The sequence below is a fragment of the Typopeltis vanoorti genome, chromosome 4 (assembly GCF_054136105.1).
Source record: "Typopeltis vanoorti isolate ZY-2024b chromosome 4, IOZ_Tvanoo_1.0, whole genome shotgun sequence".
NCBI lineage: Eukaryota > Metazoa > Arthropoda > Arachnida > Uropygi > Thelyphonidae > Typopeltis > Typopeltis vanoorti.
Window position 1 is genome coordinate 81,577,729 of NC_143552.1, and position 242,263 is coordinate 81,819,991.

At 35.6% G+C, this 242,263-nt stretch overlaps 1 protein-coding gene across 2 annotated transcripts; it reads right to left on the reverse strand.

Moving 5' to 3' along the window:
• Positions 1-5,875: 5,875 nt before the first annotated feature.
• RagC-D (Ras-related GTP binding C/D) lies at positions 5,876-221,431 on the reverse strand. 2 transcript variants are annotated; one of them, XM_090391300.1, is made up of 9 exons: positions 221,336-221,431; positions 208,772-208,920; positions 176,876-176,970; positions 148,584-148,717; positions 122,006-122,205; positions 110,764-110,878; positions 46,227-46,369; positions 17,826-17,974; positions 5,876-6,359 (listed from the first exon to the last, which is right to left on the reverse strand). In XM_090391300.1, exons 1-9 carry the CDS (start codon positions 221,336-221,338, stop codon positions 6,208-6,210), a joined length of 1,140 nt encoding a protein of 379 aa, XP_090247426.1. In that variant the 5' UTR covers positions 221,339-221,431; the 3' UTR covers positions 5,876-6,207. The 2 variants fall into 2 exon arrangements, with proteins under 2 accessions (XP_090247426.1, XP_090247427.1); XM_090391301.1 differs by lacking the exon at positions 221,336-221,431 and adding an exon at positions 220,704-220,999.
• Positions 221,432-242,263: the final 20,832 nt, after the last annotated feature.

The window sequence follows — 242,263 nt, forward strand, 5'->3', positions numbered from 1 at the left end:
CTCCAAGTAGAATTTTCATACATGGTCCTTAAATGATTTGTTGAAAAATTGGACAATAGTTAGAGTTTTTAATTAGCTACTGCATTTGTCAGTGCAACATATGGTTTTGCTTGAGTCTATACAGCATAGTTTCTGTGGGAGAGGCATGCGATTCATTAGTTAGTATCGTTTTATCCCAGTTGTTTCCGATTGCACTATTTTTTGACAAATATATTACACAGACTGCAAATGTCTTTGTTCCTTATTCAGTGATACAATAAAACTACTTGTTTTTCTTGTGTCTGCAGTATAGTGGCTGTTGTGGAGGGCATGTTGTTTACCGCGGGGGGGGGTTACTATCGCCCTGATGTGAATGTGTTTAAACCTTTATTTTTGAAAGTTTATTTTTCACTTGGTTAGAGTATAATAAATTTAGTTTAATCCTTGCAAGGAGTGCCTTGGCGTTGTACCACCTTACCCCAGTCCTGAAGATACTTTCAGGTGCAAACTTTGTTTGCTCACACTTGGATAAAGGATTAAACTAAATTTATTATAAGTTTAAACCTTTATTTTTAGAGTGCGCGGTATATGCAAAACTTTTTAATTTCTTTTTATGTGAAGTAAAACCAGGAGTGCGAGTTATATGTGAGAGTGAGTGATATTCAAGTAAATATGGTATATGGTCTCTTTCAATGAAAGGTGAGTTAGAGCTGGTCTCATGCAGAGGTAGGGTTTTTTTCACCCAGAAACTCAGGTTTTTCATCCCCCAGAACACATGCACAGACATAGGACACTCTGAGAAGCATACGACTAACCACCTTATCCTGGAGTTAGGGTTGCGGAGTTCAAGAATAGTTGGAATCATGGCCACTCAACTGCCTGTTAGGACCCCTGATGATGATGAATTATTATCTTTACACATATTTTCTCAACTAAATATCAACATGAGTTGATAATTGTCAAAGCATCCATAACACATTATTAGTATTCTTACATGGAATTGATATAGCACTCAAAGTGTCTTAGGTAAGTCAAAACTCAGATTAAAGTCTACTGACTTGCATTCCCAAATGCTGTTGTGACACAGGCATTATTTCTACCTGTGTTAAAATCAAGCCCAAGTTTAAATCTTTCAAATTACTTTATTTTTACAATCACACTTCACTCTTTTACAACAGCACTATTCAAGTGCTACAGGACAAAAAAAAGTTTGCTTACTCCCTCTTAATTGAGAGGAGACCTCCACATAGCTTTTAAAGAAATGCAGAGAACCGACAAGGACTTCTGACAATTCTCACCATCTCGTGGTGCACCCTGTTAGGTAATGAAAGAGGATGGGCTAGCAATTTGAGATTTAGCTGACCAAATTGCATTCTTATTAGCTTAAACCAAAATACAAAATGATGGTACAACATGCAAAATTTCATTTCAGCATAATAAGGTGACCGAAACAAAAAAAAAAAAAAAACTGGTGAGATCTTTCTGAGCAATAAATACAAAATGTTATATTCAGGCAATGATAATCAAGGAAAAGAACGGGTAGCCATAGTATTCAACACTAAATACAAGGCTAATCTTCTTGAATAGCAAACAAAATAAAAATAGCAGAGTAGGAAATGATTGTCAGACATTCAAAAATATTTTGGGAAAATTTCGAAAAAAGAGCAAAGCTAATAATAATAGCAAATACCTGTTGGATTTCTGCTCAAGATGGACTGGTTATTACTAACACAATGTTCCAACATAAAAATGTGCACAAATTCACAAGGAGAGAAGCGGCAATAAGAAAAATCTCATTGACTATGTTACTGTTGATAGTGATATTTTCTCACTTGTGTAGGACACTAGAGTGTACAGAGGATTTGAAATTGGAAGTGATCACCATTTAGTTTTGAGCAGGATAAAATTGAATTTCATATTGAAAAGAAGAACATCTAAGAAAGCGAATAAAAGTTGAGCAGCTCTCAGTTGTGAACTGTAGACTAAAATACACAAACATTATTAAAAAAAAAAAAAAAGAGTTTGGAGAACAGGAACCTCACCTTGGAGGTTCAGTGGCAAATCCTGAAGAAAACATCGATTGAGTCAGCCAGAGAGGCATGTGCTGAGGTTGTCTGCAAGGATAGAAAAATCAGAACTCCATGGTGGACACAGGAAGTTTAAGAGGCAGTGAAGGAAAAGAAGAAAGCACATCAAAAGTTCCTAGCAAAAAAAGTCAACTCATGCTCTTAGAGAATACAGACAAATGTAAGAAAGCTAAACACTGTAAAACTAGCTAAACAAAAGTCATGGGAAGACTTTGGTAAGAACATAGAAAATAAATATCAAGAAGGCGGTAAGATATTCTGGAGGTTGTTGAAGAAGCTTAGAAATGGAGGAAAGAGTGCTGTAAAAGGAGTTAGAGATGATAAAGGTGACATGAAAACTGGAGAAAAAAAGATATCCTTGAAGTGGAGTAATTACTTCGAAAAATTGCTAAATGAAACAAGCAGTGATAGCACAGTGATAAAAAAAACACTCAATAGACATTCAATCAGGAATACATGTTCATACTTGAAGTAGAAAAAGCCATGAAAAACACTGAAATGTGGAAAGGCTGCAGGAATAGATACTCGAACAGAATTGATCAAATATGGAGGTATAAAAGTCTTACAGTGACTGCACTGCATAATTCAGAAGGCCTGGACAGAGGGATGAATTCCAGATGATTGGAGTAGAGCTCTCATGGTACTCATATATAAAAAGGGAAATAAAACTGAATGTGAGAATTTCATTACTGAGTGTTCCTGGTAAGATTTATGCAAGTATACTTGAGAAACAGTTGAGAAGGATTGTGGAAGAAATGCTTGGTGAAGAACAAGCTAGATTCAGGCCAAATAGAGATTGTCATGATCAGATCTTCACTTTACGGCAAATAGATGAAAAATCATGGGAATATAACAAAGAACTGTATTTAAGTTTTGTCGATCTGGAAAAGGCATATGACAAGGTGCCGAGAGAGAGAGAGAGAGAGAAGCTATTCAATACGCTACAGTAGTATGGTGTCAGTGGGGCTTTATATCAATCAATACTTAGACTTCATTTGAGTTGTAAGTCAGCAGTTAGAATTGAAGGAAGTACAGGAAGATGGTTTATGTTAAATCTGGTGTCAGACAAGGATGTACATTATCTCCTCTGTTATTCATTATCTATATGAATCACATTATGAAGGAAAGTGGTATTAAACCTCATATCAAAATTGGAGATGTTAAAACGTCAGCTCTTTGCTTTATGCGGATGATATAATACTTCTAAATAAATCTGCTATAAGTCTGCAAGATTCCCTGACTAAACTGAATAACTGTTGTAATAGATATGGTATGAAGGTCAGCATTAAAAAGACAAAGACAATCAAAATAGGCAGAAACATTGAAAATATCAACTGCATTGTCAATGGACAACAAGTAAAACATTTCAGCTACTTAGGCACGATTTTTACTGAAGATGGTAAATTAAATATAGAAATAGACAATGGAATCAGCAAAGCTGGTATGGTAGGAAGTCAATTGAATAAATTTATATGGAATAAGAGAGAAATTAGTTGGAACACTAAATTAGCTGTATACAAGACAGTGACAGTGTTAACACCAATTTTAACTTATGGATCTGAGAGCTGGGTTAGAAGTGAAACACTTGTCCAAAGACTAGAGACTTCCTGATATGAGAGTCCTGAGAAAGATTAGGGGCACGAACGGATGGCATTAATGGCAATATCATATTAAAAATGAGGATATTAGGAAAAAACTTGTCATTGTCAGCATCCAGGAATGCATTTGCAGAGCTAATTTCAGGTGGTACGGTCAATTAAACAGAATGGGAGAGGAAAGATTAGCAAAACAAATGCTCTCTGCCAGGTTGGCAGGAAAGACCCATAGAAAGACCAAGATATATGTGGAGTGATATGATTAAAAAGTGCCTCAGAAGATAGAAATATAAGATCTGATAATGTTGGAGTCTTGACATATAACAGACTGATTTGGAGGAAAATTGTAGATAGGAAGCTAGTAATGTATATTTTTCATGTAGTACTATCATATCCTGTACACCCCTTTAAGCAACATTGCAGGAATTTGATGATGATAATGTATTTTCAGGACTAGGCAACTCGTATATAGAGGCTAATGACTTCACATCACTCACCTTAATGCAAAGCAACTACCCAGACTGGTTTCGACCTTTACTGAGGTCTCATCAATGGGAGCCAGACCCAAAAGTGATACCAGGTTGAAGTAATGCAGAAGTCATATTTCCATATAAGTAACCAAAAGGTGTCACACCTTATTACTAAGCTACTCTGGATTAGAGACAGATGTTGAAAGTTTTTCCACCTAGTTATACTATAAATTAAAGATACCAAAAATTATTTTCTTGGTTTAATTCTTTATCCAAAGTGTAAGCAAATAAACTTTGCATGTGAAGCATTATGGCAAACATCGACACAGGAGGGTAATTTTTGGATATCACTTTTCTTGTGAACTGCGATTATTTCTCCAGTTAGCTAGTCGTTTGTGATCATACGAAAATAAAGGATCTTTCTTCTTCTTTGTAGATTTTATTCTACATATTCAAAAAGCTCTCTCTGGGTGTGCCTTTTCTTTATCCTACTGGACAAAGAAAAGATCCTCCAGAAGAAGGAAAACTGGCTAGACAGACACACACAAAATTAAAATCCACAATAAACTGGCCTCATAGCTCGAGAGTTGATCATATTTCATATTTTAAGTGGTTACTCTTTATTAGCTCTTTATGGGCAAGTCACCAGGTATAAGAACTCTTTTCCCAGATCAAAAAAGTAACAAAACCATGAGTTACACAATTCTTTAGATATGTATCCAGCCATAAATGCAAAACAATCCAACTCCCCTTCTTTCTTTTTCCTTGGGGTGTAGAAGATTAGCAGTCTTCTCTTTTATTTATCCAATGATGTGGTTATCAATGCTTTTCATGGTGATTGGTAGAGGTTTATAGTTCATAGTTATGTCTTGTACTGTTCTATAAAAGGTTTTACGGTCACAATGCTTTATGTGATAACCAATCAGCTTTGGCTTTCTTACACAGTATTATTTTGTAAACTTTTATAATGAATATTGCTTTATCATTATAATTACGCATATTCAGTTTAGTCCTATTTTCTTCCCAGAGTCTCAAGATCTCATTCATTATCCAGGGTTTATTTGCCTAGGACAAATAAAGTTATTTGCAGCACTGATAATATTCATTTTCTTTTCTTCCCATAATTTCTGTACTTCATTCTCTGTCCAGCAGGTGTGTTTAAATATTTCTTTTTCATATTGTTTCTGAATATGAGTCTTGGTATCACTACTTACAAAGAGATTATCTTTGAAGATTTTCTATATTCACCTTTCATAAGGGATCCACACTAACCCACACTTCTTGATTCTCTGAGGCCAGACTGAAACCAAGAATGCTTGCAGCATAACTGTCGAAAATATGCAGTTATTCTAATCCACATAATATTTTTTGGTGTGTAGAAATTGTTCTAATTGAGCTATTTCCCACAGCACACTGTTCAGATTTAGCTTTTTCAACATTTCTAATTAAAAATCTGGAATGAAACAGAATTCTTTGCATATGCTTTTATAAAATATTTTTCATTGAGGCTATAATTTTTACAATGAAGTTTTGAGAATATCACCAATAGCAAATCATTCCCTATAAAACTATCCACTATTCCTATGGGCTCAGAAGTCCACTTTAGTGAGGGTCGATCGTATTTCATATTTTAAGTAGTTACTCTTTATTAGCCCTTTCTGGATAAGTCCCTAAGCACAAAAACTCTTTTCCCAGATTAAAAAGTGACAAATCCATGAGATATATGATTCTGTAGATATGTATCCAGCAATAATATTACGTGTCATAAGTTTAATAACCAACACAACAAAATAATACAAAGTGATGACATTTTATGCTGAACATTATGTTATGTGTATATACAGAAATACTTACATTTAGATAAACTATTTTGAGACATTTTTCAGAAGCACAAAGATGATAAAACTTTGTTAATCTGGCACATTTTTGAGTTTGACTGCAGCAACATTATGTACAATTCAAAACAAATTAATAATTAAATGAAATAATGTAATGAACTTTTGAGTAATAGCTATAATACACAGTCTTTGCTAAACATCTCAGCATCACTGTCGATTTATATTTCTAAATTAATATTCATTGTTGTTCAAGATATCCATTACTCTGAGTACTGTCTAAAGAACTATATGCTTGGGTGGAATTCTGAATTACTTTATTTGTTTTGAATCTTACTTCAAAGACAGCCTGGATTGCATGTCGGAAACAGTTAAAATTGTAGTCTATGAGGGCTAAAAAAAAAAAAAAAAGTTATTTCTCAAACTTGCTATTCTTGCAAAACACATTTCAAGATTTTATTTCTAAAAATTGTAAAAGTAAAAATATATTCTAATAAAATTGAGTTCCTTTGGTAAACATGCTTATAAATTGCAAGCTGAACAGTATAACCATAAGAACTATACACTAATAGTGGCCAAAGACATTAAAGAACATATATGCTGTAAGAGTAATACACCCTCTGTCCAAAAAGAAACCAAACTTTTTGAAAATAGAAGAAACTAGTGGCACCACCTGTTGTATCTTTTTGTTGTCGAAAGCAGCAACCTTCATTAGTGTTGTGTCAGCTGTTTATGACATTTGTTTCATTAGAAGCCAAATTATAGTGCCAAGAGTGACAGTGTTTTGATGAACGGTAAAAAAATGAGTTTCAAACAGAGAGTTGTGATTAACTTTTGTGTTCAACTCGGTAAAGTTTTACCGAAACGCATCAAATGCTTTTTGAAGCATTTGATGCGTCGGTGCTTCAAATGAAATGCTTCAAATACAGTGATGAATGCTTATCCCGTACTTACTCAAGTTTATGAGTGGTTTAAGCGATTTCAAAGTGGTCATGAGACGCTTGAGGATGACGAAAAGCTGGGCCGTCCAAAAACTGGACTGAGCGAAGTTAACATCCAAAAAGTGTGTGGTTTCATCAAAGAAAACCCGAAATCGTCAGTGAGATTGATTGAAGATGAATTGGGGATTCCAAAATTAACTATGCACAACATTTTGACTGAGAGTTTGGGCCATCGTAAATTGAATTAGAGATTTGTTTCCCACATATTGACCGGTATAACCATCGAATGTATCGAATTGAACACTGCAAGGACCTCAAGAACACTGGTGTTTTGAGTATGAGCCCGAAACAAAGCGCCAGAGTGCTGAGTGGAGACCACCAGAAGAGGGGAATCCGAAAAAAAGTTGCCTGGAGAAGTCAAAAGTAAAGAGAATGCTGATTATGATTCCAAGGGCATTATCCACAAAGAATTCGTTCCGCCTGGCCAAACGATCAATGGTGAGTTTTATCTCGAAGTTTTGAAGAAATTGATAGCGAGAATTCGTTGCGTAAAGCATGAATATCGTGATGCAGGCAGCTGGTCAATTTTGCACGATAATGCACCATCTCATCATTCTAACATTGTGAGACAGTTTTTGAGCAAAAACCAAGTTTGTGTGTTGGATCTCTCGCAGTATTCACCTGATTTAGCACCCTGTGATTTCCTCCCCCCCCCCCCAACTTCATTTGCCAATGAAAGGAAAGCAATACGACACCATTGAAAACGTTCACGTGGCAGTAACCATACAACAGTATCCCAAAAACCGATATAAAAAACTCATTTAATGATTTAATTGACCATGCCAAATGCTGTATTGAAGCTGAGGGAGAGTATATTGATTGAAATAAATTATTTAAATAATTATAATTGGCCTGTGTTTTATTTTCTATCAAAGGTTCAGTTTCTTTTTGGACAGAGGGTGTATATGACATATTAATAACCAGTTATTTAAAACATTACATTTTAATCTGTTAATTAACAGAAATGAAACAAAATATTCTGTGCAAAGAAAAAAAAAATTCCTGGAAATTTCAGATTAACCTCAGACTTGGAAAACAAAACACATAATGAAAAAAAAAAAAAAAAAAAAGAACTGAAAGAAAAATGCATCAGCAAAATGATGAAAGAAAACTAGAGAGCAAAAGAATTTTATTATTATTTATTTTTTTTTTAAATTATTATTTATTCTTCCTCAAAGGCTCACTTTAGTGAATATGGGAGTGGCAAACTTGAGGTCTCTAGCTGGACTGCCTTACTTCAAATAATATACATCTGTTATATTTTCTATAGACTAGTCCCTACCTTCTTTCTTTTTTTTTCTTGCTCCTTCTTCCCAATGCTATTAGAATATTCAGAGGCTAGGGGTGAATCTTGCTGATTTTATATTTCTTTTCATCTTATGCAGTGGGAGTCTGCCTTCTCTCTCAGGTATTTGCCTCACAGTAGGCTAAAATCAAATCCACCCAGTCGACGTGGGATGAATTGGGATCCCCCCCCCCCCCAGATATGGAAAGGGCCTCTACAACCCTACTATTTTTTTTTTTTTTTTTTTTTTTTTTTTTTTTTTTTTTTTTTTCTTGCAGTGATTGCACTCCAAAATCCTAATGTGTTTGTGCCTTATAATACATCTCATGCTGCATCGGCTGTTGCACAGAATAATCAGTCGTGTTCAGGGCTCAAGCAGAGGGTCCTGTTCGAGAAGTATATTACAGTCTCTAACAAAAGTCAGTGATATTGTGAATGAGGAATACAGAAGGTATAGGATTAATCTTAAAAGGGAATTTTACATAGGCACATGGAATGACATGGTCTACACATGGGTACTCTTGATATTGTCTGTAAAGCGATGGAAAGGTATAAAATTGACATCCTGGGACACACCTAATATCACAGACCAGATGGAATGGAGAAGGGCATTTCAAAAGACAGGATGGTAACCTAGTTATTTATTTACGAGGCACCTCAAAACATCATGGAATAGCTGTGGTACTGAGGAAAGTTCAGGTAAAGAGCTCTTCTTGGTTATAATCCTGTTCATGACAGGATACTTTGTATTAAACTTACATCTCATCCTACCAATATGTCAATTATCATAGTTTATGCACCCCACACAGATAGACCTGATGAAGAGAGTGAGGAGTGCTACAAAAAACCTACGGACTGTGTTGGACTGCTTGATGAAAATTCACTCTCATACTCTTTCCCACTTTTGCATTCAAATCCCCTACGATGAAAAGTACATAGGTGGGAAAGAGCATGAGAGTGAATCCTGAGTGTGTAATGTTTGCTCTGAATGTAACACCTGTAGTGAAAGACTATTGGAATCTGCCCATGCTAACAGATTAGTCATTACCAATACCTGCTTCCAGAAACACCCATGATGGACCTATACTTGGACATTAACACTGATAGGTCAAGGCACCAGAGTGATTACATTCTGGCTCTCCAACAATGGAAGACAAGCACCTTTGATGTGCATACTTGTCCAGTAGCAGATTGTGGTACAGACCATCAGCTAGTAAAAGCCAACGTAAGACAGACTCTGAAACCTTCCAAGTCATGCCCATCCTGCAGGACTGGATGTCAGAGTAATCTCTAATGGATTCGCAGAAGAAACTTCAACATGGCCAATCTTTTTGAAACTAGTGAGGAGAGCTCACCTGAAATGCTGTGGGAAGGACTCAAGGTTACAGTAGGGGATACAGTCAAGAAGTAGCTAGGCCCAATTAGAAGACCAATGATTGAAAGGAGGCAGTTGGAGAAATAAAGAGACACAAGGCCTGAAGAATATAAAAGATTATGTTCAAAAGTGAGAAAAGCCATCAGACAGAACAAGGAAAATTTTTATGCTAATAAGTGCAAAGAGATAGAATTCCAATGAAGAGGCACAATTATAAAAGGATGTTATAAAGTTTAAGCTCAAACTGAATGTCATCAAAGACAGGAATGGAGCAGTGCTAACAGAAGAACTGGAAATCAAAAACAGGTGGAAAGAGTACAGTGAGGAACTGTACAGCAGAGAGGATAAGGAAAATTTGGAGGTGTCCTCTTAGCAAGAAAATTTCAATTTGGAACCTCATCCACATAGGCATGAGTTTGAAGGATTAATTAAACAGCTTAACAATAACAAGGACCAGCATTTCTCACTTTTTTTACATAATCGTTTATATTCTTCAGTCCTTGTGTCTCTGTTTCTCCAACTGCCTGCTTTCAAATCAGATCCCATGTTGAATGTGATAACCATGGGTCTCTTAGTCTTCTAAATGGGCCTAGATACTTCTTGGCTGTGTCCTCTGTTAATTAAGGCAACAGGGATGGAGGGATAAGGGCATTTCATAGATTGAGTACAAGGATATGGAAGCTAGGACTATGGCCTAGAGATTGGAAGAAGTCAGTCTGTCACCTATTGTTTTCATACCACTGCTCAAGAAGGAAGATATGAAGGATTGCAAGAACAGTAGAACTATTAGTTTGATCTCTCATGCAAGCAAGATTTTATTAAAGATCATCCTAAATAGGATTAAGTCCAAAGTTGAGGCAGAGATGCTTGAGGAACAAGCAGGTTTCAGGAAAAGAAAGGGTACCAGAGAGATCAAATCCTTTGCTTTAGACAGATTACTGAGAGTATAATTGAGACTCCTTATGGTATCGTGTTTCATAGACTACTCCAAAGCTTTTGACTATGATCAACATATGAAACTGTGAGAAGTAATGAAATTAATGGGTTTTTCTCAACACATTATCAGGTTGATAGCTAACTTGTACAGAGAACAGGAAGCCACAGAAGAACAGGTCGTATATTAACAGATTGGTCGGCAAGGGAGTTAGGCAAGAATGCCTACTTTCTCCTCACTTGTTTAGTATCCATGCCAAGGACATCATGTGTGAAGTATTGGATGAGCTTGATACAGGAATTAGGATAAGTGACAGATTGATCAGTAATCTGAGGTATGCTGATGACATAGTACTCCATAACAAGAGAGAACAAGGAAGAATCCTTAACAAAGTTAATAAGATCAGTAAGAACAGGGACTTCAACTCAATCCTAGCAAGAAAAAGATTATGGTTCTCAAAAGAAATATATCGCAGACAGGTAAGCACCTGAGAAACACATGTATCTTATCAGAGAAAAAATTGAGGAAGTCAGTAAGTTCAAACTCTCAGGGGACCCTGTAACCCCTAGAGAGCGCGTCCCCTGGGTGGCAGATAGGGGAGCCCACCATGTGTGTGTGTGTGTACATGCACGTGCATGTGTGTGTATATATATATATGGTGGGGTGGTCCGAATATACTGAATAAGGACTCATGGACCAACAGGGCCATAAGGGGCAATCATCTTGATTTAAGGAAAGCGGCACTCCCATGGACCCCTTGCTGGATCTATCCTCTCCTTCTACTTTGAGGAAGACCCACTTACTTTAATCTTTCCTATAAGGCCTTATCAGCCAACTCTTCTTACTTTATGACCCTTGTGCTATTAGAGTACTCGAGGGCCATGGGATCTTTTCATTTCTGGCCTTACAACTATGTCTTCTCTATAAACCTTACTATATTTCTTCTATAATCTACCCTTTCCCCTTCAATATACCCTATTCCTCCTATGGGTTTAAATTCGGAAGAAGGCGAGTTCAGAAGCCTTAAGGTAGCAGCCCTACCACTGAACTATTCCATCGTCAGGCTAGTCCCCTGACATGGAGAACATAACCATAATTGTAAGCCGACAGAAAAAGATAATCGGATTGAATCTATGGGAAACGACCCTGGAATGGAAAAGGGAAAACGAAAATGGAAACGACAAAATATAATACACATAGCAAACTGGAATGTAAGAGGAATAGCATATAAAGAAATAGAATTAGACCAGTTATTAAATGAAAGAAATTTTAAAATAGCAGTAATCACTGAAACAAAAAAGAAATTAAAAGGAACTATGAGAACTGAAAATTTTAATGTGACATACAGTGGAGTCGACAGAGACCAAAGAGCACAAGCAGGAGTCATGATTTGGATTCATAACTCCCTTTCAAAACAGTTAAAACATTATAAATTATGGAATGAAAGAATAATAGAAGCTAGAATAAAAATAGATAGAGGCTATTTAACAATAATTGGTTTATATGCCCCAGAAGAAGGAAGAGAACAGGATAATATTGAATTTTATAATCAGCTACAAAACATATATAATAAAATAAATAAAAATGATTACATAATTTTAGCAGGAGACTTAAATGCAAGAATTGGAAACACGAAAATTAATAATAATATAGGAATACATGGAGAACACACTCTAAACAGAAATGGTAAAAAATTGATTGACTTTGTAGTTTATAATAACCTAAAAATAATGAATTCCTTCTATAAACATAAAGACATACATAAATATACTTGGGCAGCAAGAGGATGGAAATCAATATTAGATTACTTCATATTAAATGAAAAGACATCAAAATTTTCACTAGATGTTAGAGTTCACAGAGGATATGAAATAAGCAGTGACCACTTCCTTGTTAAAATAAAATTAAGATTACCACTTAAATGGCTACAAGTAACAAGAACAGAAAGAAACATTGAAACATTTGTTTATAAAACTAGACTATTGAATGACACAAATGTACAATGGCTATATGAACAAAGAATTAACCAGTATCTAGATAAAATAAAACAAAATGAAGAAATAGAAATAGAATGGCTTAATATAAAAACGATACTAAATGCAGCAGCAAATGAAAGCTTAGGAAAGACCAAAAAATTCAATAAAACAAAAAAACTGAAGATCTGGGATGATACAATCAAAGAAATAATCAAAAAGAAAAAAGAAGCCTATCACAAATGGTTAAGCAGTAAAAGATTAGAAGATGAAATAGAATATAAAAGAATAAGAGCCATAGCTAAAAGAGAAGTCAGAAAAAGACAGAGAATCATGGAATAAATTTGTTTCTAATTTAGAACATGATTTATATAAAATAAGACCCAATGTATATAAGATTTTGAAACACCTAAATGCAGATACCAAAGAAAACATAAAATTAAACACTGAATTGAAATTAGAAGAATTTCTAAATTACTACACAGAACTGTGGACAGACAAATATTTTAAAAAAGACAACTGGCAAACAATTAACGAAAATGAAAAGGAAATAACTGAAGAATTAGAAATCAGCCTGAAAGAAACAAGAAACGGAAAATCACCTGGAGAAGATAAGCTAGGTTCAGAACTATATAAATACGCAGGAACAAGATTCAAAGGAAGACTCTTATTATTTTTAAATAAAATTTACTCAACTGGTATCTCCCCAATAGAATGGAAAAAAGCACTTGTGATTCCTATCTTTAAGAAAGGTAATAGAGATGACCCTAAAAACTATAGAGGTATCAGTATACTAAATTCATGTTACAAAATATACAGCAGAATCTTAAATAACAAACTAATGAAATATTCCGAAAACTTTATTCTAGAGGTACAAAATGGATTTAGAAAAGGACGTTCATGTATAGACCCAGCCTTCTGCCTAAAATTAATAATAGAGAAAAGAAGAGAATATAATTTAAACACATATTGCATTTATTGACTTTGAAAAAGCATTTGACAAAGTTAAAAGAAACATATTATTTAACATATTAAAAGAAAGACAAATACCAAATAATATCCTAAAAGCTGTCACAAGTATATATGAAAATAATCAAATACAAATAAGATTAAATCATGAGCTATCATATACAAGAGAGATAAACCAAGGGGTCCAACAGGGATGTCCCCTCTCAGCAACTCTTTTTAATATCTACTTAAATGAAATAATAATAAAATGGAGTAAAAATTTACATCAAGGAATTAAACTTTCACCTACAGTTAACTTAAACACTCTCCTCTTTGCAGACGACCAAATAATAATTACAAATTCTGAAGATAACTTACAGAAAGCTATTTTAAATCTAAATGAGATATCCAAAGATTATGGTATGATAATATCAACGGAAAAATCAAAAACTATGGCCTTTAAAGGACAAGATCCAGCAAGAACTAAAATAGTATTAGATAACAAGATCTTAGAACAGGTGAATTCATTTAACTACCTAGGATGTATGATCACATATGAAAATGAAAAAGATATAAACATAAAAATTGCAAAATATTTAAAAATAACAGGTGTAATTAACTCTATATTTAAACCAAACCTAGTTCAAAAACAAACCAGGCTAAAAGTATACAATACATTAGCCCTACCGGTCTTAACGTATGGAAGCGAAATCTGGACAATAAAACAAAAAGACAAACAAAGATTAACAACAGCAGAAATGAAGTTTATGAGAAAAACTGCAACGTATACCCTATTTGATCACAAAAGAAACGAAGATATTATGAAAGAATTAAACCAAGAACCAGTAATTGAAAAAATTAAAAAATATAAACATAGATGGATGGAACATGTTCAAAGAATGAAAACAGAAAGATTACCAAAACAAGCCTTAAAGTACAAGCCATTAGGAAAAAGAAAACCAGGACGTCCTCTAAAACGATTCAACGATGACTTCTAAGGCCGGAACAGGCCATACTAGGCCTAAATTCTTGATATGTATGATGATGATGAGTAAGTTTAAATACCTGGGATCCATTATTAATGTGAAGAATTGCTGTGCAGAAGACTAGAAATGGCTAAAACAACAGTCAGAGACATTTAAAATCTGGAAGGATACATCTATCTCCACAGGATCAAAGTTCAGGATTTGCGATGCAGCTATTTTTCCAACATCAACTTATGGATGTGAGACCTGGAACTTAAACAAGTCTGACAGGAAATGGATAGTTGCTAGAAAAGATAGGACTTTAAGACTCCTAAAGATATTAACAGAAGAAAGCTGAAATACTTTGGACACATTGAAAGGGTAGAAAGGACTTCTCAAATCAGTAATAGAAGGTAAAGTTCCTGGAAAAAGCAGATGGGGTAGACCATTAATGAGATGGATGGATGGTGTATCTGAGGTCTTCAGAAACACAGGGCCACCTAGACAGGACTGGTGTGGAACATTACCAAGGAAAAAAGTGACCATATGGCATCTGATGATGTCCAGTGAGCTGATGGATAGATTTATTTTTTATTACAATGGGAGGTTTTCAATAGTAAATCAGTCATTGGATGACTGATGGTATGTGGCATTAGCTAGTATTTTATTATGGTGAGAGTTCATTGCATTATATATGAAGGGGAGTATTCAAATGAGTGCAGTAGAAGGGATGAACGAAGAGTGTTTTTGAGTTTGGAAGTAAACAGTGATGTGCTACTGCCAATAAGCTTATCCCAGTTCTCCATCACACACACACACAAACACACACAATAAACCAGCAGAAACAAATGTCTGTATGATGGAGCAGTGGATAACCTTCTGCTATAGTGACAGACATTATTACTGACTTAATTACTAGTATTTTATTATGGTGAGAGTTCATTGCATTATATATGAAGGGGAGTATTCAAATGAGTGCAGTAGAAGGGATGAACGAAGAGTGTTTTTGAGTTTGGAAGTAAACAGTGATGTGCTACTGCCAATAAGCTTATCCCAGTTCTCCATCACACACACACACACACACACACACACACACACACACACACACACAAACACACACAATAAACCAGCAGAAACAAATGTCTGTATGATGGAGCAGTGGATAACCTTCTGCTATAGTGACAGACATTATTACTGACTTAATTGCTCAATTCTGCACAGAATCAAAAAATTCAAGGATTTATTATTCTTTATTATTATTACAATGGTTGCTTAGTCCTTTGCTTTCTGTTGCTCATCAAACTTCATTCACTAGTATGTGCAATAGTGTCGCTTCAAAGACAGGTGGGTTCATCATTGGTGGTAATAAGTTCGTATGATTACTGATGTGAATGCAAAACGGTTACAGGAAAATTCATCGAAAGACAATTCGTCGAAAATGCAATTCATCGAAAAACAATTCACCGAAAATTTTAAATTTTTGATAATGTTATGGTAAAAGTAATCCATTTAGAACAAAAACTGAACCATGCAGACAGCTTCTTGTACCAACAACTTCTACTAAGTAATTTAAGTCAGAGAGTTTTTGTAATACAGTACATAATTTGGATACATTATTCCTTTGTCACCCTGAATATAGATGAACTGAAAACTGGAACAGTTCGACATTTTCTTGTAAAATGTTTCACATAGCAAATCTGAGTAAAATTCATCCCATAATAATTGCTGTATTGAGGTCGCATATTACTACTAGCAACAACAATAATAATAATGAAGCCCGCATAGTTCAGTCGGTAAAAACGAAGCCATTTAGTTAGAAAGACCTGGGTAGTTGGGTCCCATTTACGCATAATTTTTATCAGTCCTGTTCTGCTAAAGGTAAGTTAGCAGGCGTAATATAGATACGGCTGGGCTTTTCTTCCGGAAACAGGCAAATCAGTCCCATGAACAGACATGAAACAGTTATCGGACAAGAAAAACTATAAGAACCATATTATTCTATAATTTTTACCTATGAAAGTAGCATTGTAATCTCCTTATTCACGGTTCAGTTTTGTTCTAAATGGATCAATTTTCTCATAACATTTTCGAAAATTTTAAATTTTCGGTGAACTGTTTTTTCGATGAATTGCATTTGCGACGAATTGTCATTCGATGAACTCGCCGGATACCATGCAAAACAGCTATTGTGCTGAACTACATTTAAATAAACTGCAATACTTGGTGCACACAATATTCTGAATCGTATTAGCCCCACGCGTCTATATATTCACCTTTTATTAGTCCATCTTGATAAGGTTTCACTGACCCAACAGCTGTTTCAAAACTGGTTAGTTCTCCTCAGAGATCAGGTAAAAACCTTAAGAGAGCAAAAACTCTCTCATTCAGTACTAAGCTCTCTGTAAGCTTTCTGGTCAACTTACCTTACAAAACTTTCATAGTTAGTTTTTATATTCGGCTTTGAAATAATGCTCAATCTAATATCCACTTGACTTATACAAATAATTTTAGTAATTTAATAATTTTTCGGAACTATTTATTTTAGTAATTACTTTTATGCACTGACTGAAAGTTCACTTACGAAAAATACATTTCTCTGACATTTCAAGTTCCTTAGTACTGAATGAGAGTTTTTGCTCTCTTAAGGTTTCTACCTAATCTCTGAGGAGAACCAACTAGTTCAAAACAGCTGTCAGGTCAGTGAAACCTTATCAACATGGACTAATAAAAGGCGAATATATAGATGCTTGGGTGGTGTCTATGTCTTTTAAATAGTCCATACTAAGGCAACTCACGAATACTGGGGAGTGTATTCCTGTAAGCTCTCTGGTCAACTTACCTTAAGGAACTTTCATAGTTTATACATTTGGCTTTGAAATAATGCTGGATCCATTATTCTAATTTTTCTAATTCTTGAGGAATTTCTTTTTTTTCAGCTGATTTGAGAGTCAGTAAATCTTTTGTGCAAGCAGGGTTCCCACCACCACCCATCCCAAAGAAGAAGAAATTCAAGTTTTTAATCCTACAACTCAGTGAAGTACCATACAATACACGAGTATGTGCAACTAAATACTACTTAGAATTAGGAACATCATCTCCAAGGCAATGCACTCAATCATCAACAATGATGAGAAATATAGGTGGCTGCCTTCTTTTTTTTTGGAGAATGTAACGGCAGAGGAATTATGATTATAATCAAGTATAATATATGGGAATGCATGATATTGAGATAGTGTTTCATTTTCTAGCTAAGCAATGTACATGGGATGAAATGCATGAATTTATAATTAAACTTATTTATTCCCTATTAAACAAACAACTATACACCAACTTAATTCAAACTAATAAACTTCAAACTGCTAGCATACATATACTTACATTCTCTTGTGAAATTATCTTCTCTAACTATGCATACAAGTGATAAAAACCTGTTAACTTCTCGGAGGTATAGAACTGTACCATTATTTAGCTTGATCGTGCTTGAAGACTGATGATCAAAAGCACTTCCTTCACCATCTTCCCGAAGCCTGGAAACGAAAGTAATAAAATAAGTGTATTAAAGTTTTTGTCTACTGATTTTTTTTTAAAAGATAAAAAATGGTCTCAGTTTTTCTAGAAAAAAAAAAGAAAATTGCCTGCCTATGGATTGAAATCTTCATTAAAGGCAAAGCAGAAAGAGAGAGAGAAAAGAATGAATTATTTTTGAACATGTTATTCACAGCTGTCTTCTTATAGGAGAAAGGGGGGGGGATCATTTGTTCAAATCAATACCAGCAAACCAACATAATAAATGTTCTCAGTTTTGCTGAAAAAAAACCTGTGCCTATAGCTTGAAATCTTCATCAAAAACAAAATGCAGAGAGAAAAATTAATTAGTTTACAAGTCATTCACAACTGTCTTCTCAAAGAAGAAAGGGGTGGGGTGGGGGAGTATAATTTGTTCAAACCAGCAAACCAATATATGTAATTTTCTTTGTTACGTCAGCATTTAATAATATGGGTGAGATAGGAGGACTGTTCGCGTCCGTGCAAAGTCAAAGAGATGGTGCCACTAGTACGTATCAAGGTTACTTTAATTGCTGGCAACTGTTGGAGGATCACACACTAAGTTTCAGTCAGATAGATCTATTACTCTGTGTTCGGCGTTCACTTGAATCGATCAAGTACTGTGATTTGTGAAAAATGGACGAGAAAGAATTTCACGTAGTGATTAAACATTACTTTTTGAAAGGCAAAAACGGTTCAGGAATCCAAAGCTAAGCTTGATAAATATTATGGTGAGTCTGCACCTTCAATTAGAATGGTTTATAAGTAGTTTAGTAACTTTCGAAGTGGCCATATGAGCACAAGTGATGCTCAACGTTCTGGACACCCTGTTGTGGTCACTACTGCAGAAATTATTGAAAAAATCCATGATATGGTGATGGATGATAGAAGAGTGAAGTTGCATGAAATTGCTAAGGCTGTGGGTATCTCAAATGATCACGTACATAATATTTTACATGAACATTTACATGTGAGAAAACTATCCGCAAGGTGGGTGCCACGTTTGCTCACACTGGATCAAAAGCGTCAACGTGTGAAAACTGTTGCAAGGACAGCTTGAAGCTGTTTCAACAAAATCCAGAGGAATTTTTGCGTTGTTTTGTAACAGTGGATGAAACATGGATTCATCACTACCAGCCTGACACCAAGAAACAGTCAAAACAATGGGTTGTAAGCAGGGAATCTGCACCAAAGAAAGCAAAAACTGTTCCTTTAGCAGAAACAGTTATGGCCACCATCTTCTACGATGCTCGTGGCATAATCTTCATAGACTTCTTGGAGAAGAGCAAAACAATTACCAGAGTGTATTATGCATCTTTGCTGGATCATTTAAATAATGAAATAAAGGAAAAATGACCACACTTGGTGAAAAAGAAGATTCTTTTTCACCACGACAACGCACCCACTCACTCTTCTGCAATTGTGACTGCAAAATTGTTCGATTTATGCTACGAAGTCCTTTTGCATCCCTCCCTACTCTCCAGATTTGGCTCCCGTGGACTACTAACTGTTTCCAAACATGAAAAAAAATGGCTGGCAAGAAAGAGATTTTCAAACAATGAAGTGATTGCCTAAACAACTACTTATTTTGAAGAGTTGGACAAATAATACTATATGGATGGGATCAAAAAACTCGCGCATCATTGGACTAAGTGTATAGACCTCAAAGGAGACTATGTTAAAAAATAAAAAATGTTTGTCCCAAAAAAATTGTTTTCTTCATAAAGTTACTTAAATATAAAGAGCTAATAAGCTTCAATTTAAGTAATGTTTTCTTCATTTTTGCACGGACTTATCGAACAATCCTCGTAAGAGTTAAATAGATGAAATGAGAAGTAATTCTAGTAAGCAATGACCTAACACAAATCATCAGTCTACAAATCAGAATACCAGATAACCTTCTTCACAATCCCCCTAACACCCTGATGTCAACCAGTTTTCCTTCCACCTCCAAATATACTGGGGTCACCTCTATGGTAACAAACCACAATCGTGTTGAAGTTTTTTCTTCCTGAATATATCTTTCATTCAGCCATTCTCAACCTCACATTCTCTGGTACTACAACAGTGGCTAGTAGAATGAAGTACAGGACTTCTACTCTTTTCCATGACCATACTACTGCTTCCACTACCTGATCTAATTATTTGCTCCTAGCAAGATACTGAAATTGTTTCTGAAATGAAGGTCTTCATTCTTCACTACATTCGAAATTCTTGTGCTTTATTCAATTATGTCAACATGGTTTAAATAGGTGTGACCAGGCAAGTCAAAGAGAAAAATTCAGCAGTGTAAGTGGCTTAACACACGAAGCTTTCTTTCTAGCATACACTAGAGCATGTATTGGAGCAAATTTACCTTAGAAAGGACCAAATGCAGAAGCTCACCTCCTGTGCAGTCATACCTTCTGGTCCTCTTCAAAGGCCACTGGACATAATTTTTACTCACCTGTGCTTCTATCTCTTTCTAAGATGGGATTTCTGCAAAAAAAACACCTAAACATAAAGCTGAACTTCTGGCATTATTCTTCTACTCCAGCATAAACGATCAATGCAAATCATCTTCTTATTGTCTTTCATCAGAAGAATATAAAATAACATAGATATCCAAAAAACATCCTCTGGTCCTGATGGTATTTTCTTATACTGAAAAGTTCTACTCCAGATAATTTAGTTTATAAATTTTTAAATAGTTGATATTTTAGTTGTTTGGGTTCTCGTTCAAGATGCAGTTAACGTTTTCAATGATCCTGCCTATTTTTATAGTTTGGGTCTTTTAATTGCCAATTTTCATGACATACTGGTTCCAACAGTTATTCAGTTTAGCTACATATTCTTGGAGATTTGTATTGGATTTAGTTGAGTATAACATCATCTTTATAAAGTAAAGAACTGACATTAACATCTTCTCTAATTCTAATATCATGATTAATACCACTTTCTTTCATAACGTGTTCATTGCATGTTATGAATAACAGTGCAAAGAGTGTGCACCCTTGTCTTATAACTGCTCTGACATCAAACCATCTTCTTGTATATCCTATAATTCTAACTCTTGACTTAGAATTATAATGCAATACATAGTCTACATTATATATAGCAAGGGTAGCCAACTATGCATCCTTTTGGAGCCAAAATAATTCCGGTAAGACTCAGAAGAGCCGCAACCTTTGACCGATGCGATAGTATGGGAGTGAGTGTGCACATGGCGAGGTTGTAATGAGCTTGTAAGAACTACTTTGACTAATTACACCCTAATTTTAAGGAGCTTACTAAGAAAATGAATATAAGGAAATAAGGAAGGCCTCTGCTAGTAAATAAGTAACTAAAATTATTGTTTTGAATTTAAAATTATTTTCTAATTGTTCAAAGTAAACTTCATTTAATGTGTTTCAATTAAACTTTTATTGCAGTACATTTTATTAACCCTGTTTTTCTCTCTCTCTTTTTTTTTTTATTATTTCGTTCCTCTTTTTTGTTGTCCAATTTTCTCTTTTTATTTTTTCCTGGTAGATCGTGAAGAGCCACACGAGTGCGAGCTGCATGCAGCTTGCGAGCCACATTGTGGCCACCCGATATATAGCGTTTTGAACAGCTTTACTTTTCAATTTTCTGAGCAGACCTTCTGAATTATGAAAATGCAGCGACTGTAAAATTTTTATACTTCATTTGAGCACTTATGCTCATATATCATCTACTTCAGCCACCTTTCTACATTTCCTCTTTTTAATGGCTTTTTCTACTTCAAATACTGATAATATATTCCTAATTGCATTAATCTCTTGAATACTTTCTACCACCACTCTTTTGCTGCCTGCTTCATTTAATGGTCTTTTAAAATAATTGTTCCAAACATCTAGGATAGGGGGATGCTTAACGATCAAAGCCAAATAAATGGAAAGAGATCCCCACATCACCTTTAAGGAAATGCACAGAATCAACTGGGGCTTCTAACCTAATCCTTACCTTCATGTAGTGTGTGCTTCATTAGGTTAGAAGCCCCAGTTGGTTCTGTGCATTTCCTTAAAGGTGATGTGGGGATCTCTTTCCAATTATTACTTACTGAGTATTAAATAAAAGAGAATGGGCTGGCAATTTGGGACTTAGCTGACCAGGCTGTACTCTATATTGGCATAAACCAGAAATAAACAGGATGCTACAACACGAGATTTTGTGCTAGCTGGGATATTGCTCAGTTAAACAAGGCCCCCACTGTTTTTGTCAGGAACCAGACCAAACAGCGAAAAGGCAGCTGGAACAAGCTACAACTCAACATCAGAAGAAATAAAGATAGAACCATCAATCCTAAGAGTATTAATGGAAAGGAAATCGAATTTCCAGAAGAACTAGATAAGTACCATAAGGTCAAAACTGGCATTAGTGAGACAAATAATACAAAAACAGATGAGATCCTCTTAAATAATAAGTACAGAATGTTATATTCAGGCAATAATGATTAAGGAAAGGGGTAGTGATAGCATTCAACACCAAACATGAAGATAAACTTCTTGATTAAAAGGCTAATGAAAAATTGGAGGAATTTCTTGCAGGGGCAAATTCTCCATGCTTGCTATGCTTGTTGTGCAAGCTCATTAATTGAGAAAGAAGTAATATTTATTTGTTAATAAATGCATGCATTTATAAGCATTCCATTTAGACTTTTATTTTTGTAGACAGATGACTTCTTAAGCTTGCGCGGCATTAATTGAGCTTGGCATTGTGCATTTTGCTCGTCTAGTCAAAGCTATCTTGGCTTGCTCGGTTGTAGGAGCTTCCAAGTCCTCGCTGCAGCACAGTGATTTAGTGCGCACGCATAGCCATTTCCGCTCTCTTCACGGTCTTAAACACAGGCCATACTCAGTCAAAGTACCTCTAGCCAGTGAGCTTCAGCCAGCCTTTACAAGTGTGCGTGTTGCTTGGAAAAATTAAGTTACAACCAACTTTTTATGACGATGTTATTGATCAGTTCATAAAGAAGAACCATAGGGTAGAATTTGTATTCAAGTACTAAATTGAAAAGGATAGAATATCATTTATAAAATAATGTTGTATTTGTATGATTAAATGTACAAAAATTTCTAAATATATAGTTTTAAATAGTCAGTAATTCATTATTCCACTAATCAGACTTCAATCACACCTCTCACTCCCTGAATGATAACAAGAGCAAGCGTGAATTTCAAGACCAGCATTCGCCCCTGTTCTTCAGTCATTAGAACAGGCACCTGACAAAGAAAATGGAAAAGATGCTATTTGTTGGAGATCTAAATAGCACAGTAAGAAATGAATCTCACAGGCATATACACACATTTTGGAAAAATTTGGGAAAAAAAGGGCAAGACTAATAATAACGATGTAAATACTTGCTGGATTTCTGCTCAAGATATGGATTAGTCATTACTAACACCATGTTCCAACATAAAGATGTGCATAAGTTCGCATGGAGAGAAGACAAGAAATAAAAAAATAAAAATAAATAAAAAATAAAGCTTAACTGATTAAGTTATTGCTGACAGTAATCTTCATGCTGGCTCAGGATACAAGAGTATACATGGGGGGGGGGGGGGGGATTTGAAATTGGAAGTGATCATCACTTAGTTTCATGTAGGATAAAAATGAATATCACATGAAAAGACATTATGTAAGAAAGTTTTTGAAATAATTTAAGTTGAGCAGTTTTTTCAGGTAAACTGTAGACTTAATAATATACAAATTGAATAATATACAAACATTCAGGAAAAAATGAAACAGCTGAAAACAAGAACCAAACTTTGAGTCTCAGTGTCAAACTCTGAAGAAAACACCAATGGATTCAGTTAGTGAGGCAGGCATTTAAGTTGTCTGCAAAGATAGAAAAAATAAGAACACATGGTGGACACAAGAAGTTAAAACAGTCCCAGAAAAGAAGAAAGCATACCAAAAGTTCCTAGCAAATAAATCAGCAGGTGTCTAAAAGAATACAGAGAAAAATGTAAAAGAGCAAAGCTATGTGTAAAAGTAGTTAAACAAGTCAAGGGGAGACTTCAGTAAAAATATAGAACTTAAATACCAGGTAACAGGTGACAAAATGTTCTGGAGACTATTGAAAAGCTAAGAAATGGAAGAAAGAGTATACTGTAAAAGGAATCAAATGATAAAGATGACATGAAAATTGAAGATAAAGATATTCTAGATGTCTGTAGTAAAACTTTGAAAGGCTATTAAATGAAACAAGCAGTGCCAACAGTAGTAGAAAATATTCAAGAATGCAGGCAGGAGTACACATCAAAAGCCTAAAATGTGTCAAGGCAGCTGGAGTAGATGATAATCGACCGTAAATGGTTAAATGTGGAGGTATAAAAATTGCAGTGGCTATACTGCATAATTCAGAGACATCAGAACCTTCTGACCATGCTCTCTGGTTAAATTTGATTATTGGAGTAGAGTTCTCATAGTTCGTATCTATAAAAAAAAAAGGGAAATAAAGCTGAATGCGAGAATCGCATTTCACTACCAAGTGGTTCATGTAAGATTTATACAAGTATATTTAAGAGCCTATGAAAAATTGTGGGAAAAAACCCTGGGTTCAGACCAAATAATGGTTGTCAAGATCAGATTTTCACTTGAAGATAAACAGTTGAGAAATCATGGAAAATGAAACCAAGTACAAGAATCTGTACTTCAGTTTTGTAAAAGAAACCAATAGCAAAGAAATGAACTGAACAGATAAAGAATTTTTAAGGAGTTGAAAAAAAAAAGAATAAAAAGGAACAACATTTATGTTTCGGCTATCTGAAAAAATATATCTATGATCAGACTATTGGTTCCTCATCTACTACTACACATCCTAATTATCAGTTTAGTCTAATTAATTACGTCCTGATTCAGATTACTGTTTCATACTACCTTAAAATGTGCACACAGGTATGTCAAAATTAATAATCCTTATTTAATATAATCCCATTTATTTAGCAGGGCACTCCATCATCAGAAATAGTTTTTCTTTTTCTGTGTAATTTCAAATGTTAGTAACAATGTGATTTTTCGGAAGTTAAAAACATTAGCTCTTTGTTATTATTATTATTATGTAACACCTCCGGGAGTCTAAAGACTCATCGAGGGAGGGTACCCACTCTGCAACTCTCCATCTTCACCACTCAAACCAACAAACTACAATGAACTGCAACTACCATCATCTACACGAACGCCATCTACTACCCATTATCATAGTATTTTCACAGACAATCACAAACATGTATGCCCATGGCGGGATTCGAACCCACAGCCTTTTGGCTGCAGAGCGGATACACTGACCACTTGGCAAACCAGGCTGGCTTTTTATATTCCCACTATTTCAGAAAATTGTCTTAAAGTGAAAATCTGATCCTGACCCTGAATCCAGCCTATTCTTCTTCTTAAAAATTTTATATCACATGACATCCATATCACCAGAATTAAATTTGGAGAAACGTTTCTTGTTCAAGGGATATAAAAGTGCTAAACAAGCACTGGTTAGAGTTTCAAATCTCTAGATACATTTACACACAACAACAAAGTTATACAAATCTTTTGCTACCTCAAAACTAGGTGTTCTTAATTCTTGTGAAATGGATGTTTCAGATGTCAAACATTTCCAAAACAACCATATATCTGTATTGAATAACAAATTTGAAGAATATCCACTTTGCTCAGATATGGTTTTTTAACTGTCTTGCTCAGCAAAATTTGTTGCTATCTGTACATCACCATTAGCTGCTTTACCTGTTATTCTGATGCTGTGAATTTTAGAATTTTTTTATTTTTTTTTTAACAATGCTATACTTTAACTCTATACCTATTTTAACTTGATTTATTATGTCCATTTTTGTCTCTAAACATATCACCTTTCATTTCACATTTTGCTTCATTAGTTATGACGCTTTCAAGTTTCTTAATAATGACTGTATTTAACATGTTTAATTGTGGAGCATAGTATGCAGCATTCTGCATGTGGTACCAATGCAAACAGGAAAGAGAAATTCAATTCCTATGATGATTTTCAGTTTTTAAAATAGTGCCACACAGTTACTAAGGGAACTAAAGATATCACCTTAGAGCCATACTGCAACAGTGTATAGTGTAGGATAAGTTTCTGCTACCATTCTCTTATCGCACAAGACATAGCACTGCTCATTTGATTACAACCAAATACCACAAAAATTGCCAATTACACATAAAGAAAACTAATGTAAAGTGAGATATATTTAGCTATCTATGCACACACACACACGATTTGTGACTCCCAATAAAGCAGTCAGGTTCTTTTAAACTAAATTTGCATTTAAAAAATTATATAAGTGTTCAGTTTATATACACATGACCGAAAGAATTCTAAATCAATCTAAATTTCATTCCATCAAATGGTAACAGGGTATATAACTTTCTGCAATCTTACCAAATTTATAGTTTAATTATACTGAACTGAATTATATTTGGATTCATGGCAACCTCAAATCAGTTTGAGATTGCCAAAGCAGAAAACTTCCATTTTCTGCTTTGGAAATGAGCAGAAAACTGGAAGTTACTTATTGTATATGAAAAGAGAAAATTAGCAAGTTATAACAGATATAGAATATAAGACAATGGTGTTCAACCTTTTTTACTACGTGAGCTACTTTTCTATAAAAAGTTATTTGGCGATCTACTCTCTTATATAGATCACGTTCCCCCAACCTGATATCTGATTACGCAGATATAAATAACTAAAAAAAAAAATACACAACTAAAAACTTTATTTGTGTATTTTGTGTATTTAAAAATTTATTTATCACTTTTATTTTAATACAACAAAAAATATATATATATATATTGGAATAAAATATTTATTTCTCTATTTTGGAAAACCACAGTTAGAAAAAACAACACATTGATTACAAACTCACAAGTTACAGGAAATGCTAGATGATTAAAAAAAAAAAGTTAATGTGAAATTTGGCATTGTTTGGACCTCACAATATTTTCATAGTCAAGTTGATATGAAGAAGTGGCCAATCGCAGACAATCATCCAAATGATCATTTGTCATTTGGTTTCTTAATTGATTTTTTATGATGTCATATTTGAAAAAGCGGATTCTGACAAGTATGTCAATCCGAAACACGACAGAATTTTTCGCGCAATATCAGTTAATATTGGGAATTTTTCATGTGCATACTTCCAAATGACTTTATTGTTTATTGATTTTAAATGTAAACTATTCTGAATGTTTATTATCTCAAGTTCTACTTCAGCTTGGTTTATATCAAACGGCCCACTAATTTTATTAGAAATTTCTGTGATGCTCAAGTTTTCTTGAAATGGATTATTGATAAAAGATACAATCATTTCAGTTTTATTAAAATCTTTAAATCTTGATTTATTTCTTCCTCAACTAATTCTATTTCACGAATAAATTCTTTTAAATCATAGTGAAGCATTTCTTGATTTTGTTCAAAAAATTTTAATAAATATGGGAGATGTCTAAATTCGTGGGCATTTATATTTTCTTTAATAAAAGTAAGTATTGTTGGAAAGTTTTTATTGAACTTTACATGTCAATTAAATTTTTATCTCTACCTTGTAACTTTATATTGCTTAATTTCATACAGAAATTTACTAAAAATGATAAGTGTAACAACCATCTTTATCACTCAATTGTGGATAAGTATCTCCCTTTTCATCAAGAAAAATTTTATATCGTTAATTAATGCAAGAAATCTTTCTAAAAATTGACTTCTGCTGAGCCAGCGAACATTACTGTACAACAGAAGTTCCCTATCATCACCTGCCTGTAATTTAAATAACTGCCATTGCAGGGCTTTTCCTCGAACAGAATTTACAATTTTAAATGTAATATACAAAACATCTTTTGTGTTTAATACTACACGGTACTTGTTGGTGAATAATACAGTGGTACGTTAAAAAATCTGAATATTTGTCATCGTTTTTACATAATGAAATGAAGCCTGATTTATTACCTATGATTGCAGGAGCACCATCAGTAGTAATAGACACAAGTTTAAAAAGTGGAAGTTTGTGTTGTTTCACAAATTCGGTTTCAAATGCCGAAAAAATGTCTTCCCCTCTACTCCTTCCCAATAATGGTATAATTTTCAAAAGTTCTTCTTTACTTGAATAATCTTGAAATACCATGCGAATAAATATCATTAACTGAGCAATATCATTGAAGTTGTTTGATTCATCAAATAGTCTCTCTCTAGCGACCTCTCGAACTGGGAAGCTCCTCTCTCAAGCAACGTAGATCTGGGCAGTCTCTCTGACGGTGACTCTGGAACGGGCGGCCTCCTCTGTGACAGCAATTCTGGAACCGGGACCCCTTCTACTTCCTAAAGTCCCTTTTTATTAGGCCTCCTCTGAGACTGAGCATGAAGTTTGGCAACCCCCAAAGAATCGGTATGAGTCTTTCATCTTAAGTTTCAAGTTCGGCACATCTTTTGTTCTCCTCCGCTTTCTTTTGATTATAAGTTGCCAGCCATCAGAAAGTTGCTGTTTGAACTCTTTCTGACTGACTTTGGAGATGTTTACACTTAGAGCCTGCATATCTTTCTCATACATACAAGTTTCAATAACGATTTTTCTAATGCTGCCATGTACAGCTTCGGCAATAAAAACATTGCCTTTGTTTTAACACTCTAACATATTCTTATTAAAGCAGTATATACAGTTAGGCTTCAAAAGAGTTATTTACAAAAACATCTAATACAAACTATACCGAGACATACAAAGTTTATTTTTTTTACAATATTCACATGGGACTTAACCTAAGTAAAAAATCAATGTAATGTGCTTTGGAATATTTAATATTTAAGCTACAATCGAGTTTTTACACTTTGCTTACAACTGTATTCACTCGGCTCGCTGTTTGACTTCCACTGATCCATTCAGTTTTAAAAGAAGTATACCGTGAGTAGACATATCAATACAAAATTAATAACGGAAAAAACTCACGTACAAAGATTATTTAATAGTATAATTTTCGCCTGTGTATCACAGGCATCTTCAGTACATCAAGCTCAAATTAAACAATAACTGACAATTCCAAAAAGCGCCACCTAAGTAGCTGGTGTAAGATAACTAAAAAGGTCAATAACATTTCCTAAAAATAAAAATAAAAAAATAAAAATAATAAAATAAAATAAAAAAAATACAATAAAAAGTTAGGAAAGATTAGCTGATTACGTCTATCTCCCATAAAGGGGATAGACGTAAGCCGTCGGATCTGTTTAAGTTAGGAGAATGAAGTAGAGTTTCACATGTTTCTTTATAAAGGCGTTCCACGAGAAACTGACTTTTGTGAAGAACTCTTGTCTTTCTCCAATGAACTCTGTGTCTAGTGAAGACGGCATGTTCTGCAAGTACAGACTTTTCAGGTTTAAAGTATTCAATATAAGATTGGTGTTCTTCTAGCCAAATAGAGGCAGATCTTCCTGTTTGTCCGAAATAAGATAATCCACAAGAACACAGAATCTGGTAGACACCTGGATTATTAAGATGTGGAAGCTTGTCCTTAGGAGAAGTGAGAAAGGTGGAGATTTTTCTAAACGGTCGAAAGGCAACAAAAATATTCAGTGGTTTTAAAACTTTTGCTATATGTTCACTGATGCCTTGTACATAAGGGATAGTAATGTGCATTATTTCTTCTGTGTTTGAAGAGGAAGACATATTAAAACTACTCAAAGTTCTTTTAATTAAGCAATTCTTATAACCATTAGATAGAAAGGAAGAAGTTATATATTGTAGTTCTTTCTGTAAAAGATCGTCTATAGAAAGAAGTAAAATGATTGGGGTTGGATCGAAAAGTGGGATACCAAAAGGAAACAGAAACTAAAACCAATAGAACTATTATCATTAGGAACATGAAATGTAAAGACACTTTGGATGTCAAGAAAGCTAGAATTACTTTGCGAGGAAATGAAGAGATATCAGTGTGATATACTAGGAATGGCGGAGATGCAATGGACATCATCAGGAGAGATAAATGGAAGCAGAGTCATATGTTCAGGGCATGACACCAAGCACGAAGCAGGAGTTGACTTCCTTCTTAACAAAAGAGCTAGAGTCACTGTTAGGCTACAAATCACAGTCAATGAATGAATCATAGCAGAAAGATGTCAAGCAAAACCATTTAATAAATCAATAGCCCAGATATAATGCACCCACATCTGACAGCACAGATGAGGATATTAACTTATTTTACAAAGATCTGACAGAGACAATAGAAACAATACCAAAGCAAGATGTACTAATTATTGAAGGAGATTGGAACGCCAAAGTCAGAATAGATAATAATGGTTGGGAAAGAGTCATGAGAAAATATGGTTTCGGAGAAATAAATGAACGAGGTGCAAAAATGTAAGAATTTGTTGTGGACCACGAGATGATGATCTGTAACACAAGATTCAGCAAATGGAATGTAGAAAATGGACGTGGCAATCAAATGATGGATAACATCAGTATAGCAATGTCGAACTTTTCAAGGAGGGGATATAGACTCGGATCATAGTTTAGTGATTGCAAACATAGAGTTGTAATTAAAAAGAAAATATAAACCCCATCATCAGAAACAAAGAAATACAGCAAGAATAAGTGAAGCAGAAATAGGAAGAAGGTATAGAACAGTGTCAGAGGAGAAACTTAAAAAGAAAAAAATTTGAATCTAAGAGTGAAAGGAGTAATGAAGACATTAGGAGATGCAATTGAAGAAACAGTGCCAGAAGAAGAAGAGAAGATCAAGAAGAAATGGATTAGACAAGAAACACTGAAGTTAGTACAGAAGAAAAGAATGTTGAAGATAAGAAGGGATACATCAGAACAAATACAGGAGTAACATAGAAGAAAGCACAATGAGGTGAAAAAAGCAGTCAGAATGGATGAGATGAAATGGTTAGAAGCCCATTGCAATAATATAGAACAGTACTATAGAGATCATAAAACTAGGGAGGTGTACAAAATGATTAGAACCATTAATAGAAGATGGCAACCAAAACAAACCACAGTTAAAGATGAAAAAGGCAAAGTATTGATGAATAAAGATAAAATTGTACAGCGATGGACAAGATACTGTAGTGAGTTATATAAGGAAAACTAGATTTAGATACCATTGGGAAACTGACTGAAGAACTGAAGCAGATATCACCACCAGGTAATGAGTATGATATGGACATTTTAAGAAGAGATGTAGAAAAAGCAATAGGACGGCTAAAACACAACAAGAGTCCTGGTAATGATAACATTGCTGGAGAAATGATTAAATATGGTGGCAAAAGTATGGTTACAGAAATGCACCAACTATGTAATATGCTATGGAAAGAAGGGAAAATGCAAGAGCAGTGGGTGAAATCGATATTAGTGACATTATACAAGAAAGGAAATAAGCTAGAATGTAAAAAATATAGAACAATTACCTTGACAAGTCACCTTGGTAAAGTGATGATGATAATATTGACAGAAAGATTGAGAACACAATTGGAAGCATACCTTGCAGACGAACAAGCAGGAGTTAGGAAAGATAGAACTACAAATCAACAGATTTTGACAATGCGGTTAATAGCAGAGAAATCTAGGAGAAAAAACAAAAACATATATATTTGCTTTGTTGATTTTCAGAAGGCATTTGACAGTATCAGCCAGAAAGCGACATTAGTAGTGCTAGAATCCTATGGAATTGATAGAAAACTAATAGCTATATTAAAAGATGTTTATCAGAATGCAGTTGCAGCAGTTAGAATAGGTGATGATTTGGGGAAATGGTTTAGAACTTGCAGAGGTACTAGACATGGGGACTCAATATCACCAAGCATTTTCATCACACATTTAGAAAGAGCAATGGATAAATGAAGAAAGATGCAAAAGGAATATCAGTGCATGGGATGAGAATTAACAATCTGAGATTTTTATTTTATTATTATTATTATTTGACACCTCCAGGGAGTCCAAAGACTCATCGAGGGAGAGTGTGCCAACAGCATCGAACGATTGGTCCCTTCCAACTACTAACCGCGCTCAAACTTACTTAACTGAGCCATTAGTAGCAGAGGCTCTACCAATCAACCAACCTTTGCCAGCAATTTGAGATTTGCAGATGACATTGTTATTATTGAAGAAGATGAAAGAGAACTACAAAAAACACTGAAACTGTAAAATGAGGAAGGGAAGAGATTTGAACTTGTTATGAACTTGGAAAAAATGAAGACAATGGTATCTGGTGAGAAGAACGTGAAACAAAAGATACAAGTGGATGGAATGGATATAGAAAATGTAGAACAATTCACATATTCGGGAAGTAAAATGACGTATGATTTGGACTGTAAAAAAAAAAAAGAAATAAAGATCAGGATTGCAAAGAGATTCTGAAAGCCATGGATAACATCTGGAAAAGTAAAGTGATCAGCCTGTAAAAAAAACTAAGAGTACTGGAAGCATGCATCTTTAGTGGTGTACTGTATAGATCTGAAACGTGGATAATAAATAAGGAATCAAGAAAAAGAATTTTGGCATTTGAAAGAACTCGTTATGGGAAGATTCTAAGAATAGGATGGGTACAGAAAATCACAAACTAAGAGCTCTGTCGGAAGATACAACCAAAGGAGAATCTAATGAAGAAGATTATAAAACGCAAGCTGCAATTATTTGGACACATCTGCAGAATGAGTGAGGAGCGGAAGATAAAGACCTTCATGTTTGCTATTATGAATGGAGTAAACAAAAGAGGTGTGGAATGGGCGTACAGAAACTATGACACTGTGTACTGCACAAAAAAAGGTGGAAGAAGATAGTGAAGGAGGCATCGGACACCAACGGGCAGTGAGCCCATGGTTTGTGATGATCAAAGCAAAAAAGATGTGGAATGCTAATATTTCCTATTATATGTAACCTGAATAACTGATGATATATATTTGGGCTGCATTTAGAAGTAGTCACATGCCCAATCCTTATTATTTTCAAGGTCGTCTAATCCAGCTTGTGTACCAAACACTAAAATTCTCTCTTCATCATATTCACCACTATCATATAATAAAAACTGTTCACCGTTTTCTAGAAATTTATACTCATTTGGAATTATATATTCACTTCAAGTTGGGATAGGGGGTACTTGGCCTTTCTTTTGCCTCCATCTAATACTACGACACATATTTGCTAAAGATGACATCAGAGATGAAGCACACAAACACTAACAGACTGTCAGTTAGAAAGCTTAATTTTAAAGAAATTACCTTCCTCGAACTAGTTGGTTGATAAGCTCACCAGATTGTTAGTTTAAATTTTTACAGCAAAAACGTCTTACGGTGAAAATGTTTACATTGAATTTTCCTACAGCAGAAATGTTTACGGCAAATTTTCTACCCATGCTAGTTTCTCATTATAGGCATATAAAAACATTACTCAGCTGCTGGTCATCATCCATATACCATTCAGCTTCAAACATACTGAACCAACTTCCCATACACCTCTTTCATTCCATCTGTTTTTTTGAAACTGATATTCTAAAGAACTATTTTTTCAAGGAACTACAACCTCCAGAACCTGTTATTTTCAAGAAATAACAGGTTCATTCTTTTTTTCTTAACTATACTGATATCTGATCCTGCTGCTGTTTATACATTTTGTAACTTCTCAAGCATGGGAATGATATCATTACCACCACCATCATCAAAATCCTGATTCCAGTCGATAATTTCTCTCCAAATTAATCTGTTATTTGTCAGAACTTCAATATTATCAGATCTCATATTTTGGTCTTCTGAGCTATTTCTTACTGTCACTCTACCTAGATATTGGTCTTCCTCTGGGTGTTTTTCCTGCCATCCAGACAACAAAACTGTTTTGCTAATCTTTTTTCTTCCATTCTGTGACCATGCCACCTGGGATTAGCTCTGCTCAAACACTCCTGAATACCAACAATGTGGAGTGCCTAATGTCCTCATTGTTAATATGATTCTGCCTTTGCACCATCATCACTCTCTTAATTTTTTCAGAACTCTCATTCATGTCATTTATTAAGCGTTTTATTTCTAGCCCAACTCTCAGATGCATAACTGGTATGCACACTGTCTTGTATGCAACTAGTTTAGTATTTCGACTAATATCTCTCTTATTTCATATAAATGTACTCACTCGACTTCCTCTATACCAGGTTTGTTAATTTTGTTCTCTATTTCCATATTCACCATATTTTTCCGTGTATAAGGCGATACTTTTTTCTAAAATTTTTAGACCAAAAATTGGGGGTTGTCTTATATATGGTGGGTAACCGGTTGAGAGAGAGACCCACGATTGCCGTGGTGAAACTGCCAGTACCTTGTCTCCGCAAACAGGATTCTGCCAATCACTAGCCTATGTTAACTCTGTTGATTGAAGTCATTAACGGCTAATTCTGCATAAACCAATCAGAACTCTGAAAGCATTCATACGTCTGCAATTCATTGGAGGGGTAAGTTAATGCATTAACAATATTTTGAGCACTAGCCCATAAAAATGTCAAAAAATAAAAAACGATTGTCATATTCTTCAAAATTCAAGTTAAAAGTCATCAATTACACAAAAGAACATGGAAATAAAGTTTCAGAGAGACAGTTTGGATCTCCTCCACTGAGTGTATGATTAGACAGTGGAGAAAACAGGAAGAACTACAGATGCTAAAAAAGAAGAGAGCCTTAAGAGCAAAACCAGCAAAATGGCCAAACTTGGAGCAGAGACTTAAGAATGGAGCGGTGCCAGAGTGGGATATGTGTGTCAACCAAGCTTATTCAATATGAGACAAAAAAGGTTTGCAAGAGAAGTGAACATTGTTCACTTCTCCTGCAATTGTTGTGAATAGTGTGAATAGCAACAATTTCATGTGAAATTGTTGATTTCACATGAAAGGCAAAATGGCACTTCAACTTCATGAGGAGAGAAGGGTTGGCCATGAGAACACGACCAAGTTAGCCCAGAAAATGCATCTTAGTATGTATCTTAAAAATATTACTAATTACTAAATATACTTTGAATATTTAAAAAAATATCAAATGTGTTTTATATTTAAAATATTGATTTTTTAATTTTGGGTTCGAAAAAGTAGGGTTCGTCTTATACATGGGGGGGGGTCTTATACACGGAAAAATATGGTAATTTCCATCTTCCCTAAAAATTGTGCCTAAACAGTTAAAATGTTTTACTTGTTCTAGAGGGTTCTCTATTCAGGAGGCCTTGAACTGTTTTCAAAATTTATTCCTACCTGTTTTCATAATATCTTTTTATTACTGATTTCCAAAGTTAATACAGCAGTTTTTCAATTTAGTTAGGAAATCCTGAAGACTTGTACTGGATGCATTTAACAGTTATAACATCTGCATAAAGTAAAGAGCCAAGTTGAATATTTCCAATTTTGATATCAGGCCAAATTTCAGTTTCCTTCATAATGTGATCCAAGGAGTTCCGAACCCAAAAGTCAGCAGGGAAGGTTCTTGTTATTGTCTTTTGGGATATGGATGGTGTAATCCTTACCAAGTAGCTAAAAAAAGGTGAGACTGTTAACAGCAACAGTTTATTCAATAGCACTGAAGGAATTGAAGTAGGTACTAAAGGAAAAAATGCCATGTGGAAAATGACTAAAAGTGTGTTGCCTTTGCAGGATAATGCACCTGTTCACGAAACCCAACAGACAATACACAACTTCAGCTTTCCATGTCTGCCTCACCCATCCAATGTCAAACTTACAGGAGAATTCCAGGTAAGATTTAATTCAAGAATACTTGAAAGAAGACTAAGAAACATTTTAGAAGGTAAACAATGCTAACACATTCACCAGACCTGATCCCGTGTGACTATTTCCTATTCCCAAATTTAAAGAAACACTTGAAAGGAACAAAATTTATCACAGATAATGAAGTCAAATTGCAAATGATGCAGAAGCATTGTAATTGTATAACACTTCGTAAGGAATATGTAGAATAATGTGTAAGTTACATGGTTCTACCTCAATTCCTTCATGATGATTATCATATCTTTTCAGCATATCCTCATGCGTGCACGTGTATGTGTGTGTGTATCATCATTAAATTCCTGACATGTACCCTCTAGGGGTGTACAGGATATGATAGTGCTACATGAAAAACTTACATCATTACTAACTTCCTATCTACAATTTTCCTGCAAATCAATCTGTTACCTGTCAAGACTCCAACAGATCTTATATTTCTATATTCTAAGACACTTTTTACTGTATAGGTGGATACCTATACCATGGTCTTCCTCTGGGTCTTTTTGCTACCGACTTGGCAGAGAACATTTATTTTGCTAATCTTTCCTCTCCCATTCTGTTTAAGTGACCATACCACCTGAGATTAGAACTACTAACACATTCCTGGATGCTAACAATGTTAAGTTCTTTCCTAATATCCTCGTTTTTAACATGATACTGCCATTGATGCCATATGTTGTCTCTAATAATCTTTCTGAGAACTCTCATATCTGTGGTCTCTGGTCTTTGGTCAAGTGTTTTACTTCTCTCAGATCCATCAGTTAAAATTGGCTTGAACACCATGTTGTATACAGCTAATTTAGTGTTTTGACTAATTTCTCTCTCATTCCATATAAATTTATTCAGTTGACTTCCTACCATATCAGCTTTGTTGATTCTGTTGTCTATTTCCATATTTAACACGTTCGCTGTGCTACTTCGGCACAGTTTGTTTACACCAAGCAATTTCACTTCTTCAAGGTCAGTATGTGTAATCTCGTGCTGGCAGTAAACGTTATACGAGTATACTCGTAGCTGGCTCGTGTGGCTCACATACCAACTACGAGTACTCATAGTTGGCAGCGAACGTGTTAATTTACCTTCTTCACTAAAAATCGTGCCTAAGTAGCTGAAATGTTTTACTTGTTCTATAGGTTCTCCATTCACAATGCAGTTGATATTTTCAATGCATTTGTCTTGCTATTGCTGATTTTCATACCAAATTTATTACAACAGTTATTTAATTTAGTCAGGGAATCTTGCAGACTTGAACTGGATTTATTTAGGAGTATAACACTGTTTGCATAAAGTAAAGAACTAAGATTAACATCTCCAATTTTGATGTCAGGTTTAATACCACTTTCCTTCATAATGTGATCCATATAAATAATGAATAACAGAGGGGATAATGTACATCCTTGTCTGACATCACATTTAACATTAAACCATCTTCTTGTACTTCCTTCAATTCTAACTGCTGACTTACAACTGAAATAAAGACTAAGTATTGCTTGGTATAATGTCCCATTGACACCACACAACTGTAGTATTTTGAGTAGCTTTTCTCTTCGCACCTTCTTCTTGAGAATTCTGCAATTGAGCAGGTTCTTCTTTTAGTAGTAGAAACTTTCCTTCCACTATCTTCTGTTCTGAGCCTTCTCTTTCAAGGTTGTGTACCTGTCTCCATTCAGCATGTCATCTAGCATTGTTTTCCTTACTCTTCCTCTGGGTCTTTTTCTGTCTATTTTTTCTTCGATGGCATCTCTGATGATTCCATTCCCTCTCAGAATATATCCGATCCAGTTTCCCTTGCTTCTTTTTATCCTCCTTAACAGACTTCTTTCTTCTTCTACTCTTTTTAATACCTTTTCATTAGTTATTTTATCTGTCCATTTGATTTTTTCCATCCTTCTTCAAATCTACATCTCAATGCTTTCCAAAATCTTAATTTCTTATTTCTTCAATGTCCAAGTTTCAGCCGCATACAGGGCAACACTGCACACATACAACATTTTATTAGTCTTTTCTTTAGGTTTCTATCCCTTTCACTTCTGAATAAATTCCATTTTCTATTAAAGGCATCTCTTCCCATCGCTATTCTTGCTTTTATGTCACTTTTACATCTTCCATCGCTGCTAATAACATTTCTTAGATATTTAAATGTCTTTACTTGATTCAATTTTTCCCCATTTATTCTGATATTATCCATATTTGCCTCTCTCTCCTTGCTATTTTCATTATTACCTTTGTTTTTCTGGTGTTAATTTTCATTACATAATTGATACAGGATTCCAGTAATCTGTTCAACAGATGTTGTAGTCCTGTTTCAGTATTTGATAGTAATGCCTTGTCATCTGCATATCTTATTGCAAATATCCGTCTACCTCCAATCTTTATTCCTTCTTCCGAATTCTCCAGTGCTTCTTTTAGCATTGCTTCAGAATACATGTTAAACAAAATTGGTGACAGGGAACAGCCTTGTCTTACTCCTCGTCCAATGATACCTGGTTCTGTTGTACCATATGTATGTATCTCTCACCATGGCAGTTTGTCCCATATATAGTGAAATAATTAGCCTTCTGTCTTTCCAATCTATACCAATCTTTTCCATTACTTCCACCATCTTATCCCATTTTACAAAGTCGAAAGCTTTTTCAAAATCTATATAACAGATATTAACTTCTTTCTTCATTTCCAGACTTCTTTCGCTTACTATTCTTAACAGTCCAATCGCATCTCTTGTTCCCCTACCCTTCCTGAAACCAAACTGATCGTCTCCAAGAAATTCTTCCACTTTAGATGCAATTCTTCATGTTAAGATTCTCATAACTATTTTTGATGTATGGGAAAGGAGGCCTATTGTTCTAAAATCCTTGCACTTCACTGCATTATTTTTCTTTGGTATAGGTATAAATATTAAGGTCATAAAATCTTCTGGTAGTTCTCCTTTGTTATAAATTAAATTTATTATTTTGGTTATTTCTCCAGTTCCTTTCTTCTGAAGTTGTTTCAGGAATTCTGTAGGCATTTCATCTATTCCTTCTGCCTTTTCATATTTTAGTTCTTTAATGGTGATTTTTTCTTTTAGGCTTACACGGTGATCAGAATACATTTTTGAAAATATTATGAGACAACTACTGTGTTTGAGTAAAACTTTAGTTTAATATAAACCAAAATCAACACTCGACGTTTAGATCTTTATATCAAGATCATCTTCTGGAGCATATACACTATATATAGAAAAACAAGCTGCACTACAATCTACATGGTTTGCTAACGTTACTGACCAACAGTTACAACAATTATTGGCCTGACCTCTGGTGGAAAAAAAAAAAAAAAAAACCACCTTGGCTACATCAATGCTAGAATCCTATTATTATTATTCTATTGGTTACAAAATTACATTGGGCGGAGAGCAACATGTTTATATATATATATATTAAAAACAAGATTATACATATAAATTTCAACCAACTGGTATATGGTTTCTAATACTAGCTGAAGGTTGCTTAAAGTCCTAAAGTATGCTGGGTACTGAGTATTAAGTAGGCTGAATATGTGCCATCCAGATTCTTGGAATTTTCATGCCTCCATTATTGTTGATATTAAGATGGTTAATCAGAATTTCGCAGGCTTCTTTAAATTTTCTTTCATACCAGGTTTTTGAATGGTGTAGGGAGCGGGTACTTTTCCAATCAATTTGGTGTAAGGTGTTGAGAACATGGTCTGAGAGGCCTGCTTCACCAAAATTGTTATATTTAATGTGTCTTTTGTGTTCTTTTTTCCTTATAGGGACTGTACATCCAGTTTCACCAATATAAGGTAAGTTACAGGTGCAGTAGATGCAGTAAACTTCCAGGATGTGCCAATGGGATGAGAGGATCCTTAGAGGATATATCTTTAATTTTGTATGTGGTTTAAAGGTGGCATTGTGATTATAATGGTGTAGGATTCTGTTGATTTTTTCTGATAACCCTTTAATGCATGGGATAGCTATGGTTTTATTGTAATCTAAATTCTTTTTTGATGAAGTTTTATGAAGGATTTTATTAATAGTATTTTTGTTGTAGTCATTATTTATAAATGTGTTGCTAATAATTTTTAATTCTTGTTTAAGAGCTTGCTGATTAGAACAAATTGTTGTAGCTCTGTTTTTAAGGGTGTTAATGACACCATATTTTTGTGATGGGTGGTGGTATGATTTAGCATGTATGTATTAGCCAGTATGTGTTGGTTTGTGGTAGACCGTGAAGGATATATTGCCTGAAGGAAGACATGTGACCAGTGTATTCAGGAACGTGAGCGAGTTCTGATTTTCAATTTTGATGGTAAATTGTATGCGTTCGTGTTGTTTGTTCAGGTGGCTAAGGAATGTGTCTAATGTTTGTCGCCTGTGTGGCCAGATAATGAAAACATCATCAACGTATCTAAGCCACACTGTAGGTTTTAGAGCGAAGGAGTCAAGAGCACTTTGCTCAAAGGCTTCCATGTAAAAGTTAGCAATTGGGGGGGGGATAGTGGTGAGCCCATGGCTGTACCTTCGTTTTTGTAGGTAAAATTTATTTTGCTACAAGAAGCAACCAGAGCATAGTACGTGGACAAAGAGGGCCAAAATGTCGGGGGGGGGGGGGGATTTGTTCTGTAGGAGAAGAATTGTGTCATTGATTGGGACATTTGTGAAAAGGGCAGAAACGTCGAAACTGACTAATAGATCATCTTTTATGAGTGTTATGTTTTTAACTTTGTTTATAATATTGGTTAGTAACTTTAGCAAACCATGTAGATAGTATTGTAGTGTAGCTTGTTTCTCTGTATATAGTGTACATGCTCCAGAAGATGATCTTGATATAAAGATCATCTTCTGGAGATGATCTTTATATCAAGGATAATTGGCACCTTATCATATGCCTTTTCCAGACCTACAAAACTTAAATACAGATCTTTGTTATATTGCCATGCTTTCTCAACTATTTGTCATAAAGTGAAAATCTGATCCTGACAACCTCTATTTGACCTGAATTCAACTTGTTCTTCACCAAGCTTTCCTTCCACAATCCTTTTCAATCGTTTCAAGTATACTTGTATGAATCTTACCAGGAACACTCAGTATAGAAACTCATCTGTAATTCTCACATTCAGTTTTATTTCCCTTTTTATATATGGACACTATGAGAGCTCTACTCCAATCATCTGGAATTCATCCCTCCAGGCCTTCTGAACTATACAGTGCCACCACTGTAAGACTTTTATACCTCCATACTTGAATATTTCTGTTCGAATATCATCTACAAAAGCTGCCTTTCCACATTTCAGGCTTCTGATGGCTTTTTCTACTTCAAGAATGGATATATATTCTGGACTGCATGCTTGTTAAGTATTTTTTTACCACTGTGCTGTCACTGATTTAGCAATTTTTCAAAGTAATTACTTCATACATCCAGGATATCTTTTTCTCCGGTTTTCATGTCACCTTTATCATCTCTAACTCCTTTTACAGCACTCTTTCCTCCATTTCTAAGCTTCTTCAACAACCTCCAAAATATTTTGCCACCTTCAAGATATTTATTTTTATGTTCTTGCCAAAGTCTTCCTATGCCTTTTGTTTAGGTAGTTTTACACAGTGTCTAGCTTTCTTACATTTGTCTCTGTATTCTCTAAGAGCACAAGCTGACTTATTTGCAGGAACTTTTGATATGCTTTCTTCTTTTCCTTCACTGCCTCTTTAACTTCCTGTGTCCACCAGGAGTTCTGATTTTTCTATCCTTGCAGACAACTTCACCACATGTCTCTCTGGCTGAATCAAAGTTTTCTTCAGGATTTACAAATGAATCTCTAAGGTTTAGTTCCTGTTCTCAAACTCTTTCATTTTTTCTTGATTAATGTTTGTGTATTTTAGTCTACAGTTCACATCTGAGAGCTGCTCAACTTTTATTCGCTATTAAAATTTCTTACATGTTCTTCTTTTCAATATGAAATTCAATTTCATCCTGCTCAAGACTAAATGGTGATCACTTCCAATTTCAAATCCTCTGTACACTCTGGTGTCCTGTCAGTGATAAAACATCACCATCACAATAACAAAGACAATGAGACTTTTCTTATTCCTTGCCTCTTCTCTCCATGTGAATTTGTGTACATTTTTATGTTGGAACATGGTGTTAGTAATAACCAGTCCATCTTGAGAAGAAATCCAACAGGTATTTGCCATTATTATTAGCTTTGCTCTTTCCTCGAAATTTTCCCAAATATTTTTTAATGTCTGACAATCATTTCCTATTCTGCTATTTAGATCCCCAACAAGGACCAACTTTTCCTTTTTTGTTGTGTCAGTTGCTTTCTCTAAAGCCTCAAAAAATTCCTCCGCTTCTATCTTAGAACCTTCTGTGGGACCATAGGCACAAATAAGTCTCATTGTTCAGTTCCCCATTCTGATATTTGCACACATAACTCTACTTGAGACTGCCTGCCATTCAAGAAGATTAGCCTCATATTTAGTGTTGAATACTATGGCTCTCCTTTTCCTTGATTATCATTGCCTGAATATAACATTTTGTATTTATTGCTCAGAAAGATCTCACCAGTTTTTGCCTTTTTTGTTTGTCACCTTTATTATGTTGATCTGGTACTTATCCAATTCCTCAACTAACTCCGTTTCTTTGCCATTCAGGCTTCTTATGTTGATGGTACTGATCTTGAATTCTGGTGTTGTTGAATTGGGGTGGGTTTCAGTATTTGTTCCAGTAGCTGACTTTTCGGTGTTTACCCTGGTTCCCTAGCAAAAACAACGGGGGGGGGGGGGGGGGGGGCCTGTTTAACCGGCCGATGCCCCAGCAGGCATGAATTTTTGTCATGTTGTACCATCATTTTGTATTTTGGTTTAAGCCAATAAGAATACAATTTGGTCGGCTAAATCCCAAATTGCCAGCCCATCCTCGTTCATTCAGTATCCAGATGGATACCTAACAGGATTCACCATGAGAAGGTGAGGATTGGATATTAGGTCAGAAGCCCTTGTCGGTTCTCCACGTTCCTTTAAAGGCTATGTGGAGCTCTCATCTCAGTTATACAGCTTCGACTCTTAAGCACCCTATATATATATATATATATATATTAAAAAATTAACTCATGAAATTTAAGATAATGTTGATATTGAAATTCTATCAGCCCTCTGATGAAACTGAAAATAAACGAACATGTACTGATGGTAGTTAAATAATACTAAACCACACATAAAAACTGTCCTCATAAGGCAGCCACAATTCATATTTCAAATGAACATAACAGTAAATATTCAACCAATACTATATCTTTGAATATAGGTAAAACTTGACATTTTTTCTCTCCATCAAGAATAAGCCTGTGTTATCATTCCAAGGTTATCAAATTCCTTGCTCATGCAACCTCTTTTACTATGAGCAGACAAGCAGAGGTGAGGATCCAAACGCACAAGGATTATACCAGATATTTTGAAGAAAAATTTGACTTTCTTCACATTCTATCTCTATCAGATACAGCATCTGATGTAATACAAAACAGTTTTTTATGGAAACTTATGAGACCAAACCTGCATTATTATGGCTGTGTGTTCAGTCCCAAGATATGGAAATAAGTGCCTTGAACTGCTATACATTTTTTCACGATAAATTGTTGCTGTATTTTTTATTCTTGTCTAATTTGCAGTGGATTAAGAGACAGCTATAGTTCAATCCCTGCAGCCATAAATGTTAACTGTCATATAAACTATCACAACACCACATCTATTTAAATGCACTGATTATCACTTCAGGTGCTCTCTGAAACAAAGACGAAAGTTAAGTATAATTAAGCATATGTGTTTCTTAATCACATGTATAAATCATCCTTACATCCATGCTTCTTCAGAATAAATCACAAAATTATTTTTTTTCTGTAAACAACCACAAGGGAGTTTCTCGTATTCTTAAAAAATTTAGCATCATTCCTCAACTCTCTTCTGGAGTGTTATACTGAAATCTATTGGTTACTCTGTGGTTTATTTATTTCACACTAGCAGGAAGGCTGGCTACTACCTTTTTGTAATAAGATATGGTGGGAAAACACTAGTCATTCAAGTGCTGGTTCTTAATGAAAAGACTGTACAAAAAAAAGCTGTAAGAATCTTCTAAACATACCACCCACTGAATTAGAACCCTTTATGAAGATGCATGTAAACATCACAAGGCATACGTGCAAAATACTTGGTCACATGCATCACCATGCCTTCTAGGAAACTATTTAAGAATGCTGCTGTCAGTAATCATCAAAAGTCTACTAAAAAATTTGCTTGCTAATGCCTTTTATTCCTTTACAGGGTGCAGGTGAGGCCATTTAGCCCTATCTAACTTTTGGAGACTGAGAAGGCAATTCAATCTCCATTGGTAGCCTATCAGAGATATCTAGCCCAAGACTATCATTAATTACAGGACAAGTGCCACCATCTTGTGGTTCCTAATCCTAACACTATATATTTATTGTCTGAGATGGATGTGGATTCCACAGTCGATTTTCTTGAGTTTACAGGAGAAAAAACCCGCTTGCCCATGCCAGAGATTGACTAACTCGGGAACTGGTCGAAGAAAGGTTTAGAAAATGTTCCCCTAGTTGGCAACTAGAACTGAATCCAGGTTTTTTCTTTGGGCAGTCAAGTATCATGGAGTGCAAACACGACTCCATTGAGCTACACAATTTTGAAAACAGCAGAGCTGCTGACTAGTTTCTCAAAAGGTGATAAATCAGTGAAAAAATAATTCACAATGTCTAAATTGATTGTCTAAAAAGCGTAACTGTGTGGCAATTTCCTGACAGGCTGTCAGGAAATTGCCAGCATCTGACACGGCTTGGATGGATGAACATAATTTCCTGTATGCAGCAATTGACAAAAGCATTTAATGAAGGCTGTTCCTTGCCCACATCTCAATGAACTATGCACAAGCAATTGAAAAGGATTGGTACTGGTAGCCAGATGCCTATATGGAAACCACTGATTTCTATGAAGAACCAGAAAAGTTTGTCTGCAATGGTATCAGAAACACCATGACTGGACACTGGAAGACTGTAAAGAGTCATGTAGCTCCAACGAGTCACGGTACATCGTGTACCGATCATAGCCAAAGAGTTTGGCGTGAGCTCCATGAAGCAACGAACCCAGCTTGTCTTGTAAACACAATTTAAGGATCTGGAGATGGTGTCATGGCATGGGGCATTGTTCTGTTGGTATGGAACAGGTCCTCTGATATTATAAGAAGGTTAGGTTTTTTCCATAAAATATCTGAACATTATTGCCAATCAAGTCCATCCTGCAAATGTTGACTTTTTATTCAGAAGGTAATGGTTGTTTCATGAATAACAATGATGCTGTGCATCGTGCAAGAATTGTTCAACATTAGTTCTGCAAGCATGACAACAATTTTCACCATCTTCCCTAGTCACCATAAAGCCTGGATAAAACTCCCATTGAGAATCTATGGAACATGTCAGAAAAACAGATCTAGGAGCAAGTCCTCTTCTGTTAAATCGGAGCCAGTTAAACACTGTCTAGTGAATACCTGGTGTGTTGCAGACATAGATGCAATCCAAAACTGGAATCTATGCCAAACTGCATATGTGCTGTCAATCAGGCTAAAGGAGGTCTAACACAGTATTAACTAAAAGTTGCTAATTCAGTGGCTGGTATGTGTATATAAACTGAAATAGCCTTCATCTAATAACAATCACAGAATGTACTGCCAAGCTCTCATCATTACTGAATTGTTTCATGTAATATATACTGTTTCATCTTTACAACTACATATTTGTTTCTCAGTTTTCACTATCAAGATGGTTTTGTATCAAAACTGAAAAATTTGGGTCTGTAATATATTTTCATTTCCTATAAATCTATTTATTCTTATAATGCCTGTCTAGAAATGTTTCTGATTCTAGATGTTATAAAACACAGAAGCTATAATGCTGTTTCATTAGTAGTCAAAATATTGTACTGCTGAAGATTAAAATATTCTGATTAACTGTTCTATTCATGAAGGGGGAGAAAAAAAAACAAAAAAACTCACCCATATATACAAGAAAGATTGATAACTACATCAATCATATCACAACAGAGCTCATACGACTGCATATCTACTGGAGAACTATCTGTTGCAATGTATATTTTACTAACGACATCAAATAGGAATGCTTTTTCAATTTATGTAATATATACTGTTTCATCTTTACAACTACATATTTGTTTCTCAGTTTTCACTATCAAGATGGTTTTGTATCAAAACTGAAAAATTTGGGTCTGTAATATATTTTCATTTCCTATAAATCTATTTATTCTTATAATGCCTGTCTAGAAATGTTTCTGATTCTAGATGTTATAAAACACAGAAGCTATAATGCTGTTTCATTAGTAGTCAAAATATTGTACTGCTGAAGATTAAAATATTCTGATTAACTGTTCTATTCATGAAGGGGGGAGAAAAAAAAAACAAAAAAACTCACCCATATATACAAGAAAGATCGATAACTACATCAATCATATCACAACAGAGCTCATACGACTGCATATCTACTGGAGAACTATCTGTTGCAATGTATATTTTACTAACGACATCAAATAGGAATGCTTTTTCAATACCAGAATTCTGCAAGAGAATAAGTCAACAGTAGCTACATTAACATTTTGCCTTGGTTAAGAAAATTAGATGAAATGAGATGATTATTACTACATCTTTAAAAAAAAAAGTGTTATATTATACAAGTATTTGCATAGCATGAACAATTACCAACCTGTTTCTACTTCCACAGAATTCCAAATATTTTCAGAGTTTGTCAAAAGAGAGAATGCAAATTTCATCATCTATCATTTCTCCTAACAAAGTATAGGGCATGCATTCCCTATATGGCTAATAGACACAAATGCATTTTGCTGGATGGTAACCAAAGAGAAATGCAAAAGTACAAAATTTTGATAAACAGTTCAATCCCAATCAAGCCCTGACTGGTGCAATGCCCCTAATTCACCAGTTAGTGAAATAAGATTTAAATACAAGAACAAATTCAGATGAAAAGGAGGAAAGAAGAAAGTACCAAAATGCTAATTTTAACAATGATTTTTTCCCCTACATAAAAATCAAAAGTCATGCATGCTTTATGCAATCTTAACCATTTCAAAATATGCCATCTAAACCAAAGTCATAAGATTCAAACTATCCCTATAAAAAAGCAAAATAAATTCAACACTATGTTCCATGATTTTTAAACCTTGAAGGAACTTGGTTATCCATTATGATGTGAAAAGGAGCAATAAAAAAAAAATAAATAAATAAAAAACCATACAAGTTATCAAGTGAAAACTAATCCATCACTGAAAACGTTTCATGATTTAATTAATTCCTAAACAATTAGTTTTGTTGGAAAAGTAATACTGCTTTGTTATCAATTAGGACAAGTTTAGGTTCTTAATTAGGTTGAGAGAATTCAAACTATGGTCAATTTGAACATATTATTCAGTAGTAATCATCCATTCACTGGCAATCACCCATAAATGAGTGTTTTCCAAAAAAAAGTCACCAGGCTGGTTGTCCAAGTCAGCATATCTGCTCTTCAACCCAAAAAACTGCAGGTTTGAATCTCACCATGAGCATGGATGTTTGCAATTGTCATCAGGTGGGAGATGAATTTCACTGGCCACTGTGAGATAACTGTAGCACTTATTTGAAACTGAACTAGCTTGAAAAAGTACAAGTTTAGTCTTTACAGCAGATGTAGGATATCTAGAATTCAGATACACAACAAATTAAAAATATAAAAATGAATTTAAAATGAAATTAATAATAGAGTATTATTATGCTTAGTTGTTAGTTAAATGTTTATATATATATATATATATATATATATATCTGAAGCAAAACATTTTGAAATGTTTTTATTTTTGGCTCTTGAAGTCTTGCTCAGATATGAAATAAATTTATATAAATTGGATGTTAAAATAAATTAGAATTTTGTAAGCTGTCAAGTTTTGCAATATTGGTGTTTGTATCTAGACAAACATGATGTGACAGACAGGGGTCGCCAAACTTCTTTGACCGTCGACCCCCTTCAAGAGTTTCTTGACTTTTTATCGACCCCCTCTATTTTACTATTACGTAATTATAATAGGATAAGCAAAAAAGGCGCTTGTTGGTAAATACGTCATTTTGGCCTACTTGATTGGCCTCTGTAACTATTTTCATGACCTTGCTCCATCTTACAGATCCTATTCATGTCACTGTTCCCATGACTCACTCTTAACTGCATTGTCATTCAGGATGGAGACAATTCAAGTTAACCGAATTAAATATTACCCATACAATGATGTCTTATATTTTTCTATCGATCCTCAATCAACCCCTAACAATGTTATATCGACCCCTAGGGGGGGGGGTTGATATCGACCACTTTGGCGACCACTGATCTAGACAAACACTTTTTACAAAATATGAGGGGGGGGGGGGATCTGGAAAGTTCTGATAAACACCTAGAACAAAAATGATATTAAAGTAACTGATGTAACCATGAGAAAGAACATATGAGGATATAAGAATATAAGTTGCCTTCATAACTCTGCTACTAGTATGCTCTTTCTTGTTGTTATATCAGTTGCTTTAATATCATTTTGTTCTAGGTGTCTATCAGAACTTTCCAGACCTCCCCCCCCCCCTTGTATGCTGTCAGTAATGAGGGAAGTGAAAGTTACCAGTTACAAGCTGCAGGTTTGAATCCTTAGCACACCCACACTACTAATGTTCTTTATGTTTACAACCTTTCATGGATGAGAGTAAAAAAAAAGTGAGTCCAGATATGGCCAGTTAAGACTAATGCATGAATCATGTGTCCTTCCACAATGATAACATGTTTCTAGACAGCACTGATGGTTGAGGAGAATATGTTAATGCAATCTGTTCTTTTCTCAGTGGTATACTACAGTTTCAAATGGATTGCATTGCTTTAGTCAAGAAACAACAAAAGAAAAGTGCTCAGTTGGCCCAAAAAGAGAAATCTGATCTTGACTGAATATCTAAATATCATCAAAGATGAGAGAAAACGAAGGGAGATCTTATGAGAAATAAAGACAAGCCTGTGTTTAGGTAGCATTGCAGTTCACCAAACTGTCCTCATTTTAGAGAATAGCAAGCAACTCATGCTTGAGGCATTGGTTATGAAAAACTTGAATAATTTTGGGTGCCTACTACAAGATGCCAAATGAAGAGGAAGAATAGAGTATGCCATAAGCAAAGCCAAGAATAGGGTTCCATGTTAGAAGAAAATGTCATTAATTTAAAGAGGGCAGAGGATGGAGTAAGTAGAAGAGGTTTTGGGTAGTCCAGCAATAGTGAAGAAATCTGGAGAAGAAACCATTCATTATGACACAGGAAAATGACCAGAGAGGAAACTGTCAACCAAAATGCAATGGAAAGAAGAGAATAGACATGAAGTACGCTAGACCTGGTCAAAAATCCTCAGAAATATCAAGAGTGATATGTTTCCATGTTCAGAAGTGGGTAAAGTTTTCTGGATGGACTGTGTGATCGTGAGCTCACAGCTAAGTCATTGTTTAAATATTGATTTAATGATATTTGATAATTAGTGTTTGTAGTATTCTTGTGTATGACTGTGTGGTTGTGTTTATTTTTTTATATATTTATAGTGTATGATACATAAACTGTGTTATTCATGGTGCCGATGCAAATGAGAACAATGGCAGCCAAGCTATTGTTGTGCAGAGGGTTTGACATGGAATTTTGCAAAATATTGTGTACGCACGCAGACATGTACACACACAATATTAGTAATGTTGTTAGAATGCAGAAAGGTGAAAGAATTGATTGATTTAGCTGGAACCAATGACATGAGAGTGAGAAGTATTGTATGAAAGAAAATGTGAAAGAGTTAGTGGAAGAAATGAAAAAGATCAAGATAGTGGAGTTTGTCAGTCTGCTACCACGCTATGACAGAGGCAAACTGAGAAGGAGGGCAATGATAGCTAATGAATCAATATGCAGGTTATGCAGAAGGAATGATGTAGAGTTTATAGATCTATGGCCTGAGTTTGATGTACGTAAAGATTTGTACAATGCTGATGGAATACAACTAAATGGATTCAGAGTTAGGTGTCTAGAGAGCTTTACTCACTGAGAGTGTGGAAGCACAAAGTCAGGAAAACTAAAGAAATTAGGATAGATGCAGATGAGTATGTGAAGGCACTCATGAAGCAAATGAGTGCGAGAAATAACCAACAAGTGCAGAATCTAGTCAACAAGCAACAAGCAAATATATTGAATAGGGTAGTTGTGGGTGTAGGTTTCTATATACTAATGCCAGAAGTATAAGGAACAAGATTGAAGATTTTTCAGCATTGGTTAGTGCAACCTTGCCAAACATTACAGACGTTAGCGAGACTTGGCTAACAGCAGATGATGCAGTTATAGGGATAGAATGCGATGGATTTAGTATTTGCAGGAAGGATAGAGTAGATAGGTCGGGGGGGGGACTGATGATGATGATGATAATAACAGATGTACTGCAGCCAACAAGAGTAGGAGTCAGTCATGCAGATGGCAGTTCTTTTGAGTCAATCTAGTGTGAGATTGAGGACAATAGCACAAAATATAAAATTGGTTGCTGCTATAGGTCAGGGATGATGGGGGAAGACATACATCAGCAGATTAGTACAATCAGTGCAAGTTGAGATGGGAAGGAAGGAAGATCACATGGCAGGAAAGGAAATGGAATTTATACACGTACTGAGAGATAATTACTTGAAGCAGAATTGAACGGAGGGGGACTGGGGTATGAGAAGGTTGGACCTTGTTATAGGTCCATAACTAAGGTGGCTATGTTGCCTCTGATTGGGGGAAGTGATCATGTTGTGTGGACTTGGAAGGCAAAACATGGAAAATCCAATTAAGAAGGAGTATATGTGTGGAACTCCAAGGGGGAATGATTATGATAATCTTAGGAGGCAGCTTGAAGCAGTACCATGGCATAAAGATCTGCAAAGGAAGGATGTTCGGTGCCCTGGGGGATAATCAAGGGATATCTGGAGGAAGCAATATCACCTGTATATCCGAGGTCAGGAGAGTAAATCAGGTAGGAGTTAGATGGATAAGTAGCATCATTAAGCATAAACTGCAAACAAAGGAAATGTTGTGGAGGTATATAAAGAGAAAGGTGACCAGCTAACTCATGAAATTTAGCTGGTCATCTTCCTCTTTATATATGTAGGTCAGGTTAGAACCAGCTAACCTAACCTACAAGGAACAGGCAAGAAAGGTGACCAGCATGATACAGAATGCAAAATCAGATTATGAGAAGAAATTAGCCTAACAGGAGTAAAGAAATCCCAAAGAGTTTTTCATTATATGGTAAGTTATCATGAAAGGATAACTTTCATGAGCGCAGATAGTGGAGGAATAATGGAGGCAGACAAAATTGTTGAGCTACTGAGTGATCATTTTGCAAGGATACATCATCCAAGTGAATATATTTATATGACAGAAGTGACAGGGACTGATGTGAGAACAGAGATTGAAGAATTGGAGGTAGTATATTGCAGAATCGGAATGCAATTACAGCCGTGGGATTGGATGGGATATTGGCTCGTGCTTTATGAGAATGTGCATAGCAACTGGCGATGGCTTTGACTAGGCTGTTTAAATCTCTGATCTGTCAACGTCCCAAGAGAGTGGGTGCCTTTATGCAAATAATTCCTTTGCATAAAGGCGAATCTAATCTGCAGTAGCAAATTACAGACCAATTAGTATCTCAGGAAATACCAAGAAATTTTATACTTAGTTTTAATCTTTTTCCCAAGGAAGCAAAACAAAAGTTTTGCACATTAAATATATTCATGTCTGAGCTACTCGTATATAGAGACTAATGACTACATATCACTTGCCTCAGTATGGGTCTGGCTTCCACTGATGAGACCTCAATAAAGGTTGAAACCGGTCTTGGTAGTGCATTCCCATTATGCATTGCATTATACACATCCAAAAGGGGGGAGGTGCGTTTTGCATTATGGGACATATACTAAGGCAAGTGATATGAAGTCATTAGCTTCTATATACTAGTAGTTCAGAAGTGAATATATTTCATGTGCAAAACTTTATTTTGATTCTTCAGTAAAAGGATTAAAACCAAGAATAAAATTTCTTGGTATCGTTAATGTATAATAAACCAAGGTTAAAAGATTTCTACATAGTATTTCAGGAGTGATGGTAAAAGTACTGGGAAAGCTAGTCAAAAAGAGAATTAAGGAATGTGTATAAGAATATGATACTCTATGAGGGGTAGCATGGCTTTGTGAAGGATCAGTCATGCCTTAGTAATCTACTTACTTTTTATAATATAGATCAGGGTTTCTCAAACTGTGTTCTGCGAGAAGTTCTGGAATTTGTCATTTTAGTTTTCTAAACATTTTTCATGAATAAATATTTTATAGTAGAAATATTCTGAGGAGAATAATATTCGTGAATATGTCGAAAAGCTCAGACCCAGAACGCCTAATAACATCTGTGTATCGTTAATTTTCACACATCAAAATCTTTCAACATTTGGGAAAGGGAATACTGCTGTTTATGATGGGTCATAAAAATTGCCTGCAAGCGAATTATAACAATGGTGGCATATCCTCTGTTCTCAAAACTGAAGGAAATGACATCTGTGTCAGTGACCAAGCGGCATATTTTTAAACATGGAAATATTCATGAATTATCGTTATTTTCACACATCGAAATCTTTCAACAATCGGGAAAGAGAATACCGCCGTTTATGACCGATCATAAAAATTGCCTGCAAGCCGATTACAACAATGGGCGGTGTAAACTGAACGAAATAACATCTGTGTTGCAAATGTTAATGACCAATCAGCAAGGAAGTATAAAGAAAATTTTTCCACTGAAATTGAAGATCAAGGTAGTCTGTATCTGGTTCTTAGATCTAGTAATACTGAATACTTTCTTTGCAAGTTCGTATTGCAGTGTGTAAGAGCTTGTTCTGAAACCAGAGTGTCGTGATTTTTTTAAAAGTAATAGGAATACAGATTTAAATTCTAACATGAATAAGAGAAGGCAATTTGTTTAATTTTGTTATTAAGAAATCTCTTATTGAAGGTGTTTGTGGCGGAACAGATAGTGAATCATCCACCTCAAGCCTACAGAGCGATCTCCAGGATGTACAAAAGGAGGGGAAACTACCAGCACACAGGAGAAAAAGTCTGCATTCACTCGTAAGTACTTATAATATTATAAATATATTTGGTGATCAGAATAGGATATGTCAATGAAATCAAATTAATTATCTGACAAATAATTAATTATTAATTCATAATAAAAATCAAAATGGGTCAGAAGTAAAACACTTGACCAAAGACTAGAGACTGCAGATATGAGAGTCCTGAGAAAGATTAGAGGCGTGAACAGATGGCATCAATGGCAATATCATATTAAAAACGGGGATATTAGGAAAGAATTTGACATTGTCTGCATCCAGGAATGTGTTAGCAGAGCTAATCTCAGGTGGTATGGTCACCTAAACAGAATGGGCGAGGAAAGATTAGCAAAACAAGTGTTCTCTGGCAGGTTGGCAAGAAAACGACCCATAGGAAGACCATGATATAGATGGATTGATACTGTACAAAGTGCCTTAGACGATAGAAATATAAGATCTGATAATGTTGGAGTCTTGACAAGTAACAGACTGATTTGGAGGAAAATTGTAGATAGGAAGTTAGTAATGATATAATTTTTTCATGTAGTACTATCATATCCTGTACACCCCTTGTGGATACATGGCAGGAATTTGATGATGATGATGAATAAAAATCAGCTAAATTACCAATTAATTATTAATTAATACATTACAAAATAACCAAGGTGTTCCGTGAAAATTTCAGGATTTGTGAAGTGTTCCGTAGAAAAAGTTTGAGAAACCCTGATATAGAGTGACAACTGAGTTGGATAAAGGGAATGAATACATAATGATACTGCTGGATTTTGCAAAGGTATTTAACAGGATACCATATGGAACTGTTATACAAACTGTAACAAATGGGGATGGATAGGAAATTGGTGATATGGATAACAGGTTTCCTGACGGACCAAAAAGTAGCATACGGAGGAGGAGAATCCAGAAGAAAGCAGGTGGCTAGTGGTTTGCCACGGAGCTTGTGCTTGGACCAACTGTGTAATTTGTAGATAAATGATATAGGAAATAATTTAAAGGAAGACATTCAGTTTGATGATGATACCAAGTTAGGAAGAGTAATAGTACCAGTCACCTTATCAAATTATAGATCAAGATCCCACCAACTCACAAAAGAATAAGGTGTGCAAGTTATTGAACAAAGTCACTTCCTGGCCAAAAGAAACAGTCAACAAACTCAAACCCCTCCACGTTAAAACACCCAGGATATATAGAGCTCCAAAAATTCACAAACAAGGTATACCTTTAAGCCCTATTGTAGATAGTATAAACAGTCCCACATATAAACTTGCTAAACATTTAGCCAAACTACTAGCCACTTGCACAAACAATTCTCCCTCTTTTGTTAAAAATTCTACCCACCTAAAAAGTATTTTAGAAAACCACACCTTAAAAAGTTCAGACTTAATGTTGAGTTTTGATATCACCTCATTATTCACGAATGTACCATTAACTGAAACTCTTAACTTACTAAATTCATAATTTCCCCCTGATATATTTCAGCTATTTAAATTCATAGTACAGATAGGTTATTTTACATGGAAAGGGAAAATATACAAACAATTAGATGGGTCAGCTATAGGATCCCCTGTTTCTCCCCCCTTAGCCAACTTCTACATAGACCATCTGGAAAAGCTAGCTATCAACACAGCCACTCTCAAACCTAGTCTCTGGCTATGCTATGTTGATGATGTGTTTGCTATTTGGCCACAATGCCCAGACACGTTGAATACATTTCTAGTGCATCTAAATAGCCAGAACCCTAAAATTAACTTTACAAGGAACTAGAAGCAAATGATTGTCTGCCCTTCCTGGACAGACTTATAGCACGTCTTCCAGAAGGTTCCTTATCATTCTCGGTTTATAGAAAACCCACACATACAGGGAGATATTTACACAAACAATCACACCATCACCCTTCTCAACAATATGGTATCTTAAAAACACTAACCCATAAAGCTAGAGCAATTTGTTCCAATGACATTACTCTCATTGCTGAACTTTCTCACCTGCATCACACCTCCCTGACCAATGGCTATAATCCCCATAAGATAGATAAAATACTAAATGCTCCCCAAAAATCCCCCCCCCCACTATCTACCACAGAAGACCATAACAAAACTATCACCATCCCATACATTAAAGGCACATCTGAAAAGATATCTAGGGTGCTTAACAAACACCAATTATGCACTGTATTTAAACCTTATGTGAAATTGGCAACTCTCATCTGTTCACCTAAGGACAGATTCTCTCCTTTATCACATCCAGGAGTCTATGAAGTGCCCTGTCCATGTCATCGAGCCTACTATGGACAGACAGGAAGAACTGTGGACATCCGTCTCAATGAACACAAAAAATATATCCAGCACTTTCTCTATGGCAAGTCGGGTCTGGCAGACCATGTTTTAGATACCCCTGCACACAGGATCAATTGGGAAAAAACAAAATACTGCACAGAAGCTTTTACAAGTCAGAGAGGTTGTTCCTGGAATCAACAGAAGCCTTGAAACATACTCCAAACCTCAACAAGTATGGCTGTATAAATCTACCAAAGATTTGGGAGACAGTCATCCTAAGACCAAATTAATATGTTTTTTTTTTGTTTTTTTTTTTTTAACTTAGATGGCACCTAATTAGGACTTTAGTCTTTGTGTTGCACTACAATTACCCATACTAGTCTCACTGTTACACCGGATTGCAGTTGTCTTGCTACTGTAACAAACTTTGTTTTGTGCTCTGAAGATGCTGGATATAATACCAGCGAAATATTAGCATTTAAGTTAAATAGTTATTTTCTTATCAATCTGTGTTTGCATCTATACCATTAAAATCCAATCAACATGTGCGACAAACACAAGTCTTTCCACACGATAATGGATGGTAATTTAATGTGGAAAAGTGTAATATTATGCATTTTGGGATACAAAGATTACAAGTTGTGAGTTAGTAGATAGAGAGCTGAAGTTTAGAGGGCATATTGCTAAAGTAGTTCACAGGATTACTTATTTATTGAAGAATACACTAACAAGCAGAGATAAGGGAGTTATCATTCCTCTTCATCAAGCCTTCATAAGGCCACATCTGGATTACTGTACTCAAGTCTAGTCACCTAGTTTTCTTAGGGATGAGGAAGTGGTGGAGAGGATTCAGAGGCTAGTGATCAAGATGGTAAGAGGTCTGTTGAATGCTTCATATGGGGACAGATTGAGGTTTGTGGATTGCAAAAACTGGTTGATAGACAAAAATAAGGGGGTGGAAAAAACATTTGAGAAATATGAGAAAAACATTTAAGTTACTTAAAGAATTTTATAGGACTGATGCAGGGGAAATTATTATTATTATCATTATATAATATCTCCAGTGAGTCCAGACTCATTGCTGGAGGGCACTTACTCTACAACCTTCCGTCTCTACCAACCGAAACTGCCTTCATAGCCTACATCAATGCCATCTACTGCCTACCACCACTAGTATTTTCACAGACAATCACAAACATCCATGCCCACAGCAGAATTCGAACTTGGAGCCTTTTGGCTCAAGAGCAGATATGCTAACCACTTGGCCAACCAGGCTGGTAATGGTTCAGCATTTGGCTAGAGAGGGCAGAACAAGAGGTCATTCCTGGAAGCCTGGTTAGAGTGTGGTTATCAAAGGCATGAGGACTAAATTTTTCACTTGGAGAGTGGTGAATGAATGGAATAGGCTGTCTGAGTCAGTTGTGAGTTCTTTGTCTGTTAATGGTTTTAAGGAGAGGTAAGATAAATATGGTATTGACAGTTTGTGTCTCCCACAATGAGTCTTAGGACTCTGTAGGGGTGCCTGTGCAATAATAATAATAATGACAACTACTAATTTATAGACCTTCATATAGTGAATAAATTGGCTTTCATCACCTTCACTGTTTTTGTGAGGACTGAGATAAGTTCAATGGAATGGCAAGGTGATTATCTCCCTTTTCTTTGGGATGGGCTGAATACCGGTTTATTTCCATGATGTTAGGCATATGCTAAATGAGTACGATAGCTTGTACAGACAACAGGAAGGGGGGGATTTTGAGCACAAATGGGGGAGGAGGACAAAATATTATCTGGACCAGGAGAGTTATTGGAATTCAAGCTATTAAAGATCCTTCTCATGCCTTTGTTGCAAAGATTGGAAGAGACATGCAACAATATAATCTCTGTATAGTAGGGTGTGATTTGCCTTCATCTACACAAAAGTTAGAGAAGACTAATGATGATGGCAGGAAATCAGCTTTATCTTTGGATGATGTTATAATGTACTATCTGGAGATGGTGTGAGAGAGAAGGGTAGTAGAATAGATGGCATAAGTTATGACCAATAAATTTAGTCATAATTCCGACTTAGCCTTTTCCAAGATTGGATTAGATATGCATTTGTTGATAGCTTTAATAGATGCTGCATTCTTGCTCATAACAATAATCAAATTAGATATCTTTTCCCCCTTTTTTTTTTTTTTTTTTACTGCATCATAAATGTTAAAAGATTAAACACTTTGAATACTAGGCCTGAGTTTTAGTCACCTCTTATTCTACACAAATTTAACTGGTCAATCTACACTAAAAATTTCTGAACTTATTCTAAGTTGATTGTGAATGCAACTAATATTTCAGCATTTTCTGCCTACTTTCACAGTGTTGGTCCTCAGTATGAAAATAAAAAATAAAAAAAAAAACTATGAAAATATACATGGAAAACAGAAAACTTCAAATGTGATTTCAACAGCAACCTAAAGAACATTATCTCGTAAAAAAATTCTCATATGTAAGGAACCAAGGGTTGAAGAAAGCAATTTAAATGCTACCACAGTTGACTCACTGTAGTAGTAAACAACACAGCAAACTCTCTCTCTTGACAAACTTCAAAAAGTCCCAACCATAGTCTCATTGGGAAACACTGCTATTCTAAAGTAAATCAAACTATTCCTGCAGTCTTTAAAAAAGTTTGTTGTAATGAGAGTTAACCGTACTTCAGATATTTTTATTAGTGGTTATTTTTATTAATATTCAACTTTACTGTTAATGTATTATCAGATGATGTTATGGTATTACTCTTTCAGAGGGGTGAATGTTGTTTCATCAACTTGGTGAAACAACATTCACCAAATGGCTGGTTACAAATTGCAGTTGACTTCTTGCTTTCTCGATGTGTAATTTTTTTTTGTTTGTTTGTTTGTTTTTACATATGTGATGCTATTTTTAAGACAAAGTAGATAAAAAAAAATTATTTTTCTGAAAATTTTCATGCTGTTCCTCTAAATAGGCATCAGTACTTATATAGCACCTTTTGTGCTTATTTTCTGGAGAGGCACCCCTAGAAAATAAGCAAAAGGTGCTATAAGTACTAGATAAAAAAAAGCCTAGGAGCAATTAATCAAAATTAGTTGAACAACGTGACATGTAAAAGTGTCTGTTGCATTGTACTTTTTTCCTCCTTCCATCACACACTCCATTTTAGTTAGATTGTACTCAAATTCTCGGGGGACTTTAAGCAACCATATTCCTGATGTGATGAAAATTGGTACTCCTCTGCAGACACCTGTATAGGTGTCTGCAGAGGACACTATCACTCCTCACTCGTTTTATTTTAGTCTAAATGGGCTCAGATTTTACATTGCTGAAGAAATAACTCAGCATTCTGACCTCTTTATTAATCAACATGAATTCATTTAAGCAGTTTATTACAATACCAGGCAGGTGCTCCTCCTGTTATATTGAACCACATATAACTAAATTTTGTTGATGTGATTTCTATAGTACTGTAAAGAAGATGAACAAAAAAAAAAAACTTTTGGGCCACTGTTCATTATTTTCAAAATTTCTAGTTTTTTTTTCATTAACCAGATTTAATATTTCCAATTTGATATACTGTGTTTGAATACTTCTACTAAATAAGAGTAGCAGACTGAAAATATTCAACTAAAAACTGTAGTTGCAGCAAGTCAAATTTGAGTCCTAATGATTCTTTCTTCAGTATTATTTTGCTAAAGAATAACTGCTGTGAGCCCTTGATTTTAGTCACTTTAGAATTTTTAGTGAAGTGGACAAATTAATTATGAAATAGATAACAGAATAAGCATGCAGAAGAGATGTGAGAGAGAGACTAATTTATATGGAACAGCAAAGAATTCAAACAAACTAGCAATGTGAAAAACTACAATGCAATTTTAATATTTGCTACTGAGAGTTGAGCTAGAAATAACAGCTAAATTTAACTTGGAGGCATTTCCACATTACTCCCATATATAGAGAGATATGGTCTAATTTTGGTGTGCCGTTTGTTTCTTCAGTAGTATTGTTCTCTGACATGTTTTTGGCTGTTTTTTGTGTTCTGTCCACATCTTGAAGGTTCTTACACAGATATAAACAGAACTTCTGGTAGTCATTTCATTTTATGGTGTATACTAGGAAGAGGCTTTGTGTGTGTGTGTGTGTGTGTGTGTGTGTGTGTGTGTGTGTGTGTGTGTGTGTGTGTGTGTGTGTGTGTGTGTGTGTGTGTGTGTTGGTCATAAGAAAGTTAAAAGTGAGTGGGAAATCAACAAAAATGAAAGTATGTCCATAAAAATAACATTTGTTTCATTTTGTTGACGTGACTAAAGAATTATACTTCATTAATTATTTCAAATGCAAATTATTTCTTTTTGACTTTATATGTCGCTGATATTTGCATTCCCATCTGTTTGTAAAAGTACTGTATATGTAATTTTCAAATTATTAATAATGCACCACCAAGTACTCATCAAAAGAGAGTCCATTTAAACTCACACTTGAATAACATACCTCTCAACACATTTACTGAAGATGCACTCAGAACAACTAACGGTGGCTTATTCCACACATACACCCACATACTTCTTAACACCCCTAGCCAACTTCTGGGGATACCTCCGAATTCTACTCCACCATCCATAAGGTGCAAAATCTTGTGTTTATATTGTAAGATCTCTTTACTATGTTTCTATCATATCGCCTCTCCTTCATCTTCAAATTCTAAAGATGACACCTCCTCAAACTGTCCTCATATGTATAATTCCATAGATCAGTTATCATCTTGGTTACTCACTGATAAATGTTTCAACTGTCTTCCCATCTCCTTGGAACCAGGTTACCACACAGTAATCAAGATATGGTCTTTTCAATGTTTTGTAAAATGGCAGAATAACTTACTTATTTCCATAAATTAGTGTTCTCTTTAACATGGCTGTTATATGTAACCTGCATTTCTAACATATGTTAGCATTAGAATACAAGTTAGACATAATCTATTTATATAATACTCTGTCTGTAATGTCCTCATCCAAAATACATATCAAACAATATGTTTGGATGATTAAAATAAGTACTGATGATTCATCTAAGGAGATGGATAAGAAACTGATTACAGACACACAGTAACAGAGTTTAGAGAGAAGTTTTCTAGAAACAAGGTGGTAAGAAGTGGAATAACCTAGAGTCTGGAATATTCCACAGAAGTGGCCCACTGAGGCCACTATTCAACTTATTCATAAACGAATGAGGTACAAATATTAAAAAGTAAAATGCTCTTCTTTGCTGATGAAGTTGGATAGTCAACAGATAACTTCAGTTCTTTACAGGATGCTCTTAAAAGAACAGAAGAATAGGCAGGGAAGTGGAGTTTTAAAATTTGATGTCAACAAACACATTAATATGTTATTTGATAAGAAGCCATTTATTTAATAACATGTTGAATGGATGCATTTTAGAAGAGAATCAATTAACAGAAGAATTTCATTACTTGTTATTAAATTCCTATCAACATTTTGGTTGATAGGAATTTAATTTCAGGAATCATAATGGTAAGGCAACTTTTAAAGTTCAGTAGATTGTAGGTTTAATTACAGCAGCTTCACTTGTAGAAAAAAAGTTATAAGTTATGACAGAGTTATAAAAGTTATGAATAAAGTTATTCAGACCACTAGAGGGACTCGTGGTGTGTAGTGTCTGTTGAGAGCTCCTGATAAGATAAGTGTTATTTTAAGTTATCATTGACAATTTTGCTTGAATATTACGTAGTTTTGTTTGCTTTTCGTATCTTAGTGTGTCTGTATGTGTGTTTTTGGTGTTATTTCAATTATTAATTTGATAAGATACTATAGAAGCATGCACATGGCTCCGGTAAGAAGAAAAATAATAGCGGCCAGTAATAATGGTTCGCCATCTTTGTTCAATAACTGTAACATAGAGGAGATTATTCAATGTACTATCTGTGAAATGTATGCTTTGCGGAGAGCGGTTAGAGTATGGTTAGATGATGATAGTGGAGTGAATGTGTGTGTGCAGAAAATGTAAGGAAAATGAGGAATTAAAGTGTGTTTCAGGTCGTGAGTGTGATATTTTTGTCGAATGTCAGAATGTAGAAAATAGCGATATGATAAGAAATTGCGAGGTTGTACCAGAGAGCTGTGAGAACGGCGCTGAAAGTGAGAATGAAGGTATTAATACAGAGCAAATGAATGGTTTAACAGATAATAAAAAAGATGAGATAGATGCAATGAATGAGATTGCACGGTTGAGCGGAACGATACATAGGGCAAAGCGACAGCTGGAACATATGCAGAAATGTCTACCGAGTGTACCAGCCAATAAAAAAAAAGTATAATAGGAAAAATAAGAGTATGATTGTGAACATAAACAAAATGAAGGAGCGAGTGCTGTATGGAGATTCGTTAGTACGAGGTGTGATAGAGAATTTGATAAAATCGTACCAACCTGATGCGACTGTTAAGGATGTAAGTGAGTCTATTAGGGAGCAAAAGCAAAGGGAGAAATGACAGTGGTGGCAGGTACGAATGATTTCAAAGGAGATAAAATGGAAACGATAGAGAACCTGAAGGAATTGTTTGAGGTAGCAAAAGAGAAGAGTGAGAGAGTTAGGATGATTAGTCTTAAATAAGATGGATGGTTTGCATTTGAATGGATTCAGTGTAAGGAGACTTGAAAAAGTGTTGTTGAATGAAGTGGATGTGCAGAATCAGGGAAACTAGATTTATTGGGGGGGGGTAGATATGCAGACCTTAGGGAGGCAATTGAGTGTATGAATGAGTATAATATGCCTGAGCAAATAAGAAGGACAACAAATTAGAATGGGATAGTTGGTATAAGGCATCAAGGTAGGGATGGAGCTAACGGGGGTGTGTAATTCATGTATACTAATGCTAGGAAAAAGAAGGAAGAATTTTTGACCTTGGTTGGCATTTCCAGACCACAGGTTATTGGCATTAGTGAAACATGGCTGACTGAAGATGATATAGCTAGTGGGATCGAATGTGAGGGGTATATGTGGATTCAGGAGTGAGCAGGAGAATAAAATGGAGAGGAGTATTATTGATGATAACTGATGAGCTGCAGCCAAGGAGAACAGAAGTTGAATTGCAGGATAGAGAAAAGAGCACATTTGAGGCCATTTGGTGTGAGATTGAGGCTAGCAGAACAAAATATACAACTGGGTGCTGCTATAGACCAGGTGATGGAATAGATGGTGGAGATAGCATGCATAAGCAAATAGAAGAAATGAGTGGAAGGAGGTTATTATTATGGGAGATTTCAACTATGGTAACATTGATTGGAAGGAGAGGACACATGGGAGCAAGGAATTGGATTTTATGCAGTTATTAAGGGATAACTATTTGCTACAGCATGTAATGGAAAATACTAGGGGTCAGAGAGTGCTTGACCTGGTAATAGTATCTGAGAATTTGACTGTAATGAATATGACCATGTTGCCACCTATTGGTGAGAGAGTGATCATAAGGTCTTGACCTGGGAGGTGGCTAAAGGTGTGGAATTTTCGATTAAGACATGGTATATGTGGAATTCCGTGCTGGCAAGTATAACAAGCTTAGGAGTTTGATTGGTTCAGTGCCATGGCATGTAAAACAGCAAGGGCTGGATGTTGATAGTGCATGGGAGGCAGTTAAGCAGTTTTTGCAGGAGGCAATGGCTGACTGTATACCTAGAGTCCGAATAATAAATCAAGTAGGGATTAAATGGATGAATAACACCATTAAGCTTAAGCTGGAAAAAAAAGAAACAACTGTGGAGGGAATTTAAGGAGAAAGGTGACCTGCAGGCACATGAACAGTATAAAGCCCAGGCCAGAAGGGTAAGAAGTATGGTAAGAAAAGCAAAAGCGGATTATGAAAGAACCTTAGCCATGTAGGCTAAAGAGAATCCCAAACAGTTTTTTCGATATGTTGCAAGTAAAAGAAAAAATGTATATGGCAGATTGATTTTAAAGAATGCCGATGGTAGGGAGGTAACCGAATCAGTTGATATAGTAGAATTACTGAGTGAGCACTTTGCAAGAGTATATCATCCAGGTGGTGACATTGCAGAAATGGAAGAACAAACAGCTTATACGGGAATTGTGGTGAATGAAGTGGAGCTGAATAGTCTATTACAAAACCTCAATGTCAATTCATCTGCAGGATTGGATGGTATACCAGCTCGTGTCGTAGGAGAAGCAGCTAAAGACTTGTCATTGCCTTTGACCATTTTGTTTAATTTGACTCTCGGGTCTTAGTTAGTCCCAAGGGGATGGAAAGAAGAGAAAATAGTTCCACTGCATAGAGGAGGTTCCAAGACTGCTGTTGAAAATTACTGGCCGATCAGCATAACAGGAATTGTTGTCAAAGTCTTGTGGAAAATAGTCAAGAGGAAAATAAAAGATTGGATAGATGAAAATGGGATACTGTATGGGGGACAGCATGGTTTTGTGAAGGGTAGATCATGCCTCAGTAACTTGCTCATGTTCTATAACACAGTGACGGCTGAACTGGATAAGGGTGATGGGTTTACAGTGATTCTAGTAGACTTTGCTAAAGCCTTTTGATAGGATGCCACATGAAATTCTAATCAGTAAACCGCAGCATATGAGAATGGATAAAGGATTGGTGAGATGGATAGGAGGGTGGTTGATGGAGAGATATCAGAGAGTGGTTCATTCAGGAGTAGAGTCCAAAAGACGGGCCTGTGACTAGTGGTGTACCGCAGGGTTCTGTTCTTGGACCACTACTGTTTAATTTGTTCAATAACGATATAGGAAAGGATCTGAGAGGAACTGTGCATCTGTTTGCAGATGATGCAGGTTGGATAGAGCAATAGTGAATGCTCAGGATATCAAAATTTTGCAGGATGATTTGGATAGTTTGGAGGACTGGGCTATGGAGAATGGATGTCAATTTAATGTGGAAAAATGTAAGGTTTTGCATTTTGGGGTGAAAAAATTAGCAGCAATATATCACATTAGTGGAACTGTACTCTAGGAGATTGATAAGGCCAGGGATTTGGGAGTGTAGGTGGATAGGGAGTTGAAGTTTAGGGGACACATCGCAAAGTGTCAAAATCAGCTCATCAAATCACTTGGTTGCTGAAAAACACTTTAACGAGCAGAGACAAACAGGTTATTGTTCCTCTGTATCAAGCCTTAATAAGACCCCATCTAGACTACTGTGCCCAGATATGGGCGACAGGGTTTCTCTCGATGGGGAGGAGGCGGAGAGGATCCAGATACGAGTGACCAAGATAATAGCAGGACTATGGAATGAACCTTATGAGAACAGGTTGAAGATTGTGGGCTGCAGAAATTGGTTGATAGGCGGAAAAGGGATGATATGATTGAGACATTCAAATTACTGAAGGGGTTTCTATAAATTAATTCAGAAGATATTTTTGAGAATAGGACTAGTAGTGGGAGGACTAGGGGACCATCCATAGAAGCTTGGTAATGTGGTTAGCAAGGGTGTTAGACCTAGGTTTTTTACTTGGAGAGTGGTCAATGAGTGGAATAAGCTGCCAGAGTCTGTTGTGGGTGCCATGACTGTAAATGAGTTCAAGGTGAAGTATGATAGATACTGTGTGAATGTTGAATAGTTGTTCTTGACATGATGTTGGGCCTCCCTCGATGAGTCTAAGGACTCCTTGGAGCTGCCCGTAATAGTAATAACATTATACAAGTCTCGGGTTACACCAATCTTGGATCATGGCTCAAAACATTACTCAAAGTCAAGAGAACTGAAGGATTTCAAAAAAGATTCGAGTGCCTGGAGGAACTGTATCATGTTAGTTATGAGAACCAGTAGGTTCTTTGTGATTTCATGAACAGGAGATGGGGTGGAGATCACTTAAAGGTCAAAGCTAGATAACTGACTAGAGCATCTGATCTAATGTCCAATCCTCACCTACTCATGGTTTATTTGTCAGTAATATCTATCTGTATACTGAACAAATGAGCTGAATGGGATTTAGCTCACCAAACTGTATTCAATATTGTGCTAAACCAAAAGACAATGATGGTAAAACCAGATGAAATATCGTACTGTTGTTAACATCACAGCAGAGTAATTCTGAATAAAAGTTAAATTATAATATTTTAGTCAAGTTATAAGAAGTTATTTACCTCTAGGCACATGTTGACTGCAAGTGATACTGGCTAGCAATTGAGTGAAGAACTTATGTGATCAAAAAGATATATACATGATGTCATGCAGCGTCTGTTTCAACAATGGGTAACAGCTGAGAAAGACAGCGTAGAGATAGTGAGAGAGAGAAGTGGTGGAAAATTTGAAGTTATAGAATCATATGGATCAAAACTTTCCTTAGACTTAAGAAGTGCACTAACATATAGTGTTAACTGTAACTGATATGCTGATGATTTTAAAGTACTTATGAATTTTTTTTTTTTAATTGATGAAGAAAAGTAACCGCTGAAAATTCCTTCCTATGGGAGGTCCTCCATATCCTGAGCTGTGCAATCGAGGTGCTTGGTGAGACATCTGGAAAGATTAGAGAGCAGAAGGAGGGTTGGTGGTGAAATAATGATGTACAAGTGGCAGTGACAGCTAAGAGGAAGGCAAAGCAGAAGTGGAATGAGTCAAGAGTGGAAGAGGACAGAGGTGTACAAAGAAAGAAAGCAAGAAGCCAAGAGAGTTGTGGCACAGGCAAAGGCCATGGCGTATCAAGATCTGTATGATCAATTAGAAACAAAGGAAGGACAGAGAAAAATTCACCAACTAGCGAAATGTAGAAATAAAGCAGCAAAGGACATCTTACATGTGAGGCAGATCAAAGATGCTGAAGGAAGAGTATTATGGAGGGATGTGGACAAAAGAAACAGATGGAAAATATACTTTGAGGGACTTTTGAATAAGGAAGATGCAAGGACTCACAGAGGAGATGGGCAGCCTTCTGAGGGGATGGTGAAGAACATCAGTAGTGGAAGTGACGAAGGCCATGAAGAGGATGAGGAATGGAAAATCGGTGGGCCCTGACAGAATTCCAGTGGAGGCATGGAAGGCACTGGGGGAAGAGGGAATTGACCTGATGTGGGACCTGTTCATGAAAGTTTGCCAACAGGAAAATATACCTGAGGAATGGAGGGAGAGTACTCTTGTCCCCATCTACAAGGGTAAAGGGGATGCACAAGACTGTAAAAATTACAGAGGTATAAAGTTGATGTCCCACACAATGAAGATCCTAGAAAGGGTTCTTGATGGTAGATTGAGGAAGGAGGTGGAGATTGCAAAGGAACAATTTGGCTTCATGCCTGGTAGATCAACAACAGATGCTATCTTTGGGTTACGGCAGATGATGGAAAAATATCGAGAGAAACAAAGGGAGCTACATCTGGTATTTATTGATCTGGAGAAAGCATACGATAGAGTGCCAAGGCAAGAAGTCTGGAGGTGTCTGAGGGAGAAGGAAGGTGCCGGAGAAATATGTCAGGTTGGTGCAGGAAATGTACAGAAATATGAAGACAAGTGTTTGGAACTGTTTGGGACAGATAGAAAGTTTTCAAGTAACAGTTGGCTTGCATCAAGGGTCAGCATTAAGTCCGTTTCTGTTTAATATTGTGATGGAGGTGGTAACAGAGGAGGTAAGAGAAGATGCGCCTTGGACAATGTTGTATGCAGATGACATCTTGCTGTGTATAGATTCAAGAGAAGAAGCGGGAACTAAACTGGAAAGATGGAGAGAAGTACTGGAGGAGAGAGGTATGAGACTGAGCAGAAGTAAGACAGGGTATATGTGTTGCGCAGTGGGCAGCGGCCAGGAGACAGATCTGGAGCTGGAAGGAAATGTCATCAGGAAGGTGAGAGACTTTAGATACTTAGGTTCAACAGTGGAAGAAGATGGAGGAGCTGAGAAGGAAGTGGGATGCAGGATACAAGCGGGTTGGAGGAACTGGAGGGAGATGGCTGGAGTGTTATGCGATAAAAGGGTGCCGATCAATCTGAAAGGCAAAACTTATAGGACAGTAGTGAGGCCAGCTATGACATATGCTATAGAAACTGTGGCCCTGAGGAAAAATAACATCAGCAGGATGGAAGTAGCAGAGATGAGAATGCTTAGGTGGATGTGCGGTAACTTTCACTGTTCAGGGGAACAGTGAAAGTTACGAACTTAGGAGCGAAAATACAGCAGGCAAGGTTGAGATGGTTTGGTCATGTGATGAGGAGGGAGGACGAATATGTGGGAAGAAGGGTCATGCAGATGGATGTGCAAGGAAGGCGGAAGCGTGGGCAACCAAAGAAGAGATGGAGGGAGCTGGTAGAAGAGGACTTGAAGATGAAGAACTTGGAGGTGGTGACAGCCCAAGACAGGAAGGTGTGGAGGAGACTCATTACAAACAGTGACCCCACTTAAGTTGGAGAAGCTGCAGAAGAAGAAGAATGGGAGGTCCTCCATATGTGATGGAGGACTCCCACAATGAGTCACTAACTCCATGTAGGTCTAACAATAATATTGCATGGAGGTATTAAGCGTTAATGAATATTTTTTATGCTACTGGAATGCAGGATGTATTCTTCAATTAAATTCTCTTTAAGTGGAATGGATGACTAATAATGAACTTTGAATTAAGAATGAAGTTCAAGAATTTGATAATTTATCTATACTGCTTTGTCCACTGACAGTGGCAAAAATTTAAAAATGTACTTGTAGTTTGGCACACAGCTTGATAGATTACTAGAGTTTTTCAACCAGGAATGTTGCAATTTGGTGGTAAGCATGTCATGAAATTTATAATTTAAATATTAATGGATAACAAACAATTATTTTTCAAATCTGCAAAATTCTGTCATTACTTAACTGGGAAGGATGCACTGTTTTGAACTGCATATTACATAACAAGGTAGAAGAATATCAGTGAAGTACTTTTGTTCTAATAAATTAATGCACATGAAGAAGTTGCCTTTATATACACCATATTATACCTAATGGCATTCCATACACATTAATGCAGTCACCATTAAACAATTAACAAGAATCTACCAAGCTCAGCACTGCTAAGCTAACTACTCCACATATTAATACTACATTTTGCATTGTTAAAAGTTTAACAATGCAAAATGTATACTCTAACCAAGTGAAAATTATTTTTCGCTTGGTTAGAGTATAATAAATTTAGTTTAATCCTTTATCCAAGTGTGAGCAAACAAAGTTTGCGCCTGAAAGTATCTTCAGGACTGGGGTAAGGTGGTACAACACCAGGGCACTCCTTGCAACAGTGGAGCAAGCTACCAACACTCCTATCTCGGTATCTCCCATAATGCAAAACACATCTCCTTGCGGATATGTCTATTGTTGTGCATTAAGGGAAGGGCCACAACCCAGACTAGTTTTGACCTGTATTGAGGTCTCTTCAGTGGGAGCCAGGCCCAAGCATTATCAGGTCATCTCTACCTATAGGAGCTATTAAATAGGGTGGCACACCATTTGGATTGAGGTCTCTTCAGTGGGAGCCAGGCCCAAGTGGAGATACCAGGCAGAAGCATTATCAGGTCATCTCTACCTATAGGAGCTATTAAAAAGGGTGGCACACCATTTGGCAACTCCTATAGGTAGAGATGACCTGCTAATGCTTCTGCCTAGTATCTCCACTTGGGCCTGGCTCCCACTGAAGAGACCTCAATAAAGGTCGAAACTAGTCTGGGTTGTGGCCCTTCCCTTAATGCATAACAATAGACATATCCGCAAGGAGATGTGTTTTGCATTATGGGAGATACCGAGATAGAAGTGTTGGTAGCTTGCTCCACTGTTGCAAGGAGTGCCTGGTGTTGTACCACCTTACCCCAGTCCTGAAGATACTTTCAGGCGCAAACTTTGTTTGCTCACACTTGGATAATGGATTAAACTAAATTTATTATACATTTTGCATTGCACATTATCATCCTAAATCTCAAATTGCATCAACATCAACCACAGTCTGCCTTCAATGCCAAAATTACATGCTGCATGATTATTTCACTACAAAGATTGTACATGTGCCTCTGTATCATCCAACACCACCTGCCAGATAATGCAAATTTAGACTCACCCACTTTTGACCTTCTAATGGGCCAAAGTTCCCTTGCTCAAGTAATATTCAAGTACTGTATTTAATGTTCCCCAGACTCCAAAAACCACTCTGACCTCTTAACCTTCCTGTCTATGCAGTTCAACATTCTACTGTACAATCCAGCTTTCCAAATAGTGAAGTAATCTTCATAGGTGACCTTAACGACTAGACTTCCAATGGCTCCCACGTTTCCAACACTACTGATATTTCTGCATCACATCCAGCTTTATGCTATAAGCAATGACCTAAAGCAAATTGTATATCTACCTATCCAAATGCCTGATAATACCATGGATATTTTTAAACTAGTTTTCCATCCAGACACCTATCCTCTAACCACTCCCAACATTTTGTCCTTTGACTATTATTTTTCAGGAAATAACATATACTAAAATTAATTATAATAACTAATTAATATTTTCAGCAACGTTACATTGCTATCATCAGGGATTAAAAACAATGATATGTGCACACAGGCATTAACACTGGTCAAATAAGGCTGAAGAAAGGCAACCAAAATCAGACTTGAAGTCCTAAATGTCATACCCTAGTGGGCTGAAGATCTGTGGATGAATGCTTTCCAAATTTGGGGCAGTCTCATGCACCCATATTTTATTGAGGTTTGGAAAGTTTCTCAGGGCTGAGGCGGATTTGGGGAATAGCCTCTCATATTTGTATTTCCTGCAGTGTAATAGAGTGGTCTTCTTCCAGCTTATCCAGTGGTGGGTGTCCAAAGTATGGTCATCAATTCCTAAGTGAGTGTAATGGTCGAACTGGATGTAGCTCATGTTCAGAAATTCTGATATTGGAAGTCCTGCTTGTTTGGGCTATAGAAAAACAGTTTGCAACTGCAAGGGACCTGGTAGATCTAGGGAATGTGGCTGGTCTTTGGTGGAGTGGATAAGGGATGCCAATTTTTTTATGTGGTCTGTAAGTGGTTTTAAGGTTGCATTTCTTTAGGATTTTTGTTAATTTTTCAGATGTTTCCCCTGATATATGGAATGTTGATAGATTTTGTGTAGTCTCTGCTCTGGAGAGGAACTGCAATTTTTTGGGATTGTGGCCTTTGGCTAAGATAGTGTTGAGAATGGTCAAGTTCATAGTTTGGGCACTATTGTCAGAACTGATTAATTTTGCCCCCCTGTTATATAGGGATTTTCTAATCTCATATTGCTGGGAAGAAAAAGCCTTAAACTCTGCATCATATAAACTCACTGTCTGGCTATGCTAAATAGTTGATTTGTTCTTTATTTGGCCACAAAACTTGGATAAGCTCAACATTTCTCTTTCCATACCTAAACAATCAACCCCCAGGATACAGTTTACCTTAGAAAAGGAAAACAACAGTCTCCCATTCCTAGCAATTCTGATTACACGTCAGTCTCATAGATCCCTGGCATTTTCCATTTCCAGAACCCACACATACAGGTTTTATAATCCTCCAACAATGTGGGATTATAAAAAACCCTACATAACAAAGCAAAATTAATCAATTCTGATAGCAGTGCCCTAACTACTGAACTGGACCATATTCTCAACACTTTTTTAGCCAATGGATATGATCCCTAAAAATATTAAAATCTGGTTGCTGCAACCCCTCCCCCCCCCTCCCTTCAGAGCAGAGATTACTCAAAATCTATTACCATTCCGTATATCCAGGGCAGGGCACATCCAAAATTTTAACAAAAATCCCAAGGAAATGCAACCTTACAATCATTTACAGACCACATAAAAAATTGGCATCCCTTATCTGCCCCACCAAAGACCAGTCACATTCCCTAGACCTACTAGATCCCTTCCAGTTGCAAATTGATCTACTATGACTAAACTGGCATGACAACCAATTTCAGAATTACTTAACACAAGGACTACATCTACTTCCACCATTACAGCTACTCAGGAGTTGCTGACCATACTTTAGACACCCACAAATGGATAAGCTAGGAGAAGGCCACTCTATTACACTGCATCAAATACAAATATGAACGCCTCGAATCTGCCTCAGTCCTGAGAAACTTTCCAAACCTCAATGAAATATGGGTACATCAGACTGCCCCAAATTTGGGAAGAACTCATCCACAGATTTAACATTATTAATAATGTTAAATCTGTGGATTTAACATTATTAATAATCATAACATTATTAATAATGGAATCACTTATGCTAATTTAAATGTCTTTGTTCATAAAATTTTCAGTAAGTTTCATAGACATTGTCAATACAATTACAGGAAAAGACAAAACAAAGAATAATTCAATTGAAAGTGCATGATATCATGTGCACTATCAGCTACAGGAGAATAGATCCATCTGCATTAATAGATTTACAAAATAAATTCCAATGAAATAATCTATTAATTAAATTTAAAAAAAAGTGGAAGAACAGCATTCCCCCCGTTTAACGCACAAATTAGATTTACATGGATTTCTTGGAATGCATTCCCACATAAAATAAGATTTACCTGCAAGTCCTTTTTATTATTTGCTGGTCATATTATAAAACTATTTGTTTCTGTAGCAGGAAACATTATCTTCAAATTGAGAGGGGTATTTGTTATTTAAAATCATTATATTTTAAATTCTTTCTATACAAAATTAATCTAATAAAGTAAATGTTTACTACTAAAAAGTAATAAATATATAGAATTATATTCATATTTTTTACAATATAGCAGATAATACTGTCAGGATTTTGGGCCAGACCCAACCTGGTCACTTTCAATGCCACCAAAACAGTCCTGCCTTTCCTCTTGAAAAAAGGGATCTCGGCTCCCCTTTGTGTATTGTGATTTGTGAATTACTAAGTAATACACAAATCACCAGAAAGGATCAGATCCTCTCTCTCCTTGGACTGATATTTACCTAGTCTCTCTTGGCATAACCACATCACACCAATAGCTTCCTCAGCCTCTAAGAAAACTAGGCATTCCTTTTACTCGAGATGTTATTTTACACCCACCCAGCTACTAACCTTATACAAACCCCAAATCTACCAGTCCTTAGAATTTTGTTCACACATTTGATTCAACTTTCCTAAAAATTGTCCAAAGGACAGTAATTTAATTCATAGGTAACTTACTTCCAACCTATGCCATCTGGATGCAAAAAGGTAAGACAAAAGAATTGTCTTGGTTGATGCGAATGATCTGAGAGGTATTCCATGTGGAAGGATGTGAAGGAGTTGTTGGGCAAAGCAAAAATGAAGAGTGAGAAGGTAAAAATTGTAAGTCTCTGCCATGCTATGATAGAAGTGAACTGAGGGAGGAAGGGACACTGCTAGCAACAAATACACAGGTTGTGCAGAAGGAATGATGGAGAGTTTGTGGACCTATGGCCTATGTTTGATGGAAAGAAGGATTTTTATAAAGCTGATGGACTGCATCTAAATAGTGTTGGAGTAAGGTGTCTAGAGAGAGAGAGAGCTTTGTTTACTCAGCATGCTGAAGTGCAAATTCAGGAAAAATGTATGCAATTAGGTGGATGCAGATGAATGTGTGTGAAGGCACCCATGAGGCAAGTGCAGCATCTAGTCTTGCAAGCCAAAATATTGAATAGGATATTCAATTCGGGAAGTAAAAGTGGTGGGAGGACTAAAGGGATGCTGCAGTTTCTATACTAATGCCAGAAGTATCAGGAACAAGGAGTTTTTGGCATGTTAGTGCAACCTCATGAAAAGTTATAGGATTAGTGAGACTTGGCTAACAGCAGATGATGTAGTTACAGAAATAGAATGTGAAGAGTTTGGTGTTTTCATGAAATATAGAGAAGGTTGTGAAGAAGAAATGTACAATCAATGGACAAATTAGAGATGGGGGTGATGGGAAGTTGATAGTGGCATCCCACACACAGAGTGAAACATATCCAAACCGAATGTAGATAGTAAATAGGGAGACATCAAGGTTTCCCAACAGTGTATCGCAATCGATGAACATGAGTAAATGTGGTGATCTTAGTGACTTTGATCATGGACGCATTATCGGCACAAGACAGATAGGTCATTCTATCGCCCAAGTGGTAAGAACTCTAGGGTTCTTGAGGTCGACTGTATCAAGGGTCCACTGAGAGTATACCATCAACAGATGTACCAGCACCCAGTGAGCAAGTGGTGGCTGACCACATGCCACTGATGAGTGAGGGTCAAGGCATCACCAGCGAGCAGGCAAATGGTACGGCATACCCTGCATACCATGGGCAACAGGAGCCAACGTCCTAATTGTGTACTACTGTTGACAGCTTGTCATCAAGCACTTGTGCCTAGCCAGTGTCAGAACCATCAAAACTGGACGAGAATGGTGTCAGAACCATCAAAACTGGACGAGAATGGTGTCAGAACCATCAAAACTGGACGAGAATTCTGTTATCAATTGTGCCGAGATGGTAGTAGGGTGAGGGTGTGGCATCAACAGCATGAGGCCATGGCCTTGTCATGACAGGTTGGCTATCTTCAAGGAGATGGTAGCTCTGTGATGGTTTATGAAGCAGCCTTCTCATATAACACATTAGGTCCCCAAATGTGTCTGGAGAGATCCTTAAATGCTGCGAGTTACCAGAATGTGCTAGCTGATCACCTACACACTTTTGTGGCCTTCAGGCATCTTACAGTCAATGGTCTGTTTCAGCAGGACAATCTGCCACCCCACCGGGCCACAACAACTCAAGGAACACTCATCTCATCTGAGTTTGAGACCATTGGTGCCCCAATTTCCCCAGATTTAATCTGATAAAATCCCTCTCTCTCTCTCTCTGGGATGCCATAGAGCAAGACATCAGATCTATATATCTGGGACAGACATCTAAAATGTAGTTGTGAACAATGCTGCAACAGGCATGGCTGGAATTACCTCTGGCATCTGATGGAGTCAATGTCTCAGAGAGTACAAGCTGTTATTCATGCTAGAGGAGGACTGACACACTATTAGGTAGGTATCTCTAATTTTTTGTCCATTGAATATATAAGCAACTTGGAGTTAATGAACAAGGGAAGAGCGATTTTAATTATGGCAGTATAGATTGCAATCAAGAGATAACATTGAAAAGAAGGTAAAGGAATTATTATTATTATTCCTGATACCTCCAAGGAGTCCGAAGACTCATCGCGGGAGGACACCTTCAACTGTCTCTACACCTTACCTCTACCACGAATCAACGCCATCTACCGCCCACCTCCAACACCACCACAACTAGTAATCCTTGTCTGTAAATTGCGTGTGTTCTGAAGGGCCGATTTGTATGTATGCGGGATGAAAAACCCGAGTTTCCGGGAGAAAAAACCCTGCTACCTCCGTATGAGATCGGCTAACTCACCATCGATTGAAATCGACCAGATAAAGATTCCTCCCGTCGCGACGAAAATCGAACTTAGGCCTATTCCAATCGAAGGGCACAATGTACCGTCGTTCTTCCAATTGCGCTACGGAGGCGCTGAATGTTTTGAGTTCTTGAGGAACAACTAGCTTAGGCAATATAAAAGAAGCACACTAGGATCGAAAGTTTTAGATCTGATCATTTCATCAGAGAATGTGATTGTGAGCAGGGTTCGCATTTCCCTCCAATTGGTGAGAGTGATCATGAAGTGCCCACCAGAGTTGTGGCTAGCCATATGAAGACTTCTGTGAGAAAAAGATATGCGGGGTTACAAGGTTGATGATTATGAAAAGCTTAGGAGGCAGTTTGGAGCTATAGCATGGAATGGGATATTAAGAAGGAGGAAGATAAATGCTGCATGGGAACTGCCTAAAAGATAATTACAAACATCAACATGCAAATGTATTCTGAAGGTCAATAGGACTGAATAAAGTAGATGTCACATTGATGAATGAAGAGATTAAGCATGAAATTGGAAGAAGAGGATACTGTGAGTATCCTCTTCTTCCAGCAGAGGATATAATGATAAAGAGAGGCAAGGAATGTGGCTCACTAAGAACAGCAAAACAAGAGCATGAGAGCAAAAATTAGCATATCAGGCCAAGAAAAACCCTAGAGAGGTTTTCAGATATGTGACAAGTAAAATGAAAAATGATTATGATAAGATAATGTTAATGGATGAAAATGGTAACTGCTGCAGGAGACATAGTTGAGGCATTCAGTGAACAATTTATATAGGTGTTTCATCTTCATCAGGGTGAAATCATGAGAAACTCAAGTGTAGTGGAAATGGGAGAGTGGGCTTATTTGTGAGTGTGCAAGAGGTATATGATGAAAGAAACAGGAATTGATGACATCACGTCTTAAGGTAATGTTCCAAGGAGTTGGCAGTAGCACTTGCATGCCTGTTTAATAAGTCTTACAACAGCACAGGTCCCAAGAGAGTGGAAAGGAGTTAAATTGTTCCACTGCATAAAGGTGGAGATAAGGCTACGGCTATAGGCCAATCTGGATATTGGAGTTGCCATTAAGGTATTGGAGAGATTAGTAAACACTAGGAATACAGAAATGGGTTTGTTAAAGAGAGATCATGTTTTACCAACTTACTTGTGTACTATAACAATGTGACAATGTACTGGACAAGGGAGACACATATATAGTGGCGCACTTAGATTTTACAAAAGCATTTGATAGACTGTCACATAACAAGCTGTTAAATAGATGTCAGATAGGTATCAGAAAGTTATATATTGGGGTGGAGTATCCTGAAAAAGGAAAATCGCTAGTGTTATGCCACAGGGGTTAGTACTGGGGCCATTGTTGTTTAGCTTGTATATTATGATATTGGGATGGATTTAACTGGTGATATGCAACTGTTTGTAGATGATGCAAAATTGGGGAGAACAATACAGAGTCAAGTAGATGTTAACAGGAGGACTTGAATAAACTATATGAGTGGGCAAGTAAGTGGAACTATCAGTTCAATGTTACAAAGTATAAGGTTTTGAAATTTGGTAAGCGATGATGGGATGCCAAGTATACACTTAGTGAGGAAACTTTAAAGGATGTAGAGGAGATGAGAGATCTGGGAATAGTAGTGAACAAGGACCTGAAATTCAAGGTCCACGTTGCATAAGTTGCAACATCATCACATAGAATAATGGTCACGAGGTGGAAAACATTGACATGTAGAAATAAAGAAGTTATGATTCCACTGTATAAGGCATTGATCATGTCTCATATGGATTACTATGCACAGATTTAGTCACTAGGGTTTCATGGTGACAAGGATATGTTAGAAAGGGTCCAGAGAAGATTCATAAAGGTGGTAAGTAGTCTTTGGAATGCTGAGTGAGAAGACAGATTGAAAGAATGTGAACTGCAAAGCCTCATGAATAGGAGGAAGGATATGAGTGAGACAAGTTAGGGGTTGTTATCAGGTTGACATGGAAGAAATGTTTCATTGAATGGGAGGGGGGGGGGATTGAACAAGAGGCCATCCCTGGAAACTATATAAGGAGAGTGTGAGCAGCAGGTTCTTTGCATGGAGAGTGCTGGTGAGTGGAATGGCTCAATTGCATGCAGACACACTTCATCAGTTTAAGACAAGATTGATGAGCTTTGTGTCAGTGTGTGTGTCCAACTTCGTGGAGGTCAGATATTAATAATAATGTGTACTTATCCTCTGTTCAGTTAACTGGCAAGTGTGTAAGAGAATTAAGTTAGTGATTAAGCACTGATCTTAACAATAAATCTGAATCTTTGTCAAATGTTCAAGAAAGTTTAAGGCACATTTTTAGGTTCTGCACTGATCAATTAAGTCTTCCTAACCATAGGAAGTCTTCTAAAGCAGACATCTGATCATGAGGGATTTGTCCATCAATGGCTTACAAAGTGACAGATAGCTACACATTATAGGGATCTCAAATTGAGTGATCTTACCCAATCTTCAGTATGAATTCTTGACTTTGGTTTCCTTGGAAACAGAACCTTCAAATTTGATAAATGCTACAATTGAAGAGACTCCACCTAAGGCTCTTTTTGATGCAGTAACCATGTATTCGTAATAACAAAGTTTCTTTTGATTAAGAATTCCTTAAGGCACAATAGAATTCAATTAGACAAGGAAATTCAGTTAAAGGGAATATTTAATCAAGAATTAATTGCAAAAGAAGTGTTAAATGCTGAAATTAAATTTCCGGATTTAAAGATTCAGATGAATTTCTTCTTGCTCAAGGAATTTCAAGCTCAGTCTTTGATTTGATATAAAGGGAACCTTTTCTTGTGAATTGCAAGTATGTTCTGTTGTTATTTATTGTGCTACAGCTTTGTCCTTATCAGAAAATGAATATTGTATACCTAATTTAGAAGCATTCTCTCACAAAACCTGATTCCCCCCCCCCTTTCAGGAAGCATGTTCATTAGCTACTAGCACTATAAAACTAATCCTAGTGTGAAGTCTTGCTAAGAGATTTTAAAAAAATCTAAATCAGCTAACATCTTTTATCCCCTTATAGGGAGTAGGCAAGACATTTCATCTTATCTAGCTTTTGGAGACTGAGCAGGACAGTTCAATCTCCACTGGTAGCCAATCAGAGATAGCTGGCCCAATACTATCACTAATTATAAGCAGCAACTGATGAAGAGACGGGAAACAAACGCTGCCATCTCTTGGTATCTAACCATAACAGGATATGTTGCTGTTTGAAATAACGTGGATTCCATGGTTGATTTTCTTGAGTTTATGGAATGAAAAACCTGAGTTTCAGGGCAAAAAAATCCACTTGCCCTTAGCAGAAATTGACAAACTCAGAAACCAGTCTTAGAAAAAGTTCCTCCAGTTGCCGACTAGATTTGAACTTAACGCCACTTTCCTGATTTTAAAAAAATTTATTTTCAAATCTACAAAATAAAGATAAGATTGCTAAGTTGGTGTAAAAGATATTAAAAAAAGTTCGATGCATGTTTTACAGAGGCCATGCTTGGCCTAACTAACAAATATGGTTTGTCATTGTTATCATAAAAACAGATTAGTTAGTTTTTTTTCGTTTTTTTTAAATAAATAGTACCAAACATCATTAAAATATACAGACCTCCAGAAACTTTTGCAGCAATATTTAGAACCAGATATAATGGAGCAATCACAATCATTGTGTAACAGTCTTTTCTCCTACTGGAGAAGACAAATGGAGGTACGTGTTTATTTTTCTTTTAAACAGCATCAGAGTAATTCTATCAATTTTAAAAGGTACTAAGTTGTTCTCAGAGAATGATCTGAATTCTAATAGAAAGGGGGATAGTAAATCCCTTTGTTTTTATAGCCGGGTACAAAACTCGGATCGAAATCGAGTTTCATGCTGAAAAAACTATCGGCGAGCCCAAGTGTAAATGATCACTTGGGTAGTACAACACCAGGGCAACTCCATGCAAAGGTAGAGCAAGCTCCATCACTAACTTTAATATTCTCTCATAATGTAAAACCCAGCTCCTAAGAGATGTATATATATTGTTTTACATTATGAGAAGAGGTCACTACCCAGACCAGTTTCAACCATTTTTGAGGTCTCATCAGTGAGTAGGTAAAATAGCCTTTCGGCTTATTAAATTAGTAATTAACAATAAATATAGGAGCACACCACTTCGGCAATTCGATAGTAGAGGTATGCAAGTTCGTGTTCACTTAAAACCTTGATATTCCAGGTCTACCCACTCACTGATGAGACCTCAAAAAAGGTTGAAACCGGTCTGGGTAGTGACCTCTTCTCATAATGTAAAACAATATATATACATCTCTTAGGAGCTGGGTTTACATTATGAGAGAATATTAAAGTTAGTGACGGATCTTGCTCCACCTTTGCATGGAGTTGCCCTGGTGTTGTACTACCCAAGTGATCATTTACACTTGGGCTCACTGATAGTTTTTTCGGCATGAAACTCTATGGATTTCGATCAGAGTTTCGTACCCGGCTATAAAAACATAAAGGGATTTACTATCCCCCTTTCTATTAACATATTCGCCGGTAAAATAGCCTTTCGGCTTATTAAATTAGATCTGAATTCTAGTTAATATTGGAATACCTCTGAAAACCAAACATAGACATTATTTTGCATTTACTACGCAGCAGCAAAAATTCCAGTATACTTGGATAACCACAGGGTACATGTAATTCAGTACACAATTTTCAAGTTTTAATGTACAGTGTTCTAATTGATCTGTTAGGAAATGATATTCTGTTTCTCACTGCAAGCTTTAAAAATAAGTTGTATGCAGATTATATGATGCAACTAAAATTGAAAACATATTTTTTTCATTTTTATTTTAAAGAGGTAGTATTTTTTTTTTTTTTTTTTTTTTTTTGGCCTCACGGTAAGTAGAGATGAGATAAAACCAGATGAATCAAATGTCAGTACTCTAGTATGTCCCCAACACAGTAAGACAGGTTAGATGGCTTACTGGCAGTTAAAACTTTTAGATGATTCATTTCAAGTTTTTGTCATATTTAAATTCTCTGACTAACTTCACCAAGGATTCTCCCCAAAAACTAAAGAACAAAGATCATTTGAATTCTTAAAATAAACTGTCGTGAATCCACAGTTTTAATTCATCCAAGGGTAAATGCTTTTTTTTTTTTTTTTTTTTTTGGTTCAGTACTGATGCATCTCAAGATTGTATTGCTGCAGCAGCTGTGTAACAGAAGGAAGGGGATGAATTAAAACCAAAAGGTTTCCTGGGTTTCTAGAAGAAAATAACATGAATAAAACTCAGTTTCACATTGAACTTTAGAAACTCAAAGAGTTTAATGTTAAAATATACTTCCTGGAAAACTATCATGAACTGTTCAAAACACCAAGTTAATCCATTTACTTTTCACATCAGAATACTATGAACAATAATCATAGTGAATAGAAAGTAGAGAAATTGATTAAGACCAAAAAAGACTAAGATTTTTGAGGGAAAAATATGTATGCATTTAAAGGCTAGCAAAATCCCATTGATGAAAAATATCTGTTTTTGATAAAGATAATATTTTATATCTAAGAGAAAATCTATGTCATGTAGTTAATTTTAAGCCAATGTTCCTTTTGTGATGATTTTATGGGCACTGAACCAGTATGATTCCTCTATCTTGCAGGACAAACAAATTATCAAAAAGCAGTACAGAGAATGAAAGAAAGATAACACTTAGACATCCTAATTTTTTTCAGAACATTTAATTCACAACTTCATATATACCTCAATAAAGGTCTCTTCTGAAACAATGAATCAAACAGATATTACCTTTTTTTTTAGTGTTACACGGTGATCAGCATTCATTTTTGAAATTATGAATTTTACAACCGTGTTATAACTAACTCTTTTTATCCCGACGTTTCGATCTTCATATCAAGATCATCATCTGGAGCATACACAAATATACAAGACAAGCTGAGTTACATTACAAAGCTAAAGAAAAACAATGATTTGATCACGTTAATCTACTGGCATGACCTCTAGTGAAAAAATAATAATAATAAAAATTAAAAATTTATACATTACATCAAGCTAGATTTAATTTAAGATAACATGAATAAACATTTTTTTTTTATAGATAGTTTTCTTTCAGTAACAATGATGTCCTATTTTTGGTATTACAATTGTTATTTCTGATTTAGGATCCTGGATTTAATACAGTCCTGTTTATAGTTGTTCTTAGAAAGGAAGGTTCCGTGGGTCGAATATATGCCTTCCATATGTATGGGATTTTTAGACCTTCATTCTTGTTCAGATTGGGGTGGTTGATAATGATCTCACAGGCTTCCTTAAATTTGTATTCATAACATGTTTTGGTATAATGTAGATAGCTAGTGCTTTTCCAGTCAATTCTATGTAAGGTGTTCAAGGGCATGATCAGAGAGGCCAGCTTCACCATAATTATTATATTTAATGTGTCGTCTATGTTCATTTTTGTCTGATAGGAATTGTGCATCCTGTTTCTCCTATATACGGTATGGTCGGTATGGTACAGGTGCAATGAATACAGTATACTCCAGGGTGGGCCAGCGGGGGGGGGGGGTCTTTGGATGAGTTGATTAAGCTTTTTAATTTTGCGAGGGAGTTTAAAGGTGGCTTTGAGGTTGTATTTTTGTAGTACTCTGTTTATTTGTCTGATGTACCTTTAATGTAGGGAATGGTTATAGTTTTGTAGTAGTCTGTCTGGTTTGTCTTTGTTTTTTATTGAGGTCTTGCAGAGAATTTTGTTAATAGTGTTTTGGCTGTACCCATTTTTTTTGGAAAGTATTGCTGATCACTATAAATTAGTCTTTCAGTGCCTCTTCACTGGAGCAGATTTTAAGAGCTCTGTAGTAAACTCCTACCTACTGGTGGTAGGAGTTTATGTGTATATATTGGCCAGTATGTGTCGGTTTTCGGTAAACCATGAAGGAAAGATTGTGTATCTAGAAACGGAAGTGTGTTCTGCTTTTCAATCTCAATTGTGAACTGTATGCATTTGTGTTGTTTATTTAGGTGGCTAAGGAATGTGTCTAGTGTCTGGCAACCATGGGACCAGATCGCAAAAACATCGTCAACGTATCTAAGCCAGACTTTGGATTTTAAAGGCGAGGAACCTAAAGTTACTCTCCTTTAAATTTAATTTTGCTCAAAATGTTCCATGGAAAAGTTAGCAGGGGGGGGGGAATAATGGTGAACCCATGGCTGTGCCTTCTTTTGATAGGTAGAAAGCATTCTGCCATACAAAATAACCAGAACGTAATACATGCACAAAGAGTGCCGTGATATCTGGAGGAAATTTGTTCTGTAAAAGAAGGATTGTGTCATTGATTGGGACATTCGTAAACAGGGTAGAGACGTCAAAACTGACAAATAAATCATCTTTTTCTAATGTAATGTCTTTGATGATGTTTATGAAGTGTTGTGTGTTTTTGATATAGGAGGGGGAATGACCTACCAACTCCTTGAGTGTTGCTACTAATTTAGAAACTGTCAACATTTTAAATCATAAAAAAACAATAACAAGCAACCTAACCAAACACGAAGTAACAGTGATGAAATCACTTAAGTCAAATCCGAACATCGCAATAACTAGAGCCACCGTTATTTTAAACCGAACCACTTATGTAGAAAAAAATGAATCTGCTGGTCTCGGACAATAACACATACCAATTAGTTAACCACAACCCAACCAATAGAATAAAAAATAAAACAGAGAAACTACTTAAGTGAATTATCACGTGGCCCAAAGATATGGTCAAAAAACTATTTCCACACTATACTCGTTCCCCAAGAATTTACGGACTACCGGAAATTCACTAAGAAAACACACAGCTAAGGCCTATAGTTGAAGGGATAGATAGCCTGACTTATCACTTAGCCAAAAAATTAGTTGCAACACTCAAGGAGTTGGTAGGTCATTTCCCCCTCCTATATCAAAAACACACAACACTTCATAAACATCAAAGACATTACATTAGAAAAAGATGATTTATTAGTCAGTTTTGATGTCTCTGCCATCTTTACGAATGTCCCAATCAATGACACAATCCTTCTTTTACAAAACAAATTCCCTCCAGATATCACGACGCTCTTTACGCATATATTACGTTCTGGTTATTTTGTATGGCAAAATGCTTTCTACCTACAGAAAGAAGGCACAGCCATGGGCTCGCCATTATCTCCCCCCCCCCATTGCTAACTTTTACATGGAACATTTTGAGCAACTTCCTTTAGGTTCCTCCCCGTTAAAACCCAAAGTTGACGATGTTTTCGCAATCTGGTCCCATGGTTGCCAGCAACTAGACACATTCCTTAGCCACCTAAACAAACAACACAAATGCATACAGTTCACAATTGAGATTGAAAAACAGAACACACTTCCGTTTCTAGATACACTTGTCACACAACTTCCTTCTGGTAATCTTTCCTTCATGGTTTACTGAAAATCAACACATACTGGCTAATAAATACACATAAACTCCTACCACCACCCAACACAAAAACTAGATGTCATCAATACTCTAATAAACAGGGGCTCTGAAAATCTGCTCCAGTGAACAGGCACTGAAAGGCAAATTTAAAGTGATCAGCAATACTTTCCAAAAAAAAAAATGGGTACAGCCAAAACACTATTTTAACAAAATTCTCTGCAAGACATTAATATAAAACAAAGACAAATCAGACTACAACAAAACTATAACCATTCCCTACATTAAAGGGACATCAGACAAAATAAACATAGTACTACAAAAATACAACTTTAAAGCCACCTTTAAACCTCCTGCAAAATTAAAAAGCTTACTCAACTCATCCAAAGACCCCTGCTGGCCCATCCTGGAGTATACCGTATTCATTGCACCTGTAACATATAGGAGAAACAGGAAGCACAATTCCTATCAGACAAAAAGAACATAAATGACACATTAAATATAATAATTATGGTGAAGCTGGCCTCTCTGATCATGCCCTTGAACACCTTACATAGAATTGACTGGAAAAGCACTAGCTATCTACATTATACCAAAACATGTTATGAATACAAATTTAAGGAAGCCTGTGAGATCATTATCAACCACCCCAATCTGAACAAGAATGAAGGTCTAAAAATCCCATACATATGGAAGGCATATATTCGACCCACGGAACCTTCCTCTCTAAGAACAACTATAAACATGGAACTTTTTTACACTGTTACTGAAAGAAAACTATAAGAAAAAATGTTTATTCATGTTATCTTAAATTAAATCTAGCTTGATGTAATTTATAAATTTTTTATTATTATTTTTTCACTAGAGGTCATGCCAGTAGAATAACGTGATCAAATTGTTGTTTCTCTAGCTTACGGTTTGTAATGTAACTCAGCTTATCTTGTATATTTGTGTATGCTCCAGATGATGATCTTGATATGAAGATTGAAACGTTGGGATAATAAAAAGAGTTAATTATAACACGGTTGGAAAACAGATATTACCTAATTCAGCAGAACAGAAAAGTAGATATTAGGATCTATATCAACCAAAATCTGTGTTTGCATATCATTCATACTAGCATTAAGGAAATCCATCATTATATGACCTGTAATAGACACACACAAAGGCAACATTAAACTAAGTGAAATGCATGAATGAAAGGCTAGAGCTTGAACTAGGTTTGGCACCCAGTGTGGGCACCTGTTGACAGCCTAGGATGTTAACTGGACTCTAGAAGTATTAGTATTTTAAATATTTTGGTAAGTTTAAAGCAACCATATTTATTCAAATTAGGCTGATATCAGAGTGCAGCTGGAGATTCTAAAAATAATCTTTTTCTTCTAAATTTATTGTGATGGAGCACGTTGTTTTCCCCAACTGATTCTACAAGCTGTATCCTATCACAATGCCTCTTTCAAACTTCGTCAGTTCCTTTCTCATAGCAATTTCACCTGAACACGCTTTAACTGTTCTATGAAGAGTGCATAACAAAAGCACATAAGGCACAGCAGGTACGACACTAAAAAGGCCTTCATACCCTACACAAGAGGTAGGGATATTTCTAAGTCCCATTCCTCCTTGTTAGAAGTATTCATATTAAAACAGTACGATGTAAAATCATATTGTATTGGCATGTTGTGTTTAGTTCTTTCTCAGGATCACTTCCATAAAATACTCAGCCTTCTACTTTAATTTTCAGATCAATAACACTTTCTGTGCAAGCAGACAATGGCACAATGACTGTAGATAAATATTAATGTAGATGATCTTCATGTAAGGAAGAGACTACATCTGGATGCCTCTACATGGACCTCTAAAAATAGAATATCCAAGTTGGATTTTTTTTTTTTATTGAAAAGGTGAAGTAATCATTTACATATCAGATTTCTTGGATTGAGCAATGCTACATTTGGTGCAACTAATCAGGCAATTTAGGTTCCAGCAAAATCTGCAGAAATGAAAATGCAATTTTAATCGACCAAATTAAATGCATAAACCCATCATTTTGCTAACTCAAGCTAGAATTACCTAGTCACTGAAATTACATATTCAATGAGATACAAATGGTCTCAAAAACAAAAAAAGAAAGTTGCATACTTGACTAGAATTGATCACTGAAAATTATTTCAACAGATGAAAAAATAAAAAATAAAACTGTTACTAAACTGGCTAAGTTCCACAAAATCATTTTAAACACAATAAAAATGGATTAATTTTGAATACATTTTTGGGAAATGTTTGACTTCCCTTCAGTCCAAAGATACAAATGACCGAAGTAACATAAGGAATGCACTTCTAGTTGCACTTGTATTATCAAGCATTGAACTATGTGTGATATAATTAAGTACCAAGATAATTTCAGCTTGAGTTATGAAAATGATTGATTAGCATATTATCAATTAAGCACAGTGGTCCCATTTTCTAAGGTTTTTAACCTAGAAAAATTTGATATGAAGTCTAATAAATTCAAAAATACAATTTCTATGAAGACAGCCCCAAATATGGAATTACTTAAACTTCAGTTTCAATACAACATGGAAATTTATGATAAATTCCTTCCATACCTACACACAATAATAATAATAAAATAAAATAAATTGCAATTTAATTTACAGTTAGAAATCCACTGGATATTCATGAAAGAAGTAATGCAACTAAGTGGAGCACTGCCAGAAAGCCAAACCCATACAAATATTTCTAATCATCATTTCATTGATGTACATAAAGTGGGAGTTAAATGAACATTAAAACAGAGTTAAGTCTGTTACAGAAAATAAGAAAAAAATTGGACAAAATAAAAATGCATGCCAATATGAATGGATATACAAAAAAAAAAACTGACTAACTACATCCTGTTTCAGATACACCTCACTATTCAAATTCCTTCAGAAGTCTCAATATTAGCATCATTTATGAAATGTGACATACTAATGTCACATACTAGTATGAGAAATACTAATAACGGGTGTAATAGTCTTAGGCATTTGCTTTATTATTATTATTAAATTTTTTACATGTCACTTAATGATCAAAGATGGAGAAGTGGGAGGAGACCTTCATGTAGCCTTTTAAGGAACGTGGAACTTCTTACCTAATGCTCAATCTTCTGGTGCACCTCAATATTTATCTACATGAATACTGAATAAATGATGGGCTGGCAATTTGGGATTTAGACAACCAAATTGTATTCTTATTGGCTAATACTAAAATAAAATGATGATACAACATGATGGAATATCATGCCAGTGGGAATCACCCAGTTAAACAAGGATCTCACTATTTTTTTCATCAAGGAACCAGGATGAACAGCAAAAAGTTAGCTATAAGCACAAACCCAAACTCAATAATGGTGTAAAGATAATCATAAAAAAACACAAGCTGAAGAACTGAATAAGCACCAGATTTATAATTAATAGATTAATATAAAAGATGTTAGTGAAACAAAGACATAAATAGGTAAGATTTTTCTAAGTGACAATACAAGATGTATATTCTTCAGGCAATAATAATCATGTAAAAGGAGGAGTGACTATAGTATTCAATGCTAAATTTCTTGAATATTAAATAGTGATGTGTGCAAACATCAGAATAGGGAACTGAACAAGGAGACTTATTCATGCTTAAAGTGTCCCAGGAGATTGTACTAGGAAGTGGAGAAATTTTTCAAGGCATTATAGAAGGTGACTAACACATACACACAAAAGAGGAAATGTTGATCCTTGTTGAAGAACTAGAAATGGGAAAAATGAAAAAGATCAGAAAATTAAGAAAACCACAGTGGACACAAGAAATTAAAGGAGCAGTTCTGGAAAAGAAGAAAGCATACTATAAGTTCCTAGCAAATAAGTCAGTAGATACTCTTAAAGAATATAGAGAAAAATGTAAGAGCGAGAGCGAGTTAAGCAATGTGCAAAATAGCTAAACAAAAATCATGGAAAGATTTGGTAAGAATAAAGAATATATATCAGAAAGGTAACAAAATGTTCTGGAAGCTATTGAAAAGCTTAGAAATGGCAGAAAGAGTACTGCAGAAGGAATCCAAGATGTCAAAAATCGAAGATAAATATCTGAGATGTCTGGAGCAATTACTTTGAAAGACTTAAATGAAACAAGCAGTGAGAAAACAATGGCAAAAAGTATTCAAGAGGAACAATAAGGAGTACATATCAATACTTGAAGTAAATAATTTAACCAAAAATTATATAAATTAAGTGGATATTAAATCCAGCATAATTTCAGAGCCGAATACAGAAATTAAAAGTTTTGTATTTGAAAGTTGACCAGAGAGCTTGCAGAAATACACTCGCCACCATACTACGAGTTGCCCTAGCCGAACCTAATAGCAATATATTCATCTCTTATTGGTCCATTTTCATAAGATTTCACTGGTCTGACAGCTCTCATTGGTTTTCATCAGAGACAGGCAGAAACCTAAGAGAGCAAAAACGCTTACTAAGGAACTTGACAAGCTATATGGGCGCTTCGGTCTGCGTGCTTGCTATTAGGTTTCGACTAGGGCAACTCGTAGTAAGCTTTCTGATCAACTTTCAAATATTCGACTCTGAAATTATGTTAGATTTAATATTCACTTAATTTGTATAATTTTGCATCGCCGAATTGAAGCCTTTTGGCTCTTTATTTTAGTAAATACTTCAACCACCGATTGAGAGTTTGCTGATGGAAAATACACCTCTCCGACGCCTCAAGTTCCTTAGTACTAGAGGGTTTTTGCTTTTAGGTTTCTGCCTGGTCACTGACGAAAACCAATACGTTTGAAACAGCTGTCAGACCAGTGAAACCTTGTCAAAATGGACCGATAGGAGGCGAATATACAGTTGCTTCGGCATGCATGCTTGCAATTAAGTGTTTGGCTAGGGCAATTCATAGTATGGCGGTGAGTGTATTCCCGCAAGCTCTCTGATCAACTTTCAAATACGAAACTTTTATAGTTTCTGTATTCGGCTCTGAAATTACGTAGGATTTAATATCCACTTAATTTATATAATTTTGCATTGGTGAATTGAAGCCTTTTGGCTCTTTATTTTAATAAATTAACCAAAAAATGCTCATATACAGGTGTCAGAAGGTCAAATTCTAAATGACTGCAGTAGAGCACTCATAGTAATCATCTATAAAAAGGGGAATGAGAATTAGAGGAATTTCTCTGCTAAGTGTTCTGAGTAAGCTTTATGCAAGAATATTTGAGAAGAGAACTAAGAAAAATTATGGAAGAGAAACTTAGAGAACAAGATAGGTTTAAGCCATATAGAAGTTAAGATCAGATTTTTGTTTTATTTCAGAAACCATGAAATATAACAACAGATATCTCTTTTTAAGTTTTGTAGATATGAAAAGGAAATATGAGAGGGTGCTCAAAGAAAAGCTTTCAAAATACTGCAATTATATGGTGTAATGGAACATTATATATAGCAATAAATAGTCTATATTTAAGTCGTAACTCAGCAGTTAGAATTGAATGAAATACAAGAACATTGTTTGATGGAAAATAGGGATGCACACTACCTCCATTCTTATTCACAATCTATATGGGATCACATTATGAAAGAAAATGGCATTAAACCTGATATTAGAATCAGAGATATCAAACTAAGCTCTTTGCTTTTTTGCAGATTGATGTACTCCTAGACAAATTCAGTGCAAGTCTCCAGGATTCTTAAACTAAACTGAATAAAAAAGACCTAAACTTTGAAAACAGGCAAGAACATAAGAACCTCAGCTGCATTCTCAAAGTAGAACTCTATAGAACAAGTAAAATATTTCAGTTATTTAGGCACAGATTTTTTTAAAGATGGCGAATTAAATATGGAAACAGACAACAGAATAAGCAAAGTTAGTATGGCAGAGATCTAGCTGAATAAATTTATATGGAATAAGAGAGAAATTAGCCAAAACAATAAATCAGTTGAATGCAAGATGGTATTCAAACCAATTTTAAGTTATGGATCTGAGAGTTGAGTTTGAAATAAAGCACTTAATCAAAGAACCAGAGACTATAGATATGAGAGATCTAAGAAAAATTCAGGTAATGAACAGGTGGAATCAATGACAGAATCAAATAAATAATGAAGATATTAGAAGGAACTCGACATCGTTAGCATTTCAGAATGTGTGAGCAGAGCTCATCTGAAGTGGGATGGTCACTTAAACAGAACTGGAGAGGAATGGTTAGAAAAACAGGTGTCTGATGCCAAGATAACAGAAAAAGATCCCGAGGAAGGCCAAGACCTACCAAAGATTATAATATGAAATATGACAATATTGGAGTGCTGACAAATAACAGAATAATCTGAATGAAAACTGTTGATAGGAAATTAGTAATTAATAATGTAAACTTAATTATTCAGTACTATCATACTTTCCTGAACACATCTTGAGGATACATATTGGGAAATGATGATGGTTCTTGTTTGAGATCTAAACAGCAGAGTAGGAAATTATTATAAGATATACAGAAACATGAAGGAATAAACCCAGCTAATAGTAAGTACCTGCTGGAATTTCTATTCATGACATGAACTGACCATTACTAACACCATGATTTCCAACAAAGACGAGCACAAATTCACATGGAGAGAAGATACAAGGAATAAAAGAAATTCTCATTAACCATGTTATTGTTAACAGTAATATCTTCATCATACTTCAAGATGCAAGAGTATATCGAGGATTACAGGAGTGAGCACCATTTAGTTTTCAGCAGGATGAAATTATATATATCACACTGAAAAGTATGTAAGAATATTTTAAAAAGAAAAATGAAAGTTGAGTAGCTTTTAGAGGTTAACTGTAGACTCAAAATACACAAATATTATTCAAGAAAAAATGAGTTTGAAAACAAGAACAAAATCATTATAATTATTTGCATCATGAACCATTAATGTATTTTTTTACTTTTATATTATAATAAATCAGGGATTCTCAAACTTTTTAAATTTTGTACCACATAAATAAGAATCAAAAAATATATGTACCATCATAAATGTTATATGTATCATCATACCATCATTATGTTATATGTACTTTGTTTATTATAATTTTTTACATAAAAATACTGTTTCAAAATAAATATTAAATATGAAAACCCTTATTGACACGTTAATGAGACTTCGCATCCGAAAATTCACATAAAACTGCAATAAAATTTATTTGTTCGTTTTATTCGATTCGCCAAGCTAAATTCTTGGAACAGTCTACTCGTTACAATATTAAAATACATTTTTCTGAACATTTATTTAAATATTTTGCGTAAAAATTGTACCACCAAAAATAACGTAATGTACCATTAGTGGTACACGTACCAGTTTGAGAAACGATGTAATAAATTATAAATATGTGAAACTTTTTTAAAATTATTTAATACATTTTTAGTTATGAATCCAATATTATTATTATTATCTGAGACTTCCAGGTAGTCAAGGACTCATTGAGAGAGGCTATAAATCACCGAAACCAGCCATCATACCTTTCCTTAAATTCATTCACACTAGATCCACTCACTCACTGCCTGTTAAAGAAAAACCTAGCTCTTGCCCCTTTTGACTGTGAACAAACTTAACTTTCATGGATGCCGCCGTGTTATCTCCATCTTCCATATAACGAAAAATTTTATCAGATGATATCCTATAACACCCATTCAGAAGTTTATAGACCTCTATCATATAACCCCTATTTCTCCTGTTAACCAGAGTAATCCATATACTCTCAATCTGTCCTCATAATCTAAATTCTATAATCTGGATATAATCTTTGTAACTGTTCTTTGCACCCTTTCCACAGCTTCTTTATTACCTAGGAACCTAGGAGACCAAATTTGTGCACATTAATCCAGGTGCGGTCTTATCAAGGCCTTATAAAGAGGCAAAATGACTTCCTTATCCTTACAGGTTCAGGTTCGCTTCAACATTGCAATTATCCTCTGAGTTGTATTTGCAAATTTTACTATGTGATCTTTGAACTTCAAATTCCTATCCACCATTACATCAAAATCCCTAGCCTCATCAGTTTTTTTATAGCATAACCCTGCTAATATGATATGCTGATGGAAATCTCATCATGCCAAAGTGCATAACTAACATACTGACAGCTATTTTCATTTTCCCAAATTTCCAGCCTATTCAAATCATTTTGTAAGTGCTGAATATCAGTAACATCCCTGATTGCCTATCTTCACATCATCTTCACACAATCCTGCCCTGAGGTACACAACTGGTCAACCATCCACTAATCAAGTCAAGAGTTTATATTCCAATCCCATATTCTCCAATTTATGCAACAGCCTTTTGTGTGGTATCCTATCAAAATGCCTTAGCAAAATCTTACATTATCATAGTGTATTCATTCCCTTTACACATGTGAGAAGATAAATCCAATTCAGCTGAACATTCCTTTAGCATATGTGCTGATATTCCATCTGTCCCTATTGACAAATTCTTATCTAGGTTATGCAACAGCTCAACCTCATTTTCATGCACCTGTAACTCTTCATCCAATGTAGCAGCACCATGCACCATGTTACATACACCTGGTTGATATATCTTAGGAAAGTATAATCTCATTAGTTTCTGACACTAGAGTATCATCTACATTCAGTAAAATTATTCTTCCATATACAAACAGTAAAAACAAAGATTATGAAAATTTAAATTGTCAATAAAAATAATAATAAAAAATTCTTGAGGTCCTGCAGCTCAAAAACAATTTCCTGAATATACGAAATGGAGAAGGGTGTGTGGTAATACTTCTTGTGAATTTTTTCTGCAAGTATTCATTACAATGTTCTGGCACAGTGGATTAATTGGACCTGTGGTTTCCTTATCTATTTGCCAGAGATGTGCAAAGAAATTGCTGAATTAAGGACGATCAAGCATTTGTTTTGTGTATTGAGCATGTGTATTGTGGCAGTAAGTGTTTCTTTTTCTTTTCTTTTTTTTTTTTAAAAAAAAAACTACCTCCTTGGTGCAGTTTTTTTGGGACATTTGTCCCAAGATATTTGTTTGTTGTAGTCTGCCATTAAGTAGCAAACCAAACTTCTGACAGTGGGTTAAAAAAAAAAAAAAACGTGTCCTGTGATGTTTATGCCGTGTTCTGCAGATCATGCTCACTGTACTTCCGTTCAGCAGATTAATGGATTAGGATGGATGGTGACATTTGCAAAGAATTTTGCAGTCCTTTCATGTAGGGCAGTCCACATATATGACTCATCCCACTTGGAGTCACACAGTGAATGCAAATGCCAACAAACTACAGACAATTCAAAACAAATGTTTAAAACCTATTCGATGCACCATGGTTCATAAGAAACATACAGCTCCACCAAGAAGCCTATATCCTCCAAGATCAAACCTTTCACGCAAGAAAGATTTGAAGGTCATTGTACCATAAAAAGAAGCTCACTGTGCTGTATTTTGACAAATGATTTGGCAATGTCAAGGAAGCTTACCACTGTGTGCTGTTTCCAGTTATACCCAATGTTTATGTTTTCCATACTCTAAGAACTTGTTCTTCAGTGAAGTGGTTCTCCCAAAATCAAAAATAATAATAATCATCATTGGGGATAACATTTTATTTTTTAGTTACTTTATACAGTCAATGTTAGTATTATTTTTCCTAGGCAACAAAGCAGACTGAATTGGGATTAGGATTTTGTCTACTACTTTCCATCATGCTAAGAAGTAGTAATATCTTAATTACATCAATAACACCAATGACGTGCATTACAACTTTATGCAGCAGACATTTGATGATTTTGTTAAAAATTCCTGCTGATCTCGGCTGTTGCCAAAAGCTTCAGTTTTGCCTGCATCACAGTAAACCAGACCACATTCACCATGGAATGGTGGAAGGGGTTTATGTGCACAGAGTTTTGGACATTTTCCAGAGAGACTGGTTCTCTGTGTTTAAGAACTAAAGTTTCGTCTCCCAATGATTTCAATAGTTTTTAAGTGCATACTGAACTTCATTTGTAGCCTTGTTGAGCACTTGTCAGTGTTCTGAGACTAGTATTCTTGGAGCTTGTGCAAGGCACATTCGTGGCGACAGCTGTTAATGCAGCTGCTACCTGCTTTTCCAAGCTAGAAATTGAGTTGTCAATTTTTTTCCTTTGAGTCAATGACTGTTGGAACTGGGTCTACAGATTCATGTAGAGTGATCATTATTTTTTCCAGTTAATGAATGAGAACCGATCTGGGATATTTTCGTGTTGCGAGCCCAGTTGGAGTCGTCGGTTGTAGTCAGTGCTGAGTTCCTCTAACAAACCATATTTACTCGAATATAACTTGCACTTTTTTCCCAAAATTAAAGTTAAAAAGTCATAGCGCGTGAGATATATGTGGGGATTTTCGGAAACCAATTTCAGTTTATAATTGGTCACATTATTTATAAAATGAATGCATTTAAATTTTAATTATCAATGTTATTTAAGCAATCAGCTGCTCTCCATCAAACAATATATTTGAAGCCTTTTAGCGACAATGCTTCTGTAATTAAATTACCGTATTTGCTGGCATATAAGATGTACTTTTTTTCTTTGAAAATAGGTCTGAAAAACAGGATGCATCTTATACGCTGATACTCAGTTTTTTATTACTTCCATTTCTGGAAATTTTCACTGTTCCAAGTTACGCAATTTCTTTCTTGCTTCCTTGCGATGTGTGAGAGCATTCCAGTTACATAGAGTTCAGTGGATGCGCATGTGCTGTCATCGACGATCACAGCTGTGTTCCTGTTCGTTTAAGCTTTCCTTGGATGGTACAGAGGACAATTTGTTGTATAAGAACTCAGATTCTGATTTAGAAGAGGTTTCAAGTGTCTCTTCATTTAGCTCTGGAGATGAATTTCTGGGTTTTGACGAAGAAGATTAAAAGGTGGGTACTCTTTCCTAGTTAGATTAGGTATTTGTTGAAAGTAGACCTGCTTATTACTTTATATTTGAAATACTGTAAATTCATTATAATATTCAGTTTTTTTCCTAAAAAATGTGTACAAAAAAAAAAAGGGGGGGGGTTATATGCTGGCAAAATCATGTACCAAGCTCTCAAAATCCAGTTGTACAACAGTTCTAATGATAGGCTCTTAATTCACCCCCCACACAATTAAAGATCAAGTAGAAGTTAATGCTCTCACTCCCACATTTCCTCTACTGGTTGCTTCCATCTCTATGCATATGTGGGGTATTAACAAAAGATCACACGACAAAGGCAAGCCAATGACTGTCGAGTTGAAATGCTGATTTTCTTTAACCAAATTCCAAACTATCTGAAACTGCCATAACAACATTCACTATCTATTTTTGTGTGTGTGTGCAAACTATATGTGAAACTTTTTAATTTCTTTTTTTTTTTTTGTAAAGTAAAATCAGGAGTGCGAGATATACGCGAGGGCAAGTTATATTCGAGTAAATACGGTATTTGGTATTGGTAATATTTTGTAATATCAGTAGATCAAGGACATTAATAAGTGCTGTCATGATATAGTATGTGAATTTTGAAGATCCTAGAATCAATGTTCCAGGCTGTGTGCTTAGTGTTCAAGTCTCCTACTACTAGCACTGTTTGGTTTGTGTGTCAAGAATTTCAGGTAAGTCTGCTTGGTAACTCCTTGCTTGGAAAGTTACACACGGAATATATTTTTTCCAAAATTATATTTTGGAAAAAATATAATTTCCAAACCACAAATGGAAAATATATTCCATTTGTGATTTGGACCTCCACTCCAGTGATTTCTATGATGGTAAGTAATGGTGGGATTTACAATTTTAATGTGTTTTAATATTGTGCTTAAGAAGATGGTCAATAAACACTAATACTACATGCTGGAAGCAGTTGGATAAAAATAAAATGAACCTTTGCTCTGGAGTTGGAGTGCAAAACATACTTAATCAAAGTCCTGTCACCACATGTTTTTGGCTTGAAGTGGCTAAAAACACATAGTGATATTACACCAGGCAATGAAACCACCAATAAGGTACCTAGTACCATGCGAGTTTGGTCCTCATCTGAGGGGTCTGTGGATGTTGATCCACAAGTTGATCCTTTCCTATATTAGTTCACTCCTAGATAGTTTTCTCCAATCACCTGATTTAATGCTAGTCGGCTTGGGGAGATACCCCCCCCCTACTAATAGGCCCATCAATGTGATTGCTACACACCAATTCAACTTCAAAGAATTTGTGTACTCCATTTTGTGATGTCCAGAACATCAGCTTAATAAGCTTAGACTTCTGAGGTTTAGCCCTACACTCCAGAAGTCATGCAATCTTTCCTGGCTATCCTAACCCAGTCTGAATATGTTGGTTGGAGTGGGAGGCCTTCATGAAATGCACTACTCTATATACATAAGTGGCTTAGATGCTAGGAAATTATACTTAGTTTTATCCTTTATCCAAGTGTAAGTAAACTTTGTTCACTTACACTTGGATAAAGGATTAAACAAGAATTTCTTCATCATCATCAAGTTCCTCATATATTTACCCTCAAGAGGCATACAGGATATGATACTGCATGAAGAACTTCCATCATTACTAACTTCCTATTAAAATTTTCCTCCAAATCAATCTGTTATCTGTCAAGACTCCAACATTATCAGATCTAATATTTCTGTCTTCTAAGGCACCTTTAACTGTATCAATCCACCTATGTCTTCCTCTGGTTCTTTTTCCTGCCAACCTGACAGAGAACATTTGTTTTGCTAATCTTTCCTCTCCCATTCTGTTTAAGTGACCATACCACTTGAGATTAGCTCTGCTAGCACATTCCTGGACGCTAACAATGTCAAGTTCTCTCCTGATATACTCATTTTGAATATGATATTGCCATTGACACCATCTGTTCACTTGTTATCTCTAATCTTTCTCAGAACTCTCATATCTGTGTCACTTGACAAAAGACTGGAGATATCAAGATCTCTATTCTTTGATCAAGTGTTTTATTTCTAACCCAGTTCTCTGATCCATAAGTTAAAATTAGTTTGAACACTGTCTTGTATACAACTAATTTAGTGATTTGATTAATTTCTCTCTTATTCCATATAAATTTATTCAGTTGACTTCCTACCATACCAGCTTTGTTGATTCTGTTGCCTATTTACATATTTAATTTACCATCTTCACTAAACATTTTGCCTAAGTAGTTGAAATGTTTCATTTGTTCTATAGGTTCTGCATTTATGATGCAGTTCTGTTTTCAATGTTTCTGTTATTGTTAAAAAACAAAGATTTATTATATTTATTATATCAGTTATGCAATTTAATCAGGGAATCTTGTAGACTTGTACTGGATTTAATTAAAAGTATAACATCATCTGCATAAAGTAAAGACTGATATTAACATCTCCAATTTTGATTACCTTGATGGACTTTGTTTCACTCAGGATTTCTCCATTAGTGCAGGTCACAAAGATGCCTCCAACAATCTCGATCTTGAGCCTCTCTCCTCCATGTTATACCCGTATATTTCACTAATGGATCTTCCCATCTTGCAGGTGGTCTTCCTGGTTCTCTCTTTATTCTTGGTTGCCAGTTAAGAATTCCATCTGTTATCACTGAGTCTGGCTATGTGATCTGCCCATCTCATCTTGCTTTTGTATACTGCAGTTACCGCATCTTTTATGCCTGATCTCGTTCTTAGTTTCGTGTTTCTAACATGTTCCATTTTGCTGATGCTACAAATCCTACGTTCTATTGCACGCCGAGTTATTCTGAGAGTCTCTTCTTTTCTTGTCGTGTTCCATGTTTCCGATCCATATGTGAGTGATGAAAGAATGTCACTATTAAATAGTTTGCCTTCGCAGAGATGTCAAGATTTGGATCAGTAAATGTTTCTTTTAGTGTGTTGAATGATAGCCATGCAGCTTTCTTTTTGCTAGTTCTTCAGATAAATCGTTATTCATTTTTATTGTTTGTCCTAAGTAATTGTAGGAGTCTACTTGTTCTATGGGGATGTTATTAATACATAGGTGACTGTCATTTGTGTAGATGTTTTTAATCCATTTTGATTTTTCTAGATTCATTTCTAAGCCTATCTTACTGCTGTTTGTGTATTTTTTTCACCTATTTCTTCTAGGTCTTTTGGGTTGTGGGATATCAGTACTAAATCTTCGGCAAACATAAGGATTTGTAGTTTTTCACCATCTATGCTTATTCCTCCGTTTAGGTCTATTTTTTTCAGAATGTATTCTAAAGTGCTGGTAAATAGATTTGGGGAGATCACATCGCCTTGGCAGACCCCTCTCTTTATATCTATATTTATAGGTTGATCATAGGGGTTATTTGTGTGGTCTGATTTTTGTTAATTTCTTTTATTGCATTGATGTAAGTAGGATCTACATTCATTTCCAGTAAGGCACTGATGACTGCATTGTGTTCTATGGTATCAAATGCTTTTTTAAAATCAATAAAAAGGAAACATAGAAAGATTCAGTATTCTCTGCATTTTTCTGTTAGTTGTGAAATGACTTGGATATGATCTATTGTGGAAAAGCCTCTTCTGAATTCTGCCTACTCTCTACTGGAGTTGTCTTCAAGAGTGTTTTGGATTCTGTTCAGTATTACTCTGTTCATGATTTTATATATGTGAGAAAGTAGACAGATTGGATGATACTTTTTTATGTCTTCCTTGTTTCCGTTTTTGAATAGAAGTATGGTTTTTGAGGTTCCATTCCTCTGAAATCTTTCCTTCTTTGAAGTACCATGTGAATCTGGCAGCCAAGGCTCTGAATATAGTTGATCCACCTTGTTGGATTTCTTCAGCCTTAACATGATCAAGTCCTGAGGCTTTACCTTTATTCATTTTCTTAAGGGCATGTTCTATTTCTTCTGGAAGTATATCTGGTATATTGGTTGGTTTTGGAATGATGGGTTCTGAGACTCGGCACTTAGTTGCATAAAGATCATTATAAAAATTCTGCACAATTTCTTCTATCCTTTTTCTATTAGTATGTTTTTCTCCATTTTGATCCTGTAAAGCAGATGGAATTGACTGTTTAAAATTTAAGTCTTTCTCTATTTTTTTTCAGGCTGGTTTTTGCCTGCACTGCTTCTCTTAGTTTTTGTATCCTAAAAGCTTCGTAGTCTTCTGGAATTCTTTTCCTTAGTAACTTACAGATAATTTTGTATTCTAGAAAATTTTCTTCAGATTTCTTCAGTTCTTTTCTCTTTTTCAGTAGTTGTATAGTTTGAGGTGAGAGTCGTTCTCTTTCTTTTGTTTCACAGGAATTTCTGATTTTTTCTTGCACTCATTGAATTTATTAATAAATGCAATATAGTCATCATTTATGTAACAGTTCTTAATAGTTCATTCGGTCTCTTCTATGTACTTCCTGAACTTGTGGTAGTCTATTTGTTTGGGTTGTCTTTTGTGGTTTGATGTTGCCCTGATATGGTGTTTTTTTTTGTGGTCTATTCTTATAATAGCTCTAAGGAATCTGTGGTCAGAATCTATGCTGAAGTATGTTCCGCACGTTGTACCAACATTTTGTACCAGTCTTTTACAGTCTGTTAAAATGTAGTCAATTTCATTTTTTGTCTCTCCATTCAGTGATTGCCAAGTCCATCTTCTTCCTGGGCATTTGATGAAAAGAGTGTTCATGATAAAGAGTTGTTCAGCTGCAGCAAATTCAGCTAGTCTCTCTCCTCTTCTATTTCTTTCTCCCAGGCCATTTGGACCTATAAACTTTTCATTTTCTTTTCCACATCCTATTTTGACATTAAAGTCACCAATAAATGTGTATGTTGACTTGTAATTTAATACCTGTTCAAGATTCATGTAAAAATTTTCCCTTTCTTGATTACACTGGCCAACAAAAAAAATTTTTTTCCCTGCTGATTTCAAATATCAAACCCATTTTTCTCTATCATGTCAGGTTTTTCCTCTATGGCATTTTCTTTTTTTTTTTTTTTTTTGCTAATTTGTAAGTTTTTGATGGTTTTAAGGAGGCAGTACTATTTAGAGGATCAAAAAAATCGATTTTTTAATATTATTTTCTGAAAGTATGTACTTTTAAAAATCTGTTCCTAACTTTTTATCAAGAAATTCGAAAAATTCCCGAAGATATAACCTATTATTCAAAGCGGTGCACAGATCAGAATCAGAGCTCTCGCTCATTAGTAAACGAATAAATGCGTAAGAACCTGCAACGGCACGTACTAGCGCTTTGAATGTGAGAGAGAGAGGCCAATAACCGACCTAATACATTTAGGTGATGAAAAGTAGGCGATGACAACTGCCTAAAACAAATGAATGCTATATGCGTCATAGCGGACAAAGAACGATCGAAATCAGTCAATCGTTAATTGATCGTGAAAGTATGATGAGCGCTTATAACGTTTCAATAAAGTCTCTGGTTTTTTTTGTCTTGTTAATTGCATGTTAGTCGGCAGTGAAGAAAATACATCATGTCTACTAATTGAAATTGTGTCAATAGTGTAGATTCCTTCTGCTACATTTGTGGCAGCTTTACTGTTCCCAGTCAAAGGACAAATATCACTGATTTCGTTAAGTAAGTGTACTTTGCATACTTTGACGTAAAACATGCAGATCAGGACAATTCATGGGCTCTAAATAAAGTGTGTAAGTCATGTGTAGAAAATTTACGACAGTGGAGCAAAGGAAAACGCCAAAAATTAGCTTTTGGCATTCCAATGATTTGGCGTGAACCGAAAAATCACATAGATGATTGCTATTTTTGTTTAGTTTAGACTTTCTGGTTATAATAAGAAGAATAAGAAAAAAATTGTGTATCCAAATCTCGACTCAGCAATTCGGCCAGTTGCTAATTCCAATGAAATAGCCATGCCAATTTATAAAGGACTTCCTTTACTTGAGAACGAGCATGATCGGGATATGCCAGATGTTCTTGAGGAGCAAGACCCGGATGTTGATTTAGACAATGAAAATTTAATTGCTAGTTCTGGACCGTAAAGTTTTACTCAAGTGGAATTGAATGCTTAGTAAGAGATTTGGGCCTATCAAAGGAATCATCAGAATTGTTAGCTTCAAGATTAAATGAAAAAAACTTACTGGAGCAAGATACAAAGATAACTTTTTATCGTAGATGGGAAAGTAATCTTGTACAATATTTTAAACAAGAGACTGAAATGAGTGTTGTACAATATCATCCAAATGAGTGGCGTTTATTTATCGACAGTTCAAGCAGAAGTCTCAAGTGTGTCTTACTACACAATGGGAATGTATATGGCTCAATTCCTATTGGCTATTCAGTCCACTTAAAGGAAACATATGAGAACATTAAAAAGGTTCTGAAGTTATTAAAATATACAGACCATAACTGGATCATCTGTGTGGATCTTAAAATGGTGAACTTTTTACTTGGCTTTCAAAGAGAATATACAAAGTTTCCATGTTTTCTATGCTTCTGGGATAGTCAAGCTAGAAACCAACACTGGAGTCAGAAACATTGGCCTCTTAGAATATCCTTAAATGTTGGAGAACAGAATGTTATAAATTAACCTTTAATCGACAGAGAAAAAATAATTTTTCCACCTCTACACATCAAACTAGGTCTTATGAAGCAGTATGTTAAAGCTTTAGATTTACAAGGTGACTGTTTCCAATACATATGTGAAAAATTTCCACGACTTAGTTATGAAAAAATTAAAGCCGGTGTATTTGATGGACCACAAATTAAAACTTTAATGAGAGACCCAAATTTCATCAACTCTATGAACGAAATTGAGAAAGAGGCCTGAGCTTCATTTACGATGGTTGCGAATAATATTCTTGGAAACAAAAAAGCATGCAATTACAAAGATCTAGTGGAAACAATGCTTGAAAATTTCCAGCGCCTAGGTTGCAACATGAGCATAAAGCTTCATTTCCTATACAGTCATCTTGATAGATTTCCAGAGAATTTAGGTGCTGTAAGTGATGAACAAGACAAAAGATTTCATCAAGACTTAAAAACTATGGAAGATCGGTACCAAGGAAAATAGGATTCTCACATGATGGCCAACTACTGTTGGAGTATTCAAAGGGATTGCCAAAACAGAACACACAGCAGAAATTGCTACAAACAAAAATTTATTCCCTGAAACTCATGTGTAAGTAAAATTTGTTATTTTTTTATAAATATTCTTGTAATTTTTAATGAATATTGTTAAGTAGTTATGTATGTAATTATCGGCCTCGCTCGCATTCAAAGCACCAGTACGTGCCGTTGCAGGTTCTTACGCATTTATTCGTTTACTAACGAGCGAGAGCAGTGAGTGCTCCGATTCTGATCTGCGCACTGTTTTGAATAATAGGCTATATCTTCGGGAATTTTTCAAATTTCTTGATAAAAAGTTAGGAACAGATTTTTAAAAGTACATACTTTCAGAAAATAATATTAAAAAATCGATTTTTTTGATCCTCTATATAGTACTGCCTCCTTAAAACTATCAAAAACCATAGAGGAAAAACCTGACGTGATAGAGAAAAATGGGTTTGATATTTGAAATCAGTGCACCCAAATTAGTAAAAAACAAGTCTCATATAAAAGTCAGCAAAAATTGTGTTAGACTGTGTTATCAGCTACAGCTGTTGGAGCGCGGCAGGATATTAATTTTATTGTTATATTGTTCTCAATTCCAATTAGGAGTACACCTATTCTTTCAGATATGATGTTACAAGAAAGAATCGACTTGGTGAGCTTAGATTTAACAATGAAGCCCACTCCGCCTTGTTTGCCATTGTTAGAGGATGATCTGAGTAGTATCTGTGAACCATCATACCATCTTGCTGTCAGTTCTTTCAATCTTTTTGTTTCATTTGCTAGTAGGATATCTAAGTTGATATTGGTTAGTTCTTTGATTAATAAACCTATTCTGTAGTCTTTTGCCAAAGTTAAAGTACTGAGGGTACCAAATGCCATTTTCATAGATTTAAGAGCAGCCTGCTTTCATCTGCGAGATTCTTAGCACCCCTGGCCTCACTCAGTGCCTCACCATTGCTGTAGAAAGGTGAGTGTGGGCATCTCAGGACTTGGGACCATTTATGTTGTTGCTGTAGTCGCATATACACTTCTCCTGACTAGGGTTCTGAAGTGTTTGCCAGAGCTCTGTTAGTGGTGTTGGGTCCAGGCCCGATAATGGTTAGGATTCCCAACACCCCAGGGTGCACCATGGGGAGGTAGAGTTGGACTTTGCATTCCCAATATCCAATTTTGATATCAGGTTTAATACTACTTTTCTTCATGATCCATATACATAATGAATAATAGGAGGGATAATGTACATCCTTGTCTGACACCAGATTTAACATCAAACCATCTTTGTACTTCTTTCAATTCTAACTGCTGACTTACAACTCAAATAAAGACTAAGTATTGCTTGATATAATGCCCCATTGACACCATATAACTGTAGTATTTTGAACAGATTTTCTCTTGGCACCTTGTCATATGCCATTTGCAGGTCTACAAAATTTAAATACAGATCTCTGTTATATTCCCATGATTTCTCAACTATTTGTCGTAAAGTGAAAATTTGATCGTGAGAGCCTCTATTTGTGCTGAATGCAGCTTGTTGTTCACCAAGCTTCCCCACAAGCCTTCTCAACCATTTCTCAAGTATACTTGCATAAATCTTACCAGGCACACTCAGTAGGGAAATACCTCTGCAATTCTCACATTCAGTTTTATTTCTTGGCATCTGTAATTTAATTTCTACCCAAATGAAAGAACTTCCAACAACAACTAGCTAAAATTCCAAGAATTTTAATAATAAGATATTACACCTTTTCGCTAGTTGTATGACGGAAATATGATTTCTGCATTACCTAAACCTTCATAATCAACACAGAACACAATGAAATTTTAAATATTGCCACTACCAACATAGATATCACAAGAGTGGAGATCCAAACTGCAAATGCAGGTTCCTTGAAAATATACTCTGTATGCAACTCATCCATCAAACAGTTACTGGAAGCAGACTTAACTGAAATCCCAGACACAAAAAGCAGTGCCAGTAGGAGGAGATCCGAATGCCAGCACATAGTCTGGAAGAACAGAATTATGACTTGAAACAGTAAAACCCTCAATGACTTCGCTATGATCATTAGACCTTCAGAACCCAAGTACTACAATGTGGCAGGACTTCCTAATGTCTTCAACGTAGCGATACTGCAGAATGTTATGCATCAATACCAAAGAAGTGTGATATATGACCTGAACTCTGACTGCAACCCAGTTTTAAAACATGAAAATATCCCAGATCGAGTACCCAAATGTCAATTGGACAAAACTAATTACTCTACAAATCTAATGGCTCAGTTCCTGCCATAGGCTCAGAGGAAAAAAAAAAAAAAATTAATGACATAATTTTGAGCTTAGAAAATTATATAACAACTGCATTAACAGCTGCCAATGCAGATGTGCCAGCAAAAACTCTAACCGAATTCTGGATGAGATTAAAAACCTGAACCATGAAAAGAACAGAACCAGGTACCAATACCACAGAATGCTGACCCGAGAACACCAAAAAGTGCTCAATAGGGCTACAAAGGAAGTTTGATATGCACTTAAAAACTATCAAAAGTGGGAAACAAAACTGCAGTCCTTAAACACAGAGGATCAGATGCTCTCGACAATGACCAAAGCTCTATGCATACACCATAAATCCTCTCTCACGAATCCATGGTGAACATGGTCTGTTTTACTATGATGTAAACAATTTTGAAGCCTTTGAAGATAGCTTAGAGAAGTGTAGTCCAAACTATGCTCATATTGATCTAGACTTCAATCAGTAAATTACACACATCATCATTAAATTCCTGACATGTACCCTCAAGGGGTGTACAGGATATGATAGTACTACATGAAAAAATTTACATCATTACTAACTTCCTATCTACAATTTTCCTCCAATTCTGTCTGTTACCTGTCAAGACTCCAACGTTATCAGATCTTACATTTCTATCGTCTAAGGCACTTTATACCATATCAATCCACCTATATCTTGGTCTTCCACTGGGTTGTTTTCCTGCCAACCTGCGCCCATTCTGTTTCATACCACTTGAGATTAGCTCTGCTAACACATTTCTGGATTATGACAATGTCATGTTCTTTCCTAATATCCTTGTTTTTAATATGACATTGCCATTGATAACATCTGTTCACGCCTCTAATCTTTCTCAGAACTCTCATATCTGCGGTCTTTGGTCAAGTGTATTACTTCTGACCCAGCTCTCAGATCCATAAGTTAAAACTGGTTGAACTGTCTTGTATACAGCTAATTTAGTGTTCCGACTAATTTCTCTCTTATTCCATATAAATTTACAATTGGCTTCCTACCATACCAGCTTTGTTGATTCTGTTGTCTATTTCCATATTTAATTTCCATCTGTATTAAAAATCATGCCTAAGTATCTGAAATGTTTTACTTGTTCCAGAGCTTCTCCGTTCAGAAAAGCAGTTGACATTTTCATTGATTCTGCCTATTTTCTTTGTCTTTGTCTTTTTAATGCTGACCTTCATACCATATCTATTACAACAGTTATTAAATTTAGTCAGGGAATCTTGCAGACTTGTAACGGATTTATTTACAAGTATAACATAGTCCGCATAAAGCAGAGCTGACATTAACATCTCAAATTTTGATATCATGTTTAATACCACTTTCCTTCATAATGTGATCCATATAGATAATGAATAACAGAGGGGATAATGTACATCCTTGTCTGACACCAGATTTAACATTAAACCACCTTCCTGAACTTCCTTCAATTCTAACTGCTGACTTAAAACTCAAATAAAGACTAAGTATTGCTTGATATAATGCCCCGGCACCTTTTTGGGATATGCCTTTTTTTCAGATCGACAAAACTTAAATACAGATCTCTGTTATATTCCCATGATTTCTCAACTATTTGTCGTAAAGTGAAGATCTGATCCTGACAGCCTCTATTTGGCCTGAATCCAGCTTCTTCACCAAGCTTTTCTTCCACAATTCTTCACAACCGTTTCTCAATTACACTTGCATAAATCTTACCAGGAACACTCAGTAGGGAAATACCTCTGTAATTCTCACATTCAGTTTTATTTCCCTTTTTATATATAGGAACTATGAGAGCTCTACTCCAATCATTGGAAATTTGTCCCTCTGTCCAGGCATTCTGAACTATGCAGTGCAGCCACTGAAAGACTTTTATACCACCATATTTCAGCATTTCTGGTCGAATATCATCTACTCCTGCTGCCTTTTCACATTTCAGGCCTTTGATAGCTTTTTCTACTTCAAGTATGGATATGTATTCCTGACTGTATGCTTCTTGAGTGTTTTTTTTACCACTGTGCTATCACTGATTGTTTCATTTAGCAATTTTTCGAAGTAATTACTCCATGCTTCAAGGAGATCTTTTTCTCCCTAATATTAAGTTTAGTTTAATCCTTTATCCAAGTGTGAGCAAACAAAGGTTCGGCTATATCCCAAATTGCCAGCCCATCCTCATTCGTTAAGTATCCAGGTAGATACCAAACAGGGTGCACCAACCACGAGAAGGTGAGGATTGGACATTAGGTCAGAAGCCCTATTCGGTTCTCTGCATTCCTTTAAATGCTATGTGGAGGTCTCCTCTCAGTTATACGGCTTTGACTCTTAAGCACCCCAATTACACACATGGGTATGATAAAATGCACAGAGTACATAAACTCCATCCAAATGACATCACCTATCATGTACACGAAATCATCATCAAACTTAAGAATAGGAAAGCACCCCAAGCCCAGATGGGATTTCTAACAAAATCATTGAATACCTGCCACATAAAGCTGTAATGCATATTATTACTGTTATTAATGCAATATTAAGATATCACTAATTTGCTGCACAATGGAAAGTAGCAAATGTAATTTAATTCCAAAACCAGGAAAAGCAGCACAGCTTCCCCAAGACTATTGCCCAATCAGCCTGCTTTCCTGCCTAGGAAAAATAGCTGAGAGGGTAATACTAATAAGACTTCAAAAAGCCACCTAAAGAATTAAATCTCATCCCAGATGTGCAATTTGGATTCTGGGAAAACCACTCCACAGAACAACAAGTTCTCGGAGCTATAACAAACATTAGTGAACAGTTCAAATGGAAGCAATGCACAGGGGTGATCTTCCTGAATACTGCAAAGCATTTGACAAAATATGACACAAACTATTTTCCACTAGGACTGGTCAAACTTACCAAATGATAGCTCAGCAATTGCAAACTCTAAGTGAAGCTACAGGAATTAGATCTAAATGCAACATCACTGCAGGTGTTCCCTAGGGCTGCCTGCTGTCATCTCTGCTCTTTGTTATCTATGTCGCTGACATCCCATGCACTGTTGCCACCACAATGACCCTATATGCAGATGACACTGCAATAATGGTCTGCTCTTTGCAACCTAGATTGGCAATCAACAAACTGCAAAATGCAGTCTCAGTACTGGAACAATTGTTCAAAAAATCACTAATTGGTTTTAATGCAGACAAGAGCACTGCAGTGCTATTCACAGAAGATAAGTTTCCCAGCAGATCAAAGTGTCATGTTTGGCATCCCTATTTGATGGCAACCAGCAGCCAAATATTTAGGGATACAACTAGGTAAAGGGATTCACTTTACAACTTGTACAGATCATGTCTGTTCAAAAGCAAATAGGGAAATGGGGGCAGCTATACCCATTACTGAATCGTCATAGCTGGCTAAGCACAGAACTCAAACTGCTGCTATACAAGATGTTGATCAGGCCAGTCCTGATGAATGCCTCACCTGCATGGAGTCACACATCAGATTCAAATGTTAGCAAACTACAGACAATCCAAAACAAATGTGTAAGAATAGCATTTAACACACCATGGCTCATAAGAAACATACAGATTCACTGAGAAGCCGATATCCTTGAGATCAAAACTTTCCTACACAAAAAGGCTGTAAAATTCTTTGGAAATGCTGCTATCCATCCTGACCACTAATCTGCCAAGTGGTAGACCACAGTGAGCTGTGGTCTACCACAGTAGTCCCCCCCAAACCATACTGAGCGGGTAAGTTTTTTTTTTTAAATTCACTGCCAGAAGCCCAAAATGGACAAGCCAACAGCTCTAATATTCCTAGCCCATTACATCTACAGCCTAGAGATAGACTACCACAATTATCTCAGGACAAACATCCAAAAACCATACCAAACCTTTTTTATTTTAAGGGAAAAGAGGGAAAAACCTCACTGTAGTCAACAGTCCATAATGGTTGAGCCAAGTGCTCAATTATATTATTCCTTAACTTAGAAATTTTGTTGCAAATCCAACAAAGGGATAAAGGACCACAGGTCCAGTATCATCTGCATATAGGGCCATTGTGATGGCAACAGTGCATGGGATGTCAGTGACATAGATAGCAAAGAGCAGAGGTGACAGCAGGGGAGCTGTGGGGAACAGCTGCAGTGATATTGCGTTCAGATCTAATTCCTATAGCTTCACTTACAGTTAACCTTGGTATCTCCTCTGGCTCTCAATGATGACATTTAATAATGTTCTGTTCAATTCACACAAAACCATATGACAGAAGTATTTCTAAAAGAATATTAAATAAGGTCTTTAGGCTTGCTTGCTTCCTGGGAAATAAAGTGGTTCTGCTCAGTGGTGGGTTTTGGCCTGTCACTGAGTAGAGCCACTGATGAGATTTTGATGAGTTTAGGAATGATCCTTTTGGGTTGTAAAAAATATATTATATTTAATTATTTAAAATGTATCTTCAAAATTTCCTTATACTATTCTTAACTTTACTTTAACTTCTTAACTTGGTTTACTCTACTTATTATACTTTATTATAGAGTTGTAACTCAGAGCTCTTAGTATGTTGCTTGATTTAGCTCCTATTCTTAATCCTCTCATTCAACTTTAATCCCCTCCCCCCTTGTCTCAAGGATGCAATTATGCTTCTTCACGTGCACGAAACTTTAGAACTAAGAAATTGCCTCTGGCTGGAGCCAATTTCTTTGTCTGAACTGGCGTTTTTCTAATTAGAATTCTGAAAATTTATTTGTTTATATCGACTGCATCATCAGGATTCACGTATAGGAGTTGAATATCCTTCCAAAGAAAAACACTCAGCAAGGCACGGAACTTTCCTCTCTTACACTTATTACTAAATCTACCAACACAACAATATCAATCTTCAGTCATGGCTCACACAGATTCGATTTTTATGAGCAGTGCATTGGTATGCAGGAATCAGGCAAATTATTTGACAAACAAAACAATTTATTCATTCTTATTGAATGTACATTAAAAGTTAACACTAAACACACAAATAATTCAGGCTCTATACTTCTACAGCGATATATGCTTGGAATTATGTATATTCTTCCTAGTTTAACAATTCTCTCTAACACAACTTGTATAAGGTAATAATTTAGCTATCACTTGGTCATACACAGAACAAACTAACACACGCTAAACAATAGACAGGCTTAGCTAATAAACAATATTAAGCATATTAAAATTTTCACCTTAGATTAATTCTATCCTGTCTCCACAACTAAACAAATTAATTCAATGATTAGCTAAATGCCTTCAGTCCTCAAACAATATTGACATAAAAACTTTGGAGTAATCTCTGTCACAATTTCCACCTCTAGTAAAATACAATATATTAGACCTTACTTTGTATATAGTCGTCCACACTAATAGATTCTTGAAATCACTATTCTCCGTTACATTCCGATCTTGGCTACACATACGGGCACCTTTTTCAGAGATCGATGAGGTCACTTCTTATTTCCGAAATCGTCAGAAAACTTGGTGACCGTAAATCCGGAACTGACTTTCTTCAAAACTCAAACGCATTATCTTGCACTTCTGGTGCCTGTTGGCTGGAACGTAGATCACTGACCTTGAATCAGCACACCATTCTCGAACCTGGATAAAACCTCTCTTTCTATATGGCCATCTACCAGAAAACGACCGACCGCTACTCCAGCTTACGAAAATCCGACGACGCCAACAAACCATGGCAAGAACCACCTTCCGACAATGAGTACCAAGACTTCAATGCGACTGTGCCCCCCTTGCGTTCGAAATCTCCCCCTTTTATATCTCTCCATCGACCTTGGGTCCTGCTACGATTTTATTCCCTTGAGTGTTTCATGGGTCTTTGCACGGCACCCTTTTAGATCGCTGCATTAAGGCGGAAACCCCGTACATACCTGACCTTCGCAATAGTGATTGCCTCAAGTCATATCTTAATCTGTCTGGAATATATCTTTGTTTTAACAATCCTTTGTTACAATTTAATTTTTTACTTAACTTCCTTTGTTGTTTGATGTCATACAATATTTTGGCAGTTACATGATTTAACAGTTCACTCTAAATTATTTCCATATTACAGAATCATAAGAAAAAAATGCTAATTAAGTACAAGTATGTTGTATGGAATTTTGTTCTCCAGTAAAATCGGTATATAAGGATTTTTGTACAAAAATTCTTCTATTTTATTGAGGAGATTTTACAGGGTCATTCATTGAGATCTCAAGTGATCTTGTAGATCATTCAGTTTCTGGAGAAAGATACCTCTGCACCTTAACAGTACTTCGATAAAGGTGAAAACCAATCTAGGTAGTGGCCCTTCCCATAATGCGATGCATTATACAAACCCAAAAGGATGTGTGCTTTGCAATATGAGATACTAAGGCAATGGACATGAAGTCACTTGCTTCTATATACAAGTAGCCTAGTTGTGAAGATGCTTCAAGTGCAAACTTTGCTTGTTTACCCTTGGAAAAAGGATTAAACGAGAATATAATTTCTTGGCATCTTTAATTTAATTTATAACCAAATGAAAAAACTTCAATAAGTAGCTCAATTGTGAAGACACTTCATGTGCAGTTTCTGTCTGCTCCTTCCTTTCCAATACCGATATGAGCAACAACAAAAATATAAGCTTGAACACTAGAATTTCTTGCCAAGTATAATTATCCTTGGCAAGAAATTATCCCATAATTTCTTGCCAAGTATATTAATCTCAACTCAGCTATGTTTATTGACAAGTCTGTTTAACTTGTTTCTAAATTTACTATATTTTGAAAAAGTTAGTAGCTAGGATAGGATAATGAAATATTCAACACTGCATTCAGTCTTATCTAAGTTACAATAATATTAAACAAAAAATAATCAATACAAAAAATGCAACAGAATGAGAAGACTCTCTACAATAACATCCGTTAGACTTCATAAAGTAGAACAAAGGAATGAAAACTGAATATAAGACATGCTCATAATGCTCTACTTACTATAATCATTGCATTACATTTAAAATATATCAATAAAATATCTATTGATTAATAAGGTAATTCCAGCTGAATTCTGATTTCCAAATTTAATAAAATATTATTTTATAGTATGTTCCTTCCTTTGATGAGAAATAAATGTTACCTAGGAATTAAGTATTTATTAATATTTCATTAATTCTGCACAAGTAATGAATACACAAATTGCCTTTTTAGATTTATTAAAATGTACATTATATGATAAATGTAGTATTAGCTGGAAAACCAAATAAGAACTAAAGTAAACCATATGTAAGTAGTTTAAGAAAAAAGAATCCACTTACAGTGATGAATATATTAAGAAGATTTTCTAAAGCAGGTAACTGAGGAATTAATTTTTGTACAACTTTGCTAAAGGCTTCAAAGATTGAATGATCATATATGCTCGTCAAGTAAAAGCTAAAAGTAAAACATTTAATTCATAATTTTAGTTATACTGAACATGAAGAATTCAATATAAAGCAACAAATAAAAAAAAAGTACTTCAGGTTTTAAGTACTTATTACTAATAACAAATGAGTGTATTCTGCTATTCAAATGACAAAATATTAGGTAAGATTACATCTGGTTCAAAAGAATAGTAATCATGCATATGTGATCAGAGGGTGTTTGCAATTGATAATAAAAGTATCATGCTAGACATACAACACAAGTGATCCATCACCTGATATAATTTTTTGAACCACTTTTGAGCTAGGCATTCTTCTCTGAATAATATGCATGTCTTAATAATTGCTTGTATGGCATTTGCTACTAGTTTATAAGCAAGCATAAATTCTGTGCCACTTTTTCACCATTTTACTGAACTACACACTTTAAACTTGCCAAATATAATCTGACAGCATTATTTTACTTTTCGAGTGCACTGACATATTTAAGCATATTATTATCTATAATGCTTTTGTTCCATAATTTTCATTAAATTTCACACAATATCAATTTTGCATAAACTGTACCAATTTTTTGGATCAACTCATAACGCTCCTAAACTAGTTTATCTGAACAATTGCTTATGGACAGACAAGGATGCAAAATAAAGCCTTTATCGACCAAATGTCAACTCCTTCCTCTGTATATCTTGGATTAAGCTAATGAACTCTGATGATTGAGTAATGGTGGTATAACCTACACCATCATATCATGACCCAAGAAAAGCATCAAGTCAAGAGACGTGACTACTTTACTTAGATTTTGGCCAGTTTAAATATCTGTAGTAATTAGTAGCTTTCAAATATAATATAGAACTGTCAAGGTAATATTTTAGTACTTTATAGATAATAAAATAGTTTTTAATTTTTCAGGAAATGACTAAGTATACTAAAATATTAATTATAAAAAACTCTACTTAATACCATCCTATATTGCAGCAATGTTACATTGCCATCATTAGGGATCACAAAAAACAATGATATGTGCATTCAGGCATAACACACATACATACACAGAGCAAATGAGGTTGAATAAAGACAACAGAAGTCGAGTCATAAACGGTGCCCCATAGTGGGCTAAATTGGGTTGTCTTGGCCATTGGGGTGACAATCTTAAAATGTATGCTTACCAAATTTGGGCAGGCTCATGCATCCAGATTTGTTGAGGTTTTGAAAGTTTTTCAGAGGTGAAGCAGATTTAAGAAATAGTCTTTCATATTTGTATTTGCTGCAGTGTAATAGAGTGGCCTTCTTCTAGCGTATCCGTGGTGGACATTCAAAGCATGGTCAGCAAGTCCTGAGTGGCTGTATTGGTGGAACCAGATGTAGTCCTTGTGTTTGGATATCTTGATATTGGCTGTCCTGCCTGATTGGCAATAGTAGGATAGTTTGTAACTGCAAGGGTCCTGGTAGGTCTAGGGGATGTGACTGGTCTTTAGTGGAGTGGATAAAGAGATGCCAATTTCTTATGTGGTTTGTAACTGGTTTTAAGGGATCACAAAAGGGATCATATTTCCTTAGGATTTATGTTAATATTTCAGATGTGCCCCAAATATATGGAATGGTGAATATCAGGCTATTTCATTTGGCAAGTAAAATTCTACAAACAGATAGAGAGGAGTGACATGGGTTCTCCATTCTCTCCACCCCTGGCCAACTTCTTTTATGGGGACCTTTTAAAAAAAAAAAAAAAAAGCCTTAAACTCTGTCCCACATAAACCCACTGTCTGGCTAGGCTATGTCGATGATGTGTTCTGCATTTGGCCATATGGCCTGGATAATACACTCCACAATTTCTTAACACACCTAAACAATCAACACTCCAGGATCCAGTTTACCTTGGAAAAGGAAAACAACAACAGTCTTCCATTCCTAGATACTCTGATTACATGCCAGCCTGATGAATCCCTGGCATTATCCATTTACAGAAAACCTACACCTGAGGGTAGATACATTCACTAACAGTCACCTCCCCTCCCAACAATATGGGATTATAAAAACCCTATATAACAGGACAAAACTGATCAGTTCAGATAACAGTGTCCTAACTACTGAACTAGACCATAGACCAATGGCTACAACCCCCCAAAAAATCGAAAAATTATTATGTAATCACAATTCCCTCTCCTCCCTCTCCAAAGCAGAGATTACTTAAAATCTATCACCATTCCATATATCTGGGGCCCATCCAAAAAATTAACAGAAATCCTAAGGAAATATGACTTCAGAATCAGTTACCAACCACATAAGAAATTGGTATCTGTTATCCACTCCACTAAAGACCAGCCAAATCCCCTAGACCGACCTACCAGATCCCTTACAGTTGCAAACTGTCCTACTATAGCCAAACAGGCAGGACAATTAATATCAGGATATCTGAACACAGGGACTACATCCTTTTCCCCAACACAGCCACTGAGGACTTGCTAACCATGCTTTGAGTACCCACCACAGGATATGCTGGAACAAGGCTACTCTATTATACTGCAGCAAATACTGAAAGGCTATCTTCAAATCTGCCTTAGCTCTGAAAAACTTTAGAAATCTCAACAAATTTGGGTGCATAGACTGCCCCAAATTTGGGAAGCATACATTTTTAAGATCGTCAGCCCAGCGGCTAAGACAACTCAATTTAGCCCACTAGGGGACACCATTTAGGACTCTAGGCCTGACTTCTGTTGCCTTTATTCAGTCTCATTTAGCTCAGTGTTAGCACCTGCATGCGCATATCACTGTTTTTTTTTTTTTGTGATCCCTGATGATGGCAATGTAATATTGCCCAAATACAGGAAAGTAGTAATTAAAGTTTGTTATAATGAATATTCTAGTATATGTTGTCATTTCCTGAAAAATTAAAAGTTATGTGTAACCAATGTATAAGCATATCTACAAGATTATGAAATGGCGAAACACCACTAGATAGTTGTCAAAAACCACGATCTTCAAATTTATAAAGGAAAATTAATAGCTACAACCATTATAGATGCGTTAGTTTTACTGAGCTCAGAATCTGAATTCTACACTGGAATTCTAAAATAATTATAATATCCATTTTATGAAAATAGAGAAAAGCAAAAATATTGCAGGTGAACATTAATGTACATGATAGTTATTCCACCTTTAAAATATTAGCAGAAAAACACTGATTAGTGTTTTTCTGCTAATATCATTTAAATTTCACTTACAAAGGATCTTTATGCTAGACGAGATTCAAGTGGGTTTTTCTGACAAAAACACTGAATACCAAATGGCTGGGATAGTCTGACTTAAAACCTTCTTTACAGATAAGCCAATCCTACAGTTACTTGTGGGTCTGCTCCATTGTGTATATAACTCATAACTGTGTCCACTTTTTTAAAAAATGTGAAATATCTTTTAATATAACAAAGATAGTTATAAATAATTGATATTTATACTTAATTACTTCCTTAATTAATTTGATTCTATACCAAATATCTGAAAAAATGTTGAAGTGATCCAATGTGGTAGGATAAGGAGCTGCTTCTTAAATTGTTTTATATTTAAATGAATCATTCTGCATGATATAAAAAGAATAAAAATACACAATGAAACAAATCTTCTGAACAGATATCCAAAAGGAGGACCTTCAGATCGATTATCTTTAGCTGCTTATTAAGATCACTTAATCACCATACTGGCCTGGATGTGTATACACATCCATAATAACAAGGATTCAAAGTGTCCACTGAAGTCAATATAACCTTTGAATATTATAGAAAAACTGGTATGGATATGAAGTATATATTTGATCCATATGGCAGGTTGAATCGACGTACCAAGGTATCCAGATGGACATATGCTAATTGGATGCACCATGAGAAGATGAGACAAGACGCTAGGTCAGAAGTCCGGTCAGTTTTCTGCATTCTATAAAAGGATATGTGGAAGTCTCCTAGTTAGACAATGTGGAAAACCAACTGAGGTTTCCGACTTAACATCCAATCCCACCTTCTCGTAGTGCACCCGATTAGCAGGTAACTGTCTAGGTACTGAAAAATGAGGATAGGCTAACCAAATTTTATTCCGTATTGGCTTAACCACCGTACCAGCCTTGACATGTATATACGTCCATAATTACATGGATGCAAAGTGTCCATTGAAGTCATATAATCTTTGGATACTACATAAATAATATGGATGTGAGGCATCTATTTTTGATAGATTTTATCCATGTGGCTGTTTGGGTGGTTAAATCAAAACACGAGGACGGTGCAACAAGATGAAATGTCTTGTCAGCTGAGGTACTGCTGAGTTAAACAATGCTCCCACTATTTTCTTCAGGGAATCAAGGTGAACAATGAGAAGTTAGCTACTGGAACAAAATTTCAAACTCAACATCAAAAGAACTAAGGAGAGGCATCATCAACATAAGAATTATCAATAGAAAAAAAGTGGAAAAGGCAGAAGAATTACAGAAGTGCCATATTAACATAACTGGTGTCACTAAAACAAAGACTAAAACAGATAAGATTCTTCTAAATAACAATTAAAAGATATTGTATATTCAAACAATAATGATCAGGGTACAGAATGAACATTTTCTACAGTATTCAACACTAAACATGAAGAAAAAAATTTTGAATATCAGGCAATTTCGTGTAGTGATGTAAGCAAAGATCAAAATGGGGAATTGGATATTAAGACTTTTGTGCCTATGGTCCCACAGAAAGATTTTCTAAGGAAGCAGTTGAGGAATTTTTCCAACTCATTAGAGAAGGCAGCTAACAAAAAAAAAACTTGGTTTCTATTGGAGATCCTAACAACAGTGTAGGAAATGTTTCAGAAAAATATGGAGAAAAAGCTAATAAAAGTTAGCCCACAGTACTGCTAACAGCCAGATAGCAGAAACCTACTCTGAAGATGAAACATGAAACTTTTTCAAGATGCTTCAAGAATTCAATAAGCAAGGCAGTGGTCTCACCATCTGCATTGGTTATTTCTCTGATGAAAACTGCAGAGACTGTATTTAACTAGTTAATGCTCTAATCGAAAGTTATTTTTTTTTTTTGTTACTACTACTCATGCTACTACAGTTAAAAACATCCATGCCTTCAGTGAGGATGCAAACCCACAGCCTACTTGGTGGAGAGTACACACTATCCACTTGGCCAACAGGCAGCAAAGTTTTTAACTGGCAATGTTTCCCTCAGCATTTCATATCCGAAGTTACCTACTAACAAGGTGCATCAAAGGAAGGTAAAGACTGGATGCCTGTATCTGCAGCTTGTCAATTTTCTGCATTTTTTATCAATATATGGAGTGAGCTCTCTTCAGAGCTCTAGCTTTGATCCTTAAGTGATTTCCTAAAAAAAAAAAAAATTATATGAATAAATGCATCAAATGTAATCATTTGAATTGATGTTGATATTGCTGGGCAGCCAATCTGCACACCTATAGGTTGGTCAGTATTTTTAGAATAAAATATTATGAAACAGATGATTTGCAAGTTTTTCCAAGTCTTGCTGAGTAGTTATTTTTTTGCTAATTTAAACTTTTAAGGTATTAGGTTTGCAATGCCATGGTGGTGATTTACTGTTGGCATATTTTGGATAAATAGCAGGATGAACTGCAATGCTAACAGCTTTTCAAAATGTTTTGTTACATCCTGAATGAAGCACTTTATTAGAGAAATAATTCATTCAGAATTTAACAAGTCAGAAAGTTCAGCTGAGAAAAAAAAAACTTGTACTCAAGCAGAAGAATTAAAATACTAATTGTAAATGGAAATAGAATTTACTTTATGGTAGATTTGTAATACTAGGTAAGGAACTGCGTATATAAATTAGAATTATGTGAAAAGCATCATGCACACAATGAAATGTAAATTAGATGCAAGCATTAGTCCAAAGGTCACGGGCGGGCCTGAGGCAAACTTGATCTCACGAAAGTGACGTACATTCATTTCCTGGAAGACGCTGCTATGGTCTCACGATTTTCCGAAGTTGCCGTGGTCGATGAAAGTAGCAGGCGGGAAAAGATCGCAGAAAAAAAGTAAGAGGGTGCTATTGCAGCTAGCAACGAGGGTGAAAAATAGGGGGGAAGTGAAGGGTGAATAAAAAGGTTTTGCACCCCTTTCTCCAGGCTTTTTTTTTCCGCCTACCTTCCTGGATGATGATTTGACTTCTCTGGTGGATCAAGGGTTCCTGATGGTGTTTCGCGGCAATGGTTCGATATCGAAGGGTGTGCATTTCCCTTCGATATCTGAACGTCTGCCGGTGCGAAAGTGCGAGATATCTTCGCCGAAAGTCCCGACAGAATAATATCGCGAGCGTATACCAGAAGCGATGGTCCGAAGCAGATCGGGAATAGATGAGAAAAAAAACGCCAGGTGCAGAGTATAGCTTATTCTGACGACCATAGTGACCCACCACGTGGACGTAAGCTTATGGAGGTACCGAAAGAGAACTCAAACAAAGAAAGGTAGTTCAGACGGACCTGGAGACCCTGCCCCAAGAAATGGTAAAGTACAGATTTTGTTGCTTAATTACTCAGTAGGTAAAAGGGAAGAATTATTGCTGTGTATTAATCGAGTGTGGACAGTACTTAAGGACTTTAAGTGATTATTTAGCTGTGTCAATGTCCATAAGACAAATTGTTAAGAATGATTATAGATGATTGTGACTAGTTTAATATGCAAGATTAACACAATAGGTAGAATGTTGATTAGAAGAGTATAATGAGTATGTTATGTGTGCTTGTGGTGTATTAATCAAGTATGGATTATTTAGCAGTGTCAATGTCCACAAGACAAATTGTCAGGAATGATTATAGATGACTGTGTCTAGTTTAATATGCAAGATTAACACAATAGGTAGATGTTGATTAGAAGAGTATAATGAGTATGTTATGTGTGCTTGCGGTGTATTAATCGAGTATGGATTATTTAGCAGTGTCAATGTCCATAAGACAAATTGTTAGGAATGACTATAGGTGATTGTGACTGGTTTAATATGCAAGATTAACACAATAGGGAGAATATTGATTAGAAGAGTGAATTGTGTATATTATGTGTGCTTGTAATGTATTAATCGAGTATGGACAGTACTTAAGGACTTTAGGTGATTATTTAGCAATGTTAATGTCCATTAGACAAATTGTTAGGAATGACTATAGATGATTGTGAATAGTTGAATATGTTAGACTAAAATTAGTAGGTAGGAAATTTGGTAGAAGTGTGTATTATGTATGTTAAGTCTCCAACACAAAGAAAGGATTCATTGTTCATGTATTAGAGTATTAATTAATTTGAAAAGGTTTAATTTAGCATGTCATTGAACTAATTGAAAGTGTATATTATGTCTTTAGATTCCAATAAATATGTTTTTTTCTTGTATACCTGAGCTTTGTCTGTGTTATGAACCAAAACTACCACTCATAAAATTCGAACCATAGCGGGGGGGGGGAGGAATTGAAAGAAAGGTATAACATGTTGTTATAGAGGTCACAACTGCAAACCACATGATCCCTATGCTGCTTTTTTTTAGTAGTTTAAAATTGTGTCTCAGACTTCAGTTGCCGGCTGGCGCAGTCGAATTAAAGAATATAAATTTGTCGGCAACGGAAGAGCTGAGGATAAGTAAATACTGAATAATAATAATAAATAATAACAGGGAAGTACCTGACATAAGTTTCTACAGAACAACATGGTAAGGGCAACACATTAAAGTAGTAATGATTTACGCTAATCATTTTAACTGGCAATAAATACTTAGGTTTCAAGTGCCATATTACCTCTTTTATGTAGCGGTAACTGTGAATCCATTAAGAAACATAAAATACACAATGGAAAGATCATCGACATAACAGACAGAATTGAGAAATTCAAACATAATAGAATAGTATCATTTTTTTCATGTTCAATTTTGCAGAAGTCAGGTAAATATACTATTAGGATCCAAAATATAGAATAGATATGCCAGTATGTGTAACTATATTTAAAAAAAAAAAACTAGTTTTTTTTTAAAATATAGTTACACATACTGGTAACTATTAGGAAATGCAATTATTGCAAGCCTGGTTAGTGAAGTGGTTACCATACATGCTCTCCAAACAAAAGGTCACAGGTTTGAATCCCACCGTGATTAGGGATTTGCTACTTTAGATAGTAGGTGAATTTTATCGCCAAGTGTGAGATCACAACTCTGCTTACTGGAAGTCTGAAGTGGTTCGAAATTCTATGTTCAGTTATTAGAGCAGAGTTTCCAGACCATGTAAAAAATATAGAAAGTATTTTACCTTGGGTATAATAAATGTTAATGATACCAAGCTATTTTAAACCTGGTTTTACTCCATTTCCCAAGTAAGCAAACAGACAAACAAGTCAAGTTTGCGCCTGCAAGTGTTGCAAGTCTAGCTGACCCTACACGTAGTGGAAGACCAAGGCAACTCATGGTAAAAGTAGAATAAGCTCTGATCACCAATCTTAATATTTACCCTTAATGCAAAGCACATCTCTTGGAGGAGATGTATGATGCTTTGTATTAAAGGCCAGGGGCCACTACCCAGACTGGTTTCGACCTTTATTGAGGTCTCATCAGTGGGAGCCAGGCTAGAAATACCAAGATTTTAGTAATACAGAGATTATAAGTATTTTTCTAGAACAAGTTACCATAAGGTGTTTTAACCTTATTAAATAAAAATCTCGGGAGGAGATATAAATGTAGAAAGTATTTTACCTTTGGTATAATAAATGTTAATGATACCAAGCTATTTTAAACCTGGTTTTACTCCATTTCCCAAGTAAGCAAAGCAACACTTGCAAGTGCAAACTTGACTTGTTTGTCTGTTTGCTTACTTGGGAAATGGGGTAAAACCAGGTTTAAAATAGCTTGGTATCATTAACATTTATTATACCCAAGGTAAAATACTTCTACATTTATATCTCCTCCCGAGATTTTTATTTAATAAGGTTAAAACACCTTATGGTAACTTGTTCTAGAAAAATACTTAAGCTCTCTATTACTAAAATCTTGGTATTTCTAGCCTGGCTCCCACTGATGAGACCTCAATAAAGGTTGAAACTGGTCTGGGTAGTGGCCCCTTGCCTTTAATACAAAGCATCATACATCTCCTCCAAGAGATGTGCTTTGCATTAAGGGTAAATATTAAGATTGGTGATCAGAGCTTATTCTACTTTTACCATGAGTTGCCTTGGTCTTCCACTACGTGTAGGGTCAGCTAGACTTGCAACACTTGCAGGTGCAAACTTGACTTGTTTGTCTGTTTGCTTACTTGGGAAATGGAGTAAAACCAGGTTTAAAATAGCTTGGTATCAATAACATTCATGTAAAAAATAAATGAAAAATATATGAAAGAGCCTGTGCAGTTCAGCGGAAGTGGTGTTTGCACTATACTGCCAAAAAAAGAGCATTGTGAGTTCAATTAAAGATCAACCATAGAAATTGCACTATTTCAAACATATCCTGTTAGGGTTAGGTATCTAGAGATGGCAGCACTTGTTTGCCCATCTCTTCATCGGTTGCCACTTATAATTAGTGATAGTCACACGCTAGCTATCTCTGATTGGCTAGCAGAGGAGATTGAACTGTCCACTTAGTCTCCAAGTTAGATAGGGCTAAAATGACCTCGCCTACTCCCTATTCTGGAATAAATGGCATTAGCTGATTTACATATTTATACATATTTCATATATATATATAATTAACATAAATCTAAAAAAATATAATAATCCTTACCTACCTACCTACAATACAAATGTGATATAAGTTTATCATGGGTAGTTATGATAAAGATGTTCGTGGGTAGGAGTTACATAAAAACTGATAACAATTTATCAAATTTTGGGCATAAATAATCCATCATTGAGGTTAGCATGGTGGAAAAGGACCTCAGCCCTTTCTTTAAAAAGATGGTCAAATATGTGGAAACAGTGCAATAATAAAGCATCATCTCAGAGCATTCTGTGTCTAGTATTAGTAATTGCAGGTTCAGCTATTGGATTTATGTTTGTTTGTTTTTAATATAGAAGAGGTGTTCCGAGATATGTTTACTGACAGAATGGCCATTTGACCAAATTAAATGAACTTGATAAACTGAATTAAAATTAATTACATGGAAATGAACAGACTCCAGGTAAGTCAAGGTTGTAGTAGACAACCTATCCTTAGTAGACACAACTTGGAGCCAATGTGATTAATAGGCTCAAACATGGTTAAAAGATGAAATTTCTGAAGGATACAAGAAACAAGTTGAGAAATACCTCTGATATAAGGGAAGGGAATTCTGTCGAAGTCATCTCTTCTTGCAGGAGGAGAAAAATGGCCATTGATTCAATAATTTTTGGGTTGTAGCCACTGAGAGAGAGAGACAGCTTGTTAAATGTAGACTTGTCTTTCTCAAGAGCTTCAGATGAACAGACAATACAGGCTCTTGATAGTAAGCATTTAATAATATCATATTTCTATGAGGGGGTGATGCATAGATGTGTAGTGAATATATCAGCCAGAGAATGAAGTGGATAAGGAACCATCCATTTCTCTCTTTAGAAATACATCAAGAAAGGGCATTCTTTCTTGATGAAACATGATAGTGGGTTTATGATGCATCAATCTGTTCTACGATTATGCACTTTAGATATATAATTTTGTCACTACAAATGGAAAAATGAAACCAAAACTAATAATCTGTATAATATTTTAATATATATATTAACTACCAAATTTCATTAAATTCCAGCCAGTCAGAGAGCAGAATTATTTCAGTCAATTATTTTGCCAATAAAAATAATCCCATTGAACCATGTGGATATATATTCTTGCATTCACTGCAAACTCCCAATTTTATTAAATTCCATATAGCATAGTAGAATTATTGCAATATATAATTTAAACATGTTTGCACTCTGTTTAGCCAAGGTACCAAAATGAGTTGAACATGAATGAAAAAACTAAATGAATCTAGTAAGTGTTTACGCATTCTATAAAATCCACCTAAAATAAACCAAAAACAGAATACACACACACACACACTGTATATAGAAATTAAATAAAACTAAATGTTATTGAACTGATTTTAGCAACTTCCCACTTTTTTTTAAACTTGAATAAAAACTACTTACCTTAAATTAATATTATCTAGTCCATTGTCAGCAAGGTCATCGTTTGCTCTTTGATGAATGTCCCGTTGTGTTTCTATTTTATGATCATCTGATAAACCATCAACTTTATGTATAAAGACCTCAAACTTTATATCTGGATTAATTTTATATGCCCTTGCTACTGTCATATTAAGCTTATTTAAGGCCTCCATATATTCATCCTGAAAGACAAAAATCCTTCTGAATTCAGAAGTTATGAAGGGCCTAGCATAACATAAATTAAAAATGCCAAGAAATTATATTATTAGTTTCATCCTTTATCCAAGTGTAAGCAAACAAAGTTTGCATGTGAAGTAACTTCACGGCTGGGTTACTTGTATATAGAGACTAATGAATTCACATCAAGTGCCTTAGTATCCCATAATGCAAGACATAATCTTTAAGAACACATGTAAGAACACCCTTCTCATAATACTATGCATTATGAGAAGGGCCACTGCACAGACTGGCTTCGACCTTCAATGAGGTCACTGGGTGCCAGACCCAGAAGAGATACCAAGGTTGAAGTAATGCAGAAGTCATATATTTCCCATAAATCAAGAATATAATTTCATGACATCTTTAATTTATAGTATAACCAAGTGAAAAAAAAAAAAAAATTTCAACAGCCTAGCATAACATACAAATTACAAGTACACCAATATCTACAACAGTAGTCACCAACCATTTCTTTAAATGGTTGGTGACTACTGTTGTAGATGTCATGAAACACCAGTTTATTAATTACATGTTCTCTGACCAGTCCACTTTTCAGAAGGAGAAGAATCCAAGTTTCTGGAGGGGCAAAATTAGCTATGTTTAGAAAATGTTCATGGAACCACTGACAGGATTCAAATCCAGGTCTTTTCAAATAAATTGAAAGCTTATCCTATCTTTTCTATTTTCTCTTCTGATAAATGCACTAGAACTATAATATGAATTTCTTCATTTGTTAAATGATAGCCAATAAAACTTATTGTTCCAATTCAATTCATTTAATGCAAACTAGATTGCCTGCCCTTACCAATCAGTTAGTTTCTATCATAACTGTTGTCTTTGAATGTAGTCCTCGAGCTTTGAGGACTACATTCCTTCAATCTATTCTCATATGCAAAATTACATAGTTATCTTGGTTATTCATTGCTGGATCATTTCAACAACCTCCTTGTCTCTTTGTTGTGTGAAGATATAATAACCACATATGCATATAGCAGCCAGATTTGGTTTTATCAAAGTCTTGGAAAGAGGAAGAATAACTTTCTCATTCCTACAAGTTGATGTTCTTTTTAACTGCAATGTTATCCAATGCAATGACTTAACTACCTTATCAATATGACTCCTAAACTAACTTAAACTAAACTAACTATGACTCCATAATAATCCTCAAGTCTCTAGTTTCATTGCCTACTTCCAACAAATTCCCATTTTAATATAATACCCAGATTACAATGTCTTTGTCTAAAATGCATAACTTTACACCTGGCAACATTAAACTGATATTTGATGTCATTTGCCCATATAATCCATCTGTTCAAATCAGCCTACAGAGATTTTGTATCAGCTACTTATCTCTAATTTAGAAAATTATCAGAAAATAAGTGGATATCATACTCAAGACCCCCCCCCCACCTATCCAATTTCATTAATATGCAAAATAAACAGTGAGTGGCCAGATAAAAAATTCTAAGGTGTGTACCACTGGTCATTCTCCACTCAGCACTTCCATATCATTGTTGAGTTTGCATAACAGCCTCCAATATGGAATCCTGTTAAATGCCTTAATAAAATACAGAAATATCACTGTATATCCAATTCCTTTACTTAATTCTGCTATCGCTATATAGAACCTGAGCAAATTGCTAAAGCAAGACCTACTTTAACTAAACCATGCTGTCCTCTGTAAAGGATCCTAATGCTATCTATACATCTTTGAATGCTACACCTAACTAGTTTTTCAAATACCTTGATGACCACACACCAGATACTAAATGGTTTATAATACAGTGCACATAGTTTTAGCTCCAACCTTGTATAATGAATTATCTTGTCCTCCTTCCACTAATTAGGAATCATGTGTGCTGAGACTTAAGCTAAACAACCAGGTGAGAGCATTTTTACTAATTGTTTTGAACTTTCCTTCAACACCTGTGCTGATATCCCAACTGGTTCAACTGTATTTGAATCAATAGCTTTAGTACTTCAAACTTATGTACCTCTATTCTTCTGTCCAGCACCCCCCCCACACACACACACACCAACAAGAATATAGTTAGCTGTCTTATTTAAAGTGAAAACTAAATAACTCAGCTATTTCCTGTGCATGATAAAACATATTTATAGCAGATCCCCATTACTGATATCCTCTTTCTATTATAACAGAAAATTTTGCTCAGCATACTTGTATTCTTTTCACTCCTTTAATATGGATATTTTATTAACAAAACAAATTCAGAAAAAAAAAAAGAGAAAAAGCTACATTATGATGAAAGTTTATTTTTCACTTGGTTAGACTATAATAAATTTAGTTTAATCCTTTATCCAAGTGTGAGCAAACAAGTTTGCACCTGAAAATATCTTCAGGACTGGGGTAAGGTAGTACAACACCGGGAAACTTGTAGCAAAGGTGGAGCAAGGAACCATCACTCCTATCCCATTAATGGCTCCCAATGAAGAGACCTCAATAAAGGTTGAAACTAGTCTGGGTAGTTGCCCTTCTCTTAGTGCATAACATTATACATATCTGCAAGGAAATGTGTTTTGCATTATGGGAGATACTGGGATAGATTGATGGTAGCTTGCTCCACCTTTGCTACGAGTTGCCCGGTGTTGTACTACCTCACCCCCGGTCCTGAAGATATTTTCAGGCACAAACTTTGTTTGCTCACACTTGGATAAAGGATTAAACTAAATTTACTACATTATGATAATTTAGTATGCTAAAATAACCCTAATTTGGCCAACCATTAACCCAGGGGTCGCAAACTGGTGGCCTGCAAAGGCTTCATATCCAGCCCACGACCTTAATGATTTCTTTTCTAAAAATCAATGTTTCTAACATCCGGGGATTAAAACAGAAAAAATGCTGTTTGAATAAACACTTTGAATATTGCTCTGCAAGGACATGAACAGTTGATATGTCATATGTATGATTCAATTAAGTCATTTCTGGCAAAACACTATCTTCGGTAAACCCAGTTGGCAAAGAATAATTTAGCCCACTTTCCTACACTTAAATTGATTTCTCGAAATAATGAAGCTGAAAAGTACATTCCTCAAATTGAAGAATTGCATTTGAAAAAAAGATTTTCTGATTTCAACCGGTTTGAAAATAAATTATTATTCAGTTCACTTTTTTAATTAATATTGAAAATGTTGACAAAGAATTACAAATGGAAGTAATTGAACTCCAGTGCAATACTGAACTAGAAAATAAATATAACGAATTTGGCATACCAAATTTTTATAAATACCTCGGCAGTAAATATCTCAAATATAAAATTTATTGTGCAAAAATGTTGTCAATCTTTGGAAGCACCTATGTATGTGAGCAAATTATTTTCAATTATGAAACTTAATGCAAGACACATATTTTTAAGAACACATATAATACTATGCATTATGAGAAGGGCCACTGCACAGACTGGTTTCGACCTTCAATGAAGTCAACGTTCCACTCATGGATAAAATATTCTAGATTAAATGCAATACTTCATATTACAACACGAAACAAAAAAGCAGATATTGACATGTCAGTACAGAAGAAAAGATGTCAGGTTCCAGGATCAAAATCAAATTAAAATAAGGACTCGCATATAAAAATCTTTATTTTTGTAAGTCAAAATTCCGTATTTAAATAATTTTCTTAAAGTATGAATAAAATGTAATCTAACTTATATTTGCTAAACTTGATATATTTTTAAAATTTAAAAATAAAAATGGTTATAAATTTAAATGGTGGTGTAACTGTTTAAGTAAGTCATAAAGGCCCGGCAACAAAAGGGCCTTTGTTAGAGCCTTTCTTTTTTTTAGTTTATGTTTTGGTTCACAGAATAATATTGAATATGGCCTGCATTAGATATACATCTAACTGACTGGCCCTTTGCTGCGTTTGAGACCCCTGCAATAACACTACTGGCCTAAACTCTGATAAAATAAATAAAAAAAAAATAATAAAATAAAATAAATAAAAAAAAAACATCAAAGCTAGAGAATCCTATATCTATTTGGCTAGAGATTAACAGATAATTAAGACAAAATGAAAATAGTATTACTGTCAAGAGTCTTGAAGTGGCAATTTGCTGGAGAATCTGAAACAAAGTTAATATGGGCTGAATGTGTTTAGATTAGAATGGTTTATCAAAATTTCAGCTTCCATCAGGCCGATAGTGTTAACACTTGATCACACTAATGCTGGCTTAGCATACTAAGTATAATGTAATGTAGCCTGTCTCTTTGTATATGTATGTACTCCAGATGATGTCTTCAATATGAAGGTAGAAATGTTGCATAATCATTTTGGTTTATATTAAATTGAAGTTATTGCTCTAACATTGTCGTCTCCATAATTTTATTATACTGAATTCATTACTGATCACTATAACTATGGGGGGGGGGATCAAAAGACAGAACAGCCAGGACTCATAACTATCTGTTGTAACAACAAGATATTTAAGTATTTTCACATCACACATATACAAACATTTTGGTGAGGAATGGGAGGAAGACCTGCATTCTGCTCCTTTAGACAGAGTAGATGAATGACATATTTGTAATCTGTCAACTTAAGCAACATTTCTCTTTTGAACAAAATAACAGGACTATCATTTATTGGCACGTTCCTAGAAGTAACTGAAAAAAAAAAACTCATTTTTTTCTGCATCTCCACAAGCAAAGCTAGGAATAATTAAAAATACTGAGGGACAGAGCATACACATCTAGTTACACAGACAAGAAGTTAAATATCTCAGCCATATCCAATCCCAAAACAGATAAAAGAACAAGGTCATCAATATCCTATACCCTCCCCACCTAAGGAAATGACAATAACCATGAAAAATCTAGAAAAGAAAAGAGAAGTAACCATGCCTTACATACAGCATATAAAAGACAAAATATCTAAAATACTTCAGTGATTATGGCATAATAATGACCTTCATCCTCTCATATGCAAGATCAAGATTTTTAAATCCTCCTAAACTTTCACATTCCCATCCCTTAAAATAAATAAACAGAGATGCTGTTTATATGACACATGCTATTATGGGATAAACAGGGTGATCTGGAGATGAACATGTCAGAACATTAAAGATGTAGAAAAGAAAAGAAAAATTCAGAATAGCCTGCCATACAAGCATTGAAGATCATCCTATACTAAATGACATCAAACACCAATCCAAAACTGTTTTGTCATGAATAATTAAATGACAAAATGCTCTAGAAATGTTATGCACATTTATTCAGTGCAATATCCTACATAAAGTACAGTCATTATTCATCAAAAACTTTATGCACGAGGACCTTGGATATATCTATAATATTTTTATAGATAATAATTTCTGTTAAGTACATATGTTGTCATAAATCCATTGTTAAATGATTTATAACCATTGATCACCTTCAATATAGTAAATGTTGCTTTTGTTATCTTTGCAATCTCCTGAAAAAAATAGTAGAGAAATGAACTAATAAAGTACTCATCCCCCCCCCCTACTAATTAGTAATGTCTATTTACTAATATTTTGAAGAATTTTGGCATAACCACAGAAGTTTATTAAGAGATAGATTTGGTCTTATATCTAAATCGCAAACTATAAAAACATTTCATAACAATAATTTACTAACTGAAAAACTTAAAAAATATTAATGGGGAAATATATAAATGCAATTTTACATGCTGCTATTTTAAAAAAAGATTACTCACTTTTAAAGCAGTCTCAGAACAAATTGGTAATATAATGACAAAATTTAGCCGACCAAATTGTATTCTTATTGGTTAAACCAAAATAAAAAATGATGGTACGACATGAAAAAATTTCATGCCGGCTGGGGCGTCGCCTGGTTAAACAAGGCTCCCACTGGTTTTTTTTTCGCCAGGGAACCAGGGCGAACAGCAAAAAGTCAGCTACTGGAATGAATCTGAAAACAAACTCCAACTCAACATCACCAGAGTTAAAGATCGGTACTATCAACATAAGAAGCCTGAATGGCAAAGAAATAGAGCTAGCTGAGGAATTAGATAAGTACCAGATCGACATAATAGGGGTGACTGAAACAAAAAAGACAAAAACTGGCGAGATCTTTCTGAGCAATAAATACAAAATGCTATATTCAGGCAATGATAATCAAAGAAAAGAAGGAGTAGCCACAGTATTCAACACAAAATACGAGGCTGATCTTCTTGAATGACAGTCAGTCTCAAGTAGAGTAATGTGGGCAAATATCAGAATGGGTAACTGGACAATGAGACTTATTTGTGCCTATGGTCCCACAGAAGGTTCTACTAAGGTAGAAGTGGAGGAATTTTTTGAGGTTTTAGAAAAAGCAACTGACACAATGAAAAACGAAAAGTTGGTCCTTGTTGGGGATTTCAATAGCAGAGTAGGAAATGATTGTCAGACATACAAAAATATTTTGGGAATTTAGAGAAAAGAGCAAAGCTAATAATAATGGCAAACACCTGTTGGATTTCTGCTCAGGACATAGACTGGTTATTACTAACACCATGTTCCAACATAAAAATGTGCACAAATTCACATGGAGAGAAGAGGCAAGGAATAAGAAAAGTCTCATTGACTATGTTATTATAATAGATTTAGTTTAATCCTTTATCCCAGTGAGAGCAAACAAAGTTTGCGCCTGAAAATATCTTCAGGACTAAATATAGTGTTGTACTATCTTATCTTATCCAGTAAGTAGTGCAACACCAAGGCAACTCGTGACAAAGGTGGAGCAAGCTACCAGGCACTTCTATTTAGTCCTGAAGATATTTTCAGGCGCAAACTTTGTTTGCTCTCACTGGGATAAAGGATTAAACTAAATCTATTATAGTCTAACCTAGTGATAAATAAATTTTTGACTATGTTATTGTTGATAGTGATGTTTTCTCCCTGGTGCAGGACACCAGAGTGTACAGAGGATTTGAAATTGGAAGTTATCACTATTTAGTCTTGAGCAGGATAAAATTGAATTTCATATTGAAAAGAATAACATGTCAGAAAATTTTAAAGAGAATAAAAGTTGAGCAGCTCTCGGATGTGAACTGTAGACTAAAATACACAATGATTATTGAAGAAAAAATGAAAGAGTTTGAGAACAGGAACCAAACCTTGGAGATTCAGTGGCAAGCCTTGAAGAAAACCCTGATTGATTCAGCCAGAGAGGCATTGGTGAGGTTGTCTGCAAGGATAGAAAAATCAGAACTCCATGGTGGATACAGGAAGTTAAAGAGGCAGCGAAGGAAAAGAAGGAAAGCATATCAAAAGTTCCTGTCAAATAAGTCAGCTTGTGCTCTTAGAGAATACAGAGACAAATGCAAGAATGCTAAAAACTGTGTAAAACTAGCTAAACAAAAGTCATGGGAGGACTTTGCCAAGAATATAAAAAATAAATATCAAGAAGGTGGCAAAATATTCTGGAGGTTGTTGACGAAGCTTAGGAATGGAGGAAAGAGTGCTGTAAAAGGAGTTAGAGATGATAAAGGTGACATGAAAATGGGAGAAAAGGATATCCTTGAAGTAGGAGTAATTACTTTGAAAAACTGCTAAATGGACCAAGCAGTGATGACAGCACAGTGGTAAAAAACACTTACCAGGCATGCAGTCAGGAATACATATCCATACTTGAAGTAGAAAAAGCCATCAAAGGCTTGAAATGTGGAAAGGCAGCAGGAATAGATGATATTCGACCAGAAATGCTGAAGTATGGTGGCATAAGAGTCTTACAGTGGCTGCACTGCATAGTTCAGAAAGCCTGGACAGAGGGACGAATTCCCGATGATTGGAGTAGAGCTCTCATAGTACCCATATATAAAAAGGGAAATAAAACTGAATGTGAGAATTACAGAGGTATTTCTCTACTGAGTGTTCCTGGCAAGATCTACGCAAGTATACTTGAGAAACGGTTGAGAAGAATCGTAGAAGAAAAGCTTGGTGAAGAACAAGCTGGATTCAGGCCAAATAGAGGCTGTCAGGATCAGATCTTCACTTTAAGACAAATAGTCGAGAAAGCATGGGAATATAACAGAGATCTGTATTTAAGTTTTGTCGATTTGGAGAAGGCATATGACAAGGTGCCAAGAGAGAAGCTATTCAATACGCTACAGTTATATGGTGTTAATGGGGCATTATATCAAGCAATACTTAGTCTTTATTTGAGTTGTAAGTCAGCAGTTAGAATTGAAGGAAGTAGAGGAAGATGGTTTAATGTTAAATTTGGTGAGACAGGGATGTACATTAGCCCCTCTGTTATTCATTATCTATATGGATCACATTATGAAGGAAAGTGGTATTAAACATGATATCAAAATTGGAGATGTTAATGTCAGCTCTTTGCTTTATGCGGATGATGTTATACTTCTAAATAAATCCACTACAAGTCTGCAAGATTCTCTGACTAAATTGAATAGCTGTTGTAATACATATGGTATGAAGGTCAGCAATAGAAAGACAAAGACAATGAAAATAGGCAGAATCATTGAAAATGCCAACTGTGTTGTGAATGGAGAACCTGTGGAACAAGTGAAACATTTCAGCTACGTAGGCACGATTTTTACTGAAGATGGTAAATTAAATATAGAAATAGACAACAGAATCAGCCAAGCTGGTAGTATGGTAGGAAGTCAATTGAATAAATTCATATGGAATAAGAGAGAAATTAGTCGGAACACTAAATTAGCTATACAAGACAGTGTTCAAACCAGTTTTAACTTATGGATCTGAGAGCTGGGTCAGAAGTAAAACACTTGACCAAAGACTAGAGAGACGGCAGATATGAGAGTCCTGAGAAAGATTATAGGCGTGAACAGATGGCATCAATGGCAATATCATATTAAAAACGAGGATATTAGGGAAAGAACTTGACATTGTCAAAATCCAGGAATGTATTAGCAGAGCTAATCTCAGGTGGTATGGTCACTTAAACAGAATGGGTGAAGAAAGATTAGCAAAACAAGTGTTCTCTGCCAGGTTGGCAGCAAAACGACCCAGAGGAAGCAAGATATAGGTGGATTGATATGGTACAAAGTGCCTTAGATGATAGAAATATAAGATCTGATAATGTTGGAGTCTTGACAAGTAACAGACTGATTTGGAGGAAAATTATAGATAGGAAGTTAGTAATGATGTAATTTTTTTCATGTAGTACTATCATATCCTGTACACCCCTTGAGGGTACATGGCAGGAATTTGATGATGATGAAAAAATTTATCAATATCATACTAGCTATAAAGCACCCACCAAAATGAATATATTTAATGTTCCAAGGACCCCTAAATAAACAAATGTATATAAAATCGAATGCTTGTGTCCAATAGAATTGAAAATAGCTAAATGTTTTCGATCCCCACAAAAAGAGAGCTTTCTGCTCAATTCTGAAACCCATCATATTTATTGACATATCAAATAAATGTAGATTTTGAGATTGATCTGAATTGACCAGGACAAGCAACCCTCCATCACTACAATATCAAATGCCAGCACATAAAATAACCAGGATCTAGATTATCTCAATCCATTCTATTTTCCCTTCCACCCTAATATACAAGCATGATATGCTATAGCAAGCCTATATTTAGACAATGCCTCTTTCTGTCCTAGTTTTCCAAATGTGAATATCCAATCTCCAGACTTCTTTACAGTAAAATCCACGAATTCTGTCATCAATTCAATACAATGGTTATTTCCCTTGGATATCAATATCTTTTTTCCAAGGACTGTCAGAGCTCTAGGTAAAATTAGCTATGTGGCTCCTACCAATGAAAGGTTTTTGTAAAGTTGAGAGTACTTTTGTACCATGGGTGGGCTGAGTATTTTTTTTTTAATTATAAAAATAGAAAAAAAAAACAATTTTTCTGTATTTTTATTTATTTTTAACTTAGTCAAGAAATCCTACTCTAGAGACCAAGCACGAGACTTTTTTCAAGCCACTTCAGGCTACCTACAAGAGAGGTGATGGTTTCATACCAGGCGATGAAATTCGCCTGCCACCTAAAGAGAATTTATGTTTGTTATTATGGATTTCATTTTTATTTTTTTTTCCCTATGAATTGCATTACTATTGCATTTTTGTACCTTCTTTAAAGTACAATTATGTTTTTAACATGCACCAGGTGTGACATGTTAAGCAAATGTTAAATTTAATTGAAGCTTTATTTATTTTCCTATTTTGTTATCTAGTAGTAAGACTTATACGTTGGTTAGACATAACTGGTAATTAGTTTACGGAATTAACAACACATATAAAGTATATTAATTAAAGGTAACTTTAATGAATAACTTCTATATTTCGGCAATGTCACATTGCCCTCTTCGGGAACATAAAATATGGTATGTGCACTCAGGAACTAACACAAAGCAAATGAGGAAGAAAGCAAGAAACTAATATTGTTCCTAAAGTCCTAATGGTGCCCTCTTGCGGGCTAATTTGGTAGTCTTGGCAGTTGGGCTGAAGTTCTCATAATGAAAGTCTCCCAAATTTGGGGCAGTTTCATGCACCCAAATTTGTTGAGGTTAGGAACGTTTTTTAGAGCTGCTGAAGATTCTTTGAATAATCTTTCGTATTTAAACTTGCTGCGATGGATTATTTTTGTTTTCTTCCAACGAATTTTATGGTGGGTATCTAAGGCATGGTCTGCCAGCCCAGAGCGGCTGTACTGGTGAAACCGGATGTAGTCTTGGTGTTCTGAAATCCTGATATTTGTTGTTCTGCCTGTTTGGCCAAAGTAGGACAATTTGCAGCTGCAAGGGACCTGGTATACACCAGGTAGGTCTAGGGGAAGTGGTTGGTCTTTGGTAGAGCGGATAAGGGATGCCAACTTTTTATATGGTCTGTAACAGGAAGTAAGGTCATATTTTTTGAGGATATTGGTTATTTTTTCAGAGGTGCCCTGGATGTAGGGGATGGTGATAGACTTGGTGTAATCTTTATTGTGGAGGGGGGTTGTGGTTTACAGGTTTTAGTATTTTTTGGATTTTTTTGGGGTTATAGCCATTGGCTAAGAAAGTGTTGAGGATGTGGTTTAGTTCAATAGTCAGGGCCTTGGCATCTGAGCAGATTAATTTTGCCCTGTTATATAGTGTTTTTATCACCCCATATTGTTGTGAGGGGGGGGGGGGGGATTGCTGGTGAATGTATCTGCCAGTGTGGGTGGGTTTTCTGTAAACAGAGAAAACCAAAGATCCATCAAGCTGGCGGGTGATTAAAGTGTCTAGGAAGGGGAGGGTGTTGTTTTCCTCTTTTTCTAAGGTGAACTGGACTCTGGGATGGTGGTTGTTTAAGTGTGTTAGGAAGGAGTGGAGTGTGTCTGAGCCATGTGGCCAAATAGCAAACACATCATCCACATAACGAAGCCAAATAGTGGGTTTTGTGTTAGTTTGCTTTGTGTTAGTTCCTGAGTGCACATACCATATCTTTATGTTCCCGAAGATGGCAATGTGACATTGCCGAAATATAGAAGTTATTCATTAAAGTTACCTTTAATTAATATACTTTATATGCGTTGTTAATTCCGTAAACTAATTACCAGTTATATTTTGTTATCTGTTAGCTCAATGTATCCACTATTCATAAGGATGACCATGATTTAATAATCAAAAAGCTGAGTGTAACATTACGTTATTCTCTAAAACAGTGTAGGGTCAATTAAATTCATATATGCAGTCCCAGGTAATTAAAATCAGGATAACATTTACAATTTGTATACTCACAAGTACCAGTTTAAATTGAGAAAAACTAGAATCAAAAATGTGTTGTTCTATCATATTCTTAATTATTGCTAATTTCTATAGAGAAACATTTTTCTGCTAATTTAACAATAATTTCATCACCAAGTGTAACCTTTTAAAGCATTCTGTAATAATTACAATTCTGATTACTAATCAAGAGCACAATTAGAAAAATGCATGGTTTTCAAACATTATTTGGAATACAGAACCTCTAAATCATCACCATCAAATTCCTGCCATGTACCCTCAAGGGGTGTACAGGATATGATAATACTACATGAAAAATTTACATCATTACTAACTTCCTATCTATAATTTTCCTCCAAATCAAAATGTTACCCGTCAAGACTCCAACATTACCAGATCTTATATTTCTGTCTTCTAAGTGTTTACTGTATCAATCCACCTATATATTGGTCTTCCTCCAAGTCTTTTTCCTGTCAACCTGGCACAGAACACTTGTTTTGCTAATCTTTCCTCATCCATTCTGTTTAAGTGACCATACCACCTGAGATTAGTTTTGCTAACACATTCCTGGATGTTAACAATGTCAAGTTCTTTCCTAATATCCTCATTTTTAATATGATACTGCCATTCATGCCATCTGTTCATGCCCCTAATCTTTCTCAGAACTCTCATATCTGCAATCTCTAGTCTTTGGTCAAGTGTTTTACTTCTGACCCAGCTTTCAAATCCATTAGTTAAAATTGGTTTGAACACTATTTTGTATAAAGCTAATTTAGTGTTTTGAATAATTTCTCTCTTATTCCATATAAATTTTTTCAGTTGACTTCCTACCATACCATAGCTTCGTTGATCAGCTACTCATGCCTAAGTAGCTGAAAGGTTTTACTTGTTCTATAGGTTCTCCATTCACAATGCAATTAATATTTTCAATGCTTCTGCCTATTTTTATTGTCTTCTTATTGCTGACCTTCGTATCATATCTATTACAACAGTCATTCAATTGAGTCAGGGAATCTTGCAGACTTGTAGTGGATTATTTAGAAGTATAACATCATCTGCATAAAGCAAAGAGCTGAGATTAACATCTCTAATTTTGTAATTCTCGTGGAATGGCTTATACATTGGTTGTACATGATTACTAAATAACTTAAGGAATTCACAATGTATACTGGAATATAAATTAAAATAAACTTGAATATATACTTCTTATATTTCAGCAACGTCACGTTGCCATCTTCATGTGAAGATAAGATTAAGATACGTGCAAGCAGGCACTAATGAGGTAGACGCGAGGAAACTACTGTTTTTCCTAAAGTCCTGATGGTGCCCCCCTAGCGAGCTATATTAGGTATTCCTGGCCATTGGGCTGAAGTTCTCAAGATGTACATCTCCCAAATTTGGGGCAGTCTCATGCATCCAAATTTGTTGAGGTTTGGCAAGTTTCTTAGGACTCGAGCTGATTCTATGAATAGTCTTTCAAATTTATACCTGCTGCAGTGTATAACTGTGGCTTTCTTCCACCGTATTCTGTGCATGTGTCCAGAGCATGGTCTGCAAGCCCAGAGTGGCTGTACTGGTGAAACCGGATGTAATCCTTGTGTTTTCAAAATTCTGATATTCGCATCCTGCCTGTTTGACCAAAGTAGGACAGTTTACAGCTGCAAGGGACCTGGTATACACCAGGTAGGTCTAGGGGAAGTGGTTGGTCTTTAGTGGAGCAGATAAGGGATGTCAATTTTCTATATGGTCTGTAACAAGAGGTCAGGTAATGTTTATTCAGGATTTTGGTAATTTTTTCCGAGGTGCCCCCGGATGTAGGGAATGGTGATGGATTTAGAGTAATCTTTTTTTTTTGTTAAGGAAGGGAGGGGGAGACTAGTTTACTGGTTGTAGTATTTTTTGGAGGTTGTAGCATTGGCTGACAAAGTGTTAAGGATGTGATTTAGTTCAGTGGTTAGGGCATTGTCATTTGAACAGATTAGTTTGGCCCTGTTGTATAGTGTCTTAATAACTCCATATTGTTGTGGGGGAGGGGGGAGGATGTTGTTGGTGAATGTGCCTGCCTGTATGGGTGGGTTTTCTATAAACTGAGAAAACCAAGGTTCCATCAGGCTGGTGGGTGACTAGCGTGTCTAGGAAAGGGAGACTGTTGTTTTCCTCTTTTTTCAGGGTGAACTGGATTCTGCCGTGTTGGTTGTTTAAGTGCGTTAAAAAGGAGAGGAGCGTATCAGAACCATGTGGCCAAATAGCAAACACATCATCAACATAGTGAAGTCATATGGTAGGTTTTTGTGGGGCAGAGTTTAAGGCTTTCTCTTCAAAAGTATCCATAAAGAAGTTGGCCAAGGGTGGGGAGAGTGGTGAACCCATGGCTGTCCCCTCTATCTGTTTGTAGAATTTTCTCTGTCAAACAAAATAGCCTGGGTTCATTGTGAACTGAAATAGGGCTGAGATATTGGGGTTAATTTGGCATGGATGACCTCTAAGGTTTCAATGAGTGGGACATCTGTGAATAAGGAGGAGACGTCAAAACTGACCATTATGTCAGTATGTTGAAGTGTAGGGTTTTCTACACTGGCTTTGAAGTGGGCTGAGTTTTTTTATGTGTGATGGTGTGTTGCCAGTATAGTGTGCGAGTGCTTTGGCTAAATGTTTGGCTAATTTGCATGTGGGGGAATCAATGCCATCCACTATGGGACATAATAGCACATTTTGTTTATGTATTTTTGGGAGCCCATATATATGGAGGGGTCTAGAGTTAAAAGGTTTTAATTTGTTAGTAACTTCCACAAGTCAAGAAGTGACCTTCTTAAGGAGCCTATGGAGTTTTCTAATTTGCGAGTTGGTGGGATTGTTCAATGGGGAAGGTAAGTAGCCCAATCTAATAATAAAGCATTAAGCTTACCTGTGTAATCAGTATGGTTGAACACCACGGTGCCGTTCCCGTTATCCGCTTTAGTGATTACTATTTCTTTGTCTTTCTTCATTTCTTGTAGAGTCTTGCACGTGGCCACAATTTCAGCATTGCTCCTAGAAAAATACCGGCCGAAGAAATTATGATCCAGATTGAACATGGTATCCGCCACCTTCCAAACCACATCGCCAACAATATTAGACTGGATGTAGCCTCTGTTCTCACCAAAGCAAGACCACCAAAAACCAGCATATCGAATAGTGAATATAAGGCTCTACAAGAAATGAAGAAAGACAAAGAAATAGTAATCACCAAAGTGGATAAGGGGAACGCTACAGTGGTGCTCAACCATACTGACTATACAGGTAAGCTTAATGCTTTATTATTAGATCGGGCTACTTACCTCCCCATTGAATACAATCCCACCAACTCACAAATTAGAAACCCCATAGGCTCCTTAAAAAGGTCACTTCTTGGGCTGTGGAAGTTATTAACAAATTAAAACCTTTTAACTCTAGATCTCCCCCCGGATATATGGGCTCCCAAAAATACATAAACAAAATGTGCCATTACTTCCCATAGTGGATGGCATTGATTCCGCGCGTACAAATTAGCCAAACATTTAGCCGAAGCACTCGCACACTATACTGGCAACACACCATCACACATAACAAAACTCAGCCCACTTCAAAGCCAGTGTAGAAAACCTTACATTCCAACATACTGACATAATGGTCAGTTTTGACGTTTCCTCCATATTCACAAATGTCCCACTCAAGGAAACCTTAGAGCTCATTGAAGCCAAATCCCCCCCCCCCCTCGACATCTCAGCCCCATTTCAGTTCACAATGAACTCGGGCTATTTTTTTGGCAGGGAAAATTCCACAAACAGAGAGGGGACAGCCATGGGTTCACCATTCTTCCCACCCTTGGCCAACTTCTTTATGGAGACTTTTGAAGAGAAAGCCTTAAACTCTGCCCCACAAAAACCTACCATATGACTTCACTACATTGATGATGTGTTCACTATTTGGCCACATGGTTCTGATACACTCCTCTCCATCTTAACGCACTTAAACAACCAACACCCCAGAATCGAGTTCGCCCTGAAAAAAGAGGAAAACAACAGCCTCCCCTTTCCTAGACACACTAGTCACCTACCAGCCTCATGGAACCTTGGTTTTCTCAGTTGATAGAAAACCCACCCATACAGGCAGGTACATTCACCAACAATCCCTCCCCCCCTCCACCTCACAACAATATGGAGTTATTAAGACACTATACAACAGGATTAAACTAATCTGTTCAAATGACAATGCCCTAACCACTGAACTAAATCACATCCTTAACACTTTCTCAGCCAATGGCTATAACCCCAAAAAAATACTAAAACCAGTAAACCACAGCCCCCCCCCCCTCCACACACACACACATTCACAAAAAATATTACTCTAAATCCATCACCATTCCCTACATCTGGGGCACCTGGATAAAAATTACCAAAATCCTGAATAAACATTACCTGACCTCTTGTTACAGACCATATAGAAAATTGACATCCCTTATCTGCTCCACTAAAGACCAACCACTTCCCCTAGACCTACCTGGTATATACCAGGTCCCTTGCAGCTGTAAGCTGTCCTACTTTGGCCAAACAGGCAGGACAGCGAATATCAGAATTTTGGAACACAAGGGCTACATCCGCAGATTGCAGACCATGCTCTGGATACATGCCACACAATACAGTGGAAAAAATTTGGGCATTTTTTGTACCAAATTTAATTTCATTAATTTTTGGGGATTTTTCAATCTGCAATTTTCTCGGTCTACATTCTAAATGTATCACTTCACTCTCAAAGTATTTTTTATTTTCTTTCACTTGTTTACTGGATAAAGTTGCAAAACATTCAAATGGAACGTATCCTTGAATACATAGGAATAATAATAATAATAAAATTCATTTGCTTAGTCATATTATTATTATCTGTATTATTAATACAGATCAAGATCTCTTAATAATAATAAAGTTCCCACTTCTTTTTTTTTTCTCTTCTTAATACCACTTTCACATAAAATCAATAAAATAAAAACCTTGTTCATTTCAGTTAACATTTTGACAACCTAGGTAAATTTTGCTGTATTGTTAATCACACTTATCTGAAGATGCATTTTTTTGTACAGAAAGAAGTTCATCAAATTCCTGATATACATCCTCAAGGGTATAATAGTACTACATGAAAAATTTACATCATTACTAACTTCCTATCTACAATTTTCCTCCAAATCAGTCTGTTACCTGTCAAGACTCCAATATTATCAGGTCTTATATTTCTGTCTTCTAAGGCACTTTTTACTGTATCAATCCACCTATATCTTGGTCTTCCTCTGAGTCTTTTTCCTGCCAACCTGGCAGAGAACACTTGTTTTACTAATCTTTCCTCAATCATTCTGTTTAGGAGACCTGAGATTAGCTCTGCTAACGCATTCCTGGATGCTAACAATGTCAAGTTCTTTCCTAATATCCTCGTTTTTAATATGATATTGCCATTGATACCATCTGTTCACACCTCTAATCTTTCTCAGGACTCTCATATCTGCAGTATCTAGTCTTTGGTCAAGTGTTTTATTTCTAACCCAGCTCTCAGACCCATCATTTAAAATTGGGTTGAACACTGTCTTGCATACAGCCAATTTAGTGATTTGGCTAATTTCTCTCTTATTCCATATAAATTTATTCAGTTGACATTTCCTACCATACCAGCTTTGATGATTCTGTTGTCTATTTCCATATTTAATTTACCATCTTCACAAAAAATCGTGCCTAAGTAGCTGAAATGTTTTACTTGTTCTATAGGTTCTCCATTCATAACGCAATTGATATTTTCACTGCTTCTGCCTATTTTCATTGTCTTCTTATTGCTGACCTTCATATCATATCTATTACAGCAATTATTCAATTGAGTCAGGGAATCTTGTAAACTTGTAGTGGATTTATTTAGAAGTATAACATCATCTGCATAAAGCAAAGAACTGAGATTAACATCTCCAATTTTGATATCAGATTTAGTACCACTTTTCTTCATAATGTCCACATAAATAATGAATAATAGAGGGGAAAATGTACATACTTCCATCTTCAGGGGAAAATGTACATCCTTGTCTGACACCACATTAAACCCCCATCCTGCACTTCGTTCAATTCTAACTGCTGACTTACAACTCAAATAAAGACTAAGTATTGCTTGATATAATGCCCCATTAACACCACATAACTGTAGCATTTTGAATAGCTTCTCTCTTGGCACCTTATGATATGCCTTTTCAAGATCTACAAAACAAATACAGATCTTTGTTATTCTTGTAGGTAAACTTATGCATTGGAGATACATAAGTGTCAGTTTTTAGGGAAAGTCAACGTATACTGTTATATTAATTAAAAAACTTTAATTAATACTTCCTATATTTCGGTAATGTTACATTACCATCTTCAGGGAACATAAAATGAATGATATGTGCATGCAGGCACTAAAACATTGCCAAATGTTTTAGGGCCTGCAACGTTATGTCAACATTACCGAAATATAGGAAGTATTAATTAATGTTTTTTAATTAATATAACAGTATACATTGTCTTTCCATAAAAATTGACAGTTATAGATTTTTGATATATTCCCATGATTTCTCAACTATCTGTCGTAAGGTGTAAATCTAATCCTGACAGCCTCTATTTGGCCTGAATCCAACTTGTTCTTCACCAAGCTTCTCTTTCAATTCTTCTCAACCGTTTCTCAAGTATACCTGCATATATTTTTACCAGGAACACTCAGTAATGAAATACCTTTGTAATTCTCACATTGTTTTATTTCCCTTTTTATATATGGGTACTATGAGAGCTCTACTCCAATCATCTGGAGTTCGTCCCTCTGTCCAGGCCTTCTAAACTATGGAGTGCAGCCACTGTAAGACTTTTATACCACCATACTTCAGCATTTCTAGTTGAATATCATCTACTCTTGCTGCCTTTCCATATTTCAGGCTTTTGATGGCTTTTTCTACTTCAAGTATGGATATGTATTCCTGACTGCATGCCTGGTCAGTGTTTTTTTTTATCACTGTGCTGTCATCACTGCTTGTTTTATTTACCAATTTTTCAAAGTAATTACTCCATACTTCAAGGATATCTTTTTCTCATGTTTTCATGTCACCTTTAACATCTCTAATTCTTTCTACAGCACTCTTGCCTCCATTAATGAGCTTCTTCGACAACATCCAGAATATACTACCACCTTCTTGATATTTATTTTCTATGTTCTCACCAAAGCTCCCATGGCTTTTGCTTAGCCAGTTTTACACAGTGTTTAGCTTTCTTACTTTTGTCTCTGTATTCTATAAGAGCACAAGATGACTTATTTGCCAGGAACTTTTGATATGCTTTCTTCTTTTCCTTCACGGCCTCTTTAACTTCCTGTGTTCAACATGGAGTTCTGATTTTTCTATCCATGCAAGCAACTTCACCACATGCATCTCTGGCTGAATCAATCAGTGTTTTCTTCAGGGCTTGCCACTGAATCGCCAAGGTTTGGCGATTCAGTGGCAAGTTCCCCATTCTGATATTTGCCCACATCAAAGAGCTGTTCAGCTTTTATTCGCTTTAAAACTTTCTTACATGTTCTTCTTTTCAATATGAAATTCAATTTTTTTTCTGCTCAAGAATAAATGGTGATCACTTTCAATTTCAACTCCTCTGTACACTCTGGTGTCCTGCACCAGGGAGAAAACATCACTATCAACAATAACATAGTCAATGAAACTTTTTTCATTCTTTGCCTCTTCTCTCCATGTGAATTTGTGCACATTTTTATGTTGGAACATTGCATTAGTAATAACCAGTCCATGTTCTGACAGAAATCCAACAGGTATTTGCCATTATTAGCTTTGCTCTTTTCTCCAAATTTTTCCAATATATTTTTGTATATCTGACAATCATTTCCTATTCTGCTATTTAGATCCCCAACAAGGACCAACTTTCCCTTTTTCGTTGTGTCAGTTGCTTTCTCTAAAGCCTCAAAAAATTCCTCCACTTCTATCTTAGTAGAAACATAGGCACAAATATGTGCCTATTTGTGGGACCATAGGCACAAATATGTCTAATTGTCCAGTTCCCCATTCTGATATTTGCCCACATCACTCGACTTGAGACTGCCAGCCATTCAGGAAGATTAGCCTAGTATTTAGTGTTGAATACTATGGCTACTCCTTCTTTTCCTTGTCTGAATATAACATTTTGTATTTATTGCTCAGAAAGATCTCACCAGTTTTTGCCTTTTTTGTTTCAGTCAACCCTATGTTGATCTAGTACTTATCCAATTCCTCAGCTAGCTCCATTTCTTTGCCATTCAGGCTTCTTATGTTGATAGTACCGATCTTGAACTCTGGTGATGTTAAGTTGGGGATGTATTTTAGGAATTGTTCCAATAGCTGACTTTTCGCTGTTTGCCCTGGTTCCCTGGGGGTGTGGGAGCCTTGTTTATATAACCAGTGACGCTCCAGCCAGCATGAAATTCTATCATGTTGTACCATCATTTAATATTTTGGTTTAAGTAAATAAGAATACAATTTGGTCAGCTAAATCACAACCTGCCAGCCTATCCTTGTTCATTCAGTATCCAGGTAGATACCTACTGGGTGCACTATGAAAAGGGTGAGGATTTGACATTAGGTCAGAAGCCCTTGTTTGGTTCTCCGCATTCCTTTAAAGGCTATGTGGAGGTCTCCTCTCAGTTATATAGCTTTGACCCTTAAGCACCTCCAAAAAGAAGTTTATTCCTGATAATCATGAAGCAATTATTGTTTGGACAAAATTAAGCCTATATTACCAAGAAGTTTATTGATTGGTTAAATTAAGGTTTGTTTATTCATAATCTTAGTTAAAAATTACTTCTCAGAATGCATGCTTAGTTTCCACATTTATGCAGTTTTTATCTATAGAAACAAAATCTTCAGTCATACGACATATCTACAGTTCAGAATGTTAGAAATTTGATCTAATCTTTTACGTTTCTTCCTCTGATGTCAGCTGAGTGATAATGTAGGTTTACATTGGCTGCTTCTCATAGTAGGCAAAACCATGCATTCTGTAAACATGCCTGTACTTTGCCATGTTTGTGGTTTCCATATTTAGGAGAAACAGTAAAAGTTCCATACATCTCAATTATGACATCAGGGATGTAACATTATGCTAGGCAATTAATTTATATGTAGTCAAAAAAAAAAAGCTAGCTCCGTTTCATTACTGACTGACAGTTAAACGTGCGTACATTCTTTATAATAAATTCTGTAATCTTATTTGAATGGAAAAGTGAAATATGGTTTGTTCATATTTAGTTAAGAAATATATTTATTCTTCTGTTGAACTTTTTTCTCAACTGCACTTTTAATTTTGAAAAAGTAATTAGGTTGAGAAAACTGTGAGTTGTCAGTAATAACTGTAATTTGTATACTGTGTAGAAAAACTTCATTTCATAGTGCAATCTTTGGTTTGCTGTTACTTCATGAAAAGCAAGAAGATGAAAGCAATATACATTAATTTCTTTTGTATGTACATATTTGTTTGATTTATTTATTTATTCTTATGGCAAAAGAATACAGAACATCTACAAGTCAATGTCCATTCTGGAAAGCCAATCCAAGGCCTCATCCGTCATCTTGTGGATGTCCTGTAGGCCACCGTGAAATTGGCACCTTGGACAGTCATTCACAATATGAGTCTGAGCCACAGGAGAACAATCACGATAAGGGTGGTCTAACAGCCCCCCATTTATGTAGTAGGTAGCCACATCTGCCCTGGTTAGTTCTGATCTTGTTGATTGACGACCAAATCTTCCCAGGAAGAGTAAAACTAGGCTGCAGAGCACAGGGATCTTCTATCAGGAGCCGTTTGTTGGGAGATTGCTGGACTAGTATTCTCTCCACATGTAAGGTGTTGATGGCAGGGCAGCTGAAGAGAGTTCGTCCATGGACCAGAAAGATGTTCTAAATTTTAGGCAAAGACTAGGTGGATTTACGAGAGTCTGGAACAGGGGTGGGTTGCTCATTGCTTTATTAAATTCTTTAATTGAGGCTTGTCTTCTCCGTATGTTTGGCGGAGCAATGTTAGATAGAACAGGCAGCCAGGAGAGAGGGGGTGCTTCTCACTGTGCCATTAATTGTGCACATGGTAGTTTAGCTGGGTGTCTGTAATGTTAGTGTGTACTTCTTTCCCCAGACAGGGGCACAATATTCTGCTGCAGAGAATGCAAGGGCTAGTGCAGACAACCTTAGGACTTCTGCACTACAATCCCAGGTTGTTCCAGCAAGCCTTGAAATGATATTGTTTCTCATTTTAATTTTGTTGGACAGGTTGGTGATGTGCCTTTTATAGGTTAGGCTTCTGTCCAGGCTCACTTCAAGGTATTTCGGGTGAGGCTAGTGTTCAACCATTTTTCCACAGAAAGAAAGGTTGAGGTGTTGATTTGCCTCTGCGTTGTTCAGGTGAAATACTGTGGACACAGTTTTTGTTGGATTTGGCTTGAAGTACTCTTCCAGGATGTTCATGTCTGTGTTCAAGGTTGATTCCGGGTTGGCAAAGGAGGTAGATTGATGTAGGATCGCTAGGTCATCAGCATACATATACTTGCTTCAGCTGGTATGTGGTAAATCACACATGTAGATGTTAAAAAGTAAAGTGGATAACACAGAGCCCTGTGGGAGACCATTGTGAAGGAATCTGGGCCTGCTCTTTTTTCTGCCAATATGGACCCGGATCTTTCTGTTGGAAAGAATGGATTCAAAAAGCTGTAAAGTTTTTTTGCACCTTATAATATTTCCTAGCTTTAGGAGGAGGCCCCCCCCCCCTGATTCAGACTGTGTCATAAGCTGATGTTAGGTCAATGAAAGTGGCTCCAGATTTAAGTTTTTTTGGAAGCCTGTTTCAATCTGTGTTGTCAGGGCCAGGACCTGGTCACAGCAACTTCTTCCTGACCTAAAGCCAGCTTGTTCAATTGGGAGTGCTCTTTCGATGAGTGGTTAAATTCTTTTAAGGAGAAGTCTTTCAAAGAGCTTAAAGGTGGAGCAAAGCAAGGAGATAGGTCATAGATTTTTGATATCGTTTGGATCTTTACCTGGTTTGGGCACAACAATTATTTTGGCTTCCCGTCACAGATTTGGTAGTTTTCCAGTCATCATAATTTTTGAGAAAAGGGCAGCCAGCCATTTTGGCCTTGTTGACCAAGATGTTTTAGAAACTCGGGGAGGATACCATCCACTCCTGCAGCCTTGCCATTCTTGGTGAGTTTTTAGGCTACCTGTACCTCTTCCCGAGATACTGGGTGTACAAGTTCAGAAAGCTCGGGGCCCGTCTTCAGGATTTGTCTGATGGAAGATTGCACAGTTTTCCTGATAGAACTTCGACATATCTTGGAGGTTTTCAATAAATGATTAGCCATTTGATCAAGAGTTATCTCTGTTGTTTTGTGTGTTTTGGTTCTGCCCCACCTAATTTTCCCAGAAGTGACCAGCTTTTCTGGCTAGATGTGGTGAAATCGAGTTCATGGATGGTTGATATCCATCTTTCCTTTCTGTTTTTATCCAGCGTTGCTATTTAGCAATAGTTGGGTCTTCAGTCTCTTCATATTTGGCTAAAAGTTCCTCAGTTTCTCTACTCCAGCATGGGATATATTGTTTTCTGTAGCCTCTAGGAATAGAGGCTTTGGCTGCAGTTTTGATTAGTTTGACAAATCTTGGATAGCAATTAGGGGTGGGTGGAATTACTCTAATGGTTTGCTTGATTTGTTTCCGAAATGCATTCCAGTTGGACCTGCGAAGGTTCCATCTAGCGATTGGTTTCTGCTGATGAGTGGGATTAATGTGCCTGTCTCTATTAATGTAGGACAATGCTGACTATTAAGGAATCTGTTAAGGATGGTTCTGGTTGCTGGCAAAGGATGGTCTTTATGCACAGATCTGGGGTGTAGGTTCTGTTCCACCTGACTGAGTGGAGAGTGCCTTCTGCTTAGCATTGTAAATCAAATACAGGTTACAGTAATCCCTCGATTAATGTGTCCCCGATTAGTGCATCACTTTTTTCGATACACAAATTCGATTAGTGCACCTTAAAAATACATCTTAAAAAATGTTACAGATTTTAAATATTTTTCTATCGATACCATTTTATCGCTAACTATTTTAAAAAATCACTCACCAGAAGGAAATAATTTAGTTACCTATTTAAAACATTTTACGAAGTTATTTTTAATGGCATACTACACTACTTCCATGTACACTATGTTCCAAATTTTTACTGCCAAAATTTATGTTGTCTGCTATAGTACGCCCAGAGATTCGAGACACTTCAACACTTCTGCGCATGTCACAAAAAGGAAAATCCATTCCGATAATAGGGTAATCAATCTGTCTTCTGGGATGAGTTGTTTATTATTACACTCGGAAAATTAACTTCTCTTTTATGATCATTGTAGTTTTTAAAGTGGTAACTATTTCTTATATAACAGCTGGGAAATTTTATCTATAAAGCACGTGATTTCGCGTGTTGGCGACCAATTCGTACTTCCTTCAATGATATCAATGATATTGAAGGGGAGAAATTTTTTTTTCCTCTTCAATGATAACGTCCAAGAGTTAATTAAATCTCATTCTGAAGAATTGAGTGATTCTGACCTGCTAAATTTAGATGCACAGCAGGAAGATCCCAAAGAATATGAAGAAAATTTAACCATTGATAGTCAGCCAAAAGAGATTTCACCGAAACAATTTGAAAATATTTTTCCTACAATCGAAGTTTTTAAGCAGCAATGCTTAGAAGCTGACCCTGATGAAGAGAGAAGCAGTAAAATTTGCAGAAGAGGCAATAGGGCCGTACCATTGGTTGTATGAAAAAAAGAAACCAAATGCCTGCCAAACTACATTAGCTCAATTCTTTGTTAAGAAGTAGAATAATAAATTTATATTCTGAATATGTTTTATTGTCTTTCAGCTTCATGGTTTTCCTTTAACTAGATCTTGAGACATATCCTAATTCTTTTATAAAAAAAATTAAGGGTCCAAAAAGATATCTGAGGAATGAATTATACATTTTCCTATAGGTTATTATATATTCGATTAGTGCGTTTTCGATTAATGCACCTGTTTTAAAGAATGCATTAGGCGCACTAATCGAGATATTGCTATATGTATCCATCGGATGGTAATAATCCAGTTAACTAGATTATTACCATCCGAGTTTTTAGAGAAATAGCCCCACATGGTGTGATGAGAGTTGAAGTCAACAACATAGATAGCAGGGTGAGGTGGTGGCTGGTCCATCTGATCAGGCCAGGACTGCGATGGTGGTTTGTAGACATTGTAGATGATGGTATTTTGAACTTTAATACCTATGGAGTATTCTGCATCAGGTAAACTTTGGGTTATGTCTTTGAGGCCAGGCCGTATGTAGGTTGCCAGGCCATGCTTGGGATGGCAGTTATAAGACACGAGAATTAGGCCTGGGATCTTTAGTCTATTGAGGACTGTGTCAGGCACATGGGTTTCCTGGAGAGCCAAGACGTCAATTGCTTTGTCTTTGGCTATTTTGCAAATGACTTCAGCTTTGGATTTAGATAGTCCTATGTTTAAGGAACATATCTTGAGAGAGAGTGTTGTTTAGGTGACTAACTTATTTTCCGAAGCTTGCCCTCCACCCAAACAAGCAATGCGATCCTTGTTATTCCAGGTAACGATCGAGAAGGCATGAAGCTTTTTAAGTTTATTCATCATAGTTGCTGTAAGTGGTCCAGGAGGCTTGGTACCTTTGGATGCCTTGTTTGAGACATTAGCTTCATGTTACCCGTGATTCATCTCTGGGGGCTTCTTTTGTCTGAAGCACCAGCAATGTACCACAAGGTAATACTACTGGCAGGAAGGACATGGGAAGGCTGTCTCAATCCCAATTTGTTTGATGTTTCAAGTGTTCTGTATTGATTTTAAGAAAACTAATACTTCATATTCCAAATGAAAGTACAGTTTCATTTTTTTCATCAATATTTCTGTTTTTCTGTATGTATTATAAATTCATTTTTTTTTAATGAAATTCATGATGTCACCAAGATAATCAGTATTATGATAATGAAATTCATATATCAAACATGCAATTGTGCTACTTCAGCATACGCTTGTCCATTTTAGAAAATGCTTGAATTTTAGGGACCTCTAAGTATGCCCAAAAAATCACTATCCAAACACACATTTCCTAAGCTATTGTAAAACCCTTAATCAAAAGCAAACATATTCACTTCAGTGTATGTTTGCTTTTGAAATAAAAAGGCTACTTTGGCTAAATCTCACAAAATCTCCAAACCTATCACTTTACAAAATTTGAAGTTCTTAGCATAAAAATCAGTTTTCTTACTTGGGGAGAAATTGGTATTTTTATTATCCATTTATTGAAATAATTTGATTGTCATGAAGTATCCTTTTGAGGCTTTTCCTTCAACATTTAACCCCTGAATTAGTTTATTTCACAGCAAGTTGCTTACAAAAATATCAGATATTCCTGGTTAAGAAACTAGTGTTAAGTTCATTGCCACTTGATTTAGCTAAAATAAAATTATCAATTAAAAGTCTATACCTTAATATTTTATATATATATAAAAAATAGCAAAATTACATTACAGGAATGAAATACTTAGCTTAAGAACTTGACAATACCTGAGCATCTATAACAAACACTAGTGCTCCACATCCACCAAATATCATTTCAGAATCAAAAGTTGGATCAAAAAAATCTATCTGTCCTGGAAAGTCCCAAATTTGAAACTGAACAAAGGAGCTATTAGAGATATCTGAAAATATAAATGTAATATTTAATATTAAAATGCTTTCAGGATGGTGAAAAATATCTGCAAAATTATAACAGGAATCTCCAGGAAAGCTGATTTTTTTTTTTTTGTTGTTCAAAAAAAAAATTTTTTTTTTTGTTGTCTTAAAAAAATTATAGAAAAAACTGTCAGATAATTTAATGAGTTAATTTAAAAAAAAAAAAAAAAAAGGAAAATCAAGAAGCATATTTTTTTTAAATCATACATATAGCGAAAGAAAGAGTAATTACCCCCCCCCTTTTTTTAAATAAGATAAACAACTTCTCTTTCCCTGTTTACATATTTATCATGAAGGTTGAAAGAAAAAAAAAAATGCTGAAAACAGTGTATTAGATCAGTGGCATGTACTCTGCAGCAATCAACATGGAAAGTGACAGGTGTAGCATTTAAATAAAAATGAAGGGTTGTTACAACTTATAATACACAAAGCTTGAAACAGCACCACAGATAACCTGATTTCTTATACTGTTGCATTAAACAAGAAATGTGTTTGGGTGCTGAGTTTCTTTGAAAATGAAATGCCAAAATAACATCAGCACCATATCTAGTTTGTGACAAAAAAACTGGCAAAAATGTACAATATGTACAACAAATATGTACAACTGATGCTGATCACTACTTTTAACTGTGCAGGTATTCTTCACAGTTATGGCTAACATTCAAAAGATCACAGGTTGTTTCATGGGGTTACATAGCCAATGCATAATACTGCTCAATTGCTCAGCACCAACTATAACCTAAACTAAATCACTAACAAACAACTACAACTGTCAGACACTCCAAATGTCATTTTGCATAAAAATGCATGAAATTATATGACAGGGCCATTAAGTAACATATGAAATTATGAAACAATTCACCATGATGAAAGAAACTGTGAATTTGGCCTCTTCACTAAAATGAGAGAATCAAGGACAGTATTTTCATCCAAACTGTATCTAATGGAAAACTAGGAAGATCATTTGCAGATATTTAGAAATATTTATTGCAGATGGCATTTCTGAATAGTCTCAAGTGATGGGAGTGAAGGGTTCATTCTGAGTGAAATCGTATCAGGGGACTGAAGCTACATAATTTGATTTCATTTTCATGAAGGCAAGTTATTTTGTCACTATCCTTCAGATAAGAGGTTTTTAAGTTTTTTTCCTCCTAGCATCCTATCAATTATGGCAATTATTTTTATTTTACATATAATTTTTTTTTATGATTTAAGGTTTTAAAATTAATCACAGCTTCAGATTAACCAATTTCAGAATTTTTTTTTAAGCAGCATTTTAATGTCAAGCAAGTAGTGATTTGATTTCTTATTGCATTTTCAAATAAGTTTTTTTTCCCCCCAAGATGGTGGCCACCTGCTTTAGGTGTTCTGGCTGCTCTATTTCCAAATTTTGTCCTCTACTATGCAGATCTGGGGCTGAATGCACAAGTCTTTTTTGTATGTTTCATTTATATATGTAATGGAATATGTATGCTCAAATCACCTCGATTGAAGCATTTCTTCTATGAAAAAAAAAATTACCACAAAATTTATAAAACATTAAAAACAACTGACTTTGAAATTTTTATGAAAGATACTTTGATAAGTGACTAAAGAAAAACTGGTCCTATTCTGTTATTGTCATCCATTAATTTTCAACTCTTTGAAAATGAGGAAAACTGCAATTTTTAGATTATATTTTTCTTTCGGTGCCTTTAGTACATCCCCTTAGCAAGACATTTTTTATGACTTACTCAGAAGTAAGCAAATTACATGTTAAGTTTTTAGATGTCACTAGCATTAATGTGCGAGTAGAATAAAACATTCAAAACATATCATTAGTTCTAAACAAGTAACTTAGCTATATAGGCAATGTAATTTCATATGGCTAGGATTTGCAAAGAACGAGTGCAGTGCAGTTTAAGTGCTTATAAAATTGTGTTCTATTTTAACCAATTTTACTTAACTAGGTAATAAAAATCACTAGTACTTACCAGTTAAATATAATTTATTTTTCCAAAAGACATGATCTTGATGTTAGTGTTAACAGTAATTCTTAGAGGTTTTGACATGAGAATTTTATCCCATTCATCACTGATTAAATTACCATATCTGATTTTAAAACCATATAACCTTCTATGACCATAATTTTATTTTATCACTTCAGTTATCGAAATGCTATTCTCTCTCTCGAGAATGAAATGGGGTGAATAGTATATTTGGCACCTGATGTACCTGCACATAAATATCAATTTCTTTAAACCATTTCGTTTTTTTTTTTTTTTTACTCTCCATTTGCTATTGTTACATGGCACACCACTCATGATCCAAAAAAGTCTTGATAGGTAGATGATACTAAACATATAATGAAAGATGTAACAAAAATTGTGGTTTTATTCATTTTCAAAAGCTGTCCTAGATGAACTGAAAATAACAGAAAGAGACCAATTTTGTTTTATGGTTATTTTGAGCATACATATTTTACTACATATATAAATGAAACATACAAAAGACTTCTAGATTCAATCTAGAGCTTGTGAGGTAGAGTACAAAATGGAGAAAAAGAAAACCTGGAACATCTAAAGCAGGTGGCTGACATCTTGAAATATATTGCTTTGCCTGAAAATGCATACCTTAAACAACTAAAATGGCAATAAAAAATCAGAAATTGGACAACCTGCTAATAAGTTGTGATTATCACTCATTTCTTTAATTGGTAAAACATATCGAAGTACCCTACTAAAACTCAGAAGAAGGCTCTCAAAAATTATTAGACAAACTTGTATCTGGGCTTCCTGAAATTCTTCAAAAACTTAAGCCCATATAATCCTAGATCTCTGTGGATTTATGGGTTACCAAAAATACACAAACAGAAGATCTCCTTGAGATTGTTAAATTTTAATTAACTGAAACTCTTAAGAATTTCATTTATCATTATTTAACAAGCAAAACCCTGAAAAGAATATACTTGCATCCAAGTATGTGTTATATGTATCTGGACAAATATAGAATACATTATTACAAAGAACGGAAATTGTAAATAATTAAATGAAAGGATTCTTACTAGAGTGTCTAATGATACTTTGTAAATATACAATAATTTTAAAAATAGATAATACAATGAAATGTTGTATGACTTACACGTAAGTTAATGTGAACAAAAGGTCAAAGTACAAGGGCACGTCGACGGAATAAAAGGTTGCCCCAGGCAGTATCAGTTGCACACTACAAGAGGAGTGGTAAGCAGTCTAAACGAAATTAAATGCTACAGCTGAACAACAAAGGTTACGGAGAGTGCCGGTAGGGAGATGGTATAAAAGGGTTAGGAACCCCCCCCACACACACACACACACAACTCCCTTAGGCTTTTTGGGTTTCTTGCAGTAGTGAGTGTCTCTCTTCCAGAACGTCTAGACGAGGTCAGCGGGAAGCTCTGCTCGGACTCCTGTAGGTAATAGTCGGAAATGCCACATATCAGTTGATAAGTTTACGTACCCCCAAACCTCATGATGGAAGAAATTATATCTATACTGAAGAAAGGCAATCCATGGAAAAAGCTCAGTGTCTCGGTAAGGAACCTCACGGAATCAGAATCGCCAGATGCCAACGAAGTCCCTGGAATAGGCTTGATATGCTAGAAACGTGTGGACCTACCAATGACCAGAGAAATCCATACCATAACAACGACTGAAAGGAAATAGTATGAGGAACAAGTGCCAAGAGCCGAAGGAGCATGTATAAGAAGACCATGGGTACGGTAAAGTTGAAAGTTCTTTGTCTAGTATTATGTATAAGGATAAGAAATTAACTGTAAACTGAGAATCAATGACTTTGATTAAGATAAGACACGACTATAGCACGTTGATATTACAAGAAAATGAGAGACCTCTTGAATGTGTTGAGTTAACAATTTTGTTTTAATTGAATATTAAGATGATCTAATTTGAGTATTAAATTATTTCTTGAAAATTCATGTTAATATTGTTGTCTAAGATTACTAGGTTCTTAATCTTATAAAGGAATGTTTCTTTGATAATCTTATTTACTGGGGGATGCATGTGAATTAGTTTGTTTAGCATTGAATTGATCCTGATTGAATGTTCTTTGTATTGTATGATAACTAATGTGTTTAATAAACCTTTTGCTATCTTTAAATCCAATTGCCTGAATTTAGAATCCAATGCACCACTCACAAAAGGTACGAATCTAAGCAGGAGGAAATAGGTTGTAGTTTAGGTCACGATTGCAAACCAATGGTCATTAATGTACATCTGAAAATTCACTTCTTGATTAAGATTTCCTTTTCTTAATTTAATGGTTCTATGTGGCGCAGCTTTAAAATATAAATTTTCCTAGAGCTTTAAGAGAGGCAAGATTTCAGAACCTTTGACACCTCGGATTTGGCTCGACCCCGAGGCAATTCCTTTGTTCAGTAGTACCACGTGACACCCTAGGAAAGACTTATTGTAGAATATGTATGTTGATAAGAAATTAACAAAGTAGGACACAAAATCCCACTCTGGCTGGATGAGTGATTAGCGTATTCACTCTCCAGCCAAGAGGCTGCGGGTTCAAATCCTGCCAAGGACATGGATGTTTATAACTGTCCTATTAACCAATTACTATATGTACTGATGTGACCTGTGTCCTGGCGCAGTATGACCCTTGATGTCTTGGCACCCAACTACCAAATGGATCCTTATCCTTTCCAGTCTATAGAAACCTATCCACACTGGTAGGTACATCTAACACCTATCACATCATCTCTCCTAGCAGTATGGTGTTATCAAAACTTGAGCAAACCATCCTCAACCACACTAGTCTTTCCAATGAAATCAATCACATTCAGCACACATTTTTAGTCAATGGCTTCCCCACTTAACAAAATCAGAGCTCTGTCTAACTGCCCCTCCCCCCCCCAAATAAAAACTATGCATTCTTAAAAAGTATAACAGAGACATTCTTCTGGTCTTACCAAAAATTAGTACTCTTATCTTCACCTAAAGATCTTCTCCACCATCTGGACCATCCTGGGGTCTATAGTATCTCTTGCTTCTGCAAACTTAAATACTTTGGACAAACAGGAAGAACTGCAACTATCCATCTAGAAGAATACAGAAAATATGTCCATCTACACTACAGTCATTCCAGGGTGGCAGACCATGCCATGGATATGAATTACCATATCCAATGAAAGAAAACCTCCCTCCCATACAGAAATAGATTTAAAGCAGAGAGACTATTTCTGGAAATCTACCACAGCTCTATAACAGTCTCCAAACTTTGAACAAATTCAGCTACATCATACTGCCAAAAATCTGGCAGACCATTGGCAAATATCCATCACTACACTCATGGAAGCACCAGCCAGGACTGTAGTAGCCCACCTATTTATAGTCAGTCTGTGTTTGCCTTCTTACTAATGTGCATGCATGCAGTGCTCATCTCTTTATGCCTGTGAAGATGCCTTGGTGACCAAGGCATCTTCACAGGCAAAATATTGGCTTATTAATCTAATTAACTATATAAATTTAGTTAATTATCAACCTTAAAAATCTGTTTATCCATTAAACATGAATGATAATGATCAACATCCAAGCATCTATACCAGATAAGCTATGATTAATTTTGAAACCCTTCCAAATTTAAAATGCTGTGGATCTGATAAAATGACCACCATAATTAATAGGATGGAAAGAGTAGGGGGGGAAAAAGATCTTTCATCTAAAACAGTGCCGTCTAACTTACTGCCATCTTGGCAGTGTACAGACCATGGAACAAAATTCTGCAGCCCTCCAAATGAAAAATAACCAAATTTCTGAATTTTCTTCCATATTTTACCATTGCTAGTAAAACATTCTGCAGTTCCTAAGTCATAACAACCAATTCATATGATTATAGGCCTACAATTTTACTTTTTTAATATTATATTTACTTCATTGCAAAATAACTGTGTGTACTTCCAGCTATATGTGCCTTGTTATGGAATGCTTGATTGCAACTTGACAGAATGACCAGGAAAAAAATATTGGAGTTGCTAGTTTACTGAAAAGAAATGGAACCAAATCTCAACTGATACATTGCATTGTACACCAACAAGCAATGTATCAGTTGGTTTTTGCTAAGACTATCTAAATCTAATACAATGGACAAGGTAACAAAAATATCAATGTTCATTGTGAGTAATTTTTTTTGGCCACTAAATTAATTTTAGAATAATATTACATTGTTTTTTTTTTTTGATTTATCATTAAATTCATGCTCTTACACATAGAAAATTCAGAATATTTTTTGATGAACTTGATGCTTGAACCTGGGGTACTCACAATGACGATAAACTCAATGGCAACAAATGACTCGAGACTTGCTTATATTCATCAAAGTGATTCAGACTAACAGTACTGTATGTTCAGTTTGTGACTTAGGAGGAAGCTTCTGTTTCTTGCACATGTAGAAGATTGCATGGAAAGCATTTTTTCATAAAAATTCTTTGATATTTGTAGATGAAAATAAAAAAAACACACCTAAATTTCTTAAATCCATTTCTGCAGAAGAGTATTCTCCAGCACAAACTGCACACAGAGCAAAATTCAAATGCACTCTTTTAAGAACTCTTTGTGCCTTTTCTTTCATGTAGTTATTTAATATTTTCTGCTCATACCATGTTTAATAATATTGTTAATGTTTTCCTTTTCTGAGTGAACAAGAGTTCTAAAAGGCACTTAAGAACTTCTTAACAAGGTATATTTTACCTTCCTTCATTCTTGGTGTCATTTTTAAAATTTTTTGTAATGACTATCATTAAATGTTTATGTTAATAAATAACTAAAGGTTTAACATGTACTTATCTCCTTTGTCTTAGTAGCCTAAAGCATTATGGTTGGGATCCCAGGAGGTAGAAGTAAAACTTCTTATAAAGAAATCACTGATAACACTAAATGGGCTCAGTTTTCTAGGTCCATGTAGCATTGGTAAGGAAAGCACATAATGTTACATAAAAGTTTTTATATAACTGGTAATTAGCTTAAGGAATTAACAACGTATATAACGGATATTAATTAAAGCAAACTTTAATGAATACCTTCACTATTTCGGCAACGTCACATTGCCATCTTCGGGAACATAAAAATATGGTATGTGCAGGCAGGCACTAACAAAAGCAAATGAGGAAGAAGGCAAGAAACTAAAATTGTTCCTAAAGTCCTAATGGTGCCCCCTAGCGGGCTAATTGGGTTGTCTTGGTCGTTGGGCTCAAGTTCTCATAATGTAGGCTTCCCAAATTTGGGGTAGTTTCATGCACCCAAATTTGTTGAGGTTTGGAATGCTTTTTAGCGCTGCTGATGATTCCATGAATAATCTTTTGTACTTGAACTTGCTGTGGTGTATTATTTTAGTAGGCAGGACAGCGAATATCAGGATTTCAGAACGCAGACTACATCCGGTTTCACCAGTACAGCCACTCTGGGTTGGCAGACCATGCCTTAGACACCCGTCATAGAATTTGTTGGAAGAAAACTAAAATAATACACTGCAACAAGTTCAAATACGAAAGATTATTCATGGAATCATCAGCAGCTCTAAAAAGCATTCCAAACCTCAACAAATTTGGGTGCATGAAACTACCCCAAATTTGGGAAGCCTACATTATGAGAACTTCAGCCCAACCGCCAACACAACCCAATTAGCTCACTAGGGGGCACCATTAGGACTTCAGGAACAATTTTAGTTTCTTGCCGTCTTCCTCATTTGCTTTTGTTAGTGCCTGTGTGCACATACCATATTTGTATGTTTCTCAAGATGGTAACGTGACGTTGCCGAAATATTGAAGTTATTCATTAAAGTTTGCTTTAATTAATATCCGTTATATATGTTGTTAATTCCTTAAGCTAATTACCAGTTATGTATGACCAACGTATAAGCCTTGCTACAAGAAAAAGTTTCTATACTTACTGAACTTCAATTTTCTCAAAACTAGGTTTTCTTAACTTGTACCCTTTTTCTAAGTGCCTCAATTAAAATAACTACACAAATATAATTATTTACATAAAATTAATTTCAAAAATATTTCATAAGAGGTTCTCTCACCAACAAATTTAATTTCAGGAATAAAAAAAAAAAATCTAATAACAAAGGAAGTCTTACTAATCCTATTCAGAATTTAACAACTTTAGCCTTTGAATATAATCAATTCCCAAACGTGAGTAATCTCATTCTGATTCCAGTTTAAATTTCATCCCAAAGAAAGAAATGTTCTTGTCCTATCTCAATGAACTTCAGTGTAAAAAATTATCCTGCATCAGAAAATTCAACGAGGAGTAAAACACTCAGAATAGACTGTTGGCTTTACAGTTATCTGAACAATATTTTCATTTGCAATGAAATTAGTTCTTTCTTTCTTTCTGAATGCAGTTTACTTCTTGCCTCTAGCAGAAGAAAACACACCTTCTGTCCTGAAGCAAATAAATATTTAACCTTCAAATTCATCTACTGACCAAAAGAAATGCAGGATAAAAAGTAGAACAAAAGCAATCATAGGAATTCACTCTTTTCAAATTATGCTACTGTTTAGAATAAATTGTTGGCTTTACAGTTCTCTAAACAATACTTTCATCTGTAAAGAAATCAGTTCTCTTTTCTTTCTGAATATAGTTATTTTCCTCCCTATTAAAACAATAACAAGAGGCCTTTGTCTGGATTTTTAACTTGCAATAATTGTCCACCATTTTGATAGAAACTTCTTTCATATAGATCTATAGGTTCTCTGAGGTAAGAAAGACAGATTGATTATATGATTTTACTCTATTAAAGCAAAATAATGAAAGTTTCTTGATATCTGCTGGCTGAAATGTAGTAGTGAAGTTCTTGAACTTGATAACTGTCAACTGCATGTGTTGTGTCCGTTGCCAACCATTATGACACCCTGCGGAAGTTTAGCGACGACATTCTTACAACAGAGTTAAACTGTTTGAATAGCAACATCAAAACTTTATAAAATTATTTATTAACATAATTTTTTATTCCCTACGTGGAAACAAAGACAACTGAACGTTAAATCAAATTTCAACGATAAGATATTAAAACAAATTATTACATTATGGTGAATGAAGGGGGAAGAGGAAGAAATAAGTTTAATTATCTCAATTTCTTTTCAATTATTTTTAAGACTGTTTAATACACAAGTCTCCTAATTTATGAAAAAATGAAATGTGGTGTATCTAAATGAAAGTCAAATACTCCACAATAAACAATTTGATGAACTTAAAGCAAATATACACCTGTTAAACAATCCAATGAATGCTGATACTGAACGCATAAACTCCATTTATCAAATGAAATTATATAAACTTCAAGCAGATGAATTTATTAGAGATAGACCAGAGACTGAAGCAGAATCGTGTTAACTTTTTTCCACTGAGAAATACCCAAACATAAGAGATTTGGAATTAAAAATTATGTTTCATTTCAATAAAGTACTTATATATGCGAGAGAGCATTTTCTGACATGAAATACTTGAAATCAAAACACAGGAACAATGAATTACTTTTCTCTTGAATTACCGACTTTCAGTGACAAGCATCGAAGTGCACATGAAACAACTTTTTGTGGAGTTTAATCGTCCATGGGTGCTCTCATTAAGATTTTCTTTTTTTTTTTTTCAGATTTTAAACTTCAACTGTTCTAATATTAATTAAAAGAGCTTAAAGGTTTAATAAATAATTAAGCAGGATGTCTTAATTATTTACATCATCATCATCATATATATATATATATATATATTTGGGGGAGGGAGGGGGGGAGAAGCCGCCCACCATCTATCTCTTCAAAATCTTGGCCCGTGGCTCTATAGATGTTGGACAGCACTGATTTAAAGGATAGGGTAAATAACAAACCACTTTCATCAAAATAGAAAATTATGCAGCTTCAATTTTATTTTTTATTTGATGATTTTAAATGAAATAACCCTGAAGAACATTAAGCACATAAAAATTACACACACACACACACACACACACAGAGCCATGGCACCCACATTAAGATTTAGGATCAATTACTATCTACAAGTAATTGACTTGTAGCCATGTAATAAGGTCCTGGCATGTTGGATGGGAGGGACATCCCGTGACCTCACCTGACGCTCCAGTTCATCCCATAGATATTCAATTGGATTGAGATCAGGAATCTGTGGAGTCCAGTCAATTGTGGTGATGTTCATGTCCCCGAACCATGCAGTTACAGCAGCAGCCTTATGACACAGCGCATTGTCTTGAGACAATGGTCAGTTCCGTAGAAATGCCATAAAGTAGGAAGTTCGTGGAACCACAAACAAATGCCCGAGGCCAAACCAGGAAAAACAGGATCATACCATCACCTCCAAATTTCATAGCTGGGGTTACACACTCTGGTAAGAGATGTTCATTGTGCATCTGCCACACCAGTTCATCCTTGGTAGAGGGTGTACCATGATTTGCTGCTCCATAACATAGCTTTCCAAGTTTCCATGTTAAAACAGGACCAGCAGCGAGTCTCGGTTCTGAATGTTTTTTGATGCTCAGTATTTCTGAGCACTGCATGGCTTGTCAAATGAGTAGGACGAATGTAGCATACAATCATAAGTAAACTTGAGGACAGAACTAGTGGTGACGGAGAAGGTCATCTGTGTATAGGAGAAAGAGGATGAAGTAAGCGATAGAAAAGAGCCCTGAGGCACTCCTGCATGATATAAGCTAAGAGACTTATTCAGAGGGAAATTCAATTGATGCACCACGAAATTACAGCCCATTCTTCCACCTCATGGGAATCTCTCTATCAGATGAAATCAAACAGCATTTATAAAAGTTAATACCATTCTGGTATCTGATGAAGTGGTCTCTTAAGAACTTTTACGTTTTCATTCCATGAACACTATCAGAGAGAACTGTCCTCTCAAATTTTTTTTTTTTTTTTTATTTAATCTGAGATTATTTAATCTTTGCTCTTGTGAAATGAAGTGCCTCAAGAGGTATTACATTATGTTTTTGAAGCAGTGTGGTTAACAATATCAGTTCTGAAAAAAAAAAAAGTCATTCATCAAAATCCAAGATTAATTGATATTCCAGATATGTCAGCTTCTTGAAGCACTATTTAGATATAGGATCATTCTTTCTCTTGCTCAAAGGTTCGCAATGAATAATGGCTTGAGGTGCAAAATGTCAACAACCAATGAACTTCATTAAGGGTTTTGAAAGTCACTGATTCATATTCAAAAGCATTCACTATTTCCATATCCACATTTGTTTGTTGAAGATCGACAGAAGACTACATAGAGAGTTCTCATTAATGTTTCAATATCCGTCATTAGTCCGATCTCTTTCCATGCTTCAGTGATGCTCAGGTCTTCTCGATGTGTAACACTGTGCTGTTGACCAAATGTGGAATTTTGCATTTTAGTTGGCCAACTACTCCATTCAACCTGCCTAGCATTAGAGCAGCAACATCAGATGTAAACATAACTAATTTTGTGAGATCATGCTGGTATTTTCTATAAAAATCTGTTGTGGCAAATTCGACTGAATTAGCATCATATTGCAGTAGTTGAACAATAACCCCCCCCCCCAAAAAATATATTTTATATTGTGATGACGGTGCTGATAAAATTTGAACAGTATCAAATGTTTGCGCACTGTTATATTGGTACTCCCATCAACCACTGAAGCATGAATTGTAGTTGTTGCTATTTCATTTATGGCATCACTTTGAGTGACAGCATTTACAGCATTCAGGAACTCAAATGAATAATTCTTGTTTCTCTAGCTATCAGGTATGTTCACATACTTAGCCATTTGATTGTTTATACTTTGAACAGAAACCATAGAACTATTCATTCTAATTGCCAACAGAACATTCTGAATAAGTATAATGATTTTTTCCAGGTCAGACTATTTTCATTCAAGACTAATAAGCCTCTCTTTACTTTCAGCCAGAGCTTTGCAAACGATGCTGACAAATCCCATGAAAATTTCCCCAATGCTTTAGTGTCTCAACAATACAAGCACACAACTCCATCATCCTCCTTGTTATATCTAAATATTTCGCAAGTGAGACTCGCATGTTGTTCTTTGATGTTGATAATGCCATTTCAACAGATTTGTCCAAACACTCAAATGTCTTTTTCCTGCCAACCTGTTTTACTAAACACTTGTTTTACTAATCTTTCCTCACCCATTCCATTTAGGTGACCATACCACCTGAGATTAGCTCTGCTAACGCATTCCTGGATGTTAACAATGTCAAGTTCTTTCCTAACTTCTTGTTTTTAATATATTGCCATTGATACCATCTGTTCACGCCTCTAATCTTTCTCAGGACTCTCATATCTGCGGTCTCTAGTCTTTGGTCAAGTGTTTTATTTCTAACCCAGCTCTCAGACCCATCATTTAAAATTGGGTTGAACACTGTCTTGCATACAGCCAATTTAGTATTTTGACTAATTTCTCTCTTATTCCATATAAATTTACTCAAGTGATTTCCTACCATACTAGCTTTGTTGATTCTGTTGTCTATTTCCATATTTAATTTACCATCTTCACTAAAAATCATGCCTAAGTAGCTGAAATGTTTTACTTGTTCTATAGGTTCTCCATTCACAATGCAGTTGTGATATTTTCAATATTTTTGTCTTTTAAATGCTGACCTTCATACCATATCTATTACAACAGTTATTCACTTTAGTCACGGAATCTTGCAGACTTCTAGCGGATTTATTTAGAAGTATATCATCATCTGCATAAAACAAAGAGTTGAGATTAACATCTCCAATTTTGATATCAGGTTTGAGACCACTTTCCTTCATAATGTGATCCATATAGATAATGAATAACAGAGGTGATAATGCACATCCTTGTGTGACACCAGATTTAACATTTAAACACCTTCCTGTACTTCCTTCAATTCTAACTGCTGACTTACAACTCAAATAATGACTAAGTATTCCTTGAGATAATGCCCCAGTGACACCATATAACTGTAGTTGTTCTTTGGCTTCTCTCTTGGCACTTTGTCATATGCCTTTTCCAGATCTTTGTTATATTCCCATGATTTCTCAACTATTTGCGTAAAGTGAAGATCTGATCCTGACAGCCTCTATTTGGCCTGAATCCGGCATGTTCTTCACCAAGTTTCTCTTTCACAATCCTTCTAAGTATACTTGCATATATCTTACCAGGAACACTCAGTAGAGAAACACCTCTATAATTCTCACATTCAGTTTTATTCCCCTTTTTATATATGGACTATGAGATCTCTACCCCAATCATCTGGAATTTGTCCCTCTGTTCAGGCCTTCTGAACTATGCAGTGCAGCCACTATAAGAATTTTATACCTCCATACTTAAGCAATTTCTAGTTGAATATCATCTACTCCTGCTGCCTTTCCACATTTCAAGTTTTCGATGGCTTTTTCTACATCAAGCAAGGATATGTATTGATGACTGCATGCCTGTTGAGTGTTTTCTACCACTGTGCTATCATCTTCTTCTTCTTCCTTTCCAGGCTTATAGGCCAAGTGGCCTGTTCCGGACTCAATTCCATCTTTTTAAGGATCTTCCTCTGCATCGAGTACCTTTTGGGTGGTAATTTAGAATTTGTTTAGGTATTCTGCTTCTATTCATTCTTAGTATGTGTTCTTTCCATTTTTCTCTATAGCAAATCACTGTTTCATTTAGGGAGGTTGTAATTCCAAGTTTTTTTCTGATTTCGCTGCTTTTCATTTTGTCCATTATTGTGACTCCCTTAGTTCTGCACAGAAATTTCATTTCGGATGATTCAATTCTTCTTTCATCTGCTTTTTTTATTGTCCATATCTCACTGCCATAAAGTAAGGTTGGTTTAGCAACTGTATTGTAGATTCTTATTCGTATGTGTTTTTGTACACAGAGTTTAAAAATTTTATTTATAATGCCTGTTACTTTTAAAAAGTTTGATATCTTTGGTTCTATATCAGCTTCATTTTCATATGACATTGTGCAACCTAAATATTTGAATGTATTTAATTGCTCTATTATTTTGTTGTTTATTACTATTTTGCTTCTTATTGGATTAGCACCTTTGAAGGCCATGACTTTTGTTTTGTCTGTTGATATTTCCATACCATATGTTTTGATCAGATTATTTAGACTGCATCAGTAGCTAATCTGGTGTTATGGTTTATCTTGAACCCTCCTTCATTAGTTATCTTCCATTCTTTTATGATTTTATCTGTGTATATATTAAATAAAACCGGTGTGAGAGAGGGCAACCCTGACGTACTCCTCAATTTATTGGTTTCCAGCTTGATGTTGAATTATTGTACTTCACAGATATTTTATTATCTTGATATATATTATAAAAGGCTCTAAAGAGTTGGTTTGGTATTTCATATTCTTCTAGAATTTCCCATAGTTTTTCTCTGATAATTTTATCAAATGCTTTGGTGTAATCTATAAAAGTTATGTGTGTTTCTATGTTCATTTCTCTGTGTTTTTCAATTCATAATTTTAACGTAAATGCAGAGTCTATGCAAGACCTGCCTTTTCTGAATCCATTTTGCTCTTCTATTAATTTTGGGTCGTCTACTATACGTTTAAGTTTATATGCTAAGATTTTTGCATATACTTTATAACAGGTACTAAGTAAGCTGATTCTACGATATTTGTTACAATCAGATTTGTGTCCTTTTTTGTAGATGGGAATAACTATTGCTTTGGTCCAATCGTGTGGGCATTTTCCTTCTTTCCAGATCATATTATAAAAGTTAAGTAACCTGAGCGAGAATTCAAGTCCTGAATATTTGATAAGTTCTAAGTTTATATTGTCTTCTCCTGGAGCCTTTCCTGTTTTGCTTTGGGTTAATGCTTCTGTTAATTCTTCTAGAGAGATGTTTTTCAAGTTATCAGAGATGTTTACAAAGGGTAGTTTTCTGTTTTGAATGTCTTCATCATACCATAGATCTTGGTAATGATTTTGCCATGTTTCTATTTTTATGGTATTAATATCTGCTTTTTCTCTAGTTTCATTGCTTAGATCTTTGAGGAATTTATATGCATTAGGTCTTTTGAGCGTACAGTCTCTCTCTAATTTTGTTACAAAATTGTTCCATCTGTTTATTCTCCTGCATGCTGCATTTGCTATTGCTTTTTTTCTGTTGTATTCGATTTTTGATTCTATTGTTTTTAGGTTGAGCCAGTTTTATATGCTTTTTTTTTTTCTTAAATAATGCATTTAATTTCATCAACCCAGTCGCCTCTTTTTCTTTTCCACTTTTTCTTTGTTCCTAAACTTTCTTTTGCAGCTTTTGTCATTATGGTTTTTAGGTTTGACCATTCTTCTTCTATGTTCTGATTTTGTTTTATACTTGTCATCCAGTTCTTTATTCTTTTTTGGTACAAGTCTTTAATACTACTGTCTTCCAAAAGTCTAACTTTGAAAGATTCAAAATTTCTATTTTCCTTGTGCTTTTTTTGTTGTTTTCCATCTTGGTTCCCATTTTATTTTTCCAATTAAAAGGTAATGATCTGATTCTATTTCAGATCCTCTGTATACTCTTGTATCTATTATCATTTCTGACATTTTGATATTGCTGATTATGTAATCAATAATGCTTCTTGTGTCTCTTGCTTCCCAGGTGTATCTGTGGATGTCTTTATGTTTGAAGGTGTTCATTATTTTAAGGTTATTGCTTATAGTAAAATCTCTTAATCTATTTCCATTTCTATTACAGTTAAGTTCTCCGATAGGTCCTATGTTTGGTTTATATGGTTTATCGCCAATTCTTGTGTTGAGATCTCCTATTACCAAAATGTGATCCTTAGGAGTGGTCTTATTTAATATGTTCTGCAGTTGGGTGTAGAAGTTTTCTGAGTCCTTCTCTTTTCCTTCTTCAGGTGCATAAGTTCCAATTACTGTCATATAGCCTCTGTCTATTTTAATTCTCATTTCTTTATTCTATCGCTCCAAAAGTTGTAATGGATTATATTGTTTCTAAGAGATTTATGTAGAAAGATCATTGCACCAGATTTAGCTCTCTCTTCTGCTTTTACCCCACTGTATATATAGATATAATTTTCAGTTTCGTCTGTTCCTCTCTGCTTTTTTTTAGATTCTGTAATTACTGCTATTTTTACATTTCTTTCTTCTAGTGCTTGGTCAGTTCTATGATTTTGTGGTGGATACTTCTCACATTCCAGGTGGCTATATTCCAATAGGTGTATTTCTGCTTTTATTTTGTTTTTGATAATTTTCTTCTCGAATCCTTATTCCAAGCCGGTTCGTTACCAAAAAAGTCTGTCTGTTTACTATCTTCATGAGTCTTTTTAGTGGGTTAAAATTTTGACTGAGAGGGTTACTGGCCATCTACAGTCTAGCTTGGTGATCGGGCTGCCATCTTGAAGCCTTCGAGCTTGCCTTAAGTGGTAGGAGAGAATTTTAAAGAGAAGACATAGAGTAGAGATAGAAATAGAATGACCCATAGCCCTCGATTACTCTAATAGCATTAGGGTCGTAAGTTACAAGAGTTGGGCGAGGAATGCCATATAGGAAAGATTAAAGAGCAAGGAGGGCCTACCTCAAAGAAGAGGGAAGAGAGAGAATAGACCCGGCTAGGGGACCATGGAAAAGTCACTTCCCTTGCTACCAAGATGATAGCACCCCCTGTGGCTCTATTGGTCCACGAGTCCTTATTCAACATATTCGGACCACCCTGCCATATCTGGTTGGCTCCCCTATCCGCCACCCAGGGGATGCGCTCTCTAGAGGTTACAGGATCTTCTGAGAGCACTGTGCTATCATATCTACAGTATATTAGCTGAGAATGATCTGGATTTAAAACATTATCTAGGGGGGTGGAGATGATGTTTTATCTGATTATGGACTTAACATAAATGCAGCAAAAACTAAAAGAAGTAAAATCATAATGGAGGAACTATTACTATTTAAGATGATGGAAGTTGGCATTACCAGGAAGAAGTATTAAAGTAAAAAAAGATCATTTATTATGATATAAGTATAGGCATATGGAAAAGATTTATATAAACATTTTTTATATGGTTGTGAGACTTGGACTAACAGCAGAAAAACAGAAAAGAACATATTTGAAATGTACTGTTAGAGAGAAAGGAAAACCTATGAAGTCTTGTGTGAAGTAAAAAAGAACCAAGCATAGAAGACAATCACAGAAAGAAAGATTAAGTTCCTGGGACACACATGGATACTATAAACATATTTTGTCTTCAGTAGCTTATAATCAGAAGAGATTATAAGCTATTGAAGACAAAAGTTGGAAATAAGATGATCTAGAAAGAGGGAACTCTCTCTCTCTACAGTGAATGATTATACAGATAACTGTCACTCCAGCAAACACCATCTAACAAATTACTGAATTTTTTTTATTTATTTATTTTTTAATATATATATATATATACACACACACATATATATATATATATAATAAAACCACTAAAAAACACATGTACTAACCACAGTAATGACTATTTAATTTGTAAATATTTCATCCCAAGTATCTTGTAACGTGTTATAGAAGTAAATTAAATATAACTGGAAAAAGAAAAAAAAAAAAAAAATACACACACACACACGCACCTAAACAGCTTTTTATACGAATTTTTTTACACAAATTGGGATATCAAAAAAAAATTTTTTTTTTTTTTTTACGCAATTTTTATTCACTTTTACGCAACCAACCTAAAGTCTAAGTTAGAAAAAAATCCATAATTCGAGAAAATTCTGTAGAATTGCATTCTTGTTTCAATTAAGAAAATTCTAAATTCTAAAAAATCCTGAGAATTTTGTAGAATTGCATTCTAGTTTCAATTAAGAAAATTCTAAATTCTTATGAATTTCATTTATTGGGAATTCTCTGAATTACATAACTGACTGCATATAAAAAAGCAGTTCTTAGCAGTTTGAATTTGGTGTTTGAGTAGACAACACAGTTACCGCATATTTTAAGTGAAATCAAAATAAAAATCTTGTTATAAAATTAATAATTTTGCCAAGAAATAATAAATGGTAAGCCATATGTAATTTTCAAACTTTCATTTCATTAACCAAAGATTTTAATCCAGCCCTCACATGCCAATAACCAAAAAAAAGAAGGAAAGCTGTTTCTTTGGATATAAAAATTCAAATTTTAGATCGTCTTCAAACTGGGGAAGGTGCGACAGCTGTGGGTAAGCATTTTGGAGTCCGTGAATCAACTGTTAGATCTATAAAGAAAAATGAAGAAGCTATTAGAAAAGCAGTATGTTCTGGTACAAAATCAAGTGCGAAATTATCATCATACACAAGAGATGTTGTTCTAGAAAAGGCCGAAAAAGCTTTATAAATATCTTTCTATAAGTGGATAGAAGATATTTAGAAATATCTTCTATCCACTTCTAGAAAGTTCTAGAAGTGGATAGAAGATAATGTACAAAAAAGAATGCCAGTTGACGGAAATTCCAACAAGCAATCAGCATTGAGATTTTATGAACAGATTAAAAAACTGCAGCCAGATACTTCATCTCAATCGAGGAAAAAATACGAATTTCATGCAAGCAATGGTTGGCTGGCTAAGTTTATTAAAAGACATGCTTTTCATAATATAAAAATTAAAGGTGAAATGGCTTCTGCTGATGAAACAGCTGCTAAAGCATTTCCACAAAAACTTACTAAAATAATTGAAGATGGAGGTTACACTTGTGAACAAGTTTGGAATATGGATGAACCGGCCTTTTTTGGAAAAAAATACCAAACAGAACTTACGTATCAAAAATGCAAAACACTGTTGGTGGGTTCAAAGCAGCAAAGGATTGCATAACACTCCTATTTTGTTCGAACGCTTTAGGAGATCGGATGTTAAAACCACTGCTCTTAAATTGATCATTAAGACCACGGCCAATGAAAGGCGTAGATTTTCAAAAATTGCCAGTTCATTGGATGGCTAACAAAAAAGCTTGGGTGACCATTGATATTTCACTGAGTGGTTCCACAAACATTTTGTGCCAGAAGTTAGATGCTATTTGAATGACAAGAGTCTCGAATTTAAAGTGCTTTTGATGCTTGATAATGCACCCGGTCATCCTGCCACAGAACATCCAAATGTGCAATTTTTTTTTCTGCCGCCCAATACCACATCATTACTACAACCTCTAGATCAGGGTATAATTGCAACTTTTAAAACATATTATGTCAGACGAACATTTCAGTACATTTTGAACAAGCTAAATGATGATGAAACACTGTCAGTTATGGATGTGTCGAAAAAATTTTCAATTATGGATAGTATTGATCAGGTTCGATTATCGTTAACTGAATTGAGACCAGAAACTATGAATGCATGCTGGAAAGCTATTTGGCCTGCATGTGTTAAAGAGAATGCTACTGTTCCCTTCAATCATACTGCAGAATTCCCCAATATAATAAGTTTGGCATGTGAAATTTGTGGAGAAGAATTCGATGATCTTACGTCGGGCAGATATCGAAGAATTATTAATTGATAAACCTCTTAGCGAAGACGAAATAGTGGAGATTGTTTCTGAGACTACTGAAAGCGAAGAAGTTAATGATAATTATCAAGATAATCCTACTTTTACTGCTGATATAATTAAACAAGGTCTTAAACTGGCCAGTAATTTAGGCAACTATTTTGCCCGACATTATCCAAATGAAGAACATGCTGGAAAGTTTTCACTTGAGCTTAAGTTGTTAATGTCTTCATACAGAGAATTATATCACGACTTATCTAAAGCATCAACACAGCGATTAATAACTGAGTATACGCCTAAAACTACTGAAACAACCAGTGGTACTTTTGTTCAAGACATGACAAGAAGAATTCCACAAGTTGAGGCGGAAGTCAATGAAGATAATACCAAATCTAGTAGTTCTAGTGATATTACAGTCTCACGAAAACGAAAGCTTCTGCGTTTATTGTCAGAAACTGATAGCAAATAACATAATATTTTTATAGAATCCTTAGCAAACAACTGAAATGAATATGTTTTTTTTTAAAAAAAAAAAATCAGCTAACGCCTTTTTATTCCCGTATATACGGGAGTAGGCGAGGCCATTTAGCCCTATCTAACTTTTGGAGACTAAGTGGGCAGTTCAATCTCCACTGGTACCCAATCAGAGACAGATGGCCCAAGGCTATCACTAATTAAGCGGTACGCAGTGAAGAGAGACGGCTCAAATATGCCGCCATCTCGTGGTCTCTAACCCTAACACAATATATTTAATGTCTGAAATAATGTGGGTTCTACGGTCGATTTTCTTGAGTTTACAGGACGAAAAACCCGAGTTTCCGGGAGGAAAAACCTGCTTGCCCGTGCCAGAGATCGACTAACTCGGGAACCGGTCGAAAAAAGGCTTAGAAAAATTTCCTCTAGTCGCCGACTAGACTCGAAATCAAGACTTACTGAATTATTCTTATTGAGAGGCTTATATACTGGTTAAACATGATAACTAATATTTAAGGAATTGACAGCGTATACTAGAAATATAAATTAAATAAATTTTAATATATACTTTCCGATATTTCGGCAAACGTCACGTTACCATCTTCTTGGGAACTTACTACAAAGACACGTGCACACAAGTACTAATAACAGCAAATGAGACTGAAGCTAGGAAGCTAACGTTTTCCTAAAGTCCTGATGGTGCCCCCTGGCAGGCTATATTGGTAGTTCTTGGCCTTTGGGCTGAAGTTCTTCTGATAAAAGTTTCCCAAATTTGGGGCAGTCTCATGCATCCAAATTTGTTGAGGTTTGGCATGTTCCTAAGGGCCAAGGCTGATTCCATGAATAGTCTTTCATACTTGAACTTGCTGCAGTGTATTACTGTGGTTTTCTTCCATCTTATTCTGTGGCGAGTATCCAGAGCGTGGTCTGCAAGCACAGAGTGGCTGTACTGGTGAAATTGGATGTAATCCTTGTGTTCTGAGATCCTGATATTTGCTGTCCTGCCTGTTTGGCCAAAGTAGAACAATTTACAGCTGCAAGGGACCTGGTATACACCAGGTAGGTCTAGGGGAAGTGGTTGGTCTTTAGTGGAGTGGATAACGGATGCCAGTTTTCTATGTGGTCTGTAACAAGTGGTCAAGTCATGTTTTTTTAAGATTTTATTGATTTTTTTCGAGGTGCCTCGGATGTAGGGAATGGTGATGGATTTAGAGTAATCTTTTTTGTGAAGGGGAGGGGTGGTGGGTTGTGGATAACTGGGTTAAGTATTTTTTGGATTTTTTGGAGGGGGTAGCCATTGGCTGAGAAAGTGTCACGGATGTGATTTAGTTCAGCGGTTAGGGCTTGATCATTTGAACAGATTATTTTTTGCCCTGGGGAGGTAATAACTCCATATTGTTGTGGGGGGGGTGATGGGATTGTTGGTGAATGTATCTGCCTGTATGGGTGGGTTTTCTATAAACTGAGAAAACCAAGGTTCCATCAGGTTGGTGGGTGACTAGTGTGTCTAGGAAGGGGAGGTTGTTTTCCTCTTTTTCCAGGGTGAACTTGATTCTAGGGTGTTGGTTGTTTAAGTGTGTTAGGAAGGAGAGGAGTGAATCCGGGCCATGTGGCCAAAAATCGAAAACATCATCAACGTAGCGAAGCCATATGGTAGGTTTTTGTGGGGCTGAGTTTCAGGCTTTCTCTTCAAACGTCTCCATGAAGAAGTTGGCCAAGGGTGGGGAAAGTGGTGAACCCATGGCTGTCCCCTCTATCTGTTTGTAGAATTTTTCCTGCCAAACAAAATAGCCTGAGTTCATTGTAAACCGAAATAGGGCTGAGATATCGGGAGGAAATTTAGCTTGGATTAGCTCTAAGGTTTCTTTGAGGGGGACATTCGTGAATAGGGAGGAGACATCAAAACTGACCATTATGTCATTATGTTGAAGTGTTAGGTTTTCTATACTGGCTTTGAAGTGGGCTGAGTTTTTTTTATGTGTGATGGTGTATTGCCAGTATAGTGTGAGAGCGCTTTGGCTAAATGCTTGGCTAGTTTGTAAGTGGGGGAATCAATGCCATCCACTATGGGATGTAATGGCACATTTTCTTTGTGTATTTTTGGGAGCCCATATATGCGGGGGGGGGGGGTCTAGAGTTATAGGGTTTTAGTCTGTTGGTAATCTCCACAGGCCAAGAAGCGACCTTCTTAAGGAGCCTGTGGAGTTTTCTAATTTGTGAGTTGGTGGGATTGTAATCAATGGGGAGGTAAGTGGAATGATCTAATAATAAAGCCTTGAGCTTACCTGTGTAGTCTTTAAGATTGAGTACCACAGTGGCGTTCCCCTTATTCGCTTTGGTGATCACTATTTCTTTGTTTCTCTTCAATTCTTGTAGTGACTTGTATTCACTAATGGATATGTTGGATTTTGGAGGTTTTGCTTTATTGAGAACACAGGCTACATCCAATCTAATATTGTTGGCGATGTGGCTTGGAAGTGGGCGAATCCCGCGTTCAATTTGGATCATTAATTCCTCGGCCAGTAATTTCTTAGGAGCAATGGCGAAGTTGTGACCACGTGACAAAGCATTGAGTGCTTCAGGCTTCAAGGTAGCTGAAGAAAGGTTAACTACAGTGTTGGTTTGTAGTTTAGGTTTGGACGCCGAGTTCTTTATTAATTTATCAAACTTGTTGATATGTCGGCTCCGTATTCGTTCAAATTCTTTTTTAGCTTCCGTACACGAGACGTCATGTAGGACTGACCAAAGCTCGTAATTAAGAGTAAGTGAAAGCTCATTTTCTAGCGTTAAAATAGCTCTGTTTATGTCGGCTAGGGAACCGCGTGTAGCGGTAATTTGCTCCCGAAGTAATGCCTGGCTAGCCCTGTTGTAAATACGGAGAGCTTTCTGTGAGACGAAGCGGTGTTTAAATTTTACACAGTTCGGGATGACTTGATTATCCCGGCAGCGTTTTAGGAATGCCAGACGGTTAAGTTGTCTGGATAACTTCAGCTTCAGTTTGCCATAATGGCGGGCCTTGCATGCGAAGAGATCTCCGTGGATGATCATTATTCTTGTTGAGAGGCTTATACGCTGGTTAAACATGATAACTAATATTTAAGGAATTGACAGCGTATACTAGAAATATAAATTAAATAAACTTTAATATATACTTTCCGATATTTCAGCAAACGTCACGTTGCCATCTTCTTGGGAACTTACCACAAAGACACGTGCACAGCAGCTAAAAGTGCACAGTAGCTCTCGTGTACGGCAGCTAAAAAAGAATTTGAACGAATACGGAGCCGACATATCAACAAGTTTGATAAATTAATAAAGAACTCGGCGTCCAAACCTAAACTACAAACCAACACTGTAGTTAACCTTTCTTCAGCTACCTTGAAGCCTGAGGCACTCAATGCTCTGTCACGTGGTCACAACTTCGCCATTGCTCCTAAGAAATTACCGGCCAAGGAATTAATGATCCAAATTGAACGCGGGATTCGCCAACTTCAAAAACCACATCGCCAACGATATTAGATTGGATGTAGCCTGTGTTCTCAATAAAGCAAAACCTCCAAAATCCAACATATCCATTAGTGAATACAAGTCACTACAAGAATTGAAGAGAAACAAAGAAATAGTGATCACCAAAGCGGATAAGGGGAACGCCACTGTGGTACTCAATCTTAAAGACTACACAGGTAAGCTCAAGGCTTTATTATTAGATCGTTCCACTTACCTCCCCATTGATTACAATCCCACCAACTCACAAATTAGAAAACTCCACAGGCTCCTTAAGAAGGTCGCTTCTTGGCCTGTGGAGATTACCAATAGACTAAAACCCCATAACTCTAGACCCCCCCCCGCATATATGGGCTCCCAAAAATACACAAAGAAAATGTGCCATTACGTCCCATAGTGGATGGCATTGATTCCCCCACTTTCAAACTAGCCAAGCATTTAGCCAACGCGCTCTCACACTATACTGGCAATACACCATCACACATAAAAAAACTCAGCCCACTTCAAAGCCAGTATAGAAAACCTTACACTCCAACATAATGACATAATGGTCAGTTTTGATGTCTCCTCCCTATTCACGAATGTCCCCCTCAAAGAAACCTTAGAGCTAATCCAAGCTAAATTTCCTCCCGATATCTCACCCTATTTCAGTTTACAATGAACTCAGGCTATTTCGTTTGGCAGGAAAAATTCTACAAACAGATAGAGAGGACAGCCATGGGTTCACCACTTTCTCCACCCTTGGCCAACTTCTTCATGGAGACGTTTGAAGAGAAAGCCTGAAAATCAACCCCACAAAAACCTACCATATGGCTTCGCTACGTTGATGATGTTTTCGCTTTTTGGCCACATGGCCCGGATTCACTCCTCTCCTTCCTAACACACTTAAACAACCAACACCCTAGAATCAAGTTCACCCTGGAAAAAGAGGAAAACAATAACCTCCCCTTCCTAGACACACTAGTCGCCCGCTAACCTGATGGAACCTTGGTTTTCTCAGTTTATAGAAAACCCACCCATATAGGCATATACATTCACCAACAATCCCATCACCCCCCCTCGCAACAATATGGAGTTATTAAGACATTATTCAACAGGGCAAAAATAATCTGTTCAAATGATCAAGCCCTAACCACTGAACTAAATCACATCCGTGACACTTTCTCAGCCAATGGCTACCCCCTCCAAAAAATCCAAAAATACTTAACCCAGTTATCCACAACCCACCACCCCTCCCCTTCACAAAAAAGATTACTCTAAATCCATCACCATTCCCTACATCCGAGGCACCTCGAAAAAAATCAATAAAATCTTAAAAAAACATGACTTGACCACTTGTTACAGACCACATAGAAAACTGGCATCTGTTATCCGCTCCACTAAAGACCAACCACTTCCCCTAGACCTACCTGGTGTATACCAGGTCCCTTGCAGCTGTAAATTGTCCTACTTTGGCCAAACAGCCAGGACAGCAAATATCAGGATCTCAGAACACAAGGATTACATCCGATTTCACCAGTACAGCCACTCTGGGCTTGCAGACCACGCTCTGGATACTCGCCTCAGAATAAGATGGAAGAAAGCCACAGTAATACACCACAGCAAGTTCAAGTATGAAAGACTATTCATGGAATCAGCCTCGGCCCTTAGGAACATGCCAAACCTCAACAAATTTGGATGCATGAGACTGCCCCAAATTTGGGAAACTTTTATCAGAAGAATTTCAGCCCAAAGGCCAAGAACTACCAATATAGCCTGCCAGTGGGGCACCATCAGGACTTTAGGAAAACGTTAGCTTCCTAGCATCAGTCTCATTTGCTGTTATTAGTACTTGTGTGCACGTGTCTTTGTAGTAAGTTCCCAAGAAGATGGTAACGTGACGTTTGCCGAAATATCGGAAAGTATATATTAAAGTTTATTTAATTTATATTTCTAGTATACGCTGTCAATTCCTTAAATATTAGTTATCATATTAAAATTCATTATATGTATGTGTGTGTTCTCCATGAAATGTAAATAAAAATCTTATGATCCTAACGAATTTAATGTTTGTTTTTTTCATTATTTTGCTTATATTTCAGGTTTGGAACCAATCTTCACTTTTTCTATGGAGTCAGTAGTTCTTTTTACGCGAATTCTATTTACACGTAATTTTTAGGAACGTATCTATCGTGTAAAAAGAGGTTTAGGTGTGTGTGTGTGTGTGTGTGTGTGTGTGTGTATATATATATATTCATATTTATATATACTGACTATAACTGAGACTAGAATAACAATTAAATTTATTCAAAATGCAACATGTTTCATCGGATTGTCCGACTTCTTCAGGCATGGGAACATAGAAAGAAAATAAACACTATAAGAAACATCGTATCAGTATACAAACGACTATCATAAAATTCCATTAGTTTTGAACTGTAGCTGCAGTCCGTGTTAAAGTTCTACTGTTAAGCAGCAGCGTGCGTCTGATTTCATGAGTGTGCCAATATCGGATAGCAGAGCTGAAAGAGTCCGGTAGATTATAGCTAAGGTTATTATTTATGTGATGACGGTTCACAACAATTTCCTTAGACGCGACTATGCGGCACTCCACCTTGTCACGGCATATATGAAGGTTTGAGGTTGTTGTCCAGTTTATCTCATGTTGACAGCCTTCATCATTTGTGTTTACTGAAAACAGTACGTCGCTTGACAGGGCACTTGCTCTAGTTCTTTTGTAGGCAATGTCCCTCTAGTGTTCTTCCAGACGTAGGAGGATGGATTTTTCATTTTGGCCATAGTATTGCTTCCTGCAGTCACATGTGATTTTGTACACTCCTGGGAATTGTAAATGGTTGTGAGCTTGTTTGTATTTGCTTAAAATCGATCTTAGTTTAGGAAGAGTAGAGAAATAGGTTTTTATGTTGAACTTTTGTAAAATTCTTCTTAGTTTCGTGGAGAGCGAGCTGATATATGGTAAGGACATATAACCTTTGGGATTGTCTTGTGTTTCTGAGTTGTTTTGAAGGCGGCAGTATAGATGCTTATTAATAGTTTTCGACGAGTAGCCATTACTTGTGAAGGTTCTTTGTAGATGTTGTAGTTCATCATCTGACAATACAGATCTGGCACGATGTGCTAGGGTTGAGATGATACCCACTTTCTGTGCAGGATAGTGATGTGAGGATGCATGCAGATCTGTGTGTGTAGATTTTCTAAAGATTGAGATTTTAATAGAATCAGATGTCTTAGTAAGTCTTATGTCCAGGAAGGGAAGAGATCCATTTTCTTCAATCTCCATTGTTAATTTGATATCTTGGTGGAAGTTGTTTAAATGATTTAAAAAAGACTGAAGGTTATCGGTGCCATGTTCCCAGATAAGAAATATGTCATCCACAAATCTCAACCAAATTTTTGGTTTAAGAGTAGCTGAGGAGATTGCCTTTTGTTCGAAATCTTCAAAAAGATGTTGGCTACTATAGGAGACAGGGAGACAGGAGACATTATATATATATATATATATATATATATATATATATAGAGAGAGAGAGATTATTTTACACAATTTTGTATGACAATTTCCCATACTTTAGGAATAGTAAGAACTTACTATTCATGAAGTATGGGAAATTGTCATACAAAATTGTGTAAAATAATCTTTATATATATATATATTTTTTTTTCCCAGTTATATTTAATTTACTTCTATAACACGTTACTGTTATAGAAGTTCCGACCTGTAATAATAAACAAACTGAGTTTGTTTATTATTACAGGTCGGAAAATTTAGCTTTTCTTTTACGAACATTGTTGTTTTTAAAGTGTAACTATTTTGCTTGTATAACAGTTGGAAAAATGTACGTAGAGTGTTAATACCTGCAAATACTGCGTTCTACATAAACCAATGTCACTTCGCTCTATGATAAGTTTCCTTTTATTCTGGGACTTTTTAAAACAAAATCCGATTTCATGAAGTATTTTCCTTAAAGTTTCTCTTTTCCAAGGAAAATTAATTTTTTCTTTAAGCACAGGAATCAATTTCGGAACAGTTGGCACTCTTTTCTCGAATACGTAAAATTCGTGAATAGCTCTTCTTATAACGTCTACATCAAAATCATTCAAAGCTACGGTTTCGATGGTTTTCTTTCTCTGGCGCTTTTTTTTTTTCTTAGGAGATTTAAATTTTGGCTTACCTTCACCTTTTGATTCCCTGCGAATTCTTTTAACAGTCGACCCCGATACGCCCGCAATTGCACTTGCACGTTTTATGACTTGAGAAAGGGGAACAAGAAGACAGCCTTCTGACGATTCTTTTTCGCAGAATGTCAGCACATTATTCAATATTCCTTTGCAAGAGCTACTGAAACGTTTAACAACAGAACTTGTTGACTGTACTGGATCCATCATACAAATTAATAATAAAAAAATAATGCAAAAAGAGAACAACAAAAATCAAGCTAGTACTAATACAGCGACAGACAAGAAAGCACGTGATTTCGCATGTTGGCGACCAATTCGTACATCCTTCATTTCTTTCTCCCCTTCAGCATGAATCGACTATTCTTGGCACAAAGCCAAGAAGGGATCTAGAAATGGTGGGCGAACTATAACTAATATTCACACTCCACTAGTGTGTGTGGGGGGGGGGGGGGTGAGTGAGAGAAAAATAAAGCTGAGAATGTAATACTTACCATCTTTTACAATTTTATTAGTACTTTCCAAAAATAAGGTCTCATTGGGAGACATTTTATGGAACACAACTTTCTGTATGGATGATTTTCCGCTCCTAAAAATGTACAAACAGTTGTGTTATTATTTATGAACTTGTTTTAAATGTGTATTTGAACATAAACATGTCACTTTATTTATATATATATATATATATATATATATATATATATATATATATATATATATATATATATATATATATATATATATATATATATATATTTGTATTAGGATTTACTTGGTTAAACAACATCTTTTTTTGATTTAATTTAAATGACTAAAACACCAAGATTAATAAAGAATAAGGTTTAATGGGGACACTACAAGTTTCGTTGGTAAACCAACTTCTTCAGGTGTCAAAGTACAAAGAATTATACACAATAATCCGACAGAAACATTACATAATAACAACAGATCTGCTAGAAAATGTTGTACAGTTTAAATTGGAGTCCGCACTACAGTTCCAGCTGTATGTTTATGCATGCGTGTGATATTGCAAGAATGCCAGCACTGGACAGCAGAGCTGTGCGAATCAAGTAAACTGTAGTTAAGGCTGCTATTCATGTGGGTTGAATCGAGGGTAATTTTTTTAGACTCAGGAATATGTCTTTCAAGTTCATAACATTTGTGAATATTAGAAGTTTGAGACCAGTCTATTTGATGTTGGCAGCCTTCACCAGAGTTTATAGAGAACAAGGCGTGGCTGGTGAGAGTGCTGGCTCGGGTTCTGTTATAGGATATATCTCTTTTGTGCTCTTCAACATGGAGAAGGATAGATTTATCAGTCTGTCCATAGTAAGGTTTTTCCACAATTACACATAATCTTGTATACTCCTGGGAACTGAAGATGGTGATGTTTTTCTTTAGGTTGCCTAAGGATAGAATGGAGTTTAGGAAAAGTAGAGAAACATGTTTTGATGTTTTAGCCAGTTTGAGGGAGAGGGAACTAATGAAAGGCAAGGAGATGCAAGCTCTGGGGGGGGGGGGGGGGAGTAGAATCTTTGTTAGTTGGTTGACGACGGCGAAAAAGAAATTTCTCAATGCTTTTTAAAATAAAACCATTATTAAGAAAGGTCCTTTTGAGGAAATTAAGTTCATTTTCAAGCTCTACATCATCTGATAATAAGGATCTGGCCCGATGTGCAAGGGTGGAAATAATGCCAAATTTCTGTGGAGGGTAGTGGTAGACAGATGCATGAAGGTATTTGTCTGTATGTGTTGACTTCCTAAAGATTGAAATTTTAATATTATCAGAGCACCTTGTAAGTTTTATGTCTCAAAAAAAGGCAATTGTTAGTTTTTAGCTCATAGGTGAATTTGATCTTGTGATGAAAGTTATTTAAATGATCCAGAAAAACTTTGAGGTTATCTACTATTCCCATTGTGTCAACTGAAGTTACTTTAGATTCGAGGACAAGATCTTTAGACAAAACTCCGGACTAGCTATGGGTAGTCTGCTTTCCCCATTGCTAGCTAATATATTTTTCGAAGACTTGGAAGAAAAAGCGATTTGCTCGGCCATACTTAAACCTAAAATCTGGCTCCATTATATAGATGATGTTTTTCTTTTATGAGAACATGGCCTAGACAACCTCAAAGTTTCTCTGGATCATCTAAATAACTTTCATCACAAGATCAAATTCACCTATGAGCTAGAAACTAACAATTGCTTTTTTTGAGACATAAAACTTACAAGGTGCTCTGATAATATTAAAATTTCAATCCTTTAGTAAGCCAACACATACAGACAGATAACTTCATGCATCTGTCTACCACTACCCTCCACAGAAATTTGGCATTATTTCCACCCTTGCACATTGGGTCAGATCCTTATTATCAGATGATGTAGAGCTTGAAAATGAACTTAATTTCCTCAAAAGGACTTTTCTTAATAATGGTTTTTACTTTAAAAAGCATTGAGAAATTTCTTTTTTGCCATCGTCAACCAACTAACGAAAATTCTACTACCCCCCACAGCTTACATCTCCTTGCCTTTCATTAGTTCCCTCTCCCCCAAACTGAGCTAAAATTTTAAAAAAGTTCAACATCAAAACATGCTTCTCTACTTTTCCTAAACTCCGTTCTATCCTTAGTCAACCTAAAGAAAGACATCACCATCTTCAGTTCCCAGGAATATATAAGATTATGTGTAATTGTGGAAACCTTACTACAGACAGACTGATAAATCTATCCTTCTCCATGTTGAAGAGCACAAAAGAGATATATCCTATAACAGAATCTGAGCCAGCGCCCTCGTCGGCCACGTCTTGTTCTCTATAAACTCTGATGAAGGCTGTCAACATCAAATAGACTGGTCTCAAACTTCTAATTTTCACAAATGTTATGATGAACTTGAAAGACATATTCCTGAGTTTAAAGAAATTACCCTCAATTCAACCCACATGAAGAGCAGCCTTAGCTACAGTTTACCTGATTCGCACAGCTCTGCTGTCCAGTGCTGGTGTTCTCGCGATATCACACGCACGCATAAACATACAGCTGGAACTGTAGCGTGGACTCCAATTTAAACTGTACAACAGTTTCTAGTAGATCTGTTGTTGTTATTATATAATGTTTCTGTCGGATTATTGTGTATAATTCTTTGTACTTTGACACCTGAAGAAGTTGGTTTACTAACGAAACTAGTAGTGTCCCCATTAAACCTTATTCTTTGTTATTCTCGGTCTTTTAGTCATTTAAATTAAATCAATATATATATATGTAAATAAGTTTTTTTACCTTGGGTAATGTATATATCAGGGTTACCAAGTAATTTTATAAACTTGGTTATTTTACTCCTAATCCCAAGTAAGCAAACAGTCAAGTTTGCACCTGAACGTAGTTCAAGTCTAAAGGTGGTGCAACACCAGGGCAACTCATTGTAAAGGTGGATAAAGATCTGATCACTATTCACTATTATTATTTTTTACCTTGGGTAATATACATTACCCAAGGTAAAAAAACTTATTTACATCTATATCTCCTCCAGAGATTCTTATTCAAAATAAAAACACATTGTAGTAGCTTGTATAGGTAAAGTTGATAAGGCTCTGTATTACTAAATACCTTGGTATTTAGGGTCTAGCTAGTCACTGAGGAGACCTCAAAAAAGGTTGAAACCGGTCTGGGTAGTGACCCCACCCATAATGTATTGCAGTATTACATCTCTTAGTGAGATGTGCTTTACATTATGGAAAATACTAAGAATAGTGATCAGAGCTTTACCCACCTTTACAATGAGTTGCCCTGGTGTTGCACCACCTTTAGACTTTGAACTACGTTCAGGTGCAAACTTGACTGTTTGCTTACTTGGGATTAGAAGTAAAATAATCAAATTATAAAATTACTTGGTAACCCTAATATATATAGGGAACTCACCCAGGATTACTAATTAAGAGGCAAAGACAGATAACAAAGTTACTTATCTTTCTGTCTAGTTTAATAAGAGATGCTATAAACTGACAGGGAAGGACTAACTCGCTGTGAAATTAAATTCTGACTTAAATATTTTGTACATAATAAAATTCACCTTAGAAAACATATATAAAAACTCATCAATTACATTATTAGCGACAAAAAAAATTACTACAGCACCAAACGATTTCATTTTGGATTTCTACCTTCAGCCCATGAGGTGTTACCCAAAAATTCAGGGAATTTAACAATTAAAAAAAAAAAAATCCCAACTGGTAGGTTCCACCATCTCCTTGAAAGTAATCCCCTGTATGTATACAATGATTCCAGTAGTTTTTCCAAAATTCCATGCATCCCTGGAAGTCCTCAAGTGTGACTGTGGTGAGCACCTTCTGCCTGGATCTTCTCAATCATGTCAAAATGTTGCCCTTTCAGCCAGAATTTCATCTTGGAGAACAGGAAAAAGTTGCAGGGGGACAAGGTCAGGCAAATAGGAGAGATGTGGAATAACTGTTTTTGGAAAATAAACTGCAGCATGTGTCTCATATTCAAAAAATCCAACAAAACGCATTGAATGTCCCATACAACAGTCCTATGATCTCACAAACATGGATAGTTTGCCTATGATCTGTAAGGATGGCCTCTCTCTCTCTCTCTCACACACACACACTTTTGTGATGTTTCTTGGTATTGTGCTAGCTGACAATCATCCAGAACACTCATTGTCATCAACAGACATTCATCCATCTTTGAAGCACTTGTACCACAAAAAAAGTTTTGCTCTGGCTCATAGCACTATCACCACATCCTTCCTTAGGCATTTGAGAGGTTTCTGCAGCAGTTGAGGTTGAAGCAAAATTTGATGCCAATTCTTTGCTCCTTAAAATCTGCCATTTCAGTTGGAAAGGAAAATTGTTGAACTAAAACGTGTTGTTATAAAAGCACACATAACTCAAGAACGCAGCCTCTCACCTGTTGGCATACTGATTCAAAAAGGTACTGCTCATCCCTTATCGCAGCAGAAGGCTGTACTACAATCAGTTCGCACATGATATTCAAATTCCCCAAACTTTTGGATAGTCCTTGTATAGTTTAATATAAGAACAGCATACTTAAAGTAGACTTATCTGGCAAGAGCTTCTGCTGAAAAATAGGGTGGTGTAAAAACTCTATGTAGCTTAAAAAATTCCAAAGCACATTACATCGATTTTTTACATAGTTCAAGTCCCATGAAAACTGTAAATAACCTTGTTTGTTTCTATGTATATTTTGCAAAATATTAATGTAGTTAACCCTGTGGGAAGTGAATGTATTTACTGTTCTAATGTCAAAAACAAAGACAATGCTTTCCCAGGAGAACTTTGTATATGTATATAGTTATGTGTAAGAGCGCAGGAAAAGTTGTTTACTAGTTTTGTATATAAGAGTTGCTTACTGCACTAAGACCTTTAAAGATAGTATCTAAGAGTGCCACTAGGTTTAGAGAAGTTTCCACGGCCCCGAAAGGAGAAGCAAAGTATCAAAGAGGTCCGCTAGTTTTAGAGACAAGTTTCTACGCCTGGCAAAATACAATCAAGATTGCACGGGGAGAACAAAGAGCGGGTTAAACTTAAAAGAAGATAAAAGAGTCATGCCAAATTCTTTGGGGTTTACTACCCTTAGTGCAAAGCTCTGAGATCAGAGAATAAAAAGGGACTGAGCCAAGCATAAGGGGCTTCCCGGTTCCAGTCGCCGGAAGAGAGGAGCTTCCAGGCCAGAGAGAGGGATCACGGTTGAGAGTTGGCAGCAGTTCAAGCTATTGGAGACAGCAGTCGTCCAGGCATTTTTGGTGAGCCAAAGCAGAGGAGAAAAGGCGATGTAACTTATCCGAAGCAACTTCGCTTGGAAGATTTTCTTTTATGCCGTGGGAGAACAACCTTTTCCTGGTTGCAGTCCACAGCCCACTATTTTCCCGATCAGATATTACTGAAGCCAGACATTTCTGAGGAAGTTCAAAATCTGAGATGAAAGAAATGCCATAAGACAGTAGTGAAAGATTTTTGACTGAATGTGCGATGCAGTGTCTTTTTGTAAGTTCAAATCTTTTGTATATTCCCTCTCATAGTAGGTTGTACAAGGACTTTTAAGAGATTGTTCGGTGGTAGTAGTAGTAGTAAGAACTGTCATTAAGAGAATCGATTGGCATATTGGAAGTTGATATAAAATTTGTAAAGATAACTTAACAGAGAGTTAGCTAACCTCTTTGCAAGTAAACTAGAAATTTAATAAGTTGAATTTGTAAGCAGAGAGCAAATAAGATTGCGAGTTAAAGAAGTTAATTAGTGTTAAAGTAAATAGGTTATAATTTATGCTAAAGATTTTATAAATGGATGGAGAAAGCAATTTCCCTATTGTTTAATTCATGTAAAATTTGTAAATAAATGTGTTTTAATTATTTTGTTAAAAGTGCTCTTTTATTGATCTTTTATTACCTGATCTTTTATTTTACAACTGCACTGATCTAAAATAAATCGGACTTGTGAGTGGGAAATAATTTAAGGCAATAAAAACACAGTTCAGTTACTTACGAACCACGACTGTTAAAATAAACATTGATAAAAGAAACTTTGCTCGTGAGAGAGAGGGAAATCTACCGGAAGTTTTATTTGTCTTATGCCAATGAAATGATACATTTGTGGTGCAGTCTGACAAAAATAAATTTCCAGTATTCATAGTTATTCGACTAGTAAATATGGAAGGTGGATAAACATAGTACGCAGTAGAGAAAATGAGAAAGGATAAGAGAGAAAAAACGCATTAGAGTAAAGTTATAAAGAATTAAGAATAGAATAAAGATAGAAGAGAGTAAAGATAAAGATATTTTACATATATAGGCAGAAAAAAATAATATACATTTACAATGGCGTACAAAGCAAAAGATATTACAGTGGAGTAGGGAGAGAAGCATGCAGAATTAATGGCAGATAGGTTGATGGTATGAAGTCAACAATATGGTTGTGATTGTAACTGAAGCAAGGCTGAGAACCAGTGTCTTTGCTATATATTCTATATGCTAAATGGCTACACATTCAGCTTCTAGAATAACCTGCCCAGAATTAATATCTATAGACTAATCTGTTTTATATGCAGGAAACTACATATAAGATTTTTTCCTTATCTTAGCCGGCCTGGTTGGCTGAGTGGTTAGAGTATCGGCTCTCCAGCCAAGAGGCTGGAAGTTCAAATCCTGCCTAGGTCATGGAGGTTTGTGATTATCCTATTAACTGTTTACCATATGCACTGCCGTAACCTGTGTCACAGTGCAGTATGACCTGCGATGTCTTTGCAACATAAAAAAATTAAATCAAACCCTTATCCTATACATCAATGATGTGTTGTAGTTTAATTTCAAATTAAGAGTCAGGATTCATGTTAGCTCCAGTGTACAAATCCCCCCCCCCCCCAACACTTCAAACAGTTGGAATTTTTTAAATTCAAGCAGTTCAGAAAGTTTTAGAAAGCTAAAAGTCGTTTTAATATTAGGCTACAGTCGATTAGTAATATTTTCTAAATACGGCTAAATTATAAAAATATCGTGGCATATACTCAAAAGAAATATAATAACGGAGAAAAACTCATGTAAAAAACTTATTTAACGTAAAATTTTCACCTTTGTCGTAGGCATCTTCAGTACAGGATCATAGAACGACAATTAAACAATACCAGACAATTCTAAAAAAGTACCACCTAAGTAGCTATTTTCTTATTTTGGACAAACCTGAAGATCTGCTTTTATTCATCTAGAACAATGGTTCCCATCCCAACAGTGAGTTGGGAAAGAAAAATTACTACACTAAAAGTACAAACCACAGATTTAATTTTACAATATTTATAACACAGAAATAAGTACAGCTTCATGTTAAATATTGATAATGATGATCAAGTATTTAACAAACTTTTGATTTATTATTATTAATAATATTTATTTGTGTTATCTGAAAAAGTCTGTAATAATTAGTATACAGATCAGTAGCCGACTGAAACAGAATGGTGAGATCATTCAGCTTGCTTTGATGCACTTAGTTTCTTGAAATCAGGCTCAAAAGATGCAAGATACAGTCTTAAATCCAGACTTGCATTAAGCTTGTTAATGTACTTATATTTTATGAAGGTATAAGAAGAAAAAGCTCTCTCTCTCTCTCCACTAGTTCAGTATTAGTAAATGGCAAGAGGTTTTGAAGTGTCTCCATTAGTGGTGATTCAAACTTAACATTTATTGTTCCATAACTAACGTTTTGTATTTTGTTTACTTTACTTGTTTTTCTGCCATTGATTATTTTTTGTGTACCCCTGAACAGCCCAGTAAGTACCCCTGGGGGTACGCATACCACTGGTTGGGAACCGATGATCTAGAAGAACACAAGTCTTATATTAAATACAAAGAGCCTGAACAGCCTGGACTTGCTGAACATGCTATCTGCACTAAACAGTTTACTGGAACAAGATAAGAGTTCTTCATAGAAGTTGTTTCCTTATAGAATGTCTTTATAAAGAAACATGCAAAGCTTTACTTCACTGTCCTAACTTAAACAGATCCAATGGTCTACATCTATCCCCTTTGTGAGAGAGAGTATTTTTTTAAATTTGCTAATCTTTCCTAACTTTATGTTTGGAATAAAGAATTATTGACCATTATGAGAAATTATTGACCATTTTAGTTATCTTGCATTAGCTACTTAGGTGGAATTTTTAAAATTGTCTGTTATTGTTTAATTGGCATCCTATGATTCCATACTGAAGATACCTATGACACTTAGGTGAAAATTTTATATTAAATAAGTTTTTTTTACGAGTTTTCCTCTGTTTTTATATTTCTTTTGATTAGGTCAACTCACGGTATTCCATTAATGAAACAAATGGCATGTACCACTATAAGTTTTGCAAGTGAAAATGAAATAGAATATAAAGATTAAAAGCAGCTCTCTGATCTCCCTTCTGTGAGACTTCATCCTGCCAATGGTAAGCAGCCAACATGATGAATCTAAAAAAGTTATCCTCATATTTCTGATATCAAGACTATGCTGACCAATATATACAAGAAGCATAAATGCAAAAGACAATCTTGACACTTAGTTTAGTACATTTTCTAGTGTGTTTTCTCAAGATGTATATCAAATACTGTGATAATACAGCATAATTACAGTGCTATGATTAATTGTTGTGGCTGTTAACTAGGATTTTCATGATACCATATTGTTGGGAAGGTTGATGAAGAGAAGCTTGTGAATATATCTATCTTCCTTACGTTTTCTGTAAATTGAGAAAGAAAAAGAGATGTGTGATGGCTGTGAAGTGTAGTAAGAATGAGAAGAATGAGTAATGTGTCTGAGCAATGTTACTAAATGGAGAATACATCAGTTTATCTTAGCCAGATAGGGTTTAGAACTTCAGTAACAATAGTTTATATATATATATATATATATATATATATATATATATATATTAATTAGTTTAAATGACTGATACCGAGAGATAAAGAGGTGACATGGTTTATTTAAAACGATACTACTAGCTTACTAGTTTCGTTGAATGGATCAACTTCTTCAGGTATCAACAATCAAAGAAATATACAAAAAAATAACAGACTTAAAAATTGCATTAACAGTACTAGTACAAAAAACAGTAGTACATTTTGAAAACAGTAATGTGAGCTTGAGTTCCAAATAAAAGTTGACTACGTGCTGTCACGAGTGCGCCAGTATTGAACAGAGGTAACATGTGCGTCAGAGAGATCGAAACTTAGGCTGTTATTGATATGGGAAGGATCTAAGGTATTTCTCTAGATTTGACAATCTTTCTTTCAAGTTCATCATAGCACACATGGATATTAGAAGTTTGTGTCCAGTCCACAATGTGTTGGCGGCCTTCATCTGAGTTAACAGATGAAGGCCGCCAGAAGTTAACAGATGAAGTTATCACGTGTGCTATGATGAACTTGAAAAAAAGATTGTCGAATCTAGAGAAATTACCTTAGATTCTTCCCATATCAATAACAGCCTAAGTTTCAATCTCTCTGACGCACACATTGCCTCTGTTCAATACTGGTGCACTCGTGACAGCACGTAGTCAACTTTTATTTGGAACTTAAGCTCGCATTACTGTTTTCAAAATGTACTACTGTCTTTTGTACTAGTACCGTTAATGCAATTTTTTAAGTCTCTGTTACTTTTTTGTATATTTCTTTGATTGTGATACCTGAAGAAATTGATCCAGTCAACGAAACTAGTAAACTAGTAGTATCTTTTTAAATAAACCATGTCATCTCTTTATCTCTCGGTATCAGTCATTTAAACTAATTAATAATATTTTCTACCGAGTAAAAATGAACAATCACAATATATATATATATAAATAAATTGGCTAGAGGAGGAAAGAGGGGAGTACATATTCTGTTTATATGCAGTGCCCCTCCAAGTGAAGTAATGTGCATGGGCAGCAAAATTGAAGAGATCAGAAATGTCCAGTGAGAAAACATTCTTAAAGTACGAGAACAGGAGATGGCAAAAAAAAATTAATTAAAATTAATCAAAATTAACCATGATATTGGTACTGCTTGTAACTATATTCTGAATTAAAGATTTGAAGTAGGTGGAAAATTTTATATAAGTATGGTCAGTTAAGAAGGTTATACAGATAGCTAATTCTGTAAACCCCCTTTACTGGCTATTCTTCATCTTCTGCTTACTTCAAATCTTTGCAATAATGATATCACTTAGTTTGACATCATTTCTTTATTCACCAATCTCTCTCTTTATGACACTTTTAACTATACTTTAAAAATGTTTTCTTCTTGGACCAATCCAATTTTGCAATCCATCCTGGTTACTTCACTTTAAAAGATATCACATCCAAGCAGAAGGCACAATCAATAGGCTCCTTTCTCTAGCCAATTTCTATATGGAGCACAGAAAAACATGCTTTTGATGGTACATCCTCAAACTTCTATCTGGCTAAGATACACTGATGATGTGTTCTCCATTTGAAAACATGACTCAGAAAAAAAAAATAACAATGGTCTGTGTTTTCAAGATACTTTAATCATACATCTTGCTAACAGTACTTTTTCTCAGTTTGATTCAGGTAGATATCTTCCCAAACCTTCCAATCATCCTTCCTTCCAACAGTATTATATCATAAAAACTCCAATTAACTGAACACCAACTACTGTTCCAACCAGACTTGTTCACGGCCAAACTCTCCTTTATTTTATCACATCTTCAATAAATTTAATTTAATCCTTTATCCAAGTGTGAGCAAACAAAGTTTGCACCTGAAAATATCTTCAGGACTGGGGTAAGGTAGTACAACACTGGATAACTCGTAGCAAAGGTGGACCAAGCTAACATCACTCCAATCTCAGTATCTCCCATAATACAAAACACATCTCCTTGCGGATATGTATAATGTTATGCATTAAGGGAAGGGCCACTATCCAGACTAGTTTCAACCTTTATTGAGGTCTCTTCAGTGGGAGCCAGGCCCAGAAGTGGAGAGATACCAGGCAGAAGCAATGCCGAGGTCATCTATACTATAGGAGTTGCCAAAAGGTGTGCCACCTTTTTATTAAATTACTCTGGATTTAGAGATGTTGAAAGTTTATTTTTCATTCGGTTAGACTATAATAAATTCAGTTTAATCCTTTATCCAAGTGTGAGCAAACAAAGTTTGTGCTGAAAATATCTTCAGGACTGGGGTAAGGTAGTACAACACCGGGCAACTAAGGGAAGAGCCACTATCCAGAAGCCCAGAAGTTAATCATACATCTTGCTAACAGTACTCTTTCTCAGTTTGAAGAAAACCAACCCAAACAGGTAGATATCTTCCCAAACCTTCCGATCATCCTTTCTTCCAACAGTATTATATCATAAAAACTCCAATTAACTGAACACCAACTACGCAAACTTTGTTTGCTCAAGCTTGGATAAAGGATTAAACTAAATTTATTATAGTCTAACCAAGTGAAAAATAAACTTTCAACATCTTTCTCTAAATCCAGAGTAATTTAATAAAAAGGTGGCACACCTTTTGGCAACTCCTATAGGTATAGATGACCTCGCCATTGCTTCTACCTGGTATCTCTCCACTTCTGGGCCTGGCTCCCACTGAAGAAACCTCAATAAAGGTTGAAACTAGTCTGGGTAGTGGCCCTTCCCTTAATGCATAACATTATACATATCTGCAAGGAGATGCGTTTTGTATTATGGGAGATACTGAGATAGGAGTGATGTTAGCTTGGTCCACCTTTGCTATGAGTTTCCCGGTGTTGTACTACCTTACCCCAGTCCTGAAGATATTTTCAGGCGCAAACTGTTTGTTCACACTTGGATAAAGGATTAAACTAAATTTATTATAGTCTAACCAAGTGAAAAATAAACTTTCATTATCGCATCTTCCTATCCAACAACTGCAATGCTGATAAAATTAAGAGAATACTTTCTCCTCCCTGCATCTCTTTCAACATACAGATTACAGTAATGCTATTGCTATATGTACTCAGAAAAAAAAAAAAAAAAAGTTTAAAGAAATATAATCTCTATAATACTTTCAAACCTTACTTGAAGTCAACTCCTTCCCTTCTCAGTTCCAGGTGTATACAAGGTTCCTGTTCTTGCAACTTGCCCTATTATAATCAAACTGGAAGATCTGTCAACATCAATCTTGAGGAACTCAGATATATCCACTGCCACAAATACAGGCCAGTCAGGTCTAGGTAACCATGACTTGGACACCTTACACAAAAATAAATGGCAACAAACTATTAAACTTCAATGCAGCAAATACAAATATGGCTTTTTTGGATTCAGCAGATTTAAAAACCAACCAAATCTGAATAAATACTGCTGTGTGAAGCTTTCCAAGATTTGGAAAACAGCAATTCTTAAGACATCCTCCCTATCAGCCAAGGCCAGCTGTCTAGCAATACCCACAGAGGATGCTACTCTTAGGACTTCAGTCCTTAGAAGTTCAGTCTCTAATATCTTTCACTTATTTATCTGTGTGCATCATTACAATTCTCATATCATATCCCAGATGATGAATGTGACAGAAACAAAATATTGGAACCATTAATTTGTGTTTAATTCTTTCACTGTGCTGTTTTCACCCTATTAAACATTCATGAGCTTCAAACAGCACCTAAGCCTAAATACACAAGTAAACTGCTTATTATGGACAGACAGGAAGTTCTATTAACATCCCTCTCAGAGAACATAATAAATACATTTGCTACCATAGTTAGGGTAAGTTGGGATTAGCAGACCAAGCATTTAGACATTTTTTCAAATAGAATTACTCAGAAGAAAGCCAGTGTCCCACAAAAGTTGCTACAAGTCATAGAGAATATTTTTGGAATCGACAGTAGCTTATGAAACATTCTGCAAACCCCAACAAGTATGGCTATGTTAATTTACCAAAAATATGATAGACATTCATCAAGATCAATTTAATATATATTAAGTTTCTCTTTATCCAACAATAAATAAAGACTAGTTCTTTGTTTTGTCCATTACAATGTTAATGCTGTTCCAACTAATAACTGCTTCTTGGTGTTTGTAGCATATTACAAACTATTTTTTTCTCTGAAGAAGTTGGATATAACACCAGTGAAATATCAGCAACTAAATAAATACCACAGTTGGTTTTGTTCCTTTAGTGGTGTGAATTTGATGCAGTACTATAACAGTATCCTACTTACTTCTTGATGGTACACACCAGGAATATGATGATGATTACATTTGATTTCGTTGAACTTAAAACTAAGCAATGCTTTAAAACAAAAATCACCCTTAAAAAAAAATTTCAGAATACCATAACATGATTCATAAGATGGTCTAACCAAGTTGCCAATGGATATGAAATCTTGTACAGTCTTTCTTAAGATTCCTGTCCAGAAGAATTCAAGGGTATCACAGAGATAGATTGCCAAGTTCTACTACTTACCTACCTTATGACTGCTAAGCATAAGCGAAAAAAAGAAGCAAAATGAAATAAACAAGGACAAAGTTGTTAGCATATAACCAATAAATAAATTTAAAAAAAAAAAAAATACATACCCTAAACAGAAAATGACTGTCAATCAATTATTCCAAAAAATTACAAGCAGCTAAGATGCACTGAATATGTAGTCATAAAAACATACAAAAACCATTAATGCACATAAACAATATTTCATCTCTGTAATATATAGGAAGTACAAGCTAAGTCAGCCATTCAAAAATCAGCCAGGTATTACTAAATGAAAAACAGAGTTCATGAAAACTGCATCACATTCAACATACATTTAAACCCAAAGATTCAGTCTTTGGGTTTAAATGAATCCTAATATTGGCAGTTCAATTTGTCCTGTTTCTCAGCACTTAAAATTCTGTGCCTCTGTTAATCTTTCTAACCCCCCCCCCATCCCCATTTTTTTTTTCTTTTTGATCAAATTTTAAAAATGCATAAGTTATTAATATAAGAACATGTAAAGCTGAAAATTTATCTGGAACTCTAAAAGAGCAAAAATAGAAAAATTTAAAAATAAAACTAAAGATCAAAAAAAAAAAAGAAACATGAAACAGGATGCATATAGTGTAAGAAACTTAAAATATACTGAACTTCGCAAAACAATAAGGAAAAAGATAAAAGGATATAAGACATTTCAATACAAAAATGATGAGAACAGCAATAAAAAACATCATTTTGGAAGGTTTTGTAGATTACACTTGAATGAATTCAAAGTTAGTTGTCTAGAGAAGGCTTTGTTCACTGAGTGTGTGGAAGTGCAAAATCAGAAAAACAAAAAGAAATAAGGGGGCAGATGCAGGCAAGTGCATGTAAAGGCACCCACCAAACAAATGTGTGGAATGAACAAAAAATGCAGAAATCTAGTCTCTCAAGCAGTGGCAGCTTGTACATAAGCACTGTGACGCTGCAGGCACCCCCAAGAAAAAAACGAAAAAATTAAATTTTGTTTTGGTTTATAAATAATAACAATGCTTACATTACATAAATGCAATACAACATGTTAAAGGTTACTGCTTACAGTTAATAATTAGAACTGTTCAATTAACGCTTTAGATTACGAAACAAATGCACTGCGATCTAACACAGTGTCAGAATTATCACGTTCAGTCAGTTGCGGCTAGACTTGCCGATATTTGTTTGCACTTGTCATTGCATGTAACAAGTGAATCCAACACTGCTCAATGAGCAGCGTCACTACAGATAAATTCTATGCTTGTTTTATTTCTGTGAGATACGAAACTTTTATTATTGGTGTGTGTTCGTGGTGAGGGTGAAATATTTTTGGTAAATCTTATTTTATTCTGTTAAAAAGGTTGAATTTTCAATTGAAAAAAACATAATTTTGCAAATTACAAATTTTAGTGAAAAGGTTACTAAAATTTTTTTCAAGGCGAAAATAGAATGGATTTTATTCTCAAATAATATTTTTAATAAAGTAAATTTTTTTAATATGTAAATTAAATTTACATATTAATAAATTGGTTACTGATTAGGAGAAAATGAATTATTTTTCTTATTTTGTATATGCAGCACCCCAATTTAAAATTTTCACCGGCCGCCACTGCTCTCAAGCAACAATACTGAATGGAGTAGTCAAGGTGGATGAAAAGTTCAGGATGTAAAGATGGTTAGGGCCTAAGGGGATGTTGTAGTTTCCATATACTAATCGAAATGCTGATGTATCAGGAATAAGAGGGAGGAATTTTTGGCATAGGCTAATGCGACCTTGCCAAAAGTTACTGCATTAGTGAGACTTGGCTAGCAGCAAATGACACACAAGTACAGGGATAGAATGTAATGGGCTTAATATTTTCAAGGAGGATAGAGTAGATATGTGTGCATGGGGAGGGGGGGGGCTGCAGATGAACTGCAGGGAACAAAAGCAATGTCAGTTGCTTTTGTTCCCTGCAGTTCTTTTGAGGAAATCTAGTGAGAGATTGATGCCAATAGGACAACATAAAACTGATTGCTGCTAAAAGCCAGGGAGCACAAAGCATGATATGGAGGACATGCATCAATAAATCAGTACAATTGATTGCAGGTCAAGTAATTATTATGGGAACTTCAACCTCAGAAACAAACTGGAAAAAGAAAATCACATGGCTGGAAAAAAATGGAATTTATACACTTACTGGAAGATGACTTAAATCAACATGTGATGCAGAGGGAATCGGGGTGCAAGAGTGTTGGATTTGGGTACAGGATCAAAAGACATGTCCATAACATTGTCTCCAAATGAAGAGTTTCATGTGGTTTTGACTAATGAGGTAGTGAAATGTGAAATTTTCAGTCAAAAGGTATATGTGTGAAACTATCAGGCAGGTGATTATGACAGCTACGGAGGCAGCTTGAAGCAGTGCCATGGCATAAAATCTGCAAGGGAAGGATGTTCACAATGCACTGGGAGATATCAAGGGGTATCTGAAAGAAGCAACATCAGACTGTATACCCAAAATCAGGAGAGTAAATTAGGTAGGGGTTAGATGGACAAATAGTATAATTAAGCATGAGATGCAAAAGAGAAAAAATGATGCGGAGAATATATAGCGAGAAAGGTGACTAACATTATAAAGAAGGCAAAAATAAAATAATGAGAAGAAATTAACCAGGCAGATCAAAGGAAATCACAAAGAGTTATTCCGTTATGTTGCAAGTAGGAGGGAGAATGACTATAGATGAATAACTTTAATGAGTGCTGATGTTAGAGAGAGATGACAGTACAGACAAAGTAACTGAGCTACTGACACTTCGCAAGGATATATCATCCAAGTGAGGACAATGCTGTGGCAGAGGTGAGAGAGACTGATGTGAGAACAGAGGCTGATGAAATGGAGGTACTTAGGATATTGCAGAATCTCAATGCAACTACAGCCATGAGACTAGATGGGATATAAGCTTGCATGTTACAAGAATGTGCAAAGGAACTGGGCAAGAAACAAAGAACTACCTTTGATTAGGCTGTTTAAGTCTCAGCTCTGGCAAAGTCCAAAAGGAAGGTAAAATAATTACTTTGCATAAAGGAGAATCTAAGTCTATGGTAGCAAATTATAGACCAATCTCAGAAATGAGATAGTAAAAGTACTAGAAAAGTTGGTCAAAAAGAGACTTCAGGAATGGACGAATAAGAATATGATACTTTATGAGGGCAGCATGGTTTTGTGAAAGGTCAGTCATGTCTTAAATGTATTAACTTTTTATAATAGTGACAGCTGAGTTGGATAAAGAGGAATGGCTACACAATGTTACTGCTGGATTTTGCAAAAGCATGTGATGGCTGATTTCACATACCAAACCTGACTTCTGGTGTGTCACAGGGCTCTGTGCTTAGACCACAGCTGTTTTTTTTTTTTTATGTTGAGCCCATACACAAGAGGTTGGTAGATCAACCTATAGTACATTAGTACTGTATATGGGTTGGGAAGGAAGGTACTTGTTCACATTTGATTTGAATGACTGTATATTGTATTCCTTAGGGAACAAAAGAGGACGACTGTTCCATAGTACAGCAGTTGCAGGGATGAAAGAGGAGGAGGAGGAGAAACTTGTTCTGTGGGTTTCAAGGTGCACCTTGAAGGGTGTTGAGCAGCAGCTGCACGTGTTCCAACGAGCTTAGTACTAATTGGGGGAATTATTGATGTTATTTCAGATGAACATTTTCCATGGAAATACATGTATTTGTATTTCAATGGAATAACATAGTGCGGAGACCAACTGTCTGTTTGAAAGTGAGTGGAGTGAGTTGGTAAGAGAGGGGTCATTAAAAAGTCTGAATGCTTTCCTCTGTATTGAGTCGAGCATTTTGAGGAAGCTTTAGGAGTCTCCACCACATATGTAAAAGCAGCATTCGATGGTTGGGCAGATTTGTGATTTGTATAAGGTTAACAGCTGTTCAGGGGTGAAGTAATGCCTTGAACAAAAGAGAAATCTTAGTTTTTTAGAAGCTGAGGATGCAATGGTTGTGTGTTTATGCCAGGAGAGGCTCGATGTCAGAGTAATTCCAAGAAGGGAAATCTCAGATTGTCTGGAAATTTTGGTGTTGTCAAAAATAATACTGGGAGAAAATGTTTTTTTTTTTTTTTTTTTTTTTTTTTTTTTTTTTTTTTTTTTATGAAAAATGAGACAGTACTGGGTTTTATTAGATTGAAATTAACTAGGTTATCTGAACTCCATTGGAGGATGGCTTGGAAATCCGAATTGAGGGCAGTGGTGGTTGCTGTTCTGTAGGTTGAGGTGAGTTGTGTGGAGTAAGGTTTATCAAAAGAAAGGAAGGAGTGCAATGTGCTATCATCTGCAAAACTGTGTACTGGGTTGGAGGTAAGCTGAAGTAGGTCATTGATATATAGTAGGAAGAGAGTTGGTGAGAGGATAGACCTTGTGGAAACCTGGCATTAGTTGAATGGTGAGAGGATAAGGGACCATCCACCACCACACATAGTGTACGTCCAGATAGAAAGCTGGCAATCCAACTACAGAGGTCTTGAGATAGACTAAATGTTGGCAACTTGCTTAGTAAGCCCTTGTGTCAGATCTGGTTAAACGCCTTAGAGATATCAAGCACAACTGCTTGAAATTTGCCAAACTTCTCTATGGCATTTGTCCAAAGATGGGTGACATATGTGAGCAGATTTCCTGTTGATCAGCAGTGACAGAATTCATACTGGCAGTCATTTATTAGACAGGTAGCTTCAAGGTAGTGTAGGAGTTGGGAATTGATGATAAAGTTCTAAATTTATACCATCACTGAGGGAAATGTATTATAGAAAATTGAAACCACCTCCTTTAATTTTTACATAAACAATACAGGAAATAATTTGAAGGGAGACATTCAGTTTTTTGCTTATTATGCAAAGTTGAGTTGGATAACAGTTAATCAAGGTGATGAACAGATCTTACAGGATGATGTCATTATGTTCTGTCTAACTGTATAGGCAGAACATAATGGATGTCAATTTAATGTGGAAAGGTGGAAAATTACACATTTTGGAAGGATCTACAAACTTATACCATCACTGAAGGAACTGTATTATAGGAAATTGAAATCACCTCCTTTAAATATACCCTTTCCAAAGGTACAAGTTCTTTGTTCTCTATGCTAGAACACCAATATTGTCATCATGAAGGCTTACAAAGGCCACGAATGCCACTGAGTATAATCATAAAATTAATATCTTATTAAGAGATAGATCAACCTACAATGTTATTAGCAGGGATCCAACAAAAAGTCAGATCAATACATTAAATAAATTCTTAGACAATATACAATTGTGGGATGCCACTACTGTTGAGAAGTTACAAATTCAACATGCCTGTCTGCCTCATCTCTAAGGTCTTCCTAAAATACATAAGGATGACAACCCACTATGACCAATAGTCAACTGTATTGGTTCTCTACCTTACAAAACATCTATCATCATCATCTTCGGAATCTTACTGCCCATACCAGCTCTTATATCAAAAACAGCCTTGACTTCAAAGAGAACATAAAAGATCTACATCCGTCTAATAAAGAGATTATAGTTTCTTTTAATGTAGTCTCCCTATTTACTAATATACCATTACAAGACTCTGTTCAGTATTTACAGTCTGATTTCCCAGAAGACATTGTAAACCTATTTAAATTTCCATCAATGCAGACACTAGGCACAGAGTTCTTTGGAACCATACAAAACTTCTTAATTCCAGCAAATTCAAATTCAATCATCTTTTCCTTGAAATGTGAAACACTACAAAATCTTCCTAACATGAACCAATCAGACTGTATGCCAATATCTAAATATTGGAAAGTTATCACTATTAATTGTTCATAAGTTCTTTTTAATTAATAATTCATCATCATCATCTGTATCAAGGATTTACTGCCTAGCATGGCCTGTTCCGGCCTTAGAAGTCATCGTTGAATCGTTTAAGAGGATATCCTGGTTTTCTTTTTCCTAATGGCTTGTACTTTTATTTTTTTTTTTTAATTTTTAAATTTTTTTAATTTAATTAATAATTTAATTTTATTTTAATTTAATTTAATTAATAATTATTTTAAATAATTTTTATCCATCCAACTTACAATTGTTCCTTTGAATTCTAACAGTGTAATATCATATACAGTGTTATCTCACTAATCCGAACTAACAAAAACCGTGCTCATTCAGATTAGCGAATTTTCCCCCAAGAGAGAACAATAACTAGCGTTTAAGACAAAAATAATCAGATTCTAATGGTGCATCAATTTAATTCTGTAAATAAATGAAGTAACTGATAGAAAAAAAGCTACTGTACTGTATCGTTAAACTTAAATTTTACAGTACACAAATTTATTTAAGTAAAAAATTTAGTTTGTATGTACCTCTATTGTTGAGGATTCTGATTTAATACAATTGCATAGTTCAGTACATAACTTAATTTGCATAAAAAATATCACTTCCTTGTACACAACACAAAAAAAAGTTTCACAAAATAACACACACAAAAAAAAAGTTTTATTTCTTTGTAAAGAAGTCACCGATTTTCTTTTGCTTCTTGAAAGCTAAACTTTTTTCGAATGCTTCTTCTCGGAGCTGAATTAACCCATCATTCTGCTTAGCCCATTCTACACACATATTAAAATTGTCAACTACCTCTTCATGTTTTACTTTTTTTTTCTTCGAGTTCTTTATCGTCATCGTCTTCTAATTCACTCTGTAGTGTCATATTTATAATTTCAGCATCTGATTTGATTTCAAATTCGGTGATTCATTCCAGCAATACAGTACGTATTGTACAGTATGAAAAATCCAACGTCAACACACACACACAATAAATCAAAATAGGCCTACAATATAACCGTACAATCAACAGTATGAAAAAAATATTGTACTGTAATAATAATAAAATAAATAATAATAGTTAAAATAATAATTATCAAATAAAAATAATAGTGCATAAAATAATAATACGTAATAAATAAAACTTTTTTTAAACTGCAGTTCAGATTAGCGAGATACCACTGTACTATATAATATCATATAATATATATGATACTGGGGGGGGGGCTCCATCCTCCTAGTGCCTATGGTGCCCCTCCCCCCCCCAAGTTCCGGGTTGGTAAGCTGGTAAGACAAAAACCATGACATAAAAACGTTCCAAATTTCGGCTTATCTTTTTATATATATAGAGTAGATATATCATATCTAACATATATATCACATAATATCATATCATATGCAATCAAGACATGAGCTAATATATGCATGATTCATGACTCATTATTTTGATTCATCTTGTGAATGTAGTTAACGGTCTATCTCCTTGACAATGTCGTGGATGAAATATATTGGAGTTTTTGAATAAATTCTATATAATTTTTGTTGCATGTTTAAGCCACAAAAATGATTTAAATTAGTATCTCCTTCTTAAGTAGCTTCTCCAATTTGGAGATTAGCAACCATGGTATGCCAGAGTGTCTGATCCTCTGTCATTCTTTCGATCTCATAATACCTCTTGTTACCCATCCATTTCTTTACATCATCAACCCAAAGATGTTCTACTAAGAGATTTTCTTCCCTCTAATTTTCTCTCCAGTTTTCCAGAGACGTTTTCCCTGCTGATTCTCTTAATATGTGTCCTGCCATCTTGCACTTTCTCTTTATAACGTCTTCCATGAGTGCTCTTTTGGTTCCCATTAACTTCAAATACCTCTTCATTAGTTTTTTTCTCATTCCAAGAAATCTTAAGTACTCTCCTATAGCACCACATCTCCAAGGCCTGCAATTTCTTGATTATGGATTTTGTATATGTCCACGTCTCACATCCATAATTCAATGTGGACCATAAGTAGAATTTTATTATTCTTATTTTAGTCTTATTTATTCCAGAGGTCATTACTAATTTATTATTCCAGAATGCTTCTTTGGAATTAGCTGTTCTTGATTTTATTTCCATAACTGTTGTTCCATCTTCTGTAATCATTACTCCTAAATAATTATAAGCCTTTACATTTTGAATGAATCCTGTTGATACTCTATATATTACCATATACTTGGTTTTACCTGTATTTATTACTAAGCCATAATTTTGACTCATTTTGATTAATATTTCAACCATATTTTGTAATTATTTTTGATTTCACTATGAGCACCAAGTCATCAGCAAATCTAATATTGTTAATTCCAATGCCATTTATTTTTATTCCCATTTCAATATCTTCATATTCTTTCATCATCATTTCATGGTATATATTGAAAAATATAGGGGATATTATACACCCTTGTCCCACTCCTCTTCTGATATCTATTGTTTCATTTATTAATATCATTTATATTTGTGTCTTCTGATTCCAGTATGATTCTATTATTATTATGAGGTCTTTTGTATCAATTTGAATGCCTTTTAATATTTCTATTAACTTTTCATGGCTTACTGTGTCTATAAAGTCTATAAAGCAAAGATATGTCATTATTTATTTCTATTGTTCTTTCAGTAATAGCTTTTAATTCATAAATGGCATTAATTGTACTTTTTCCTGTCATGAATCTTTTTTGTTGTTCACTTATATGCCATTTAATTATAGAAAACATTCTGTTTTTTTATTATTTTCAATAACATTTTTGAAGTATGGAATATGATACTAATTGTTCTAAAATCTTTACATTCTGCTGCATTATTCTTTTTTTTTTTTTTTTGGTATCGGAATGCAAATAGATTTTATGAAGTCTTCTGGTAGTATGCCTGTGACATATTCCTGTATATATGCCTGTACATATTCTGTATTATTTCTGTTTAAAAATCTGTTCCTTCCCCCCCCCCACCAACCATCTCTTTTTTTTTTTAACTCAGCTGATATTCCATCACATCCAGTCATTTTGCCATTAGGTAGTTCTTTTATTGCACTTACTATTTCTTCTTTAAGTATACCTGGATTTTTTGAATGAACACTGATCGTAGGTTTGCCAGGCCTGTGGTCATTACACAGTTCCTGGATTTATAATAACATTCTTATCTTTTAACTGTTGGCTTATTTTCTTTTGGTTATTAAGAAATTTTATTTTTGAATTCAACTCTACAATTTTATTTTCTTTATCTAATTTCTCTACTTCTAAGCAATTATTATTGACCCATCTATGTTTTTCTACTTTATATTTATTTTTTATTTGTCTACCTGATCTTTTATATTCTACATTTCGAAACATTGGGGTTATTTTTTCAAGGTTCTTCTTTTATCTATTACTTCTAGTATCTCTTCAGTCATCCATGTTTTTTTAAATTTACTTTTTGTTTTTAACATATGTTTTTCTGCTGCAGTCAATATTGCTTCTTTTATTATTATTATTATAAACACCTCCATGGAGTCAAAGACTCATTGTGGGAGGTCCACTGTTATACACACACACACCGTTTATCTTACTGTGCCTTAAATATATTCACTGTCTCTGCACACACCACATTCTTGGGCAAAGCATTCCAATCACTCACCACTCTCCATGCAAAAAACTTGCTCCTCACTCCCTCCTTATACAGCTTCCAGGAATGACCTCTTGTTCTCCTGCTATCCTCACCCATTCTGTGCAAAACCTCCCCCCGACTTTAATCTGATAATAACCTTTTAACAGCTTATATATCTCGATCATATCTCCCCCCCCCTCCTTCTATCCACCAATTTCTGTAAATTGCATTTTGTCAATCTGTCTTCATACTCTACATTCCAGAGACCAGAAACCACCTTAGTCAATCGCCTCTGAACTTTTTCCAATGCAATTTCATCTTTTTGAAAACCAGGTGACCAGATCTGTGCACAGTAATCCATATGTGGCCTGATCAAAGCCTTATACAAAAGAAACCATAACATCCTTACTTCTACAAGTCAATGTCCTCCACATCATTCCCATTATCCACTGTGTTGTCTTCACTATTTCAGTAACATGTCCCCGAAATTTTAGGTCCTTGTCTACAATCACTCCCAGATCTCTCATTTCCTCTACCACTTCCAACATATTTGCACCGATTGTGTATTTTACATCCCATTTCTACTTCCCAAATTTCAAAACCTTACACTTTGAAACATTGAATTGACATCCCCACTTATTTACCCATTCAGCCAGTGTATTCAAGTCCTCTTGCAAAGCTACAGCATCCACACTACTCCTGATAGCTCTCCCCAACTTTGCATCATCTGCAAACAATTGCACATCACCATTCAGACCTCTCCAGATATCATTTGCATACAAATTATGCAGCAACAGACCCAAAACAGACCCTTGAGGCACACTACTAGTAACTTTCCTCTTCTGGGATATCGCTCCTCCATAGACAGCTTGCTGATACCTATCAGACAGCCAATCTCCAATCCAGCCAACCAATCTGCTGTTCAGCCCCATCTGTTCCAATTTAATTACCAGCTTCTCATGTGGCAATTTATCAAACGCCTTTGCAAAATCTAAATATACCACTGTATATGCAACACCCTTATCCAAAGCATTTGTCACTTTATTATAAAAAGTAAGCAGATTAATAAAGCACGATCTTCCTTTAGTAAATCCATGCTGACCGCCAAAGAGTATTTTTCTGTTGTCAACACAATTCTGAATCTTATTCCTAACTAATATCTCTAATACCTTGACCACAACTCCAGACACACAGACTGGTCTATAATTCAAAGCCTTACTCTTATCACCTCCCTTATGAATTGAAACAATTTTATCCTCTTTCCACTCTTTTGGAACTTGACCCAGTGAGAGACTCATGTTGAAAAGATATACAAAAGCTGTTGTTAACTCTCTGGCACATTCCCTCGAGACGTGGTGAAATAGCATCAAGTCCCACAGCCTTATTTACATAAGTCTATTCAATTCCTCATATACCTCGGGTTCACTTACTAACAGTTTTGTTACATCCTGAATGAAGATCCTTTAAAAGGAAACAATTCATTCAGGATTTAACAAGTCAGAAAAATCAGCTGAAGGAAAAAAACTTGTACTCGAGCAGAAGAAATAAAGTACTAACTGTAAATAAAATTAGAATTAATATAATTACGGCTATTATAGCCTGTTTTTGTTTAGGAGTGTCCCTTATTTTAATACATTGGCTAACATTACTCAAAAAAAAAGGGGGTATATATATATTTTTAGGGCATTATGGGTGAGTATAGAAGGCAATATGGCAGAATAAAAGAGGTGGAAAAAATTTTGTACATACCTTGTTTTTGGTTCTATGATGCCTTCCAATTCCAAGATCTTGCTGAAGGTTGTTTATAAACGGGGGGGGACATGGGGTGCGTTTTGATACGGGAAATGAGATTGGAAACCCGGGTTACTATTAATAATATATATATATATTATTTTGTTTAGGGCTGCATTTTTTGTGAGGGGAGGGGGGAGGAAAACGAAGGGGAAGAATATCCTTATGTGGAAACTGGAAACTTTAGAATTAGAATTACCTCCTTTTAGTAGAATTGTAATACTATGTAAAGAACTTTGTGTACAAATTAATGATTCTATGTAAAAGAAATATAGGTTAAATATGTGTATTATTAAGCTATCTCAAATAACATAAGTCGCGTCGCCAGACAGGTAATGAGTAACAGTGTAAAGGTTGTGTCTGAAACGTACGTATCGGTCGTGACGCCGGAGGCTACAGCGTACGCAGAAAATAACGTAAGCGCGCTTTCCTCGAAGACAGCACCTAACAGCAATAAGGAGAGAAAGGATCATCTTAAAGGCATTAAAACTAAGGGTCGTGTGAAATAAAGGATACAGCAAAAAGAGGGCGCTAGAACATAGAATATAAGGCAATGCGTGCATTATTGCAAGGCTTTTTGTTCCGGATTTCATCTCGAGGATTCTTGACCGGTGATCGGAGAAAGGACGAGCCAGGGTCGGAGAAAGGACGCTGTCCGACATCATAGATGTCAGACAGCGGGCTGTTTTCCTGATTATGCTGAACCAAGATTCCACACGGAACCGTACGCGAATCATCAGCCTATACAGAAATCACGCCAGTCGCTGGATGTCTCATCGGAAAGGAGCGGAGATAGCCCCCAGTCGCGGAAGAAAATAGTTTGAGTCCGGCAGCAGTAGAAAGGATGACGTAGTCAAAAGTCAGGCGCTGAGATAGCCGATCGAAGGATGACAAGAACAACACGTGGTAGTTAATAGACCTTCGGAAAGAACTGGGTAATGTAGAGATCTTTGTTATATATTACGGAAGTGACAGGAGATTGAAATTTATGTTTGATTAAGTAACGTAGACATTCCTTTAGAGAACTTGGATAAGATTTCGTATTTGAGACAGCAAATTCTGTTGGACAAGGAATTGTCAGGAACTAATCTAATTGTATGTGACTGAAATAATAAGTGTAATTTGTTTAGTACATAACCTTAACTGAGAAAGCAACAAGTTGTATAGTATGTACTCTATGAATAACATTTATGAGAGAATCTTAATTTAGTGTAATATTGTCATTGCTTTCTATTGTTCTGTGTGATTAACAATTTGATCTGTCTAGGTGAACTTGATTAATTTAGAATTGTCTAATTATGTTAGCATGAGATTTAACTTAGCAAGAGAATTAGAGTTTTAGTAATCTGATTCAATTTAGTTGTAATTGTCATTTAGTTCCAATAAACATGTTTTATTGCATATGCCTGAGTCATGCCTGAATTCGAGATATCAAATTACCACTTATAAAATTAGAACCATAGCGGGAGAAATTTTAGATATATATGTTTAAGTAATAGATCATTGGTCACGATAGCAAAGTACCGATATCTATTTAAGCGCATGTTAGAGTGTATGCCAATGAATCTAGGAATATTTCCCTGAACTTGAATAAATTCCTGTTATAGGATACTGGCTGGCGCAGTATAAATACAAATTTGAAAGTATCTGAAAAGGAAATATCCCTAGGTGGAATCTAGTTAGGCTACACACAAGAAAAGATAATTGAAGTATATATAAATAAGAAACAATATATAACAGTTTCTCCTCCTTTCCCACTGCTTTCAAGTTCTGCATGATGCCACTTTCACAAGAATGAAATACCTTTAGAAATTGCTCACTAAATATCTCAACTATATCTTCTGCAGCGGTTATCATTCCTCCGCTTTCACCAATCAATCCCATCCTACCATAATCATTCTTTCTTCTACTGACCACATATCGAAAAAACTCATTATTTTTTTTGGGTGTTTTAGCTAACTGCTGCTCATACTGCATTTTTGCTACCCTTATCTTTGTACTTCTCACGCAACTGGTTGTTATAAATACTCATTTTGTGTTTCTTCCATAATACCTTCTTCTTCCAGATTGCATACCTTATCTCTTCATTCATCCATTTTACACCCAATCTATTTACCTCTTGACCCTTGGAATACACTCTGATATTGCCTCCACCAAATAGTTCTTGAGCATGGCCCAAGCAGCATTGATATCATTTCCATCCAGTTCCTCTTTCCAATTTATTATCGCAAGCTGTTTCCTGAGCTTTTCGTAATTACCAGTCTTATAATTCCACATATATCCCTTTCTAACAGACGTCCTCGAATGACTGGTCACCCTGCACGTGATCACCTCGTGGTCACTCTCACCAACTGGTGGAAGATTTGACACCTCATTTATAATAACATCATCTCATGAGATGATCAAATCCAATACTCTTGATCCTCGTGTACCCTCTGTTATGTGCTGCCTAAGGTAATTATCTTTCAAAAATTCCAAAAAATTATTTTCTTTACCCTCAGATGCAGTCTCTTGCTTCCAGTCTATATTACCATAATTAAAGTCGCCCATAATGATCACTCATTTCTTGCTAGCTAGGCCAATTTGCCTATACATTTCCTTCTCGTTACCCTCCATATTACCAGGTCTATAGCAACCCCCAACTAAATATTTCATCCTGTTTACTTCTACCTCACACCATACCGCCTCAAAACCGTGACCACTATTTGCACCTTGTAATTCCACCTTAGATGGGCACAACTCATCTGCTACCATTAACAGTACTCCTCCTCCCTTTCTTCCCTGTCTATCTTCATGAAAAATATCATATCCGTTCATCTCTATTCCTGTCAGGATGTCATCTTCATCTAACCACATCTCACTTATACCAACAATTTTGGGGCGAACAGACTCGAGCAAAGCAACAATTTCGTTCCCCTTATTTATCTCGATCCATTTGTTGTGGTCTTCTTTCTTTTGAATATATATACTACATTATTCTGAAATAAAGTCTTGGTGTTACTGTTATTTAGTTTATCTGTATTCTATTTGAATGTTCTAAATCTGTAAGTTATCTTTTTAACTTTATATTTATTATAATTCTCACAAGTCTGTGATCTGATCCATAGTCAGCACTTGGCATAACTTTGGCATTTGTTATTCCATTTCTATATCTTTGATTGATCATAATAAAATCTATTTGATTAGTATGTGTACAGTTAGATCTCCAAGTATAGCTTGCTTTTTCTTTTTGTTCATTAAAAAGTGTTTGCAATTATCAATTTATATTTTAAACAAAATTCAACAGCAGTGGCAAATTCTCCATGCTCGCTATGCTTGCTGCGCAAGCTCATTAATTGAGAAAGAAGTAATATTTATTAGTTAATAAATGCATTCCATTTAGGCTTTTTATTTTTGTAGACAGAAGACGTCTTAAACTTGCATGGCAATAATTGAGCTTAGCATTGTGTATCGAAGGTCAATGCTTGCTCATCTAGTCAAAGATACCTTGGCTTGCTCGGTTGTAAGAGCTTCCAAGTCCTCGCTGCAGCACTGTGATTTCATGCATGCGCATAGCCATATCCGCTCCCTTCACGTCGTCTTAAACATAAGGCCATACGCAGTCAAAGTAGCTCTAGCCAGTGAGCTTCAGCCAGCCTTTACAGGTGTGCATGTTGCTTGGGAAAATTAAGTTACAACCAACTTTTTATGATGATGTTATTGACCAGTTCATAAAGAACCATAGGGTAGAATTTATATTCAAGCAGCTAAACTGAAAAAGATAAATATCATTTGTAAAATAAATGTTGTATTTGTATGATTAAATGTATATAAATTTCTAAATATATAGTTTTAAATGGTCAGTAATTCATTATTCCGATAATCTGACTTCAATCACACCTCTCATTCCCTGAATGATAACAAGAGCAAGCGTGAATTTCAAGACCAGAATTCGCCCCTGTTCAACAGATCTATCATCGCTATCACTTACACCATATCTATATGGGACTACAACAGAACTTATTCTTTCCTTTTCTATTTTGGCATTCCAATCGCCCATAATGATTAACACCGTGTCTTTCACTCCTTCAATATCTTGAATACTTCAATCTATTTTCTCATAAAATTCTTCAATTTTTTTCTCATCATTTTCATTATTTTAGTAAATTAATTCCCATTTTATTTGATTCCCTTATGCTTTTCTTTTAACATCCACTAACCTTTAAAATCTCAGGTTTTGCCTGTCATTATATTAATTGTATAATATATTTAATTATGCAATTCCCTGTGACACTGGATTGATTCTATACATCACACTAACATCTCAACAGCAGAAAAACTATTCAATCAAAAATATTCTATCCAACAAAAAAACAGCAGTCATCAAATGTATACCATGAAACATAGTTCAAATTCATGATAATAGCTGGGAGAGGGAAAAAAACAAAGAAAAGGGAACTATGACTTTTTTTAAAAAATATATATATAGTTAATTCTGAAATATGATCAATGAGTGTTGGTTGGTTTTAAAAGATTCGCGGCAGGAGCTCTAATGTATGAGCTTTATTATCGAATCCATCTAAAGATATATATGAACAACATACACCACTAGTTAAGAAAAAATAATGTATTTAACAAATTAAAGTTTGATGTATGATAAGATATAGCACTGCTAATTCTTGATACTGAACCATTTGGTGAATTAAGTGTAATAGGTACTTAGAATGTTTATGCCATATGTCACAGACTGATCAAAGCAGCTGAATGAAATGAATACAATTAAAGAATGAAACCTTTCTGATAAAACCATGATGGTATATATCTTATATATCTAATTACAGTATTTATGTGTTTTTGAAACTTGTACATTATTCCAAGATATCCACTTAACCAATTTTGTTCATCTCATTTTAAACCAGAAGTCAAGTTTTAAATGAAACCATGAAGACATTTAAGTTATAGAAAGCTCAAACAATACAATGCATCTTTCTCATAACAACTGATTTTGAAACCTTAACCAATCCTATTCTCAGAGATTTTTTTGCTTGAAAACACAAGATAAAATGGAACAGATTTGCAGAAAATTATAAAAGTTCTGACAGGAATCATTTTTGGACCCGGATAGTTCATATAGTTTAATTTCCCAAAAAGGGCTAATTCAAATTTGTAATATAATATGCAATATTATTCATACCAATTTACAAATAAGTATATTAGACAATTCTCTCTCAAGCAAGTTGATTCATTATCAGCAAGTAAAGTTATAAGATTTAGAATATTTCTGTGTTGTACATATATACAGTAGTCAGATCTTACATAATGACTAGAATGATACCATTCATTTTATAAACAGGTATCACTAGTCAATATAGCAATTGTTTAATAATAGACGGAATTTTTATAAATATATTTACATTTTTGGACCCGGATAGTTCATATAGTTTAATTTCCCAAAAAGGGCTAATTCAAATTTGTAATATAATATGCAATATTATTCATACCAATTTACAAATAAGTATATTAGACAATTCTCTCTCAAGCAAGTTGATTCATTATCAGCAAGTAAAGTTATAAGATTTAGAATATTTCTGTGTTGTACATATATACAGTAGTCAGATCTTACATAATGACTAGAATGATACCATTCATTTTATAAACAGGTATCACTAGTCAATATAGCAATTGTTTAATAATAGACGGAATTTTTATAAATATATTTACACTAAAGATACCAAGCTATTTTAAACCTGGTTTTTACTCCATTTCCCAAGTAAGCAAACAGACAAATAAGTCAAGTTTGCACCTGCATGTAATGCAAGTCTAAGTGACCCATCAAGTAGTACGAGTCTAAGTAACCCGTAAAGTAGTACAAGTCTAGGCAACTCGTGTACTACTTTACGGGTCACTTAGAAGGTTTAAAATAGCTTGGTATCTTTAACATATATTACACCCAAGGTAAAAAACTTTCTATATATATTTACACTGATTACAATAATTTACTGAAACTGAATAGTCATCACACATTAACTAGCAGAAGAGGTAGAAAGTACCATGTTGACAGAACTGGTGTTAGAAAGCTTAAGAAGACAAACAGGTGAGATCTGCTAAATAATAACTATACAATATTATATTTCAGCAAGAGTGATTAGAGATAGGAAGGAGTAGCTATAGCCATCAACAATAAACATGAAGTTAAAACATCCTAAATAGCAGACAATTTCAAGTAGAGTGGTAACTACAAATTTCAAAATGGGAAAATTGGACACTGAGATTTACTTCTGCCTACAGTCCCATAGAAAGACAGTCACTAACATAAAAAGGAAAAGTTGGTTCTTGTTGATCTAAACAGCAATGTGGGAAATTAACAGACATACAGAAATGTTTTGGGAAAACTTGAAGAGTGAAGCTATTTTAAAAATGGTAAGCTGGATTTCTGCTCAGGATATGAACTAGTCATTATGACTCACAACATGTTTCAACATAATGATTTGCACACATTCACAGGGAGGGAAAACAAAAATTGAGAAGTGTTATTGAACCATGTTATTGTTGACAGTGATATCTTAATGCTGATTCAGGATATAAGAGTATACAAGAGATACAAAATAGGAAGTGATTATCATATAGTCTTGATAAGAATAAAATGAATATCACGTTGAAAAGAAAAATAGGTACCATCTAGGCAGCTTTCAGTATTTTTCAAGAAAAAACAAGTTGGAAAATGAAAACTAAACCTTAAACATTCAGTGGCAAAATGTGAAGAAAACAACAACTGACTGATTCAGTCAGGGAGGCATGTGAGAAGTTGCAGGCAAGCATACAAAAATCTTAACTTCATGGCAGACTCAAGAATTTAAAGAGGCAGTCTTGAAAAAGGAATCATATTTAAAGTTCCTATGATACAGCAAAAGTCTCTTCATTTAATGTATATTTAAAAAAAAACTCTCACAAGTGTACAAAAAAGGTACACAAAACTAACAAGTCTGATACTAATTCATAAAATTTTTTCTTGTAAGATTTAACCATACTGAGATGTGACAAATAATACATGTGGAAGAAAGTTTCTGACAGAAAGTAATTATAATAATAATGCAAACATAATTATGTTGTAATTTTGTCATCACAGTCTCATGTATGCCCCCTTAAGAATACATACTATGAATTCCATGATGACTAACAAGTAAATAATAAAAAGTCTAATAATTTAAGATACGAACCGTCGAAGGCCCATTAACATTATACGAGGCTTTTGGTCACTTGGTATGGAACCATGAATATCATTTTCTATATCATCAGATCTATACTCAAAATCTTTTGGGAAGGAGCCAACTACATAGTTCTGAGGACCTGGTTCCTCTTCGAATGACTATCGAAAACATGAAAATAGATTTTTTTTTTTTTTTGATCAAGTTAAAATAAAAATCAGAGATTAATCAACTGTAATTTTATTAAAGTCCATTTAAATATAAAAATGGCATCTTATTTGAAAGATTCACTTGGTATGGAGTTTCTTAATTTCACTGAAATTATATAACATTACTGCATATACAATCCAGAATATTTATTTTCGTAAAGTCCCATTCAGAGTATGCAGAAAACCTATCATATGTTAGCAATGTCACAAGATCAAAACATGGATATGTTAGGAATTCTGCTTTCCAAATATGGTTTCTTACCATTCTGAGTCTCTATTTATTTATCTCTAATGAGCAAGATGAAGACCTGATTCTAATTAACATTTATTTTAAATTAAATTTTAAAAAACTGATGTAGAATTTGTTCTCTAATTAATTTAAATTCTCACAAGAGCTTTTTTTTTCCCCCATATCAAATGTACTGGCTGTAGTGGATCTCAACAATGAAGCTCACTATATATCATAACGTACCTTAAAGAGCTTGCTCTTCAAAGTGGTTAGCATATTGTCAAACTAATAGGTTTTGAAGCCTTGCTCCAGAAACCAAACATGGAACTTTTTCAAGCCACTTTCAGGCTTGAAAAAGATGGTTTTGCACTAGGCAACGAAATTCATTCCCCATCTAAAGCCACTCACAAACATCCATGCCCATAGTGGAATTTAAATCCATAGCCTGTTGATGAAATTATCATTTCTGGACACCTTAATTAAGAAGCTTCCGAATGGTGGTATCAACTTCTCAGTTTACCGCAAACCTACCAATGCAGGACGTTATTTACATTTCACTTCCTCACACCACATTTCTCAGAAACTTAGTATTGTACATATGTTGAAGAACCGTGCCTCTCTCCTTACAACAGATCAACAAGACCTCCAGGAAAACTATCCCTGATATCCACCAACCTTACCATGAATGGATTTCCTCGAACACTCGTCCACAAGATACTTTTCTTTGAACCCCGACAAAGACAACAAGATGATGTACGTTATATTTCTACCATCGTCATTCCATATTTGGGGACAGTTTCCAATAAGATTGTTAGACTCCTTAGACCACATAAAATAAGAGTGGCCTTTAAACTCACAGAAACGATTAGACAATTCTTAAGATCTCCAAAAGATAGCCATCCTTTCTCCAAATATGCTGGAGTTTATAACATACCATGCTCATGCGGCTTGAATTACATCGGCCAAACTTCAAGGAGCCTTGAAATTAGGCAAAAAGAACACATAGGTGACGTCAATAATAACAGAGAAGAAAAATCAGGATTAGCTTTTCATTTCTCAAGAACGAACCATACCACAGAGTGGGAGATAGAAGCACAATTCCTTACATGGAGGAGGACTTCCGCTCCTGAATTTTTAAGGAGGCCACAACAGTTGCCCACTGTACACAAAACCTTAACAGGAACCAAGGACTAATCTTGCCCGTGATCTGGAAGACCCTTATCAAATCCTTCAACTCGCCAGAACTGAATTACAGTGCCAACTATGGAACGTTCCTAAATAACAACAAGTGATATCATCCACGCTCTATGAATGTATTGTACGTGCTCTGTTCTTTGTTTAATATAATTGGAATCGGTTGATTATAGTTTGTAACAGTTTTTTACTTTTTAGTGCCGTACATCAGTTATGTACCCTGAAGATGCCAACAGACTTAGTTGGTGAAACTAGTTGGTATAACTTAGTTATTGTTATATGCACTTGATCAATATAATCCCAATAAAAGTATTTCCATCGTTGGAAGTTGTTTTACCAACAATGCAATGAATAGTTTGAAACAAGTAAGGGAAAAACTAGTAACTGATAATCCAAGTTGGGAAAAGATTTTGAAAGTTTATTTTTCAATTGGTTAGACTATAATAAATTTAGTTTAATCCTTTATCCAAGTGTGAACAAACAAAGTGTGCACTTGAAAGTATCTTCAGCACTGGGGTAAGATGGCACAACACTGGGCAACTTGTTGCAAAGGGGGAGCAAGCTAACATCACTCTTATCTCAGTATCTCACATAATGCAAAACACATCGCCTTGCAGATATGTATAATGTTATGTATTAAGGGAAGGGCCACTACCCAGACTAGTTTCGACCTTTATCGAAGTCTCTTCAGTGGGAGTCAGGACCAAGTGGAGAGATACCAGGCAGAAGTAATGCCAAGGTCATCTATGCCTACAGGAGTTGCCAAAAGGTGTGCCACCTTTTTATTAAATTACTCTGGATTTAGAGAAAGATGTTGAAAGTTTATTTTTCACTTGGTTAGAATATAATAAATTTAGTTTAATACTTTATCCAAGTGTGAGCAAACAAAGTTTGTGCCTGAAAGTATCTTCAGGACTGGAGTAAGGTGGGACAACACCGGACAACTCGTCGCAAGGAGATGTGTTTTGCATTATGGGAGATACTAAGATAGGAGTGATGTTAGCTTGCTCCACCTTTGCAACGAGTTGCCGAGTGTTGTACCACCTTACCCCAGTCCTGAAGATACTTTCAGGTGCAAACTTTGTTTGCTCACACTTGGATAAAGGATTAAACTAAATTTATTATAGTCTAACCAAGTGAAAAATAAACTTTCAACATCTTTCTCTAAATCCAGAGTAATTTAATAAAAAGGTGGCACACCGTTTGGCAACTCCTATAGGTAGAGATGACCTTGCTAATGCTTCTGCCTGGTATCTCCACTTGGGCCTGGCTCCCGCTGAAGAGACCTCAATAAAGGTCAAAACTAGTCTGGGTAGTGGCCCTTCCCTTAATGCATAACATTATACATATCCACAAGGAGATGTGTTTTGCATTATGAGAGATACTGAGATAGGAGTGATGTTAGCTTGCTCCACCTTTGCAAAGAGTTGCCCAGTGTTGTACCACCTTACCCCAGTCCTGAAGGTACTTTCAGGCACAAACTTTGTTTGCTCACACTTGGATAAAGGATTAAACTAAATTTATTATATTGGGAAAAGATTGTTTGACATGCTAACCTTTCAGGAAAACTTCAATATACAGTCATCCCTCGACTTAAGTTGCGGTTCTGTTCCATCAGGCAGGATGTAAGTCAGTTCGGAGGTAAGTTGATACATTATATCAACAGAGTTATAGTGGTTAGGGACTTAATAGTAATAAGTATACTGTCATTTTAATTTTTATACCTTATTATAAAACTGTACTATGTGTTACTGCCACTATAGAAGAGGAGAATAATCACCCAAATATTCCTCCACAATCACATCTTCATTACCTTCCCTATTGGAAGAACCAGGCTGCGACTCTTCTGGTATAACCTTTTTTTTTTGATGAAAATGTTCAATGTGCTTTGCTTATTCCTCTTCTTTTCATTATAAATTTGTTTATAGCAAGCAAATTTATCATGTACTTTCCTTTCTACTAATAAGTAGCGTTCAACATTGGGGTCCATGTCTACAACCATTTTGAGAACATCGCTAACTGCAGAGAACATTTCTACAAGACCCTTCACTGTGAATTGTTTACTACCTCTCCTTGATTCTCTTTTTCCTCTTCCTTTTCTAGTTCTTCCTCTTCTGCAATACGTTGTTCCTCCAGAAGTTCGACCAATTCTTCGTTGGTTAACTCTTCAGGGGCACCTCCTATGAGTTGAACGATGTCATCATTCACTTCGAGTTTCTGACTGTTGCTGGGCTCACTATTTCTTCACTCAATTTACAAAGGTCTTCATTTTTTTTTTTACAAAACTTCCAAAGTCATGCACAAACCTTTTTAATGTCTTTTTCCATATGCCACTCATACACTGAGAGAGAGAGATCACTTCGTCCCAAACTATAGCAATATTTTTAATAGCATGATAAATATTGAATGCTTTCCAGAATTGCATGGGAGTCTAGTCGTTTTCATTAGCAGAAATGGCTTGTGAAAAAAGTTCTCCGTATATAATAAACCTTAAACACTACTAGAATTCACTGATCCATCGGTTGGATCAATGAAGTAGTGTTTGGAGGGAGAACCATGAACTTGAACTTGGTGCAGATCACTGATATAAGACGGATGATTTTACACAACGGCTTTCTATTTCACTCACTTAACAGTTGCTTAAGACATCCGTAAACAATTTTCGAGTCATCCAAGACTTCTTATATCTCTGCTAATGAACTGGGAGAGTATGCTTCATAATGTTTTTGAAGGCTCCTGGATTCTCACTGTGCCATATCACAAATGGTTTCAGTTTATATACAGCCACATTATCCCCCTAACAGAATCATAATACAGTCTTTAAGAGCTTTGAAACTGGGCATAGATTTTAGCTTTTTGTGGATGAATTGTCTGCTTGGGCATTTTTTTCTGAAAAAAAGGAGGTCTCATCCATATTAAATATTTGCTGTGCAAATAATTTTCCTCTGTAATAATTTTATCCAATTTCTCCACAAACTCCTTGGCAGCCATCTCATTGGAAATTGAAGATTCACCATATATTTTCACATTATGCAGTGCAAAACGCTGCTTGAATCTCATGAACAAACTGGAAGCGTTGACTTCATATCGTAATCAGGTCCTGCTTTCTCCTTCAACATGTTGAAGAGACTTAGTGCCTTAGCAGTTATGGTCATAGTGCTAAGAGGTATGTGCTTTTGGCTCAAGTCCTCTGTGCATGACATGATGGAAGTAGCTTTTCCAATCACTGATAGGACCTTGTCATTGCTTTGTCACTATCGTTGAACTTGTAACTTCCTTTCAAGATCAATTGCTCGCCTCTTTTTCTGCGATTCTTCACTAGGTTTTTTAATTGGGCATGTAAGGGCATGTTGCACAAAATATCACAAAATATTTAATGATAAATACACAAGTAACATATTTTTTGAACACAAAATCAACAGAGGAACTGTTGAAGCCAAGTGCTGACTACCGAGGGAAGTTGCCACTGAATGTGCTGTTGCCACTGCATTGTTGCTAAATAAAAACCTTTTTACTTTAAGCTCACTTACATCTTGTTCGAAAATATAGTCAAAAATGTTATTTATTCTATTATGGGATCATGGACGTATCTTCGAAAGGATGTAACTTGAACGAACGTAAGTCGAGGGATGACTGTACTGACACTTTTAAACAAAGATGAATGGATGCTAATCTTTTAAAGTGCCAACTTTTGAACACATGGCAGGACATCATGAGAGGTCTAAAATGAGTCTTAGAACAACCATACACAAGAAAATACAAGATAATATTATCTGTTTCATCATCATCATAGTTTATTCACAATATGATACAACGTAAAAAGAGATTTAGATCAAAAATTAAAGATTGCAAATTATGGTCTTCCAAGTCTCTCTATGTTGAGCTAACTGGTAGATATCAGATGGAGTTTTACAATTCAGTCTATTAATGGTTTCAAAGATGTATTGCCAAAATTTGCATGGTCTTCCTCTATGGTCATTGCCATCTTCTGGTTTGTACAGGATGAGAGATTCCAAAAAGGGTGAGACTTTAGGATACGACTTGTAATTTTTTGGCTGTATTGATAAGTGGTTCTTGCTTAGCCAGATTTAGCATAGTAGGGTTAGTGACATGCTCCATCCAAGTGTATCTAATGATCAGTCTGAGACATGCAGTTCCAAAGGAGTTAATTAAATCTGTAGTTATTTTGGTGCTTATTGTCCAGGTTTGAGAACCATACAAGGAGATGAATCTGCTGGATGCATGGCATAGTCCTAATTTTGTCTTTAATGATGATTTCCAGATTGGTCACAGTTTGTTATGGAAGACTAGAGCCAGTTGTTTATGTTCTCTAATATTTTCTGAATTGATGATGTACGATCCAAGATACTGAAAGTCCGTTACTCTTTCTAAGGGTCTATTGTTGATATGAAGTAAGGTTTTCATAACCTACTGAGAACACTTTGGATGCTGATCTGCAGATCAAAGCCTGTGACTCTAATAGACAGATGCTTTTGTACATTTATTGGTTTGATATCAATAAGACAGCATCATCAGCAAAGTCGAGATCAGTTATTTGCATGGTGTGGGTGGATGTTCTAATGGTAAAACCAAGATCTTCTGTGTTGATGGTCTGAAAGATATAGTTTATGCATACCAAGAACAAATAAGGTGCTAGTACCTTGCAGGACTCCTGTTGTCACCAGAAAGGATTCAGATGTTTCTGTTTTAAAGATTACTGTAGCACTGTAATCTTTCTAAGGTGCTGAGATTGCTTGTATGATTTTTGAGGGTAGACCATAGAAGTTGAGTATTTTAAACATTGCTTCTCTATTAATGGAGTCAAAGGCTTTTTTCAAAGTTTATAAAGATTAAAATGACTGGTAGGTTTTTAATCACATGAACTTTCTATGATTCTTCTAATGCAATGTATCGGTTCTATTGTACATTGTTTTTTTTTTTTTTTTTTAGAAATCCAATTTGGCTTTTTCTCAAAAGTGGTGATAACTAAGGTTCTATCATCCTATTGTAGATTTTAACTGTGGTTGATAACAAAAATAACATCAAATATATTATATAGTATTATATAAATTAAATAAAATATATATACAGATATCTCTCCTCATATTAAAGACCAAGTCATTTTTTCAAAATGCCAATGAGAATTACAAAAATGATGAATAAACAAATATTTCACAAGGAATTATATTCTTGTTTTATTTATTACTATTATTACAGGCGACTCCAGGGAGTCCTTAGACTCATCAAAGGAGGCCCTAAACAACATGTCCATACAACTATTCGACATTCTCACAGTATCTATCATACCTTGCCTTGAACTCATTCACTGTCATAGCACCCACAACAGACTCTGGCAGCTTATTCCACTCATTTACCACTCTAAAAGTAAAGAACCCAGCTCTAACACCCTTGCTAACCTTATATTTTATTTTTATTTATTTTATATTCTTCATGTGCAAACTGTGTTTGCAAATGAAGTAGTATCATCAAAATTAGCCTGCTTATATATTACTATTATTACTATTACATGACACTTCAAAGGACTCATAGTGGAGACCATTGTGTTCTTTACTGAACACAACATGGTTTCCACTACTTACTTAATTCACCAACTACACATATTACCATTTATGGCCAACTATAAGTTTTTGCCTGTAAACTGTATGTATTTTCCTGGCTGATCTGCTGTATACAAGATGAAAAAAAATCTGAGTTCCTAGAAGAAAAATCTTGCTATCTCCATTAGAGATCAGTAAATGCACTTCAACTGAAAAAAGTCCACAAAATTTCTTCTTACCAAATGATAATCGAACTCAGTTACTTTCCAACTTAATGGTGCAATGTACCATCATTCTTCCAATTGTGCTATTGAGACACTTGCCTTAGTATCCCATAATGCAAAACAGACTACCTTTCCAACATGTACATGCTATTCATAATCAGAAGGGTCGAAACTACTCTTGGAAGTGACTGGTTTCAACCCAACTTTCACATAATGCATAGCAATATATATGTCCAAAGGGAAGTGCACTTTATATTATGAAATTATTAAGGCTACTGATGTGACATCGACAGCATCTACAAACAAACAAATGCATTATGACAACACTTCATGCATATATTTTGTCTGCTTACACTTGTGCAAGTATGGTGATAAGGCTTATACACATGCCGGCCACTGAATTAGAAACTATTATTTAATGCAGTGTTGGACCTCCTTTAACCAAGGAGGTTAAAGGAGGTTCCACAAGGTGCAGGATTGCATCTATATCTACAGCAAAATTCACCAGATAGTATTTTAACTGGCTCAGATTTGACAGAAGAGGACTTTGTTTCTGGTGCTGTTTTTTAACATGTCCCATAGTTCTCAATGGGAATCAGATCCAGGTTTTGTGGTGGCCAGAGAAGATGAAAGTTGCCATCATGCTTGCTGAACAATTCTTGCACAACAGACAGTAGCACTGTCATTCATGAAACAACGGTCACCAGCTCGATAAAAAGTCACCATTGAAGGATGGACTTGTTCGGCAACAATGTTCAAACAGTCCTTGGAGGACACCCGAGCTTCCAACATTAGGGGATCCTGTTCTGGATCAACAGAAATGCCCCACACCATGAAACCACCTCCAAAACCTTGAGTTGTGTTTACAAGGGAAGCTGGGTTCATTGCTTCATGGCATCCTTGCCAAACTGTAAGCCTAGAATCAATACAGCACAAGGCATACCATGACTCGTCCGACCACTACTTTTTTCCAGTCTTCCAGTATCGTCACTGTGTTCTTGATACCATTGTAGATGAACTTTCTGGATCTTCACAGAAATCAGTGGTTTCTGTGGGATGTGATGCCAATACTGATCCTCTCCAATTGCCTGTGCATAGCTCGGTGAGATGTGGGTCAGGAACAGCCTTGATTAAATGCTTGTCAATTGCTGCACACAAGAAGTTCTGTTTGTTCACAGAAGCCTCCTCAGATGATACCAATCTCGTTCCTGGCAGACTGCCTTAGGACCACAGTTATGCCTCTTAGACAAGCAATGTGGATTATTTTACTACCGATTAAACACCCAAGATATCTCACCTTTCGAGAAACCAGTCAAATCTGCTGTTTTCAAAATCATCTCCAGCCACACGGGCACCCACAATAACCCTTTATCAAACTCTGAAAGATCCTTTGTTTTTCCCATTGTGATTAACACTATTGACAATTACTGACCAGCAGCATTCTTAAATAGTTGCCTAGAACATGAGGTGACACACATGACCAAGTATTCTGCATATATATATATACTGCACAAGTGATGTTTTCATACATTTCCAAAAAGTTTCTAATTGAGTGGACAGTATATGTACATTGGCTTTTCATAATTGTATTTTTAGGGAAATTGCAACATAGATTAACTATAATAAACTTAATTAGTTAAGTGGATAATAAATCCCTTATTATTTTAAAGCCAGATACGAAACTCAGATTGCCGAAAAAAAATAGCCTCTTGGCTCTTTATCGTAAATTTAATTAGTATTCCAATATTTTGGCTAAGTAAAATTGTCATCATCCGAGAACATAATACAACATATGTACAAAAAGTAATACATTGAGTAATGAGGCTGAAGCACACACAAAAGTGAGCCTGAAGTGCTAAATACTGTCCCTAGTAGACTATAATGGATGTCCTTGGCTGCTGGCTGCAATAAGGAGGATCGCAGCTTTCCAATGTAAACTGAGAATGCTGGAGATCTATCATGCTGGCATGTAATCAAAGTGTCTAGGAGGGGGGGGGGGACTTGTTCTTTTCCTTTTCTAAAGTGAACTGGATCCTGGGATATTGGTTTTGATGTGTTAATAAATATTGAAAGCATCCAGGCCATGTGGCCAAATGGAGAACACATCAACAAAATGTATACAAACTATGTGGCTTCACAAAAACAGTGAATTTATAGGAAATCCATACAACAATGGTAGATACATTCACCAAGAGCATGAGATTATTAAAATCTTATATAAGGTCAAAATTAATTACTTATGATAACGGTGCCCTCTCCACTGAGCTTATCCATATTTGCAAAACTTTTTTAGCTAATGTGTACAATCCCCACTTTATCCAAAATATATTAAAATCCCCAAACCACCATCTTCACCCCTCCAAAACAGAGACTACCCAAGTTATCACTATTCTGTACATCCAGAACACATTTGAAGAATTAACAAAATTATTTTAAAAAATACCACTTAGAGACCATACAAAATAACTGACATCCCTTATCTGCTTTACCAAGACTAGACAGCCCATTTACCAGGTCCTTTGCAGTTGTATACTATCCTAGTATTGCCAATCAAGGAGGACAGCCAACATCAGAATTGCTGAACATGAGGACTAACATCTGTTCCTTCCACTCAGGAAGGAACAGATGCTATGCTTTGGACACTCACCATGGGATACAGTAGAGGGTAATCATCACTCTACTCCACTGCAGCAAATATAAATATGAAAAACCATTCCTTGAATCTGCCTCAACCTTAAGAAACTACCCAAACCTCAACAAATTTGGTTGAATGAAACTGCCCCCAAATTTGGGAAGCTATCATAATCCATACTTCTAGGCCCAACAGCCAAGGACACCCATTTTAGCCCATTAAGGGCTAACAACCCCACTAACAATTCCTGTTAGCATAGTAAGTGCAGAAAGAAGTTTTTCCAAGTTTAAATTGATTAAAAATTATTTTCGATCAGCAATGACACAAGAAAGATTGGTTGGTCTAGGAACTATATCGATAGAGGTGGACATATATTTATATAGCTTATAATTTAAATTTAGAAGAGCTCATAAACAGTTTTATTGTGTGATATCCCCATAGAGCAAACATTTAATTAATATTATTATGTAATCATTTTGCATTAATGTTTCTCTTGTGATAAAAACAAAATAGCAATTGGAGATTTTCTTATATTTTTGTTATAATCCATCAGGGGCGATATTTAATTGTTTGCCTCAGGGCACGATCTAATCTGGTGATGGCCCTGAGAATAATCAATAGAAAACTATAACATATGTTGGAGAAAATGGGAATGGATATGAGGCTGGTGGCAGGGCATGGATGGAAGGGAGGGGAGGTAGTGGCTGACAGGCAGACACCAGAGAGTAGTACATGGCAGAGTGGAATCTAAGAAAATGTGGGTGACTAGCAGAGTACCTCAGGATTCTGCACTAGTGCTACTACGATTTAATTTGTACATTAATGATATAGCAGAAGATTTGAGGGAGGGGGAATATTCAGTTGTTCATTGATGATGCAAAACTGGGGAGGGCAATATTTGATAAAGGTGATACAGATATTTTACAGGATGATTTCAATAAATTGACAGTGTGGGCAAAGGACAATGGCTGTCAATTTAATATAAAATAATGCACTTCGGGATGAAAAGATTACATGCCTCATATCATATTAATGGTACTAGTTTGCAGGAAATTGATGAGACTAGGGATCTGGGTGGGGGGGGGGGGAGGTTGAATAGAGATTTAAAATTCAGAGGACATACTGCAAAGAGTTGTCAAAATAGCGCAAGGATTATTTGGATGTTGAAGAACACATGGACAAGTAACGACAGGGAGGTTATTTTCCCTCTTTATAAAGATATGATTTGGTCACATGTTGACTATGGTGCACAGATTTGATCACCTATGTTTCTTGGGGATTGGGAGGATATACTATAATGAGTCCTAGACATCATAGAGGTTTTGCCAAGTAATAACAATAAATGAATTATATGCAATGATATTCCAAGATTTTCACAAAGGACTGACAGAATATCACATAAAAAGTTATTGCATGAACTAGAAATGGATAATAGGCAGGTGACTAAAACTGACAAGCAGCAGTCAAATGAGTATTAAAAATAAGTTAAACCAAAAGGAGATGTCCATGAGATCACTATGAAATTCTGACTTGAGAGTGATACATTAATATAGTCTGGCATTAATTGCGCTGTGAATGTGTAAACAATATCCGATTTTACTGAAAACTGAATGATCAGGAGAGTGGTAAGGAATGAAACCAATATATTTTTAGGAGTTGAATATACTCTTACTGAAAAGAATGGATGACAGTTAAATGTCAACAAATGCAAATCTTGCATTTTGGAATCAAGAGAGTGCAAGCCATCTATTATACTGGTGAAAATGCAGTAAAACTTAAACTGAAGAAAGGCTCCTTGAATGACAGTAAATAAGATGAGGCTCAGAAGCTGCACTGTAAAATACCCAACAGACAAATATTAAAACATGGGTACAAATAGGCACGAGTTAAATAGTTACCTGTATATGTTCCTCATCCACCTGTCTCCAGATTGTTCATGGTTGGCTCTCTTAGGAGAGGAAGGGAGGGGGGATGCGAATTAAGAAGTTAGTTAAGTAGGCCGATGGAGATAAAAGTTGAATGCATACAGATAAGGGAATGATTAAGGTCATCTATGGAAACTGATCATGCCAGTTTTTCTCGGTAAGGACGTATTTTCACGACCTGAGAATTGGTGAAGAACGTATTAATTAAAGTAGGCATCTACAAGAAGGTTTCCAAATAAGAAATTTCTAGCTAAGTACGAACACTGCATCATACAGACTACTCGTTCACAGCACAGTTCAACCCAATCTATCATTCAAGCTAGCATTAAAAACTACAAATGCACTTCATATGAAGGGATATGCTTAGGCTTTACTAAACTATGCATATATCCCAAATGCTGAAAATATAATACTTTGTGTTATTTATTTATGTGAAGGGAACTAGTATATATTATTACAATACAGTTAAAACCGTGGTATTTCTTACTTTCAACTTAACACATGCATATCATGTTCAATGCACGCGTTAACTTAAAATATCACACATACATATATATACACATACCTATCACAAAACAAAATAAGCTCATTCTGAAAACACTCACCATGCTGCAGTTTAACTTAAAAAATTCTCATAAAGTAATCCGCTCAGCATTAGCAAATTAGCTCCTCTTTCACTTGCCTCCGCACGTCATATGACATTAATGTCAACAGTTCCAACTGGGCTTTCCCTTTTTTTATATGTATATATATGTAATCCCTATATTGAAGAAAAATATTTTATATTGCTTTATATTTTTTATGAAACAAAGGTAACAATAAGATGTACTATTTTATATATATCATCATCATGCATTGTCAATTGACTGGCGGATGGAACGCCTTTCCAAGATGAATCCAAGAGTATCTGTCAATAACATTTCTTCCTTGCAAATGTGATGATTTCATCTATCCACAGTGATTTTGGTTTGCGTCATAGTCGTTTTCAGCTCCCATAGAATCAAATCCGGTACTCTGATTGCCCTTCGTTCATCTTGCCTTCAAGTAAAATGCCCAGCCCGTTGCTACTTCATATGTTTCACTCTTTCTATTGTATGATGTCAGAGACTGGTTTGATTTCTTACCCAGATCTTCATTTGTGATACCAAGCATATTTCTTTCCATACTAAATTTCGTTATTCGTAGTTTTTGAATTTCCTTTGCATTTAATGTTCATGTTTCACAGCTATATGTCAATATAGGAATATTTCGCTTGTAAAAACTTTCTTTATCAAGCATAATGGTAATTTGCTTTCGAATTAATGCAATTTTCAGATGCGCTCCACTCGATATTATTCATCTTTTAATTCCTTCCATGATATTTTGATCAATTGATATCCGTTGTCCTAAGTACAGTATATGCAATGATCCAATTGTTCAATTTTATCATCGCTGATTTTCATTATTTCTGGCTCTACATTGCTATCGAACATAACCTTTGTTATATCCATTGAAGAGAGTTCACAGTCAAAAAGTAAAAGTAACAAGAATCATGAAACAGCATAATGAAATCTCTAAGTGGAAAATGAGCCCAATTCGGAACTTGTCCGAAGACCTAGTAATCGACTACATTTGGAGTAAAATGTGAGAGGTTCCTGAAAGTGTTGTTTTCTAGAGTTGACATGGTGTTATATCTGAGAGCCTCAGCTTTTCTAGATGTTTCATAAATGCTATCGGTATTGCATCTAATGCAACAACGACAGTTGGAACTGTTCTTCCTTTTTTTTTGTTTCAAAGTGATTTTATTTCATTCTCCACGTACGTATACTTGGTCAATTTTTCATGCGCTTTTCCTTCTAATCTACCCTTGATTTTGCCATATCAATAAAACAAACATGTTATAGTCTCGCATATTATGTTCCAGATTTCCATCTGTCTGAATTTTAAATTACAATAATATCGTTCCATTTTTAATGACTTTTTTCAACTCTATGTTCCTAAGGAAGTTTTGCAAGTTGGATAAACCATTCCTACACAAGTTGGAAAAACCATTCCTACAGTACAGGTTTTGCTACCCAATTACGCCTTTAGTGACTGGGTAGCAAATATTAATGCAGTCTGTTGTGGTCTGTGTGAGTAATCTTATCTTGCTGCAATAAATAATTAGATGGTCCACTGTCTCTACTTTATCTCTTCACAATCGACATTTACTCTCGTTGCACATGTTTTTCATTTGTGTCTTCATTGCATTCGTCGTTTTGTAGAGCTTGTTCTTGAGCAGCAAAAATCAGACCCTCAGTTTCTTTCTCGGAATTTTCTTGTTGAAGCCATTTACAAGTTAAGCGACTGTCAACCTGACCTTATAGTGATTTATTTTCCCCACGTCTCATCTTCTTTTGATTTCTTTCTCATTGTGCTGCTTTTTATTTTATTCTATTTTTATCTTCAATTAGTATCTTTTCTGTGCTTTCCTTAATGTAGTGAGTCAGAGGGTGTTTTTTTTTCCTCCTGTTTAAATGATTAGTAAAAGCCAAATCCTTCACTTTTATTGGTGTATAACTGATCAGAATCATTCTGAGTGGGTGCAAGACATGATTTACCGTCATTAATTTACGTGTTTTCATCCAAATCGGCTCGGATCCAGTCAAATATCCCTGCTGTGTATCTGATTACAGGAATTACCCATGTATTAATTGTTGTTGCAGTGTTGCCTCCATTCTGCTTGGACTTTAGAACCTTTTTCTAACCGTTTCAGATATTAAGTCTTCAGATATTTATTCATACTTTTTTTATCGGCATCTGAACTCAAAATACAGCCTTCCCCAAGAATTCCTAAACGTTTGTAGTAATCATTCTGGATCAAGTTTTTAAATTTCTTTCCATATGCAAATATGATTCCTTTGCTGCCTGTTATTTTTCCTCCAAAAATGGAGAGAGAGCGCATTTCTCACATCCAATATCATTCAAATACCTTCACTGAAGATTCGGACTGTATTGAGAAGTGACTCAAATTCTCTAGATCATGTTTTGGTATAGTTTAGGAATACTCATGTATAAGAGATGTGATATTTTTCCTGCTGATTTTGATGTTGGATATCCGAAGATAGTTTTGTTTAGAATTAATGTTAGGGGAATCAGTGCTGAGATAAACAATAGAGATAATTGTCAGTCATCTTGAAAAATTCTTCTCTTGACTTCATTGAACCCAGATGATGCATCCATTTAAAATTAGTTGAGTTTTCACTTGATAATGGCAATAACTGATATTTTGTTCCTCTACAGTTTCTATAACACCTTTTGTTCTATAAGCAGAAGTAAAAAATATCGCCGAACGGAGGAACTTTTTCTAAGAATTTTCTCTCCCAGAAATTTGGGTGTTTCATTCTATAAACTCGAGAAAATCGACCGTAAAATCCATATAATTTCACACAGTAACATATCCAGTTAGGGTTAGGTACCAAGAGATGGCAGCACCTGTTTGCCGGTCTCTCTCTCTCTCTCTCTCTCTCTCTCTCTCTCTCTGGTGTACTCTGGGTCTTCACATTCTTTGTTTGTCTTTGAATAATTCTATGGTAATGACAAGGTTTTCCATCTGAGTATTGCTGAATTGTTTCCAATATCTTTTATCCAGTTAGCATATTTAATATGTTCTTTAGAATTATCAGTTTTCTGTTTTCGAATTCCCATCAATATTTTGTAAAACCGATGGTAAGTAGTCTTGAGATCAATGGATTGCCTGTCTTCATTTATTCTGCTTTCATAGAAAATTATGTCCCCCCCCCTCTCTCTCTGGCCAAAATTCTTTGTTTGAATTCTTCTGTTAGTTCAAAAATCGAATTTTCCTCAACGTTACAGCGCTTTACTCGATTGTTTTTGATCTTTTCCTGTTTAAAATTTCCTTAACTTAAATTCCTTAAATTGCTATAGTACGTCCACAGATTCGAGCCCCTTCGACACTTCTGCCCATGTCAACAGGAGGAGTATACATTCCGATAATAGGGTAGTCAATCTATATTCTGGGATGAGTTGTTTATTATTACATGTCGGAAAATTAACTTCTCTTTTATGATCATTGTAGTTTTTAAAGTGTTAACTATGTTGCTTGTATCACAGTTGGAAAATTTTATCTATAAAGCACGTGATTTCGCGTGTTGGCGACCAATTCGTACGTCCTTCATTTCTTTCTCCCCTTCAGCATGAATCGATTATTCTTGGCATGTCTCCAAGCGAAATTCTCTAAAGTATGGGCATACAATAACTTCCGTTTATTTTCCTTCTAAACAAAATTTCAATTTTGAGGTTCTTTTTTTTTGTTTCAGTGATCAAATTTGCTTCAAGTTTATATCGCTTTATTAAATTGCTGTTGGTCTTTTCTGTTTAAGTCTTCCTTGTCTTAAATTCCTCTAAAATGCTAATTTCATTTTATTTTCCTTGTAAACGTAATTTCAATTTTGAGGTGCCTCTTTTTGGTTTCCTCATATGTTTATTACAGATTCAAGTTCTTTTGTAATTAAAACTGCAGTGCATCAGCTGGCTTGTTTCTCTAACTGCTTTTGTGGGAAATGTTTTTATTAACAACTTAATGTAGTTCAGTAGTGTGACTAAACAATGTCTCTGGCTTTTTTCAGTGCCGTTAGTCGCTATCTTTGTCTGGTGCCTTCCATTTGTTTTTCAATCATATGTATCAGTTCTTGATGCCTAGCATTTAGGGTAGTCTGTTGATTATCATTTGGATTATATAGAGTATGGCAGAAAAAAACTCTACTTAATAACAACAACGGTATATGTGATGGAGTAAACGAGTTAATTAAAAGGGAATGTATTTACACTTGAAGATATGTACATCCAAAACAATCGGTGGAATCTTGGTCGAATAAAACATTGCCGAAGGTAGATCACTTGCTCGAAATGGGCACCTTGTCTTACAAAACCGGTTTCGTAGGGGCATGCGAAAGTTCTCTCTCATCTTAGAGAATAAGGCTTTGGATATCTGCTGGACATATGTGTAATTTTATCCCTTAGTTCATCGAGGTTTAAAGGTGAGTCATTGTGGAATACATATTCCTTCAACATACCTTAAACGAAGGCATCATGAAGGCATGATGTGAGTGATGTGAGATCAGAAGCGCATAAAGGGGTACGGGAATTCTATGAATCTCAAAATGAGCAGCTCCCGTGGAAGTATTCGGATAAATAGGCTCTGGAATCGTGTGATGTGTGACAAGTCATGTTGAAATTCCTGGAGAATTTGCACGAGGTTTGGACCATTTGTTCTACCAACTCAAACAGTGTCTAACAATAAACGTAGTTTCTTCCAATGTCAACCATTACTACAGCTAAATGTAATGGTGTAGACTCACTCTACAAGTGCTATTCTATTAACGTGCATGCAGTAGAACAGCATATCTCATAGCGCATGTACTGAAGGGGTGTCGAAGCTCAGTACTGTTTTTTCTGCACCATACCATATATTCAAGAAATTTACCTGAATGAATTTTTTCATGGACCTTGCAGCAGCTGCAGGGCCTGGTTGCGATTTCAAGATAATCTTTTTTTTTTTGCTAAACATTATGTATATTAAAAATTAAAAAAAATCAGCTAAGCCTTTTATTTCCGTATGGAGGGGAGGGAGAGGCAAGGTCGTTTAAGTCGTATCTAACTTTTGGTGACTGAGATGGGCAGTTCTGGTACCCAATCAGGTGATTCGGTACCAGAACTGCGAGGTCAGGGATAGCTGGCCCAAGGATATTGCTGATTAAGCGGCACGAAGTGAAGAGAGACGGCTCAACAAGTGTCGCCATCTCGTGGTCCCTAGCCCTAACACATTATATTTAATGCCAGAAAATACTGTGCGTTCTAGGGTCGATTTTTTTGAATTCACGGAACGAAAATCCCGAGTTTCCAGGAAAAAAACCCCGCTTGCCCGTGCCAGAGATCGACGAACTCGGGAACAGGTCGAAAAAGGATTACAAAAATTTCCTCTAGTCGTGGACTAGATTCGAAACAGTCTTCCTTCGTGGGGTCAAGACCTGTGGTGTGCAATTGCCACATCCGTTGAGCTACACTTGCATACGTTTTTTTTAATTAAGAGGGGTTTAATATATGGTATTTTAAGTTATATCTCAAAAAATAAAAAATAAATAAAATAAAATCAGCTGACGCCTTTTTTTGTTCCCGTATAGGGAGTAGGCGAGGCGTTTTTAAGCCCTATCTAACTTTTGGAGACTGAGTGGGCAGTTCAATCTCCACTGGTAGCCAATCAGAGATGGCTGGCCCAAGGCTATCACTAATTAATCGGCACGCAGTGAAAGCGGCGGCTAGTAAGTGCGGCCATCTGGTGGTCCATAACTCTAACACAATATATTTAAAATCTGAAAATAGTGTGTGTGTGTTCGACGGCCGATTTTCTTGAATTTACAGGACGAAAATCCCGAGTTTCCCATCGGAAAAACCCGCTAGCCCGTGCCAGAGATCGACTAACTCTGGAACCGGTCGGGAAAAGGCTTAGAAAAAGTTCCTCTAGTCGGCGACTAGATTCGAACGCCTTTCGTCATGCGGTCAAACGCTGTAGAGTGCAAACGCCACTTCTATTGAGCTACTCAGGCTTATTAGTTATATCTCAAAATTTAGAAATTAATATTTTAAAAAAATTACTGCATTTATTTATTACTAAAATACTCTCGCTGGTCATGGAATAAATCATGCGTCCCAATAGGGGCGTGGACCACACTTGTTGAAACATTTTCAAAGAGTGTTAGAATTTCAATAGTATAGAAATAGTGTTTTGAATGAAGAATACAAACTTTTTAGGAGGCAGAGGACGCTATGAATATAATGTATGTATCTCAAGACAAGCCAGATGTTAAAGTCAGTTCAGAAAAGAAAATCTGATCTTGATTGGGAATTTGAACAAAAACAAAGGTAGCTGTTTATAATCACCGGGAAACATATCCTACCATCTCATGGTACCAAATACTGACAGGATATGTTACTGTCTGAAATAGCGCGGGGTTGTCGATTTTCTGTAATTTCCAGGATAAAAACCGCTTGCCCGTGGCAGAGATCGACTAACTCGTGAACCGGTCGAAAATAAACTTAGAAAACATTCTTCCTGTCGGGGAATAGACTTGAACCTAAGTCTAACTTAGAGCCACCTAGCACAGAGGATGCAAGTAGCACTTACACTTAGTTACACATGCCTTTGTAAAAAAAGTAACAAGACAAATAAATCCCAGCAATCACATAGATCAAGGCATGACTTGAACTTGCAATATTAAGCAAACTTCTAGTATACAAATCTTTCCATGACAAAACCTTGTGTAACGAAAATTCCCCTATAAAGCAAAGCCGCCTTCTGTGAAGGAAATCTCTGTGTGAAACGAAGCCCTCCGTGAAGGAAATTCTTGCGTGATACCTGAATGCACGAAAGAGGAACTCACTATGAAATATGAAAACTGGATAACGATGAGATTCAGAGAGTATTGCGCGAATGGCGAGTTACAAATGCAACAACTATTCGCAGGTAATAGAATGTAGTTCCAGAGATGCAGAAAATTTTGAATACTTCCTTTCTAATGGTGGAATGATCACCTACTGCTGCCTTAGTATACAGACCGCAAAGCAACCCAACCATCAATTTACATCGTTCGTCAACACGCAAGTTAATGCATTCTAACTGCAAATATCACCCGTGAGCAATATACCCTCTAATTTTTGCAGGCCCATGAACACATGAAAAACACTTTCTGCTAAAGTTTCCCGAGTCAGACTCAATGTATGCAGAAACTTGTATTCTTAATAGCTTGCAAGCCACAAACTCTTAATTTGGTATATCTAAGATTGATGATAATTATAGATCAACTACGATGCATACTAAATATTTCTTTATTCAACTTAAATCTCTTTCAGCTACTTGAATAATGCATATGCAAGTAATTTATAAACAAAATGTCATATTTATTCAGCCACTCAAATTTAAACGAATATAGAGTTCTTTTCAGCTTTAATTTCGACAGTGACATTTTGAAGGTTTACCCCACAAAAATCTTTAATGTACTATTTCTTACATTAATGTTGCCCTTTTTCCCGTAAAGCTATAATCAGTAAAATTGCGATCATTAAATTAATTCGCTTAAATCCGGGGAGCTTTAAAAAAAAATAATAAAATAAAATAAAATAAATCTATCGCCGTTAGCTCTAGTTCACGTGCCTGTATTATGTACTGCACATTCACTAGACATGAAGACTCTAAAGAAATATGCCTCTGCAACTTGCTGATGTCAGTGTTGATTCGTAGGTCCACACAGCGCATTCTTTATCCAAAACAGTTTACAATTCGCAAATGGGGTGAGGATAACGTATTGAATTTGAATGCTACCAGAAGCACAATCTTCTCATGTTGTCACATTTTCCTTTAAAAATGGTTCATTCTTTTTCACTTCCAAAAGTAAGGAAGAAGAATCACCAAAAATGGTCGTTATTCTCTTTATGGGTTGCTTTTCAAATTGGCTTGTCCTAATACAAGTCCATCAGGTTTGTAGCCAATTCTGCATCCAAAAATGTTTTCTAATCCTTTTAGTTCTAAACGAAACCTTTCTCATGCTCAACACTTTTTTCGCAATTTATAAAGCTGAAATCAGCGGATCTCATTATTTTCCCCATGTTTTATATAGTTCGTGTAGCACCTTCTGTAAATTTCTTCTTGTATTCAGAAAAGAGCAATCTTCTTATCTGATGGTCCTTCTCTCTCTCTCTCTCTCTCTCTTAATCCAAATATCTCTAGTTACTTTTTCCAATAATGTTGTTTCGCATTATATCTTTTTTAATAAGTATTTCCGTGGTCACCGCTCAACTGAATTAGCCACTATCATTTCTCCAATTTCTTCAAATGATGTTCAAACAGGAGAATCTGCTTGTTCATCCCATTTAATGCTACTGAACAAGAGCAGTTCACCATATTGAAAAATATCAATGTAATTACAGTTGTAGGACTAGTTGTCATGTCAGTCTGTTTACTACGTAAATGTGCTAGAGAAATGGCATTGATTCTGACGAAGTTGTTCAAAATGATTTAGATAAGTCTCAGCTCTGGCAGGGTTCCAAGGAAGTGGAAAGGTAGAAAGAGGGTAATATAGTACCATCACATAAATGTGAGTCCAAGACAGAGGTAGCAAACTACAGACGAATTAATATATCAAGAGTGGTTGTTAAAGTATTGGAAAAGTTGGTAAAAGGTAAAATTTAACATTCGGTGGATATGGTGGCGATAGTCTAGAGTGGGCAGTATGGTTTTGTCCTGTCCTAGTAATTTATTCACATTTTTTAATAAAGTGACATCTCAATTAGATAAATGAAATAGTTATGTAATGATATTGTTGGACTTTTTCAAAAGTATTTCACAGAATACCACATAGAACACTATTATAAAAGTTTAAGCAAATCGGAATGGATACAAATCTAGTGGCATGACTAGGGGAATTGCAGACAGACAGAAGTCAGAGAGTGGTATATGGTGGAATGGAATCTAGGAGAATAAAGGTGACCACTATAGTATCTCAGGGTTCTGGACTATGGTCACCACTCTTTAATTTGTATATTAATGATACAGGGAAAGGTTTAAGGGGAATATATAGTTGTTTGCTTATGATACAAAACTGGAGAGAGCAATAATTCATAAAGATTCTGATAAAGACATGCAGCAGGATGATTTAAATAAACTAGCATTGTGGACAAAGGATAATGATTATCAATTTAATGTTTCAAAATATAAGAAACACCAAGAACAGCGATTTTATCCCACGATAAGCACTCGGCAGTCCGTTCTATGATTTTATATGGCATATCAAGTAGGGTTGTGCTGTTGTTGCTTATAGGCGTTTCCACATCATGATTACAGCAATGACAGTAGATCATAGCAGCTGCAATAGGCAGAAATTTTCCGAACTGAGTTGTTGAAAAGGGTGCTTTCTCTAATGGTTTCACATTTAAAATCAGTGAGCTCTTCAATAAGTCCCATTTTACTCTTAATATTTGTCTATGAGCATTGTAAGAAGGTGTACTTCCTTCTATACTGCTATGGAACACAGTTATGATGTATATAACCATATCCACTTTTACGACGGGGTATCTGAATAATGTGTTTTAGTGCCCGCCTAACGTGTGGAAATTTTGTTTGCATCCATAACACTAAGCCGCGCAAAGAATGATTGATCTGATTGATCTTATCTCCATGTTATACGAGTTTTAAACTTGCATCAGAAGAAATTTTGATCTTTGGACTCACTATCACGACAATAACAAGTGTTAAAATTCAGGACCACGTGATACTGCATGTACTTTCTCTCTCTCTCTCAAAACGCTTCTATTTACTGATAATTTTGGCAATCGCTAACAGTAAATGGCAGAAAGAATGAGACTGGATTCCCCTAGTCATCAAAAGTTTGTTAAGGCTAAAGGGGTTTTCTCCTTTCGAGGAATAAATAACGTTAGAGGAGGACCGTTTATTCTCCCTTATCAGGTTCTATGGGCAGGAGGCAATCGAATTAGTCAGATTTTATTTTCCTCGTTCATTGTAGATTTTTCTCTGAGTGGATAAAAACAGATCTTTCCGATTCTCCATTCCTAGATATTTAAATGTCTTTACTTGATTCAAATTTTATCCCATTTATTCTGATATTCATATTTTCCTCTCTCCTTGCTATTTTCATTATTACCTTTGTTTTTCTGATGTTAATTTTCATTCCATAATTGATACGAAATTCCAATAATCTTTCCAACAGATGTTATTATTATTATTATTATTATTATTATTATTATTATTATTATTATTATTATTATTATTATTATTATTATTATTATTATCTCGGGCTACTCCAGGGAGTCCCTAGACTCATCGAGGGAGGCCCTAAACTCCATGTCCACACAACTATTTGACATTCTCACAGTATCTATCATACCATGCCTTGAACACGCTCACTTTCATAGCACCCACAACAGACTCTGGCAGCTTATTCCACTCATTTACCACTGTAATAGTAAAGAACCCTGCTCTAACACCCCTGCTAACCACACCCTTGCCCAGCTTCCATAGGTGTCCACTAGTTCTCCCACCACCAGTCCTGATCTCAAAAATATCCTCTGAATTAATCTTATAGAATCCTTTTAGCAATTTGAATGTCTCAATCATATCTCCCCTATCCCGCTTATCAACTAGTTTCTGCAACCTACAAATCTTCAACCTGTTCTCATATGGGTCATTCCATAGACCTCCTATCATCTTAGTCACTCGCCTCTGGATCCTCTCCACCTCCTCCCCATCAAGAAGGAACCGAGGTGACCAAATCTGGGCACAGTAGTCGAGGTGGGGTCTTATCAGGGCTCGGTACAGAGGTACAATAACTTGCTTGTCCCTACTCGTCAAGGTATTTTTCAACAACCAAGTGAATTGATGAGCTGTTTTAGCTACTTTTGCAATGCGACCCCTAAACTTCATCTCCCTATCCACCAACACTCCCAAGTCCCTGGCCTCATCAATCTCTTGGAGTACAGTTCCACCAGTGTGGTATACTGCTGCTAATCTTTTCACCCCAAAATGCGTCAACTTACATTTTGTCACATTAAATTGACATCCATTCTCCTTAGCCCAGAATTCCAATCTATCTAAGTTATCGTGCAAGACTTTGACATCTTCTGCATTCACTATCGCCTGACCCAACTTTGCATCATCCATCTCACCAACACTATATCCATTCCCATATGTTGTAGCTTACGGATTAGAATTCCATGTGGTATCCTGTCAAACGCATTTGCCAGGTCCAGTAATATCACTGTAAACCCATTTCCCTTATCCAGTTCTGCTGTCACCTTGTTATAAAACTTGAGCAAGTTACTGAGGGATCATCTACCCTTTACAAAGCCATGCTGTCCCCTGTACAGTATCTCATTTTCATCCATTGCTGTATTTTTCCCTTGACTACTTTCTCCAAGACCTTGACAATGACTCCTGGTATGCTGATCGGTCAGTAATTTGCCACTATAGTCTTGGATCCTCCCTTATGCAGTGAAACTATTTTCACCTCTTTCCACGCCTTCGGGACTAAACCAGACCCGAGACTCAGATTAAACAACATGGTCAAGGGCACTGATAATTCCTTAGCCGCTTCACGCAAGACCCGTGCCGGTATACCATCCAATCCCACAGATGTATTCACATTAAGGTTCTGTAATAGACTATTCACCTCCACTTCATTCATCACAATTCCCATATAAACTAATGGTTCCTTCATTTTTTCAATGTCATCAATTGGATGATATACTTGTGCAAAGTGCGCGCTCAGTAACTCCACTATATCGACTGGTTCAGTGACCTCCTTACCATCGTCATTCCTTAAAATCATTTTGCCATGTACAGTTTTTTTCTTGCTTGCAGCATATTGAAAGAACTGTTTGGGATTATCTTTTGCTTGCATAGCTAGTTTCCTTTCATAATCGGCATTTGCTATTTTTACCACACTCGTTACCCTTCTGGCCTGCACTTTATACCGTTCGTGTGCCTGCAGGTCACCCCTTTCTTTAAATTCGCTCCACAGTTGTTTCTTTTTTGCAGCTCAAGCTTAATGGTGTTATTCATCCATTTAACCCCTACTTGTTTTACTATTCGGACCTTAGGTATACAATTAGTCATAACCTCCTGTAAATGCTCCTTGACCACTTCCAATTCACTATTGACAACCAGCCCTTACAGTTTTACATGCCATGGCACTGATCCAAGCAATCTCCTAAGCTTGTCAAACTTGCCAGCACGGTAATTCCACATATACCCTGTCTTAGTCAAAGATTTCACACCTTTAGCCACCTCCCAGGTCCTTATGATCACTCTCACCAATAGGTGGCAATATGGTCATATTCATTACAGTCAAATTGTGAGATGCTATTACCAGGTCAAGCACTCTCACACCCCTAGTATTTTCAATTGCATGCTGTCTCAGATAGTTATCCCTTAATAATTGAATAAAATCCATTTCCTTCCTCACATGTGTTCTCTCCTCCTTCCAATCAATGTTACCATAGATGAAATCTCCCATAATAATTACTCTCCTTCCACTCATTTCATCAATTTGTTTATGCATACTATCTGCACCATCCATTCCATCACCTGGTCTATAGCAGCACCCAACTGTATATTTTATTCTGCCAGTCTCAATCTCACACCAAATAGCCTCAAATGAGCTCCTGTCACTATCCTGCAATACAACTTCAATTCTCCTTGGCTGCAGTTCATCAGCTATCATCAATAACACCCCTCCCCCATTTTATTCTCTCTGTCCCTCCTATGTTGTAGTCCTGTTTTAGTATTTGATAATAATGCCTTGTCATCTGCATATCTTATTGCAAATATCTGTCTACCTCTAATATTTATTCCTTCTTCCGAATACTCCAGTGCTTCTTTTAACATTGCTTCGGAATACATGTTAAACAAAACTGGTGTCTTGCTCCTCGTCCAATGATACCTGGTTCTGTTGTACCATATATATCTCTCACCATGGCAGTTTGTCCCATATATAGTGAAATAATTAGCCTTCTGTCTTTTCAAATCTATTCCAATCTTTTCCATTACTTCCACCCTCTTATCCCATTTTACAAAGTCGAAGGCTTTTTCAAAATCTATATAACAGATATTAACTTCTTTATTCATTTCCAGACTTCTTTCACTTATTATTCTTAACAGTCCAATCGCATCTCTTGTTCCCCTATCCTTCTTGAAACCAAACCGATCTTCTCCAAGAAATTCTTCCACTTTAGATGCAATTCTCCATGTTAGAATTCTCATAAGTATTTTTGATGTATGGGAAATTAGGGTTATTGTTCTAAAATCCTTGCATTTCACTGCATTACTTTTATTTGGTATAGGTATAAATATTAAGGCATAAAATATTTGGTAATTCTCCTTTGTTATAAATTAAATTTATTATTTGGTTATTTCTGCAATTCCTTTCTTCTGATGTTGTTTCAGGAATTCTGCAGATATTTCATCTAGATCATGTTCATTTACCTTTCAAAACAGATCTTTCCGATTCTCCATAGTAACAAGTTAAAGTAATTGAAGATAAACGAAATAACACCCCTAGGAGAATTTACGATGAACCACTTTACTTGACGGAAAACCCGAGTTTTCATAAAAAACGTGTTTGCCCTTGCCAGATATCGAATAACTCGTTAGCCAATCGAAGAAAGTGTTAAATAAAGTTTCTCCAGTTGGCGACTAGACGTGAACTTAAGTCTCCTTTAGGGCGAACTAGAGCCAAGGATGCAAGAGAGGCCTAAATTCCTGCTAATAAATACAATTAGTCGGGGGATTTATTTATTAATTTAATATAAGATTTATTCTTTGTAAAATGAATATACTTGAACACATAAAGAAACATGTGCTTCATATTAGACAAAATTATGTAGTATGTTTGTTATAAGTTCAGAATTTTATTCAGCGTTTCATTTCAATTACATTTGATATGAATCAATTTCAATTTCCAATCAAATGCAGAATGCAGTCGAGTCAGCCTGGAGCAGTTGCGCACCCAGAGGGGGGGCCAAGGGGCCCTGGCACCCCCCAAAGAAAAGGAAAAAACACTAGAAGAATTTCAAAAAATCTTTTCCTAATTAAAATTTATTTTTTTTTATTTATGTTGTGTGCTACTTATGAATTAGCGATCACTGCAGATGCTCAGTTATAGGTCGTATGCAATGTGTAGTGTGTATTCGCAAAAGGTCTACTCAACTCGGCCCCCTCCCCCTGAGTGCGCCACTGGCCTGGAGGACAATGTTGAATCGATCTTATACTGCAGGAGACAGGTCATCCCCTTGCCGTCAGCTTATGGTAAGCTAAGGATAGAATGAGATAAGGTTTAAGAAATTCGGCATTTAGTTACAAATGCATTTTTGAGCGCATAAGCAATCTTTTTATTTATGTGTTGGTATTGTTTAAAAGTGCAGAAGTTAAAATTTTTATGAATCACAAATGTCATCTTTCAAAATAGTCTTCATCAATTAGTTATTAGTTAATAACTAATTATTATTATTATTAATAATAATAATAATAATAATAATTAGTTATTTAGCAAAGAATTTATTAAAGCAATATTGTAATAAGGAAAATACGTTCACTATCTATTCTGGGAAAGCAATCCTCTTTTAGTCATCTGGCAAAAATGATGGCTTTCCCAAAATATATATATTGAATAATATAATAATAATAGTAAATAATTCCTATACGGGAACTAAAAGGTTAGCTGATTTTTTAATATTTTTTTTAGTAAATAACTAACGCCTTTTATTCCCTTATTACGATCAGGCGAGGCCGTTCAACCCTATCTAGCTTTTGGAGACTAATTAGGTAGTTCAGTTTCCACCAGCAGCCAATCAGAGATAGCTGGTCCACATCTGTCACTAATTATATGCGGCTACCGATGAAGAGACCGACAAACAAGTGCTGCCATCTCCTGGTACCTAACCCTAACAGGATATGTTGCTCTCTGAAATAATGTGGCTTCTACGGTCGTTTTTGTTGAGTTTATGGGACGAAAAAACCCGAGTTTCCGAGAGGAAAAAATTCATTTGCCATGCCAGAGATCGACTAACTCGGGAAGTGGTCGAAGAAAGGCTTAGAAAAAGTTCCTCCATCCCGCAACTAGACTTGAACTATAAGTCTATCTTCGGGCGGTTAAGCGCCACTTCTACTGAACTACATATATTTTATTAAAACAACAAAGCATCTATGTACAATCTGAATAGGAATAAATATATATATATATCTGTTTACAATTATATACATTTTGTACATAGTATGCTCATTTTAATTGGCATTTTTTTCTTTGACATTTCTTTATAGTTTCTTTTTCACATTGTGTCTATTATTTGTGTTTATACAATTTTTTTTACACGATAATCTGCTCAGTAACTTGCGTTTCCTAGTCCTTATACTTCATCTGAGCATTTTTTTTTCTCTTCAATGTGTCATGCATTGATATCATTCTATCTGAATCACTTATATTAACATTTAAATTACTATTTCATACATTCTATTTTTCATCTATTTACAATTATATACATGCGGTACAATAGTATTCTCATTCTAATTGGCATTTTTCTTTAAAATTTCTTTATGGTTTCACATTGTGTATATTATCTGTGTTTATACAGTCTTTTTTTTTTTTTTCATGATAATCTGCTCAGTGTTTTTTGTTTCCTATAGTCCTTATGCTTCATCTGAGCTTTTGATTTTTTTTTTTTTTAATTTAGTGTCATACATTCTATCATTCTATCTGAATTATTGTTGTAATTTTATCTTAAGCACTCATATTAACATTTTGATTACTATTTCATAAATCCTATTTGTTTCTATATGTAGTTACATTTAACTGTTTGCTGGTAGTATATTACGTCTTCCTACTTGGGTTTGTGCTATATGTTTTTTTTTTGTCGTGTTAGGAAACACTTCTTAAATAATTTCATCTCTAATAAACCTGTGTAATGTTTGTTTTTAAAATATAAACATTTGGTTCATACATTATGAACTTATCGTAGAACTTTAAGTGCTATTTACATATATCATATTTAAACAAATATATATATAATTACTTTACATATCATACATCATTAAAATGTGGTCAAGCTCTTCCATTATATATACTGTCATTGACATTTTTGAAACATAAAACTAAACTACTATCTCAATAATTGACCATTATTATACACAAGGCTACAACCATTTATACAGGGTGTCCCGAAATTCACGCATGAAGCAATTTTGATAGAAAACACAGGTTTTTGATTAAAAATTGAAATTTCTTATTGATTCATAAAGTATACAGCATAGGGTTATGCATGGAATAGAATATCGGGTAAATGGCGTCCACGGCTTTGCTGGCACATACACACTCCTTTGTCGAAATTTTCCATGACCGTTTTGCATAAATGTGGCTGAATTTCGTTGATACAGCGCTCAATTTCCTCCTTCAAGGCGTGGGTGGTCGTGGGCTTGTTGGCGTAAACCTTAGACTTCAAAATAAAACCCCAAAGAAAAAAGTCCAACGGCGTTAAGTCACATGATCTGGGCGGCCAATTCTGATCACCAAAACGGGAAATTACACGACCAAGAAATGACTCATGCAGTAATTGAATTGTTTTTCGGGCTGTATGGCATGTGGCACCGTCTTGTTGAAACCACATCTCGTCCACATCCATATCTTGCAATTTATGCACAAAAAACTGGATTATCATGTCGCGATAGCGAGCACCATTAACTGTTATTGCCTCACCATCCGCATTTTCGAAGAAGAATGGACCGATGATGCCTCCAGCCCAAAATCCACACCAAACAGTGACACGTTGTGGATGCATTTGTTTCTCAACAATCACTCGTGGATTTTCTGAACCCCAAATGCGACAATTTTGTCGATTAACGAAGCCATCAAGATGAAAATGAGCCTCATCGCTGAAGATGATTCTGTTCGAAAAATAAGCATCCACTTGTTTTTGTTCCATAATCCATTCAACGAACTATCTTCGCTGTGTGTGGTCAGTAGGCTTCAGTTCTTGAGTCAATTGAACTTTGTAAGCATAAAAATCCAAATCTTTCGTGAGTATATGCTGTAGAGAGCTTCTCGAAATGCCCAATTCAAGATCATGGTGCCGAATTGATGTTCCTGGACTCTCAGCAACACTCTCACGAACTGCTTCGATGTTTTCTGTTGAACAACTTGTTCAAGGACGGCCAGAGTGTATAAGATTACTAATTGATCCAGTTTCCTTGAATTTTTTAATTAATCTCTTCACAGTTGATGAAGTTAAATCACTATTCCGACCATATTTTGTACGAAAATTGCAAACTGTAGCTGCCAAACATTCATTATTTTTAAAATATTGCTCAACAATGAAAAAGCGTTGTTCTTTCGTGTAGTGCTCCATTTTTAATAACCCTGAACTGTCAGCTGTCACGCTGTCTTTTTTTTTTTTTTCTCGTTGGCAACACTTTACCGCACAAATGGCGCTAAATTTAAATCTTGCGTGAATTTTGGGACACCCTTTAGTATAATTCAATTAACATACAGGTGGTTATACAGCTTAATGAGAAAGTATATTATATGTGTTTCTTTTGCTTATGTATATTTATTTTATTTCTTCGCGTTCTACAAGAAGTTTTGTATGCTTTTCTTTTAAGTTTTGTATTTATGGTTGCACTTTTATTTCTACGATCTGCAGTTGTTCTTCGAATTCTGAGATGAGACCCATTTGCCGCCATTGGTGTTTGGTTATTTTGTTTCTGTTTATGGTATCTGTGATTGTGTCTTTTACTATGTTGTTTATTTTCCTGAGTAAGTCTGGTCCTGTTTCCCTTCCGTAAATTTTGTCGTATCTGTATGTCCATATCGAGTATATGTTTATTATGATGATGATGATTGCTTTTGTTGTGTTAATGGTACCTTCGTTTAACAAGAATAATGTGTGTTCTATTATGGGTTCTTTGTGTTTTATGAGTGTTTGAACGGTGTTCAATATTCGGGAGGTGTGTGAGAAACATCATTAAGTGATAAAGCGTTTCTGGTTGGGGGCAAAACTGACATGTGGCGGGGCCTTGAAGCGCGATCCCTTTCGCTGTGCACCATATTTTTGCGGGAAAACAAGCGTGGTGTACTTTGTAGTAGAATGTTTTTAATTTGGGGTTTATGGGCAGACTGAAAGCTTTTTTAAATGCGTTTGATAGTCTTAATATACCTCTTTCAATCTCCCGGTGTTGTGGTGGGGGTATAACCGTGCGTGTGAGTTTGATGTGTGCAGCTTTAGGTCTCATCTTCAAAAATTCGTTTATTCCTATGTATTTATTAATAAAGTTGTAACCTTCCGCGATCTCGTGGAACATTTTTGGTGTTTTACCACTCGAATGAGGAAGAGAACATATTACTTTGTCGGGCATTATCTTCTGCAGATAGTATAGAATATATGCGCTCCACGCTTTTTCCTCTGTGTAAGCTCTCTCCATGATTTTCGCTCTCGCACTAAGAGTTTTTAGGTGGACGTTTATTAAGCCGAGTCCTCCAGCCTCAATATCGTGGAATATTGTGGATCTTCTGATTGGCTCGTATCGGGATCCCCAGATAAATTTTGCACACTCTCTGTGTATTCTGTCTACATCTTTACCATTGTAGTTAATGTTGTTTTGAGGTACCATATCTTTGAGAGTAAGTATTGATTGCAAATTTTAGCTTTACTTCATAGTGATACTTGTCTATGTCTCATCTGTGTAATCTTATTGGTTATTTTTGTATGTGCAAGCTTCCATTGTGTGTTGTGTTGGATTTGTTCCCATATGATGATCCCCCAGAAGTGGTAAATGGTCGTTTATTTTTATGCCGTTCGGCATGGGTGGCCTGTTTGCCCACCTGCCGACGAACATCGCATGGCATTTTTGCAAGTTTCAAATTTTTTAAGCATGTTGTAAGTGAGTGTGAAGTACTCGGCTTTAGTTACGGTTAGTGTCACATCGTCGGCGTAAGCGAGCACTTTTGTTTTTCCTTCACCTCCTAAGGGAGTGCCCGCTATGCCAGGATGTTTTGATATTTATTGTAAAACCGGTTCTATGGCGAGGCCAAAGAGAATCATGGAGAGGCTGTCTCCCTGTCTGACCGAGCATTTAAGTTTGACCGGTGCAGACAGTTTTTTGTTTATGATCAGGCATGACTCTGCTGTCGTGTAGATATTTGAGATCAGATTTTGAAATTTTTTCCCCAACCCTGCGACTTTGATGACTTCATTTATGTACTGATGATTTACTGAGTCAAAGGCCTTTTCAATGTCGAGACCTACCAGTAGGCATGGCTGTTGTGTTGCCTGGTAGTGCTCGTATATACATCGAATTTGTAGGATAGTATCCTCTATTTTTCGGCCTTTTATTCTGCAGGTTTGGGATTTGGATATGATCTTGGGTATGTATCTCTGCACTCTTTCAGAAATAATTTTAGTTAAAATGTTTTGGTCCGTATTGAGGAGTGTGATTCCTCTCCATTGTGTCTCTTCGTTGTTTGTTGTGTTTTTCTTTTTTGGTATTAATGCTATATAGCCGAGGTTGAAATATCCTGGGATGCTCTCCGAATTGTGTATTTCGGACAGCATTTTTACAAATAGTGTCTCAAACAGTGGGTAGTAGGCTTTGTAAAATTCTGCAGTGAGGCCGTCGGGCCTTGGGGATTTGTGTAATAATAGGGATTTTATAATTTTCTTGCATTCTGATGGCGTGATTGGTAAGTCTATGTTTTCGGCTTCTTGGTCTGTGAGTCTTGGTAGTTGTTCCAAGAAATGTTGTGTTTCTGTTTCGTCATATTCTTTTTCAGAGAATGTATTTATGTACTGTGAGTGGAAGAATCGAAGGAGGTTTGCATCTCCTTCGATTTCTTTCCCCTCGTGTGTTATTTTATTAAATGTCGCTTTTTGTTTTTTTGTTCTTCAAAGAGCCACGCAGCTTTGGTTCTTCCTTCATCTTGTTCCATTGTTTTGAATCTAGCGCGAACCCAGGCCCCTTCAGCCTCTTTTGTTTCAATTTGAGTTAGTTTCGCTTTGTATTGCTATTTTATTTTCTGGGAGTGTTCTGTTTGTGTTGTACTCTGTATTAGTTCTTTGATTATGTTTACTTTTTCTTTGTTTGTGTTGTATTTTTTTTTTTTTTGTTTCCCTATCTTTATGGCGGCTTTTTTTACTTGTATTTTGAATTTGTTCCATGCCTTCATTGAATTTGTTATTTTTTTTTATATCATCTAGTATTTGTTTAATTTCCGATATAAATTGTTCTGTGTTAATAATGCTGTTATTTAGTTTCCATAGCGGGTAATTTCTGTTTGTGTATGTGTTGCTGTCTAAGGTCTCACGGGACAGTTCAGCTTTGACTAAATGGTGGTCACTAAAATTTAGTGGTACTTGGCAAACTTTCTTTACAGTGAATTTGAAATTCTGGCTTATGTATATTCTGTCTAGCCGCGAGGCATTGGTGGGGGAAAAGTATGTATATTCCCTCCATGTAGGATAGAGTATGCGAAATGTGTCCTTTATAAGACATCGCTGGATTATGTGTGTGAAGTTATTTTTTTTTAATGTTTTTAATTTCCCTGTCTAATTTGTCATTTTCTATGAAGTTCATATCCATGGCGGCTATGATAGTTTTTATGTTTATCATTTTATTTTTCAAGTGTATCCCAGAAATGTTTTTTGTAGTTGTGTTCAGTTGGGCCGTATATGTTGATTAACGATACTATTTGATCTCCACAGGCTATTTCAACCTCCAGCGCTCTGTGTTCTATTATGGTGCTGTGTGATATTATTTGTATGTTGCTTCTTTATCTGACGAGTGTTGATAAACCTGCAATCCCATTACCTTGTGCTGGTTCTCCAACGATGTAGTAATGAGACTGCAAGCTTCTGTGAAATTTTCTTTGTTTCTGAGTCTGTATGCAGTCTTGTGTGTCTTGTAGCATTACAATGTCTGTGTGGTTCTGATGTATCATGTTTCTTAA

Bases quoted from the DNA above. Each gene is read 5' to 3' on its own strand.
- RagC-D (XM_090391300.1), bottom strand. The intron at 148,718-176,875 runs GTAAGTATTACA...TTATATTTTCAG, and splicing joins TAATAAAATTGTAAAAGATG to ATATCTCTAATAGCTCCTTT. The intron at 110,879-122,005 runs GTAAGTAGTTTT...TTTTACTTTTAG, and splicing joins CTAGATAATATTAATTTAAG to CTTTTACTTGACGAGCATAT.